This window comes from Coenobita brevimanus, chromosome 46 (genome assembly GCF_032717465.1).
Source record: "Coenobita brevimanus isolate Jiangsu-jjx chromosome 46, ASM3271746v2, whole genome shotgun sequence".
NCBI classification, from domain to species: domain Eukaryota; kingdom Metazoa; phylum Arthropoda; class Malacostraca; order Decapoda; family Coenobitidae; genus Coenobita; species Coenobita brevimanus.
Genome location: NC_136999.1, coordinates 7,645,691 through 7,872,289, shown reverse-complemented (window position 1 = coordinate 7,872,289; position 226,599 = coordinate 7,645,691). Strand labels below are relative to the sequence as shown.

The 226,599-nt window shown below is 41.1% G+C and overlaps 1 protein-coding gene and 1 pseudogene across 5 annotated transcripts; one reads left to right on the top strand and one right to left on the bottom strand.

The window, feature by feature from the left end:
- Positions 1 to 42,725: 42,725 nt before the first annotated feature.
- Srrm1 (Serine-arginine repetitive matrix 1) lies at positions 42,726 to 222,129 on the bottom strand. Of its 5 annotated transcripts, none has more exons than XR_013897175.1 (16): positions 222,050 to 222,129; positions 213,225 to 213,314; positions 200,924 to 201,049; positions 189,558 to 189,728; positions 187,596 to 187,711; positions 175,131 to 175,235; positions 174,303 to 174,533; positions 173,313 to 173,678; positions 169,577 to 169,709; positions 155,769 to 155,896; positions 129,166 to 129,501; positions 98,708 to 98,911; positions 70,978 to 71,254; positions 69,267 to 69,365; positions 46,499 to 48,268; positions 42,726 to 42,820 (listed from the first exon to the last, which is right to left on the bottom strand). XR_013897175.1 is itself a non-coding variant. In XM_080271561.1 (16 exons), exons 1-15 carry the CDS (start codon positions 222,071 to 222,073, stop codon positions 48,146 to 48,148), a joined length of 2,529 nt encoding a protein of 842 aa, XP_080127687.1. In that variant the 5' UTR covers positions 222,074 to 222,129; the 3' UTR covers positions 46,761 to 46,775; positions 48,125 to 48,145. The 5 variants fall into 5 exon arrangements, 4 of the variants coding, with proteins under 4 accessions (XP_080127688.1, XP_080127686.1, XP_080127689.1 ...); XM_080271561.1 differs by lacking the exon at positions 42,726 to 42,820 and having other exon boundaries at positions 46,761 to 46,775; positions 48,125 to 48,268; XM_080271562.1 differs by lacking the exon at positions 42,726 to 42,820 and having other exon boundaries at positions 46,276 to 48,281.
- On the top strand, positions 217,618 to 217,729 carry LOC145398896 (5S ribosomal RNA; annotated as a pseudogene).
- Positions 222,130 to 226,599: the final 4,470 nt, after the last annotated feature.

Genomic DNA, 226,599 nt, shown 5'->3' with positions numbered 1-226,599 from the left:
TGGAAGATCACGGATTTTCAGAGAGCGTAATTTGAAAACATTTGCGCCATTACCTTAGACTTTAATTGTTTACTGACACTAAATGGAAGAAACAAGTCGGTATTTAACAGCAATAAAATAACTGTTGTCGGGCGAGGTTTGTTGTGCCTGGCACCACTTGTTATTCCTTTGCAGCTTCTTTCATATAGACCCGTGGGAGTATAAGGCAATACTGTGAATGTACATCGTTTCCATAGCACATCTTCGTGACTGGCATCATATTCAAATGTTAATATTATTGCTACGACTCAGTATGCAAGATGGAGATATGAGTTTTAGGCCAATTTATATCGATGTATCAGTATATATATATATATATATATATAGATATATACATATATATATATATATATATATATATATATATATATATATATATATATAGATATAGATATAGATAGATAGATAGATATAGATAGATAGATAGATAGATACACACATATAGATAGATAGATTTAGATAGATAACATTTAAGGACTGATGACCAGCCTACTTCCCTTGGTGGTGTTGATCGAAAAATGGATAAATAATCAATCAATCATTTCCTGTGGCACCCCACGGGATGCATAGGGCCTCGATGAACTCTCTCTTCCAATACTTGTCTCTTGCCATCTCCTTCAGGTCCCACCAACAATCCTCTCCTGCTTCTCTTTTCATTGTCCTCAACCAGGTTTCCCTCGACCTACCTCTTCCTCTTCTTCCTCTAGCAGTCCACTCTGGCACATCCTGTATTAAACTGCCTTCTTTTCTATATATGTGCCCCAGCCATTTCCAGCGAGACAGTCTCACATATTCATCAACTGGTTCCACACTCGTAATATCCCATACTCATTCATTTGTAACTCTGTCTTGCCACTTTACCCCAAGAATCCTTCTCAGTATTTTACTCTCAAATCCTAATAATTCTGATCTGTTGCAATTGTACTGTACCATGACTCATGCCCAAAAATTAAAATTGGTCTAACCATGGACTTGTAAATTTTTACTTTAGTGTGCACCGAAAGCATATTATTATTCCAAACAGATTTCAACATTCCAACAGCTCGCCAAGCTTGTTTAATCCTCTCCTCAATTTCATTGTTTAATGATCCATTAGATGATACAATCGTTTCCAGATATTAAAAATTTTCTACATTCTTCACCATATTATTTCCAATTACACAATCGAATGGTTCTCCACGTTCATATTAATAATTTCAATCTTTCCACAATTTATTACCAATCCAACTCTTTCTCCTTCCTCCACCAGACACTCAAGCACCCTCTGCATCTCGTAAATACTTCCACAAATCAGTACAATGTCATCAACATAGTTCAAATCCATCAGCTTCTTATTTTCATTCCAGTTAATTCCTGCAACTGTTCTCCTTACAACCTTTCTCATAACATACTCCATAACCAAAACAAACAGCAAAGGCGAAAAAACTCCTCCTTGAATCACTTCAAATGGATCACTCAAAGAACCACCCACCATTACCTTACAAAATGTACCTTCATGCAGGCTTCTAATAATATTTACAAACTTTTCTGGTATATCCCATTCATGGTAAAACGACGAGTGTTCGAAGCAGCGTTAATGTCATCACTGATATATGGTTGTGAGTCGTGGCTCACCGCGGACCTCAAGCCTATAATTCAATTGTATAATTGGTGCCTGAAAGAATTACTTGGTGTACGAAAATCAACTTGTAATGATGTTTGCTGTATTGAAGCAGGATTTCCATCTTTACAACAATTAGTAAAATATAAGCAACATACATTCTTTAATAAGATATGGCAATCGAGGTCCGAGATGGGTGACGATCCGCTCATGTTTGCAATAAATACGACACTGAATTATAACATAGTAACATCAAGATTACTTAGAAATTATAAAAATGACCAAGTGACAAGTTTAGAACAACGTAGACAAAACCTTATTGTATCAATTATGGAAAGTGAATCATCTCGACGAGTGACATACAAAGATATAAACCCAAATTTTTTGTTGCACCGTGTATATACAGAAACTCAGTGAATGAAAAACACAGATTATCGTTCACCCGCTTCCGAATCAGTGGTCATAGTTTGGCCTGTGAAACAGGTCGTTGGGACAGAAGGGGGCGAGGCAGACTATCTCTGGCTGAACGGTTGTGCCAGTGTGGTCAGGTGCAAACTGAGTCTCATGTAGTACAACATTGTACACTCACACAGCACATTAGGACACAATATGACTTTACCACGATTGATGACTTGTTTTCCGGTCGTTTTACACCCGAAGTAGAATGTAAAATAATTCATGACATTTTATCTGAATATGACTTGTAATAATTATAATGTAGGAGTATATTACTTAAGTACTGAATATGAATAGCCAAACATATTGAGTATAAGACTATTATCATGATTTTATGTGCATAAATAAGGGATAATTGTGTACACATAAGAATAGAAGAAGCCGAATGCTAGTGATACTTATATTTATGATTATCTTAGAATATGATACTTATATTGGACTGCATTTTTTTTGTAAGAAAATTACTTAATTTATACTTTGTTCAAATGATTTTGTATACTATATGATTTTTGTAAAACAAACTCTGTAATTGCTGTGGTCAATAAACTATCTATACCGTAGAATCTCATGATTTTCAACATAGCTCCACGTGAAACACTATCAAACGTCTTTTCAAAATCAACAAAACACATACTAAGTGCCATTTTCATCTCATTAGGTTGTTGCATTAGATGCATTACCGTACAATAAAAATTTGATCATTACAGCCTCGACCCTTTCTAAATCCCGCTTGTTCTTCTCATAAAATTTTATCAATTACTGGCTCTATTCTGCTCAACAAGATTTTGGAAAAAGACTTTTGCAACTACAGGTGTCAAAGTTATCCCCCTCCAATTTCCACATAAACTTAAATCTCCTTTTTTTATAGTATTTTTATAATCACTCAATTTTTCCACTCTTCTGGAATTCCACCATTATCCCAAGCCACATTTAAAAGTTTCAAAAGCGCATTCATCAACTCATCATTTTCTAGCTTAAGCATTTCAGGAAATATTCCATCCTCTCCTGGGACCTTAAAATTCTTTAACTCCTTTATAGATTTTGCTACCTCTTCCAAGGTTATATCCCCTGTTTCTATCTGCAAATCTCTCCCGGCTGGCAAAATGTCCTCTTCAGCTGGGATTGGTCTATTTAGAACAGATTCAAAGTGCTCTTTCCACCTTCCTTTTATATCCAAATCTTTAGTCATCAAGTTACCATTTCTATCTCGTACAGGTATTTCCTTCCTTCTCTTTTCAGTCCCAGTTAACTCCTTTATGGCCTGATACGCTGCTCTTGTGCTCTGACCGTCATTTTTACTTAATTTCTGTCTCTGTTGCCCTTTCATCATACAGCCTCCTCTTATCACGTCTAATGAGTCTTTTTACTTCAGAATGTATACTCCAGTATTTTGCTCTAAGTACTTCAACTACCTGGCCATCAGCATGCTGTTCTTCACTTCTCAACTTCGCCTCTTTCCTTTTCTGAATTGCATTCCATGTTTCATCTGACATCCACTTTCTCCTTCTCGCTTTTCCTTTTTTCTTAATAGTAACTTTAGCACTCTCATGCAAAACCTCTTTTACCTCTCTCCACATTTGATTAATATCATTGTCCTCAGATTCCATCAAAGTCTGCAGGACCAGAAACCTGTTCCTACATTCCCACCGAAACTTCTTCGTGTTCTCATCATTTCTCAGCTCATCAAAATCATATCCATCAACCCCTGTACAATTACCATTAACATTTCTCTTAAGTTTTATTTTAATCTTTGACACAAGTTGATGATCACTACCTATATCTGCCCCCCTCTTTACGCAAACATCTTGCAAATAACTCCTATGCCTTTTGTTAATTGCAATGTGGTCAATTTGATTGCAATATTTACCACATGGTGAAATCCAAGTAGTTTTATGTATTTTTCTATGCTCAAAGATGGTTCCACCAATCATAAGGTCATCTGCCAAACAAAAGCTTCCAAATCGCACCCCATTTTCGTTTCTTATACCAACACCCTCCTTACCCATACAATCTTCAAAGCCAGCCCTACTACTACCAACAATCGCATTAAAATCACCAATGCAAACTAAAACATCATGTCTCGCCACTCTATTCACTACATCCTGCAGCTTCTCATACTCATCCTTCATTTCATCAGCAGCCTCATTCGTCGGAGCGTACCCTACCACCATACTGATATTACCATGGTCAGATTTTAAACGTGCATAAAGCAAGCGCCCATTAATTGGTTCAAACTCACATAGTGCCTGGCAAGCATCTCTGCTCAACAATAAGCCTACTCCTTGGTAATAAATAATATACAAATAAATAAACTCAGCCACTTCTCGGGAATCGAACCTAGGGCGTTCTGACCACTATTCCACCGAGTGAGAGAGAGAGAGAGAGAGAGAGAGAGAGAGAGAGAGAGAGAGAGAGAGAGAGACAGAGACAGACAGACAGACAAAGCGTAGAGGTCCGGGCTAGGTTACTCCCGCTATTTAAGGTGAGCGTGACCCGCCTCACTCTGCCCTGAATGGCATTATATGAACAATCATCCCTAGTCTTCAATCTGGTGTAAACCCTTGTGGGCACCATCCGGCTGCAGCGCCTTAACCCAATAGACCACCAGGTGTCACTAGACTATATGGTTACCTCTCAACTCGGTAAATTATTTCCTGGGTAACAGTAAACTACAGTATTTAGCTTGTCACTCAGTGTAGTCGCTTGAAGGTAGCACCATACTGAATGAGTGGATGGTGGACAACAATGAATAATTCCTCTATATGGTTAAATAAAACTAAAAGGATCCTCACAATATATGGTATTTATTAATATACGACACAAAATTGACTAACTTATCCTATTCACTACATTAAATGAGTGGATGGTGGGCGAAAGTGTACAATTTCTATATCTGATTATAATTTTTTATACTCTGAGGATCTTCACAGTACATGTATGGTGTTTATTTATATACGGTATAAAAATTAAGTAACGATTGTCTTTTTAACCTTGCCGTGGCCTAAAATTTTTCCTTTTGCAGCTTATTCCACCACCCTCAGCGGCACAATAAGACAATACTGTGGATCTACATTCCTTCCACGGCACTTCTTTATGACTTGCATAATATTTTCACGTTAAAATCTTGCTACATCTCCGTAATCAAGATGAAGAGATAGCAATTTTAGGCCAAGTCTGAGGAAAAAGACTGTACTGTTTTTAACTTGGCCCAGATATTCGTCCTTTTGTACATTATTTTACATAGTTCAATGACAGAAAAAGATAAGGCTACTATTTACATCTTTTCAATTGCACTTCGTGACTAGCATCATAGTCTACTGTCAATCTGTTCTTACAACTCAGCATTCAAGATGAGGAGATGGCGATTTTAGGCCAAGTTAGAGTATATTAAATAGAAAATTAGCACCCTATACTTGGGTCAGCCTGAAGCTTATCCTCTTACAGTCCGATTAATCATTTACTGTTCTACTGTAGGTCAATATTTAGGGGATTCTCGTTTTCGGCGGATGACCTCCTTGACACCAACTTATTTTTATTTATTTTTTTTTTATCATGGGATGATTTGATGCTGCAGCTTGTCGGAAGCGATTCTAGATATCAAACTAACCTCAAGAGTCCCTGCATAAGATACATAACGAAGGAGGCAAGGTGTTTCTGGTGAGAGATGGGCGCCATTTGCTGTTGCGGATGGCGAAGTAATACCATCTGAATACACTATATCCCTTGGCAGAGTAATGTTATCTGAATACGCTTTTTTATCCCTTTTGGTTTGGTCAGATGTGGTTAGTTTGATATCTAATAACACGTTTCCGACAACAATCAATATCATATAAACCCACACAGGACAAATATAAGCTGGTGGAAAAGAGAAAACCGACGAAATATAGGAGCATGTAAATAATGACGTTGTTCTTTCAATTTACAGACAGTTTAATTATGCTCTGGAGAAACTTCTAAAACTGGAGGGGTTAGATGTACTGTAGACTAGGAGAAGCTCCTAGAAAAGGAGAGGTTAGATGTAGCCTTCGTTAACCCCTGAAATAAATTCGTGTGGAGGTAGCTAGAACAAAATTTTAGACGTCATCGAATTGAAGCAGTAGGATTTTTTTAACTTAACCTAACTTAGATTTGCCACAACAGGAAGCATTAGAGATACAGAGATTTTATACCCTCCACTATTTTACTCTCCCTGCAGAAAAATATATAACTTATGATAATTGTCCTCTTGTAACTAATATTCATTTATTCAATCATTCATTTATTCATTCACTTATTCATTGTAAGAGGAAATGGTGATATGGGAACAATATGCTCTTCTTTCTTTGTCCTTCCAGGAAAAAAAAAAGTAAATAGGAATTCGTATGTTTGTTCTAGAATGTCTTGGCCATTTTCTAAGCGGCAGTGGAGGCTTCGTAACACCTCTCCTTTGGCGATCTGTTTTGCTTATTACACAATATTTTTTACGTATATATATCGCTCTGTTATCGACATAGTTTCTGTCAGTGGCATAAGAAGATATCGAGGTGCAATGTGAAGAATAGATCGCCAAAAAGGAGTTGTTACATCTCCAAAACTATTGAGAATACCGCAACAAAACACATCGTAAAATCTATAAATTTCGACGGATCCTCATACTGTCTAGTTCGTCATGACTTGCATCTGATTCTGCAGTAAGAAATATAGACACACTCAGATTATTTTTCGACTCTGTTGCTCTTGCTGAAAAAAGAAAAGAAGAGAACAAAAGATGCTGGAAAATGAAAAAAGAGGAAGACATTTAGACAAACTTTAAAGACTTTCGACTCTGCTTACCTTGTTCTTCAAAATAAAAAAATAAGAACAGCTGCTGAAAAAAAGAAAATAAAAAAAAAGAAAATGAAAATGGGAAATATACAGAGAAACATGATAAACAGTCAGTTACTACTGGGCATTTATCGTAAGTTTGTTCGGGAATGCTAGCGCAGAAATATCACAAACAGTAATACTACGATGATGACAACAATCAAAGCACAAACGACACAGGCTACAGTGTTCTGGCTCTTAGTCCCCCTACCCCTCTTACCCCTTCCCCATCCCCCTCCTCCTCTTTTCTTTCTCCCTCCCCCATGAAAAGATCCGTCTTCAATTTCATAGTCGTAGCAGCGAAAGCTATCTTGCGCCCCAAATTCACACTCTCCTTCCCCGCAGTCTCCCCCTCCCCCTCCGGAGTCGTTGTAGTCGCCTCCCCCTCCCCCTCCTCCTCCTCCGGAATCACATCCACAGTCGCTCATGGTTGATTCCGGCTCAGAATTGTTCGTGCACTGGAAGGGAGACAGGATATTGTCAGATTTTGTTTCTCTGTCTCTCTGTCCGTGCCTCCGTCTGTCTATCAGTCAGTCAGTCTATCTATCTGTCTATTTATCTCACTTCGGCTCAGTGTGGGTGCACTGTTGAAAGAAAAAGTTATTAAATAGTCCCCCACACTTCTTTCTCTCTCTCTCTCTCTCCTTCAATCAAAGTTACCGATGCGCGGTAAGGAAAAATACAAAAGTCATCTACCTTCTCTCACCGCGTCCAATTACTGTAAATTTAACCTTCCGGGACGCATCACTTTTTATGTTAGTCTCTCTCTCTCTCTCTGGGAGGTCAATACTGTTGTTTAAGAAACTGACTACTTGCGAGTTTAGGGCTAAAAGGAAGTTGAAAATATCGATACTGATATTTTTTTTCTCAATGGATTAATTGCGTTTAACATATAAAAACCGTATGGAAACAGCTTCAACATTACATCAAGTATATCAAATATGCCTACTTGTACTGTACTTGCTTAATGCTGTTGCGCTTGGATTCTGCGCAAACAAGGAAAGTACAACATCGAAAACCGTCCATCTAACACTGAGAAATTGTTTATTACTTTCCTTTTTTATGGCTAAATCAAAGGGTGACGTTATTCAAAAAGTACTTGCGATTCTGCCAAAATCTATTTTCACACAACATTTATCCACTGTAAGCGCGACTTATGTTGATACTGAGAAAATTATCAATGTCGATATTTTGAACTACCTTGTAGGTCAAAATTCGCAAGGCGTCAATTTATGCAGTGCTGAAATTAGGACAAAAATATGGAAATATTTCGGTGTAGTAGGGAAACTGAATCGCTAAGGAAGAGATGCTAGGGAGTCTGCTTAACCAACAGTAATACGAGCTGTGTCGTGATGTCTGATCCTACTATAGCTCTTTCACTGTAACTTGGCCCAAATTTTTGCCTCTTTGGAGTTTATTTCACGTAAATCAGTGGCAGAATAAGACAAGGCTACAGCTCCACTGCCTTTCCATTGCACTTCTTCGTTACTTGCATCATATTCTAGAGTTAATCTGTTGTTACAACTCATTATTCAAGATAAAGATATGACAATTCTTGTCCATGTTAGAGTAAAAAGGTCAATTTCATTAATATAAGTGATATTAAAGGCTTCGTAGAACCTCTCTTTTGGCACCAAAATATCCTTGTTCTGTATGTTAGAAGGACACAAGCTAGAGTGAGAACAGTGGAAATGCGTTACCTGAGAGGAGGATGTGGAGTTAGTGGAGAGACAGACGGACAAATGAGGAGGTGGAGAAGCGTTGTGTCGTTATACATGTGATGGTATTAGGAAATACTGTGCCTTGAGATGTTTGGCCATGTGGAGAGAATGAGGAATGAGTGACTAAGTAGGAGAATGTATGTAACTGAGATGGAGGTGGGGAGGCGGAAGAGGGGACTGAGGATGAGACGGAGGGATGGGGTGGAGAGGAATATGACAACAGAGATGTAACTTGGCGAGAGGGGAGCCTAGTGGTGAAGGACGGGGTGACATTGAGGCAATTCCTGTATAACCACCTTTCCCGGATGTAAGGCGTCTGGCTATAGACAGACAGATGTTACTAAGTACCATACAAGAGAATGTTAGGCTATGAAAACTATCAATAAGAGGTGCTATAGTTCTTTCACTCTAACCTGGCCCAGATTTTCATCGTTTCGTGGCTAATATTAAGTTCACTGGCAAAAAAAAAAAAAAAAAAAAAAAAAAAAAAAAATTCATACTATAGCACTTCCCTGTTACTAGCATCATAGTCCATTGCTAAACGATCAAGATGGGGAGATGATAATTGAAGGCCAAGTAGAAGCGATATACGTAGCCTTTTTCCTCCTGACTATGGGGTCGAAGCTGAATAAAAATCACCTGGAGACAGCATGAATGAAAGGCAGAATACGTCATCGGATTGAAGGGGTTAATATCAATTCAGTCTGCGTCAACAACATAAACGAGGATGCTGAGGTGTAATGTGCAAGATAAATCGCTGAAGAAGAGGTGTGACGAGGATACTGAGGTGCATGTGCAGGATAAATCACTGAATAGGTGTTAGGATGATAATGAAGTGTAATGTATGAGATAAATCGCTGAAAAAGAGGTGTAACAAACAAGGACACCAATGTGTAATATGCTGAATAAATCGCTGAAGAAGAGGTGCTGCGAGGTCCCCAGAGTCACTTAAAATTACTAAATATCCAATTAACCTAAGTGATCTAATCTAACCGTGAAGTAATGTACATTCATCCAAAAATGCATCGGCCATCTTACCGCGCATATATCATTCTGAAACACGAACGAAGCATTGATATATACGGAACCCTGTAAGTACATGTGCGAATACTGTCCTTGCTAATTAATACAACTAGAAATCGCATAACTCGCCACATACTGCAGTTGCTACGAAGCCTCTAATCCCAGTAGAGTATTTTAAGCAAAATAAATCGATAAGAGGGAGTTGCCAAGAAGCCTCTTAATTCAGTAAAGTATTTTAAGTAAAATAAATCGCAATGGGAGAGTTTGTACGAATTCTCTTATCCCAATAAAGTTTTAGATGAAAAATAAATCGTTAAGGAAGAGTTGCTGTGAAGCCCCTCATCCAAGTAGTGTTTTAAGCCAAATAAATCGCTACGGAATACGTCCTTGTGTCCCCCAGTAGGCTAAAACGTTATAAGCAAAATAATTCGCAAAGGAAGAGTTGCTATGAAGTCACTTATCCCAGTAACTCTCCTAATATTAATGCTGAATACAGCTACACTGCTGTCAAAAGTACGATCAGCTCTCTTGTTAGTCATGATATTACTAGACAGCTTCATGCTAGCATAGCATATGACGGTACTGTAATAGCTTTCTTCGCGATGTAAATGTGTCTCAGAATACTCATATAACATATGGCCAAAGAGGTAGACTTTATTTCGCTGTTGTTATGAGACTGAAACCTGGTCATAAATATTAATGGGAATTCAGCAGAGATAACCCTGTACCATGTGCAGTTTGTGGAACATCTGCGGCACACACACACACTGCATCATTATATAATGGAATCCACATTTGCTGCGAAGTATAGAGACCCACGACTTATTACGCTGACTGAGCAAATCTCGTGGTTAATCAAGGAAAATCTGTTGCTTCCTATTCTCCGTGAATATCCTGAATTTGTACCTAGATTCTAGAAAATACTGTATTCATAATATGTATAGTTATAAAAATACTTGCTGGTCTTCAATCTTACATTTATCGTCGACATTTATTACGTTACTAATCACTGTGCATTTCTCTCTCTTGCATATTTACAGTACATCATGGCCTCGTAGCCTACGTCTTACACTACCTAACCATAGTCGCTAACAAATGTACCACTCAAGCCAATGTAGGAGAAAAAGCTAGTGTGTACCAACGAAGGACAAATACAAAATAAATAATTAAAAGCAGTGAAGATGAGAGAAAGGGAGTGGTGTCGAGTTGGTGGGTGCTCTGGCCATCACTCACCGACCCCATACGACCTATTGTGGCAAGTGATGTTATGCTATACTACTAAACTGCTCTGATGCGCTTCGCTCTCCTGTAATGCGGCTTATTAATTCCTTACATTCTACTACATGTACTGTAGCTACTACTTGCTAGAGGTCGGCGTATGGCTACACCCACGAATTTATAACCACGGACCGTGCACATAACTGGATCTGCTGAAGATGTGGGGCAAGACACACACCCTCTTGTTGAATAAGTACTCTGTATACCTCTACAATAAATATTTCAATCAATCAGTGTTATAAACAAATTAAATCGGTAAGGAAGAGTTGCTACGAAACCTCTTCTCTCACCTAGACCGTTGAGTGGTGGTGACGTCACTGGACTGGGCTGCGCGTGTCCCTGTGTGAGCGTGTCCTTGAGGAGCAACAGTACGGTAATTTTCTGCCCAGCGCACCCACACTTCCTCACTCAAATCTGAAAAACATGTACTGTAGAGTGTATTTACCACAGCGCCCACTCCTACAACCTACTGCTATATTTTTCCATTTATAACCTGAGTATCAGAGAAATTGGTTTTAAATTTTGCTGCTATTCCATCTAGAACGATAACAATTTTTCATGCAAAACCACCCCCCAGCGATACCTCTTCTAACAGTGAAAGGCATTTTGTTGTATCCGACCCTTTATATATATATATATATATATATATATATATATATATATATATATATATATATATATATATATATATATATATATATATATATATATTCGCAGAATTGGGGTTATAAATGAATTGTACTACAATGAAACTTAATCCTTGTCATAAGCGTCTCAACATATGTCGAAGGAAGGTCTCCTAGACAGCCTACATTATATATATATATATATATATATATATATATATATATATATATATATATATATATATATATATATATATATTCGCAGAATTGGGGTTATAAATGAACTGTACTACAATGAAACTTAATCCTTGTCATAAGCGTCTCAACATATGTCGAAGGAAGGTCTCCTAGACAGCCTACATAAATACAGTGATTTTCGTCATTTTGTAGCTATTTCACGTAGTCCGACGACAAAACAACACTAACTGACTAGCTGATTGAAATGTTTACTGTTACGGTTCTCTAAAACTTCCATGGCACTCTTCGTGACTAGCACCATATTTCTTATTCAGTTCGATCAGCATTCAAGATAGAGAGATGGATTTTGGGGGCGAAGTGCACAACCTATATTTACCTCTGAAAGCAGCTGAACTGTGATTTGAGGGAATTCTTAGGGCTGAATTTATCACTCCATCTCTCCGATACGTTTTTTTTTTGTCACATTCTTGCTACTTTTCGATGCTTTTATTCAGCTTATGAGAGGCTTTCCGAACTGGATGGGTTAGATATAGCTTTCATTTACCCTTTTACTACTAGAAGTCTGACGAGCTTATTAAAATCGTCTAGTGGATGCAAGAAAGGAATAACAAAATACGTCACTGGGTTGAAAGGTTAAACTTGAAATCAAGATGGAGAGTAAATTGACCGCCTATTTTCTGACTATTACAGCACTGAACTGACTCCTCTGCATCGTTCCTATTTTCTTGCAGTTCTGGATGCTGGCTGATTAGTCTTAATACCCAGAGGAGTTTCCATAAATGTTCGTCAAAAATCAGGGCCCCGGCTGCTTATCTTCATGTTCTTTGTCCCAGCCGCCCCATGGCTTTTTAATGTTTTTTAATATCTTTAGACGATGTTATTCAGCTTACGAAAAGGCAGTGGGTTGTGAAGGGGCTTGTGGAGGCTATTAATAACAGCTTCACTAAAAAATTAGCCCCAAAAGTTAATAAACATAATCTGGAAGTGGCACGAATGATACGCAAAATTCGTCATCGCACAGAAAGGGTAGTAAAGTAACTGCGCCAGACTTAACACTCAGTACACTCACTCCTGCGCAGTTCTTCTGACACTCCCAGGCTCTTTGGGTACATCCTTCTCTGATCCTCCGCATAGTTGCCACACCGAAAGAAAAGCAAATATCGCTAAGCTTCCTTTCAAAAGACGCTAGCTTGTCGCTGATTAAACACACACACACACACACACACACACACACACACACACACACACACACAAGGCGCTAAGAAAAGTAAAAAAAAAAAAAAAAAAGTACGAGTATACCGGCTGGCTTGCTAAAAATCCCTGGAATATGACTAGATTGTGTCGCTACGCGTAAAAAAAAAAAAAAAAAAAAAAAAAAAAAAAATAAAACCTGAACTGAATAAACCCAGAACAAGTACGAATATCGCTAAACTGGCAACCCTGAGATTCCTCCGAGGTTGCAACGTAACTTCATGGGGCAAGTTGCCGATGCAGATTTCAGTGCGATTTTATCTGTGGCGCATGTACAAATCTCAAGTCTGGCGTACCAGTTTTGTATCGCCCTGTTATTATTATTTGTATATACTGTATTATTACACAGTAAATGCACTGCTTATTGTTATTAAACCCACTGCTTCTTGTCATAGCCTACAAGGCTGCGTAAGTTAACAGTCGCCAGTGTTGGGGCTTGCACCAAAGAATATAATAAAAATAAAACGGCTCACCTGAATGTGAACCCAGTGGAGTGCAAGCCGAAGCTGTCTTTCCCCTGCAGCCCACCATCCTCTTCTTGTACGAGTATAACCAGGCTACCGTATTGGTGAAACCAAGAGAACGCGTCATTTACAAGCATGTCGAAGTGTTGCAATGGCTATGCTTGCGGGTGTCACAGGTTATGGGATCTATGTCAACAGTTAAAATCGGCTGTGCGATCATATGCTGACGGCATATGAAAGGGCAGACTACCAAAGTTCACTTTCTGTGCTCTCCACGGCTTGGGATTGAAGTTTGAACTCTATGCTAAGGGCACACGCAGGCAAACACGGATATCAATATACCAAAGAGGTAATATTTTTAGTTTATTATTATTATTATTATTATTATTATTAATATTATTATTACCTCCGCCAACGAAGTTGGAGGTTATGGTATGTGTTCACCTATGTTTGTCTCTCTGTCCGCCTGTCCAGGCGATATCTCTGAAAGTTTTCAATGAATTTAGTGGGTGGGTCATGGGCCAAGAAAGAACTGATTAAATTTTGGGGCGGATCCGGATCCTATGTATAATATCTCCAATAGTTCTCAATGAATTTCAATAAAATTTTGTGGAAGTGCGGTCCATGGGTCAAGGAACAACTGATAAAAGTTTGGAGAGGATCCAGATCCTATGCATACCGAACAACAACTCCACGGATCCGGATCCGGATCCTTTTTAATGACAATGACATTGGCAGAGGTATGCGCTCTCTGAGTGCTTTCTAGTTAGTAATAGTAGTAGCAGTAGTAGTAACACTTATCATTCTATCTATCTATCTCCCTATTCCCAGACGCCTCATTCCCGTAAAAGGTGGCCACAAACAAAACGCCTCCGTGTCACCCTCTCCCCCGCCATTTCACTGTCCTGCTCCCAGCTCACAACCTCCTCTCTCATATACCTCTCCACTCCATCCTTCCTTCTCATCCTTGGCCCACCCCTCCCTCTCCTGCTCATTCGCATACACTCTCCTCGTTAGTCTCTCGCTCTCCATCCTCTCCACATGGCCAAACCACCTCAAGGTAAGTCTCCTAACGCTTTCTATCACATCCACATCCACATCACAACGCTCTTTCACTTCCTCATTTGACAGTCTATCTCTCCACGCACTCCACATGCTCCTCTCAGATAACCCATTTTCACTGCTGTCACTCTTGTGTCCTTCCAACAAGGTCCAAGCTTCACTTTCATATGTTTGGGTTGGTATTACAATATTATCATGCGGCGACTTTTTTACTTCCATGCTCACATCCCTGTCTCTTATCACTGCTTTCAAGGAACCAGCAAACTTTCTTTCCTGTTGTACCCTTTCAAGCACTTCACCCTCTAAACTTCCATCCTTACTCATCACACTATCCAAGTACTTAAACGCACTCACATTTTCCATTTCCTCCTCATCCAGCCTCACTGTATATTCTGTGGCTTCATTTCTCTCGAAGGCCATAACTTTACTCTTCCCTACATTCACCTTTAGACTCCGTTTCTTACTCTCCCAAACTCATTCACCATTACCATTATTATTATTATTATTATTATTATTATTATTATTACTATTAGCCCAAGGTTCATCTGAAACGTGAATCCGGTGGACTGCGAGCTGGAGATGCCCTTCTGCAGCCCACCATCTTCCTTCTGGGAGTAGGGAGGGAGTTGAGGGATATTTGTATAACCGGGCAGAGGAGCCCTCGGTTATATCGGTACCACCACGTGAAGGTAGCTAAGGAGAGGATATGAAGGAGACGATGAAAAAGTTCCTGCCTATAGCGAGATTTGAACCCCACAGCAAAAGTGCAGCACATCACTATGCTGTTTTTACTTTAACGTAAACTAATATTGACATCTCTCCAACTTGAATCTGAGTTTTACCAATAGAATAATATTGGAGTATGACGCTGGCCACGAAGAAGTGCCAAGGAGTTATTAAGTCACAGTATCATCTTCTTCTGCCACTGAGCTACGTAAAATTAACTGCAACAGAACAAAAATATAGGTCAAGTTAAAATGAAACACCAGACAACCAAACTACGGTCACTCCCCGATTCACATATTCCACGTACGTGACGTCTCCTACGACCTAAAGCTGATGGAAAAGTGGAACATATACATACATACATTATACATCCTTCCTTAAAGCATATAAATAACGCCGTTGAGTTACGTATGTAATCACTATTGCATGATATACAGTTTTCAATTATGCATAAGAGCAGGATGAATCATAACTAAACAAAACTCACGATCTTATATTATCATTTAAGTACGAGTTCCTTGAATTTCCAGATAAGAAAGAATTGTAGTAGACATTCTTGCATGACAACCCACACAACGTCTAATATCAACCTATACAAATAACAGCAGAGTAACGTGCCAATATACAACACTGGTATATTAAAGCTCTGGATTTATCAGTTACAATGGCTGCAAATTAAGTCGCACTGAAATCTGCATCGGCAACTTTTAACTAGCAACCACGAAGGTATCTCCCGGGAGTTTCAGTATTGAAAAAAGGGAAGAACCACGCGCAGGTGAGTGGGTGTATTGTGAAAAGGACTGTGAAATGTGATGGTAAATTGTCCCCAAGTGCGTTACACAGCTTTCAGGTGTAACACTAACTTTCAGATTACTGTAAATTGTCCCGCAGTGCTTTACACATTATTCAAACGTAACACTACATTTCAGAATACCAAGGAGTGAGGAGGTCTGGGGCTAGGCTGTGAGGAAATTCTCAAGGACAAAGAGACGCACCCGCAAAACCAGTCACGTGACCCCGCAACCACGCATCACACTCAAAATAACATCTGAACGCAGTAAGTTTTATCCCTTGCCTACAGTTACTCAGAATCAATATTACAGTTAAAAAGACAGCCAGAGATCCGTGTACCATACAAACTGTGAATAAAGAAGCAACAAGGCAGAGAACATAGTAAGTTTGGACAGTTACGTCAAGACTGTATTGTAGCTCTGAAGACTTCGTAACTTATGTTCTTAAGCGATGTATTTGTTTATTAGCCTATACATCTTTATCTTCCTGTATGTTACTCATGCAAACTCTGTCAATAACAGAACTATATAAATACCATACAGGAGAATTTTAAGGTGTAATATGCAAAACAAGTAGCTAAATGAAAGGTGTTACGAATCCTCCTTTGCCAACTACGATATTATCATAACATAGGTTCTCAGTTGGGAAGGTCCGTTGGCGTACTGTAGATCTGAGTGGTTTACGGTGTAACATGCAAAATAAGTCGCTAAAAAAGAGGTGCTATGAAGCCTCCTTCATTACATGCGATACGGTTAGCATTACATAGATGCTCGGTTGAGTTAGATCCATTGGTCTAGATCTGAGTGGTTTATTCTAAAATTTTGGAGCTCTGTTTTCACAACCCTCCCAAACAAGATGATCTTATCACCAAAAGCTAACTTAGGAAAAAAAAAAAAAAACACGCATGGAACTTCTTTAGCTAAGGTCACCCCTCAAGGCATACGACGTCAGACAACTGATCGATAGATATATTTTACAGATAGACTGGTTTCCGTGTCTACCCATAGCTAACATACGCAGTTTCGGACAATAATATCAATTCACTTAGTCGAACAAATAAGGAATTTTGGCATTATATTATGAGAAATGGACTCCGAAATCGAATAACTGTATTACATTAGTTACTGATCACAGTCACGGTCTCGTTACTTATCGTACTACAGTGGATCAATATTGTGTCCGCGACTGTACAGTAAATTCGGGAGAAAGGTTCTCCTAATATATGACCTTTTCTACCTCTCACTTTCATCTAGCTAATATACCTAAGCTGAGAGATGCTCGCTAAGTTTCTCTGTCTACTGTACAGTTTGCTATGCATCAGGAAGGAAGCTGACGGAAATGCACTGAGTGTGAAGCAGACGCAGTGAAACAGTAGGCGAACTTTTTAACTTTTTGACTGTACATGAAATCTTATTTCTGAAGACTTTGTGAATAATTTTTTAATCCGATGACTCATTTTTTGTTTGTCATACTAGTGCCAGACGGTTAATATTGTTATTATTAGTATTATTATTATTATTATTAAGCTGGTGGATGATCTCCTTTGGTGAAGGAGGTTGGAAACGGAAATGAATTCCCCGGGCTAGACCTTGATTCATCAAAAAGCCCCGCTAGGCGACATGAGGGCGCTACCTCTCCCAGCAGGACAGTTACCAGGATGGGGCGCGAACTCTCAACCCTTTGGTCTCAAGTCAGGCGCTCCACCACTGAGTCACCCTTCCCCCTGGTGAAGGAGGTTAATGAAGGTATATGAGAGGTGTACGAGTGAGAGAAGTGTGAAATGGAGAAAGGGCAGCCTGATGGCGGAGGACAGGGTGGCGTGGAGGCGATTCGTTTCTGGCCACTCCTTGAGAGAGAGAGAGAGAGAGAGGACAAAAATTAACGTACATCTTCTTCCCCTTTCAGTGCTCGAACTACTTTGAGTCCAAACCGGAGTCCGGACATGAGCGAAGACGTCTGCGATTCCGGAGGAGGAGGAGAAGGAGGAGGAGGGAGTGACTGGTGTGGTGGAGGGGAAGGGGGAGCATGGGTAGGTGGGGGAGAAGGAGGGAGAGACTGTGATGGTGGGGGAGGGGGAGAGTGGGGAGTGCAAGGAAGCTTTAACTCCTACGAGGGTGACACTGAAAGAGGTTCATATATTGGTGGAAGGGGAAGGAGAGGGGGACGGGAAGGTGGAGGGGGTAGGGTTGGTGGGAGTGGGGGTGCAATACATGGAGCTATAGCCGGTGCTGTCTGCGTGGTCATCGTTGTCGTCGTTGTTTTGTTAGTGTGGTTTCTGCGTTAGAGTTCTTTCACCATAACTTGGCCCAGACTTTCATCCCTATGGCTCATTTCACGTGGCTCACTGGCAGAAAAACATATGATGCTATGGTTGTACTGTACATACTTTCTATTGCACTTTTTCGTGACTAGCATCAAAATTAGTATTAATATCATTGTAACAATTTAGCACAGAAGGTGGAAGGGAAAGGAAATGTTTCCCCGAGCCTGACCTTATTAGATCACATAGCCGTGCTAGGTGATAGGAGGGCGCTAACCCTCCCAGCAAGGCAGCTACCGGGCCCCCGGGCCAGAGTTCGACGCTCTACCACTGAGCCACCCTGCACCCACAAAGAAGGTGGAGATGGCAATTTAGGACAAGTTAGAGTAGCAATAGTAGTAAGAGTAGCAATAGCAGCAGTCGTAGTAGTGGTGGTGGTGGTGGTGGTGGTGGTAGCAGTGAAACCTGAACCTGGTGCACTGCAGTTGCTGATCTCCTGCAGTCCACCATCCTCCTTTCGGGGAATAGGAAAGTAGTTGAGGGACGTTCTTATAACCAGGCAGCTGAGCGACCTGGTTATATCGGTGCCACCACATGAAGACGTTTCTCTCCAGCACCCCAAGGTAGAATAAAAGCAGAATTGCGAATCTAGCACGCGAATAAGGTACTCGAAGATAGTTTATGATTGGCTTCCTCACGTAACCCGGAAGAAGAAGATGAAGAAGAAAATGGTGAAGGAGGAGAAGGAGGAGGAGGAAGAGAGAGAGAGAGAGAGAGAGAGAGAGAGAGAGAGAGAGAGAGAGAGAGAGAGAGAGAGAGAGAGAGAGAGAGAGAGAGATTTAACTGTTGCGACCTCCAGATGATTTTATTCAGCTCGTCAGAGAGCCACTGGTATTATGGGGGCAAAGAAGACTACATAAAACCTCTAATATTTACAAGTCTTCAAAAACAAACAAGACACAAATAAATAACTAAATAAATAAAATCCTCGGAAGCAGCAAGAATGGCCATGGGATCCCTTCACTCCCATGACATAGTTCTTACTACTACCCTCCAGATGATTTTACTCAGCTTAGGACAGACTATCAGAACTGGGTGACAGGGAGGTTCAGAATATTGATAATGATTATCTTCGTAGTATTAGCATTAATCGCGTTTAAAAGTGAAAAATGTCTTGTGAAAATAGTTTTGACTTAATAACACGTACTTGCTGAATGATGTTATGCTTCCAGTTAGTCGTAAATAACGAAAGTACAATATCCAAGACCGTCAATCTTTTCATAGTTTTAAACACTGCTTATTATTTTCCTTTTTTACTGCTAAATCGAAGCGTAACGTCGTTCAGCAAGTACTTCATATTATGTCAAAGTTATTTTCACACGATATTCATCTACTGTACTTAAAACGCGATTTGCGCAAATATGACGAAAGTTATCAGTGTCGAAATTTTCAACTTTCTTTGTATCTCAAAACTCGCAAGTGGTCAGTGGGAGTGGTTAGTTACAGCATTCATATATCCCCTCACTCACACACACGAAAAAGCCAGCCAGGAGACAGGACGTGTGTGCTGGGCAATCCCCAGGTCCTGTCCTCCCCCCTTACTATTTTTTAATCAGCCCATACCCCACTGACCGGGGTAATGTATGGCCCGGCCTACACTATATGTGCAGGAAATCTTTAAGCAACAACAGCAATCCTCTCACTACTAGAGATCCTGGTGCTGGAGAGGGGTGCTTTCATGTGGTGCACCGATATAGCCCGGTTATACAAACAACCCTCCGGCCGAAAGGTGGATGGTTGGCTGCGGGAGAGGGGCAACTTCATCCTACCACCCACTACAGTAGGTTCACATTTCAGTTGAACCTACAACAACAACAGCAACAACAACATAGACCTTTCCTAGATTAAATAAAGTAATATGGTGGTAGTGTGATTAAAATGAAAAGTTTATCACAGTGAAAACGTGAAAATCCAAGCTGAACCGAGTTTAAGTTAATTATTTTTGTACAAGAAATAAAACAACATATTGTGAACTTTTTCTTAGTTTCATTTAACCAGATATGACGTAGACTTGATTAAGTACCGGTACTGTAAGTCATAGCGTCTGGTGGTATAGTGATTAAAACGCTCCGGTCATACTGACAGCACTGCGAAGGTTCGATCCTCAAAAGATGACTGGATTTTTTTAAAGCATTTAATAGCTACCTCCAAGTGTCCTAAGCCACAGCAGACAGTCTTCAGGCTCCTACACCTTGAAGGGGGTATAATGTGTGTGTGTCTGTGTGTGAGTGTGTGTGTGCTTACAAGGTATACATGGAATGATGATCACATAAAATTTTCATACCAAAGAAATAAAAGTAATTGTCTACTGGCTGATTAAACATTCTCATGATTGGACAGTAATTCTGTTTCAACCAAAGTTAAACCAGTTGACTGTGTCACAAGCTTGTTAGTACTAATTCTGTCACTGCTGAGCCTCTCGTGATCAGGTTAAGTCTGTTTTATATTGCAGTTAACGTCAGACGATTTTAATTAACTAAGAATGGGTCGCAAGATTATGAGTGTTAAAAATATTCCGAGTACTGTGGCGCGCAGTACCTCTTAACAAACGCACTCTCACCCCTTTTCTGTGCAGCTGTTTAATGCAAGAGGTAATCGATATATACTTTCATTCCTTCATGTACGCAACTGGTCAACTTCGGAACACTTCGCCAATCTGTATTTCCTCCCCTTATGACCTCCAGTTACTCCTTGACAGGCGCTCATTTCCGTTCTGTGTACCATTTCTACAATTTTTCTTATGCAGGAAAGTCTATGTTAGTTTAGGTTTGATTTTTTAGTATCAGGTTAGGTTAGTCTGTTAGACAGTTACGTTAATATGTTTGGTTAGGTCTGACTAGGCTAGTTTAAGTTAGGTTAGAGTAAAAAAAAAAAATCACTATTAACCCCTTGAGTCCAATGACGCATTTTTTATTTAATTCAGATCATTCCCAGACGATTTTATTCACCTTAGGAAAGACTTCCAACTGGAGGAGTCTGATACAGCTTTAATTAATCCCTCCACTGCTAGACCTCTCATCTAAGTGTAATAAAAATCGTCTGGAGTTTGCAAGATTAAGATGAAAAATACGTCATCGGGTTGAAGGGTTAAGTTAATAAAATAATCTGCGACGGGATGAATTAAACAACCAAGAAATTTCAGGGAGTGAGAGGGTTAACCACCTCAGTCCGATTACGTTTTTTAAAAATGTATCAGGAGTCATAGTTAGCTTAAGACTTTCTTTTTTTCTTTTTCTTTTTTTTTTTCAGCAGGAGGGATTAAATAGAGTTCTCATTTACTCTTAAGCTGAGAAAATAGTTTGGGTGAAACAAGTAAAAAAAATGAGTAATGCGTCATCAGCCTGTGAGGGTTAAGTAATGGATACTATCGGAAATTTCCACATCTGGTCTTGGGAAGTCCTAGGGTACGGAACGTGCACGAGTAAGCTTTCGTATGTTTATGCTTGCTGGAGAGGGACACTTTCATGTGGTGGCACCGCTATGAATGGGTGGTGAGGATGCCCAATAAACCAGATACAAAGTGTCATTCTTCCATTTATTTTTTTTTTATTACCCTGTTTTGAAAATAACGATATTTTTACTAATCTAAGGCTTCGTTTGACAAGTGGACTGAGCAAATATTATGTAAACACAAGGGTTACGCAATATATAGTGAATCAAAGGCGGATTCAGGAGGGTGGAGCACACATCTCTTCTTCATCCATGCTATAGTTTTTTCTACATGTTTACAGAATCATTGCAAAAAAAAAAAAAAAAAAAAGGCTATACATGTTTGATATATCGATGAAATATTGCATTTATGGTGGTAAAACAAAACTTTATACATTTACATTTATTTTTACCTTTAAATTTACGTATAGTTTTACTTTTTGCTATGAATTAGGTGCTGGAGAGGGACGCCTTCAAGGGGTGGCACCTACAAGCTAACATTTACCTCCGCCAAGGAGGATATGTTTTCACCCCTGTTCGTTTGTTTGTTTGTTGGTTGGTTGATTTGTGAGCAAGATTACACAAAGACTACTGGATGGATTTCCAAGAAACTTGGTAGAAGAACGGGCCTTGGCCCAGAATACACTCCATTAAATTTTGGTGCGGATCCGGATAAAGATGCGGATCCAGGAATATTTTATTCACTTTCTTTAACATTGCGAGATTGGGCGTTGGCGGAGGCATGCGCTGTACTGAGTGCCATTCTAGTTGGTTATACAAACGTCCCTGAACTCACTCCCAATTCTCGAAAGAAGGACTGTGGACTGCAAGAAAAGAGTAACTTCAGCTAGCAGTCCACTGTGTTCACGTCTAGATGAGTCAAGGCCACAACAACAGAAATAACTATGAATTTTCACAGCATGATGTCACCAGTTGATTAAGGAAAAAAAAAAAAAAAAAAAAAAAGTTTGGACCCTTCAATTTATGAAATGCCGGATTCGTCACAGTGACTGATTTGACGTCGACCTTAAAGGCAGTATTCTAGGTGGCCTGGGAAGCATCGTAGCATCCTCCTCAACAAGGCCTTGGATACAGGAAGGAGGACAGCAGGTAACTGGGGACGTGACGCGCAGTACTGGCAAAACCGGTATATTTTCCCTTTGCTCATCACGCCTCTACATTACCTAGCTTAGTTTCGCTATATGAGTTCACAAAACTCGAAAAATTGGAGTAAAAATGTAAAAATCGCTAACATATTGCTAAAGTACTAAATAAATATCTAACATATTGCTAGTTATCTAACATTGCTAATTACTCATTGTTTGCCGTTGCTCCTTACGCCTAGCTCGGGTTGAGTTTTCAAGTTGGAAGGCGCAAGAATTTCGTTAGATACACAAAATTCAAGAAATCCGCAAACAAAATGCTAAAACCTCCAGGATAATGCTAAAATTATTGACTAAATATACAGAATATTGCTAGATTCACGGCGCTGGACAGATGTTAGTGCCGCTAGATAGGATACCAAGAGGCGCTAAACTGACAACTTTACACTCAGTTCCTAATAGTCCTCTGTTAACCCCTGATTATTGACTGAAATACTGGTTGTTGTAAAGGTATAGAGAGTACATATACAACAAAAGGATGTGGTGGGTCTTGTCACACACCTCCTTCAGTAAACGTAGTTATACACAGCCTTGCAATGGTTACAAATTTGTGCATGCAGTAGAATGCAGAAAATCTTAAAAATCTGGGAATGATTGTATCATCTAATGGATCATTAAACGATGAAACTGAGGAGAGGACTAGACAGGCTTGGCGAGCGGTTGGAATGTTGAAATCTGTTTGGAATAATATTATGCTTTCGGTACATACTTAAGTAAAAATTTACAAGTCCATGGTTAGACCAAATTTAATGTATGGGCATGAGTCATGGTACAGTACAGTTGCAACAGATCAGAAAGTATTAGGTTTTGAGAATATTGAGAAGGATTCTTGGGGTAAAGTGGCAAGACAGAGTTACAAATGAAAGAGTAAGGGATATTACGAGAGTGGACCCAGTTGATGAATAAGTGAGACTGTCTCGCTGGAAATGGCTGGAGCACATATATAGAAGAGAAGGCAGTTTAATACAGGATGTGCCAGAGTGGACTGCAAGAGGAACAAGAGGCAGAGGTAGGCCGAGGGAAACCTGGTTGAGGACAATGAAAAGAGAGGCAGGAGAGGAGTGTTGATGGGACCTGAAGGAGATGGCAAGAAACAAATATTGGTGGGGTGAGTTCATCGAGGCCCTTTGCAACGTTGGGTGCCACAGGAAATGACTGATGGATTGATTGCATGAAAAAAAAAAAAGTGGGTCTTGCCACACATCCCTTCAGCAAATAGAGATGGTATAGTATACACCTAGTAGACACAGTATACACTGTAAAATGCAAGGAAATTCATAAGATCCATCGCATCCAGGAGAAAGAAGAAGCACTAGAGCAGTATAGAAACAAAGGACTGCAACGTCCGCTACAGCCTGAGACGATAACACACCACCTTATCACTGGATCGTACGGTCGGCAAGTGATGGCAAAAACGTCTACCTACACCTCTCTCTCTCTTGCCTTTCCATGTTATTATCCTCTCTTCCCATTTCTCCTCTTCAGTTAATCGCCAGAAAACATAGCTTGGTAAATATCTTGGAGGAGGAGGAGGAGAAGAAGGAACTACACACACACACACACACACACACACACACACACACACACACACACACACTAGTAATAACGTGAAAAATACGACACAATACAATGATCCATGACACCATTTGTTATGGAGAAATTAAAGTGAAATACTGGTTAAGATCCTATGTGAAATCTATCCCAGTGGCTGTATTATCTAAACTCATATTGTGTATTCTAGAAGTGCGCGTCCACACCAAATGCTTACCGGCGCGGGCGGCTGCGGACAGGAGCTCTATATCAACGTAACCCTTATAAGTTCTCGCCCGCACCCGCCCACGCCAGCAAGAATTGGGTGTGGACGCTGCCTAAAACTGGCTGTATATACTATATGATACCTCGGTTTTCATTCATGCAGCTATCAAACGTCACAATCAAATTAGAGTGAATATCAAAGAAACAAAGCGAAAAACAGACCATCCCAAATAATGCTTTGCCTTTATGGAGACCTAGCGTAAAAACTGGTTCTATAAATACCCCCTCCCCCACAGTGCAGGATGTTTGTAGCCTTCAAGGTCATTCCTCCAACTTCAAGATGTCGCATGTGGTGTACTCTTGTTGTTACCAGGCGGTTTTATATAGGTACGGGGAGATGAGTGGAGTATTTTGAAGGTATATCTACTGTACTCTCTCTCTCTCTCTCTCTCTCTCTCTTCTTACCACTCACCACAAATCAAAACACCCTGGAGAATGATGCAACTGACGCCCAAGCAAGTAAATCTAAATTAAGTAAATACATGGTGAAAGAGCAACCGTTGGCACAGTAGAGCAATAACAAGAGGCAATGATAAGATGGCAGTCGAACATAACGGGGTCACACGGGACAGTATGGGGGTGTCAAAAGTACAAAGGAGGAAAAGGAAACGCAAACAGCAGTAGTCCAATCGTGGCTGTTGTTATAAAGAATACTATTGTATGCCTACAGCGAATTCTACGAGCAGAATAAGGTAAGGATCGGAAAAGCAAGGAGGGGAAAGTGAGGAATAAAGCCATAATTATGTAACCCCTCTATTTCAACGTTCTCCCCTGAATTAAATTAAACAATTAGGAGACAGCGATAGTGAAATAAAACTGACGTCCTTGTAGTGAGGTTGGGTAAAAAAAAAAAAAAAAAAAAAAAAAAAAAAAAAAAAGCCAATACCGTGCATTTTCTTTCCTTGATAATTCTCGGTTCGTGCGCATTTCACGCAGAATGTAAAAACTAAAACTGAATTCTTGTATTACTAAACTTGACTTATAAAAGACGCCAGGTAATTAAGTGCAACGCGAGCTTGTATCATCTTCTACAGTACTTGGAGAACTTTCAAACAGATCTTCACTGCACTTAAACCTTGTAATCTACTTCACCCATGTACACGGGGTATACTCTCATGGTCCCTCCCACCACACACCACAATGTCAGCTCATCCCTTTCACTTCATTGTTCCTCATGCAAATTTCTTCACAGCAGCCCCACATGCCCCCCCCCCACCCCTTTATTCTTGATTGTTTTATATTAACCTTCATTCAAACCACTAATCTTATGACACCCATTTATACCTTCCTTACTCAACTTCTCTGGCTAACAACATTCCAGCACATCCCACCCACCCCTTTCTTTACCCCCTCCCCTCTTCAAACAAACGCGCTTTTTCCATCATTACAGAAACACATGATGGTAATTAAATGATGCTTGAGCATTCTATCTCGTTGCTGAGTAATGTAAACTGGATTGACTGTCAAAATTAATTTTATCAACATCTTCGTGGACTCAGTTTTGGGCAATAAGTAATTACTGATTGATTGATACTGTTGGATGATGTTTCCCCTACGAATACATTTCCATGTAACTCAAAATTAAGTGCAGCCTACGTGACCAACGCACATTGTTCATGAACTGCAAAAGGTTTCCCAGTCTTTGCAAACACACCAGTTGCTTATCTTCCATTAACCATAGACTCTTTTCCACAAATGGTAAAAGTGTTCTAAAGAATGAAAACCTCTACAGGAAGTTATGATGTGCGTTACAATAAATACAAGAAGTGGTGCCAAGGCACATCAAACCCTTCCCCGGCAGTCATTTTAGTGCTGACGATATACACAACAGGATATCTAGTCAAAGATGTCACATATCAAATTTGGAGCAAATCGGGTGAAAATTGACGACTCTATGTCCATTTGAAATTTTAGGCCAGACCCACCTGGCATTGAATCCCCTACCGCTAACTGGGGGGTGACCCCCCTGATGTAATGAGGCATGTTATAGGATGTAGATTTAAAAGATGCACATTAAGTTTTGGTTTCATGTCGACATGACGAATTTGAATGGAATTACGGCGAAAAAACGATTTTTTTTTTTTTTTTACATCGTTTGGGCCTACAGCCTGGGTCTTGGCCCAATTTGGCCCAAATTTTAATCAGGTGATCAAAATGTCATATTTCATCATCCCTGTAATTATAGTCAAAATCGCACCAGTAGTTCTCGCGTAAAGTTGTTAACAGACAGACAGGCAGACAGACAAACCATGTGAAAACAATACCCGTTCCCGCCCCGGAGGGGCTCGGGGACGGGTAAAAATACGGTAGAAAAAGAAATAAATAATAAAATAATAACTTATTTTCACAGGGCAGTACATGGAGCTGTTCAAAAACAAGTTTAACTGAAGTTCTACGTTGTATCTTTACAATGAACAAACCTTGAACATATAGGTGTAATTTCTTCCATAATTTCTTCCATTATGTTGGGTTCAGTTAGCAATGACACCTGACATCCGTTGATGATCCAGACTGGGCTACGAAGTGGCCCAGCCCCCCTCTCCCTCCCTTTTTTTTTTTAGGGGGGGGGGGAATGAAATCAATTAGTAGCAGCAGTGGGAGTAAGGAAATTCCACATGATGGGAGATCCGGAGCTAATGTGGAAGATAATCGTGCAAATAAAGCATGAGCTTAACCATTAACTCTAGTACCCGATACTGACTACGAAAATTCCTCATGTTGCCATACCGAACACAGAGATCTGGGTTGTTTTGGAGATTTCGTCACTTCTCCCTTGGTGATATATATATATATATATATATATATATATATATATATATATATATATATATATATATATATATATATATATACAAATTACGCCTTGATAGCTACTTTTATGTTCATGATGAAAGCTATGTCGATATTAAAACTATATAAATATCATAAATGTGAACGTTGAGGTACAATATGCAAAGTACATCGCTAAAGACGAGGTACCACGAAGGCACATTACACCTCAGTATCTTCATGTATGTCACTGATGCGAAGTGTGTCGATATTGAAACGATGTAAATAGCATAATGAAGGTCCAGGTGTAACAGGCAAAATAAAACGCTTACCAGGTGGTCCTACGAAGTTTCCTATGGCACAGTCAGTCGGTCGGCCTTACAACAGAATATTTCCACCACAGCGTACGGGATTCCCTCAGTCAGGGAATCCCGTGGTGTAATGGTTAGTTCATCCAATCCCCCCTCCCCCCAAGCTGGATTCCCGCGCCGGTCAGACATTTGGGAAAAGTTTGTATTTCCTGCAGTATGTATCTCCCTGTTGACTCAGGCACATTAACTGGGAACTATTCGATTGCTGCGTGTCGTATTCCAGGAGAAGGTGGTGACCGTCTGCCTAAATGCATCTCGCGCAGTCAAAAGACATTAATCTCAAGCGTTCTAAGAAGTTGTGAGGAATCCCCTGACTGAAGTGACGCCTACATCTGACTTGTGATTACGCAGCTGTACAAGGCGGAAATAACAAACTCTGATCAGTTATGGGCCAAACATCCTCAAAGACACATCGCTGATCCTTAATTGTGAGTGGTTCGATAGTGAAGTAACACCTGAAACTGAAGAGCAGAGGACGCAGCGGTACAAGGTGAAAATAGCAAACATTTCAATCAATCAATCAACTCCTGGGGACCACCCGTCATCGGCCAGACACCGTTATCTACACATCGTTGCTCCTTTAGGGTACGGGATTTGACATTACCAGTCACAGATTCACCGTAGCTGTCTGAAAAATATCCCTAACTTCACCTCAGATGATGGCCAAATGTAGTCGGATCGGGGGTTGATCTGACTATTACAGTGACCAGGAAGACTCATTTCTGCCTTATAACTAACACCCATCGAACAACACGCAACCACGACTTAGTATTCAAGCGACATTATAGGAGCTGCTCAGTTCAGTCAGATAAAAACAAACCGACAATAACCCCTTCAATAGCATGTTGTATTTTCAATTTTGGTCTTGCTGTTTTCAGATGGTTAGGAAATAGATACTGTGATTGCCTTTAAATACTTAGGTATAATGCGATGAGCATGGATGGAAGTTTAGGGATGAAGTGCACGAAAGGGTACAACAGTAATGAAAGATAGTTGATTTATTAAGAACAGCGATAAGGAACAGGAAAGTGGGCATGAGAGAGAGAGAGAGAGAGAGAGAGAGAGAGAGAGAGAGGCTGAATGACAGTATTTTGATCCCCATTCTAACCTACTCGTATGGAAGTGAAACTTGAACCCTGGTGGAAGGACACAAATAAAGAGCGAGTGCAGTGGAAATGAGTCATCTGAGAGGAGCATGTGGAGTTACATGGAGAGACAGACAAGTGAGGAAATGAAGGAGCATTGTGGTGCTGATGTGGATATGCTAGAGAATTGGAAATACGTCAAACGTGGATACAGTTAGACTATGTAAAGAGGATGGAATATGACAGGCTGACTAGGAATGAGTGTGCAAGTGGGGAGGAGGGGGAAGGGTAGACCGAAGATGAGATGGAGGAATGAGGGTGAAAAGGTTTATGAGGAGTTGCAGTGATGGGTCAGGACTAGGTAACATGGATGCGATTCGTTTGTAGCCACCCCTTACGGGATTCAGGCGTCTGACAGTTCACAGACAGACATATAGATAAAAAAAACAGACAGACAGACATAGATTGATATAGATGGACAGCTAGATAGGTTGACAGATAGCTAAACAGACAGACAAAAAAGTGGTATGGACAGGGTGTGAGTGGTAGTATTGGCTCATATTAACATGAACGGACTATAGGCTACTGCTAGACGATTTTCTTAAGTTACAGGACCACCCCCAAAAAATTTTTTTTACAAGTTATTCTCGATAGGAAAATAAGAATTCTTAGTACCTCTTCCTCAGCGATTTACCTTGCATGCTACAGATACCGTACTACACTGCCGTGCAATTTTCATTAGTTCAGATCTACAAAGCAGGCGTAAGGTAATACTGTACTAATATGTAAAATAATAGTAATGGTAATGATAATAGTAAAGAGTTTGCATCACTAACTCATAGGTCACTACTTGGGCTTAATGTGCAAAATAAATCGCTAAGAAAAAGGTGTTTCGAAACTACCAGGACCACATAAAATGATTTTATGACCCATATTAAAACGATTGAAGATGTGGTGTGCAGAGTATATCGCTGAGGAAAAGGCGCTACGAAATTTCCAAAGCCTCTTGGAATATGACCCTATGACCCATACTGAAACTACTAAAGGTGTAATGTGCAGAATAAACTGTAGCGATTTGGAGAAAGCATATGACAGGGTGGATAGACAAGGATTGTGGAAAGTGTTAAGAATATATGGAATAGATGGGAAGTTGTTGAATGCTGTGAAGAGTATGTACGATGGTGCGAAGGCTGCAGTGCGTGTGGATGGTGAACTAAGTGAATTTTTCTCTTTGAAAGTTGGGTTGAAACAGGGATGTGTCATGTCTCCATGGTTGTTCAATCTGTTCATGGATGGGGTAATAAAAGAGGTACAAGGTAGGGTAGTGGATGTTGGAGTGGCCCTGGTGAGAGAGGATAGTGTTTGGAAACTCCCTGTACTGTTGTTTGCAGATGATACCGTGTTGTTGAGTGAAGACGAAGGGGAGCTGCAAGGCTTGGTGGATGAGTTTGAGAGAGTGTGTAAGAAACGGAATCTAAAGGTGAATGTAGGGAAGAGTAAAGTGATGGTCTCTGAGAGAGGTGAAGTCAGTGAATGTACAGCGAGGTTGGATGGTGTGGAATTGGAAAATGTGAGTACGTTTAAGTACTTGGGTAGTGTGATGAGTAAGGATGGAGGTTTGGAGGGTGAAGTGCTTGAAAGGGTACAGCAGGGAAGAAAGGTTGCTGGTTCTTTGAAAGCAGTGATAAGAAACAGGGAAGTGAGCATGGAAGTGAAAAAGTTGCTACATGACAGTATTGTGATACCAACTCTAATGTACGGAAGTGAAGCTTGGACGTTGTTGGAAGGACACAAGTCAAGAGTGAGAGCCGTGGAAATGAGTTATTTAAGAGGAGCCTGTGGAGTCACATGGAGAGACAGGCTGACGAATGAGGATATAAAGGAGCGTTGTGGTGTTGATGTGGATGTGATAGGAAGCATTATGAGGAACACACTGAGGTGGTTTGGCCATGTGGAGAGGATGGAGGGTGAAAGACTGACGAAGAGTGTATATGAGTGAGGTGGAGGGGGAAAGAGGGAGGGGGAGGCCGAGGATGAGATGGAGAGATGGGGTGGAGAGGTATATGAGAGAGAGGGGTGTGAGTTGGGAGCAGGGGAGTGAAATGGCGGGGGACAGGGCGACTTGGAGGCGATTTGTTTGTGGCCACCCCAAACGGGATTGAGGCGTCTGGCAATAGATAGATAGATAGATAGATTTTTAAGGACCAGTAGTTTCCCACTGTGTAGCGCTTTAAGGTATGTGGTGCGTTACCCGTGTAGCGGTTTAGCGAGTGCGGTAGTTCGCTACTTTATATGTTCGATACTCGCAATGGGGGATGACAGTAAACTCAGTTTGGGAGTGTGACGGGTGTATTAACAAGATGTATTAACACTATATCAAACACATTCACAACTGGTTCACAGGGGAGAATTACATACTATTTGAGGTGGAACAAGGACAGTGACAACGATTATTGAGAGAGGTAGGATAAGTAAACTTAGTAGTTTGTGCGTTAGGTAGTTATGGGTGCGTGAGTGATAACACGGGCACGGGGTATATGTGTGTGACTGGTCCTGGCACAGCGGGAGACGGCAGGGAGGAGTAAGGAGAGGACTGCCCGGCGGAGAAGGTCACCCCCAGATTTTTATGGGCCTGCCATACAGGCATTGGTGTGTGTGTCGTGTGCCTACAAGAGAAAGAAGGTGAATGGGTTAGGCACGGATCAACTCTCATAGCGTCAATATAAGGTCTTCCTATTGGGCGAGGCATCTTGGCCCTTACGACGCTTGGCTTGTTGGTTTTACAGGTGAAAAGGTCAAACCAGCCTCAGTACCATGGTGCCGTGTGCACAGTGTGGTGGAAATGTGGTGCTCAGTGAAGCTGTGTGGTGCACAGTAAGTGCGGTACAGTAATCCCCCTCTCTCGTTTTATTTATTTTTTTTACTACACATCGATGAGTAATGTTATATATATCAATACAGAGCTTAAGAAAAGACAAAGCCTAATTACAACAAGTATTCATCTGATCAGTAATGATATATGCAGACATACAGAGCTTAAATCTAGATAATGCATATTACCCGCCCCCCCAGAAAAAAAATTCACATTTGATCAGTAATGGTGTTAAAATGAAGCAGGACATCAAAACAGACCACAACGAGCCACCAGAAGGAGCCCACGGAGGAGTGTACACGGCGCGAATGAGCTCCGGGTGGAAACGGCTTAAGTCCACCCGGGTCGCACGCTCCTATGACACGGAACTCGCCCGCCGCCACCATAGCAGGAATACAAGACGAGCTGCCGGGCGAGCTGCCCACAGTTCAGACCGGGGTGGAACTGTTTCTCCAGTTCCTAACAGCACCCCTGAGACGGCCGATAGCCACTCACCCTCCTACAGGAGACGGCCTGAAGCCGCTCTGGAGGAAACTAGGAGATGGCCTGAAGCCGCTACCGCCTTTGTCAGTAGACGGCCTGAAGCCGCTCGGAAGGTGCCTCTCGTAGAGATGGCCTGCAGCCGCTCGCCCTCCTACAGGAGACGGCCTGAAGCCAATCTGGAGGAAAAGAGGAGACGGCCTGAAGCCGCTCCCGCCTTCGTCAGGAGACGGGCTGAAGCTGTTCAGAATGTGCCCCTTGAAGAGACGGCCTGCAGCCGCTCACCCTCCTACAGGAGATGGCCTGAAGCCGCTCCAGAGGCCAATCAGGAGACGGCCGGCAGCCGCTCCTGCCTTCATCAGGAGATGGCTGGAAGCTGCTCTGAAGGTGCCCCTGGAGAGACGGCCGGTAGCCGCTCACCCTCCTACAGGAGATGGCCTGAAGCCGCTCTGGAGGTCAATCAGGGGGTTGTTGGAAGCCACTCCCGCTTTCGTCAGGAGACGGCCAGAAGCCGTTCTGAAGGTGCCCCTGGAGAGTCTGCCTGTAGCCGCTCCACCCTCCTGCAGGAGGCGGCCGGTAGCCACTCCGAAGGTGTCCCAAGACAGCCACGGCCAGTAGCCGGGCCCTACCGCCAGAGACGGGCTGAAGCCGCTCCTTCGTCAGGTGCTGAGCCCAGTCCACCTACAGTACCCACAACTTAGAGGAAGCCCCCAACCTGGAGGAGTATTGGAGAGGCCCCGCGACCACCACCAGGCTCTTCTCCCTGCAACCAGTGGAGAAGCCCCTGACGGCCCCCGATGCTGGCCGACGCCGCAGCTCACTCCTGACAGCGTCCCCGACCTGCAGGGACTGCATCCTCCCGACCGCCCCTCAGACTCCTGGGCGGGACCTCCCAGATCCTCATCCTCTGTCAGGTGCCTGACTCAGTAATTCAGGCGACTGTTTGGCCCCAGCCCAGAGGGCCAGACTCCCACCCTGAGCCCAGAAGCCTCGGGCCCCTACGCCCCCAGCAGCCCCGGATGAGAGAGGACGCCCCTACGCGCTGTATCCCACCCCTGGGACCTAGCTGCCCCTGGCGGATCCCAGCCCCGTCAGCAGGAAGACTGAGACTCCACCGCCGCCCCTGCGCCTGATTATGGCACGTCCGACCTGAGAGTGAGTGAAAGTGAACACACGCAGCATACAAACAGTGTACGAGTGACAGAGTAAAGTGGGCCGGTGGTTAGAGCATAAAAGAAAGCGGTGGAAAAGATAGTGCAATAGTCAGACAGTGAAGGACGGGCCTACCATAGTGTACAGTGCCGCCTTAAGACAGTGAAGATCATACAGAGGTCCCTAAGTCGAAGTATCAGTACCGCCAGCTCCACCAGGGAACATAGTAATGTAAAAGTGAATTACAGGCCAAGGTACAGTGAACACTCTATCCAACAGTGACGGCATGTCTCGATAAGGTCACACTTAGGCTCAGTGTAAATTACTAACACTACCCTGGGAAATCGAGACAACCACCACCATCGGCCTAGGAAATCTAAACTCCCCCACCCATCTAAGTGTCTAGCTCAAGTGTTGTTCCCCTTAACCAAACTGGTCCTATACAGTATCCTGCATGATACTATTATTCCATATCTGCAGCCCAAGAATTATAATTGTCCAGCTTGTTTGTATTTCTGACATCCATTCGTTCCTGTAAGATTTAGTAATACACATGTAAGGTGTTGCCTTGAGTTTTTGTGTCCTGCCTCTCTCTTATCTGTCTAAGCTCCAGTCTAGAAAGAGAACCCAGCTACTCACTATGTGTTCTAGGGACGGTAAGCCGACCCTAAAACACCTAGCATTACAGGTATATATAGATATACAGAGCTTATGTCTATATAAGGCATATTTTAAGACACAGGAGATATATCCACTAACATTATTATAACTTCACACTGTAATGTACTGCTGTAAGAATTCAGGGCGCATGACCAGGCGGCCTGATCGCGTGAATGTATTGGTGCATGCGGCATGTGGTGTTGTTAGTTCGTGCAGGTACATTAGATTCGATTCTGGTAGGTTTCTCGATTATTTCGATCGATATGGATTTTATTCTGTATCTGACTTTAGGAGACGCATTTCAATCTGTAATGCTGTGTTTTTAAGGCGACTTCTCGTCGTAAGAACACTAGCTACTGAAGCGGGGTCCTCTTTCTAGACCGGAAGCAAAGCACTAACAAAGGAACAGGACATAAAAACCAGGCAGTATACCTTAACACATCTATTATCTTAATCCTACTCGTAACAATACACATAGAATGATATTTAAGATTCAGGGACACAGAGATACAGAGTTAACACTTGGCTCCACAAAGCAGTCATATACACTACAATGTTCACACAGGGAGATCGTGAATTATCTATAAAATGGTTTACACGTCACTTGGAGGCAGGATATAAATAGGATTGATCACATGAGGAATAAACAAGGTTGGGTGTCTAGTTTGGGAATATTACTATAAAAGAGGTAGGGTGCGGACAGCGACACTCGACTCTGTCACCTTGTCACGGAGACACGTACACTTAGCTTTTGACTAGCCTGCGCCCTTACCTCAGATGTTCACAGAAAACTCTCTGACTCTCTTATATGGGGAGGGACTAGGATAATTCACAAAGTTCACTTTCTGCCCTGTTAGCACTGAGTTCTGATGGGCCACTATTGACTACGGTTTCTTACGGAGTCACTATCACTGTTTTCCCTGTTTCCTGGGTAATAGTCACTCTATCTTTCACTTGGAGGTATGGTGCAGGGAGGCTCTCCCATCTGGGGGCCTCGACCTGGGAGGCGGCCATTGTACTGGGGCCGCGCCGGTGGGGTGCAGGGAGGCCCTTTGGTCTGGGGGCCTCGACCTGATAGGTGGCCCTCGGGACTGGGGCCAAACAGCCGGAGTAGTCGGGCCTGCCTTTTCCGACTCTGGGGGGTGAGGGAGCCCGAGTCGCCTTCGTCGAGGGTTGGAGAGTCTGGCCGGGGCGTCCTGGAGCTGCGGGCACCAAGGGGGGAGAGGCGCCGTCAGGACTGGGCTGCGGCAGCGTCTCCTACAGGGCTCTGACAGGAACAAGGAACTCCCGGGTGTAGGCGGTAAGCCTGATATCGGGCCTTGCCACCACTCTAGCGTCTCCTCCGGGGCTATATTCCTGGGTGGTGACGAAGAGCTCCCCGAAGGGAAAGAGGTGAGAGGAGGACTCACGTTGCCCATGTCCTCTCGAGTGTGTCTGGAGGCCAGAGCCTGGGGTCGCCTTCCCCTGCCACACACTCTGGCTGTAGCCGTGTACTTGCCCGGCGTACGGGGGACACCTGTCGGACGTATGGGGCCGTCCTTGTGCCGCGGCTGAGGGCTGCCGGCGGGGTGTAGTTCCCGTAGTACGAGACAAGTCGGAGTAAGGGGCACAGAAGCCACACTCCCTCCAGTACGGATTGAGTCTACCTTCAGGGGCTTCTCTACCCTGGTACGTGCCCCGGCTGGAGCCGAGTGTCTACCTGTACGGAGAACAACTGCCGGGCGAACGGGGTCGCCCTCACGCCATGGCTTAGTGCCGACGACGGGGTGTTGCTTCCGTAATTGGGAAGTGCTACACGTACGGTAGCAGGGGCTCTTTACCCTGATCCGTACTCTGGCCGCAGCCGGTAGCTGATCTACCCTAGCAGGAACATCTGCCGGGCAAACGGGGTCACCCTCGCGCCACGGCTTAGGGCCAACGACGGGATGTTGCTCCTGAAGGGGAGAACAGCAAGAGAGAGATGCGCTGGGGCAACTCTCTCCTTTTGGTGTGTTAAGGCCGGAGCCTGGGGTCACTTTCCCCTTCACACTCTGTATCAGGCCGTAGCCTTGGGCCTAGCAGGAACATCTGCCGGGCAAACGGGGTCACCCTCGCGCCACGGCTTAGGGCCAACGACGGGATGTTGCTCCTGAAGGGGAGAACAGCAAGAGAGAGATGCGCTGGGGCAACTCTCTCCTTTTGGTGTGTTAAGGCCGGAGCCTGGGGTCACTTTCCCCTTCACACTCTGTATCAGGCCGTAGCCTTGGGCCTCTTGCCCTTGGGCCTCCTGCCCTAGAGGGTGTAACAAAGCCATCAATACGGTGCTACCTGGGACTGATTCTGCTTCAGTCCCACCCCTCTTCTGTCGATCACTGCTCCGCCCGCAATGTAGTTTACTTCCCCTGATGACCTGGGGTTGGGGCAATTGCGGGGAATAAGGACCTAGGACCGTAATGTCCTGATGACCCTCTTGACTGAGGTCACTAATCCCACCGTTGTGTCCTCCTGGGGTGGTGGTGCGGTGGCGGCCCGGTGGTGGGGTGGGGAGTGGTGAGGTAGGAGGTCCGGCGGCGGGCACGGCGGGCATTTTACAATCTATATATTTCGTTGACTTTATTCCATACTTAACTTCATACCCCTCTTGGAGTAAGAGTCATTTGCGACAATATTGCCTCAAAATCGATCAAAATACGTTAAAAATCGTCAATTAAAAGTAAAAAAGAAGAATAATTAAAAGCAGCTTACCTATAGAGAGAATGTATAGTTTCGGCCTCTTCAGCCAGCTAGGGTGGAAACTACAAGTACAGCGGGTCATGATCGGAGAAATTACAGGACGGTACTGAAACCTCCATAAAGATGCATTTGCGACGGAAACGCCATAGCAGAAGACCCTCCCTAGTTTGGGGGTATAATATAATAGAGCAAACTGAAATAGCCAACGGACGTGGGTAAAAAAGAAAAAAAAAAATCCAGCAAAACCCAGCCAAACTCTCCTAATGCACGTCTTACTTCTGGCGTAATTTCACATTCTTTACCGATATGTTAAGTTTGGATGATTTCAGTTAACTAAGCTATGTTAGGTCAGGATAGGTGGGGTTAGGATACGTCAGGTTACGATGGATTAGATTACGGAGCTTTCTACTGTAGGTTAGGTTAAGTGGCAATTCTAGGTGTTTAAATGAGGGGTCTGAAGGTGAAGCCCCCAGTTAGGTTAACCCTTCGTTAGTCAGGTGGGGTGTTTCGGCACCCCAATATTTTTTAAAAGCTCATAATTCCTAGCCAGTAATTCGAATATTTCTCTCCGTTCCAGTACTCTCCTGATTCACTGAGAGGGAGCATGTGGATTGGTTTAGTCCTGCCTCTGCTGCAGTGAGAGGGATACTTCCTCCCCCCCCCCCCGGGGTGTCCAGTCACCCCATCAAATGAACCATTTAGATCATATTGTGATACTGTTTTTTTCTTTTCTTATTTTTGCATAGTTTATCATTTCTGATTTTAAAAATCACACAATGTATTTTCCTGTGCGTGTTTACCTGACAAATGAGATACGAGTCCATTTGTCATATTTTTACTCATATTATAATTTATTGCATTTTATTATTATAAATTAATAAACACCACCTACAAGGCATTCAATCTTTTCATTACTGATTGCAGAGATATGAGGAAGCGGCAGTATGAATATATTTTACATTTTAGTAACACTACATGTACTGTATTTTTGTATTGGGGTGTTGTAACACCCCACCGGACTAACCACGTTTGAATACCCCACAGGACTAACGAAGGGTTAAGCTAGATTAGATTAAGTTAGGTTAGACTGGATCGTTAGCTTTACCTTTGAATGTTTGATGCTATACGCGTCCCATCAACGAGATCGGCATGGCATTCAATGCATAAATCCCTGCCACGGGCCAACTGGCAACTTCCTGAAATATCCCAAATTCTGTATATTTTGTGTTTTCCATACACTTTTTGTAGTCTAAAATAGCCAGATAGCTATCTTGTGCTTCATACTGTACTCAAATTTCATTCCTGTAGATCGTGAGATTGTAAGATGGGGGAGGTGCAATCGCCGCGCCCGTGTGGTAAAATTTTACCGACACACACACACACACACACACACACACACATATATATATATATATATATATATATATATATATATATATAATTTTGTGCCGAGTGACTTTTCAGACAAATCATGTTACAGGGACCACCATTCACAAACATGAGTTTCTTTATTACGACGAATAATTAACCGCGTCTTATAACATTACGGTTATGCATTAAACTTTTACCACAATCAAAAGTTAATTTACTGGACACTGGAACAGGTGCGCTGCCAGGAATTTGTCACGGGGGAGGATGAATTCTGGTTGCCATTATTCTTCAGATACGGCTGTTTGGAAAGTATTGCAATAGTACCTCGATTAAAAATGTGTCGAATGTCAAGTGTAAATGGGACAACCTATGAAACAATCATCAACAGCGAATGTGTAAATGAAAATATACATATATGACAAAGTAGGCTAACGGCCTTCCCATTCAACTTTTAGGGTGGAGGTGCCCCTCGGGCAACTCCCCTGGGCCCATGCGCTGGAAAAAGCACCTTGATATTGTTATAAGCGCCATGCTTTACGATAATATTTCAATGAAACATACCTCACGTATGTGGAGCTACAGTATAATGTGAACAGCCGCCTCAAACACTGCCCATCGTCAACTAGTCTGAGAACGTCAACAAACGTTCGTATTTCGATGTAATTTCTGTAAATATTTTGTTTTGTAACCTTTATACTATATAAAAAAAAAAAATTAGTTTACGGCAAAAGAATGATAATGTGTTGCAATTGTCTGAAAACCTTTAAAATTGTTCTTACCTTGGCGACTTTTTCTTTTGGTTTGAAAACTCCGATAAGGATTTCAACTCTTTCAGATGACACATCATGGTTAATACTCATGGCGGACCGATCCCATCCCCTCTTGTTATTGGTTAGTGCCTCACTTGTTTTCGATAGGTGATACGAACAGGGTGGAGTCAACACATGTTCTAATGCCACAAGTCCGGCACAGATCGAACCCCGTGACTAGATATCACACCTCATTCATCACTTTACTTCGCATAGCACGTCACACAATAGGTTATCCTTTCTTCACAAAATTCACTACCTCGGTTCTCTTTTGTTCTTTATTCACACCCCCATAATCCACACATCTAAACCTACCCAGCTTAACCCCCTTCAGCCAAAGAAAGCCTTCTCTCCCTCGTTGGACTATTTTATTAAGCTTAAAAAATCCCGTCTTCTGAGGAGACTAATGAAGGCTCCTGTTATGCTAAGCGTTTCTAGGTCGGCTTCCGGGCCTAAGAATGCCAAGGGTGCAACTGGGTTCCCTTTCTAGACCGGAGCTTAGACACAGTATGAGACGAACAGGGCATAAAAACACAGGGCAACAACCTTACACGTATATTGACATTTTCTCTGCTATGGAACAGGAAAACATTTCACACATTATGCTAAACAAAGTTAATACATAGGCTGGCAGATGGGTTTCGAGTATCACACAGGATACTAGACAGACAGAGGTTTTAGTCTGGGTAAGGAGGTAATACACAACTTACACAGTCCTTGCACGGGAGGCTCGTTCCCAGTGAGAAGGCAAAATACAGGTTTTACTGTGCACGAGGTAGTTCAAGAATCTTTATTCTGACACTGACTCTATTTCCTGATTCACAGTAGTTTTATATATATATATATATATATATATATATATATATATATATATATATATATATATATATATATATATATATATATATTGTCACTGGATTCTATTTCTTGGTTTACACAGGGTGGATGTGCAGTCACAGAGTTATGATAATGACACTGACCTCTCGTCTTGCACAGAATGGATATGCACTGTCTCGTGTATCTTTCCTCACTTTACTGGATTTCACTATTCACTTGCACTGCACAGTCTTTGCCTCTCACTCACAGTCTGTGGGAGCCATGTATCACAGTCACTGTTATATATAATGTCACTGATCGGGCAAAGGGGAAGGGGGAAGGCCTTGGGACTAACAGTCGTCAGCCTGGGGTAAGTGGAGTCCCTTGAGGAGTCCCTTCGTCCCGCGGCCACGGGACTACTCGCAGGGGCATCGTCTCTCGTCGAGGGCTTGGGCTGGGCGTGCTGAAGAGCCCCTCACTGTCGGGGCTGGAAACTGGGATCTGGCCTTCTGGGCTGGGGCCAAACAGGTTCTGAAGGCACTCCCTCAGGTGCCTGGTGGAGGAAAGGCGTCGCCTTCGTCAGGGAGGGGAGAGGTCTCGCCCTGGGGTCCTGGGGACGCCCTCAAAGGTCCGTTGGCTATGGTCTCCTTCCCACGGCGTTGCCGTCAGGGTGGGACTGTGGCGTCACTCCTGTCCAGAGTCCGTCAGGTGGGGGTCCTCCTTGGGGGCTGACTGGATGGAGAATAGCCACGGGGATAACACCGGGCCTCTCCACCAATCCTCAGGGCAAAAGTCCTCCTCCTGGAGGTTGCCTCGGTCTGGGAGGAAAGAGGAGCAACCTGCACTCCCACTGGTAGGCAGGGCTGATTGCAGGTAGCCCTTACGCTGCAGAGTCACAGGGGGTGAGGAACTTTGGTGTCCCTCCCCGGCGCGGCTACTAGCCGTAACTGAGTTCCTTTTGGCAACAGACGGAGGGCGGCTGCAGGCCGTCCCTTCACTGTCGGTGTGGCTTCCGGCCGTCACTGGGGCCCGACTCCCTGATGGGAACACAGAAGAAGCGTGGCTATTGGCTGTCGCTTGCCTGCCGGCACGGCTGCAGGCCATCGCAGAAGTCCCGTATGGAGGGCGACATGTAGATGAGGAGTGGCTACAGGCCGTCTCCTGCCTACTGGTGCAGCTACAGGCTGTCGCTGGTGTCGTGCCCTCCGAGGCAACTGCAGAAGGAGAGGAGGCATACCTTTCTCTCCCCTCATGCGGCTTCAGGCCGTCACAGGTTCTGCCGAGAGTGTAAGCAGCACCTGATGGAGTGGCTACAGGCCGTTTCCTCTTCTGGGGCCCAGCTACAGGCCGTGGTCTTTTTGGTGTGCGGCCACCAGCCGTCACAAGGGCCAGGCTACAGGCCGTGGCCTTTTTGTCGGAGCCTCTACAGGCCGTCTCTTGTTTTGTGCGGCTTCTGGCTGTCGCTGGGGTTCTGCTTGGAGCTGATGGTTCAGCTCCACCCCGATCCTGGCGAGGGCTAGCTCGCCCGAAAGGTAGTGCACTCAGACTGGGATGGTCTCGTTGAGTACACTCTGGGGAATAGGGGCGTGCAGCCCAGGGGGACATGTCCGTATTGACCGGACATGTCGCACACACCATCTACTCCTCCGTAGTCTCCTCCTGGGGGTGTGGTGGCGACCTGAGTTACCACGGCCAGTATTTCAGCTCCTAAACTTACTCTGATGGATATTATTGTCAGACATTAGCTGGAACAAAATAACATGTTTGAGTTGCCTGACCATGGGTGAATTAATGGTAACAGTATGCTCATCCTTAAGTCCCATCCACACTAGGGGTCATGGTGTGCTCTCTGTTGCACGCACTGAGCTCTATGGTATGGAGAGGCTATCTCCGCAGCAAGCGTTTTGACTTTGGCCACCACATTGAAACACCCACACTCGTCGCCTCCACCACGGTAATGCAATTGCAACACTTTAGTTAGCTTACCGTTGCTTATAAGCTGAACAGCAGGCCATGGCACTGTATTTCTGAATTCGCGGGCGTTGGGTGTAGTGCATAAACATCATCAGCACCGCTCTGGGCCCCTGGCAGCAGGTACACAAACTATGTGGCGCTACCCATGAGAAAGGCTCTCAGTGGTTGCACGTCACTATGCCTTGCTCAGGTTTTCATGCCACGGAAGGTCTGTGCTGCTCGCCTCTGGCAAAATCTGACTGAGGGGTATTTCATGGTTACGGCGCACACCACGATGGCCACAGTAGCTGTCTGGATTCCCTCAGAACTTACGTCAAGGCAGCCGCTGCTTGCACCACATGTTCTTTTTCCTATTTTTTTACTTTTTGGCACAACATAGTGCCACAATACTCCACATCGCAGGCTCTTCAACTGCTGAGGTGTTGTTATCCATCCCCCTCCTTCTGCAGCACAACGGTAACTGGGCAAGCAATGCCCATTGTACTAATGTGGACATCACTGGCCTCAGCAACACTGGTTGGTCACTGTGATGCGTAACAGAACGTGTTGCATGATCCCTAGTGTAAACAAGGCTTTAGACCCTCTTACCCACTCACCTGACTAAAGCAGTCTGTCAGTAGCAGGTTTATAAGACATGACCAAGAGTGGGTTCAGTGGAATGGTGGTAACTTTAGTACAGTATTACTGCTATACAGTAGTACTTGGGATAAGAAATGCCTATCATTGCTTTTAAGCTATTTGTATAACATGTATATTGTTGTTTCCAGAGATAGTCATGGCAGATGGTGGATGCGACTTTGGGGGGGGAGGAGGAGGATGCGACTTCGGAGGGGGAGGAGGAGGAGGAACATCACATCACATCGACATTGATCACAACATGCACAGTCACTTCAATGACACTTGGGGTGGGCACATCAACACCGGAGACAGGCAAGCTGCGAAGTCTGGAAGGAGTAAAGGAAAGGCAGCCTCTCTTGCCACTCAGTTTTGCGTCGTAACTGTTTTGATAACACTCATTATTCTCATTATATTCTTTGTGGTTCGTACATTTCGTTAATCCCTTCACCCTGAGAACGTATTTTATCACCAATGTCCATGTTTATAGCTAGACACCTTAATCCCCAATGAGGTGGTCTGAAACAAATCACCAGTTTCACAGTCCTCTGTCACTAGGTTGCGCTCTCTCAACTCCCACCACCCTCATTCATACTCATATACTGTACCTCTCCAACCATCCCTCCACATTCCGTCTCCTAATTCACACGAACATCCCTGGTCTCCTAACTCACACGACCATCCCCAGTCTCCCAATTCACACGAACATCCTCAGTCTCCTAATTCACACCAACTTATTCTTATAATACCTCTCCACATCCCCAGTCTCTCCCTCCCTCACACTTATACACTGCTAATGTCTCCATTCTCTCCACATGACCAAACTATCTCAGGGTATTTCTCATACTTCCCAAGACCTCCACCTCAACACAACAACATACCAACTTTCCTATATATCAGCCTCTCAATTTTACATGCTCCTCTTACTCTTGACTTACGTCCAAGCATAGCCCATGCTTCATTTTCATACAACAAAGAGCAATCATAATACTGTTGTTCAGTAAGTTCCCTACTACCATGCTCCCCTCCCTAAACTCTTGTTTTTCTAACTTACCCTAAAACTACCATCTCTCCATCATGAATGCATAGTCGTAGGAAAAGATTAACACAAGAATATGATGCAAGTAATGAGGTGCTAAAGAACGGATGTCAGACAGCAGCACTGTTTATTTTCTGCCACTAACCTACTCGAAATAAGCTGCAATAGGATGAAGAACTGGGCCAAGTGGGGGGGGGGGGAGCACATCTGTTGTTAATGCTCTCATTGTACACTACTGTACCTTCAACATTCCTTCTCTGCTGCACTCTGCCTTGCACTTTATCCTTTAACAAACTTCATTCCTGCTCATTATACAGCTTAAATATCTGAAGGCCTGATAATTTTATTCAGCTAAGGAGACATCTCATGGAAAGTTGAGTGGGAATACAGGACAGCTTTGTTTTTTCATGTCTCAATACTGTGGCTATAGGGATCATGGTCACGTTTCGCACTGTTTACTTCTAGGTATGTCCATAGTAAACTACTAGACCTTTCTTAAAAGCTGCCGGTAATGATTACGGTACCAGTAATAATGGGCACTGATTACCAGTAATAATGGGTGGTGCTCTTGTCATTGCTTCTTAGCACATGCACATACCAGGCCTCTCCTAATCATTAAACTAATCACTCTTGATGGCAATGAAGCTGTCATAATCATGGCTATCACTTTATAAGTTAGGCTTTTTATGTCCACATTACAATTTCAGACCTATCCCAAATATTTACATCAAAAATCTGTTTTACATTGCATCATCTAGACCTCTTTTTATAAATAAAATATAAAAATACTGTACAGAAAATAAAGTCTACAGCCTACAAAACTTGTTTCTGAACAAAAAGAAAGCCAAATTCATTAGTTAATTCTGACATGCCCAGACAACAGCATTTATAAAGCTAGAGATTATAGGAAGTTGGGAAATACAGTTTCAGACCTGACCCACTACATTCAAGGAGGACTGAGAGTACTAGCTCATTCATCAGACATACTGCGTTCCTTCTGTAACAGGAGAATGCAAGCAGAGAGTTCAGAAGTATGAGTGTAATGGTAGAAGCTGAGGAGAGATTAAGATGCAACATGGAAACAAAGAAAGAAAGACTGAAAGGAATCAGTGAGATAATGCTTTAATTATATGTCTTTCAAGATTTCAAGATGTTTTTCTTGTCTGACAAATCTTTCAAATTTATGAAAATTTATATTACAAATATTAAACTATTCCCACAAAACCATCATATCATACCTTGCTCCCTTGAAACCTTTACTGTTACCTGTATTATTCCTTTACATTCTTTATTCACACCTCACATTACTCACAACTGTAACAGCTTGACTAATTTACTGGGCCCTGACCTGACATAGGAACCCATTAATCATCCTTCAGTACTCCTTACATGAAGTACCAGAAGCTGGAAAGAAGAGTAAAGCAGCACTGTATCTTGATCAATATACATACATATAAAGACACCATGCTTACTCATAATGAATCCCCATACTAAGGTGGGCTGTGATACAGCTAATGCTTTCTATGGACTGGAAGATAAACTAAGTGCCAAACTCAGCTAATTAGGAAAAAGATGATTGAGATGGGTAGCAAGATCTAACAACGTGAGAGTTTCAGCTTGGATTCTGACTATGCACAGTCACTCAGAAAAAAGATCAAGTGACTGTACTTTTGGCTAAATGTTTCCTGTTTAAAAGTGATGATTCTGTGTCTTCTACCTAATCATCTCAGAGATACTTAATTCAAATCTGACCTAGAGCTAATGAGATCTTTGCAGTCTAGTTCATTTTTGAAAATGTCTGTTAGCAGTGTGGTTTGAAGGTGGTGCAGGTATGAGTTGAGTGGTGACTCCAAGGGTAATCCACTGACGAATGAAGACTTAAACTGGTAGAAGAGTTTGAGAGATATATGTGTCATGTGTCTTGAGGAAGAAAGGGGTCCTGTGCTATGAAAATGCTAATATGAAACTGAGGTCTGAGCTTGAAGGCTGTAAAACAATTACATAAAAGTGTGCTGTGTCCATATCAACACGTGATCCTCTAATAATAGTGTGAAAGATGCCGAATGAGATCAGTAGAAATGGAAATTCATAGGAATGTCTAAGCTGCACAAGTAAAACAGGATATGAAACATAAAACAATTTACAAAAGATACTGAATAAAGAAGTCTACTGATATATGGGTACATGATATAGGTATTAGCCGAAAAGAAAATGGATACTGAATGGATAAGACCCGAAAAGCGTATAAAACAATTTACAAAAGATACTGAATAAAGAAGTCTACAGATATATGGGTACATGATATAGGTATTAGCCGAAAAGAAAATGGATACTGAATGGATAAGACCCGAAAAGCGTACACGTGGGTTAAAGAATGTACGAGGCATGGCAGGCCACAAGGCAGTCACTGAAGCCAAGATATATTACTAGCAAAGAGACAGATATGAACAACTGAAGGACAGGCAGAGATGCAATACAAGAGCTGCACTCCTTTATTTCCTTGGTAGTTAATTATCTCCACCTCATTGGTGTACAATTACTGATCTATGAATCAATCATTAGACAAATAGTGCAATGGTTTAATTAAGATTTTGAAGGCTTAGATCATGGGAGAATGATTATATGGCTCACTCCACTGGCGATGCCGTTTAACAGTACTAGCTTTGTGCTTTCTACTCTCTTGTTTCTGAATCCTAATTCACTCTTTGGTAAGAATTACATTTACAAAGAATATTATCTGTTCAACTGGTCAAACTCCAAACTCCCCCAATGTACAGACTGATGTAGTCTTACTAAGTTCGTTGGGCTTTAAACAGCTATATTTTCATACCTCCCTTTCTATCTGTTGCCCTACAAATATGCTTCCATACACAAGGAACCTACCTGGCAAGCTACCCCATACATATGTAATAATACTTGGATTTGAGTCCCTTACATTTTTTTCCCCTCCTTTCTGCTAGCATGAAACTTTTAAAGGACACAAGAAGCAACTGTTCCTGCAAGGCAGTCCCATGCAGTAAGCCAATGTTCCCTAGTGGTGGAGAATGTACTGTTACAGTAAGGTGCTGGTGTGTGTGTGTGGAGGTCTGGTTCCCAGATGAATGCTGACTTATGACTCTCCCCCCAGTTAACAGGGAGGAAAGGGATGCGGTGCCATGAAAACCCTGTTACCACCCTGCACTGCTTATACAATACTTTCCTAGGTTACAAGAAATCATTAGGTTTGTCGTTCAGTGCAGAGCCTCCTGAAATGGAAAGAAAAGTAATAAAAAAGTGAGAGGAAGGATGGGTGAAACGAAGGATGAAGGGCAAACAAAGTAAAAGAATGATATAGGTGGATAAAGAAGTGGGTACCACTACAAGTGACTGGATGATGTCTCCACTACCTACCATCAGTATGTGCAATATACATGTGATGCTCTGTGTGAGGAAAATAATACAAAACTGTGTATTTTAATAAAATTGTAATAGACTTAACATTACAATTATTTCTATCCTAATTTTATATCACACACTTAGCTTTTCTCTGCACTTCAGAATAATTTGTTTTCTCTGACATATTTGCAATGAGAACACAATGCTCTCATGGATGTTTTATCTTTACCACTTTCTGACAACATACAAGTACTGTATTGTAATCTAATATACCCATGGCCAATATGCATTACGGTGCACTATAGAACTCTGGAAGATGATCCAAGTTCTCGAGCAGTTTTCCCGAATGACTGTTTTGAAACATGTAAAAGTAATATGAAGAAGGATCCCAACATGGCTTTACTTTGGCACTGGTATCACCTATGATGTACAAGTACTGTAGCTCTTTACTATCTGCAATGATGCTTGAGTATGCAGCTGATGTAGTGTAACACATAAATAACTTGTCACTAATTTCCAAAACTTCTACAATGAATGCAGCATTATATCTTCTACTCAGTGCTTATTTAACCTATACATAGAATAATAAAGAGCCATAAATGGACATGTCAGCTACCAGTATGCCTTTCGCTAGTATTTATTACACCACTGCATAGCTATCAACACGAGTTTTAGCTTAAGAATAATTTCAAAATATTACCAAATTAGCTGCAGCATTAAACTATACCTGGTATCTATTAACATCATAACAATTATCCTGAACTAAATGCTGAGAAAAATTTCATTAGATGAGAGACAGAGAGAGAGAGAGAGAGAGAAAGGGGGGGAGGGGTAAGTGCCACATTCTCACTGTGCAGTACAGTATGCCATAATTTTAAAATCCTTAAATGTTGAAAAGTGCTGGGTCCCCTAGACAACAATGAGTACCATGAATTCAGCTTATGATGACAACAGGGTACCATCAAGAGTAAAAGTTCACTGACAATTCCCTGCCAGCACTGCATACTTCCTGCCATAGTTTTCAATCTTTCCTGAACATCACAGTAGCATCCTTCCTTCTGATTCTGTTTTGCTGTGTCCTTCACAACGCTATCATTAATTTTTTAGAATAACATGTTCCCTCACCAAACCCAGCAAGGAAGTGTCAGCAAACTTTTTACAGTATTGTGACAGTACATATGAATAAAAGGTCTGCAGTGCCAGCCAAATGTGAGGTTACCATCATCAGCCAGATAAGATGTTACTCCGACTCTGACGCAGCAGACGATCGCTCCTGACGCTTCATGGACATCAGTGCCTTTTCTCGCAACTTCCTCTCCAGTTCCTCTCCTCCCACACTCTCTTCAGATTCACTCTGAGAATCCTGTCAACACACACTGTCATCTCCCATATTTTTAGTTAATTCACTAAATCTAGTTCATACAAATATAGTATTATACTACATGCACTATCATACAGAAAAATTATACCAACATTCAGAAAAGTTATTTCATATTGTGTCGTATCATTTATAAAGGCTCCAACATGCTTGCATGCATCAGCCTAGTCACATAATGGCACCTCTCCACGTCGCTCGATCTCTGGCAGCCTCCCTACTCAGTTCCATATTCCAGAGGTCACACTCTAAACCATGTCTCAGGTCTTTTCGGTCTGCCTCTCACAACCCCATCCCCGATGTTAACACTTCTCACCTTCTGCAACCAACTGTTATCCTCCATCTACTCAACATGCCCAAACCATCTCAATCTACCCCTCCTCATCACAATACACTCCACTTCAATCCATTTTCTCAATATTTCAATCGTAAATCTAGAGACCCCCCCCCCCCAAGTCTCACATTCAAGGAGACACTACACATTCATCTAATCATTGTCATTTCTGTATGTTTAAGCCTAAGAATATCCTTTCTTTGCTGCCCACATCTCACTACCATACAACATTACACTCCTAACACACGCTGCATACAAGGATCCTTTAGCACAGAGGGAGAGCAATCTCATGTTAGGAGGGGTAACAGCTCCCTAACTTCCTCCAACTACTCCGTACCCTTGCCACAGAGCTAGCTCCAGCCCTACCTCCAGTACAAAGCATGTCTCCCAAATAACAACACTGCTCTACAAACTCACGATACTCCCCAGCAACATCAATCCTTTCATGCCTGACACTCACTACATGTTCTCCCCAACACACCGCACACAAAAAATCAGCATTATCTTGCAGTCCACCTGTTGTACCACTACATTTCTTAAGCATCCACTTATCACAAACAATGCATAGGATGGAGGTACCTCCTACACCCTTGTAGCAGACCACATATGGCCACACTCCCTATGCTCTGACAGTACCTTACCAGCCCTACATACTATCACTTCTGTTTTATCCACATTTACTCTCAAACCTTTGTGCCCCATTCCATCTCTCTATTTCCTAAATATTCCCTCTGCCCCCCTTTTATTCTCTGCAATCAACACCAAGTCATCAGCATACATCTTCCATTGGAGTTCATTTCTGAATTCACGTGAAAGAGCTTCAAGCCCCATGACAAACACTAAGGGACTCAAGACTGACCCCTGAATCATGCCAACATTCATGGAAAACTCATCACTCAAATCTCCATTCACTCTCACTTGTGTGCATGCACCCACATACATAGCCATAACCACCCTGATCAGCCACTCATCGATCCCAAGCTTTCTCACTGTCCTTTTCAATACCTCCCTCGGGATTCTGTCAAAGGCCTTCTCCAAATCAACAAAAACAAAGTACAGATCCCTTTTCTTTCCTACATACAGTATTTCCAGAAGCTGTTAGACAGCAAATATGGCATTAGTGGCTCCTCTGCCTGGCATAAACCCAAGCCGCATCTCAATAATTTTCAGTTTCTCTAATCATACCTTCTAGGATTCTCAAATACCTTCATTATCTGGTCCAAAAGTTTAATGTCTATTTACTGGGAAGATATTATACAGCGTACAATATTTCTGGTCCAACATGGGACTGCATTTTAAGTGATGCAGGAGGCTTCAATGCACCTCTTACTTTGGGATTTAGATTGTACATTACATCCTAACAATCTTTTCTAGGTTTTATAAATTGTTCTAATAATGAAAAAGTTTGTATCAGTACATGTCAGAGGATACTGAGGTGCTACTTGCAAAATAAACTGCTAAGGACAAGATGTTATGAAATCTCCAAAGCCACAAACAAAATGACAAGGGCCAAAATGCTTTGTTTTGGCACTAATGCATTACCTATAAAGCTATTTGCAGTACAAATTCCCCCCCCCCCCCCTAACCAAGTGACCAATGATCAGTGATCTGACTTGTGTGTATTTCAATTCTCCATATATACTACAACAGACTAATTTTATACCAGGAGTAGTATCAACCTCTTCAATCCAGTGACATTCTATATATTTCACTCCTGCTACATCCACACAGGTTTATACGACTCGGGAAAGGACCTAAGAAGTTATGGATTCAATAAATACTGTGGTATATCAAGCTCTTCCAGTTTAAAAATCTTTTTTATGATTAATAACAGAAGTCAGGAGATGGCAAAGAAAAAAATTAGTCACCAGATTGAAAAGGTCAAAGAAAAACATGCCAAAGTAAACGAAGTTAAATGGTAGAACCTATCTATATGAAATCTTAACCCCTTCAAGAAAGGGGCACTACTTTTTATTTTCCCTCGCTGCTGTTGCATGAGTTTAACCAGACGATGAGAGCATCTGGGTAGTGAAGGGGTGAATAAATGCTATACAGCTGACCCCTCCAGTTTGAAAACACTCTAATAAGTTGAATAAAATCCTCTAAGAGCTCCAGGACTACAAACACTACGACATCAGAGTGAAGTGATTAATCCCTTCTTCTACTTTCTAAGGTTCCTAGTACATTTCAACCCCTTGAATCTAGTGGTAGGTGGTGGTGGTCATCATCCACCCACTTGATGTAGTGCTGCATACTTCTTCCTTCACCTTTATCTTTCTTTTTCTGTATCTGCCTTCTTCTCTTCCTATTCATTTTATCTTTCTTGTCACTTTTTATTACTCATCTTTCCTTTTCAGGTGGCTCTACACTGAGTGACAAGCCTAATGATTTCTGACACTGGGTGGTAACCATTATAACCAACCCACACGTTCCCTACAACATCATGCACATTGGCAGAGAGTTATTGCCCTTCACATTAAAAGAACTATCTATCTATCTATCTATTGCCAGACGCCTCAATCCCGTTTGGGGTGGCCACAAACAAATCGCCTCCAAGTCGCCCTGTCCCCCGCCATTTCACTGCCCTGCTCCCAACTCACACCCCCCTCTCTCATATACCTCTCCACCCCATCCCTCCATCTCATCCTCGGTCTCCCCCTCCCTCTTCCACCCTCCACCTCACTCACATACACTCTCTTCGTCAATCTTTCACCCTCCATCCTCTCCACATGGCCAAACCACCTCAGTGTGTTCCTCACAACGCTTCCTATCACATCCACATCCACACCACAACGCTCCTTTATATCCTCATTCGTCAGCCTGTCTCTCCACGTGACTCCACAGGCTCCTCTTAAATAACTCATTTCCACTGCTCTCACTCTTGACTTGTGTCCTTCCAACAATGTCCAAGCTTCACTTCCGTACGTTAGAGTTGGTATCACAATACTGTCATGTAGTAACTTTTTTACTTCCATGCTCACTTCCCTGTTTCTTATCACTGCTTTTAAGGAACCAGCAACCTTTCTTCCCTGCTGTACCCTTTCAAGCACTTCACCCTCCAAACCTCCATCCTTACTCATCACACTACCCAAATACTTAAACGTACTCACATTTTCCAATTCCTCACCATCCAACCTCGCTGTACATTCACTGACTTCACCTCTCTCAAAGACCATCACTTTACTCTTCCCTACATTCACCTTTAGGTTCCGTTTCTTACACACACTCTCAAACTCATCCACCAAGCCTTGCAGCTCCCCTTCGTCTTCACTCAACAACACAGTATCATCTGCAAACAACAGTACAGGGAGTTTCCAAACACTTTCCTCTCTCACCAGGGCCACTCCAACATCCACTACCCTACCTTGTACCTCTTTTATTACCCCATCCATGTACAGATTGAACAACCATGGAGACATGACACATCCCTGTTTCAAACCAACTTTCACAGAGAAAAATTCACTTAGTTCACCATCCACACGCACTGCAGCCTTCGCACCATCGTACATACTCTTCACAGCATTCAACAACTTCCCATCTACTCCATATATTCTTAACACTTTCCACAATCCTTGTCTATCCACCCTGTCATATGCTTTCTCCAAATCCATGAAAGCTGCATACAACTTCTTTCCCTTCTCTAGAAACTTTTCCACTAAAGATCTAAGAATGAATATCTGATCTACACAACCTCTTCCCTTCCTAAAGCCTCCCTGTTCTTCTCCAACTAATTTCTCTGTTCTTTCTCTAACTCTGTCTATAAGTAACCTACCATACACTTTTCCTATTATACTAAGAAGACAAATGCCCCTATGATTACCACACACTTCTTTTTCCCCTTTTCCTTTGTACAAGGGAATAATTATACCTGACTTCCAATCCTCCGGGACTCTACCTTCCTCCCAGGCCAATCTGCACATCTTCCACATCCATTCTACTACTATCTCTCCCCCATGCTTCAGCATTTCACCACACACTCCATCAATTCCTGGGGCTTTCCCCAATTTCACTTTCTTCATTGCTTCCACAACTTCCATCCTACTGATTTCTTCCTGTCTTCTCACCTCCTTCCTTCTCCCAGCCATTCCCCAGCCACTTATACTCGCATTACTTCCATCCTCCACGTTCAACAATTCCTTAAAGTGTTCTCTCCATCTGCTCACTTTTTCTCCCTTCTCCACTAGTAATCTACCATTTTTATCTTTCACTCCCCTGCTAACTTCACTTCCACCCTGTCTTACTCTTTTCACTTCTCTCCAGAACATTTTCTTACAGTCCCTCCACTTTACACTCAAATTCCTTCCAAATTCCTCATCCACTCTCTTCTTACTCTCTCTTACTAATCTTTTCACCTCTCTCTTCCTTTCCACATATAACTCTCTCTTCCGCCTCTCAACTTCTTCCACGCCCCTATTTCTCATCCATTCATTGTATGCTTTCTTCTTTTGTGCCACAGCCTGTTTCACCTCTTCAGTCCACCACGCTGTTCCTTGCACCCCCCTCCGTCTTCTCTTCCTTCCACACACCACATCACATGCTGCACATATTTCTTCTGTAAATATCTTACACACACCTTCCACGTCTCCCATCTGCTCCAATTCATATTTGCCCAATCGTTCCTCCACTTCTCTCTTATACTCTGCCTTTTTCTCATCCTCTTGTAACCTTTCCACTCTCCTTGCAACTACTCCTTCCTCTCGTCTTTCCCTTCTTCTATTCCTCCATCTTACTTGCAACCTAATTCTGGCCACCACCAAGTAGTGGTCAGAAAGTCCACTCCCCCAACCTCTATACACTCTTGCATCCTTTACACATCTTCGCATCCTTTCATCCACACACACATAATCAATCATTGCCTTCCTTTCATTCAGTTCACCACCCACCCTTCTCATCACTCGCCATGTATACCTGTGGACTAACTCAGAGATAAATGGCCACCCCTTACATAATTATGGCATCTAGCTATTACAGATAGATAGAATCTAATGACTTTTTTTATTATTATTCCTGCAACCACTAAACAATTCTATTCAACTTCAGAATGATGTCAAGCAGTTAATTAATTATGGAATCTTTTTTTTCTTCTTTCTTTTTTTCCCTGTCGTTCAAGACAGTGTTATTAAACTCTAGATTCATGTCAAGCACTGAAGGAATAATGGAGGCTAATTAAGCCCACTGAAATCTCTTCAGGTTGGAATAATGCAGCATGGAAGCAGCAGGGGTGAGGTCATGGAACTGAGGGTATTTAAATAGAACTACCATAGAAAATGAGAGCTAAATGTAAAAATATCTCCCAATTTACACTACACTGAAAGGAACACCTAAGCCACTTCACTCTAGCCATATATTTTTCATTACACAGGCAAACACCGATTTATGAAACCCCTAGATGCGATACCCCGGAATACTGTAGTGATGAGGGTAGAAATATCACTCTACCCCACCTATTGTAGGCCTACCCCCGGTTTTGCGATTTTTTTTTTTTTTTTTTTACTGATTTTGACATTTTAGACTTAAATTTTGTGTTTAGGCTGATTTATAAACTGTTTTTAGGCTTAGATTACTTAATGTGTTTTAGTCACCAGTGGAGTGAACACTGTCTTTTGGGGTACAGATTCTCGCCCCTTAGACGAGGTACAAAACAGTGTGGACAACTAGGCGACTCAACAAAGAATATTTCACTTCTGACCAATGAACATCTAACCTATTAAGGAATACACAATAATAATTTTAAATTAATATTAATAATTATGAAGGCCTTGAAAAGTGAATATTTCCTGCATTGATGGAAACTGTGACATAAATAATCATGTAGTATTTACATTTGGGCTGTTCAAGGGAGAACGCTTTGAAAACACAAAGGAATTTCTAAATTAAATGCTGGAAAATAAGAAAGATAATAAAGGAGCTCAGCAACCAGAACACTAACTACAGCAGGGGCCGCTGAAAAGGCTATCCCAACTGCATCATCAATTGCATTCCCCGTCAAGACATCAACGATTCTCCATCACAACAATTCGCACCATGGACGATTCTGTGTCATTCATACATTATCTTTATGCATAACAGATATTTACTTAACTGTCCCAAGACTGTCTGATGGTGGGACTGTACTGTATACAATGCTGTTTCTTCCTCTCTACCGAGTGTGAATATGAGTCGGAGATCGCATTCTCCAGTGATCTTGACTGGGAACAAGCGAGATGGGCACTGGTTTTAGGCTTAGGTTAGCTTCTGTTACAGCTGTTAGGCCATTTGGATTGGTTTTAAACTTTTTTTGGACTCATTTGGGTGGGTTTGACTTGGTTGGGAGGAAAACCCAAGGCTCAAAAACACATCCCAGTACTTTAATGTTAAATCTACCCAGAGATACAATACCCTGATAGGGATGGGTTTTTACTTAACCAATTGCATATTTAAACTGGGGTTTGCCTGTACTCTTTATTTTATTTTCATTGGGAGAGTTTTTTTTTGAAGTGAAGCTTTCTCTTTCAGTCCTAGGACTCCCTACCAGCAAAATCAATCTGCCTGCCATAAGCATGAATAAAGTATGTTGTTCCAGCCATGGGAGGGTTAAAAGTGACAATATTAACAATGAATCTCCTGTGACTCACTTGCAGCTAAATAAAACTGTCTGGTGTCAGCTGCACAACTATCCTCCCCGTCCCCTTATAATTAATGAAGAAGGAACCAATGGCTAGAAGCCTGCAAGTTTGTTCCCTCCAAGAAAAAATAAAACCAAGATAACAGAGAGCCATATTCAAGATATGTTCATTTCAAGATGCCAGGACATACTGCATTTGAAACTCTGGAGGTCAAAGACTGTAGGAAATAAAGACAGGGGAAGACAGTTTCAGAGTTGGTCTGTTGCACTCATGAAGGACTGGGAGTAACAGTTAACACTTGCATTAGAGAGCTGGACAGAAAAGGGATGACAGTTTGTTGCTAGACAGGTGCTACATTCCCTCTGTTGTGGTGGAGGGATACAAGCAGGAAGTTCAGAGGGGCAGTGACTACTGAAGAAGAGATGGAAAAGAGATAAAGATGCAACAGTACAGCAAGCTCAGAGGTTGAAGGGAGCCAGTAAGAGGAGGTTTAATGAGATGAAAAGCCTCTGACTCCACTTGTTGAGGAGAGCTGTATGTGGGTAGCCTCTCCATATATTAGTTGTACTCTACACTGGGACAAATAAAACCCCTGTCTAAAGTAAAAAAACTCTGCAGGGGCAAAGAAGGCATGGAGTCGGCTTAGCACACCTAATCTCTAGGAAGCAGATTTTACAAGACCGGTAACAGGATCTCTCCAAGACAAATCCCGAGAGAATGAAATCCCGCGTATGTTCAAAGATGATGCTGGATTGAGCTGAATATTATAAAAATCAGAGGATACTCCTGTTGAGGACTTTGATGGGTTGCAAGATGCATTAAAAACAAGATTACTTTTACCTCGATCAGAGATATGAGCCAAGTCTGAAATTAGGTGTGCCAAATCCTCATCCCTTGCCTGCTGAAGTAATTTCCGAGATCATCGAGATGAATCCTGCGAGAGGCAGATGGAATGGTGAAGGGTGGAGTCATTAACATATGAGTCAATAGGGTTAGATGTACAGCTTAGGCCATTGATGAATGAAAGAAAGAGAGCTGGTTATAAGACAGAGCCCTGAAGAACACCACAAATAATAGCTCTAGAAGAATGGTGGCCATTTACAACAGCAGCTATAGAACAACCAGAAAGGAAGCTAGGGATGAACGCACAGATAGAAGGATAGAAACCATACAGGGGCAGTTTGGAAATTAACCCCTAAAGTACTATGACGATTGTCAGCTTGCAAGTCTGCCTCATAGAGTCTATGACTGACAATCGTCAGTTTGCAAGTTTGCCACATAAGAGTCTATGACTGACAATTGTAAGAAGTCTGTCAAAAACTGCTGCGCACTAAGTCAGCCCCTTTTATGGCATAAATGGTTCCTACCCAATCAAAACTAGAAGATGAGGTGGTGGGAAGGAAGATACCGTTCTCTCACCAAATCTGTGCCCCCCCTCCCCCCCAGCCACTTCTCCACCTCCATCTGGCTGCTTGGATACAGCATGCTCCGTCACCTCCCATTCAAACTACCAACCAATACTACATATATGTGGTATGGGGGGGTGTCTCATGCCCGCTCATCCCCACTCCCACCTCCACCCCTTTATATCGAATGACGCAGCAATTTCCCTGCTATGATCGCTTTGTGTGTTTCCTCCTGTCATAATACCCCCACACCACCTCCCCCACATTGGAGGTGTGTCTCATCCCCCCCCCCCCAATCCCCACCAGAGACTCTCCACCCCACATCCACCTTCCTCCCTCCCTATCCATTGTCCCGAGTATGAAGCAGTAACTTCTCTGCCATGAGCGGATTGTCTCTATTCATACCAAAATAACCTCCCACACCACCTCTCCCCCACACTGGGGGTATATTTCACCCCTGGCTGAGACCCCCTACTCCACCTCCATCATCCTCGCTCCCTATCCATTGTCCCGAATATGACACAGTAATTTCCCTGCCACGATCCATCATCCTCGCTCCCTATCCATTGTCCCGAATATGACACAGTAATTTCCCTGCCACGATCAGCCTGTGTCTGTCTACTCTCACCAAAATTACCCTCACACCACCTCTCCCCAGAAAAGGAGGTTATGTCTCGCCCCCGCCTGAGACATCCCACCCCATCTCCACCTCACTCCCTCCCTAGCCTCTGTCCTGAATATGATGTGGTAATTACCCTGCTATGATCCACTTCTAATCCTTACCAAATAACTTTGACTCATGCCTAGAAAGGTTTGTTGTAAGTTTATAGTAATTTATGTGAGGTTATTGCCTCTCGTGCTGATTCCTGTACCTAGTTTCATCAATAGAAACATATTTTACATTGATTTCACTGATTTTGGTATGGTTCTATAGCAAAAATTAGTTTTTTGCCAAATTTTTTAAGTCGGGGGAATTTTTTAATTTTTTAAATTTTTTGTGGGGGCGCTCACCATCCACTCACTCGATGTAGTGATGCTCTCATGTGACTGCACTTTCCTGTCATCCTTCGTTCTTTCCTTCCGTCCTCTTCTGACTTTTTATCCTTAATTTTTCCTCTTCCTTATGCCTATGGGTGACTCTACACTAAGTGACAAGCCAAATGGTTCCCTGTACACCAGGAAACCATTCACTATGCTGGGTGGTAACCATATAACCAAATTATGGCGTCTGGTGGTTTAGTGGGTAATTAAAGTGCTCCAATTGGATTGAGCCTGTGCATGTTTATATCAAAGGGGCAGTGGGGGTTTACTGCTCACGTAATGCCACTCACAGATGAGTGAGGCTGGTCACTCTCATCTTAAATGTCAGGACCAACTTGCCTATACCTCATACCAATTAATCTGGCCAGGCATGTATGGCAACGCTGTTCCTGCCAAGTTCAAGATTCTGATTGGCTGGAGGTGTTTGTTCGATTTTGTTCTTGTTTAAACCGATACTCAATTATCAGATGTTATACTGAGTTTGTTGACAATACAATCGTCAAAAGCAAAAAGAAGTCCGTTATATACTTAACATCAACGAAATTTCCATAGGAAGACAGAGATATGAGTCAACAAAGTATTATAATAGTCTAAGTCAAGGTCAGCATTCGAACAATTCCTTTATTTCTTCCACACTCCATAACATAACAGAAAATTGAGGAAACCTGCTTAATCTAAGCATTGGTATAACACATTTAAATTTTAGGATCAGCTTATACTGTGATAACAGAGGAGATATAATGAAACAGTTTTCCTTTAGCCTACTTTGATTTTCGCGATTTTTTCAAACCTCCCTCCCCGCAGAACTTGTCTTTTCATTAGAATTTTTAATTATTCAGAGTTGTGACACAATTTAAGGGTGCTGACTGATCTTATAATTTAAATGTGTTATACCAATGCTTAGATGAAGCAGGTTTCCCTAATTTTCTTTAATATTATGTAGTGTGGGAGACATAAAGGAATTGTTCGAATGCTGACCTTGCCTTAGACTGTTATTATACTTTGTTGACTCCTACCTTTCTCTTCCTATGAAAACTTCATTGTTGTTTAATATATAACGGACTTCTTATTGCTTTTGACAATTGAACTGTCGACAAACTCAGTATCACATCTGATAACAAAGAGAGTATCGTTTTAATCAAGAACAAAATCGAACAAACACCTCCAGCCAATTACCATCGCAGCTGGAACAGAGTTGCCATACATGCCCGGCCAGATTAATTGGTATGAGGTATAGCCCCAGGCTCCTATGCTCCTCATGGGGTAACAGGATTAGATGAAGATTTTTTTTTTTTTTTTTTTTTTTTTTTTTTTTTAAGGCTGACTCCTACACCTAGTTTCATCAATTGAAACATATCTTACATTGATTTCATTGATTTTGGTAAGGTTCTCTAATGAAAATTAGGTTTTCACCGATATTTTTCCTTTTTTCTCTTACCGGGAGGGGGAACTTTTAAAATCTTTGACAAGCTGTTTTGTGGTCACCATTAAGCCTAGTGGCCTGAGACTGGCATTTGCAGATGTGCAAATTCAAGCTCTTTAAATCTGTAGGATAAAATTGTACCCAAGTAAAAGCTGAAAAATTAACTCTGAATTGCGGCTGGGGTGGAATAGGGCCTCAGAAAAATGCGATCTTTAGGGGTTAAAGATTTATGCTAGACTCAATTGAAAGCCTTTGATATGACAAGTGCAATGGCAATGTTTTTGCCAAAAATCCTGAAATGAGGATGACCAAGAGTCTAAATGGAAGGGAAGAAGATCGTCAGTGGAGCATCTCTGGAGGACGCCACATTCATGATCAGAATGAAGCTTGTGATTGGAAAGGTGCTTTAAAATTGCTTTGCTAAGAACAGATTCAAAAACTTTAGAAATACAAGATGATAAAGCAGCTGGGCAATAGTTAGAGGGCTGGGAATGGTCACTCTTATCTGGAACAGGCTGAATGAGAGCAAACGTCTAACAAGAATGAGAGATACAAGTTGACATACAAAGCTTGAACAGTTTACATAGGCAGGGTTTAAGCACCGAAGCACAACTCTTGTGGACAACAGGTGGGACCCCAACAGGTCCATTTGCATTGTTAGTACTGAGGCCAATGAGGGCAGAAAAAACATCAACTGAAGACATTTATTGTCAGCCATGAGGAAGTCAGAGGGTAAAGTTATGGAGGAACAGCACCATAATCATCTAAAGTGGGACTGGAGGAGAAAGTCTGAGCCAAAGTTCTGTCAGTAGAAGAAACAGCTACAGAGCCATCAGAGCAGAAAAGAGGAGGGAAGGATGATGAATTAAAGTTGTCAGAAAGGTTCTTAGCAAGCTGCCAGAAGGTGCGGGAAGAAACTGAGTCACAGAGTTCAGTGCATTTAGTACGTTTATATATATATATATATATATATATATATATATATATGCATATGCAGAGTGAAGAACAGACTTAGCATGATTCCAGGCAAAAACATAAGAGAGATGAGATTTAAGAGAGGGTTGGCTCCAGTACTTTTCGTAGGCCTTCTCCTTGTTGTGGACAGCAATAGAACAAACAATACATATGTTCAACATGCTCAAAACCTATCACGTTGAGCCAACAGACAAAGGGTTCAGTTCAGTGCAATTCCTGCAAGAACTGGACCCATTACACCAGCACAACACTTGCATTCAGAAAACATTACACAAACACCTGGACCTGCTCCTTATGCTCCTTCCCCCCACCCACTAGCCCTCCCACCAATCCTACTCCTACTTCCTTCACACCTCCAAAGCCAAACCCACCGATCCTCCTCACACCATCCAGTCCCCCCAACTCCTCCCATTCCAACCCAACCTAATTCACTTAAACCCTTACCTCCATCACAACCTCCTCCTACCCCTTCCCCTCAACCCACACCACCTTCCCCCCATGCTGCAGCAGCCAATACACATCGCACACACAACATAAACATCCTTCAGCTAAACATAGATGGCATAAACACCGAAAAACAAAAACTCACACAATTCATCCAACAACAGAACATACACATTGCCATCTTACAAGAAACAAAACTACACAGTGCACAGAAAACACCGACATTTCATAACTTCACCACCATTTGACAAGACCGGGCCGATGGCTGAGGCGGTGGACTCATCACCCTAGTACACAAATCCATCAACTTTGCAGATACCAGTGCACACACACACTCACTTCTCCCCGCCACATGACACCACAGCAGAAATTCGATCAATTAAAATACGCACTGGTAACAAATCACACATAACAATCGCTAACACATACATTCCCCCCCATTCGTCCCCCACAGTACCACGCAATTACTCTCCACAGACACACCACATCACTAACATACCCATCATCATCCTGGGTGCTAATTTCAACGCCAAGTCGTCGGACTGGCATGTCAACAACCCTGACACAGACAGAGGGCTGGTACTACAATCCCAGACAGATCATCTTTTCATACTGTACAATCTAGACCAATATACCCATATCCCACACCAAGCCCTCTTCCTCCCATCATCCCCAGACATCACCTTCTGCTCCCCAAACCTCACCCCCACTACATCCTGGAGAGTGGTCAAAACCCTAGGTTCTGATCACCTCCCAATCATCATCACTACTAAAACCACAATCATCCCAATGGCCACAAACACACATACACTAATTATAAGAGAGCCAACTGGGAGGCCTTTGTAACTGAAACAGAACAACATTTTGAAACACTAAACAGTACACCCATCACAAACATCAACACCACCGTGCACACTTTCAATACAATTATACAAAATGCAGACAAACGACACATCCCTAGAGGCAAAAGAAAGAGACACAACCCCAACTTCACACCAGAAATTCAAGGCCTCACAAGACAACGGGACACACTGCGTCACTCCCCAACACCCCATACACAAAACACCATACAACAAATACAAGAACTCAACACTCAAATAAACAATAAAATATCAGAACAACAAACACTAAACTGGAAAAATTACCTCCAAACACTTGACCACAAAACAAACATCAGCAAACTCTATAAAGCACTAAACAGCATCATACTTTCCAACAGCAACACCACAAAATCACATGCTGCCATCACAACAACAGACACCATACCCTCAAACAAACAAGCAAATACTCTCATCAATCACTTTTCACAAGTCAGCCATCTAAACCCCCATTCCGAAGACCGACGTATCATCCGACGTAAGAGACAGTTCCCCACAGACCCAGACGACGCACCTTTCACTATAACCAAACGAAGCACATCATTAACAACCTTTACCCCTCTGTGGCCGAAGGCCCAGAATTTTCCGCGCACCCCAGGCCGACGCCAGGACCATTTTATGAAGTTTCGAAAATTGATTTTTTTTTCTTGCCATATTGAAGAGAAAGTTCAGATGCACCTAATAGTGCAAATCCCAGCTTCCTAGACGCATTTTGTGGCTTGCAATGAAGCGCGGAAGTTGCAGAAATATCGGCAACCGATATCGCCGCCCAGGGGACTGCCGCATTGCAACTGGGCAGGTGTTATATTTTTTTTTACCTCCCAAAACAATGCGAATGATGCTGAAATGTTATGCATATATGAGATATGATTATATCGAATGATTTCAGTACATAATCTGTTAGGAATGGCTGGAAAAAAAAATGTTATGAATACATTTTCACCTTTTTGATATAAAATGTTTATGGTAGTTTCGAGTTATTTTTTATGTTATCGTTGTGCTCATGCTTGGAAAAGGGAGAGAAAGAGTTGAATTTTCAGTCCTAAATGAGAAAACTGGATGTCCTCCAAGGCTAGACTCTGCCACGGGAGAATAAAGGGGAGGGTCAGTCCGATTAGCAATAAGGAAGTTGAGTCGCAACTTCCAGCTCCCACACCACGAGCATGGCTAAAAATAGAATCGTAATGCAGTTTCAGAACTATGAATAAGTCCAATCATTATGAGAACAGATACAAAGTAGAAATAAATACGTTTACAGACGGGGGAAAACGTATTTTTTCCGTCATAACATGTTCATCTTTCTCTATCATTTTACGTTCATCTTTATCATTTTACCATGTTATTTTCACAGTATATACTGCTGTCTCATAAACAGCCTGGTTGTGTTTGTTTTGCAAGGGAGGAAAAAGATTGTATTTTCTTTTCTGGGTCGAGATAATGGGTGTAACTGTGCGTGTTTAGGCATGGCCACAAGAGAAAAAATCGTACATCCACTCATCACAACAGCAGGTGGTGAACTGACAGATGATACGTGAGAGGGTGAAGTCAAGGTCAGTCTCATGTCCCAGATTTTCGTTCACTTCCCGAATGTTTTCACAGTTTTCTACAAGTTGCATTGCATCAAATGATCCAAACCCTTACACCAAACCTGAGCAAATAGGTAAAGATACCAAGACAAAAATGTATTTTTCTGTTATTATCATGTCTTTTTTGTATGTGCTTGTATTACTTCATAATCGTAAACAAGTGGTTGTGTGTGTTTTGCAAGAGAGGACAAAGATGATATGTTCTGCCTGGGTTGAGATAATGGGTGTAGTTGTGCTTGTTAAGGCATGGCCAGGAGTGATATAATCGAAAATCCACTCATCACAGCAGCAGGCTCTGAACTGGTGGATGGGGTGTATGGGAGTGTAGTGTAGGTCAGTGTGAAGACGTTCAGAACGTCCATTCACTTCCCAAAAATTTTTGCAGTTTTTTACAGGCCGCGCTCAAACGACGCTGGCGGCCGCTTATCGGCTAAACGTCATTCAACACCGGCAGCCACGGAGGGGTTAAGCACTCATCTGCCTGTGGACCAGACAACATAAGCAACATTCACATTAAACACCTTGGACCACAAGGCATACAAGCACTCACCAACATATCCAACTACAGCTACTCACACAACATAATACCTAGCATCTGGATGCACGGCATTATCATCACTATCCCTAAACCCAACAAAGACCCCACGTTACCCTTCTCACACCGCCCCATCACACTCCTCTGCACCCCCTCTAAAGTCACTGAATGACTGGTACTACAACTAGTCACACCCCACATTCCCCTAGCCCAATCACAACATGGCTTTAGGCCACTACACTCCACCAACACCCTTCTTACAGACCTTACACAGAGAGTTTTCGATGGCATAAATTAAGCTAGGCCACCACATAGAACACTCCTAATCACACTAGACATCAGAAAAGCTTTTGATGCCATCCACTCCCACAACCTCACAAACAAAATACTCAACACAAACATGCACAACAACACAAAAAGATGGCTGGCAAACTACTTAGCAGGCAGATGTGCACACGTAACATTTGCCGGTCAGTCTTCTAACATCAGAAACTTTACAAACGGCGTCCCCCAAGGATCTGTTCTGTCCCCTACACTCTTTAACCTATACATGCATGACATACCCACACCCCACATACCACAGATACACATAGCTTCCTATGCAGATGATATAGCACATGTATGCACCAAAACGCAAACACAACTGCACACATCATCCAACCTTACCTCAACACACTACACAAATGGTTCACCACAAACAGGCTCAAAATAGCCCCTGCCAAATCTACAGTGATCTTTCTCACAAACTGGACAGCAGAACACAGTCACATCCCACACCTCACCATAAACAACACTCCCCTACCACACACACACCCAAAATCCTTGGTGTAACATACAATACATCAATGTCATTTAAACAACACATCACAAACATTAAAAATAAAATAACAAGAATCAATGCCTTGAGGTCATTTGCCCATACAACATTTGGACACAACAAAGAAACAACCACCACAGTATACAAACAATAAATACTTTCAGTGATGAATTATGCAAGCCCTGCCTAGGCTCCTAACCTCAACAACAAACACTACAATACTCTACAGACCATACAGAACAAGGCCCTAAAAATAATCACAGGCTGTACTGCTACTACACCCACAGACCACCTACATCAAGAAACCAAAGTCCTCAAAGTCAAGGATCACCTAGACATGAAAGACACCCAAATTCTTGCTGCACCCTCCACAAACCCACAACATCCACTACATTACATGGCAACAAATCCACCCACACCAAGGAACATCAAAACAACACCCAGCACATGATATCATTCACAAATACTGTCATCTCTCCCCTCTTGCCCACCTCAGACCAGCCTCCAGAAGCATATCCACACTCAGATCACTTGCCGCTCCATTCAGTCACTTAAAGACAACACACAGCTGCATGCACAGCCTCCTGACATCCATCCTTCTGAATCCTATCTCCCTCGTAAGGACAGGGTCCACCTGGCCAGGCTGAGATGTGGGCACCATCCAGCCCTCTTAAGCTACCAGAAGAGGCTGGATGCCTCCGTCGCTGATGCCTGTCCAGGATGCAACACAGCACCCCATATTATTATGCACATTATGGAAGACTGCATTACACACAATCACCTATGCCAACAACACAACATACACTCTTCGAGAGCTCTGTGGGAAAGCCCAGTCTCAGCCATGGCATTCCTAAGGGACTCGGGGATGTTCGGCCCAACTGCCTAGGGAACAACTACTACTACTACTACATGATTAATTATTATTATTTTTTTTTTTCATTAGTAAGAGAAAGTAATAAATATTTCCATGCCCAAGAGAATAACTTCCATAATGTGCAAGACACACTCAGATGGCTATCAACCATGGATACCATAATCACTCTAGGGAAAATCAAAGAAGTACGGTACAGTAATCCCTCCAAGATCCGACGTAACAGAGACAAAGGCATGTCCTGGACTTGGAAAAATACCCCAGGACAGGTACTTATAGACCTCAACCCAACCTAACTTTGAAAGCCACCTAAATAACTCCCTACCGGACATGCACAGCATCTATTTATGACACTATACACACAAATATGGGACAGAAACCATGAAATAAAAGAAAAGGAACCAGAGAATAAGAAATTAGAAGTGAGTAGGGAAATATTTAGCTGTGTACAGGAAACTTACAACACGTTCATGGCCGTCGTGAGGATTAACCAGCCTCTAAGGCTCTGACAGTGGTGAGAGTGCTCTTGATGCATGTACAGTAATCCAGTGTTGTCTATCTATCTATCTATTGCCAGACGCCACAATCCCGTAAGGGGTGGCCATTTGACTTTGAGTTATTTGTTTTACAGGGAGGGGCACTAACCCTCCACCAACCCACTTGCTGACAAGTAGGGAGCACGTATGGTTTGGTTATATGGTTACCACCCAGCGTTGTAAATGGTTTCTTGGCTTACAGGAAACCATTTGGCTTGTCACTCAATGTAAAGTCACCTGTAAAGGAAAGAAAAGCAACAAGAAGTGACAGGAAAGATGGAAGAAATAGGAAGAGACGAGGGCAGGCACAGATAAAGAATGATAAAGGTTAAGAAGGAAGTAGGCAGCACTACTGTACATCAAGTGAGTGGATGATGGTCGCCACCACCTACCACAATTTGCTGCACTTAATCTTTTGTTTAACACTGCACATTCTGTTCTTACTTGTGCAACACCAGTTGCAACACACCAGTGTTGCACTCTGCACTTAATCCTTTGCACTCTGAATTATAATTTCTTAACACTGCACAACACTGTAAATTCCCATGTGGTCTAGTGGCGAGGTATTGCAGTTTAGTCACTATTTATTCACAAGAACGAGCACGTGGAGCAATCATGGCGACAAGCATACAGTCATGACAGTAGGTAGGTGGGCACTGGGAAGGGGAGGATGCAAGGTCACTCTACCACCCGCCAAAAATAGCTGTTCGTCACCATGCGGCAATTTTAACCCCTAAATACTGCAATTCGATCTGGCTCGTCTGCCACTGGAGCTGTAATTCGGGGGTGTTTTTTCAACTTTTACCAAGGAGAAAATCAATATGTTCTGGCTAAAGAGGAAGAAATTACACACCTGACAGCACAATCGGCACCCCCCTTGGACTAATAGTTACCGCACAATCGAGGGTCAAAGTTGAGAGAAAAAAAAAAAAAAAAAAAAGTTACCCCCCAAAATTGTTGAAAGCCCCCAGTTTTGATAACTAATTATTTCTATTACTGAAATAGGTCATTGCAATATCATATGTCACACCAAACCCGAGAACAGGTGTTTTGGGGTGTGGGGAGATTACTTGCTTTTGGGGAGATAAAGTACCTTGTGGGGAGAAGGTTTGCAGGTATGGAGGTTGGATAAAACCATCTTTTCTCATCAAAGTAGAGCACTTTAGTTTATTCTTAACCAACTACTATGAAAACAGATGTGTATGTACATGTGGGGAGATAAAAATCGATGGGGGAGAAGGCCCACAACGAGTACACTGAACCTTGGGAGATCATTTACGGTAACAACCAGTTTGGCTAGCTGAAACAAATAAAATCTATGTGATTTAGCACATCAACCATGCAAGCAGGTGTGTTTGCAGGTGTGGGGAGGTAATTCCTGTACGGGGAGTAATAGATGTATCGAGGTGGAGGGGTGGTGGTGGGGGGGCTGGGGCTCAGATGCCTGTGATTGCACATGTTTGCATGTATAGAATAGTATACAGAGAAGCATTTATTATGTTAAAAAAAAAAAAAAAAAAAAAAGAGGCAATACATATAAAGCACTTGTACATGTGTTGGGGGTGTGAGGAGTGGGGGAGGGGAGGTATGGGGGAGAACAAGCCAAGCTGTATGCTCGCTATCACACGATGGTTTATTGAGGGTAGGAGGATAGTATGGGACCGAAAGGGAGGGAGGGGTTAGGGTAGGTAGCGGTATACAAGGTAGGGGGGGAAGGTGGGGGGTGGTGGAGGGGGATGGAATGGGCCTCATGGTTGGGGGAGGGATAAACTTCGACTAACAATGTCCTATTTGGGCATACAGAGGGGTGGGAGGGTCTTCAGAGAGGGCTATTACGTGACAGATGATGAAACATTCAGGCAATGGGTGGGCCGAGAGGGGGGGGGTGACCCCCCCTGCCCCCAGAGTGGCCGGATCACCCAACCCGAGACTGGAAGGGTTAGTTCTCATTGACTTCAAGGGATATACATCACAATCAGGGCAGAGCAATGTGCAGGCAGTTTTTTACAAGGCGAGCTATATTGATGTGATTCGGTTGAGAGGGTTAAAATGGTAAACACGTACATTAATGTGCTTCGGTATTTAGGGGTTAAAGTAGGGATGCACACATATCAGTTTTTTTGTTTGTTTGTTTGTTTTTGGTGCCCAAGGACCTGAGTCCAATATGTCCAGGACTTGGGCATCTAGGTCTTAAAGAGATTACTGTACTGTCTAAGGGCCTCCCAGTCGGTAGCTCCAAAGTGCCAAAGCCACTGCTTCTTACAAGGGTCCACAGGCCTTACTGGAGTGATAGGACAGGTTAAGGTGATAAGGTCATGATCAGAGGAGCCCAACAGAGAGAAATTATTAACAACGTACACAGAAGGATTAGTTGTAACGAAAAGGTCAAGTACACTGGAAAGTACCGGTGCTGTTCAAGCTGCCCTACGATATTAAGGAAAGATAGGATGCAGGCTTATTTGCCAGGTGGATCAGTGAAAAGAGAGATGAGCCAAAGATGGTGGTGAACACTGAAATCACCTACAATGGAGATTTCAGAGAAAGGATAAACTGATAAGATGTGTTCCACCTCAGATGTAAGATAGTCAATGAACTTTACATGGTCACCAGAACTAGGGGATAAGTACATAGCACTGAAATATTTGGTCAGAGAATGACAGCATTGCTGAAGCCAGAGTACAGAGAGAATTCAGAAGATTCAAGTTCAGAAACCTGAACAAGATGTTATGTTGCTGCATATATATACACAATGGCCACCTCTGGCTTCGAAGTGAGTAAAGATAAAGTAGGATACAAAGAAGGGTTTGCTATCAGTTGCCTCAGACAGCTGAGTCTTGGTGAGGATGAGTAGGTGATGTTCAACAGAGAGAAAATTAGAGGAAAGGCCACGAACACTGCAGATACGAAGTGAGTCAGACAGTGGTTCCAAGCCTCTCTCTTGGTCATCACCGGGAGAAGGGCACATGGGTAGGGGCGTTTATGGTCCCCCCCCCCCAAGAGAAACCTGTAGAGAAGAGTATGCCAGCCTACTCTCAGTGTTACTAAAACACTCAAAAGGTTCGATAAAGAGGAATGGTCAGGAGTTAGTTATGAGGGTTGATGAAACAAACTCCAGCTCTCCCGGTCATCAGCGTTCAAGCTACCTTGGGAGTACTACCCAGCCTGACTGGTGTTACAGTCTACTCCATGAGATCACTAACCTGTTCAGTGCATGTGATCATTTCTAAGCTAAATAAACTGGAAGTAACGTGAACAAACAACAAGAATGTTACTGGACTGTTAATGATGTCGCCTCAGACTCATCTGAACTTCATCGCTGTAAACTGCAAGCTCATTGTCCTTCATCAGCAGTCCACCATCCTCCTTTTGGGGGATAGGGAGAGTTGAACGGTTTGCAAAACTGGGTTGTTCCACTCCCCAGCTATATCAGTGCAATCACATGAAAGGCATTCCTCTCCAGCACTATTACTGTATTCAAAGGTTTTATTCACTGTTTGTTTAAAACTGTGGTATCTAACAAGTCCCTTCAACTTACCTCATGTTTATGTTTTTTATGCTTCTTCTGTTTCTTATGCTTCTTATGCTTCTTCTTCTTCTCCTTCTTCTTTTTCTTTCTTTCTTCTGCTTCTGATAACTGAAAATTTAATTGAATATTAACACCTGAATTAACTAAAAATCACTATGATGGAACAACTACCCTGACCCTATTCAATTTCACATTAATCTCAAAATCCCATGGTTTTTCCTCCTCATCCTCCCTTCTTTTCCAGTTTCTGATAACTGAAAATTTAATACAACATTCACCAGACTCGGTCTAAAAATCACGATAATGGAAGATTTCCCTGAACCTGTAAACAGTTCACTAACACTCAGTTCTCACTTGACATCTATGATATGTAATGGCAAAATGTTACTTGAAGGCAGGGGTTCCCAATCTGGTGCTCACAAGCACCACTGTGCTCTCTGATGGTCTGGGAGTGCTCTTTCACAGTGGATAAAATTGTGCTCGCGAGCACCAGCTCTTTGTAGGCCTGACTGCCATATTCATAATTCCCTGTAAGACCATCAACATCATCATCCATTTCTTTTGCTACACTGTGTGTGTGTATATATATATATATATATATATATATATATATATATATATATATATATATATATATATATATATATATATATATATATATATATATATATATATATATATACACACACACACACACACACACATATTATATAATTTATAAATTACCCTTACTAATTGGACTGCTTCTTAATACCCAAACTATGAAATTATAGTGGTGCTCTCATAGCTATCCAGAAAACAGGTGGGTGCTCATCAGCTTAAAAAGGTTGGGAACCCCTGCTTTAAGGGAAACAACTTCCAGTGAAACATGCTTGTGGTTTATGACTGAGGAATTGAAAGTTTAGAAAACACTAATCTTTGACTTAAAAATTACTCTGAATGAAGTAAAAACAATAATGGTTTTAACTAATTAGCAACTCACCACTGAAACAAATTTATGAGGACTGACGACTAGAATGCAAATAAAACAGCTCCTTAAAAATGATGAACTCATGACCAATTACCATCTTTGAAAACTTTACATTACATTTACTAATCATTCCCTCCTTACTGAGCTGCATGTGATGCAGCTGGCAAAGCTTTTTTATGAAAACAACTGGCACTTCTGAATATACAGTACTTGTACTCACTTCTACAGTGGTAAACTTATGCAAATGCTAACTAATGATATTACACTACATTAACTTGGCCTGAAAATGCTTTTGATGCATTTTGAATGCTGAGCTGTTACAAGAGATTAGTACCAGAATGCAATGAATGTAACGAAGAACTGCTACAGAAAGGATGTTAAGCCAAAGAATTGTTTTACTCTGCCCCTGACCTAGGGGAAGGGGGGTAATTGCAAAAATATGAAAATCCTCTTCTTATGTCAGATGAACACTGTACTCCAGAATTTACTGAAGAATGTAAATAGTAACTAAATACTCTTTTTAAAATTACGTATCTAAGTGAAATTTCCTAAATTTATGTCCGTACGCAGAAGTTATGTCTTAAATTAGTGGCTAATATTTTTATATTACGCTCATCATATATTCAAACTCAACTTTCCATCATTCTAAGTTCACACACACACAAGAAAAAATTCACATTGTCACTATGTTAGGGATGAATGATAAAATAACTCGGCAACCATGGCTGGCAAAAACAGGATACAACTTACATCAGAATCAGATGTGCTTTCCTTCTTCTTGTGCTTCTTCTTCTTCTTCTTTTTCTTCTTCTCCACAGGTGAAGACTCCCTGCTTGTGGACACATCATCATCCCCTGAGCCTTCGACTGAGCCTGAGTCCATGCGTCTCCTCTGTCTCACAGATGGGGACTTGCTGAATGACCGTGATCGTCGTTTCACTGGCCGTCGCCCATCATCTGATTCAGATTCCTCGCTCCCAGACACCATTTGATTGGGCTCATTTCTGCGGTATGAGATGGTACGGGGACTGCTCTCATTAGCTTGTACTGTGCTAATAACATTTATGATAACCTGACAAAGTTCCCTAGCTTCCTTCAGCCCAGATGATGGAAAGTTTAGATAAATTGGATGTCTGATCCGACTATTAATCCCTTAACTGCGACGTTCCTCCTGAAAGGACCTATCGACAGACTGTGGCTTTCCTTTTAAAATCCACAATTCTATTTCAAACACTGTGCCTTGTATTCTGCCCCAAGAACTTTGTGTATTCATCTGCTCACACTTGGGGTTGCTAGTTCATCATTTTAGCTTCATGCTGACTGCATCACTCACACAAATGAGGTTAGTTCGCTTCTGGATGTCACTGTTCATTATAACTTTTATTTTATAATGTCTAAAATAATGATACTGAAGTGCCAAGTGACACATACACCATAGTGCAAACCTAAGTGACATGTATAGTGGTGCATGGTGGGGAAGTGAAGGGTAGTGGGCAATGGTGGGGATGGTTGATGAAGACAGACAGCTACAGTGACACAAAAACACCGAAAATGACATTGCTTCCACTTATCTCCATGGCAATGCAGGAGCCTCTATATATTCACCGAAGCTCATAGATAAGAAGGAAGGTTTAGTTTTCTTGTGCATGTATTATTATTACATCTTTTTACCTATCTTTTGTATTAATATGAAAATTATTGAACTGAAAACAGGTAACTTTTGGGTGGAATGCCACACCACGGGCCTCCCTTTCACCATTTGAGCTGCAGTCAAGGGGTTAATTATGGATACTCTTTCCTACCTTCTTTGTTTGATTTTATGGAAGTATTAATACAAATGGTGATGGATGGAATATCTCAAATTTGTTGTATGCTGATGATGCAGTACTGCTTGCAAACAGCAGACAAGAACTTGGCAGGCTAGTGCAGAGCTTTGCTGATGTCTGTGAATGTCGTGCCTTAAGAGTAAATGTAAAAAAAAAAAAGAGTAAAGTGATGGTTATTGAGAGAGAAGGTAACTCCCAGTGTGATGTTACAGTGAATGGAGAGAAACAGAAATTGATGAGAGAGTTCAAGTACCTGGGTTTAGAGATAGAAAAGAGAGGAAAATAAGCAAAAGAAGTTGAAAGTAGAGTGACACAAGGAAGAAAGGTTGCTGGTGCAATGAAGGCCTTGATACGAAAAAGAGGCATGAGTGTTGAAGCTGAATGAGGTTTACATGGAAGAGTGTCAGTGCCAACTATAATATATCGATGTGAGCCCATGGTGTGGCATGAAAATGAAAAGTCAAGAGTAAGAGCAGTGAAGATGGGACTGCTGAGGAATGTATATGGAGTACTGTACAGAGAGTGGCAAGGATACGATATGATGTGATTCGTGAAAGATGTGGAGTGATGAAGTCGGTGGACACCAGAATCGAAGAGAGTGTACTGAGATGGTATGGTCATGTGCTGAGAATGGATAACAATAGAGTGGTGAAAAGGATATACCTGAGCAAATTTGAAGGAGGGAGGAGGCGAAGCAGGCCAAGGAGAAGGTGGAAAGATATCGTGGATGAGTGTGTGAGGAAGAGAGGTTTGGAAGTCGGTGAGGCTAGGGAACTGACAAGAGATCGAGATGGCTGGATGAATGTTGTTAGAAGACGTGCATGATCAGGGATTTGGCACCCCTTTTTAACGTAGCAGCATCCAGATTGACTCTATTGGATACGTTTATGTAAAGCTACAGAACGTGGTGAATGTTTTTGGCATATCCGATAGAGTCAGGAGTCTAGGGACTTGAATGATGAGTGATTGGAAGCGTGGCCCACTGGATAGGGCAAATTTGGGCTGTCTGGACATTGCTACTCCTCACCCTGCCCTAAGGTGGGAAATGAGGTCCGAATGATGATGATGATGATGAATTAATAAACTTCCATCAGCAAACTGTCAGAATTGCATTGTTTATTGATCCAGCCATCCTGGCATGGATCGAGGCTTCAAGGAGTTTGGCCAGCTTCTAGAAGCATTTTCTCTCAAATCTGAAGGACTGATCATTTGTGGTGATTTCAGTTTCTGGACTGACAACCCAACGTTGAAACCTTTTTCTTCACAATTCCTTAAACTAATTGACTACAATAATTTTTTCCATCCATCCATCCATCATCCAATCCTCTGTCACCCCAAAAACAGCGTAGGAGCCCGGGGCTAGGCAAGTTAGTCCTGACATTTCAGATGAGTGACCAGCCTCACTCATCCCTGAGTGGCATTACATGAGCAATAAACCCCAACCACCCCTTAGATATAAACCTACACAAGCTCAATCCAATTAGAGCACCGTAATTGCCCACTAAACCACCACGTGTCATAACCTGATTATATGGTTACCACCCATCATAGTAAATGGTTTCCTGGTGTACAGGAAACTATTTGGCTTGTCACTCAGTGTAGAGTCACCTATAAATAGAAAGAAGAGGAATGAAAGAATTATTTCAATCACGTTTACAAACTGACTCCTGTCTTGGGACATGTCCTTGGTTTGATCTTATCTCCTGTTGGTTGCAGTCGCATGCTGGATGAGGAGGTTGATTCAAGTGATCCCATTGTCTCCAATCATGCTTTAATTGCTTTCAGGTTTGAAGTCCCCCAACCCCCTTCTTATAAAATGATTATCAGGTTCAGAAACTGACCACCATCCAATATGTCATAAACTGATCAGCATTTAAACACTGATTCTACTTATATATGTTTCCTCTGATGATATGGTGAATATATACAGTACAATCCCAGCAATCCGGTATCCAGACAAACGGAATACTCAGAACAACGGGAAAATTCAAGGGCTGGTAAAATTGTCAGTAAGTTATAACTGTGCGCCAATTTGAATGGACCGCCAAACCGCCGTTTGATTGTGTCACACGAGGCTGGGGGAAGTCAGACAAAGCGAGGTGAAGGCATTTCCGGCTGATGTAAATCCCTAGCAAATCCTCTTAACCACCCCTCCTCTCCCCCTCTTTCCCCTACTTGAATTCAGTCATCCTCCACACCTTCCAAAAATCACCAGTCTGCGTTTTGCCACCGGACAGTAAACAAGGTCTCTTGCTATTGTGTTCCTCTGATAGACGGTAATTTGTACACTCCAAAATGCCTAAAGTGCAAACTAAACGTAAGCATATCGTGCTTACCTTGAAACAGAAGCTGGACATATGCAACAGACTTGAAAAAGGCGAACATTATAAAACACTAATGGCTGAATATAAATGTTAATAGGAATGAAAGTTTACTTTGTTGGAAGAAAAATAAATAAATAATATGCCTGCATTTCATACGTACATCATTTATTTTATTTTCTGCAAAACAGCTGAGTGGCGGAGTGAGGGGGTGGAGTGATGGAGGTCAGGTAGGGAAGAAGAAGAACAGTCGGAAACGTAAACAAACTCACGTGGGGGCACAGGTGTTGTGATAATTCTACAGTGCAGTCTTAACACATCATCAGTTCACTAATAAATGTTCAAGCTTTTATTTCTATATTTTATTTTTCAATTTTTATGAGTATAGTACATATAATGAATACAGTAATTCGGTAAACAATGGACTGGTGTAATTTGCAGTACTGCTAGTTGCTAGACATTGCACACGTGCGTTATGACCATGGTGTGTGTTTACAAGGCAGTTTTTCAGGCGGAATTTCTTAGTGTAACCCCTAATGTGACTGGTGAGTACCTGAACTGTATTTACTGCTGTGATAGCCTTTGTATAGATTTGACTTGAAAATCAGAAATACGGGAAAAATCTGTAACCGGGAAGGTAAATTCCCCAAGCCACCCGGTTAACTGGGATTGTACTGTATATACATATACTGTGGAGAACATAGCAATTATAAATTCACTGTGAGAACAAGGAGTCAACGAGAACACTGTTAAACTGCTTGAAAACATATACTGTATAAGGAGGGAAATGCTACAGTTAAATTAATGACTTGGAAAAGATTAAGACTGAGAAGGGCGTGCATCAGGGAGATACAGTTTCACCAAATTTACTTACAGCATGCCTAGAAAGTATTTTCAGAAAGCTAGACTAAGAAAACAAAGGAGTAAACATAGATGGAAAAAAGCTAAACCATTTAGGATTTGCAGATGACACTGTCCTAATCTCAGAAACAGCAGAGACTCTGCAAGGAATGCTAATCCTTCCATGGCCGTGGGTCTGAAATTTTCTGTACATCCCAGGCCTACGTGGGGGACATTTTATGAAGTTTCGAAAATTGCCTTTTTTTTTCTTGCTACACTGAAGAGAAAGTTCACACGCACCTAACAGTACATATCCCAGCTTCCTAGACCCATTCTGTGGCTTGCAATGGAGCATGAACGTTGCAGAAATATCGGCAACAGATATCCGCCATCCACAGATGCTGCCGCAGTGCAACTTCGCAGGTGCTGTTTTTATTTTAACCCCCCAAAACAATGTGAATGGTGCTGAAATGTTGCGCATATATATGATGATATCGAACGATTTCAGTACATAATACAGTCGCTACTCATTTTATGATGGGGTTACATCAGGTCATACCTTAACGTATAACGATATTATCATAAATCAGGAGATTGAAACACATTTTAAAAGGGGGGTTACGTCAACTCAACTTTCCAAAGTCACCTACCCAAGCCTGAAACAAAAATGACAACCCACCTTAATTATTTCCTGTGTCGGTCAAAGTTGTCTCCAAGACCTAAACAAACACTATCACAGCAATACAGGCAGCATTACTCACGTACAGGAAATCATTGCAACAACACAACAAACACACTTGCGCAACATTGGCCTGGTGCTACAAGATGTATAGGCCTACAGTAGAACGATGCTTGGCTGAGAGGTGACAATAGCTGGGGGGCACACGTGAACCAGTGGAAAACACAGGGCTTTGAAGGGGTGGCGGGACCGCAACTGAACCAAAACAATGCTCTGCACGCTGGGGTCACCATCTTGCCTAAGACAAACGACGGTCACCCTTGCGTGTGCCTGGTGCTTTGTACGAAATTTTCAGATGTCAATATCATTGCAGTGGGAAATTTATCATAAATCAGGTTTTGGGGTGGAACTTTTCTATTATCGTTGTAGCGAATTATTGTATACCGAATCAATGTAAAACGAGTAGTGACTGTATGTTAGGAATGGCTGGAGAAAAAAAATTACTGTATTATGAATATTTTTTCACCTTTTTGATACAAAATATGATTATGGTAGCTTCAAGTTATTTTTTAGGTTATCGTTGTGCCCATGCTTGGAAATGGTAGTGAAAGGGTTGAATTTTCAGTCCTAAATGAGAAAACTGCATGTCCTCCGAGGCTAGGCTCTCCCACGGAAGATGAAAGTGGAGGGTCAGATCTGATTAGCAATAAGGTAGTTGAGTTGCAACTTCCACCTCCCACACCACGTGCAAGGCTAAAAATGGAATCGTAATGCAGTTTCAAAACTATGAATAAGTCTAATTATTACAAATACAGAGACTATCTATTGCCAGACGCCATAATCCCATAAGGGTGGCCATTTGACTTTGAGTTAGTTGTTTTACAGGAAGGGGCACTAACCCTCCACCAACCCACTTGTTGACACATAGGAAGCATGTATGGTTTGGTTATATGGTTACCACCCAGCGTTGTAAATGATTTCCTGGCTTACAGAAAACCAGAAATAAATACGTTTACAGAAGGGGGAAACTGTAACTTTCTCCATAATAACATGTTCACCTTTCTCTATCATTTTACCTTGTTATTTTCGCAATATATGTTGCTGTCTCATAAACAAGGTGATTGTGTGTGTTTTGCAAGAAGAAAAAGATTATTTTTTCTGTCTAGGTCGAGATAATGGGTGTAACTATGTGTTTTTAGGCATGGGCATAAGCAAAAAAATCGTATATCCACTCGTCACGGCAGCACGTGGTGAAATGAAAGATGACATGTGAGAAGGTGAAGTCAAGGTGAGTCTCATGTTCCAGACGTTCATTCACTTGCCGAAAGTTTTCACAGTTTTCTACAAGTTGCACTGCATCAAAAGATCCAAACCATTACAACAAACCTAAGCAAATAGGTAAAGTTACTAAGACAAAAATGTATTTTTCACTTATTATCATGTCTTTTTTGTTTGTGCCTGCATTAATTCATAATCGTAAACAGGTGGTTGTGTGTGTTTTGCAACAGGGGACAAAGATGATATTTTCTACCTGGGTCAAGATAATGGTGTAGTTGTGCTTTTTTAGATATGGCCAGGAGAGAAAAAATAAAAAATCCACTCATCAAAGCAGCAGGCTCTGAACTGCTTCATGGGGTGTATAGGAGTGTAGTGTAGTTTAGTCTGAAGACGTTCAGAACGTTCGTTCACTTCCCAAAAATTTTTGCAATTTTTTCTAGGGTGTGCTCAACACACCTGCGGCCATTTATCGGCTAAACGTCATTCAACGCCAGCGGCCATGGAGGGGTTAAATGACCTGAATAGATAAAGTCTAAAAGTAGGACTAAAGATGACCCAGTGTAAAACTTACGTTCAGTTCACATACAACAAAGACTGTCATCAGAATAAATGATGAAATTTTTGAAGAAGTCGAGGAGTACAATTACTTGGAGCAAACACTAAAATTAACGAAAGTCCACGATAGCGAAATAAAAAGATGCATTACAATTGGATGGAAAGCTTCTGGTACACATAGTCTATCTATTGCCAGATGCCTTAATCTCATAAGGGGTGGCCACAAACAAATTGCCTCCATGTCACCCTGTCCCCTGCCATTTCATTGCCCTGCTCCCAGCTCACACACCCCTCTCTCATATACCTCTCAACTCCATCCCTCCATCTCATCCTCAGCCTCCCCCTCCCTCTTCCCCCCTCCTTTGTACAGGGGAATAATTATACCTGACTTCCATTCCTCTGCAACTCTACCTTCCTCCCAGGCCAATCTGCACATCTGCTACATCCATTCCACTACTATCTCTCCGCCATGCTTCAGCATTTCATCACACACTCCCTCAGTTCTTGGGGCTTTCCCCATTTTAACTTTCTTCATTCCTTCCACAACTTTCATCCTACTGATTTCTTCCTCTCTTCTCACATTCCTCCTCCTCCCAGCCATTCCCCAGCCACTTATACTGGCATTACTTTCATTCACTATGTTCAATAATTCCTTAAAGTGTTCTCTCCATCTGCTCACTTCTTCTCCCTTCTTTAATAGTACTCCACTAGTACTCTCCCTTCTCCACTAGTACTATACCTGCTTCTATAACAGCCTGTCTAACTCTCTTTACCTCTTTCCACTTTTTACCTCTTTCCACTTTACAATCACATCCCTTCCAAATTCCTCATCCATTTTCTTCTTACTCTCTCTCACTAGTTTTCTCACCTCTCTCTTCCTCTCTACATATAACTCTCTCTTCTGTCTCTCAACTTCATCCATGCCCCTGTTTTCTCATCCATTCACTATATGCTTTCTTGTTTTGTGCCACAGCCTCTCTCACCTCTTTATTCCACCATACTGTTCCCTGCACCCTCTTTCGTCTTCTCTTCACCCCACACACCACCTCACATGCTGCACAAATTTCCTCTGTGAATACCTTGCACACACCTTCCACATGCCCCATCTGCTCCAAATCATATTTACCCAATCGCTCCTTGACTTCCTTCTTATATTCTGCCTTTTCTCCATCCTCTTGTAACCTGTCCACCCTCCTTGTATGAACTACTTCCTCCTGTCCTTCCTTTCTTCTATTTCTCTATTTCATTTGCACTTTTATTCTAACCACCACCAAGTGGTGGTCAGAAAGTCCACTCCCCAAACCTCTAAATACTCTTGCATCCATTACACACCTTCTCATCCTTTCATCCACACACACATAATCAATCATTGCCTTCCCTTTATTCAGTTCACTACCCACCCTTCTTGTCACTTGCCACGTATACCTGTGGATCTTTTGTGCCTGAAGAGTATATTGGCTATCACCAATCCCCTCCCAGCTCAAATATCCACTAAAGCAATGTCACTCTTATCCATCTCTACAAGCACACCCCCCTCACCAACCACTCTATCCACCTTCTCATTCCCTACTTTTCCATTCATATCTCCAATAAAAAACACTCTCTCATTCCTTTCAAACTCTTCTATGCACGCTTCCACATTTGTCCAGAACTCTTCTCTCTCTCTGCTTGCACGATCTTGTGCTGGCGCATACACACACACAATCATCCACATTTGTAGTCTAACTTTCAATCTTACCCACAGAATCCTTGAGCCAACTGATCCATACTCTCTTATACTTTCCTTCCTTCTGTTACAACAATACATACTGGTTCCTTTGCCCTCTCATTCTCACCTACTCCTGGGCATATACCCCATCCATACTCCCATTCTCTCACACTCTCACCTCTCCATTTAGAGTCAGTTAATCCACATACATCCACTTTTGCACTCTCAAGCACCTGGACAATCTCTCTCTCACCTCATCATTTGCACCCCTTACATTCCACGTACATATCCATATAACGTCCTTTGTTCGGGCCTTAGTCGTCACCTTTTAGTCAGTCCTGGTCTGAGGCTTCTTGTTCGTATTTTTAGTTACAGTGGATTCTCGAATTTCGATGGGCATGGGTACCTAAAAATCACCGCGAAATTCAAATAATCAAAATTTAAACTGAACTTCTTATAGGAAAAATTAGTTTGGGTCCAGGGCCTCCAAACCTAACTAAGTAAAACCATGATTTTTTGCCCACACCCCCTGTAAACTTCATGAACTATAATTGTGGTTAAGCAACTGTAGTTCTGCATTGTATTGCCATACTGTCTGCAGGTGTATCCTTGGTGTATTTTTGCCATTTCCTGTACTGCAAATTCTGCATTGGCTGCAAAGATTTAGAGGCGCCAGGCTGCTCTTGTCCATTACCATTGCTACCCGAAGAACCACTCTTGTTTGCCATCTTGAAACAAGTAAGTTGCAACAAAAATACAAAGAAAATACATACAACTAAATTGCTGTGAAATGCACAGGCTGAAAGTTCGGCACTTGGCTGTAGAGGGCTGGCTGCTGGCAGGACAGTTGCAAGATGGCCGCCGACAACAGAACATCACCTTGCACATGGCTTAATGTTGTTGGTGCCTACTCCCATCTGGGAGTTCTTGTCCTTAAACAACATGACTTTTTTTTTCTTTTCCTCAGTCTCTGTTGTTCATTTCTATGTTGCTTCTTGTACTCATATTTACAGTAATCCCTCCACTATCTGATGTAACAGAGCCAAAGGCATGTCCGGAAAGTGGGTTCCTGTCTGCTGGACTAACTTTGAAAGCCACCTAAATAACTCCCTACCAGACATGCATAGCACCTATTTAAACCTATTTAAGACTCTATTCACACCAATAATGGACATAAAGCATGAAATAAATGAAAAGGAACCAAAGAATGAGGAATTAGAAGTGACTGTACCTCAGCCAGGGTACTTACAGCACATATGTGGCTGCCTTCTCTAAGGTTTTGGCAGTGATGAAAATGCTCTTGAAGCATGTACAGTAATCCAGTGTAGTGCTGCACTTACAGTAATTCTTTGCACTGTGAGTTATAAACGCTTAACACTGCACACTGTTAATTGCACCATGCCAGTTTCAACTGCCAGTTAGCACTCCATTGTTAATCCTTTGCACTCTAAATTCTAATTTCTTAACACTGCACAACACTGTAAATTCCCGTGTGGTCCACTGGCGAGGTACTGCAGTTTATTCACTGTTTATTAAAAAAAATGAGCACGTGTGGCATCCACTGAGATAAGCATCCACTCGCGATCGAAGTTAAGCAGTAACTGTCGGAGTGTTGGTGACGGGGAAACAGAGTTGCCAGATCACAACGGCCACATTACCAAACTTCTCAATTTTCATTACCAAATATAACTTTTCATTACCAAATCCGTAAAGCTAGCATTTATTCTTCAATAATTATATATACAAGTGGAAATACATGTTATCACTCACCTTATAATTAACAGAATGTTGATTATTTTCATGCTATGTAGGCTACCAGATTAATCTGAGAGAGCAGACAATCCACAATCTCCATCATCTGTATCCTCATACATATGAAAAATCCATTTGGTAATGCATTATTCTGATCCATTACCAAACGAATTTTTCCATTACCAAATTGGCCCACATTAGGTACTGAAAAATACCAAATGACAACCCTGACAGGGGAGGGGGGAGGGGGGAGAGGGGAGGAAGGATCATTGTGTAAACAGCTGTTTGGCGCCGCGCAGCAACTTCAAATTACGGGAGGGAAAAAAATCGGATTTTGGGGGGATTTTTTTCTTTTTTTGGCCATTTAGGGTTCTGAAGGTCCAGGCCCACAATGTCCGGTAAGTGGGGTGTCCGGAAAGTGGGCATCCAGCTAGTATAGGGATTACTGTACTGTACTTCTCATTTCAGTATTCTGCCTACTGTATTTGCTATCTATCAATCTATCTATCTATTGCCAGACGTCATAATCCTGTAAGGGGTGGCCATCTGACTTTGAATTATATGTTTTACGGGGAGGGGCATTAACCCTCCACCAAACCACTTGCTGACACGTAGGGAGCACATACAGTTTTGTTATATGGTTACCACCCAGTGCTGTAAATGGTTTCCTGGCTTACAGGAAACCACTTGGCTTGTCACCCAATGTAAAGCCACTTGTAAAGGAAAGAAAAGCGATAAGAAATGACAGGAGAGATGGGAGAAATAGGGAGAGAGGAGGGCAGGGACAGAAAAAGAATGATAAAGGCTAAGGAAGAAGTAGGCAGCACTACATCAAGTGAGTGGATGATGGTACCACCTGTACTTCATTTTGTTTTAGTATTTCTATTATTGATTCTTTTCCTTTAATTTCTCTTGTTATATCTTCGAGTTCTTAAAGTACTGACTAATTAATAATACTGTATATTTATAGAATGATGGGGAATAGTCCAGGGTGCGAACTGTCCTGACAGGAAATCGTCCATGTTTTGACGGGGAATTATCTGACGGCAAATTGACTTGACGGTGAATTGTCTCGGAACCTTATCATCGAATGCTCCACATGTGAATAAATGATGTTGATTTTCATTCTCTTCGTGACACGTCACATACGATATTAGGTTAGGCTCATACTTTTTCTTATAATTTTCCTTCACTTCTAGCATTTTGATTTGCATAAAAAATATTATCTTTGCTTGTTTTGGTTGGAGAATGGCCCTTAGAGCACGTCACATACGATATTAGGTTAGGCTCAAACTTTTTTTTATAATTTTCCTTCACTTCTAGCATTTTGGTTTGCATCAAAAATATTATCTTTGCTTGTTTTGGTTGGAGTCTGGCCCTGAGGGCATCGAAATACGCGACTTTGCATTGAAAGGTGAGGTAGGCAGACCACTCTAAAATGCATCGAAATTTGATTCATCAAATTCTAAACTGTCAAAATTTGAGTATCCACTGTAGTTGTTTACCGGGGAGGGGCACTAACCCTCCGCCAACCCACCTGTTGTTACGCAGGGAACCTGTGTTGGTTGGTTATAAGGTTACCACCCAGTGTTGTAAATGCTTTCCTGGTTTACAGGAAACCATTTGGCTTGCCAATCAATGTAGAGCTCCCCTAAAAACAGAGTGCCACTACACTAAGTGCATGGATGATGGGCACCCCCATCTATCTATAACACAGAGACATTGTGAAAAGTAGCTTGCCAATATGTAGGAAATGAAAAGTATATTACAAATCTATAATTCCAACTATGACGTACGGTTGTAAGACCTGGAAACTTACTAAATTGATGGAAAATAAACTAATCCATTCTCAGATAGCAATGGAAAGGTTAATGTTGGGAATAAATTTAACTCCTTGTCTGTGACATTCCTTTTAAAAGGTCTGATCGACAGGCTGCGACGTTCCTTTTAAAATCCACGAATCAATTTCAAAAGTTGCGCCCTGTATATTGGCGCGAGTACTTTATGTATTCATCTGCCCACGCTTGGGGTTGCCAGTTCGTTATTTTAGTATCCTCCACACTGCATCAAGCATTACATAACCACATGAGCCCAGGTTGCTTGAAGAAGACAAGGGAGTCCATTGCATTCGCCTCAACCCTCAACTTCACTTGGTGTTACCAAGAAGAGAGGTGCTAGAGGTTGTATTCCACAGAAAAGGAAGTATGTGCCTACTAGTGACAGCAATTCTAGTAATTCCTGTGTGGAATATACAGTAATACCTCAATATGCGATACCCCTAGATGCAATACCCCGGCTTAACGATGGAGGTAGAAAGTGCACCATACTCCACCTAACAATGGCCAAACCCCGTTTAAAGATGGGTTTTGATTTTTCTTACCAATTTTGATGATATTTTAGAATAAAACTGTGTGTTTAGCTTGATTTACAAACTTCTTTTAGACTTCAATTAATGTGTTTTAGCCACAGGTGGGATGAACATTGTCATTTTGGGGTACAGTTTACTAAGCTTGATTTTTTTCCAAACTTATATTTGTCGATATTCAGATTATATTTGTTGGTTTAGGTGAGTTATTTACAGGTGTTAGGCTTAGGTTAGCTTCCTTGACAGCTGTTAGGTCATTTTGATTGCCTTTAAACCTGTTTTTGGGCTCATCTGGGTGGGTTTTGGACTTGGTTTGGGAGGAAACCCCAGGCTAGTAAACAGTCCACATTGAAATACATGTTAAAAGTACCCCGATACACGATATCCCACCTGACGATGGGGTTTTACCTAACTAATTAGATCGTTAAACCGGGGTATGCCTGTACTGTAAAACTTCTGAAAAACAAAATAGCACACCACAATCCAAGTGACGCTAACCTATCCTGTTGCACCACCACCATGACTTTCACACACTTGTCAACTTCTAGCCCCTCTAGAAATGTGACTGAACAAATGTAAATAAGTGATATACAGTAAGTGTAAGTGACTAAAATATAAGGAAAATGAAAGTGTCTGGAGTAGGCTATCTAAACATCTACATTGAATTTAGCATCATTTACTACTACTGAGTAGTTTCTCATGGTTTAGTAACACACTATTTTATTTTATTTGTAAAATAATGATTTTGAAGTGCTAAGTGAACCATTCACGATAATGCAAAGAAAGTGATGCATATAATGGTGCGCAGTTGGGAAATGAAGTATGCTGGGCGGCGGTGCGGACAGTGGTGCGTGAAGGACAGCTACAGTGACACAAAAAAAACTAAATGGCGTTGCTTCCACCTCTCTCTATGGCATCGTAGGAGCATCTATACATTCACTGATGTGCTCAGAGGTAAGAAGAAAGGTTTCGCTTTCTTGTGCATGTGTTATTTTTTTTACCTTATGTATTAATAAGAAAATTACTCCACTGAAAATGAGTAACTTTTGTGACATGGTGAGCGACGGTGTAGGGGGTGGAGTATGACAGACAGCTACAGTGACAAAAAAAAAAACACTGAAAATGGCATTGCTTCCCTCTCTCTCTATGGCATCATAAGAGCATCTAAACATTCATTGATGTGCTCACATGTTACAAGAGAGATTTTGCTTTCTTGTGCATGTTTTACTTTGTTCTTTTTTTATATCTTGTGTATTAATATGAAAATTACAGCATCGAAAATTTGCTAGGTTCAAATGTTTACCACTAGACCACATGAGACAACTCTACACCTGCTGGAGGTGTGCGGGTTAAGACGCCTGTCTGCAGTGCACCGGGTGGTAAGTACACCAACTGAATGTTTTTCAGGAGGAAACTTTAGGTTTCTTCCATAGTTTTCTTGGTACTAAAATTTATTTAGGAAAACCTTATGTATGTTTTGATGTCACAATATGGCAGAATAACCTAAAAACAGTGTCAAAAATAGGAGGGGTACTCTACAGTACATACAGTAGTGTTTAGGCAGACTGTTCTTTTTATTTTCAAGGTTGTTTTGGCAAGGTTTTCTTGGTGTTGAAAATTATTTTGGACAATCCTATGTACGTTTTGATGTCAGAATATGGCAAAATGACTGGAAAACACTATCAAAATCAGGAGGGGCACTGTACATACAGCAGTGTTTAGGTAGGGTGTTTTTTGGCTTTCAATGATTTTTTTATGGTTTTCTTGGTGATGAAAATTATTTTGGATAATCCTATGTATGTTTTCACATCAAAATATGGCAGAATGACCTGAAAATACTGCCAAAATAAGGAGGGGTACCGTACATACAACAGTGAAAACGTAGGTTGTTTTTTGGTTTTCAGTGGTTTTTCTGCATGTTTTTTTTGGTTTACCATTACTTTGGATATTGCTATGTGGTTTTGATGTCTAAATATGCCTGAATGACCAGAAAATACTGCCAAATTAAGCATCGGTACTGTACAAATAGTTAAGTACAGCTTGGAGATGGCTATAGGTAGGGTCTGAGTATGGTAGGTGAATAGTGTTCATTATCCAGATGTTGCCACTACCTCGACATACCTTTGGCTCTATGATGTCCTGTTAAATGAGGGATTACTGTGTACATACACACACACACACACACACATTTTATATACATATATATATACATGTACAGTACATCCCCACTGTAGGCGATCCCACTTGTACGCAAGGACCTTTATTTATTTATTTATTTTTTTTTTTTTTTATATAATTAGTACACGAACTGAACTCCTTGTAAGCGAGACGGGGAGTGAAGAGTGGCCCAAATCCGGGGTTACCCCGAGTACGCGACATTGCCCACCCAAGAAGCAATAACGGTTACTTACGCTCAGCCCACCTTGTGACGTCGATGCTGCTCATTCGTCACGTGATGCCCACATGCGCCGCTTGGAGGGTGGTGAGGTGAGAGTTCCAGCAGATGAAACACATGCGCAAAGAGGGTACACTTGCTGTTCCAGGTACGTCCCCGTGTACTCTGAGACTATTTTTTCTGTGAGCTAGGATGTCTGCATGTCTGCCTCCTCCTCCAGGAAGAAGTGCATCACCCATGCCATCAAGATGCAAGTTATTAGGAAGAAGGAGAGTGGAAAGGGCAACACAGCCATTGGCAAGGAACTAGGCTTGGCAGAATCGTCCGTGTGAATTATATGGGTTAACAGGGAGGCCATAAAGAAGACTGTGAAGACATATGGGACGGCAGCATTGGACGGGAGAAGCAGGCTGACCAACCAGGCTATAATTCTTATGGAGCAGTACCTGCTACATTTATAATGAGGAAGGAAAAGTAGGAATTCCACTGAATGGGCACTACATCAGGGACCAGGCCAAGATTTTCTACAAAACTGCAGCTCTCAAGCTTGCTGTAAAGAAACCATTTAAAGCCTCCGTGGGATGGCTTTGCCGCTTTCTGAAAAAGAAGGAGCTACGTCGCATTCGCCTCACAGGGAAGCGTGCATCAGCGGATGAAATGGCCACCAGGGATTATCCAGCCATCCTAAAGGGGATAATCAACGTGGGCTGCTACAGCAGGGACCAAATTTATAACACTGATGAAACAGCCCTAACTACAAGGCTATGCCAAAGTGTATTTATATTAGTAAGCACCAGCGCCAGGCCCAGGGCAGAAAAACCGACAAGAGCAGGATAACAGTCAAGTTCACCGTGAACTCATCAGGCTCACACAAGATGCGTCCTGTTGTGGTGCATACCGCAGCACATCCCAGATGTTACAAGAATCTGCGATGCATGGATGACAGCAGGGTATACTGGTACGGCAACTCCAACAGTTGGATGATGAGCAGCATCATTTCTGAGTGGCTGTTGAGGCATTTCATCCCTGATGCCAAGGCAAATCCCGGGAACTTGGCAACCCCTTCAAGGTGCTTCTTATCCTTGATAATAATGCCCCAAGTCATCCAACATGGCTAGCAGACCTCTGCAAGGAATGCAAGATCATTTTTCTGCTCCTAAGAACGACCTCTCTCATCCAACCGCTAGACCAGAAGTTAATTGCAACAGTCAAGCAGTTATACCACCAACGCCTCTACGATCATGTCCGCAGCAAGATCGACAGCTGTGAGGAACTGCAGGCAAATCTTGACTTGAACACAGTTGGGAGTGATGTCATGGACACCGAGGATGGTTTGGACTTGCCACCTGCTTCACCCGCTTCATCCTCGCCACGCACAACACCCGCACAGCCAACTTCAATTCCTGAGAAGACTATTATGGCTTTTTGGCGGTCATTCAACCTCAAGGATGCCATCACTCTCTTGCTGTTCTTTTGGACAGATAAAACCACTGCAACAATTAACCATACTTGGCGCCTCCTCATACCACACCTGTGTCAAATCACACCGGGAAGTGGCTTTCAGTCCCTGGTCACTGCCGAGGCAGCCACTCTCACAAGTGCACAAGCTGTGCCCGGGTTTCAGGCCGTCTCACTGGAGGAGATCAGGGGTTTACATTCGGCGGCAGCAGAGCAGGATCCCCTGGAAATCGTGCAGCAAGTGGACGAGGCCAACGAAGAGCTGGGCAAAGAAGCCAGCAACACCAGTGATGGAGAGTGAAGAGTTGTTCATGATGGAGATCAGCTGGGTACTGTGTGCCCTTGATAAATTCAAGGAAGAATTCAAGGACATTGAATGCTCTCAGTTGTGAGTGGAGGAGGTGATGTCTTCACTGGACAGAACCTTCTGCTACTACACCGACAAGTACAACCAGGAAGTAAACAGACAGAAGCAAACACTCATCACCCGTTACCTTTGGCTTAAACAAAGTGAGGAATCACTCCCTTCAACATCAGAAGAGCCATATCCTGAGGAGGACCAAGAGACTGATACAATGTTGAGGTGTCAGAAATAGACTTTGAAGGGTTTATGAACGAAGTGAGAGCATTAGCTAGTGAAAGTGTCAAATGTGCTGGTGAAGAAAGTGGTGAGGAAGGTGGTGTGTCGAGTGGTATGGTGGGTGATGCAGGAGATGCACGCTAGGTGCCTCATCCTGCCTCGGATCCTCTTCTTACCTCCATCACGCCTGTTGTCCTCTTGGGTGAAGATCAGCAGCTCTATTCTTGGTGGTTTAGTTAGACCATATCCATGTTGATTTACCTAGTAAGCCATAATCTTGTTGGTTTACTTTATCTTAGGTAATATGTCTTAGATAGTTTCCCTGTATAGTACAATACTTAGGTCTGAAAGGGGTCTCAAGGGTTGCCCATGAGGGGGGGTGCCACCCATAAGTAATTCTTCCCATAAGTTTATGTATTCACAGTATTCGAATTCCTAGTATGCGACGTCCTCTGCCGCCCATATACGTACTTGCGTACTAGCGGGATGTACTGTACTGTGTACATACACAAACACATTATATATATATATATATATATATATATATATATATATATATATACTGTGTACGTACATGCACACACATTATATAAAAATATATATATATATATATATATATATATACACATACCGTAGAGTCTCCTTTATCCGAAAATCATGGGACCTTCAAAGTTTCGTTTAATGGATTATTTTGAATAAAAAATACTGTAATAATATGTAGGATACAAGGGAACAGTATTGTACGCACCCATCACCCATCTCTGGCGACGTCTAGCCCACCACCACCACCAGCACCCCAAAAGCCACTCAACCATCACCAAAACACTTAATACACTGTAGTAACTATGTATGTAACCGCACTTTTGCAACTGTAATAGAAACTGTCAGCTTACATAAATCATCACTCAAACTTAAATAAACCTTCAACAAAACAATAACGTAATTCACTGTACGCAATTCAAACAAAGTCTTAAACAAAATTGTTTTTTCATATTTTCTGTTTCCTTATTCAATCATTTCCACATCATCCAAATCTTCCGAGGTGGTAGATGCAGGTAAGGGAGTGGGCAACTCGCTCGCTCTAGTGACTAGCAGAGCAACCGTAAACTAATGCTAGTGGCCTGAAACAAGCCCGCCGTGTTTGAGTTTTCGGAGAGGTTTCAGATTTTTGCGGTTAATTGAAATGAGAACGTTTTAGTAAAACTTACAGTTAATGGCACATTATGGTTTAAAGAATTTCGGATAAAAGATACTCCAGTATATATATATATATATATACATATATATATACATATATATATATATATATATATATATATACTATACATATGTATACTGTGTACATACACACACACATTATATATCTATCTATCTATTGCCAGACGCCTCAATCCCGTTTGGGGTGGCCACAAACAAATCGCCTCCACATCGTCCTTAATATATATACAGTATATATATACAGTAATCCCTCTACTATCCAATGTAACAGAGCCAAAGGCATGTCCAGAAAGTGGGAACCTGGCTCCTGGACTGGTACTTAAGGACCATAACCCAGCCTAACTTTGAAAGCCACCTAAATAACTCCCTACTGGACATGCATAGCACCTATTTAAACCTATTTAAGACCCTATTCACACCAATAATGGACATAAAGCATGAAATAAATCAAAAGGAACCAAAGAATGAGGAATTAGAAGTGCCTGTACCTCAGCCAGGGTACTTACAGCACGTCTGTGGCCGCTTTTTCTAAGGATTTGACAGTGGTGAAAATGCTCTTGAAGCACGTACAGTACTCCAGTGTTGTGCTGTGCTTAATTCTTTGCACTGTGAGTTATAATTGTTTAACATTGCACACTGTTCCTAACTGCATCATGCCAGTTTCAACCGCCAATTTGCACTCCACAGTTGATCCTTTGCACTCTAAGTTCTAATTTCTTAACACTGCACAACACTGTAAATTCCCGTGTGGTCTAGTGGCAAGGTATTGCAGTTTATTCACTGTTTATTCACAAAAAACGAGCATGTGTGGCTTCCATTGCGATAAGCATCTACTCACCATCAAAGTTAGGCAGTAACTGTTGATGACGGGGAAACAGAGTTGCCAGATTGCAACGGCCACATTACCAAACTCCTTAATTTTCATTATGAAATTTAACTTTTCATTACCAAACTCTTCACTCATTATATGTACAAGTGGAAATACATGTAATCATTCTCCTTATAATAAACAGCATGTTGATTATTTTCATGCTATGTTGGCTAGCAGATTAATCAGAAAGAGCAAACAATCCACCATCACCATACTGTGTATCCTCATACATGTGAAAAATCCGTTTGGTAATGCATTATTCTGATTCATTACATAACGAATTTCTCATTACCTAATTGGCCCGCATTTGGTAATGAAAAATACCAAATGGCAACCCTGAGAGGGGAGGGTGGAGGAAGGAGGAAGGAAAGGGTGAAGGGTCTGTGGTGTAACAGCTGTTCGGTGTTGTGCGGCAATTTCAAATTACGGGTGGGAAAAAATTCGGATTTTGGGGAGATTTTTTTCTTTTCTTTGGCCATTTTTGGGTTCTGAAGGTCCAGGCCCATAATGTTCAGTAAGTGGGGTGTCTGGAAAGTGGGTGTCCGGAAAGTACAGGGATTACTGTATATATATATATATATATATATATATATATATATATATATATATATATATATATACTGTATATATATATATATATATATATATATATATATATATATACATACTGTACATATATATATATATATATATATATATATATATATATATATATATACTGTATATATATATATATATAATATATATATATATATATATATATATATATATATATATATATATATATATATATATATATATATATATATATATATATATATATATATATATATATATATATATATATATATATACTGTATATATATAAATATATATATATATATATATATATATATATATATATATATATATATATATATATATATATATATATACTGTATATATATAAATATATATATATATATATATATATATATATATATATATATATATATATATATACTGTATATATATAAATATATATATATATATATATATATATATATATATATATATATATATATATATATATATATATATATATATATATATATATATATATATATATATATATACTATATATATATATATATATATATATATATATATATATATATATATATATATATATATATATATATATATATATATATATATATATATATATATATATATATATATATATACTGTATATATATATATATATATATATATATATATATATATATATATATATATATATATATATATATATATATATATACTGTACACACACATATATATATATATATATATATATATATATATATATATATATATATATATACTGTACATATATATATATATATATATATATATATATATATATATATATATACTGTACATATATATATATATATATATATATATATATATATATATGGCAAGAGTGAAAGATGAGTTTTCGGCGAGAGTAGAAGCATGTATGGACAAATTTGAGAGGAGCGAGAGGGTGCTTTTGATTGGAGTCATGAATGGCAAAGTTGGGAATGTACGAGTGGATGGAGTGGTTAGTCAGTGGGGTGTGCCAGCTGACGTAGATGGGAATGGTAGTGCTTTGGTGGACATCTGTGCTGGTAAGGGGTTGGCAATAGCCAACACCTACTTTTCGACATAAGATGATCCACCGGTATACATGGAGAGTAATGAGGAGGATGGATGGTGAACTTGTTGAATGAAAGGCAATGATAGACTACGTGTGTGTGGATGAGTGAATGAGAAGACAAGTGTTGGATGCAAGAGTGTGGAGAGGGTGGGGGAATGGAGTCTCGGACCATCACTTAGTGATGGTCAAGGTGAAGCTGCAAAGAAAATGGTTGAGGAGACGAAGGGGAAGACAGGAGGAAACAGCTGCTGTGAGAAGAGTGGAGAATTTGCAAGATAGTGAGAAAATGACAGAGTATATGAGCATAGTGGAAGAAAGATTGGGAAGGTATGAGCTAGAGCAGATGGAAGGGGTGGAAGATGTATGTAAGATATTTACGGAAGAGATAGGCGCAGCGTGTGAGGTGGTTTGTGGAGTAAGGAGGATATGCAAGGGTGTGCAAGGGAGAGCATGGTGGAATGATGAGGTGAAACGAGCTGTGGAACAAAAGAAGAAGGCATATAGTGAATGGTTAGCGAGTAGAGGTAGGGGAGAAGATGAGAGAGAGAAGAGAGAGGTATATGTGAGTAGGAGAAGGGAGGTGAAGAGACTGGTGAAGAAGAGTAAGAAGAAAGAGGATGAAGAGTTTGGGAGGAAGCTGAGTGTGAAATGGAGGGAGAGTAAGAAATTGTTTTGGAAGGAGGTAAAGAAAGTAAGGCAGTGTGAAAGGAGAAATAGTAGGGGAGTGAAAGATAGGAATAATAGATTGTTGGTGGAGAAGAGAGAGAAATTGAGGAGATGGAGGGAGCACTTTCAGGATTTGTTGAATGTAGAGAGTGACAGCAGTGCGAGTATAAGTGGTTGGGGATTGGCTGGGAGAACAAGAGATGAGAGGAGGGAGGAAGAGATCAGTAAGGTGGAAGTAGTGGAAGCAATGAAGAAGATCAAGTTGGGGAAGGCCCAAGGAATTGATGGAGTGTGTGGTGAAATGCTGAGGTATGGAGGTGAGATTGTTGTGGAATGGATATGGAAGTTGTGTAGATTGGCTTGGGAAGAGGGAAGGGTTCCAGAGGACTGGAAATCAGGTATAATTGTTCCTTTATATAAAGGAAAAGGGGAGAAAGAAGTATGTGGTAACCACAGGGGTATTTGCCTTCTTAGTGTGACTGGTAAAATATATGGTAGAATACTCACTGATAGGAGTATTAGAGGAGCTAGTTGGAGAAGAACAAGGGGGATTTAGGAAGGGAAAAGGGTGTGTAGATCAGATATTTGTTCTAAGATGTTTAGTGGAGAAGTATCTAGAGAAGGGAAAGAAAGTGTATGATGCCTTCATGGACTTGGAGAAAGCTTAAGACAGAATAGATAGGCAAGGTATGTGGAAGGTATTGAGAATATATGGAGTGGATGAGAAATTGTTGAATGCTGTGAAGAGTATGTATGAAGGAGCTAGGGCTATGGTGTGAGTGGATGGTGAGCTGAGTGAATTTTTTTATCTCAATGTGGGACTGAAACAGGGTTGTGTGATGTCTCCATGGCTGTTTAATATGTACATGGATGGGGTTGTAAAGGAGGTGCAGGGCAGGGCAGTGGATGTGGAGGTGGCTCTAATGAATGAGGGTGAGATTTGGAAGCTTCCGGTGTTGCTGTTTGCTGATGATACAGTATTGTTGAGTGAAGATGAATGGGAGTTGCAAGGTTTGGTGAATGAATTTGGGACAGTGTGTAGGAGGAGGAATCTGAAAGTTAATGTAAACAAAAGTAAAGTTATGGTGTTTGAGAGGAATGAAGTCACAGAATGTACAGTGAGGTTGGATGGTGAGGATATGGAGAGTGTGAGTGCATTCAAGTACTTGGGTAGTGTGATGAGTAAGGATGGAACTTTGGGGGATGAAGTGCGTGAAAGGGTACAGCAGGGAAGGAAGGTTGGTTCACTGAAAGCAGTGATGAGAAATAGGGAGGTGAGTATGGAAGTTAAGAAGTCACTGCATGATAGTATTGTGATCCCTACCCTGACGTATGGAAGCGAGGCGTGGACCTTGCAAGAGGGGAACAAGTCAAGAGTGAGAGCAGTGGAAATGAGTTACTTGAGAGGAGCGTGTGGAGTGACATGGAGGGACAGGTTGACGAATGAAGAAGTGAAGGAACGTTGTGGGGTGGATGTAGATGTGGTTGAGAAGATTAGGAGAAATACACTGAGGTGGTTTGGACATGTGGAGAGAATGGAGAATGAAAGACTGACTAAGAGGGTGTATGTATGTGAGGTGGAGGGAGGAAGAGGGAGGGGTAGACCGAGGATGAGGTGGAGGGAGGGAGTTGAGAGGTATATGAGGGAGGGGGGGGGGTGAGTTGGGGGGAGGGTAGTCAAATGGTGGGTGACAGAGAGACTTGGAGGCGTTTTGTCTGCGGCCACCCTTTATGGGATTAGGACAACGGGCTATAGATAGATAGATATACATACATAAATATATATATACAGTATATAATTAACCCATTGGAGCCCGGTGTCCGGAATACTGGACAGAACTGGGATTTTTTTAGGTCTTTATAAAGTAGGGAACTGCCGGGTAGAGACCTATGAGCTTCGCGACTATGAGCCGACAGGCAAAGGGCGGTACGCTTAGTACCCACCCAGCGCCATGCCTCGCCCAGCACCCCTAGGATCCAATGGGTTAATGACTGGGAAACCTGTCACCCTCTTTAACCCATTGGAGACCGGTGTCTGGAATATTGGACAGAACTCGGATTTTATAGGTCTTTATAAAGTAAGGAACCGCCCGGTAGGGACCTATGAGCTTTGTGACTATGAGCCGACAGGCGGAGAGCGGTACGCTTAGTACTCACCCAGTGCCATGCCTCGCCCAGCACCCCTGGGATCCAATGGGATATATATATATATATATATATACATATAGTATATATATACACACATACACACACACACAGACAGAGACAGACAGACAGACACACACACGCATGAGGTGCTACCCAAAAGTTTCAGTAATTTGAATGTTGTAGGAAAAATAACGTAAATTACCTCCTAGTTCTCATTGTCACCTTCGAGGTAGTCCCCTTGGGCATTTATACAGTGGTCCCACAAGTTTATACAGTTTTCCACAAGTCCATGCATCCCTGGAAGGCTTCAGACGTGATGGTCTTGACCACCTCCTGCTATTTTGTCTGGATCTCCTCAATCAAATCAATCTGACACCCTTTCAGTCATAATTTCACCTTGGGAAACAGGAAAAGGTCGCAGGTGGCAAGGTCAGGCGAAAAGGGTGGGTGGGGAATGACTACTGCATTAGTGGAAGCCAGGAAGTGCCGGACAACAATTGATGTGTGGGTGGGGGGCACTGTCATGATGCAAGACCCAGTCCTTGTTCTTCCACTGTTCTGGACATTTTTGGTGGATGTTCTCCCTCAGACACTGCAAAACTTCACAGTAAAACTTTCTTCTGACAGACTGACCGGATGGGACAAATTCCTTGTGAACAATCCCTTGGATAGACGAAAACGATCAACATCAACATGACATTGTTGCGCCATTGGTCCACCATTGCAAAACTGCAAAACCACCTACACACCACGTTACAATAGCAAGTGTAGCTCAACAACACGTTCACTCACAGACAAGGCCAGGGCCACACTGGTGCACAAGCGGTGCTGCTGACTCCTCCTAGCAGCAAATGGCAAAACTGCAAATGGTTGGCTCCTTCTGTTCAAATTACTGGAACTTTTGGGTAGCACCTTGTATGTATGTATGTGGGGATGGGGTGGAGAGGTATATGAGAGAGGGGGGTGTGAGTTGGGAGCAGGGCAGTGAAATGGCGGGGGACAGGGCGACTTGGAGGCAATTTGTTTGTGGCCACTCCAAACGGGATTGAGGCGTCTGGCAATATATATATATATATATATACTGGTGTATCAGATACAGCCAGGATTCTGGGACCTTGAATGGAGCAAGGATTCTGGGAGCATGAATGGTGAGTGAATGGAAGCGTAGCCCTCTGGATTGGGCAAATTTGGGCAGTTGGATGCTGCTACTCCTCACCCTGCCCTGGGGTGAGAAAGGTCTGGATGATGATGATGATGATGATGATGATGATGATATATACATGCACAATGGAATCTCCTAAATTGCACAGTCCTAAATGGTGGATTCATAATATCCGGCAACATCATGCAACTATATGCAGTATGAATCACTTGTGGAAATTACACGAAATTCACGAACGCAGCCTCAAAACTAACGCTTTTCAGATGCCTCATGTAATACATGCCACCATTCCCTCAAGCCCACGCATCTAGCTGGGTGTAAACCAATCATTCAAGCACGGCAATTACTAAACCAATCATATTCAAGCATAGCACTTACTATGAGCCAATCACAGTGCTACCCTCCCATGCAAACACGAAGGATGCACACACTTGATGCCCCAGCACCCAGGTCAGTGCACTGTCTCCTCTCTGTTGTTAGCATGTGATTCCGGTGTGGTTTACAAGAGGATATTTTTCTCCCCCCTCCCCATGATTCTTCTGTCTGCCCATGTTAACATGGCTGATCATAACCCTCCTAAGCCTACAACTTCTTTGAGGAAGAGGAAGAAGAAAAAGCTAACGTTAACTTATACCCAAAAGTTAGAAGTAATAAAGAGGATTGACAGAATACGAAGTTGCCCACCATTACAGACTCAACAAGATAATTCTTTACCAAACAGGCACAGCAATTCCACCTACATCATACAGTGCATGTCCTGTGATCTGAATGGCAGGGGACCGAGGGTCTTTCGGACTACTGTATTGTTTTTTCCGACAACTGGGAGGGACCTTTGAAAACAACATGATCATTAAATGAACATGTAAGTGATATAGGTTATTGTTTTACTCACAGGAAATGCATAGATGTGTAGCTGAATAGTTGCTGGCAAGTGCATCCAAGTCCAAGAGCAAGTCCAAGCCAGATAAATCCTTAGATAAAGTCCAGAAAATTTTTTTAAAAGCCCAGAAAATTTTTTAAAAATTTCTCCACGAAAAATTTGGAGAATTGGGATATTCGGATTACTGGTGGTCGGATTTAAAGCCTTTTACTGTAACTAACTCATAATCTCTAGTAATTTTGATAAATATGGAACACGGATAGTTAACTGTTGAATTGTGACTGGGAACATGGATAGTTAACTGTTGAATTGTGACTGGGAACATGGATAGTTAACTGTTGAATTGAGACTGGGAACATGGATAGTTAACTGTTGAATTGTGACTGCAAGAAGTGAGTGGAAAAAATAAAATACACTTATCTTGGGATATTTAAGGATGTAGGCAGGTCGCCCTTGGCAATGTTTACCGACGATCACTACAACTGGCTGCGTTGTTTACTACCAACCACCAATCTGGCTGGACGCGTCAGTGTACCATGCATTCTAAATCTTCACTTATAGCTTTCATAAGTAAGTTTATAAAAATGCTCAGTAGCTGTGGTAATCCAGAAATAATAAGTAACCTGTGAAAGACTCATTTCAACAGAAAATATGGAAAGGCCACACCCGTTTGGTAAAGAATTATTCTCAAACAAATAGAGACTCTTACGACGACATGGAGGCATTGAGGGCAATGACATCACCGCTTCCATTGTCTTCACACTGGACATTGAGGGGTTCCTGAGGGAGGCTGATAAGGAGGAAGCGGCACAGAGGTGGCAGCATGAGGCAGCAGTACACTCAACTCACGCTGAGATGCAACAGTCTGTCACAAGCCTTTGAACTCCTCTCTTTTCCCCCCATCCATTCAAGCAATGTCACCAGTCAGTCAGGTAAGAATCTTCCAATAGTGTAAATTCCCATTAAATATGTTTTACTAATTTCTTTTCTGGGCTGTTACTGTTAGCCTGCAACCAGTTTGACGTAGGTTTGGGGTTAAGGGGGGCAACTTTTCCTCCATGACAGATCCATCAGTCATTTTCCCCATTAGTTTTGTTACATCTAACTCGCGTAATTCTTAAATTACGGCATGTTCTCTGTATCATAAAGCCGTGGTTTAGGAGATTCCATTGTTGATATACATACAGTACAAACACACACACACACACAATCAATTTTATCAGCCTTTTCATGGGAAGGTTTCTTTCAGGTGAAAATAAATGCTGGCATCAGAAGCAAACACTCCAAATCACATTTTACCAAGAGACAGGTTTCATATAACCATACCTACATTATAATGATATGATGTTTTCACTTCAGGAAGCACCATATTGAGGGTGGTCATAGTACATGTAATTTTTTCTATGGAGCTAAAACCACCTAACTACTAACCAACAGTTGCTGGAAGCTGCTGGGAAGAAAAGATACCTTACTGTGTAATATTATCTAATACACTTTGTAACAAGGTGAGAGTCTCAGCTTGGACTTTGACTCTATTGTGTGGGTGAATGTTTCCTACCTTTTTCCTACCTAACAGTGATAATTGTGTGCCCAGTCAGCAAGCTTGTAGTCACACTTCACTCTCACAGAAGTACCTCCCAAGGTAGATGGTAGCCATCTACCTACACCTAACAGGTCATTTACTTTCAGCTGAATAAAACTGTCTGGTATTGGAAATAATCAAATTTCAAGGCATGTTTTATAGCTCTCAATAACAAAGGTCTACCCAGCGGGGTGTGGGGGGGAAGAGAGAGAGAGAATTACAGGCTAAGAAGCCTAAGCCCAGAGTTGGAAACATAAAATAAATTATATATATATATATAAATATATATATATATATATATATATATATATATATATATATATATATATATATATATATATATATATATATATATATATACTGTATATATATATATATATATATATATAAACATGGCATTCTACCATCTATTCTGGGAAAAACCAACTTTCCAAAATCCTTCCTTCAAATGCATCCCAGTCTATATGACACTGATCAAGGCTTATGAAGACACTGATCAAGGCCTGTGAATACCTCTTTGTCAACTTGTATTGGACCTCCTTGATGGTGTCTGCTGAGTAGTTTGCCAGCTGCATCAGTCTGCTGGCATTGCTAATATTGTGCTGCTTGTCTGGTAGGGGACCCCCGCCCCCACCACCACCACCACCACCCCGCCGTGGAGATCTTGAGGAACTTCGCATCTTCTTGTGTACTGGAGAGCGTGATCGCGACCGATACCTGTGCCACAACACTTACTAAGCTCAACCTTCAAAAGTAACTCAGTATCAGTGAGCAGTTATCATGACTAGTCAAGGAAGTTTTCTAAGACATTACAAAGGATACCTGTACCACAATGTTTGCCAAGTTCAATGTTTAAATGTACAGGGTATTTAGAATTACCATGCTTAATCTTTAAAAGTAACTTAGCATCAGTAGGGAATCCTTGTTATGGGTCATGGAAGTGTTCTTAAATATCAGTACATTACTACACTTTTTCTCTATGACTGGTACTGTGAATTGGTGGAAATTTATTTGAGTACTTTTATAGGTGGCAATGAAGCTGTGATAAGTAACATTCCCGTAATTTATCATACACCTGGGGGGGGGGGAGTGGCTTAAAATGAAGCCATCTGTACAGTAAATGGGAAAATTTTTATTAAATTGGCTAGCAAAGTACAAGATAAACAATAAAATAATTTTTTATCTAAAGTTTAAATTATAAATTCACTGAATTTATAAGCATCCAAATGATCTGTGTACAACATACTGGTCATGATTAACCATCCCCATCTTAAAAACAACAGCTGTGCATTCAGGCATACCTACATTACTGATTTTCCATAATTTACAAGCCAATATTTAGGACGATGAATTCAGCTACATACAAATACAGAAACTGAAGCACATCACCACTCAAAAGTTGCAAACTGGAATTTTTCCTTCATAACCTTAAGGAATTGTGATACTCAGAAATATATTTTGAAGAACAAAAAATATTATATTAAAGAAAAAAATATTGTCCTGCTATATTTATATGTCAGAAGTCTACAGGCATGTAAGGAATAATGTACATATGGGGACAAAATTTAACCTATTTCACTGCTTGCTTTCCTCTGTTGGCTAATACTCCAAAGCTGAGAGACGCTAGGTAATGTTTCCGTACCCACTGAAAATTCTCTTTGATATGATATATCAGGGAGAAAAGTTATGGACATGCCTAATGTGTGAAGTAGATGCAGTGGAAGAGTAGGTTTGTCCTTGACTGTACAAGTGAATTCTTTACAAATCCTTGGAGTGATGTACTGTTACAAAATCTAAGAATCTACAGTTAGATTACATAAAACTCTTCCCCTGATATACTGTTTGACACTATAAATACAGTACAGAGAACACTTGCTATACTTGATTAACTGGGCGAAGAGGCTGATGACAAATCCAATAGTTCGATATAATATTTGTTTAGAGGACACCTAATGGAGTTATGAGTGTTCAGTCTTAATTCAATTCTGTGTGGGTTTATACTATGTACAATATACTATACAGATGAATATTTAATATTTTCAAACAGTATTAAAACAAAGAAAAAAAAAAAATGTATTTACTTTTAGTTCAGTCTGGTGGCCATGTCCCCTCACTATATCAACCCTCGGTTTGATATACAGTAATCCCTCAATATACCAAACCCTCTTTTAATGAATAATGGTTTTAACAACCATCTTGAGCTGGCTGAACATTATGTTCATTTAACAAATTTTGTTCAGAAAAAGAATGGATGTGTGCGAAACACCGACCAGCATGGCATCCACACACACACACACACACACACACACACACACACACACACACAGCAGCAGCCAAGGAGAACAAACGTGCGCCGACAGCGCTTCATATCGAGCCAGCACGGCCAGTGGCATTACCAGTATCTTTATATGAGTCAAGCTCTGTACCAGGTTAGACTAATTGATTTTTTATTATTAAAAAAAAATTAAGAAGAAGACTTTTAAACAAGACTTGTTTAAACAGAAAAGAGAACCGAGTACTGAAAGAATGCGCTCAGTCAGCTGATGTTTGTTTAGACTACAACTGCCCCAGGGAATGTAAGTACTCTGTGCTTTTAGTATTGCAAAATGGCTACATACTTTACTAAAGCAAATTTGGAAAAGAAAAGGGATAAAGGTAAAAAGCAAGATGATGATTTCTACCAAGAACTGGTTGAAATGGAGACTCACAATAGACTGGTTGAATGTGTACACAAACTGGAAATGGCTTTCCAAAATGAAATTGATGAAATAAAGAAGCAGATGCACTTGCAAAAGGAAGAAATAGAAAAACTAGGAAGGGAGGTCAACAAGAAAGACGCAACCATCAGTGAACTAACAGTGGAATTGAGTACACTTAGGAGGAAAATGAGTGAAATGGCAAGTACAGTAGTCAATCACGAGAGTATTATGGAAGAGTTCAAAAATGATACGGAGACAATTAGGCAAGTAAGCAGTCTGATAGACCAGAGCAGTGATATTGAGGAGAAGATAACACAGGTGAATGAAGTTGTGCAAAGCTACAAAAATGATGTGGAAACCACGTATGCTGAAATGATGAAAGTAAAGAAAGACTTAGAAACAAGGGTGGAGGAAAAATGCATTAAAAAGGAAGTGAAAAGAATAATCCAAAACAATCCAAAGTTAGTCAGAGATTCAGTAGATATAAACAAATCTATAGTAATCACTGATATAGAAGAGGATGAAGTAAAAAACTAGATCACAAGAGACAAAAAGGAAATGCCAAATGTAATGAGCTTATTGAAAGAAGTATCAGAGGAAATCTGTAGTAAAGACATAGAGGAACACAAAAGGTTAGGGAAATACGAGAAAAACAAGACAAGACCTCTAAAGGTAACTTTCCAGAGTGTAAACACTGTGGAGGAGATACTAAAAAATTCAAAGAATCTTATGGAAAAAGAGGGGTTCAAAAATGTATGGATAAAAAGATGCCTAACACAAGAGGAATTGGGTCCCCTTATACAAGATAGGGAATAGACAAAATCCACTCAACTACCGACCAGTATCACTGACCAGTGTTATAAGCAAGGTAGTAGAAAAGCTTATAAGAAAAGCTTGGGTTAATCATCTAGAAGAACACAATATGATAACAGAAAGACAGTTTGGCTTCAGAAAAGGAAAATCATGTGTTACTAATCTGTTGAGCTACTATGACAGAATAACAGACACAATATAGGAAAGAGATGGATGGGTGGACAGTATCTATTTAGATTTCAAGAAAGCATTTGACACAGTACCACACCAAAGACTTTTATGGAAACTGTACCATCAAGGAGGAATTCGAGGCACACTGTTTTGTTGGATGCAAGACTTTCTCATAAAAAGAGAAATGAGAACAGTACTAAGGGGAAACTACTCATCATGGAAAGAAGTGACTAGTGGAGTACCACAGGGTTCAGTGCTGGCACCAATCATGTTTTCAGTGTATATAAATGATATAAACAGTAACACTGGAAATGAAAGCTATCTAAATATGTTTGCAGATGATGCAAAAATACAAAGGAGAATTACTAACACAGACTCTTGTAAAGAGCTACAAGAAGAATTAAATAAACTTCATGAATGGAGTAATACATGGCAAATGGAATTCAATGTGGACAAGTGTCATGTAATCAAGTTTGGTAAAAGTGGAAAAAGACCTGATTGGGATTATACATTAGGAAATAAAACCCTACACACATCAGAAAGACAGATGGACCTAGGTGTGATTATCAATAACAGACTATCTCCGGCTGACCACATCAGCGAGAATGTACGGAACATGTATACACTGCTTGCAAATATGAGAATAGCATTCACATACATAAATGAAGACATGCTAAGAAGGATAATAACATGATTCATCAGACCAACCCTGGAGTATACATCAGTAGTCTGGAGTCCTCATCTCAAAAAACACATAGACAAGATTGAAAAAGTTCAAAGGGCCGCTACAAGATGGATACCAAGCTTAAGGGATCTAAGCTACGAAGAAAGACTAAATAAACTGAATATACCAGCACTACAGGAGAGAAGGAAAAGAGGTGACATGATAATGCTATATAAATGCATATCAGGGAAGGAGCAAATAGACATAAATGATTACTTAACATACGGGGAAGCATCAGCAAGAGGACACTGCAAAATTCTCCATAAGGAGAGGTGATAAAGACATAAGGAAATTCAGTTTCCCAAACAGAGCAATTGATCAATGGAATGCACTACCGAATGAAACAGTGTGTGCCAAAACAATTCACAAATTTAAGAATATGTACGATAAATATGGTTTAAGACACGGGACAGTACGAGCTTGACTCATTCCTGTAAAGATACAATTAGGTAAGAACAATTAGCTAAGAACACACTCTCTCTCTCTCTCTCTCTCTCTCTCTCCTTCGTATCCTGCAGAACACCACATCAATCTCTGAGTGATCAGCTTCACGAGAGAAGCCATAAACAAAACACTTAACGAGAAAAAGGGCCATTTAGACCTAGCTGTATGTTACTGTGTGTGACTGTCCAGCCAAACACCGCTCTACATTTACAGATCTTCGTTCTGTAAAACACACGATGCCTGGAAAATTTTTGTACAGCATAGTAATCGGCTTTAACATCAATGGTTTGATACCAATTAGTTTATTATATCGAAAGTGTTCTGTACAGTAAGGTCAGGTCAAGGTCGTTGATACAGTCAAAAGTTGGTTAGTTTAACAAGGTTTGATATAGAGAATGTATACTTATTTTTCACACACACACACACACACAAAGTTGCTGTTTACTGTACAAAGACATACTGCCACCCCCTCCCAAATATGCCAGTGTATATACACATATATATATATATATAAAATATATATATATATATATATATATATATATATATATATAAATATATATATATTGTGTGTGTGTGTGTGTGTGTGTATAAATATATATATATATATATATATATATTCTGATATATGTGTGTGTGTGTGTGTGTGTGTGTACAGCTACCACAAATTGACTTAAGACCTCCCCCCCACACGGTATTAAAAAACAAAGAAATCATAGCATATCACAATGTCTGCTCATGAAATGCCATTCATTAATATGAAATCATGTTTCCCCATGTTTTTCAGGACCAATTGGATGCATTTTGGCATGGAATCACTTGGATCTCTAAAGCAAACTAAGGACATTTCTTTGCACCAAACATTTGTCAGTTCAGTCTTCAGGTTGTCCAGATTGGGTGTCTTCTTCTCTGCCATGATTTTCTTCACCTATCCCCAGCAGTTTTCTATCGGATTTAGATCCGGACTGCTGCCAGGCCAGTCAAGGACCTCAATCTGACTATCCTGAAGCCATTTTGTCACCTTTCTTGGTTTGTGACATGAAGCTGAATCGCGCATGAAAAAGTCGCACCCATGAATAGTAAAAAAGTTTAACAAATGATCTCTCAGAACTTGAATATACCGGCCACCATTCATCATCAAGTTCTTAGGAAGAAAGCAGAGGCCTCCCCTTCCTATTTCACCTGAGAAACACCCCCATACCATTACTGCCTGTGAGTGCTTAACAGTCGGCACCGAGTAAGCAAGGTCATATACAGGAGGCACGGCGACAAAGCTAGGCAGAATGCACTTGGAACACTTGAAATGTGCTTTCATCAGAAAATATAACCTTTCTCCACTCATCCGATGTCCAGTGTGCATACTTCTTGGTATTCTGAATGCGCTGCTGCTTCATGCGGTCAGTGAGAAGCGGTTTCTTGCCAGCGATGCGGCTTGGCAATCGGTGCTGGATAAAGCATTCTCTTCAATTGTGCTGCTGTCAGTTGAGGATTCTTGATTACTTCCCTCTTCAGAAGCATACCTGTACCTCTGGAAGTCGTCCTCTTCTTTCCACCACCATGCTTGTGCTCTGGTATGACATCAGGTGGCAGGCCGCGCGCTGCAGCAAGAATCTTCATGACAGTCGACTTTGCGCATCCAGTACGTTCACAAATCATGTTGATAGGGACATTATCCTGCCTCCATGCAGTGATATAGACCCTCTCATCCCTTGAGAAGTACTTTCCAGGCATGACAACTCAACTCTAGGAAAATAACAGGGCAAACAGTAATGCATACAAAAAAAGAGGGAGGTGCAAGCTCAGAGCGACGGGAACATATACTCCCACTCTCGCTTCTGGGCAAGCACTGGCATGCTGTTTCACCACCTCCCACCAACACCAGAGGAGTTGCCAGTTACTTCTTGCCCAAAAAATTCACTTGGTAGAGGTGGAAACACAAAGCAAAGACAGACAACTCTCCTGTAGCAATTCTGGGTGTGTAGGTCCTAAGTCAATTTGTGGTGGGTGTATGTGCATATATATATATATATATATATATATATATATATATATATATATAAACAGGATATATATATATATATATATATATATATATATATATATATATATATGTATACAGTATATATATATATATATATATATATATAGATAGATAGATAGATAGATAAAACTGTACAGTAAAACCTCTACAACTCGGCATAATACATGTGCAAGCCTTACCGACCGAATTAGCCCATTTGCTGAGTTGTAGGGATGAACTTTAAGTTACCCCCCCCCAGCACACACACACACAAAAAAGGAAAAAATGGAAAAAAAAATTAAAGTTTTTACAATTAACAGTAAAAGCTGCCTACCATGATTCCATGCAGCTGTAAGGTGTATTCCAGGCATGGAGGAGGACTTTTGGCAGTTTTTGGAGGTGTTAGGGGGGCTCAAGATCACTTTTGGGCACACCTTTACTGTACTGTACTTGACACTGTACACTATGTAAAGCACAATTAACACTATAAAGGCCATACTGTAATTTATTTATGACTTGTACTATACTGGGCAACTAAACACTAAACACTTTACATTACTGTACAGCTCGGCATCTTACCAAGTTAGGGGGATTTATGCCGACTCTCTTCCTCTCACGTGTGCATTTTTGGGAATTTTTGAATTTTGATTTTTTAAATGAATATTTTGGAGCCTTCCCGAGTTGTAAAGGTTTCCGACTTGAAAGATGCTGAATCGTAGAGGTTTTACTGTATACACCAGATATGCACAGCACCTACTGAAGACCCTATTCACACGAATAAAGGACAGAAACCATAAAATAAAAGAAAAGGAACCAGAAAGTGAGAAATTAGGAGTATGGAAAATATTTAGCAGTGTTCAGAGTACTGACGACATGTCTGTAGCTGTCACGAAGGTTAACCCGCCTCCTCTACAGCTCTGAGTGATGAAGGTGCACTTGAAGCACATACAGCAATCCAGTGCTGCGCTGCACGTAATCCACTGCACCGTAAATTATAACTGTTTAACACTGCACATTCTGTTTTTACTTGCACCAAGCCAGTTGAAACATGCCAGTGTTGCACTCCGCACTTAATCCTTTGCACTCTGAATTCTAATATCTTAATGCTGCACAACACTGTAAATTCCCACGTGGTCTTGTGGCGAGGTATTGCAGTTTATTCACTGTCCACCACAAAAGCGAGCACATGGGCAGCCATGGTGACGAGCATGCAGTCACAACGGAGAGTAGGTGGGAAATGGAGAAGATGCAGGGGTACTGTGGTGGATGTTGCTGGAACTAGGTGCCAAAACACGGCTGCTCATCACCGCACGGCAAATTTAGAGTAAGGATGAACACATATCGGCTTTTTTTTCTTTCTTTCTTTTTTTTTTTTTTGTCCCAGATGTCTGGATATCTTAAGGAATATTCCGAGACTTGGACAAATGGACCCAAGCCCAAAATGTTTGGGACTTGAGGTGTCCTGGATTTGGGCGTCCAGGTCTTAAAAGGATTACTGTATATATATATATAAATATACGGTCTGGAGACACTGTCTGACTCACTTCTTCTTCATTTCTGCAACATTCACAGCCTTTCCTCTAACTTTCGCTCTGTTGTGCACCACCTCTCCTCCTCTAAACCTCACCTTCTTTCCCTAAATGACACTCAACTGTCTGAGGCAACTGACAGCAAATCCTTTTCTGTATGCTCCTACTTTCTCTAAACTCATTTCAAAGCCAAAGGTAGCTGTTGTGTATATACACACAACGACTTATCTTGCTCTCGTGTTCCTGAACTTGATTCTTCTGAATTCTCTACACTCTGGCTTCAGCTTTCCTGTCATTCCCTGACTAAATATATCTGCGCTGTTTACTTATCCCCTAATTCTACTGACTATCAAAAATTCTTCAACTATCTTACTTCTATGATGGAACACATTCTATCTATTTCTCTTTTCTCTGAAATCTCCATTCTAGGAGATTTCAATGTTCACCACCACCATTGGCTCTCCTCTCCTTTCACTGATCCACCTGGTGAACAAGCCTATATCTTTTCTATCCTTAATGACCTAGAGCAGCTTGTACAGCACCCTAACCGAATCTCTGACAGCCTCGGAGAGACCTCCAACATACTTGATCTCTTCCTTACAACTAATCCTTATGCTTACACTGTTAATCTTTTCTCTCCATTGGGCTCCTCTGATCACAACCTTATCATCCTAACCTGTCCTATCACTCTGGTACTGCATTTGGACCCTCCAAAGAAACGTCGTCTGTGGCACTGTGGAGCTGCAGATTGGGAGGCCCTCAGGCAGTACTTCTTTGATTTTCCCAAGAACGATTATTGCTTCCATGACCAGCAGCCATCTGAGTGTGCCTTGCGCATTACGGAGGTTATTCTCTCGGGCTTGAAAGCATACATTCCTTTGACTAATCATGCTTGTTCTAATGCTGTCCGCAACAAGGAGAAGGCCTATAAAAGGTACCAAAGCCAACCCACCCCTGAATCACGTCTTTTTTACATTTCTGCCCAGAATCGGGCTATGTCTGTTCTTTGCTCTGCTAAAAATAATTTCATTCGTACTAAATGCTGTCAACTCTCCAACTTGAATTCTTTCTGCTCCTTCTGGCACCTTGCCAAAAACCTTTCTAACAACTTTACCTCATCATCCTTCCCTTCTCTTTTCTACTCTGATGGTTCTGTAGCTTTTTCTTCTAATGATAAAGCAGATCTCTTTGCTCAGACTTTCTCCTCCAATTCTACCTTAGACGATTCTGGTGCTGTTCCTCCATCGCTTCCCCCCTCTGACTTCCTCATGGCTGACATTAAGATTCTTCAGCTGATGTATATCCTGCCATCACACGCCTCAATACTAACAAGGCACATGGGCCTGATGGAGTCCCTCATGTTGTCCTCAAGAACTGTGCTTCTGTGCTTACACCCTGCCTAGGTAAACTCTTTCACCTTTGTCTATCAACTTGTACCTTTCCTTCTTGCTGGAAGTTTGCTCACTGTCCCAAAGATGGGTGACCATTCCCAACCCTCTATCGTCCAATTGCTTTAACATCCTGTATTTCAATAGTTTTTGAGTCTATTCTTAATAGAAAACTTTTAAAACATCTTTCCTATCACACCCTTCTTTCCGATCGTCAGTATGGGTTCCGTCAGGGACGCTCCACTGGCGATCTTCTCACCTATCTTTCAGACTCCTGGTCATCCTCCTTTCAGGACTTTGGCAAAACCTTTGCCATTGCACTTGACATCTAAAAGGCTTTTGATCGACTCTGGCATTAATCTTTAATTTCTAAACTGCCCTCTTAAGGTTTCTATCCTATCTGTGCCTTCATCCATAGCTTCCTTTCTGGTCGTTCTATAGCTGCTGTTGTAGACAGCCATCGTTCTTCTCCTAGATCTATCAACAGTGGTGTTCCTCAGGGCTCTGTCCTATCACCACTCTTCTTCCTTTGATTCATCAATGACCTTCTAAGCTGTACATCTAACCCTATCCACTTGTACCCTGATGACTCCACCCTTCACTTTTCCATTCGGTTCCCGCAACGCCCATCTCAGCAGTTACTTCAACAAACAAGGGATGAGGCTATGGCACACCTAATGTCTGACTTGGCTTGTATCTCTGACAGAGGTAAAAATAATCTTGTTGTTTTTAATGCATCAAAAACTCAGTTCTTACGACCGTCAACCCGAGAAACTCTTTCACAGGTGTACCCACTAATGTTTAATAATATTCAGCTTAATCCTGCATCATTCTTGAAGATGCTCGGTGTTTCATTTACTCGGGACTTGTCTTGGAAAGATCATATTACAGTACATCTCTTGCAAAATCTGCTTCCAAGAGATTAGGTGTGCTAAGCCGACTGCATTCCTTCTTTACCCCTGCACAACTGTTGACTCTATACAAGGGTTTTATCTGCTCCTGTGTGGAGTACAACTCTCATGTGTGGAGAGGTTCCCCACATACAGCTCTTCTCAACAGGGTGGAATCAAAGGCTTTTTATCTCATTAACTCTCCTCCTCTTACTGACTCCCTTCAGCCTCTGTCTCTTCGCCACACTGCTGCATCTTTATCTCTTTTCTATCGCTACTTCAGTGGTCACTGCTCCTCTGAACTGTCTGCATGCATTCCTCCATGTCTACGTCGGGCATGTAACACCCGACTAGCAGCAAACTCCCTTTTCTGTGCAACTCTCTAATCATCTAATAATGCAAGAGTTAATCATTATTCCCAGTCCTTCATTTATGCAACAGGTCAACTCTGGAACCGTCTCACTCTGTCTGTATTTCCTGCTAGCTATGATCTCCAGTCTTTCAACCGCAGTGTGTCCAGGCATCTCGAAATGATTGGATCTTGAATTTGGCTCTCTCTTGTATTTTGTTTTTCTCTTGGGAGGAATAGTTATTGCAGGCTTGTGGCCTTTGGTTCCTTCTCTTAGCGTTAAAAAATACATATATATATACATATATATATATAGATAGATATATACACACACAACACATGGTTATTTACCTGGAGCAGATGGCAGTGGTTCCGAGGCAGCGAGAAACACCTATGGTGACACCTCCACATCACCTTCCACTCCCTCGTTCCCGTCACCAGTCCCGCCCTCATCACTTGACTGAACCACTTCCCCACGTGCCTCTACCTCCTTCACCTCTCCTATAATACCTTTAAAGTCCAAAGATGACACCAATGACATCACATCACTGTCTTCACCAGGAAGTGTAGCAGACGATGTAGAGGCACTTGGTTCCTGTTGTTCTTCAGTTCCGAAGTAGCGTGTGAGTGTTTTTCTTATGCTGACTTCCATTTTGTGCCTTTCAGAGTAATAACGAAAAGTGGTTTCTACTCCACTGAGCACTTCCTGTGTCTTAACCCCTACACCGCGGGCTTGTTTACCAATGACTTGCGTGTCCTGCGGGGTTATTTGGGCTCCGACAGACTCTCAAAAAATATTTGCCAAAAATCAGTTATTAGTCCTAGAATAATTACATAAGCTTATGGCACATACCTTCAGCTTTCTCCTGGAATGATTGTTGAGCCTTCGTCGGTTACCGTAGGACTTGTGGAGACCTCTGAAGTAGGGTAACGAAGTCTCCACTTTACACTTCCCGACAACCAGTAATATGATTACCACAGCCAGATACAAACACTATAAACACTATTCTACAATTTTCAAGTAGTTTGGGATCCATACTATAAAAAAAAAAAAAAAAAAAAAAAAAAAACCCACTGTGAAAGCAATGGAAATTACAAGCGCATCTGATCGTCGCACTGGCACTAGTTCGCTCTTGGTACTCTGTCATTTATTATTCATAAAACCCCTCACACTTTATATTTCTATTACTATATAACACTTATATATATCTACAATCTTTATCCATAAGTTTCCTTCAGTAGTATTAGTTTATTGTCACTGTAGGGATTCAATTTCTTTCAGTAAAATACATAGCATTCACTTTCTCGTCCTGTATACTAGCATTGAGAGTGAATGTCACTTTCATCTTCACTCTCATAACTCATAGCATTCAGACATGCTAGAGTGAAACTTTCACTTCATTACTCCTAGGGTATATACTCGTATTCTTATAATACTACTCATTTACATTTCTATTTACGTTCTCTATTTTATTTACGTTATTTACATTTCTATTTTATTTACACTGTGTTATGCACTGTCACTTGAAGTAACTTATAAAACTATTTTCCACTGTTCACGTATATTTACATTCATTACTTTCACTTGCTGTTTACACATTATTTACACATTATTTACAATTCCACTTGCACTGTTTTACTCAATAGAAAGATCGTAGTCACTCTTTTATCGATTGTCAGCCCTTTACCTCTTTCCACACGAGGTTTAGTAGGGGGTAAAGGTCACAGGGCCCTTTGCATGGGGGTGAAAAAGTCCTTGAAGTCAGCAAGAAGAAACATACGTACCCTCACTTCGGAAGATGAGAGTAAACTGATAACGGAGGGCCGGGGTGGAGGCCTAGTTAGGGGATATTCAGAGCTACCAATGTTAGCTCTTGAAACAGCTATGTCTAGCACTGAAATGATTGGCAGGAAATCTAGACAATACATTATAAATTAGGTAGTTCCAGGTGAATGTAAATATCACTTAGGCTTCTCCCTTCCCTCTTTACATGTATATTTATTACGAAAATAGATTAGAGGCTTACTTAGGGGATATTCAGAGCTACCAATGTTAGCTCTTGAAACAGCTACGTCTAGCACTGAAATGATTAGCAGGAAATCTAGACAATACATTATAAATTAGGTAGTTCCAGGTGAATGTAAATATCACTTAGGCTTCTCCCTTCCCTCCTTACATGTATATTTATTACGAAAATAGATTATACGGCATATTTCAAGGGGAAAAAAACAGCGAAAATTAGCGAACGAGTGCATGTGAGGTGCTGTCAGGTGATAATTAGCCAATTCCAGGTGTATGGCACTCTCACTTACCTTATTTCTTTCTTGTATATATTATTTGGTATAAGAATAGGACATAGGGCTTATTTCAATGGATGAAATCAGTGAAAAATTCCAGGGAAGATTTACTTAGCATAGCACGGCCGGGCAGGCGAGAGGATAGGGTAATGGAGGGGGGGTAGGGAGGGGAGTCAAGAAAGGGGAGAAATGGCTAAATTGTCAACAATGGATGGGAGTACAGATGAGATTAGGAGTGCTGACTAGTGTTGGACATTGGCAGTACTGATAGATGATACAAGCCCCCACTTGGAAGCCCGGGTGAATTCAAAATAACACAGAATCACAAAAGCGACGCCCCGCGGTATGATCCCTTGCTCCCAAGCGTCACGAAAGTGACGCCCCGCGGTTAAGGGGTTAAGGTAGCTGGTTTCATTTGTCTTGACCTCTTCTCTCAGGACATCCACTGCCGCTAGAATTTTACTGATCTTCGACTATAGGCAAATCTTTGTCCTCCATTGAATTCTGCTCAAAAGGTTGCTCAGACCCAGCCTATTGTGCAGCATCTACTAGGGGGGTAAATCAATATGGGAGACGGCGGTTATGGCCTACTCTTTTCCCCAATTTCATTCACTCGGGGTTCAGCTCGTTCACTATGGTTTTGTGGACCTGATTACCCCCTGCTAGTTCAATAGGCAGATCATTTACTCTGAATACATTCACTGTGCGAGGGCACTGTATATATATGTATATATATATATATATATATATAGTATATATATATCTATCTATCTATCTATCTATTGCCAGACGCCTCAATCCCGTTCAGGGTGGCCACAAACAAATCGCCTCCACGTCGCCCTGTCCCTCGCCATTTCACTGCCCTGCTCCCAACTCACACCCCCCTCTCTCATATATATATAAATAATATATATATATATTTATACACACACACACACACACACACAAACACATACATATATATATACATATATATATATATATATATATATATATATATATATATATATACACTATCTATCTATCTATAGCCCGACGCCCTAATCCCGCAAAGGGTGGCCGCAGACAAAATGCCTCCAAGTCGCTCTGTCACCTACCATATGACTACCCTCCCCCCAACTCACCACCCCCTCCCTCATATACCTCTCAACTCCCTCCCTCCACCTCATCCTCAGTCTACCCCTCCCTCTCCCTCCCTCCACCTCACCCACATACACCCTCTTAGTCAGTCTTTCATTCTCCATTCTCTCCACATGTCCAAACCACCTCAGTGTATTTCTCCTAATCTTCTCAACCACATCCACATCTACCCCACAACGTTCCTTCACTTCTTCATTCGTCAACCTGTCCCTCCACTTCACTCCACATGCTCCTCTCAAATAACTCATTTCCACTGCTCTCACTCTTGGCTTGTTCCCCTCTTGCAAGGTCCACGCCTCGCTTCCATACTTCAGAGTAGGGATCACAATACTATCATGCAGTGACTTCTTAACTTCCATACTCACCTCCCTGTTTCTCATCACTGCTTTCAGTGTACCAACAACCTTCCTTCCCTGTTGTACCCTTTCACGCACTTCATCCCCCAAAGTTCCATCCTTACTCATCACACTACCCAAGTTCTTGAATGCACTCACATTCTCCATATCCTCACCATCCAACCTCACTGCACACTCTGTACCTTCATTCCTCTCAAACACCATAACTTTACTCTTGTTTACATTAACTTTCAGATTCCTCCTCCTACACACTGTCCCAAATTCATTCACCAAACCTTGCAACTTCCATTCATCTTCACTCAGCAATACTGTATCATCAGCAAACAGCAACACCGGAAGCTTCCAAATCTCACCCTCATACACACACACATATATATATATATATATATATATATATATATTTATATATACACATATATGTGTCCCCCAGATTCCCCTTATTGAAAATCACTCATGACAAATGCTTCAGAGAGCCTTGGAGGACCCAATACCTGTCCAGGGCCCCAACCAATTGGGCAGATTTGCATGGACATGTGAAATGTGAGAGGTGTGAATGAGGAGAGAAAGAGGGTGGAAGTGGTGAATGTGTTCAAGAATATGAGATATGCCTTGATGGCACTGTGTGAAACGAAGTGGAAAGGGTGTGATGTGGAAGAGTGGGAGGGTGTAAAGTGTGTGAAGTCGGGCATGAACAGGCAAGGAAGGAGTTGCTTCGTTGATGAATGAAGTGTGGTAGAGCAGAATGAGAGACTACACATAAGTCAGCATGAGATGTATGTACCGTATGTCAAGTTTAAGTTTGAGAAGGTGAAACTGGCTGTGATTGTAGCATATGCTCTGTGTGTTGACAGGAGTGAGAGAGAGACAGAAAGGTTTTGGGATGAGCTGGATGAAGCAGTAGGAGAAATGCCAATGAGCTATAAAGTGATCGCAATGGGCGAAATGAATGGAAGAGCAGGCATTGGCCCTGGAGATGAAATAATGCGTTGCAATGGAGTTCCAGAAAATGATAATGAGAAGCGACTGAAGGATATGTGTCAGGAAAGGAGGTTGTGCATTTGTAACTCACAGAATCAAAGAGAGTGTACTGAGGTGGTATAATCATGTGGGGAGAATGGATAACAATAAAGTGTGAAAACGGTACACCTGAGCAAATCTGAAGGAGGGAGGAGGCGAGGTAGGCCAAGGAGAAGGTGGAGGGATATGGTGGATGAGTGCATTAGGAAGAGAGGTTTGGAAGTCAGTGAGGCTAGGGAACTGACAAGAGATCGAGCTGGCTGGATGAATATTGAGAGGAGAAGAGCATGATCAGGGATTTGGCATCCCTTTTTAAAATGACAGAGTCTGGACTGACTCTATCGGATACGTTTATGTGAAGCTACAGAACGTGGTGAATGTTTTTGGCGTATCAGATACAGCCAGGATTCCGGGGGCTTGAATGGTGAGCGAATGGAAGCGTGGCCTATTGGACTGGGAAAATCTGGGCTGTCTAGACATTGCTACTCCTCACCCTGCCCTAGGGTGGAAAAGGAAGTCCGGATGATGATGATGATGATGATGAACTTCATATGCCAACACGTAAACTCTTCACACAGCATAAAACCTGAAGTTTCAAACTGAGTCTGTCAGTTCATTAAAAAAAAAAAAAAAAAAAAAAAAAAAAAAATCACAAAGCCCTTTTCACACTCATCGCACTAAATGTGAAAACATGAATTTCACTGCTCCCTCATCACTAACCTCTGATTTTTTATCACTCGTCCAACAAAGAGCCCATCCACATCATTAACACAACCAAATAAATTCATCTGACTATCTAAATGTTACTCTCACTCACATTAAGCTCCCACACCACATGCCATTTTGTCCAATAATTTTACTTTCTTTGGGAATAAATGCTTTTCTTTTGAGGCACTTTCAGGATGTTTGGGATTATAACTAAAGTTAGTTTGAAACCACAAGCTCAGAGTTCTCAGATGAATTGAGGTGCGAGGAAGAAAAAATATGGATATTAAAGAAATGCTTTTTTTTTTGGGGTGGGGCACTCATCATCCACCCACTTAGTGTAGTGGTACTCTGTTTTTAGAGTAGCTCTACACTGAGTGGCAAGCCAAATGATTTCCTGTAAACCAGGAAAGCATTTACAACACTGGGTGGTGACCTTATTACCAACCAGCACATGTTCCCTACGTGACAAGTGAGTATGGATAGGGTATATGTGCAGGAGTAGGCAAGAATGAGAGGGCAAAAGAAGGAGTGTGTATTGTTGTGAGTAACAGATGGAAGGAGAATATAAGAGAGTATGGATCAGTTGGCTCAAGGATAGTGTGGGTAAGATTGAAAGTTGGACTACAAATGTGGGTGACTGTGTGCGTGTATGCGCCAATGCAAGACTGTGCAAGCAGAGTAAGAGGAGAGTTCTGGACAAATGTGGAAGCGTGCATGGAAAAGTTTGAAGGAATGAGTGAGTGTTTTTGACTGGAGATATGAATGGAAAAGTAGGGAATGTGAAGGTGGATGGAGTAGTTGGTGAGTGGGCTGTACCTGCAGAGATGATAAGAATGAGTGCTTTAGTGGACATTTGTGCTGGGAGGGGGTTGGTGATAGCCACTATCTTCTTCAGGCACAAAATGATCCGCAGGTATACGTGGCGAGTGACGAGAAGGGTGGGTGGTGAACTGAATGAACGGAAGGCAGTGATTGATTAAGTGTGTGTGGATGAAGGGATGAGCAAGTGTGTAATGGATGTAAGGGTATATAAGGATTTGGGGAGTGAACTTTCTAACCACCACTTGGTGGTTGTCAGAATCAAGGTACAAATGAAATAGAGAAATAGAAGAAGGGAAGGACAGGAGGAAGCAGTTCATACAAAGAGACTGGAATGGTTACAAGAGGATGGGAAAAAGTAAGAATATAAGAGGGAAGTGGAGGAGCGACTGAGTAAATATGGATTGGAGCTGATGAGGGACATGGAAGATGTGTGCAAGATATTCACAGGGGAAATATGTGCAGCATGTGAGGTGGTGTGGGATGAAGAGAAGACAAAAGGGGGTGCAGGGAACAGCATGGTGGAATGAAGAGGTAAGAGAGGCTGTGGCACAAAAGAAGAAAGCATATAGTGAGTGGACGAGAAACAGAGGCGTGGAAGAAGTTGAGAGACAGAAGAGAGAGTTATACTGTATGTAGAGAGGAGGACAGAGGTGAAAAAATTAGTAAGAGAAAGTAAGAAGAGAGAAGATGAGGAATTTGGAAGGAATTTGAGTGCAAAGTCGAGGGAATGTAAGAAAATGTTCTGGAAAGAGGTAGAGAGTCAGACAGGGTGCCAATGAAGGTGGCTGGGGAGTGAAAGATAAAAATGACAGATTATTAGTGGGGAAGGGAGAAAAAGTGAGCAGATGGAGAGAACACTAAGGAACTGTTGAACAGGGACAATGAAAGTAATGCGAGTATAAGTGGCTGGGGAATGGCAGGGAGACGGAGGGATGTGAGAAGAGAGGAAGAAATCAGTAGAATGGAAGCTATGGAAGCAATGAAGAAAGTTAAAATGGGGAAGGCCCTAGGAATTGATGGAGTGTGTGGTGAAATGCTGAAGCATTGGGGAGAGTTAGTAGCAGAATGAATGTGGATGATGTGCAGATTGGCCTGGGAGGAAGGTAAAGTCCCGGAGGATTAGAAGTCAGTTATAATTATTCCCCTGTACAAAGGAAAAGGGGAAAAAGAAGTATTGTATGTGGTAATCATAGGGGCATTTGTCTTCTTAGTGTAACAGGAAAAGTATATGGTAGGATATTTATTGACAGAGTTAAGGGAATAACAGAGGAATTAGTTGGAGAAGAACAGGGAGGTTTTAAGATGGGAATAGGTTGTGTAGATCAGATATTCATTCTTAGATCCTTAATGGGAAAGTTTTTAGAGAAGGGAAAGAAGTTGTATGCAGCCTTCATGGATTTGCAGAAACCATATGACAGGGTGGATAGATAAGGATTGTGGAAAGTATTAAGAATACATGGAGTAGATGGGAAGTTGACGAATGCCATGAAGAGTATGTATGAGGGTGCTATGGCTGCAGTGCTTGTGGATAGTGAACGGAGTGAATTTTTCTATTTGAAGGTTGGATTGAAACGGATGTGTCATGTCTCCATGGTTGTTCAATCTGTATATGAATGGAGTTATAAAAGAGATACAAGGTATGGCAGTGGATGTTGGAGCGGCCTTTATGAAAGAGGGCAGTGTTTGGAAACTACCTGTACTGTTGTTTGCAATGACACTATGTTCTTAAGTGAAGACAAAGGGGAGCTGCAAGGTTTGGTGGATGAGTTTGGGAGTATGTGTAAGAAACGGAATCTAAAGGTGAATGTAGGGAGGAGTAAAGTTATGTGATGTCAGTGAATGTACAGTGAGGCTGGATGAGGAGGAAATGGGTAGTGTGATGAGTAAGGATGGAAGTTTAGAGGGTGAAGTCCTTGAAAGGGTACAACAAGGAAGAAAGGTTGCTGGTTCCTTGAAAGTAGTGATAAGAAACAGGGAAGTGAGCATGGAAATGAAAAACTTACAACATGACAGTATTGTGATGCCAACTCTAACGTATGGAAGTGAAGCTTAGACGTTATTGGAAGGACACAAGTCAAAAGAGAGAGCAGTGGAAATGAGTTATTTGAGAGGAGCCTTTGGAGTCACATGGAGAGACAGACTGACAAATGAGGATGTGAAGGAGCATTGTGTGGATGTGGATATGATAGGAAGCATTAGGAGAAACACATTAAGGTGGTTTGGCCATGTGGAGAGGATGGAGAATGAAAGACTGACAAGGAGTGTATGTGAGTGAGGTGGAGGGTTGGAGAGGGAGGGAGAGGCCAAGGATGAGATGAAGGCTTGGAGTGGAGAAGTATATGAGGGAAGGGGGTGTGAGCTGGGAGCAGGGCAGTGAAATGGCAGAGTACAGGGCAACATGGAGGTGATTTGTCTGTGGCCACCCCTCATGGGATTAAGGAGTCTGGTAATAGATAGATTGATAAATAGACAGTCAACACCACAATGAGGGTGAGGCAGGCAGCACCAGGTATCAGATATGGTTCATGTGGGTCGGCTTGGATCAAGGAACCCTAGCAGCAATCAACAAAAGAACAACGCACGAGTTGTAAACAAACCCTGCCATCTGGAAACCCAGTACCTAAATGCACCCACTTCCCAATTAGTTTCTTCCGTGCAACTGAGTGATGCTATCATGTAACTGAATAATACAGTTATTGCAAGATCATTGCTTCTTTTGTCTTAAATTGCAACTACTGTACTGTATTGGGAAATTTGTTACAACTTATGTTGAACTGTCTTCTTAATTTACAAACCCAGGTTTGCTCCAACTTCTCTTTCACATTCTGCATTTTCACCGTTAATAGTCCACTTTGACAGATGAGGCTACACAAATAAACACTGCTTCATTCTGAGTCAATCAATCAATCAATCATTGCCAGATGCCATGTATCCCAAATGGGGTGGCCAAGGGCTTAGAGTTAATTGTTTTACAGGGAGGGGCACTAATCCTCCATCAACCCCACTTGACACGTAGGGAGAACGTTATGCCAACAGCATCTTGTGTTCCCAGGCGGTCACCCATCCAAGTACTAACCAGACCCAACGTTGCTTAACTTCGCTGATCGGACGGGAAGCGGTGTTCGGACGGGAAGTCAAAGTGTGCTATAATGATCCTTAATATGGTGCACGAGAACTCTGAATGACAATATTTTGGGGGCCCTTAAGTGGCAAATATTGTGTGAAATGTGTGAAGAGTACTGGTAAAATCACTGAATATTTAGCAGCTAATTGCCTGCCACCCACTGCATCAATATAAATCAGACTGTTTCACCTAAAGTCAAAATGTAACATTCTGATTTTTTTTTTTTACCTATACAGTAAAAACAACTGAATGAAATGTACAAAGAGTTAATATAAAATCAACAAGGTACAAAGAGTTCACTATCCACTAGCAAGGTCCTGTGGTTGTGCAGCCACATTTTCTTTATATACCAAACTGTATTTATGTGAGATGACTGTTGTGCAGTCTCAAAGAGTCCATTATACCTGAAATTCAGTATACACAGGTTTCGCTACAGAGGAGGTTTACTTTTAATGAATGAATGAATGAATGTGTGTGTGTGTGTGTGTGTGTGTGTGTGTGTGTGCTCTTACCTCACCTAATTGTATCTTAACAGGAATGAGTCAAGCTCGTACTGTCCCGTGTCTTAAACCATATTTATCGTACACATCCTTAAATTTGTGAATTGTTTTGGCACACACTATTTCATTCGGTAGTGTATTCCATTGATCAATTGCTCTGTTTGGGAAACTGAATTTCCTTACGTCTTTATCACCTCTCTTCTTATGCAGTTTTTTGCAGTGTCCTCTTGCTGATGCTTCTCCATATGTTAAGTAATCATTTATGTCTATTTTCTCCTTTCCTGATATGCACTTATATAGCATTATCATGTCACCTCTTTTCCTTCTCTCCTCTAGTGTTGGTAGATTCAGTTTATTTAGTCTTTCTTCGTAGCTTAGGTCCCTTAAGCTTGGTATCCATCTTGTAGTGGCCCTTTGAACTTTTTCAATCTTGTCTAAATGCTTTCTGAGATGAGGACTCCAGACTACTGATGTATATTCCAGGGTTGGTCTAATGAATCATGTTATTATCCTTCTTAGCATGTCTTCATTTATGTATGTGAATGCTATTCTCATATTTGCAAGCAGTGTATACATGTTCCGTACCTTCTCGCTGATGTGGTCAGCTGGAGATAGTCTGTTACTGATAATCACACCTAGGTCTTTCTCTCTTTCTGATGTGTATAGGGTTTTATTTCCTAACTTATAATCCCAATCAGGTCTTTTTTCACTTTTACCAAACTTGATTACATGACACTTGTCCACATTGAATTCCATTTGCCATGTACTACTCCATTCATGAAGTTTATTTAATTCTTCTTGTAGCTCCCTACAAGAGTCTGTGCTAGTAATTCTCCTTTGTATTTTTGCATCATCTGCAAACATATTCAGATAGCTCTCATTTCCAGTGTTACTGTTTATATTTGTGTGTGTGTGTGTGTGTGTGTGTGTGTGTGTGTGTGTGTGCGCGCGCGCGCGCGTGCGTGCGTGCGTGTGTGAGACAGACAGAGAGAGAGAGACAGACAGACAGACAGAGACTCATATGCTTGAGTGCTTCAAAAAGTATGTTTGTTTGGGCATGAAGTCAGCAGTGAATTGCTGTCAAAGCCATTAACAACTGTCTTATTGCACTGTCCCCTATAACAGGATGTGCAGCAGGCTCAGTGTTCTGTGTTGTGTTGATGATAGCATAAATGTGGTGCGGTCAGTGATAATCTATCTATCTATCTATTGCCAGACGCCTCAATCCCGTTTGGGGTGGCCACAAACAAATCGCCTCCAAGTCGCCCTGTCCCCCGCCATTTCACTCCCCTGCTCCCAACTCACACCCCCTTCTCTCATATACCTCTCCACCCCATCTCTCCATCTCATCCTCAGCCTCCCCCTCCCTCTTTCCCCCTCCACCTCACTCACATACACTCTCTTCGTCAGTCTTTGACCCTCCATCCTCTCCACATGGCCAAACCACCTCAGTGTGTTCCTCATAATGCTTCCTATCACATCCACATCAACACCACAACGCTCCTTTATATCCTCATTCGTCAGCCTGTCTCTCCATGTGACTCCACAGGCTCCTCTTAAATAACTCATTTCCACGGCTCTCACTCTTGACTTGTGTCCTTCCAACAACGTCCAAGCTTCACTTCCGTACGTTAGAGTTGGTATCACAATACTGTCATGTAGAGATAAAGTCATGATAAGATAAAGTAAATACACAGTGTGAAATGTAAAGATGAATAAGTACTACATTCATTCATACACTTATTCCAGCACTGTAATTCTGTCATATGTAGGCTAGCCTCTGCACTGCACAAGACTGCAGGAGGCATTTGTACTGTCTCAAGAGTCAAGGACTGTCCCACTGACTTGCCCCTTGTAAAGGATGCACACTCGGCAAGAGTTCCGACTGGACCACCTGGTTGCGGAATTTGGCTAACGTGGCAACAGCGCGCGTCTGTGTGTGTGTGTGTGTGTGTGTGTGTGTGTGTGTGTGTGTGTACATGCTGACAATTTTTCGAATTGCTAAACTTCATCCTCTGAACTATATTATGTGGCCATTGTATTATGCTGTGATATAGGCTTATAAATATTATGTGATTGTTTGGGATAATGGGCTGTACATTATACTATTTATAACATCTGAATTATATAAAATAATTCTCTTGTAGCGTGAACCACGATACAGGTTGAGTTGAGGTTCAGAAACAGAAGGCAAGTTCACCCACAAATGGTGCAATGTAGGGGGAAGGGTGGAGTATGGGAGTGAGCAGCCAACAGTTATACATTCTTAGTCATTACAGTATAGTTATTAAGGTGTCAGTAATATCCTGTATCCCATATAATAATCTATCTATCTATCTATCTATTTATTGCCAGATGCCATAATCCTGTAAAGGGTGGCCATTTGACTTTGAGTTATTTGTTTTAGGGGGAGGGGCACTAACCCTCCACCAACCCACTTGCTGACACGTAGGGAGCACGTATCATTTGGTTATATGGTTACCACCCAGCATTGTAAATGGTTTCTTGGTTTACAGGAAACCATTTGGCTTGTCACTCAATGTAAAGCCACCTGCAAAGGAAAGAAAAGCAATAAGAAGTGAAAGGAAAGATGGGAGAAATAGGAAGAGATGAGGGCAGGCACAGAAAAAGAATGATAAAGGATAAGGAAGAAGTAGGCAGCACCACATCAAGTGAGTGGATGATAGTTGCCACCACCTACCACTATAAACCTCTTTATTTTTATTATCTTTATATAGACCCAATTACACACTTGAAATTACACCAAACATAGGATACCCCCTCCCTAGTTAACAAAACATGCAGCCTGCTCCACCACCTCAACTCTCTCTCTCCGTCAGCTGACTATCAGTAGACAAACACACACACATTATCAGTTTGTGCTAATGAGTAATGACATTACATTTCACACGTTTAACTAAAATTTAGTACAGTGATGTCAAAATACAAGTGCAATACATTACCACCTCACATTATGGATTATGTTTACTAATAATCAGTACTTGTATGCACAGCCTGTGTTTCAGTAATAGTCATGAAGTAGCCATACCCACAGTGATATTTTCGTTAATGTTCAAGGTAATCATGTGTTCAGTGGCGGATACCAGTTAGAGGGGGAGGTGGCTGCTGACACCTCCAATCCTCATAGCTACACTTGTGAGTTGTAGTGTCACTGCAGATTCCTGTTCCTACAGTTATGTCACTAATTAAAGTCAATGTACTGATGAACAGCCATTTCTTATGAAAAATAGAAACAGCCTATATGGAACTCTCAAAATACAGTACGGAGCATATTGTGGGAGCTTTGCAGCTCTCACGCACTAGTCACAGTCTTGGTCCTTTGTTTCAGTATTGCCAGCCAGACAGTGTGCAGTGTTAATGAACATACTATTAATATTAGTTCTATATGCTTATTTACATTTGGAACAACAGAATATGAAGCAGGACTTCATTCAGTACACAGAATGCCAAATACAATACAGCATGTGTGTGTGCATGTGGGACAATACAGTACGTGTGGTGGGGGTGGGGGGGGAGTATAGTGAGTATGAAATGTGTGTCATAATGGTAATAGGGGTGTGTGTATATGTGGCTACAGACGTCCAAGACTGATATGTAATCTTCGCCTTTAACACTTAATGTCACACACCTCACTGATATGTAATCTTCGCCTTTAACACTTAATGTCACACACCTCAGTATTTAATTAGGCTCTATTCATAAGTTTGTAGCATGTTACATAATTCTATTATTATAATTATGTTCTGGGGGTGGAACCTGAAACACCATATAAAAACAAACATTGAAGTATTATAATACTGTAATATGGAATCCATATAACAATAATGATTATTTCCTCCAGGAGAAAATGTATAATGTTATTTTAATGTTCATTACAAAACTACACTGTAGGAGCATCTGTTTTTCATATTACCTATACTATAGCATAGATTTATGCAATATATCTGTTATATAGTGTATTAACTATGTAATGAAGGCTCACACAGTGGATGTTCACGGAAACTACTTCGAAAAGGCAGCAAGTTCAGTTTTTAGTAGTCTGCGAAGTTCACGTTTTCTTGGGTGAGGTTATAAATCCAGCCGTCCTTTGCCGGCCAATGTAATTCCTTATAAAATGAGAGTGGTCAAGTGTAAAACCAGTACCCTATGTGGCATAGTAGTTTGAAAACGATCACTGATAATACTATACATTTACAGCATGACCCTCCTGAATGACCACACCCAGAATCTTTGCTTTATTTATTTTAATGCTGGGTTACTTGGAACAGATATCAGTAAATGACCTGATAGCCCATGTGGATTTGTTGAATATAACTTACCCATTATGAAGTTTCTTGATTAATATGATGTGTGGGTATATGGTTATCAGGTAAAACTAAGAACCTACACACACACACACACACACACACAAAGCAGAGAGAGAGAGAGAGAGAGAGAATATATATATATATATATATATATATATATATATATATATATATATAAATATGGTGGGGAATTGTAAGAATTATGGTAAACTGACAGGATGAGGAAAAACTGACTGGAGAGTGTGGAAGAGCAGTAGGTAGATAAAGGCCAGAGTATAGAGATGTGTTGATCGTATGCCTGACTTTTCTCTATGTGACTGTTACCAGGTATTTTGTATTCATAAAATTTAATGATACAGAAAAGATTTCTGGAGGTGACAGTACTCTAATGCATATGTATAAATTTACTGACAATATGTATAAAAAACATATTTTTATACTAACATCACTAAACAAGTTTAATATTATTAAAAAAAACATGTTGAGATCAACTGATATTCATAGTAATAATATGTCTAGATGAACGCATATTACCAACACTTGCACCACTGTATATTAAGCTTTACAATCCCCATAGAATATACCATTCAAATAGTGGATAATGAACCACATCACGAAAAATGGTGGCTTTGCCCGAAGCGTCAAAGATATTAGAAATGAAATTATATGGACGATGTGTTAATATTCTGTTCACGTGCAGATACGACCATAGGAACATCTACGAGGAGGCTAGAAGTGGACACGTCACCATCAATGTCTGGGGGTGCGTGTGCATCCACAACATGGGCGACGTCATCAGGAGAGAAAGGAGTTTCACTGCTGAAAAATGCATTGAAATTTTGTAGGATTTTTCACTCCCCTCAGTCCAGGAGTGGAACTAACCGTTTCCTCCCGACCCTATAATTTTTGTTCAGGACCGCTGCCCCATCCACACGGCGAGAAGAGTCTCGGAATGATTTGGAGGTTGAGAGAACCTGCAGCTGCACGACTGGCCCAGTAAGGGAGCACATGTGAACTCCATCAAAATGTATGGGGGAGTATGATTAACTGTTGGGAGCCTGAGAGGGAACGGACACCAGATGAACTACTGGCCCACATCCATGCCTAGTGGGAGCAGTTCAGAAGCCAGCAACAGCTCATATGGAACCCTGTCGCCTGTATGCCACACTGCGGGAGGTGATTGAGAAGGAGGGTGGGTTGACTTCCTACTAGTGAATGAGTTCCATACAAATCTTATGTTTTTTTATTATCCTCTGACTTAATGAATATTATTCCATTATGTATAACAATCAAACAGTAACTTTAATAACGTACTATAACTTACCTGACAATATAACTGATACGACGCTATCTTATATATTTTGCTCACTGACATGATTTTATTATGGGGCACATATACAGGAATCAGTGACGTTTATGTGCATTTCTTAACGCAACATTCCAGTTACAGTAGCAGGTTTTTCCATCAAAATATGATGCTTTCTTGATTGGCACAATGACAACTCTCTCGACATTTTGCCACCTCACTAGACATCTTGCCACCTGTTGACATGCCTGAGGTGCTGTTTTCCAATGGTGATAAAGATTTTTAAAAATTACTCAGGAACAAGTTGGTCAGTGTGTGATGAATAACAAATACTGGTAAAATACTAACAACTGCACTTGCTGTCTGTTTGATGTAGTTTTAAGTGAATGTCCACCATGACATCAATTACAATACAATATATAACTTAAAGCTACAGTATAAAGTAACATACTGATCAAAGGAAATCCAATGATCTAAGCTTAAGAAACGCTGTGCCTACAACATATTTAAATGGTTGTTATAATACGGTAATATTTCTCCATGAAATATTGTTATTCATGTATACTGCTACACATAATGCATTTTTCTAATATTTAAGTGTTTGTCTTTATATGGTGTTTCAGGTTTCACCCCCAAAACAATCGTATATGATATAATATGTAACATGCTACAAACTTACGAATGGAATCTAATTAATGCTGAGATGTGCGAGGCAAGGATAACATATCAGTCTTAGACGTCCTCAGCCATGTATGCACACACCCATATTACCATTATGACACACATTTCATACTCACTATACTCCCCCCCCACCCCCACCACACGTACTGTATTGTCCCACATGCACACACACATGCTGTATTGTATTTGGCATTCTGTGTACTGAATGAAACCCTGCTTTGAATTCTATTGTTCCAAATGTAAATAATCATATAAACTAATATTAATAGCATGTTCATTAACATTGCACACTGTCAGGCTGGCAATATTGAAACAAAGGACCAAGACTGTGACTAGTGCGTGAGAGCTGCAAAGCTTCCACAATATGCTCCATACTGTATTTTGAGAGTTCCATATAGGCTGTTTCTATTTTTCATAAGAAATGGCTGTTCATCAGTACATTAACTTTCATTACTGGAGGAACAGGAACCTGCAGTGACACTACAACTCACAAGCGTAGGTATGAGGATTGGAGGTGTCAGCAGCCACCTCCCCATCTAACTGGTATCCGGTGCTGAACTCATGATTACCTTTAACATTAACAAAAATATCATTGTGGGTATGGCTACCCCATGACTATTACTGAAACACAGACAATGCAAATAAGTATTGATTATTGGTTTATGTAATCTGTAATGTGAGGTGGTTGTGCATTGCACTTGTATTTTGACAGTATTAAATTTTAGGTAAACATATGAAATGTAACGTCATTACTCATTAGCACAAACTGATATGTGTGTGTGTCTACTGATAGCTAGCTGTGAGAGAGAGAGAGAGAGAGAGAGGCGAGGTGGTGGTGCAGGCTGCATGGTTTCTGTTAATGAGGGAGGGGGTATCCTGCGTTTGGTGTAATTTCAAGTGTGTAATCGGGTCTATAAAGATAATAAAAATAAATAAGTTTATCACTATTTAGGATACAGGATATCACTGACACCTTAATAACTATAATGTAATGACTAAGAATGTATAACTGTTGGCTGCTCAATCCCATACTCCACCCTTCCCCCTACATCGCACAATTTATGGGTGAGCTTGCCCTCTGTTTCTGAACTTCAACTTAACCTGTATCATGGTTCATGCTACAAGTGAATTATTTTATATAACTCAGACGTTATAAATAGTAGAGTGCACAACCCATTATCCCAAACAATTACATAATATTTATTAGCCTTTGTCACAGCATAATACAATGGCCACATAATATAATTAGGAGGATGAAGCTTAGCAATTTGAAAAACTGTCGGGCATATACACACGAAAGAACACACACACACACGGGCGTGCGCTTTTGCCACGTTAGCCAAATCCCGCAACCAGGTGGTAAAGTCGGAACTCTTGCCGAGTGTACATGCCTATACCCTACATACAAAACTATGTAATTATATTATCCTAACATTCTTATGAAACTGGTGCTTGATGGGAGTTCCCAGTTATCAATAAAAATAAACACCTTTCATCATTCATCCTGTACTGGAAATCCTGAGTGGAACAAAATCAGTGAAAGGGTTAAATGACCCTGTACCTTATTTAAGGCTTAAATACGTAACACTAGTCAGGTGACAGCTTTAAGAGATGGGGATAATCATTGTTGTTAAGTAGTAATACAACTATACACAAAATACAAAAACCTCCAATGAGCACATATAATATTTGGTGCTTCAGAAATCTGACTACAGTAAACACTGACACCTTCATTACAATGGCCACTTATTGTTTATTTTTGCTACAAACAGATATTATTCACTTCATGAAGGACCATTAGTCCTGTAGGGGCTGAACACAATTTCAACAAAATTTTCAGTATGATGTCAATTAATCTCTTCTCATTACATCAAGATGCTTTAATTCAGTTTATGAAACCCATCCTCATACTGATGGGGTAAGGCACTAACACAACCAGAATACAGGACAATATATTCTTACTCAAAGATGTTTGGTGTTGCTTTTGAAAAAATCTTTCTCCATCATTAAGGGCTTTTCATGCCATCCATAAAGAACTATTTACACATTAACTTCTCCCTATTATGACAGTTAAATACCTAACACATGAATCGTATATGATTTGGAATAAGCAAAGACAGACTACCAGAACACCTAACTAATGCATCTGTGCATGCACAAAGTGTATACTTAAAGCAGGTACAGAAAAGATAAGTATCAAACATGCAGCAGCACCAAGACTCTTTGGAGAGAAATATACAGCAAGGAATAAGCTGTACTTCTGTGTCAAATTCAAGTAACTGGAGAATGCCTATAGCAGGGTGCACTAGGAAGGACTATGGGAGATTCTGAGCAGCTGATGTTGGAGGGAGGTTGCTGGTGTTGTTACTTTAACCATCTTTTTGGCCAGGCTGACCCATCAACCACATGCAAACAACTGCATCTGTACCGGTGTCCAACAGATACAGTACAGCAGATACACTGTGTATGGAATCAGCATTTCACTGTGATAGTGCCTCACCAGGGTCAGACAACAGTCCTTCCCATGGTGAGGTGTAAAGAAATATGAAGAGGTCTGACTCAAGTGGACACTGCAGCTGCTCCACCCATGGTGCACAGAGCCAACACTTATAGGCTCCCTGTCAGCATCTTGTGGAGGGAGGTTATGAAATAATACAAAGGTTCTCTTTAGGGTACTGGGTAGTAGATGTTTGTGTGCCAAGATGAGGGGGAAGATTATCGCTACCTTTACATGACTAGATCCTGATCTCAGATCTGTCTGATTATTAAGTATAAGCATATTTCGGTAAAAATGATCACCTAGCACATATTGGTTTGGATCCATGCCTTCTCTAGTATTAACAGAGACTAGACAGATGTCTATGTTACTCCTGTTTAACTCATTCACAAAGGTAAGATATTTGTTTTCCTTCTGGTTACTACCAGACAATTTTATTCAGCTTATAAGAAACCCCTACAAATAATCAATCAATCAGTCAAATGATTCCATGCTTCCTCCTCAGTAATCTCTACAATGAGGTTAGTCACAATACACTTGATGTTTTCCATGGACTGGAAGCTACAATGTACAAAACAGGTTTAAAAATGGTCTCTATCATCCCCTTCACTATGATTATGACTTTTATTTTTAAACTCTGGATATCACCATAACATTTATTATATTTATTAAATAACTGAGAATTATGCCAAGTTAATACAGCAAACAGCAAGCACGACGAAAGAACCATCATCAAGAAAGAAGGGTAAATGGAGAATACAGCAATACAGTGTTCCCTCTACACTGTGACTGTTTAACTGTAGAACTGATACATCTGGTTAGGGGAAGAAAGAACAATAGTGCTTTAGTCCCTGCATACCAAGTACACTAAAAGGGATACGGTAGTGTGAGACCAGGAATCCCAATGTTCTCTAAAGCATCCTCAAAATAATCCACAAAGCCCTGGATCTAGGTCTGGGTCTGTCCAGGGTCCTGGCCTAACCACGTGACTATAAGAAACAGGAATGAAGAAAGTAAAAAGCAGATACAATGAAGGCTTAGAGAGAAGGATGATATACAGTAATGTCAAGGCACTGTGCAAGACAAAGATGAGATGAAGTGAATTTAAAGAATGGGGTGGGCTGAGCAAAGGAGCTCAACTGCCAATGAATATAATTATATACATACCTTTGTGGTGGTGACATAGGCCTGCGCCGGGGACTGGCAGTTCTCCTTCCCCTTGGACTTGGTGATCTCCGACCTCGAGAATTAATGGACTGTCTTCCCCTGGGACTGGGCGTTCTGCGACCTCTTGGGCTAGGTGATCTGCGACCTCTGAGGCTGGGGGATCGGCGCCCTCGTGGACTCGGTGATATGCCTCTCCTGCCATGGGGCGGTGACATCCTCCCACGGGGACTAGGCGATCTGCGCATTGGCTTTGGACTTGGGGATCTTCGGCCACGTGGACTGGGGGACCGCCTATGCATTCTTGGGCTTGGAGAATGACGACGGAGACTGGGTGACCTGTCAGGATAACTAACTGGTCAAGGGTACTTGACCAACAGCTGTTATGCAAGTTAACTAGATAATGATCCATGGATAAAACTGATTTTTTTTTCTTTTTTGTCTACCACTGTTGAAACATCAGCAAGGTAGGGCAATGTTATGCACATTTCTTCCTTATGCATTAAAGGTGTATAATATTTTGGTTGGTATTTTAAAAATGGAAATTCCTATACCAGTCTTTTTCTATACTGCTGACATTGCCAATGATGTAAGACACCCTTCTTATAAAAAAATAAATAAAAAATAATCAATCCATCCATCCATCCATCCATCATCCAATCCGACATTGCCCCATGAGGAGCGTAGGAGCCCAGGGCTAGGCAGTTGGTCCTGACATTTAAGATGACAGTGACCAACCTCATTTATCCCTGAGTAGCATTACATAAGCAATCAACCCCAACCACCCCTTGGATATATACCTTCACCGGCTCAATCTGACTGGAGCACCTTAATTATCCGCTAAACCACCAGGCGCCAAAATTTGGTTATATGGTTACCACCCAGCATAGTAAATGGCTTCCTGGTGTACACAAAACCATTTGGCTTGTCACTCAGTGTAGAGTCACCCACAGGCAGAAGGAAGAGGAGAGAATGAAGGAAAGAAAGACAGAAGAGGGAGTGTAAAGTTACCCGTAGGCAGAAGGACAAGAAAAGAATAAAGGATAGGAAGACAGAAGAGGATGGAAGGAAAGAATGATGGAGGAGAGGAAAGGGCAGACACCCGACAGCGGCACTACATCAAGTAAGTGGATGGTGAGCACCCCCACCTAAATACAAAATTAAATAAATGTTCTTACAGCACTTGCCTTACACCTGACTGAGTAGCAGCTCAAGAAATTAGTGTCTAATCCAGAAAAAAATGACTCACAAAAAAGAGAAAACTAAAGCTTACCATCCGTTGTGGCGACCCTTAAGGGGAGAACCGAAAGAAGACTGACTTTCTCAATAAGTGGTTCCAAAAATGGGAATTAATAACGACTATCCACCATGACAAATTTAATAATCTCATGTTGTCAGTAAAGGTTTGAAAATAAAGGTTGTAAGACTCCAACCTCAAACTCAAAAACAGATCATTCACGCTACATTACAGAAAAGGTTTAAAGTGCTGAAGACAGCTGTACATCCAGATTTGAACCCTCCCTCAAGTGACAGGAACAAATTAGAAAGTATGAACCCTAAAAGAGAATCTAAAGCTACCCCACCAATCAGCTTTTATTGGTCATCAATTCATCAAGAATGGCTATTGCGAATTCCTTAAAATGACAGGCCAGAATAATTTTATCAATTATGTTATTGACCAACCCCGATCTGTTTGGCTGAGTAGACCCATCAGCCACATGCAAGCAACTGCCCCTGCAGGGCTGTCCCATGCAGTGAATTGATGTTCCCTTGTGGCTGACAGCACCACGCCATGGTGTGGCATGGCGATAAGTATGGAGGTTTGATTCCTGGACAGATGTCGTATTTGTCTCTCTCCATGCAACAGAGGCATCATAGCAGGCTCCTCATCACCCTGCTATGTGGTTATATGGTTATCACCCGGCACTGTGAATGGTTTCCTGGGTTACAGGAAACTGTTTGGCTTGTCACACAGTGTTGAGGGATCTGAATAAAATGAAACAGAATGGAAGGGTGAACTATGAGGGAGAGGGACAAACAGAAAATAAGACTGATAAAGGTGGGGAAGAAGTAGGCACCACTACACCAGAGAGGGGTTGATGGTTGCCACTACCTACCACCTTACAATCATGTGTAACAATCAGGCTGGGAAACAGTACTTTTTAATTGTATCACCTGAATCACATGTCAGGACATGTCCCAGATTTGATCTTATTCCCTTGGTTGCAGTCACATACTAGATGTGGAGGTTGACTCAAATGATCCCATTGTCTCTGACCATGATTTGATTACTTTCAGGTTTATAAATCCCAAAACCCCTTTCTTATAAAAAGATTATCAGGTTTAGAAATTACAGGAACACTGACCATCACCTAGTCAGCATTTAAACAATGTTGATTCTTCTGACCTTTACAGGATCGTTTGCATTATGTGTTGGTGTCTTGCCGAGAAGGGGTTTCATCCATACCATACAAACCCAAATGGCGAAGTGTTATCAAGTTTACTTATATGGACAGAGAGAGAGAGACAGAGAGAGAGAGAGAGGAGGGGGGAGATCCAGCTATGAAAAAACTGACTGGTAAGAGGAATGTACATAATACACTAACTTCCATATCTTGTGTCCAGTAACTTCTGCTATTGTTTCATTCATTACAAATAAGCATCTTTGGTGGCTGAATTGGTAGAGAGGTGACCTGAAGTCGTAATGGACCTCAGTTCAAATCCTCGCTGAGGTAGGTAACAGTTTAAGGTTTTGATTTTAATAAAGCAGACTTCATTGATCTACCATAAGACCTTGTGAAATGTAAAAATATCTCTGCTAGTAGAAATATATCAGTCCTGTATGAGACAGTCTTAGTATGTACTCAATATGGACAGTATATGTTAGCAGTGAAGCAGTGACATGTGGAGGTGTATGGTGTGTAGGACTACTGGGCTTGGGAACAAACTGTGAATTCCATGCTCGGAGTATATGCATGTATATAAAGGTGGTCCCCTACTTTTGAAAGAGTCATGTTCCGAGAAACTGATAGTAAGTGGATTTTTTCGTAAGCTGAAAATGCATCTAATACACCTTACCAACAGAACATAATTACCTTGCCAAGCCTACCTTAAATGTGCTTATCACTTATATTAGTCTACAGTTGGGAAAAATCATTAACTCAATGCCTATTATATAAGAAAGTGTTCAATATCTCATGTTATTTATTGAATACTGTATTGAGACCTTCGATTAACCCCTAAAACGCGGATCGTCGCGTTTGCGACGCTCGGCCACAAGGACAGGACGGCAGGTCGTCGCGTTTGCGATTTTAGTAAATTTTGAATAACCGCGGGCAAGCAGGCTCCAGCTGGTATTGTCTATCAGTACCACCACCCTCTAGCTACAACTAGCATACTTTACCTTTGTACTACTGACCTCAGTTGTTGCAAAATATCGCGTTTTCCCCCCATACCCCCCCCACCACGGCCCGGCCAGCCTGGCTGTGATACATGGCAGCGCTCTGAGCGCTCAGAACTGTAAATCTGCGATCTCCTCTCACAAGCAGTTTATGCTACTAGGAAACGCTTGTTTCCCCAGTTGTAACACTAGCTTTTTTTCTCAAGGTTTGCCTCTGTTTAGCATCAGTTTACTGCAGGCTTTCAAAGTGACATTATGGCGAGTTCTAGCTCTTCCCAGTCAGTGCAAGCAGCCGACAGGAACGAGAATAAAGTGGCGGACGTAAGGCAGAATAAAAAGCGCGCCGTGGTGATCTTTTGGGAAGTAACATGACTGAAAATAATGTAGTATATATGTTTTTAGCTGTGAAAATGGAAATGTTTGTTGAGTGACGGGAAGACCGCCGCCACAGTGCATGTCGGCCGTACGCTCCGTTGATTTTAGCCTTATTTTCAGTGCTTATTGTACAAATACGGATTCCTAACTACCTTTACGTTGTAGTATAAAGTTTACTGTGACAGAATGAGGCTGTGGTAGAGGGGAAACCGGGTTGCTGGAGGTGTGAAAGTGAAGATTTGGTTACCCAACTTTGCAAGTCTCCACAAGTCCTTGGGTAGTCCACGAAGGCTCAACACCTGTCTCTGGAGAAAGCTGAATGTAAGTACTATCTGCCATACCAAGTATAATGTTCTAGGGTTAATCTCTGATTTTTGGCGAATATTTTCCTACAGGTACTCAGACCGCGATACAACCCCGCCACTCGGGGGGGAACGACTGTACACAGCCGCGTTTTAGGGGTTAAGAAAGTCCATGTTCACATGTGATGGCCATTATGGGCTGATTCCTGGACAACTCACAATCAGGATGATTCACCATCACAACAGAAAACATGACAAGTCGCCACCTAGACGGTTGGCCGTCAGACAATACTGTCTGAGAGGGGTCGCATAGTCTGGGAGAATAGCAGCTTTGGGTCATTCCGTGCCTCTGCCTCGTGTATTGTGGGCTAAACTCGTGCATTCAATGTTTTATGGTTATAGTTTTTGGTCAACCCTGTACACTGCGATTCGTGCACTATGATCGTGCATACTGTGCATGCGTACTGTGTATGTATGTATGTATGTATGTGTGTGTATATAGATATACTGTACATATATATATACATATACATACAGTAATCCCTCTAATATCTGGACGCCCACTATCCGGACATCCCCACTAACTGGACATAATTGTCCCGAGATCCAATATTCCCAAAATGATCCGAAAACCACAAAAAATTCGGAAAAAAAAAAAAAAAAAAAAAAAACTCATTTCATGGTTCTTTTGCAATTATTTCAGTCTTTTATGTCCCTTATTGGTGTGATTTGGGTCTTAAATAGGTGCTATGCATGTCCAGAGGGAGTTGTATAGGTGTTTTTCTGAGTTAGGCCAGGTTAGGGTCCATAACTACCAGTCCAGGAGCCAGGGACTTGTAAGTACCCACAATGTTGAATATTGTATGAACCTACCTCAAAAACCTCATTTTATGCTTCTTTTGCATTTATTTCAGTCTTTTATGTCCCTTATTGGTGTGATTTGGGTCTTAAATAGGTGCTATGCATGTCCAGAGGGAGTTGTATAGGTGATCTTCTGGGTTAGGGTCCATAAGTACAAGTCCAGAAGGCTGGGGCCCAATATCCGGACATGACAACTAACCGGACATGTCTATGGCTCTATTACGTCGCATATTGGAGGGATTACACACACACACACACATATATATATATATATATATTAAGCAACGTTGGGTCTGGTTAGTACTTGGATGGGTGACTGCCTGGGAACACCAGATGATGTTGGCATCCCTACATCAAGTGGGGTTCGTGGAGGATTAGTGCCCCTCCCTGTAAAACAATTAACTCTAAGCCCTTGGCCACCCTGTCTGGGATACATGGCGTCCGGCAATGAATGAATATATATATTCAGATATATATACATATATATATATATATATATATATATATACAGATGATAGATAGATAGATATAGATATATATATATATATATATATATATTGTACATATCTATCTATCTATATCTATATCTATAAGGCAGTTGGTTCTGACATTTAAGATAAGAGTGACCAGCCTCACTCACCCCTGAGTGGCATTACATGAGCAATAAACCCCAATCACCCCTTGGATATAAACCTTCACCGTTCAATTCGACTAGAGCACAATAAATACCCACTAAACCACCAGGCGCCAAAATTTGGTTTTATGGTTACCACTCAGCGTAGTAAATGGTTTCCTGGTGTACAGGAAACCATTTGGCTTGTCACTCAGTGTAGAGTCACCCACAGGCAGAAGGCAGAGGAAAGAATGAAGGAATGAAAGACAGAAGAGTGAGCGTAACGTCACCCGTAGGCAGAAGGAAGAGAAAAGAATGAAGGAAAAAAAAGGCAGAAGAAGATGGAAGGAAACAAGGATGGAGAGGACAGGGCAGACACCCGAGAGCAGCACTACACTGAGTGATATATATACAAAAACACATATATACACAGTACTCTTGCACAGTATATATATATATATATATATATATATATATATATATATATATACATACAGTACACCCTCATTATCGACGTTTTTTTTATTGACGGATTTGATTATCGACGGTTTTTTTTTCTCCTGGGAGTTAAATTATTATTATTTAAAAAAAAAAATAAATAAAGAACTGTATTGGCACCTCCTAGCAAGTTTGCGCGCCATCCCGCCAGGTGTCTCTGGCTCCTCGCGGCATGTTCCCGCCGACCCAACAAACAACAGCATCAGTACACGTTTGTCTGTTGTTCTCATATCGTGTTCGGCCACATCTATCGTGCTTTCGCGATCATCATGGCTCCGAAGCGCCCTTGTAACACTCCAACTGGAAATCAGGCAGCTAAGAGAACAAGGAAAGTACTTACCTTGGAAGTAAAGAATGAAATATTACAAAAACTTAGAAGTGGAATGAGCTATGCAGCGTTTGGTCGCGAGTATGGAATAAATGAGTCCAGTGTTCGTGGCATAAAACGGAGAGAAAAAGACATTAAAGATGCTCTGGCTTCGTACACACCAGGATCAGCTAAAGTAACGATGCATGTGAGAGATGATGCCTTGGTGAAAATAGAAAAGGCACTGAATATTTGGATTGAGGACTTAAACCGTCGACACGTGCCGCTAGACTCCCAGTTCATCAGAAACAAAGCAAAACAACTATATGCTCGGTTTGCTGGTGAAAGCAGTGGTGTTGGTGAAGATAATGGTGATGAAAGTGAGGCAGGTGAAAATAGTGATGATGGTGATGAAAGTAATGACGATGGTGATAGGCCTAGTAATGTTGGTGCTTCTAGGCAAAAGAAATTTGCAGCCAGCAAGGGCTGGTTCAAGAATTTTAAGAAAAGGTATGACCTACATAACATTAGGATGACTGGTGAAGCAGCTTCAGCAGATCAGATAGCAGGAGAACCGTACCCACGTGACTTTGCTGAACTTATAAGGGAGAAAGGGTACAGGCCTGAACAAGTGTTTAATGCGGACTAAACAGGCCTGTGGTGGAAGAAAATGCCTAAAAGAATGTACATTTCGAAGGAGGAGAAAAGTGCGCCAGGCTTTAAAGCAGCAAAAGATCATGTGTCTGTGCTGTTGTGTGGTAATGCAGCAGGATATATGATAAAACCCATGCTCCTGTATCATTTGTTATGATGCTAAGATTCATCTTTGATAGCATAAACTGCCATACAGTCGTGAAAATTTAGGTCTGGGAGAAATGGAATATCAAGAATGAAAGGAAGCTCTTGAGAATGAGTGTAAATAGGAGAGCGTGGTCTCTCTGGTATGAGGTGGCAGCACCACGCGTGTGTTGTGAAGATCGGTGCGAACAGCTGATCTAACATAACACTTGTCTCACACTCTCAGTTATTAGAACGTATGAATGACCACCACTGCTGCTTTCGTTTTTTTTTTTTTTTTTTTTTTACACACTCAGTTATGTAAACATATGGATGGCTACAACTGCTGGTTTCGCCTTTTATTTTTAGATGGAGTGAGGTGTAAGTGGAGAGAGAAGTGACGATACAGCAGCCATTACAAGTTGAGGTCCAGTGTACGACCACTATGCATCAACATCAGAGATTATGCTATTTTTTCCATAATTCTTTACTTAATATAAGTAGTTTTATTATGATATTCAGTTTTTCAATTGCCTAACTAATTTATTTCTAAGAAACACTAAAACTAAACTGCATATTACATATGAGTGATTGAAGGGATACTAAAATATATAAACAAAGGGTACCTGACCAGACGAAAATCGGTATCGACAGTTTTAGGCATCGACAGGTATCTTAGGTACCTAACCCCCGTCGATAATGAGGGTGTACTGTATATACATATATATATATATATATATATATATATATATATATATATATATACATATAAATATACCGGTATATATATATATATATATATATATATATATATATATATACACACGTTATCCCTTAATTCACGCAAACTTTTTTCACGCGATTTCGGTTATCCACGAATTTTTCGTACAATAATTAACAAAATTATAGTATTCAAATAAGTAATTTCAATATACAGGAGAAATAAATAAAATATAAAAAATGCCTACCTGCTGCCTGTGTGCACACATATATGTATGTGTGTGTGTGTGTGTGTATGTGTGGGAGCCTGGGAGATCGGTCTACCACGCACCACACAGTCAGTTTGAATCCGACGGTCGAACCATGCATGACTTGCAAATCGTTATTTGTGGCTTATTTTTCTGCCTTCCAGTAATTGCTTGCCTTGTCTGTCAACATGGGGCATAAGCGTAGTGCTAGTGATGCATGTGGTAACACACCAAAACTGACTTGTAAGGTGATGTTGCTGACAGAGAAAGTTAAAGTGTTGGACAAACTTCAGGGAGGAATGTCAGCGACAATTCTCTGTCAGGACGATTCCCCGTCATTTATTTACATACCAGTTTATTTAGCAAGTACAGTACACTAGTTTTTTACTTATATGAGTTATAAAATCCCCCTGAAAATTAGTTTTTAAGTATTAATTAATCAATAATAAGTATATTAATAGAATGATGGGGAATTGTCCATGTTTTGACGGTGAATTGACGATGCTGAATTGTCTCAGAACCGTATGTTTGGGGTGAATCAACTGTTCATACAATAAAGAAGGAGAACGTAGCATACGGGAGACAGTGAGGGCTAGTACACCAGACTGTGCTAAAGTGTCTCCACCTACGCCTATGAATTGTCTTGTAACCGCATGTTTGGGGTGAATGAGTCAACTGTTCATACAATAAAGAAGGCAGAATGTAGCATACGGGAGGCAGTGAGGGCTAGTGCACCAGACTGCTGAAGTGTCTCCACCTACACCTGTGCTTGTCAGGTTTCAGTTTTAAATTTGTTACATTTTTGTTAGGGTGAGAAGTGGTTGGAAGAAGTTCAGGGAGCTCTTGCCTCTCCTGACATTGAGAGGGCTCTCCCTACGTGCTAAGAGGTCTTTGTATGCAGCATGTGTTAGGAGTGTAATGCTGTATGGCAGTGAGACCTGGGCAGTGAAGGAGGAAGACATTCGCCGGCTCAGACGTACAGAAATGACAATGATTAGGTGGATGTGCAGTGCGTCCCTGCGTCCAAGGCCTGGAGGGGCTGGGTTTACAATGGAAGAGTTGAGAGGTAGGATGAGACTGGAGTGTATTGGTGTTGTGATGAGGAGAGGTAGATTGAGGTGGTTTGGACATGTGGAGAGGATGTGGGATGATAATTGGGTGAGGAAGGTGAGAAGTGTTAATACTGGGGGTGGGGTTATGAGGGGCAGACCGACAAAGACATGGGACAAGGTCATTAAGTGTGACCTTAGGGTTAAGGGACTGAACAGGGAGGCTGCAATGGATTGTGCAGCGTGGAGAGCCGCCATTAGGTGACCAAGGCTGGCACATGCAAGCATGTTGGAGCCTTTAAAAACGAAAATGAAAACAACAACATTTTTGTTGTTTTTAATACTTTATGCTAGTTTATAAGGTGTATGTAGTGCATAAACGTATTATTCAGATGTAATATACGTATAGACATGCGTAATTATGTGCACACAAGGGCAGAACATATAAGCAAATTTACCACATATGCGAAGGCTCTGGGAACCTAACCCTCACGTGAATTAAGGGCTTACCTATATATATATATACTGTATATATATAAATATACAGATATATATATATATATATATATATATATATATATATATATATACAGTATATGTATATATATACGTCCATCCATCCATCATTCTATCCTACATTGCCCCATGAGGAGCGTAGAAGCCTGGGGCTAGGCAAGTTGGTCCTGGCATTTGAGATGAGAGTGACCAGCTTCATTCATCCCTGAGTGGAATTACGTGAGCAATAAACCTCAACCACCGCTTGGATATACGCCTTCACCGGCTCAATCCGACTGGAGCGCTGTAATTACCCACTAAACCACCAAATGCCAAAATTTGGTTATGTGGTTATCACCCAGCGTAGTAAATGGTTTCCTGGCATACAGGAAACCATTTGGCTTGTCATTCAGTGTACAGTACAGTCACCCACAGGCAGAAGGAAGAGGAAAGAATGAAGGAAAGAAAGAAAGAAGAGGGAGTCTAAACTCAGAAGGATGAGGAAAGAATGAAGGAAATAAAGACAGAACAGGCTGGATGGAAAGAAGGGTGGAGGAGAATAAAGGGTAGACACCCGAGAGCAGCACTACATCAAGTGAGTGGATTGTAGTAAGCGCCCCCATTATATATATACAGGTAAGCCCTTAATTCACGTGAACTTTTTTCACGCGATTTCGGTTATCCACGAATTTTTTGTACAATAATTAAAACATAAAATTATAGTATTCAAATAAATAATTTTAATATACAAGAGAAATAAATAAAATATAAAAATGCCTACCTGCTGCCCATGTGCATACATATGTGTGTGTGTGTGGGGGGGGGGTGTCGGTCTGCCACGCACCACACAGTCAGTTTGAATCCGACGGTCGAACCATGCATGACTCGCGAATCGTTATTTGTGGCTTATTTTTCTGCCTTCCAGTGATTGCTTGCCTTGTCTGCCAACATGGGGCCTACACATAGTGCTAGTAATGCATGTGGTAACACACCAAAACGGACTAGTAAAGTGATGCTGCTGACAGAGAAAGTTAAAGTGTTGGACAAACTTAAGGTAGGAATGTCGGCGACAATTCTCCGTCAGGACAATTCCCCGTCATATATTTACATACCAGTTTATTTAGCAAGTACAGTATACTAGTTTTTTACTTATATAAGTTTTAAAATCCCCCTGAAAATTAGTTATTAAAGTATTAATTAATCAATAATAAGTATATTTATAGAATGATATGAAATCGTCCATGTTTTGATGGTGAATTGACTTCATGGTGAATTGTCTTGGAACTGTGTGTTTGGGGTGAGTCAACTGTTCTTACAATAAAGAAGGCAGAACGTAGCATACAGGAGGCAGTGAGGGCTAGTGCACCAGACTGTGCTGAAGTGTCTCCACCTACGCCTGTGAACTGGCTTGGAACCGTGTGTTTGGGGTGAATGAGTCAACTGTTTGGACAATAAAGAAGGCAGAATGTAGCATATGGGAGGCAGTGAGGGCTTGTGCACCAGACTGCTGAAGTGTCTCCATCTACGCCTGTGCTTGTCAGGTTTCAGTGTTAAATTTCTTACATTTTTGTTGTTTTTCATACTTTATGCTAGTTTATAAGGTGTATGTAGTGCATAAACAGTATTATTCAGATGTAATATACTTAGTAGACATGCGTAATTATGTGCACACAAGGGCAGAACGTATATGCGAATTTACCACATACGCGAAGGGTCTGGGAACATAACCCTCGCGTGAATTAAGGGCCTATCTGTATATATATATATATATATATATAGATAGATAGATAGATAGATAGATAGATATGTATGCAGAGACTTCACTTCACCGTGAAGATATGTATGCAAACTAACCACAGGAGAAATGAAAGGAGCGACAGTGAGTACAGGTAACTCGCACGGAACACGATCTCACGGAAAGCGCTCGCAATTATACACGGTAAGGGCTGGGATACATATAAGACAACGTAAGATTAAAGAACCATTATGAAAACTACAAATTAATGCAGGAGAGGCCTTTGAAAGATCAAATCCTCGAACGTCACCGCAGCGTGCGGTTTGTTTTGATTACGTGACGATCTAGGCGGGATATTATTCAGTGAGTGAGACATTCCTGAGTACAATAGCACAGTATTTACAGTACTGTACTGTTCTGGTAAGTTTATGTGCAACTTAAAGTACTATTAAATAACGTTAAAGCAAGAAATAAAGTCTTATAACCAGTTTACCTGATAGGCGTCAGAATATTGCCTTTTTTATTTGTTCGTTTTTTCCACAGTACTATACAGTATTTGTAAGTTAAATATTTACTGTTCGCGTATGTACAGTACTTGTAAGCACTTAAATAAAGTTAAATCAATAAATAAAGCCTCGTAACCAGTTAACCCGAATTATATGATTACCCATGATCGGCGTCAGAATATTGTCTTTTTTGTTTGTTCGTTAAACTCTTACTGTACTGCTTTTCTACAGTACTGTATTTGTAAGTTAAATATTTACTGTTCTGGTATGTACTTGTAAGCAATTAAAGCATTAAATAAAGCCTTGTAACCAGTTAACCTGATTTATATGATTACCCATGATTGGCGTCGGAATATTGCCTTTTTTGTTTGTTCGTTAAAGACTTGCTGTACAGCTTTTCCACAGTACTGCATTTCTAAGTTAAATATGTACTGTTCTGGTATGTACTTGTAAGTTAAAGCACTCAAAAAAGATAAAGCATTAAATAAAGCCCTGGTACCAGTTAACCTGATTTATATGATTACCTATGATCGGCGTCAGTATGTTTCCTTGTGTTTACATACGTATTTGTGTTGAAGTTTTGCTGTGGAGTACTGTATTTGTGACTTATAACATTAAATAAACCTTCTAACCACTTAAAGTGCTTTCTAGTGATTACCAGTGACAGACAACAGCAAAACAACACATTTGAGGGGTCTAGGGAGCAAAATACAGAGTAGTTTAAATATAGGCGATTTCGCACGTAACACGGCATGGTAAGAACGAAACCCACGTGTTCCGTGTGAGTTTCCTGTACTTTCGTATATTACATCTTCAGACAGTGTGAGACTGTCTGATGATGTAATATACGAAAGTACACACTGTCGCTCTTTTCATTTCTCCTGTGGTTAGTTTGCATATGTATATATATATATATATATATATATATACACACACACACACACGATATATACATATATACAGTAGGCTCGCAGTGTGCGACATCACAGTGAGTGAATTGCATTGTGCGCAAGTGACCAAAAATCATAACTAAAAACCTTGGATGCACAAGTTTACCTCATAGAACGTGAGGTAGAGGTAAGGAGTGGCTCAAAACGTCATTTTCTACTAGTACGTGGCCCCCACCCCCACACAACACGTCCATCATCACGTGTCGTCATTTTGATACACAGAAATTCCAGGGCATTTTACTGTGCAGCTTGGGGTACAAGGCAGCGGGTGCGCCATTACAGACATGGCTCGTGCACAGTGCGGATCCGCTCTCTACAGCTAACCTGTCGTGGACAACGTGTGACATTTTTTTTGCTGCTCCATCCTGGCCTGTACTTCGCCGCAACATGGCTCCAGCCCCAAGAGTTAAAAAACTTCTGACGCATGCAACCAAGTTAGAGATTATCAAGATGAAGGAGGAGGGACGAGGAAACATCGCCATCAGGAAAGCCCTGGGACTGGCTGAATAAACAGTGAAGACAGTGTGGAAGAACTGTGATCCCATAAGGGCTCTAGTGAAGAGGTATGGTGCATCTGACCTAGATGGCTGTTCGCGCGTGGGAAATCGTGCTATGATAATAATGGAACGGTATCTTGCCACCTTCATAATGAGGAAGGAGAAGGAAGGTGTTCCACTGAATGGCAGATTTATTCAGAACCAAGCCCAGCTCTTTTACAAGGCAGCATCTCGCAAGCTAAATGTGGACAAACCTTTCAAGGGATCGGTTGGATGGTTGGACTGTTTTCTGAAGCACAAGGAACTCCGTCACATCAAAGTGTCTGGTGAACGTGCCTCTGCTGACGAGCTGGCCACGAGAGATTATCCTGCGATATTTAGAGAGCTTCTTGAAGAAGGACAGTACGCCAAGGACCAGATCTACAACGTCGACGAAACATTGTTATACTACGAGGCCATGCCCAAATCAACCTATATCACTAAAAAACACAAACAAGCCCCTGGTCGCAAGCTCCAGAAGCGTAAGATGACGGTAATGTTCGCTATAAACCTGTCTGGGAGCCACAAGATGAGGCCAGTTTTTGTACACACAGCTTCACATCCAAGGTGCTACAAAAACCTCACAAACATGGACGCAAGTGGTGTGTACTGGTACAAGTCTGCAAATGGTTGGTTGACTGGGAACATTATGGCAGACTGGTTAACAAAGCACTGCGTCCCCGATGCCAGGGCCAAGTGTCAGGAACTTGGCATTCCATTTAAGATGCTCCCTGTGCTGGACAATGCACCAAGTCGTCCTCCATACCTAGAAGATCTGCAAAAGGTTTGTCGTGTTGTGTTTCTGCCGCCCCGGACGATGTCACTAGTGCAGCCACTGGATCAAGAACTGATCGCCACTGTTAAGCACTTCTACCACAAGCAAGTGTACGACTACCTAAGCAGGAAGACCGACACACAAGAGAAGCTTCATGCCCTAGAAAAAGATCACGACGAAGACCTCGATGAGGCACCTGCTCCAGTACCACCTCCACCAGCAGCTGTATCCCGACCTGCTACAGGTGACATGGCTGTTCAGGCATTTTGGCGTCGTTTTACAGTGAAGGACGCAGTTGACTTTCTCCTACAGGCATGGCACCAGATTACACCTCCAATGGTGAACTATGCATGGTGAATGCTCGTGCCTCACTTATGCACGACCCAAGAGACGGCCATTCAATCACTGGCCAAGGCTAAGGCAGCAACACTGACAGCAGCACAAACTGTACCAGGTTTTGAGGACATTACATTGGCGGACATATGAGAAGTGCATGCTGCTAATGACGAACAGCCCCACGAGGAAGTGTTGCAATGGACAGACGAGGCTGACGCAGAGCCCAACGCCAGGCAGGGTCAAGTTGAGCAGCCTTGTGTGATGGAGGGGAATACGGAGCTGTGTCTGTCAAGAATAAGCAAGATTCTTGCTGCCATGGATAAGCTCAAGGAAGAGGTGAAGGAACAGGAAGTGAGGAGCCTAAGAACGGCGGAAGTTCTGGCTGGTATCAACAAACTCTTCCGTTTCTACACAGCCAGGCATAGGCAAGAAATAAACAGAAGAAGACACACAGCAAGCTCAAGTTAGTGAAACTGAGGAACCAGGTACATCGTCTGATCCTGTTCCTGTTGAGGATGAAGAGGATGCAATGTCAAAAGTGTCAGCATTAGACTTCGAGGGGTTTATGGCTGAAGTGAGTGACTTTAAGGCTCCTGGGGATGGTGCTCAAGAGGAGCCTGTGGAGGGAAGTGTTGGTGCGGCGGGGGGTGCGGCGCTGTAAGTGTTGCCGCGCCTCGGAACCCCTGTTATTTAAGTCCATCAGGCCTGTTGTCTACTGTTGTTAAGGTGACTACCCATATTTTTGTTATTGCAGCTGTATCTGCAGTACAATGTCTGAAAATTTTGACCTATATTGTCCCTAAGAGACAAAAAAATGTCCAGGTATGAGAGGGTACCATCCATATGTAATTTTTCCCACAAGATTATGTATTCACAGTGTGTGAGGTTGTGGACCGCCTGATCTCTCGCGCACTGTGTGAGCCTACTGTATTAATATACGGTATGTATATAGGACTACATAATAGATAGATAGATAAATAGATAGATAGAGAGACAGATAGAAGCAGGAAGTCAAATGATGAGAAGGTGTTGTGTTTGCGAGAAGCGAGCAGCGCTAAACGCTTACACGGGGGAAAGCTGACGACAGCGGCCAGTAAGGAGATGATTCAGTTAGCTGTCAGCAGTCCTCTCGTGAGAAAGTTCTGTTGCCATGAGGAAGATACGTGACGCACACACCCTACTACACGAGATGTTAGGAAAGAGAGTTTAGAAGGAGACAAGCGACCCTATAGAGAGGTCGAGACGGAGATTAGCTTTAGAACAGAGAGAGAGAGAGAGATAGCGAGACAGGGAGGTAGCTACCCAGGACTTATACTATTATACCTGTTTAATATTTCCAAGACAAATAAAAATAGTCCCATACTATTCTTTACCTCTCCCGTCACTACATGACATCTGGTGGGGAAACTACTACAAGATATAAAAGCCGCTCGACCACAAGTCTAAAATATACTTCTCTACAAGTAACTACAAAGTCTTTATGACATTTGGTAGCAGCGAACGTATACGAACCTCGTCTACGAATCAACATTAAATTCCTACAAAATATCAAGATTGACAACAACCAACAATATCAGCTCCTGCCCACTCCGTCTCCCAGATCATTACGCTGATGCAGAGGTCAAGAGATCACTCGACGCCTTGCAAGTAGCTTAACGACAAACCAGCAAATCAGCGGACATCGACTCCGAATAAAAAGCAAATTTCTACAAAAGCAACCGAGACTACAAGGTTAGCTTCAGTTCTACAAAGACTACAGCCATCTACAATCAACTACAATTAACAACTCTACGTCGTCTGTATAATCTTCTACACGCACCTACAAGTAGCGGCAGTCTTCATCCCACAACGAATAAATCACTAGAGAAAAGGACAGAGAAAACTTCCACATAGAATAAAGGGAACAAACAAACGAAGAGTGAGACACGATTTACAACTCATCTTACTCACTCGTCTTCACTCCAAGTTACTCATCGCTACTCATTCACTCACCACAGCTACCAGTGTGGGAAGCCGGACGTCACCATGTGCTGAGATGACATCACAACGCGAGTCTGCCATGCCAAGCAACGATGTGACGGACACCAGGCACTTCTCACCCACTACTCATTACTCATTATTCACATAGCTCCTACTCATATTCACTTATTTTCACAGTTAAGTTGGAAATTCGACGTTCTATGTTGAGGTTTGCCTGGGACAGCCGTTAACCACTACAAATACCAGGCCATGGAGTTTCCTGAGTAATATCGTCCATCAACACACCACTAGAATTATCAAGAGATCTTCAATCAAACCTGTATTTTCTTCCGAGATCGACTTTGTATCGACACACCTCTACGATCTGTATCAAGTGGGTAAAATTATACTTGCTCATTTCTTCTCAGTGCTAAAATTAGCTATATTCAACTTATTTAATCATCTAGTTTGCTAGGACATAAATAAACAAGAGGCGTATTTCATAACATCATATCTTAATGACAGGAATATTTTCGCAACCACCCACGTTAATACCAGATGACACACAAATTGCCACAACATCAGACTCACAATTAAGAGACAGCCCACCCACTGTACAACCCACACCACACGTTATAGATAAGGAAACAAATACGGGAGTTTCGGATGATGAGTGGGAAACCCCTTCAGATGTTGAGAGTATCGACTTCACAGCTGCCTTAAATACGTATGCCAATATACTTAACAGGGTTCACCGGTCCGGTCATACATATTCTACCATTCCCTCACATAACGATAAACTCGTACAAGTTGAATTAACAGGGCAATCATTAAATATGAATCAAGAAACAAATACTGCTGATCTAAAAAACCACACCTCACGTTTTTGTGTATCACGAGGATAAGACTGCCCCAAAATTCTCTGGCACAGACAAGGATCGCATTGATGTCATTTCATTAATCAGTCAGTGCGAACAAATGTTCATCAAGCGCCACATACTAGATGAACAAGAGAAAATTGCTATTTTTTCATCTTGCATAAGCCAGGAAAGATGTCCAGCAAGCAATTTATTGCGCTCCGATAAGCTACATCGTGCTAGGACATATGATGAATTTAAAACTGAATTTCTGAAGAAATTTTCTGGAGGTATGAACTTCTTGCCAGGTATAATTCCAGAATTACATAAAATTGTAGATCTTGTAAGGGGAGCACACTACAAACCATGTGCTCAGTGAAATAACTGCTGATGTCTCCACAATCATTAGCTACTCTGGAGAATTCTAAGTGGATAACAGATGATGGAAAGATGTCCCCAGACCTCGTCGTGGACATCATTGGTTATGTAGCTGCCTTGTGTAAATTACCTGATAGAACCCTTAAGATCGCCAAAACAATCGCGTACATCCCTGGAATGTGCTTACTAGACTTAATGAACGAGGTAGAGATGCAGTGCAGTAAAGCAGGTGTGGTCGACACACATGCACATTCTGGTAGAATCAGGGTACCTGAGACAGTATCAGCTGTGAAAACATCAACACCGACCCCAAACAGAGAACAAAATCGATCGCGACCTGAAATGAGGCAGCCCAAACAAGCAAAGACGCCTAGACCTCGTTCCCACACGCCTTCCTACAGGCAGTTTCATAAGTTTCGCGCAGCCGAGCAGGTCTCGCGCTATAAACAACACTTTTTATGGGAAATCACCTCGTAGGTCACAGTCAAGGGATAGGTCCATTCTGTGTCATTACTGTGCAAAACCAGGACACACAAGGTATGAATGCTTTATCAAGGCAAAAGAGGATAATCAAAAGACACAAGGGTTTGGTCCTTACTGTAGGCATCATAGATACCAAGGGCACTGGACTAGTGATTGCAAAACAGTAGAAAAAATTGTGTCTATGTTCAAATCGGGGAAGACCAAGTCATGACAAAAAACGAACAAACATAAAAAAGAACAAGGTTAAACTTCACATAGGAGGCATGTTGGGAAATGAGTGTATCTTGATACCAGCTGTATGTGAGGATCAAAACGTTTCCTTATTTTTAGATACAGGCTCTCCAGTGAACTTAATAACACATGAAGAACTAAATAGAATTCTTAAAAATAAAAAGAAAGTAATTTTTCTGGATGAAGCTGATTTAGAATTAAACACAGTAGATGGTCAAGAGATTACAGTAAAAGGTATGATAAGATTAAATCTCAGTTTCACAGAAACTACAAGACCATTCTCTGCATTGTTCTATATCGTTGAAAACTTAGCAATTAAAGCTCATATGTTACTGGGCTTAAGATCCATGAGAACTGAGAACATAACTATACTCCCACAAATGAATGGAATAGACTTTGATAATGAATTTATAGAGGAAATAACTTCAGAGCCCTCACCGATTGGTAGAAGAGAGCCAAAAAGAATTGGTAATATTAAAGGCTTAAACAAACATACACAAACAGATGAGTGTATAGATCCACTTACACCAGCAACCCCATCCTCCAGAATTAGTGACCCAGCTAACAGTACTGATTTATCAATTTTTCCAGCCCATCTCACTAATGATTTGGTTATACCACCTAATTCATACATGAAGGTTACCATAAGAGCAAATTACGGAATAGTACTGTTCTTGTCTTAGAAGAATTATGTAAAGTAAAGGGATTGTCAGTAGAAACGCATTATGTCATACGGAACGACGAAGGGCTAACTCAGATATTCATTATTAATCACATGAATGGGGAAGTTCAGTTGAAGAAGGGAACTTGCATAGTTAATATTGAAAAATGTTTAGCCCCTGTGAAGGAAATAAATATTGGTGGAGTAACAAGTGAGATAAAATCTACGGATAGAGAAAGAATAAAAGAGAATTTAATTCACTCAGGTGAATTTGACGAAGAAAATGATTTGTTAACCCTGTTGGAAACACACAGGGACACCGTAGCCTTGCCCGGAGAACAATTAGGGTGTACTAACTTGATTAATCACATGATTAATGTGCACCCAGAAACACCACCAATTTTCGTACCAGCTTATCGCATACCACACTCCCAACGTACACTTGCTAATCAATATGTCGATGAAATGTTAAAGCTTGGAATTATTGAGCCTTCAGTTTCTCCGTGGAACGCTCCCCTTTTCTTTGTGCCCAAGAGAAATGGAGAAATGCGTGCGGTAGTAGATTACCGTAAACTAAATAATCACACCATCCCAGACAGATTTCCCATGCCATTGCTAAGTGATGTTCTACAGAATATTGGTCCTGAGAATAATATATTCTCGACCATCGATCTCCTAAACGGATACTATCAGATTCCGGTATCTCAGGAGTCACGTAAATACACTGCCTTTTCAACAAACAGAGGCCATTATCAATATACAAGAATGCCCATGGGACTGAGGACAGCCCCCGGTACGTTCCAGCGTCTTATGAATTACGTATTGTCCGGAATTTTAGGACAAGGAATATTTGTTTATCTTGACGATATTATTATCGCAACGAAGAATATTAAGGATCATCTCAGGAAATTAGACTTACTCTTACAAAAGCTTAGTGATGCTGGATTAAAAATTAAACTTTCTAAATGCAAATTTTGCTTTAAGGAAATAAATTTCTTAGGCCACAAATTAAGCTCTGATGGTATTCACACCACTGATGACAAAATACAGGCAGTGAGAGATTTTCCTGAACCCACTACGACTGACGAAGTTAGACAATTTTTAGGTCTGGCTGGGTACTATAGGTCCTTCGTACCACAGTTCTCTCATATAGCCTTCCCTCTATTCCAACTACTCAAAAAAGATGCTGTATTCCAATGGGAAGAAGAACAAAAAGGGCATTTAACAATCTAAAAATTAAACTAACGAATGCACCTTGTTTAGCATATCCAGATTACACGAAATCATTTCTTATTTGTACAGACGCATCAGTTAAAGGATTAGGGGCTGTACTGATGCAGGAAGATAAAAGAGGAAAGAATCAACCAATTGCATTTGCCAGCAGACAAACAAGAGGTGCAGAAAAAAATTATAGCACTACAGACTTAGAGGCACTTGCAGTGATTTTTGCATTACAAAAGTTTCGAGATTTGGTATATGGTTACGAAATCCACTTATTCACCGACCATAAACCACTGGTGGGTATGTTTAAAGAAAAACTCCTTTCTGGGAGGAGAGCAAGATGGAAATGTACAGTTGAAAACTACAGTGTACAAATACATTATATACAAGGTAAAATGAATATAGTAGCTGACGCATTATCTAGGAACCCGAACACAATTCAGGTTGCGGCGTTAGATCTCAAAGGAAATATCCCAAACCACGAGGATATCGCAAAGGCACAAAGACTTGACCCAGTATGGTCAAAAGTAATATACAAGTTAGAAAGTGGAGATGACATACAATTACCCAAACTGCATGTCCCACTTGAACAATTCACAATGGTCAATAATACATTATACAAAATTAACTCTAAACAACCAAAACGCCAAAGAAATACTAACCAGTTGGTAGTACCTAATGACATGATACCCCAAGTATTACGAATGATACACGACAGCCACATGCAGGACACCCTGGAAAGGATAAGACATTCAACCAAGCCCAGCTATTATATTACTGGCCTTCATTACGAAGAGATATACACAATCATATAGACAGATGCGAATCATGTGCGAAACACAAAGGATACCCAATCACACCTGCACCGATGGGTAATTACCCAGTACCACATCAGCCATGGGACGTTGTCGCTGTTGATTTACTCAAGATGCCATTATCATACAATAATAACCTATACTTATTCGTAGCAACGGATCATTTTTCCCGTTATGTCATTTTAGCTCCAATTAAAGATAAGACAGCAGAGACAGTAGCAAAGGCAATAACAGATAATGTAATATGTCGCTTTACTACCCCAAAGGTATTAATACGTGATAATGGAGGAGAATTTAATTCTGAGATCTTACAAGAAATATGTAAACAATACAACATTAAAAAGGTTAACGTTTTGGCCTATCACCCAGCATCGAATGGGTTGGTAGAGAGACAAAATAAAAAGGTATTAGATGTGCTACGACACATTCTCGGTGAAAATTATGCAAGCTGGGATGATTGGATTCCCAGAGTAGAGGCCTCCATTAATGGGTCTATAAATAAATCCATTGGTGACACACCACATTTCATTATATATATAAAAGATAAAAAATTACCATATGAGCTCCTAGAAGGTGACAGCATGCCTATATACAATTACGATGATTACTCTAAACTCCGTTTACGTGAATTCCAGGACATACACAAAAGAGTGCAAAAACAATTAACGATGTCCAAGGAAGAAATGTCGGAGGCATTTAACAAAAAGGCAAAAGATTCACCTATCAGCTTAGGAGACATTGTTTACGGAGTCATTCATACGAGAGACAATAAATTATCCCCTAAATTTGAGGGCCCATACAGAGTAATTAACATAAAGGCAAACAAAGTTTTAATTAAGTCACTTTCAAGTGGCGAGGAAAAACAAGTTCATATTGACCATTTAAAACGAGTTTCAAGGGAATTATCACATAATTATTCAGCCTCGGATACAACCGAACATGAGAACGGACCTCAAGAAACCAAGCAAGAACACAACAATGATTACAAAAAGAAATTAAGGTCATATACCAAACAATCGAACATAGGTGCAACTATTCCACTGAAATCTACAGTACATCATTTACGGGAATTAAATATCGATTTAAACTCCTTCTATAATTGAAATAACAGCCAACCGTAACGCACATCATCACTATCATCAACCACAGCTTTATAGGAAATTAATAGATTTTTTTTTCGGTAGGTTACGATGAAGGGACTTATGCTATGGATTCTCCTATACATAGTAAGGGTATATGCGCACCTAGACCCCAAGCATATAGTACGACAAGGATGCCTCATAGCTCCAACGGCCACGACTACAATCGTCAAGGACGTCATGAGTACTGAAATAAGTCTAGATTACTTGTATGACTTACCTACTTATATAGAAAGACTTGCGACGCCGATGCGAACTCTGGACTTCAAGATAGGGAATTATGTTTCACACTCACATATCACCAAGGAAGTGGATGAAATGGTGAAGTTAGCAAAATGGAAACTAGAACAGGCGAAGTCAACTATGCTCGTCATGATCCAAGATCTCCCATCTTATGGAACAGAGGTGCTGAGCGACAGGAACAACATCACACGTACTCGCCAAAAGCGCGGTTTGTTCGATCTGGGCGGCGCAATTCTTGGGAACATCTTTGGATTGGCTACAGAGGATGACCTTAAAGAAATAAACAAAAATTTAATAAGATAGCTCAGGTACTAACATACCAAGATAAATTCATCACAGGACAGAACTCAGCAATGAAAACAATTGTGAAAAATCTGAAACAAGCAGTAAACGTAGCTCTCGAGTATAGATAAAATAAATGACTTAGAGGGTAACGTTACCCTTTTCCAGCACTTCTCCATCATCACAGAACATATTGACACGATTCTACTACAATTAGAGAACACTAGAGATCATTTCAGGGCACTTATGCAAGGAATTTGAATGCTGGTGATGGCAAGATCACAAATGACTTACTCCCAGTTCATGAGCTACGTCAGATAGTTAGTCAAGGCATACATAAACATAAATTGAAGCCATTGTTCCGCAGTAGGAATTTATGCAATATTACCATACTTGGAAGCAACACTAACACCAACATCAGTGATAGTTCATGTACCATTCATCACGGAAGACCTGTTCACAGTATACCAAATACACCCCTTCCCCTATAGAAACAACAACACTTTAGTCATCATCAACATCAACACAGACACCGAACTCATCATGGTCTCCAAGAGACGAGACACTGTCACTTTCGCAAGTGAGTCAACGATTGAGCGAAAGTGCCGCACATCCTTACATGCTGTTCATCTTTGTCCCTGCGTACATTTTCACGTTTCAGCCTACTGATACGGTCCCTTGTGAAATGGCTATCATCAGCAATAACAATATTCATCATCATTGCAACTTCACTTTTGCTCCAGATAAACTTGTACACCATCAACGCATTGGACACTCGCAGTTTTTTTATTTCCCTCATAACACATCAGTTTACATAGTCTGTCCAGATATACCACCATCTCATACATCAGCCTCAGGATTATACATAGCACCAGACTACTGTGCGGTATTTACACCATCCATGTCTACTTTTTCCACCATCAATCACTACGCCATTCTCAACCATACACACAAACATTTCCACCCACTGCCTGATATGGACTTAAACATGAGCACAAGTATTAAGTTGACTTCACCTAAGTTTGAAACTATGCAGCTGATCAATGAAACAATGAAGCCCTGGGAAGATTTGAGTTTGAGTATGTTCAACCCATATTATGTGTATAGCCAAGCACCTTCTGTCTTCATAATTATCTGCATTGTGGTTGCAGTATTGCTGTTGGCCATGCACAGAATGCATGCAAGAATTGCTAATTTGGAGTCATTGTTTAGTGGGTGGAGAGTTAACATCACAGTTAACCACCCTGAATGAAGTGTATATATTTTGTATATAGTATTAATTATATATATAAAAAAAAAAAATAATAATAATAATAATAATAATAATAACACAAAGAAGAATGACCCATATATGGCAGACCAGTACCATTATCTTTAAATGAAATATTAGTAACTCTTACAATAATCTTAATTTTAAACTATTTTTATTCTTGCATGTATGCATTTCACTATAATAACCCAAGTACATACTGTATTACAGTTAAATAATTTACTTTAATGCATTTATTCCAATATGTATTCAACTTATTTAAAATGTAATATTACTGAATAATCACTATTTACTATGCATAATATATGTATACAATATTCATACAATTATGTTACTTTACAATATTATGTATTTCACTTAATTAGCTTATAAGTTCATTATAATGTGTATGTAGTATGTATTAATATATTATAACTATTAAATGTCGATGGTACGTCATTTTCGCGCGGCCGAGCAAATATAGGACTACATAATAGATAGATAGATAAATAGATAGATAGAGAGACAGATAGAAGCAGGAAGTCAAATGATGAGAAGGTGTTGTGTTTGCGAGAAGCGAGCAGCGCTAAACGCTTACACGGGGGAAAGCTGACGACAGCGGCCAGTAAGGAGATGATTCAGTTAGCTGTCAGCAGTCCTCTCGTGAGAAAGTTCTGTTGCCATGAGGAAGATACGTGACGCACACACCCTACTACACGAGATGTTAGGAAAGAGAGTTTAGAAGGAGACAAGCGACCCTATAGAGAGGTCGAGACGGAGATTAGCTTTAGAACAGAGAGAGAGAGAGAGATAGCCAGACAGGGAGGTAGCTACCCAGGACTTATACTATTATACCTGTTTAATATTTCCAAGACAAATAAAAATAGTCCCATACTATTCTTTACCTCTCCCGTCACTACATGACATCTGGTGGGGAAACTACTACAAGACATAAAAGCCGCTCGACCACAAGTCTAAAATATACTTCTCTACAAGTAACTACAAAGTCTTTATGACATGTAAACCATCCACTCACTCAGTGTATTCTCTATTAACAATAAAACTTACGTACGCTTATTCTATTTTTCCTGAACAAATATAACACTACAATTTTTGTATATATGTTCTATTTTACTTGTTTCAAGGCTTGGGTGGGCAGAGGCCAGGACAGTAGATGACAGGGATGCCTTATCATCCAATTTCACCAATAAATTAGGACCGGAAACGGCCAGGCGTTACGTTAATGACGCCCACCTCCTCACACACAGACGTTACTTAATGTCGCCCGCCAGTTAGAGGTTAAGTAAAGATGATTCCTTGCACCTCGATGAGTCTGCAACTGTCATCATCAGTTATCTTTCTCTGATTAGTCTTTCTCCTTTACAGCTGTCAGTATTCAAAAAGCAATTGATTTCTGCTGAATCTTTCAAAGGGCAGCTAAAAGCCTTTCTCTTTTCAAGAAGCTACGATTTGGGGAATGGTGTGCTGGACGATTAAAGGGTTTATCTGCTGTTTTTTTTTTTTCTTTCCCATTTCCCCCTTTGTGAAGTCTGTATTATGTATGAGTGATGTCACAATTCTAGTAATTGTAAGTGTAAATAAGTGTTGAGTGCTACTGAATCTTTTGGAAGAATGGGCATTTTTGAGAAACAAAAGACCAGAATATTATTATTATTTACTACTACTATCAGATATGTTTATGTGAAGCTACAGAACATGGCGAATGTTTTTGGCTTATCAGATAGAGCCAGGATTCCGGGGGTTTGAATGGTGAGTGAATGGAAGCGTGGCCCACTGAACTGGGAAAATTTGGACTGTCTGGACATTGCTACTCCTCACCCTGCCCTAAGGAGGGAAAGGAGGTCCAGACGATGGTGACGAAGATGATGATTTACTAATACCATTATTACTACTTGTCACTATTTATGGGTGGTGTAAGAAATCACAAGCCTGAAACAAGGCTACAGCTCAGACCGGTTCCACCAAAAGATTTCTTCAGAAAGAAGACTATTGGTGAAACTGATCAGAAATAAAATTCTGTCTTAGACTTGTGCTTCTTACATCACCCTCATGTAACTGTCTTAATGTCTCAATTTTTATTATCATCATCATTATTAATTAGGCTACTATTATTTGTTCAGTAATGATCTCTCTCTATATACAAACTAACACAGAAAAGCATATAATGAGTCATCAAGCTTCCATTTTTTTCACCAAAAACATGTTTCTGCAATACTTCTTTACTGGTACCAGTAATGGTAACAACATTAATTTCTTTGAAAAACTGGTCTGAAAATTCCTGGGTATGAAGTATCAACCATAACAATGAATACATGGTAAGCATGGGGAAGTGCCTGAAACAAGACCCTGTGGTTTTCATTTTTAAAAAACTTACCCCAAGATAAAAAATAGTAATAACTCCATTGGTACAACTTCAATCGTTCACTGATGTACTATACAGTGTTAGACAAGATAGGAAAATTATGGGTCACTTTCACTGCTTGCTTTCATTATGGTTTCACATCACAACATACATAGGAAGTCATATAATGTGTTCGTTATTAAATGAAAGCTGCAGAAATAGGACTGCAGTGCAGGTGCTCACCTTCTGCGATACCTGGGAGAGGGACTGTGTCGATTTCGTCGAGGAGACCCTGATCTGGGAGCAAAGTGTGGAGAGGCATGTCGAGGGGAAATATGTTCTCGACCTTCACCGGCGTTACGGGATGGACCCTAAACAAACAGAATGAGCTTTGATTACTGACATTAATTCTCTCATTGGTAGTGTCACCTGAGACCATTTTTGTCCATCACTTCCCCCAATGATGCATCAGAACTGTCTATTGGCAAAGAAACACTCTATGCCTTTCTCGGCTTAGGAATATTAGTTAGCAAAGTAGGTGACAAAAGAAAATGTGAAATATTAGGTGAACTTTTGTCCCAGACTGAACACTGCTGCCCTGGACTAGCAATATACGAGTTAATAATTTGGTCTGCTTTCTTCCAGTGACTCAGTATGAGGAGATCAGTCATAAACATAATACTACAGGAGGAAAGAAATGTTGTACAGAAGAATTATCATGACTTCCTTGCTCAGTTTTGTATGGCCGCGACCCAGCAATTTATTCCTCAAATGTGATCTAAGATGACTTTATACATAATGTTAGAATGCATCTGCAATGACAGAGAAGATAAAATCTAGCTGATAGAAATGAACTTTGCTTAGTTGGATATAATTAATGTGCTTGCAATTTTTATGTATTTACTGTATTATCTGCAAACCAGCAGAGTCATGAATGACAGGTGGAGTACAGCAGTTAGGCAAGGAATAAACTGGTGGGCCACAGCCCTATACATAACTGTGAGAATGGGATTCGTAATAATTCACTGTACAACACTTCTTTCCTAATCACCACTTCACTAATAAATGCTCAAGATTTATTTCTTTATTTTTCCATGGCCTTTGAGAGTCCCTAGAGAGGTGGTGAAGTGGGCAATGACAAAGCCTGGGATGGAGGAGTGGCTGGTTGGGGTGACTATAGCCATGTATGTGGGTGCTCACACCCAGGTAAGAAATGGGAGAAATGGAGTTCCCCCGAGCTAAGCCCTGTATTGGACTATATAGTCCCGCTAGGGTTACAGGAGGGAGCTACCCCTCCCGGCACAGCAGCCCGGGCGAGGCTCGAACTTGCGATCCCCCGATCACAAGTCCAGCGCGCTACCACTGTGCTACCGCGCCCCCCGCACACCCAGGTAAGAGTGAATGGCGATTTGAGTGATGAGTTTCCCGTGAATGTTGGTGTGCATCTGGGATCAGTTTTGAGTCCTTTATTGTTTATCATGGAACCTGAAGCCCTATCACATGACTTCAGAAATGGACTCCAGAGGGAGATGTTGTATGCTGATGATTTGGTGTAGATTGCAGAGAATGAAAAGGAGGTGGAGGAAAGATTTTGGAAGTGGAGAGATCGTATGGGGCACAAGGGCTTAAGAGTAAATGCAATAAAACAAAAGTGATGATATCTAGGGTTAGTGGTGGTACTGTCAAGGAGGGGGAGAGTGGCTATGTGCAACTTGCCACAAGGGCATGAGAAGCACTGCCATCTTGTGCAGTGTTTGTAACAAGTGGGTGTGTAAGAGATGTAGTGGTATTAGAGGTAGACTGCAAAATAATGTTGATCTTATACGTGCAGCGTGTCAAGGAGAGCAGGTGGAGGTTGGCAGGAGTGAAAGGATTGAGCTTGTTGGTGAGTCTCTTGAGAGTGTGGAAGAGTTTTGTTATTTGGGAGACATGTATTGTATTGGAGGTGGAGCTAACTCTGTGGCCAGGGTGAGAAGTGGCTGGAAGAAGTTCCGGGAGCTGTTGCCTCTCCTGACACTGAGAGGGCTCTCCCTACATGCTAAGGGATCTGTGTATGCACCATGTGTTAGGAATGTAATACTGTATGGTAGTGAGACCTGGGCAGTAAAGGAAGAGGATATCCGCAGGCTCAAACGTACAGAAAAATGACAATGATTGGGTTGATATGTAGTGTGTCCCTGCGTGCAAGGCCTGGGGAGAGGAAGGGGGGTTACGATGGAGGAGTTGAGAGGTAGGATGGAACTAGAGTGTATTGATGCTGTGATGAAGAGAGGTAGATTGGGGTGGTCTGGGCATGTGGAGAGGATGGGGAATGATAATTGGATGCAGAAAGTGAGAAGCATTAATACTGGGATTGGGGTTTGGAGGGGTAGACCAAAAAAGACGTGGGACAAGGTCATTAAGTGTGACCTCAGGGTTAAGGGACTGAACAGGGAGGCAGCCATAGTTCAAGCAGCATGGAAAGTCGCCATTAGGTGATCAAGGCCGACACATGCAAGCATGTTGGAGCCTTCAAAAACAAAACAAAACAAAAGTTCGTACGTCTTTACTGTATTATCTGCAAAACAGCTGAGAGGCAAGTAAGGGGTGGAGTGATGGCAGTCAGGTAAGGAATAAACTGGTGGGCCATGGTCATTTGCACAATAATATCAACCTATCATAATCTCGTTATCAACATAACCTTCATTCACCAAAAATTACCGTATTTCGTGGGGTGGAAGACGCACTTTTTTCTCAAAATCACCTTCAAATATCCCCCTGCGTCCTGGAGGCGAGACTAAGACCTTGGCTCCATTTAGAAGAATCACTTATACAGAGGATCATTTCACCGTTTGGCAACAGAGGATCATTTCACCGTTTGGCAACAGAGGATCATCTCACCGTTTGGCAGTCAAGTATTTTTTAGAGTATAAACACCTTTGATTTATTGTAAAAAGTTACATTCACTTGTGTATATACTCAGATTTTACAAGTAGAAACACCCAGGGTCAAGAAAAACTTAGGGTTAGTTTACAACTGGCCATGTGATGGTCTGGGGGTTTAGCGGTATAGCAGTTCAGCAATTTAGCATCTAGCATACACCCTACTTTAGCAGGCTAACATGATCACTGGTGAACTCCCTGCTAACCTTCTGAAACGCAGTCATGATCACTTTGCTTGCCATCCACTCAGTAACTAGTAAAGGAATCATACTGGAGATAATGGCTAGCATGACATTTGAGTCATTGTAACAGACGTCTGTCTCATATGGAAATTCAATACCCTTGTTTGGCTGGCTTCACTTACTGATATTTTGTTTCATTTGTGACAAGAATATAATAGAAGGAAACAGCTTTATATTACCATTACTGAAAAACGGGAAAAACAACTGCAACATTAAACAGTACTGGCTGAAATCACAGCTTTTTAGTAGTTTAGCACCTAGCGTTCCCCCAACTCACAGAACATGATCATTTCTGAACCCCTTGCTAACCTTCAGAAAGGCCATAATGATCACTTGCTATCCAATCACTAACTAGCAAGGGAATCATATTGGAGATGTTGGCTAGCATGATTTTTGTTGAGACATTATAACAGATGTCTGTCTCATATGGAAATTCAAAAACCCTTGATAGGCTGGCATCTCTTACTGATATTTTGTTTCATTCGATACAAGTGCATCATAGAAGGAAGCAGTCTTATATTACTGTTAGTGAAAAATGGGAAAAACAGGTGCAACATTAAATAATACTTCCCGAAATTACAGCATTACTAGCGGTTTAGCAAATTAGCAGTTTAGTGATATGGAAATTCGATCACCCCATGTTAGGATGGCTTCTGGTACTTTTAGGGTACATAATATGGTGTAAACGTTCCTTGTAATTGATTTCTGAAAACTTGGTTGTGTTGTCTGTGATTCTAAAATTTAGTACATGCAGGCATTTGTTTTGGAGATATAGTGTATTCCTTCACTTAATGGCCTTTGTATTTTCTTAAATGAAAGAAAGAACGGGTTTTAGAGTTTTTTTTTTTTTTTTTTTTTTTTTTTTTTTTTAAGATCGTTTCACGAAAAATAATACTTATCTCTATATACTGATACATATTTAGTGTACTTTAATGGAGATGAACATCACATCTCAAATTATTGTACGAAAGGAATTCGACACCTTGGACTTCATATTTCATAAACAAACCAGTAGTGTTAAAGATGGCGTCGTGGTATCGGGTAACGTTTTATAAGGAAGGGGTTGTTTGTTTGTTTTCTTGTCTTGTACCCTTCTTTTACATAAAAATGAAGACACCAAACATATACACAGTAATCCCTCACTATCCGATGTACTCTGTATACGATATTTCGCGTATACGATCTATCTTCTTTAGTACCCTTGGCTCTCTATACGACTGCTGTGGCTCACACTTACGATCGCACGAGCGCGGTCGGTCCAGCATTCCTCAGTGCAAGTCGATAGGCATTTGCTTGGAATTGCGATCACCGCGCCAAGGATGATGGTGTGGCCACCATCAAAGCCAGCTTGGGGTACAAGTAGCAAATTGGGCTACTTTTGGAAGCCCTACACTACTAAATTTTGAATTTAGCTACTTGCAACTTTTTGGGCTACTTTAAAAGTAAGTTGGACTAACTTGGGCTATTAATGAGATGAAAGTCAAAGGTTGATTAGTGATTATGAATCATTTAAAATATAGCCTAATATAATTACCTTTTGAAGACACAAAAAGATAATGAATTATAATTTATCATATCATCCCTCTTTAAATTTCTCGCACTCTTGCATGAATCCCTGATTGGCTAGTTAATTCGAACTGAACGTGTGAGATTACCACCCCAGTCAGTTGTGTTTTCTTCATCCACGACTTGTGAATGCAGAAGCAGACCTTGATAATCTTCAGCTGCGAAGACGTGGTTGTGAAGACTTACTGAATAATTACAGTATTTAAATATGTAATTACAATGAGGTGCAAGAAAACACTTTCCTTTAGTTCCTGAAATACTTTCGTTAAGTTGAAAAATGACTAAGTCCAACAGTAAGAGTTATGTTTTGTGAAGAAGAAAACAGCTTAGTTCCGCGAATGTAAAAGAAATGACATAATTTAAAGAAAAGAGAAGTAAATTTAGTTAATGCAGTAAGTAAGGAGTTCTGTGTTAATTAACTTTAGGCTTACATCACTTCAAACAACCTTACAGGAGCATTAATGGAGCAGCATTCAACTGGTAAGTCGTGCACAGTTAAATTATTTGCGTCTGTATGTATATACTCGTGGACAGAGAGAGAGAGAGAGAGAGATACTGTAGACAGACATATTAATTGATATGTATATAAACTGTACATAATTATGTTGGGCTACTTTATACCGAAATTCACTACTTTTGAGGCCTGTTACCGCTACTTTTGGTCACAAAAATCTGGCAACCCTGGCTCAGCCTAGTCTTTCTCGCGCTCCTGTTTGATTCACTAGCTTTACATTCCTGTGCATTAGCAACGTGATTTTCACTATTATTTCTCGCTTAACTTCAAGTACAAGTTCTGTCATGTCTTCCAAGCGGCCTGCAAACTCTAGTGCCTCTGATCTCAAGCCTAGGAGAGCCAGGAAGAGCTTAAATTTGGAGTCCAAGCTCAACATCATTAGGCAACATGAGGGAGGCGAAGGGGTAAACTCCACTGCTCACGACCTTGGTCTGGCCCAGTCTACGGTATAAACAGTGATTAAGAATGCTGCCAACGTTAAGAAGGCTGGTGAAACGAGCTTGTCAAACCTTTCATCGATTAAAGTAGAGCACATAAAACATCTCTTATTTATAGCCTCCCTTGTCAAAACTTCAGATGATTGTTTAGTGTTTTGGGTAAAGAGGGAGTGAGGAACGAGTGTTTACGATGCCAGGACGAGTTTGTGTGACTTGTAAGTTTTATGTCAGTATTTATGAAAATGTTTCAAATTCTAATTTGGATGTGTGTTTTTCACTGCTTTGTGATTGTGATCATTAAAGTAGAGCACATAAAACATCTTTTATTTAGAGCCTCCCTTGTCAAACCTTCCATCGATTGTTTAGTGTTTTGGGCGAAGAGGGAGTGAGGAATGAGTGTTTACAATACCGGGACGGGTTCGTGTGACACCTAAGTACAGCACATAAAACATCTTTTATTTATATAATATGTGGTATAGTATAGTTTAAGGGCACATAAATATGAGTCAAGGAACGCATCCCCATTTTTCCCATTAAACCTTAAGTTCAGTATATGATTGCTTGATTTACGATTGCCTATTCAGGAACGTAACCCAATCGGATAGCGAGGGAGACCTGTATACAGTACTGAAGAGAGAGACTAATTTATTAAGATGGTGTCACAGAATGCAGTAACATTATGTAAGGATGGGGTTGTTTGTTTTCATGTCTTGTACCCTTCTTTTACATTAAAATAAAGAAACCAAAGACAGATATACAGTACTGAATAGAGGTTCTGAAAGGTGAGTGCGTATTTTATTGAAAAATACTCATATCAAGCAACCTTTCTGTAGTCTTGGTCAAGACATACATTTTTTCTCAGAACTTCCCTTCCAGAATTAGGGTGATTTTTTCATACTGCAGCGTCTAACATGCCACGAAATATGGTACTACATACAGCAAATTCTCAATTATCTGTCATCACAATATCCGGGCTCTATTAAAACAACATCCAGCAAAGTTATGCAATATCCGGTCGAAACGATGGTTCTATGCAACATCGCGATGTGAGGCGTATCCACTGCTTGTATGCGGTAGCCAACCAGCACCTGGGAAAACCCCACAACGCGCCAGCCAATCAAAATTTGTTGTGGGAGCAGCCCCAAGCGCGCTAACTCTACACTCTGTCTCTCATGGATCTCCTTCGGTGAGGATGTATCTATGTTCTCTCCTCTTGTGACCATGCAGTGGCAAAGCCCTGGTGGTAAGACTTACTCTGTGGCTCCCATGCCTCGCTTTTTGTTGTTGCAAAGCTTGTGGCCTCTCAGTGCTTTGTGTCCCATAGTCGCGGGACGCGACTCTCAGGTTGTTATTATCGTACCCTGGCAACCTACCATTCAAAAGTGCGTCTGATTTCGTGTGCAACATGAGGTGCACGTGATTCGTGCATTATATATTCATGCATAATAATATGATTGGTGTATAATATACGAAACCAGACGCACTTTCAAATGGTAGGCTGCCAGGGTACGATAATGTCAACCTCAGAGTCGTTTGCCACGACTATGGTGCTCTATTTAGATTCTGAAATTACTGTACACGTAATTATTTCCATCAAACCAAACAGGATTAAGTGCACTGAACCGTACTGCAAGATATATAATACCCTTCATCGATGCCAACACCAGGTGAGTATGTAGTACACTATGTACTGTATTACTCTACTGTATCAATACTGTTCTTTATTTTGTTTAATTTTCATCTTTTACTCATGGGAAAGTTTTTAGGATAGAGGGCCAAAAATTATAAATAAATCCATTGAATAAAAGGCATGCAGTACACTATGTACTGTATTACTCTACTGTATCAATACTGTTCTTTATTTTGTTTAATTTTCATCTTTTACTCATGGGAAAGTTTTTAGGATAGAGGGCCAAAAATTATAAATAAATCCATTGAATAAAAGGCATGCACTTCAACGGCAGTAAGTGTGTGGTACCCGTATACCCATACGGTTTTCTACCTAACGAACCGACTCTAACTACCAGTGAATTTGAAGCATGTTACTGTATCTCGGCAAGTCCATTCCGTTAAATGTTACTCACAAAAACATGGAAAAATAAAGTAATGACATAAATATTGAGCATAAATTGGTGAACTGATGATTCGGAAAGTAGTGTTCTACAGTAGAATTATCACTACTCCCTTGCTCACAGTTGTGCAAACGACTGCAGCCCACCAATCTATTCCTTACGTGACTGCTGTCATCCATTCCCTCACTCGCCACTCAGTTGTTTTGCTGATAATACAGTAAATACGTACGAACTGCATGGAAAAATAAACTAAAGAAATAAATCTTCAGCATTTATTGGTGAACTGATGACTAGGAGTAAAGTGTTGTACAATGGAATTATCATGAATCCACTGTTCACAGTTATGTACAGGGCCGTGGCCTGCCAGTTTATTTCAAGCCTGACGGCAGTGATCCACCCTTTACTCACCACTCAGCTGGTTTGCAGATAATACGGTAAATACATAAGAATTGGAAACAAATTCATTTTATCCAACAAAGCAAACTTTTATTTCCATCAGCTAGATTTTATATTCTCTGCCAGTGCAAATGCATTATAAGATGTCGTATAAATTAATCTTAGAATGCATTTGAGGAATAAATTGGTGGGTCACAGCCATGCACAACTGTGCAAGGGAGTCGTGATAATTCAATGTGCAACACTTCTTTCCTAATCATCAGTTCACGAATAAATGCTCAGGATTTATTAATCACCTGGACCTCCTTTCCCACCCAAGGGAGGGGTGAGAAGCAGCAGTGTCCAGAGAGCCAAAGTTTGCCTAATTCAATGGGGGACACGTCCATTCACTCAACATTCAAGCCCACGGAGTCCTGGCTCTATCTGATACGTCAGAAAACTTCATCATGCTCTGTAGCTACACATCTATTTATCCGAGAGAGCCAATCCAAACGATCTCATGTTAAAGGAGGGTGCCAAATCCCTGGTTATATGCTTCTTCGCACAAAATTCATCCAGCCAGCTCGATCTCTTGTCACTCTCCTAGCTTCACCAACTTCATACCTCTCTTCCTCACACACTCATCCATCATATCTCTCCACCTTCTTCTTGGCCTACTTCATCTCCTTCCTCCATCAAATTTGTTCAGATATACCCTTCACCACTCTATTGCCATTCATTCCCTCAACATGACCATACCATCTCAGTACACTCTATTTCATTCTGGTATCAACAGACTTCCTCACTCCTCATCTTTCACGAATACACATTATTCCATATCCTATCCACCCACCGTACTCCACATAAAATTCTTCAGCAGTCCCATCTCCTCTGCTCCTTACTCCTGAGTTTTTATTTTCATACCACACCACAGTCTCACACCATATGTTAAAGTTGCCGCTAACACTCCTTCATGTAAGCCTCACGCAGCTGCAACACTCATGCCTCTCTTCTTATCAAGGCCTTCACTGCACCAGCTACTCCTCATTGTGTCACTATCCTTTCCACTTCTTTTGCACATTTTCCTCTCTTTTCTATCACTGTATCCATGTATCTGAACCCTCGCACGATTTCTAGTCTCTCTCCATTCATTGTAACATCACACTGGGAGTTACCTTCTCTCTCAATAACCATCAATATACTCTCTTCTAAATTTACTCTCAAGGCACAATGCTCACAGACATCTACAAAACTCTGCACTAGTCTACCAAGCTCTTGTCTGGTATTTGCCAGTAGCACTGCATCATCAGCATACATCAAATTTAATATTCCATCCATCGCCATTCATTACCAACGCCATCCCTCTCTTCAATACTCATGATTTTACTACTCTCATCACCCCATCCATATACTGTATATACTGAACACCCACAGAGCATCACACAACCTTGTCGCAAGCACACACTGATTGTGAACCGTTCACTTAGATGCACATTTATTTATTTACTTTATTTTCCATGTTTTATGAATAAAATAACAAATATCCTGTAATGTTTAACAAACTGAACATACTCTGTGCATTGCGCACTCCTGCAAGACACTACAATCATGTGTATTATGTCTATGGGGTGTGTTTAAGAGGAGGTAACATTTCAAATGGAATTGTTTGTGTGGTCCTGGATACAAGTGGTATTGTAAATAATGCAATGATATAGCTTATGTATGAGAGTACATACCAAATGTCTGGGAAAAATAAGGAACTGGGAAGGTAAATTCCCCAAGTTTCTTGGTTAACTCGAATAGTACTGTACCGTACATTATTACTACAGTATACTGTATCAATACTCAGCTGTACTGTATTTTATGTTTAGTTTTCATCTTTTACTCAAGGGAAAGTTTTTTAGGATAGAGAGTCGAGACGGACAGTAACACAATACAGTGGAAGCTCGATTATCCAGGCTCGGATTATCCAGCTTTCGGTATTTCCGGGCCGTGACCCAATGGTTCAGTGGTACAGTAATTCATAGAATTATCCATACGAATGCTCCGGTTTAAACAGGAAGCATCCAGTTGCTAGGGAGAGAGGCATGGATAAACCAGAAGGGGTCTTGCTCACCCTGCCCCCACACACACCTCCTGCTCACAACTCGATCACAAGGGTGGTAGGGTGGAGTTTGGTGAGGCAACTGATACTCCTGACGTAGCCTAACCTTGCTTAACTACTTAATAATTTAACCTAATTTAACCTAACCTGACCTAACCTGGGCTCCAGTTGGGAAACTGGGAAACTAAATCCACTTTTGTGTACAATCAGTTTCTTCCTTTATGCCCTAAGCAATCGTAGGTACGGCTTAAAAAACGTGATAAAAGAGAAAATCTTTCAGCACGAGCATGTAATTTACAACCTTCAAAATAGAAAAACACAAAAAACAAACTGGAGGAATATGAAGTGAATTGGTGAAGTCTTTAGGCTGTATGCTTAGACGAAAAGTAATGGGTTTCCTAGTTTTAGGGAACGAAATGAAACAAGAATGTCTGCTAATCAGAAAAAAAAAAAAAAATTACTCATGCGTTCTCGTAAGTTAGCATTCAATTCTGCATTCTTCGTTAGGTATCGCGTCTCCCAACACATTTCGGACTGACAGAGCACTGTTATTTCTTCCTCTTACATTTACTGTTCACTCTTTTGTTCGTTCTTAAGTGTACTGTATGTATGAAAGAGAGTATTAATACAAACAATAATGCATTCCATTAACCCCATCATAGCTGTCAGCCTCGAACAATGGTTTACTGTACCGGTGTCAGGGATGTTGGGTTAGGGAGAGCTATAAAAAACTGCGAACAATTATGGGAAGGGAACGAAGGTCACTGGTATGTTTTCACGACCCTCCTCTACCATCTCAAACAGTCAGGCGGCCTGCCACTTCATCTCAGATGTTTTCGCCGATATGTTTAAATGCTAATGTAACATGCACCCTAATTATGAGTAAGTTTCTTCCATTATGCCGGAAACAATCGTAGGTAAGGCTTAAGGAACATTATGATAATAAGAAAACAAACTAGAAAAATACAGAAAACAAACTAGAGAATATGAATTGAATTGGTAAGGTTATTAGGGTGTATGCTTGGATGAAAATTTACGAGTTTCACAATGATAGGGGACGAAATGGAACAATTATGTTTACTAATAACAAAAAATACTTTCATCTCACGTGTTCTCGTAAGGTGGCATTCAATTCCACATTCTTTGTTCGATGTCGCTTCCCAACACATTTCGGACCGACAGAGCATACAGTTATTTCTGCTCCTTACAGTTAAGTGTACATTTATTACACATTCTTTTGTTCGTTCGTGTATGTGTGAAAGAGAGAGTATTGATACAAACAATAATGTATTCCATTAACCCTTTATGGTGCTAGCCTTGAACAATGCTTTACTGGGCCGGTGTCAGTAATGTTAAGTTAGGGAGAGCCATAAAAACTGCGAACAATTATGGGAAGGGAACGGTCACTGGTATGTTTACACGACCCTACTCTACCATCCCAAACAGCTCGGCGGTCCTTTCATCCCAGATGTTTTCGCCGATATGTTTAAATGCTAAAGTAACATGCACCCTAACTTTATGTTTAAATTCTAATGTAACATGCCCCCTAATTTTCTTTCACAATTCACGAATCATAGCAAATCACAAAATGGGTTTAGGGAGGAGGGGAAAAAGCCAGGTGTACCAGATGAGTCTTTTCAAATCTGTAAGAAAAAGAAACTGACTTTATGACTTTGAAAAAATGGTTTCAAGGTCTGCCAGGGGGGCACACAAATTTCTGAACTCACGAACATTGAGGATTTGAGGGGGGTAAACATACGCTTTGCTGTAAGCAGTAAAAACACCTTACCAAATCAGTTCATCCTGATAGTCTGTTATATTTTTCTGATTATTTCTGGGTTGGTAAATAAACGTTTCTTGTTAAATCTTTCCCCGCTGTTTTTAGCTGTTCTGGTGTGACAACTCTTTGATTCGTTAACATAACGGCAGAAGACACTGTTCTAATCTAAGTGTTTAAACCTGGCCTAACCTAGCTTAACTGCCCCTAATAATGTAACCTAACCTAATCTTCAGTTGGGATGCTGGGAAACGAAGTCCACATTTGAGTACGATGAGTTTCGTCCATTGTGCTGGAAACAATCGTAGGTACAGCTTTAGAACGAGACGATACTAACAGGGAGGAAATCTTTCAGTAAGAAAATGTGATTTACCGAACTGAATATAGTCTGAAAAATACTGAAACAAGCTGGAGGAATATACATTGAACTGGAAAGGTCTTTCTGGTACTTAAAGTGTACATTTACCGGTAAATAAATCAGTCTAACAGTACAGTACTTGTGTTTCCGCTGGATTAATCGTGCTTTCGGACTAAGCGGGCACCCCCTAACACCATATAGCCCGGATAATCGGGCTATCTCTGTACTGTATCCCACTCGACACTGAATGGGGAGGCGGGGGGGTACTATGAAATATCCAGTGTTTGCTTTAACCGGCGTAGGGCTTGATTGAATTACAAAGGATAATTGAGTTATTGTACTCTGAAGGAAATGCCAGATATCTTAATCATACACAATTCACACTCATTACAGTAATGTACCTAATATAAGAAGGAAATACCAGATGTCTTAATCAAACACAATCCACTTTCATGACAGTCAACTGTATGTCCATCCATTCACCCAACCATCATCCCATCCTATGTTGTCCCAAGAGGAGTGAAGGAGCCTTGGGCAAGTGGTCCTGACAATGGTCTGACACAGATGAGTGACCAGCCTCACGCATCCCTGAGTGACATTACATGAGCAATAAACCCCAACCACCCCTTGGATATAAACCTGCACAGGCTCAATCCAACGGGAGCGCCTTAATTACCCACTAAACCACCAAGCGCCATAATTTGGATATATGGTTACCATCCAGCATAGTAAATGGTTTCCTGGTGTACAGGAAACCATTTGGTGTGTCACTCAGTGTAGAGTCACCCATAGGTAGGAGGAAGTGAAAAGAATGAAGGAAAGAAAGACAGAAGAGAAAGGAAGGATGAGAGGAAAGGGCAGTCACCCAAAGCAGCACTACATCGAGTGAGAGGATTGTAAGCGCCCCCACCTACCACTATGTACTACAGCTAATATACAGTATGTGTACATACGAAGTACAACTGTGTGTAAGTATATTATGTAACATAGAAAAGAAGGAATACACTGAGATAGTATGGACGTATACAATGAATACGCATAGACAGAACACCAAAGAAAGTTTGTAAAGGTGAAATCATGGGCAGGCTTGGTAGAAGGCGACTGAATGTGGAACGGATGAAGATAATGACAATACATTGGTAAAAGAGTAGGATGAGGAAGATGAGTGTTTGTGAGTAGAAGTTAGTGAGCATAAAGCAGCTTGGAGAAACTGTTTGGGGCTTCCCAGATGGGATCATGGTACTGAGAATGATGATGGTAATGATGATGCAACCTTTAATACTTTGACCAGGGAAATCCTGTGAACTGTAATTAACAACTATATACAAGAGTAAAATACAAAGCTCTTTATTCTCAATTAAAATGTTATAGTCTTATGACATTATTTATCATTTTTGGTGTCCTGGGTTTCTCTTAAACAAAATAAAAGTATCTGTCTTGGATGTGTGCAAGCTGCTTCCTTAAATGAAACAATTTTAAGTGAAGCATGCATCTGGTCCATGACTGGGGTAAGTATAAAGTAATCTGACATCATCAAAGCACATTTATAATGAATCAGGATCAACTTTTAAGTGAAGAAAACATGTTTATTCTTGAACTTAAAGTTGAAACATCTTAAAATAAGAGCTAACAGTACATCAAGTGTAAGAATACCAAAATATTTCCATAGTTCAACTCAATTTTACCTCATCTTCAGAACTTGAAGGATCTCTGTTGGATCGGTACTGTCTCTTCTTTAATACTGAGTCTTCTTTGCGATGAATTTCAAAGTCGTCTTCCTTGCTTCTGAGGGGAGAACGGCTACGAGACCTAGAACTACTAGAAACGGAAGAAACAAAAAAAGGTTGGTCAATCATCATCATCTCTCTCTCTCTTTCTCTCATACACACACACAAACACACCATCATCCGGACCTCCTTTCCCACCCAAGGGCAGGGTGAGGAGTAGCAATGTCTAGACAACCCGAATTTGCCCAATCCAATGGGCCACGCTTCTGTTCACTCGCCATTCAAGCCCCCGGAATCCTTGCTCTATCTGACACACCAAAAACACTTACCACATTCTGTAGATTCACATACACGTATCCAACAGAGTCAATCCGGACGCTGTCACGTTAAATAGGGGTGCCAAATCCCTGATCATGCACTTCTCCTCACAGTATTCATCCAACAAGCTTGATCTCTTGTCAGTCCCTTAGCCTCACTGACATCCATACCTCTCTTCCTCACACACTCATCCACCATATATCTCCACCTTCTCCTTGGTCTACCTCACCTCCTCCCTCCTTCAAATTTGCTCAGATATACCTTTTTCACCACTCTATTGTTATCCATTCTCTTCACATGACCCTACCACCTCAGTACACTCTCTCTGATTCAGGTGTCCACAGACTTCCTCACTCCACATCTTTCATGAATCACACTATTTCGTACCCTATCCACTCTCTGTACTCCACATACATTCCTCAGCAGTCCCATCTCCACAGCTGTCACTCATGACTTCATTTTCATGCCACACCATAGTCTCACATCTATATGTTAAAGTTGGCACTAACACTCCTTCATACAAGCCTCGTGCACCTGCAACATTCAAGCCTCTGTTTCTTATCAAGGCCTTCATTGCACCAGCTACTTTCCTCTCTTATGTCACTCTACTTTCCACTTCTTTTGCACATTTTCCTCTTTTTTTCTATCACTGTACCCAGGTATTTGAACTCTCTCATCAATTCCAGTCTCTCCATTCACTGTAACATCACACTGGGAGTCACCTTCTCTCTCAATAACCATCACTTTACACTTTTCTACATTTACTTTCAAGGCACGACACACAGATATCAACAAAATTCTGCACTAGTCTACCAAGTTCTTGTCTGGTATTTGCAAATACTGTAGTACTGTATCATCAGCATATGATAAATTAGAGATATTCCATCCATCACCATTCATTACCAATGCCATCCCCCTTTCCATTACTTGTGTTATTACTTCGCTCATCACCCCATCTGTATATATATTGAACAACTATGGGAACATCACACAACCTTGAAGCAAGCCCACACCGATCGTGAATCATTCCCTTAGACGCCCATTTACTCTTACACATGCTTCACTACCATCATAAAAACTCTTGACGGCACCTAGCAGCATACCAACCATTACATGGTACATGCACAAATCCTTCCACAATCCTTCTCTGTCATATGCTTTTTCCAGATCCATGAATGCCATAAACACCTAGTCTTTCTCACAAGCCTTCTCCACTATCTGTCTCACTGCAAATATTTGATCCACACATCCTCTGCCATTCCTAAAGCTACCCTGTTCATCACGCACCAGGGCTTCTGACATCTCTCCTACTTTATAATAAATCTTCTATATACCTTCTCTACCACACTCAATAAACTTATGCCACGATAATTCTTGCACTCACTTCACTCACCTTTAAATCACAGCTTTTTTCCACTCTGCTGGAACAGTTTCAATCATCCATGCCTTCTTACCTATCTCAACTAACATTTCATTCTGCTCTCTCCACTACATTTAACCATCTCTGCATACACCTCATCAACCCCAGCTGCTTTCCCACTTTTTAGCCGCTTCACAGTGCTCTTCAACTGTGCAAGTGTCACATTTCCTGGCACTGCATTCCTTCCCTGCACACCCCCAAACCAATGAAGCTCATAGTCGCTCTGCTCTCTCTATTCCCATTCATCAGGCCTTCAAAATTTCTTTCCATCTGGTCCTTACTTCACCCTCATGGGTTAATAGTCTACTACCTGCATCCTTCACACCTTCATGTTTCTTTCCACTTTCACTTCTACATTTCCGCGCCTCTTTTCAGAATAACTTCCTATTTTCAGATTAGTTTGCATTCATTTTTCTTCCTCGATCATCATTTATCTACTTCGTTTTCCTTTTCACTAGTATCTTTAAGTGCTTCTTGCTCTCAATATATTCAGTTCTTATTTCAAGTGAACCCCTGTCCTGTAACCACTCTAGCCACTTCCTCTTTTCCTCCACTGCTCACTTAACTTCATCCCACTATGACATACCATTCTTTTTTGTTGTTATTCTTGCCGCACCACACACCGCTTTAGCATTTCTAACTAAGCAATCCCTATATGCATTCCACAGGCTGTCCAGACCCATTCCAATTCACTGATTCTGACTCTTCCCCTACTTTGGACCTGTATCCATCTGCCATTTCTTTGATCCTCAGTTTCTTGATTTACAGTCTTTCTCCCTGACTGCTCCTCTCTCTCCTGGTCCACCTTACTCCTCTCAGACTGGTCTTGCATACCACAATCATATGATCTGACATACCTCCACATCGTCCTCTCATGGCCCTGTATCAGCAACCATTCCGTGCACTGATCTCTCTACGATAACATAATCAATTAGGCTTCTTTCAACAAGCTCCTCATTCCCTCTATCCCATGTATATTTATGTACATCTTTGTGTTTAAGATATAAGTTACAAATGCACAACCTCCGCTCCTGACACATATCCTTCAGTTGCTTCCCATTATCATTTTCTCCTGGTACTCCATTACAACCCATTATGCTGTCCAAAGGAACAGTGCCTACTCTTCCATTCACATTGCCCATTACAATAACTTAATAGCTCCTGGCCATTTCTCCCACTACTTCATCCAGCTCATCCCAAAACCTGTCTTTCTCTCTCTCACTCCTGTCCTCACACGGTGCATACACTACAATCACCGCCACTTTCACCTTCCCAAATTTGAACTTGGCACACACACACCTCTAACTGACACAGTTGTAGTCTCACATTCCACTCTACCACACCTCATTCATCAACAAAGCAACTCCTTCCTTGCATCTTCCTTGCCCAATCATGCCTGATCTTATACATTTCACACCCTCCCACTCCACTTCACACCCTTTCATCTTTGTTTCACACAATGCCATCACAGCATATCTCGCACTCTTGAACACATTCACCACTTCCACCCTCTTGCTCTCCTCATTCACACCTCTCACATTTCACATGGGCATGCAAATCTGCCCATTTGGTTGGGGCCCTGGACAGGTATTGGGCCCTCCGAGGCTCTCCGAAACAATTGCCATGATTCAGTGGTTTTAGATAGGGGAATCTAGGGGACACAACCTGGCCAAAAACCTTGGTTATATGGTTAACACCCAGCGTAATAAATGGTTTCCAGGGTGCAGAAAACCCATTTGGCTCGTCACTCAGTGTAGAAACCATAAAGCATCCCTACAATGAATAAGTGGATGATGGGCACCCCCATCCACCATAATGCACTCATACACATACACATATGCACACTCAGACATCATAATGCACTCTCTTTACAATAGCTAATATAACATAGCATAAGCCTAGTGATCTGTGGACACTTTTAACATGCAGCCTGTCTGCAGTAATGACAATGCCAACCTTGAAGAAGAACTGGAGCTGGGGGAGCGTGTAGGTCTTCTTCTAGCTTTTGGTCGTGGTGAAGGTGAATGCTTGCGTGGACTACTGGCTCTTTTGGGTGGGGTTGCTGTGCGCTTATGAGAACTTGGGGAGCGTTTTCGTGGAGTGCCTGAATGCTTACGATCATTTGGAGATCGCTTACGAGGACTAGGCGAACGTTTCCGAGGGGTGACCGACCTCTTACGTGGGCTTACTGATCGTTTTCGAGGGCTAGGCGAGCGCTTACGATGACCAGGTGAATGTTTTCGGGGACTGGGAGATCGCTTTCTAGGAGAAACTTTCCTTCGGCGATCATCCTCCTTCTTTGGAGATCTACCCCTGGGAGATCTAGAGGAAAAATACACACTTCAGAGAAAAATTAACTCCTTAAATCATCATCATCATCCTAATGCATGGGATGGATAGGATCCAAATAATAAACAAAAGGGAAAGCACAGAAGCAGGCGAACAATCAACACAGTGCCCAGATATATCATTCATTCATTCATTGCCAGACGCCATGTATCCCAAACGAGGTGGCCAAGGGCTTAGAGTTAATTGTTTTACAGGGAGGGGCACTAATCCTCCACCAACCCCACCTGACACGTAGGGAGAACGTTATGCCAACAGCATTTGGTGTTCCCAGGCGGTCACCCATCCAAGTACTAACCAGACCCAACGTTGCTTAACTTCGCTGATCAGACAGGAAGCGGTGTATATATAATACATGATAATAACCAGAGATAATGGAGAGATGAATGAAGGCCATATCTAGCCCCCACTTGAATCTCCACAAAGCTGAATTGCCTGGATAAAAAAAAAAAAAAAAAAAAAAAAAAAAGAGAGAGAGAGAGAGCAGGAGGAAGAGAAAAGCAGGAAAGAAGAAAAGAAGGAATGAAGAAAAGAAGAAATAATGAAAAGAAGAAGAAGGAAAGGAGAAAAGGTCATAACAAAGGAGTTTACAAGAATCACCTGTCAGATCGTCTGCTCTTCTTTTCTCTTGAGTGCCCTCTGTCTCCCCTGTCACGGTCACTTCTCTCTTTCTTTGGAGCTATTTCTTCCTTCTCTTGCTTCACTGTTACCTCAGGCTTGGGTGATGAGTCACGTCTTGGAGATTTACTGGGAGGCTTTTCCTTCGTTGATACCTCACCATTGGTCTCTTTTTTTTCTTCCTTCACTTTAGCCTCTTCTTTTCTGTCCCATCTACAAAAGACAGAAACTATCACTGTCAGTCCAAGCTTAGTTCTGGATGTATGCAGTCAAAATGCTACTTTAGGTAGTGAAAAGGCAAGGCAGGCTTCTAGTTTATGTCTCAGGATACAAAGCACAACATTCATTTCTCCCTGTAAAACAACAGTATGGTGATAAATGAAGCAACTTTAAATAAAAAACAAGCATCAATATTTCAGCAACATAATAATAAAACTACCAGTTCTTCAAAGGATGACAATTATCTACAGTGAAACAAACTACTTATCAATATTCATACAATACTCTGATCACACTCCCTGAACTGTTCAAATTATAGTGACCACAGTAAACATACTCATAAATGCAGAAGATGCATGTACCTATGATGCTATAATATCTGATTCAAATACATGATTCTGAGCTTAATCATATCAGCAGTTATGTAATGTACCAAATGGTAAAAAAAAAAATAAAATAAAATAAAAAAATAAATAAAGCAACTTCCACTATCTGTACCCATCACTAATTTGCACTCACTTTTGCTTCACTATATATTTAACATATCTTACCATATACTTCTGTCACCTCTTGTTCAATAATCATACAAACCTTGATGAGTCTTTCTTAGAATCTTTTTTGTCATCTTTGGAGCGTGGTGAACGTGATCTGTGACGATTGGAGCTCCGTGAAGATTTATCCCTGCTGCGACTCCTCCTGCATAACAATGAAAGTCAGCAATGAAACACCATAATATCCTTCACCTGGCTGGTTTGTAATAGCATTTAAAAAAAAAAAAAAAAAAAAAAAAAAAAAAAAAAAATCCAAGCTTAAAACAAAGAAATATTATGCACCAACAATAAAAAATAGCTTAAAAATTGAGGAGGCCAATTACTAAGGTGTTGCAAGATATAACCATCCAAGAGGGTGAGGAGTTTGTTGACATTGCAGATGTCCAGATACTCAAGGATGATTTTCATTTTGAGGAATTTGGGTTGGATACTTACACAGAGGAGGTTACTTCAACTAAGTGGTCCACCCCTGCCACACACCACCAACACCAGCCAGCCAAGTGATAATATTCCATAACGTAAGGTTAGTACTGTACTGTACAGTGTGCTGTAACTACAGTAATAAAAACTGTGACAGGATACTGACAAACTGTAACAAATTTTGCTGTATTCTACACTACAGTACAGTATCACAATACAGTGCAGAACTACAGTTACTTAACCACATTTATAGTTCATAAAGTTTACAGGGAGTGTGGGCAAAAAATCATGATTTTACGTAGAGAAGTTGGGAGGCCCTGGACCCAAATTGATTTTTCCCATACGAAGTTCAGTTCAAATTTTGTTGTTTTAAATTTAGATGCGTTTTTTTGGTACAAATCTCCATCAAAATTTGAGATTTTACTGTGTGTGTATATGTATATAAATATATATATATATATATATATATATATATATACACACAGTAATCCCTCTCATATCCAAACGCCCAATATCCGAACATCCCCACTAACCAGACATAATCGTCCCGGGATCCAATATTCCCAAAATGGGCCAAAAACCGCAAAAAATTCGGAAAAAATCTTACTTTTTTCCCTCCCGTAATTTGAAATTGCCGCGTGGCGCCGAACAGCTGTTACACCATGGTCCCTTCACCCCTTCCTTCCTCCCCCTCCCCTGTCAGGGTTGCCATTTGGTATTTTTCATTACCAAATGTGGGCCAATTTGGTAATGAAAAATTCGTTTGATAATGAATCAGAATAATGCATTACCAAATGGATTTTTCACATGTATGAGGATACACAGGATGGAGATGGTGGATTGTTTGCTCTCTCTGATTAATCTGCTACCCTACATAGCATGAAAATAATCAACATGGTGTTAATTATACGGAGAGTGATTACATGTATTTCCACTTGTATATATAATTAGTGAAGAATAAATGCTAGCTTTACGAATTTGGTAATGAAAAGTTAAATTTGGTAATAAAAGTTGAGGAGATTGGTAATGTGGCTGTTGCGATCTGGCAACTCTGTTACCCCGCCATCATCAAGTCACAGCCAAACTCCGATCGAGAGCAGATGCTTATAGCAGTGCAAGCCACAGGTGCTTGTTTTTTGTGAATAAACATTGAATAAACTGCAATACCTCGCCACTAGAACACACGGGAATTTACAGTGTTGTGCAGCGTTAAGAAATTAGAATTTAGAGTGCAGAGGATTAACTGTGGATTGCAAACTGGCGGTTCAAACCAGTCCAGGAGCCAGGGACTTGTAAGTACCCAGAATGTTTAACATTGTATAAACTCACCTCTAAAACCTCATTTTATGGTTCTTTTGCATTTAATTCAGTCTTTTATATCCCTTATTGGTGTGATTTGTGTTTAATAGGTGCAATGCATGTCCAGAGGGAGTTGTATAGGTGTTTTTCAGAAGTAGCGTCCATAAGTACAAGTCCAGGAGGCTGGGGCCCAATATCCGGACAGGATCACTCTCCGGACAAGCCTTTGGCTCTATTACGTCGGATATTGGAGGGATTACTTATATATATATATAAACACATGGTATACACACAGTACAGTAATACCTTGATATATGATACTGTGGCTTAATGATGAGGGTAAAAATACCACCACACCCTGCCTACTGATGGCCAAACCCCAGTTTAAAAATGGGTTTTGATTTTTTTTACTGACTTGCTGATATTTTAGACTAAAATTGTGTGCTTAGGTTGATTTATAAACTGTTTTTAGACTTAGATTAATGTGTTTTAGACATACGTAGGGTAAACATAGTCATTCTGGGCTACAGTTTACTAAGTCTGATTTTTTCCAGACTTATATTTCATGATTTTCAGATTTTATTTGTTGGTTTTAGCGAGTTACTTACAAGTGTTAGGCAGAGGTTAGCTTCTTTACAGCTATTAGGCCATTTAGAATGGCTTCAAATTTGTTTTGGGGAGCCATAATTTGGTTACATGGTTATCACCCAGCATAGTAAATGGTTTCCTGATGTATAGGACACCATTTGGCTTGTCACTCAGTATAGTCACCCACAGACAGAAGGAAAAGAATGAAGGAATGAAAGAAGAGGAAGAATGGAAAGAAAGAAGGAAGAAAGGAAATGGCAGGCACCGGAGTGCAGCACTACATCGAGTGAGTGGGTGATATATATATATATATATATATATATATATAGATAGATGATATATATATATATATATATATATATATATATATATATAGATAGATGATATATATATATATATATATATATATATATATACAGTAATCCCGCATTTTTTGTCTACGGTTTTGCCCTCTCGCGGACTTTCTTAGCATTAATAAGTTCAACTAAAATATCCTTGAATATACAGAAAACAAAAAATTTGAAATTCCCGCAACTTCCAATTGTAGCGCGGTAAACTCACGCCACCCTCTGTCCCTTTCCCGCGGCCCCTCTGCCAGTGTTATCATATCTAGCATAATTTTATTCTTTTAGCATAATTTTGATAAAATTTTCGAGTCTGGAATATTTTTTAGCATATTAGTAGTTTTAGCATCATTCTAGCATAATTTAGAATGGAATGGAATATTTTTGGAATAATTTTATAAAAGCTACAAATCAGAGAGAGAGAGAGAGAGACGAATAAGGTATGAAGATGTAAGGTTTGAATAATTGGTTACTTTCAGTTTGGGCTTGGTTGGGTTGGATTAGGTTAGGTTAGGTTAGGCTGGATTACGTTAGGTTAGGTTAGGTTAGGTTTTAGGTTAGGTTCGGTTTGGTTAGGATAAGTTTGAGCTTTGTATTTTACCCATGAAACCTAGGTTTTTCCGATGGATTTTGGTATGATTCATTCATTTTTCAGCTTCATTTCAGTCGGAAATGACCATTTTCTATGTTTCCCCCCCTCCCTATAACCCCCGATTCCCCAAAGATCCCCCATTGTTGCAGGGGGATGGGGGGGGGTCATATCTCAAAATCTGGTTATTTCCGACGGAAATGATGCTCAAAATCGAATGAATCACATCAAAATCCATCAGAAAAACGTAAGTTTCGTGGGAGAAAGCAGTATGGGCAGAAAACTGATATTTACCCTCTTACTGTATGTAGGTTCATTTTAATATTTTCATAGTAAACAGTACATAATTAATATGTAGCATGAATATGTATAGAATTTTATCATTTAGCTTCAAGTTAGCATAATTCATTTTTTGCTTGGAACAAATTTGCTCAATCTAGCATAATTTTTTCACTGCCCTAGCATAATTTCGTTGTTTGGGTATGGCAACACTGCTCTCTGCCCCGCATTCCTCAGTCCACGCCTGACTGCCTCACGTGTCTGGTGTTCTTGTAACCGCACTATGATACGAGCCTCTTGCCTCCCACTTGCTTTCCACATGGCCCCAGGACGTAAGCCAGCCTCACCAAAGGCTAATAATACAATTAGTAAGAACTCCAAAGTGACAAAACGATCAAGAAAAGTTATGACCTTAGCAGAGAAAATTGTGTTACTGGACAAGCTAAGAAGCAACCGTGCGAGTGTTTGCTATCACCAATTAATGCATCTTTTCATTTTGTACCGTTTTGTGAATAAATGTGTAGTTAATTGTGTATTACAGTACGGTGTTTACGTTTTTCCTTCATAATGGAGTATGTGCTTTCAATCTTGTAAGAAGGTATTTCGGGATGAGTATGGAGGTTTCGGGACAATTCGTAGTCACAACAAACACAAGATAATTCGCCTTCATTAATGAAGATAGCTATGGGTGATGCTAGAATATAATTCAAAGGCGACTACAGCGAGGAAGAAACAAGTTAATTATTGACTAAAGGTGCAACTAATAAATAATATCCAGAACCTACGCTACTGAACATAGACTTTGCTGGATCCCCCTGAAATATAGTTATTAAAGTATTGATTAATTAATAATAAGTATATTTATAAAAGTATTGATTAGTACATTTATAGAATGGCGGGGAATCGTCCAGGGTGCGAATTGTTCTGAAGGGGAATCGTCCATGTTTTGACGGGGAATTGTCTGACGGCGAATTGTCTCGCAATCAGTATGGACATGGACTGTGTGATGGGCAGCATGGTGGACACAAGTGCAAGATTCAATTGTTAATAGAGTATTCGCGAATTTAAATTTTCCCGGGGGTTACAAGAACGTAACTACCGCGAAATATGCGGGATTACTGAATATATATATATATATATATATATAGATAGGTAATATATATATATACTGTATATATATATATATATATATATATATATATGTACATACATACATATATACAGTAGAACCTCTCTCATTCGGACTATATGGGGGGAAGGGTTGTCCGAATTAGCATATTGTCTGGACCATCAGGGTAATCTCCAGTTCATACCAAAAACTGTCTACATATGATATGTGTGTTAATTATTAACATATGTGGCATATGTCAACCCTACATAACTGCAAAAGATGAAAGGATACTAAAATAACCAAACTAATCATGTACGATAGTTTTGTATTGCATAATTTACAGGTAAGGCCATGATAAGAAACTAGCCTACATTTAAAATTGTAGTAAGTGACTAAGGCCCGTGTAGGCAAAAAAATAAATTAATTAATTAACTGTAATATTTGGAATAAAAATAAAACATGTGGGCAAAAAATACATTGGTCATCTTTGCCATATTGATAACGCCCATATGGGCAAGAAGCTAATGTCTGATGTACAGTCGCCCCAAGAAGTGATGGCAGAGTTTCAGATTGCTTCGGTCACTCTGCAGTGCCATACGTTCAATGAAACAGTGAATATAAGGTAAATATTCAATGCCTTCATCACGTCATATCAAATAAAAGATATATCATGCTAAGAATGATGTAAAATAAATAACAGGAGGCAGTGATATATTAGAAGTTAACACTTATATACAGTGGAGCTCGATTATCCAGGCTCGGATTATCCAGCTTTCGGTATATCCGGGCCGTGACCCAGTGGTTCAGTGGTACAGTAATTCATAGAATTATCCGTACGAATGCTCCGGTTTAAACAGGAAGCATCCAGTTGCTAGGGAGAGAGGCATGGATAAACCAGAGAGAGTCTTGCTCACCCTGCCCCCACCCACACCTCCTGCTCACAACTCGATCACAAGGGTGGTAGGGTGGAGTTTGGTGAGGCAACTGATACTCCTGACGTAGCCTAACCTTGCTTAACTTCTTAATAATTTAACCTAATTTAACCTAACCTGACCTAAACTGGGCTCCAGTTGGGAAATTGGGAAACTAAATCCACTTTTGTGTACGATGAGTTTCTTCCATTATGCCCGAAGCAATCGTAGGTACGGCTTAAAGAACGTGATAAAAGAGAAAATCTTTCAGCAAGAGAAGGTAATTTACTACCCTCAAAATAGAAAAACACAGAAAACAAACTGAAGGAATATGAAGTGAATTGCTGAAGTCTTTAGGCTGTATGCTTAAACGAAAAGTAATGGGTTTCCTAGTTTTAGGGAACGAAATGAAACAAGAATGTCTGCTAAAAAAAAAAAAAAACTCATGTGTTCTCGTAAGTTAGCATTCAGTTCTGCATTCTTCGTTAGGTATCGCGCCTTCCAACACATTTCGGACCGACAAAGCATTGTTATTTCTTCCTCTTACATTTACTGTTCACTCTTTTGTTCGTTCTTAAGTGTACTGTATGTATGAAAGAGAGTATTAATATAAACAATAATGCATTCCATTAACCCCATCAAAGCTGTCAGCCTCGAACGATGGTTTACTGTACCGGTGTCAGGGATGTTGGGTTAGGGAGAGCTATAAAAAACTGCGAACAATTATGGGAAGGGAACGAAGGTCACTGGTATGTTTTCACGACCCTTCTCTACCATCTCAAACAGTCAGGCGGCCTGCCACTTCATCTCAGATGTTTTCGCCGATATGTTTAAATGCTAATGTAACATGCACCCTAATTATGAGTAAGTTTCTTCCATTATGCCGGAAACAATCGTAGGTAAGGCTTAAGGAACATTATGATAATAAGAAAACAAACTAGAAAAATACAGAAAACAAACTAGAGAATATGAATTGAATTGGTAAGGTTATTAGGGTGTATGCTTGGACGAAAATTTACGAGTTTCACAATTATAGGGGACGAAATGGAACAATTATGTTTACTAATAAGAAAAAATACTTTCATCTCAAGTGTTCTCGTAAGGTGGCATTCAGTTCCACATTCTGTGTTCGATGCCGCTTCCCAACACATTTCGGACCGACAGAGCATACAGTTATTTTTGCTTACAGTTAAGTGTACATTATATTTCACATTCTTTTGTTCGTTCGTGTATGTGTGAAAGAGTGAGTATTGATACAAACAATAATGTATTCCATTAACCCCTTATGGCTGCTAGCCTTGAACAATGCTTTACTGTACCGGTGTCAGTAACGTTAAGTTAGGGAGAGCCATAAAAACTGCGAACAATTATGGGAAGGGAACGGTCACTGGTATGTTTACACGACCCTACTCTTACCATCCCAAACAGCTCGGCGGTCCTTTCATCCCAGATGTTTTCGCCGATATGTTTAAATGCTAAAGTAACATGCACCCTAACTTATATTTAAATTCTAATGTAACATGCCCCCAATTTTCTTTCACGAATCATAGCAAATCACAAGATGGGTTTAGGGAGGAGGGGAAAAAGCCAGGTGTACCAGACGAGTCTTTTCAAATCTGTAAGAAAAAGAAACTGACTTTATAACTTTGAAAAAATGGTTTTAAGGTCTGCCACGGAAGCACACAAATTTCTGAACTCACGAACATTGAGGATTTGAGGGGGGTAAACATACGCTTTGCTGTAAGCAGTAAAAGCACCTTACCAAATCAGTTCATCCTGATAGTCTGTTATATTTTTCTGATTATTTCTGGGTTGGTAAATAAACATTTCTTGTTAAATCTTTCCCCGCTGTTTTTATCTGTTCTGGTGTGATGACTCTTTGATTCGTTAATGTAATGGCAGAAGACACTGTTCTAATCTAAGTATTTAAACCTGGCCTAACCTAGCTTAACTGCACCTAATAATGTAACCTAACCTAATCTTCAGTTGGGAAGTTGGGAAACGAAGTCCACATTTGAGTACGATGAGTTTCGTCCATTGTGCTGGAAACAATCGTAGATACAGCTTTACAATGAAATGATACTAACAGGGAGGAAATCTTTCAGTAAGAAAACATGATTTACCAAACTGAATATAGTCTGAAAAATACTGAAACAAGCTGGAGGAATATACATTGAACTGGAAAGGTCTTTCTGGTACTTAAAGTGTACATTTACCGGTAAATAAATCAGTCTAACAGTACAGTACTTGTGTTTCCACCGGATTAATCGTGCTTTTGGACCATTCGGGCACCCCTTAACACCATATAGCCCGGATAATCGGGCTATCTCTGTAGTTACCTTTCCCGATTTGAATGAATGTGAAATGTATTACTCTGCGCGCGGTGGTCAGTAGGCCTATAACTCTGTGTTCCGATTTATTTGTTTCCCATGTTTTCAAATACAGATGCTCTAGTTTTGAAGACCAGTTAAGGAAAATTCTTGTGACTGCAATACACTGCCTTATTTTCAAATGTTATGGTGATGATACAGCAACAATAAGGATGCCATAACAATGAAATTATTATTCGTTATGATGCCCTACCTGCGGTAGCACAAGACCGTAATGCCTTTTATTCCGTCTTTCTCTCGCCAGTAATAATTATAATGAGCAACTTTATTCCCAGCTGATGCAAAATTATTTTTAGTTATAAGGAGGTATGACAGAGTCTGCATTTTTCTCTTACACTAGGCAATAAACAGGACCAAAATGAGTTCATAAACTCTTGCAATGCAAAAGCACACACTCTTTACTCCATTTTTTAACCATAATATCTGTCCTTTTAAATAAACTGTAATGTCCTGTTGAACAGAAAATGCAGATTTGGAAGTTTTGAACTCAATGATTTATGAACCTCTGCATTTTATTACTCTTGCTAATCGATTAAGCACTGAGGATATCAGACTATGACAGAAGTTAGCATTCTCCAAGGAGCTCCGACTCTAGGCAAATTTCAGTTCTTTTTTTTATACTTCTTTCACCGATAGCCCTCTGGCATAAATTAAATAATCCAGAGATTTTTTTTGATGGAAAACTGGCCAAAGGCAGTGTAATAACTTCATATCTTTGAGTAAATGTTATCTCCTTTCGTGCGTGTTGATCGAAACATTTAAAATAGCTTACTAGCTTGCAGCCGCCTTCCCGCTTTCTGTTGTCATCCATGGAGACATTGGAAACGGAAATAAATGACTAAATTATTCCCTAGTATTGTAACAGAAATTATTTTATAAATAACAATTATTAATTTTAATTGTTTATTGAAGCTCCCTTTTGTTCAATCTTGCGCTACTAAAAAATTATTGCATGTTACCATACTAGACTTGAACTCCACAAAATATTCCTGACTGTCCCTGAGCGATAGTTGTGAAATTTCAATTAGTTCCGTTTAGGATTTCCTATTATCGTAACTAACGACCTGCTTCCTACAGTTTTGAAATATACAGGTACTTTAGCATTGATTTATTGTTTTTTGTAATAATTTTATGTATTAGGTTTCACCTGGTAGAGATATAAGCAAGAGTATGTGCACTATCGCTGACCGAAAACTTCTGGATACTCCGCCATCACTTCTTAGGCCGACTGTACAAGTAAAGCACATTTAAGTACAAAAAATAACCTACAGTAATCATTAAACACTGCAGAATATTCTGACCCATTTTTGTGTAAGCAAACTCCTCCTTTTAACACCTTTATTCATTGCAGAAGCTACACTTGCATTAAGGGGCATGGTAAGGATGATTAACTTTTGAAATACAGCGTAAAAATATAAATGGTTGGTGAACTAGCTGATGGAACGAATGCTAGCGTGTGTTTAAACAGGCGCCCATGTTGCAACCTAGCGTGATCCGAGACTAAACGAATGACGATGGCTTTCCGCGCCGATACTGAAAATGACTTTAGAATTACTTTCAACATATTTTTGGAGCTTATTATTTTTAAATTTTGTCCGAATTAACATAAGTCCGGATCAAAGGGGTTCAGATCAAAGAGGTTCTACTGTATACAGTAGAAGTCCTGTTATTCTGCATCTATGGGACCGGGATGATGCCGAGAAATTAGATTTGCCGAATAATCAAAAAAACCTACCCACTCATTACCTTAAATATATTGGTGAACACTGTCATCACCACTTATGGTAATACAACTGTGTTTGGAGAGAGTACTATATACTGTACAATATTGCAATGAATACAGTACTATACCTGAATCTGAAATATATACCTAAATTAGTGAACATATACAAGTGTAATGACACAGTAAGCCTACAAGTCAGATAACACTTCCTGGATGGCTGAAATGATACAGAATATTACCTACCAGCTCATTACATCACTTGTATTGATGAACTCATCACTACTTATATTATTACAAATATGTTTGGAGTGAGTACTAATACAGTACGTTTTCCAAACAAAATAAAATAGTCGGAAAATTACATAAAATAAAGTGAAGGACTATGAATTGGTGAGGTCTTTCTGATGAAAGTTAAACGTACATTTAGCGCTCATTCTTTTGTCCTTTTTTTGTTTACATGTGAAAGGGAGAGTATTATGCAAACAGTAATGTATTCCATTAACCCCTTAATAACCTCCGGCATTGAACAACCCTTTACAGTACCGGTGTCAGTTACGTCAAGTTAGTGAGCCATGAAAAAACTGTGAACAATTATGGGAAGGGAACGAAGGTCACTGGTATGTTTACACGACTCTAGGCTATGATTCCAAGCAGTCAGGGGGTCTGTTAATCTCAGAAGTTTTCACCCATTTGGTAAATGCTCCGTAACTTTGTAATTTCTCCTGTGAATCACAGCGAATCGTAGCATGGGTTTAGGAAGCTAAATAACACATTGCTAGGTGCGCCAGACGATTATCTTCAAATCTTTCAGAAAATGGAAGAAATTTAATCCCTCTTTGAGTACGTAGAGTAAGTTTCTTCCATTCTTCTGAAATAAATTTATTTTTCTTAAAGATGTGAAGATAATCGTCTGGCCCACCTAGCAATGTGCTATTTAGCTTCCTAAACCCATGCTATGATATCGCTATGAGTCACGGAAAAATTGATAAAGTTATGATGTATTTACCAAATGGGCGAAAACATATGAGATTAACTGACCGCCTGACTGCTTGGAATCATAGCATAGAGTCGTGTAAACATACCAGTGACCTTCATTCCCTCCCCATAATTGTTCAGTTTTCTTTATAGCTCACACTATCTTGACATCACTGACATCGGTACTGTAAAGGGTTGTTCAGTGCCGGAGGTTATTAAGGGGTTAATGGGATATATTACTGTTTGCATCAATACTCTCTCTTTCACGTTAAACACAAAAACGAACAAAAGAATGAGCGCTAAATGTACGTTTAACTTTCATCAGAAAGATCTAAGCAATTCATATTCCTCCAGCTTATTTTTAAGTATTTTTCTGACTTTAGGTTAGGTTAGGTTTCGTTAAATTATTAGGTACTGTACAGTTAAACTCGGTTAGATTAGGTTTATTTAAACAGGACAGTCCCTTCCACCATTATGCTGAGGAATAACAATACTAGAGCTGTCACAGCCATACAGCTAAAAACAACGGGGAAACTGATTTAACAAGCAACATTTATTTATGGGTAATGCATTACAGTATCAGTGGTTAATAGGCTACGCAATTACTGGTAAATGTCATTTTCAGGAAGACGTCAAGAATGAATGAATTTCAAGAATTAGCAAGGAGGCTTGGAACGTAACCTTCGCTAATTTGGTGGGGGTGGTTACTGTACTGTATGATACTGTGCAATATTGTAATCAATACAGTACTATACCTGAATCTCATAAAATACAGAAACTAGTGAACATACATTGTAATGAAACATTAGGCCTACAAGTCACAGATAACACTTCCTGGACTGCTGAGATGATTCCGGACATCTGCCGAACAATCAGTGATTTTCGTAAATGGGACTATCTCTCAAAACTGCCGAAATGTCGGATCTACCGAATAATCAGCTGCCGAATAATAGGACTTTTACTGTATATATATATATATATATATATATATATATATATATATATATATATATACCTGTGTGTATATATATATATATATATATATATATATATATATATATATATATATATAACTGTGTGTGTATATATATATATATATATATATATATATATGTATATATATATATATATATGTATATATATACATATATATTTTTGGCACCCCATTTTAACATGACAGCGTCTGGATTGACTCTGTCGGATACGATATGTGAAGCTACAGAACGTGGTGAATGTTTTTGGCGTATCCGATAAAGCCAAGATTCCGGGGGCTTGAATGATGAGTGAATGGAAGCGTGGTTGGGCAATTTTGGGCTGTCTGGACATTGCTACTCCTCACCCTGCCCTTGGGTGGAAAAGGAGGTCCGGATGATGATGATGATGATGATTATATATATATATATATATATATATATATATATATACATACATACAATATCTATCTATCTATCTATTGCCAGACGCCACAATCCCGTAAGGGGTGGCCATTTGACTTTTGAGTTATTTGTTTTACAGGGAGGGGCACTAACCCTCCACCAACCCACTTGTTGACACGTAGGGAGCACGTATGGTTTCGTTATATGGTTACCACCCAGTGTTGTAAATGGTTTCTTGGCTTACAGGAAACCATTTGGCTTGTCACTCAATGTAATGCCACCTGTAAAGGAAAGAAAAGCAATAAGAAGTGACAGGAAAGATGGGAGAAATAGGAAGAGAGGAGGGCAGGCACAGAGAAAGAATGATACAGGCTAAGGAAGAAGTAGGCAGCACTACATCAAGTGAGTGGACGATGGTCGCCACCACCTACCGCTAAATATATATATACATACAGGTATATACCAGTATATAATGTACTACTGTAATAATCATTTAGTACTTCTCTTTGCGATCCTTTTCTCTGTCTTTTTCTCGATCGCGCTCCTTCTCTTTCTCCTTGTCTTTATCCCTCTCACGTCTGGCTTCCTGGATCTTCTGAAGTCTTTCTTCATCCTCCTAAAAAGGCAAATGGACTCATCAACTTCCAAACTTTTATTCCTATCTGAAGATAGGGAAAGGTTCAAAACAATCATTATCATCTTAACGATATTTACAAATAATAATGGGTGGGTAGGATCCCCAAATGAAAACAGTACTGCATAAACACTGAGAACAATAAACAGTGTCAAACAAAATGGATCAAACAATATGAGAAGCAACAACTGTTTCCAACAAAAAGGGTCGCATATGGATTCTTACACCATCCATATCTTCAACACTTCGCTCCAACTAAATTCTAAACATTCCACTTTTTTTTCCTTTTCTTTCTGCTGATTAAAAAAAGAAAAGAAAAAAAAAAAATCATGTACACCTTCATAAATAAACCCATACCCCATTATCCAGCGCACTGATAATCGGCGCTTTGCTAGACCGGACACAAGAAATAGGGGAACAGTCCCACAATCCGAACAATGTGAATGTCCGTTGCCTCGCTAGTCCGACACCCTGTCTCTCCCTACGTTTGAAACGAGGCCCTCCTGGTCCTCCTTCCATCCCCTCTCTTCTCTTTCCCTCCCCTGTCTCTCTTCTCCCCCCCCATCCCTTCTCTATCCCCCACCACACTCAGCACTGCCAGGCATGTTTCCCTCCTTGTCCCCTGCCCTCCCTCACCCCTGGCTGTCACCCTCTCCATCCCTCCACCATCCCCCATCCCTACTTGTCTCGTGTGTGTGTGTGTGTGTGATGAATGAGTGAGAGTAAGTGAGCGAGAGTGAGTCAGTAAATGAGCAAGAGTGGGTCAGTAAGTGAGACTACGGGGGTGGGTAGTAGGGTTGTTTGGCCTTCTTGCCTCCTTCTCAGTCCCCTCACCCACCCCACCCCTACATGTTTCCTTCCCCCCACCCCTGATTGTCTCCTTCCCCATCCCTCCGCCATCCCCCACCCCCACTTGCTGCACTGCCAGCTGCCTGCCTGTCCCCCCACCCTTCCACACCCTCACTTGCCTCCCACCAGTCCCACCACCCTCCCCCAAACCTGCTTGTCTCCCTCCCCATCCAATCACCCACCTCCACCCCTGCTTGGTGTGCTGCCAGCTGCCTGCCTCTGTTACCCAGAAGCATCTCACACCACATGTCCCACCCACATTACCTTCCTGTATATGATGTTTGCTGTCTCATTTTTTAGCAATAGAATTGTTTATGAGGAAAATAACATTACCTATGGTGTTTCTGTGACAGTCTCTATTGATTGAATAAGGTATATGAGAGTTTGGGTTTGGGTCTTGAATGCACCTCAGACTTTTCCTCAGTATCTTATGGGAATAACTGCTTTGATATCCAGCATACTCACTGACCGAACACCCCCACTGGTACATAACACTGCCAGATATCGGGGTATGGGTGTACCTCCTAAAAGCACTTCTTCACAAACCTGGAATACATTACTAACATATCAACTTAGAATTACAATATGGAAGTGATGACCAACTGCAATTTCTTCAATTTCACCCCTTGGTTGTGTATAACATCCCAGAAATGCCAATCAGTAGACTGTATCGTACATTCCGGAAGAGCCGCGTGAAATAATGTTAACTTTTCGGTCATTTTTTGCAACTACTGCATGCTTAAATTGCTTATGCTTGATGAGTGGGTTGTGAATCGTCAGCATAAAGTGTAAACTTTGTCTGACTAAAATGGTATCATGTCTAGTTAGGTATACGTAGGTCAATACACAGGATGAAAACAATTTTTAAAACCGGTTTACTCACACCACGGATATTGAAAATGTTTAGGGCCGCTGCAGCCAAGAGGTTAAACAAAACTGTATATAAAATATTAACCATATGTGAAGCACTTTATCTCACCATTTTCTTTTTTAGTTCTTCTTTCTTCTGGTCCAAGAACTGCTTTGGGATACCAGATGGACTAGCCTGAGCAGACAGCAGCAGTTCCCACAGCTCCCCCATGAAGATGCGGGCATTCTTACCATTCAAGAAACCTGTGAGCATGATCTGCATCTTCCTTGGGTCAGGATTCTGTAATATAAAGAGGAATAATTTCCAAAATTATATAAAATGCCTATCTTAATAACAGGAAAGCCCCAAAGCTTGTCCTTCAGATTTGTAAACATAAATGACTGACAAAGGACTCATGGTCAGAATAGTATGACTGTTGTGGTCTCTGCAAGTACATTTTTGGCACTAAACATTTGGATAATACAGTACAAAGTGCCTTTGTGCTGTTCTGTTTTCCAACTGCACTGCAAAACTCTGTGTGTGTGTGTGTGTGTGTGTGTGTGTGTGTGTGTGTGTGTGTGTTTATAACGTGTGTGTGTGTGTGTGTGTGTGTGTGTTTATAACAGCAAACACTTGTACTTCAATAACATCAGCCATCATGCTAAAAGTATGAGAGAGAACTGCATTAAAGGCAACTACTTATAAATTCTTTCCATTTTCTAAATCTCAAGGATGGTTTACCTTAAGGATGGGAGGGCAACAGCAGTCAGTATAATGGTATGCAAACACAATGTAAAAAATATGAGGAGTGGATCAGTTCAAATTACTATCTATCCTGCAGGAACATTGGTTTTTATAAGTATAAAAGCATCTACTCAACAGTAAGCATTGAGGGCTTTTCTGTATAAAAGACAAGAACCAAAACATCAAGAGACAAATACACATGAACTGCATTAAAGCCAGAAGGCATAAAGATGAACTAGGCAGCTTGAAACATTGAGTGAGCATAAAGATATAAACTAATGGATGTAAAGTGCCTTAGGTTCACAATAATGAAGATATGAGAGAGAAGCAGCCAGTATGGATGACTGCAGCAAACATGGTGATGTGACATGACTGGCAGAAGAGGCCATATTGGAGATTTAACACACACCAAACCTGAGAGGGCAGCACAGACTCCCACTACAAGGGTGAAGTGCAGCACCAGCCTCCAGTCTCCTCCTAGAAGGCTGAGTCAATGTCAATATCAGTCACACATTACCTACTACCATTAACATTATAAGCTCACACTGTAGTAAAGAACTTCCTTATGATTTACCATTCAACCCTTGAGATGTCTTTTACATTTCATTCCTGCTATCTCCTGATGATGGTATTCAGCTTAGGAAACACTTCTTGAACTTGAGAAGTTACCTACAGCCGGACTGATTCTTCGTAAGGTAGTTTACCTCCCTTGAGTTAATGCTTTACAACCAATGTAAACTGTACCTTATAATTATGTGGTTTGCAGCCTGGCCCTTGCAGACCTTCACTGTACCTCATATGAAGTCTGCAGCTCAGCAAGGGTTAAAATCATAATTAAAAAAAAACTCTTCAATAGCTACAAGAGGCCTTTCCTAAGCTTAATAAAACTGAACAGTAGTAGCTGGAATAAACTAAAAAGGGACATCACTAGGATTCAAAGGCTGAGGAGAAAACTACTATACATGAGAAAAAATAATACAGAAACCAGCAATTTTATCACACATTTCAATTAACATACTAGTGATATAAATACTCTATATAAAGCATATAAGGTATAAATTGTTAAATCCAAAATACTTGGGTCCAAAGGTTTTATGGAAAACAGATTTTGGACAGCAGAATCATAATGGTAACTATGAGAAAATCATGTAAAATACAGCCTACATTAGGATGAACAGTAAATGCAATGAAGTACAGCACACCATCGACTTATGACGGACATGCATTCTTCATTTAACCCATTGCCTGTGGCTGTATCATATACGATATCTGAGTCCAAATGGCTCTGACTGCAGCTGTATTATATATGATTTCCTGCTTTCAAAAATTCCACCATCAGAAATGGCACGAAATAAATCAGCTAGTAACCCATGGCACCCTATAGAATATTGCCATACATAGATTATGCATTTTTACGAGGAGCAGAGCTCAGCTCAGTTACCTACAAAATGCCAAAGGTAATGGTACGAAATCTTCACCATGCCGCCGCTAGCAGTAGCCCAAGCAAATATTGGATGAATTCTCTGGATGAGTGTAGTGATGATAGTGATACGTTGTTGGATGATGACAGTGATGGTTCAGATGCTGACTGACACCTTATCTGATTGCAAGACTGACACTGATGACACAGTGCAACCATAACACATCATTACCTGGCCCCAATGCACAGGAATAAGAAAGCTTGGCTTGGAGGAATGGCTGGTTAGGGTGGTTATGGCTATGTATGTGGGTGCTCACACCCAGGTAAGAGTGAATGGAGATTTGAGTGATGAGTTTTCCATAAATGTTGGTGTGCATCAGGGGTCAGTCTCGAGTCCCATGTTGTTTATTATGGTACCTGAAGCCCTTTCACGTGACTTTAGAAACGGACTCCCGTGGGAGTTGTTGTATGGTGAAGATTTGGTGTTGATTGCAGAGAACGAAAGGGAGTCGGAGGAAAGGTTTAGGAAATGGAGAGATGGTATGGGTAACAAGGGTTTAAGGGTAAATGCAGATAAAACAAAAGTGATGATACCTAGGGCTGGTGACAGTACTGTCAAAGACGAGGGAGAGTGGCCAAGTGCAGTTTGCCACAAGGGCGTGGGAAGTAATTCCATCTTGTGCGGTGTGTGTGATAAATGGGTGCATGAGAGAAGGAGGGAGGTGAGAAGACAGGAAGAAATCAGTAGGATAGAAGTTGTGGAAGCAATGAAGAAAGTTAAATTGGGGAAAGCCCCAGGAATTGATGGAGTGTGTGGTGAAATGCTGAAGCATGGGGGAGAGATAGTAGTAGAATGGATGTGGAAGATGTGCAGATTGGCCTGGGAGGAAGGTAGAGTCCCGGAGGATTGGAAGTCAGGTATAATTATTCCCTTGTACAAAGGAAAAGGGGAAAAAGAAGTGTGTGGTAATCATAGGGGCATTTGTCTTCTTAGTATAATAGGAAAAGTGTATGGTAGGATACTTATAGACAGAGTTAGAGAAAGAACAGAGAAATTAGTTGGAGAAGAACAGGGAGGCTTTAGGAAGGGAAGAGGTTGTGTAGATCAGATATTCATTCTTAGATCTTTAGTGGAAAAGTTTCTAGAGAAGGGAAAGAAGTTGTATGTGGCTTTCATGGATTTGGAGAAAGCATATGACAGGGTGGATAGACAAGGATTGTGGAAAGTGTTAAGAATATATGGAGTAGATGGGAAGTTGTTGAATGCTGTGAAGAGTATGTACGATGGTGCGAAGGCTGCAGTGCGTGTGGATGGTGAACTAAGTGAATTTTTCTCTTTGAAAGTTGGGTTGAAACAGGGATGTGTCATGTCTCCATGGTTGTTCAATCTGTACATGGATGGGGTAATAAAAGAGGTACAAGGTAGGGTAGTGGATGTTGGAGTGGCCCTGGTGAGAGAGGATAGTGTTTGGAAACTCCCTGTACTGTTGTTTGCAGATGATACTGTGTTGTTGAGTGAAGACAAAGGGGAGCTGCAAGGCTTGGTGGATGAGTTTGAGAGAGTGTGTAAGAAATGGAACCTAAAGGTGAATGTAGGGAAGAGTAAAGTGATGGTCTTTGAGAGAGGTGAAGTTAGTGAATGTACAGCGAGGTTAGATGGTGAGGAATTGGAAAATGTGAGTACGTTTAAGTATTTGGGTAGTGTGATGAGTAAGGATGGAGGTTTGGAGGGTGAAGTGCTTGAAAGGGTACAGCAGGGAAGAAAGGTTGCTGGTTCCTTGAAAGCAGTGATAAGAAACAGGGAAGTGAGCATGGAAGTGAAAAAGTTACTACATGACAGTATTGTGATACCAACTCTAACGTACGGAAGTGAAGCTTGGACATTGTTGGAAGGACACAAGTCAAGAGTGAGAGCAGTGGAAATGAGTTATTTAAGAGGAGCCTGTGGAGTCACGTGGAGAGACAGGCTGACGAATGAGGATATAAAGGAGCGTTGTGGTGTGGATGTGGATGTGATAGGAAGCATTATGAGGAACACACTGAGGTGGTTTGGCCATGTGGAGAGGATGGAGGGTGAAAGACTGACGAAGAGAGTGTATGTGAGTGAGGTGGAGGGGGGAAGAGGGAGGGGGAGGCCGAGGATGAGATGGAGGGATGGGGTGGAGAGGTATATGAGAGAGGGGTGTGTGAGTTGGGAGCAGGGCAGTGAAATGGCGGGGGACAGGGTGACTTGGAGGTGATTTGTTTGTGGCCACCCCAAACGGGATTGAGGCATCTGGCAATAGATAGATAGATAGAAGAGATGTAGTGGTATCAGAGGTAGACTGCAAGATAACGTTGATTTTATGTGTACGAAGTGTCGGGGTGAGCAGGTGGAGATTGTCAGACGTGAAAGGATTGAACTTGCTGGTGAATCTCTTGAGTGTGTGGAAGAGTTTTGTTATTTGGAAGACATGTGTGCTTGGAGGTGGGGCTGGAGCTAGCTCTGTGACTAGGGTGAGAAGTGGTTGGAAGAAGTTCAGGGAGCTCTAGCCTCTCCTGACATTGAGAGGACTCTCCCTATGTCCTAAGGGGTCTTTGTATGCAGCATGTGTTAGGAGTGTAATGCTGTATGGTAGTGAGACCTGGGCAGTGAAGGAGGAAGATATTCGCCGGCTCAGACATACAGAAATGACAATGATTAGGTGGATGTGCAGTGCGTCCCTGCGTCCCAGGCCTGGAGGAGCTGGGTTTACGATGGAAGAGTTGAGAGGTAGGATGGGACTGGAGTGTATTGGTGTTGTGATGAGAAGGGGTAGATTGAGATGGTTTGGACATGTGGAGAAGATGGAGGATGATAATTGGGTGAGGAAGGTGAGAAGTGTTAATATTGGGGGTGGGGTTATGAGGGGTAGACCGAGAAAGACATGGGACGAGGTCATTAAGTGTGACCTCAGGGTTAAGGGACTGAACAGGGAGGCTGCAATGGATCGTGCAGCATGGACAGCCGCCATTAGGTGACCAAGGCCGACACATGCAAGCATGTTGAAGCCTTTAAAAACCAAACGAAAAATGAAACAAACCTGTTTCAGAGGTAAGTTTTGTCTTTGCTATATTGTGTTATATACCATTGAACTCGGGATTTTTTCCTCTATCTTTTGACAATATTATTTTTTTCCTAATATTTTTTTCTTATTATTTGAAAACTGCCACACACAGGATATATATGTAAACAAACACTGACGCTGTGAATCGGTTAAGCAATGCTAAGTGGTTCGTCACATCGTAGAACCTTTACTTCTACTGAATCAGTATAAAAAGTATTGATGCATTCCTGATAACATCAATTTCCTCTACCTCCCTTCCAATATACCATGTTTTGTGGCATATAAGATGCATTTCCCCCCTTAAAAATACTCTTGAAAAGTCCCCACGTATCTTCAATGATGAATGTCAAGAGCTCAGACTGGAAATATCTCTGGCTCTATTCAGTTACCTGATAAACTGCATCACTGGAGGGGGGGGGGAAGGAAAAAAAAAAAAAAGAAGCAGCAGCAGCTGTAACTCAATGTTGTGCTGCTCTCGGGTGTCTGCCCTGTCCTCTCCTCCATCCTTCTTTCCTTCCATCTTCTTCTGTCTTTCTTTCCTTCATTCTTTCCTCGTCTTTCTGCCTACGGGTGACTTTGCACTCGCTCTTCTGTCTTTCATTCCTTCATTCTTTCCTCTTCCTTCTGCCTGTGGGTGACTCTACACTGAGTGACAAGCCAAATGGTTTCTTGTACACCAGGAAATCATTTACTGCACTGGGTGGTAACCATATAACCAAATTTTGGTGCCTAGTGGTTTAGTGGGTAATTATTGTGCTCCAATCGGATTGAGCCGGTGAAGGTTTATATCCAAGGGATGGTTGGGGTTTATTGCTCACGTAATGCCACTCAGGGATGAGTGAGGCTGGTCACTCTCATCTTAAATGTCAGGACCAACTCCCTAGTCCAGGGCTCCTACGCTCCTCATGGGGCAACGTAAGATTGGATGATGGATGGATGGATGGATGGAAAAAATCAGATGCACTATGTTTACTTATACTTCAAGGACAGCCACATCTTTTGTGTTTACATACAAACAATGCTGCCACCTGGTGTCTGATGGTTTATGTTATAGGAAGTCCTCTGTGCAACATGGATTTTTTTTAGGATGAACAAGTGCTTGTAACTGTTTATTGGCCTTTATTTTTTGTGACTTTAGATTCTCTTTGCATGAATCATGATGATACTTTACATGCAGGCAAGTGACATAAGGACAAACAAACCCAGCTGGGTCAAGCTTAACAGAGAAGGGTCAACTGAAGCACTTTCTGGTGTACATATATATGACTGTGTTGCAGATTTTCCTTTGACAGTACTTCCCACTCACGGCTTGAGCCCGGCAGCCAAGATACCGATGTTTGAACATGTCGGTCGGCTGGCCGAAGTTCTGAGGGACTTTTACGTCCAGATAATAGCAAGTAAATTCGGATAATGGTTAAATAGAGCCAAGGTCCAGCATCTGGATAATGAACACATCCACATACTGAGCGTCCGGATAAATGAGGGGCTACTGTACATGCATGCACCTCTCATTATCTCAGTTCAATGCCATTCATCAGTCTACCATATACCGTGTGTGTGTGTATATATATATATATATATATATATATATATAAACAGTATATATATTTTTTCACTCTTATCTTAAATGTCAGGACCAACTTGCCTGTACCCCGGGCTCCTATGCTCCTCATGGGACAACGTATGATTGAATGATGAATGATGATGTATATTTTTAGGCTGAAAAAATCGTTAGGTACCATAATACATATGGTATTAGCATCAACTAAGCAGTTACCATATTATTCAGAGCTTGATTCAAATGGATAAACAAAGCACTGACCTTCATGTTAAAAACTCGTTTATATATGCAGTGATTATGGCAGAAAGCTGCTTTAAATCTATCATAATACTGCACAAGCCAAAGCTGAAGCCATTTTCATTTATTCTGACATAAATGAACAATGTCAGGGGTAAGAAGGGTATTGTCCCATACTGCACCAAGCATGTCATGCAAAGCATACTGAACCCTGAGGATAAATCATCTGAACAGGATCTTGCTAAAGTTTGCAGCCAACAGTGATATTCAAGATCATTACATTAGAACTAATACTCCAAACAACAGCATTAACGACTGTGTCAGATTATTGGGGCTATTTATATGTTCAATTATGGGAGGTCTGGACATACCAAATCTTTTCAAAACTGCACATGATAACTACTACTAAAACAACTGTAGCGTGTGGGCTGATAATTACAGTACATATGGTTATGTCAATTTTTGGCTAACTGATAAAGTGAATTTAAAACTATCATTGGCCTAGAGTAAAATTCTAAAAAACATGCCATGTTTATCGCCTAGGCCATTTAACAGAGCTCATTAATATACTCATTAAGGGACTAAAAACAATTTACCTCACAATGGACATTTTCATTTTTTGACTAGAAGCACTCAATATAACAATAATTACAATGCTGAATTATAATACAACTTATATATATATATATATATATATATATATATATATATATATATATATATATATATATATATATATAAAAGTCTTTCCAAACCTGCAGTAATTCCCACCCTTCTGCTAACTCTGGTAAACCTGAACCATCTTGCAACATACACAACACTATCAACAAATTCCCTACATGGCATAAGTTAATAAACATATAGACGGAAAGCTGAGGGGTATATTAGCACAAGAATACGATATTTCCAGTGCCAGATGGGGGTAGTCATATGGCAGTACTGTACAGCAAACTCGCCCCTAACGCGAGGGTTTCGTTCCAACCGTGGTGCGTTCGGCGTGAAACCGCGGAAGTTTTAACTGCTCCTTATTTTGCTCCCTAGACCCCTTAAATGTGGTGTTTTGCTGTTATCTGTCATTGGTAATCAATTTGAAGCACTTTAAATGGTTAGAAGGTTTATTTAAAGTTATAACTTACAAATACAGTACTGCACAGCAAAACTTCAACACACAAATACGTAAACACAAGGCAACATTCCGATGCCGATTGGTTTCGGGGCAATTCGTCGTCAAGTCAATTCACCATCACAACAATAACAAGACAATTCGCTGTCATTAATGAAGACAGCTGTGGGTGATGCTAAAATATAATTCAAAGGCGAAATAAGTATATTTATAGAATGACGGGGAATCGTTCAAGGTGCGAAATGTCCTGACGGGGAATCGCCCATGTTTTGACGGGGAATTGTCTGACAGCAAATTGACCTGAAGGAAAATTGTCTCGGAACCCGCTGATCATGGATAATCGTATAAATCAGGTTAACTGGTTACAAGGCTTTAGTTAATGCTTTAACTTTATTTAAGTGCTTTAACTTACATACCAGAAGAGTATATATTATCTTACAAATACAGTATCGTGGAAAATCAGTAGAGCAAATCTTTAACGAACAAATAAAAAAGGGCAATATTCTGACGCCTATCAAGTAAACTAGTTATAAGACTTTATTTCTTGGTTTACCATTATTCAATAGTACTTTAACTTGTACATAAGCTTACCAGAACAGTAATGTAAATATTTAACATACAAATACAGTACTGTGGAAAAGCAGGACACGATCACCTGATCAAAACAAACTGTGCGTGGTCCTGCGTTGATGTTCAAGGATTTGACCTTTCAAAGGCCGCCTCTCTGTGTAAATTTATAGTTTTCGTAATGGTTCTTTAATCTTACGTTGTTTTATATGTATCCCAGCACTAACCGCGTATAATTGCAAGCGCGTTCGGCGAGAAAGTGTTCGGGGCGAGTTTGCTGTACTAATATACCGTAGGTGGATGGCTCCCCTGCCCGGAATTACAAACATTCATCAACTCCCTCCCTATTCCCGAGGATGGTGGAATGTACGAGAGGGGCAACTTCAGCCTGCAGCCCACCAGGTTCACTTCCACATGAACCCAGGGTCACACCAACAAAAAGACAGTGGATTCTCAACAACCAAGCTTGCATATGTACAACTGTGAGCTACAGTTTTTGCTCTCCCTCTACCCATAACCATGGCTGAGAATAAGTTGTTGCTAGGGTTGCACACCAAATGAAGATCTGTTGATAGCCAAGAATTTTTGTAGATAGGATGTCTAAGTTTCATCATAAACTATTTCTCATGCAGCCTAACAAGGCTTTGAACTAGCACTCGGACACATGAAATCATGGCAATGACTTCCTACAGCCAGGGATATGGGCTGGGGGGTGGGCAAAATTATGACTCACAAGTGTACAGCAAATAAATAGTCTTGTACCTCCAAAGACATAGGAGGGAGGAGAGGGACTAAATTTTGAATTTGCCTTCTCCTGAAATACACATCCTAGAGAGATGTGAGAGCTTTGCTCTGTATCTCCCCATCTTTACTAAGTTCAAATGGATGGATGAATGATATGGATTATGGTACATTATGTTGCTATAAAAACATTACAACACAAAAGTCATAAACTTCCTTTTCTAGTGTTCCAGTATACTTTACCTGTCAATATGTCACCTTATCAAAGCTCCTGATTACTACTATTACTACCCTATACATCAAGTACGGGTGTCCAGGACAGCTAACTGACAAGTTTTTAAAGATGTTTTATGTAAGACAGTTCTTTCAACAGGAGGTAAATGCTCTTCATTTCTCAAAAGGGAATTTAATTTCCAATAATGTACATATGCACTGTGCATCTCAGACTGCAAAACTTACCGTTATTTGCAAATAAGAAACATATTAGGAAAATTATTATTATTCGTATAAACATAATCCTGTCATCAGTGTGCAGTATTATAAAGTAATCAGTGTGTGCAGTATTATAAAGTAATCAGTGTGTGCAGTATTAAGAAATATAAACATACATGTGCATTAAATTAATTTTTCTGGGTATGTTTTTATAACAATCCAAGTTACCTTTAAGCAAGAAAAACTGATTAAAAAAAAAAAAAATGCCAGTACCACCAGTTTGGTACCTCCATAATCTAAAACTCTTAACTTAGAACTAAAATGGACTTATCATTTTAGTATACTGCACTTTGAATTTTTTATTTAATATGATGAATACTGTATTACAAAAAGTCTGCAATATCTGTCTGAGGAACTTGTGTACCTTAAGAATTCAATGGCCAGAACAGCCATTTCTGAGGACGGTGCAGCCCACTGTTGCTCCTGGAAAATGTTTGCATTATTTGTTGACTGACCCAGCTGGTCCAGACAGGTCCGCCCGCCAAGGCTTCCGTCCTCTGCCTGATGGATGGTGGTGAAGCAAATCCTTGCTTGCTTCAAACAATTAGGCTGGCCAAACAGTTCTAGCTGCCTGGCCAGTTAAGTACACAGCTTGAGATCCAGAGTGAAGATCCCTGATGACTGCCAATGACCAGGGCTCCCAGCCCAGGAGGCTCCACGGGTGTCCTGGTGGAGTCCTCCCAGACTCTAACAACCTGGATAAGTATCATCCAGGCAGACAGCTGAAGATTCACTTAGCAGGAAACTCCCACCTAAAGCCCAACATCCGGTGGTATGCCCAGACTGCTCCAGGCTTATGTGCCCAGGGCAGTCCAAGCAGCAGTGGTGATCGTATGATTACAGGCCTAGACTGCTCCAGGGTCTCGTGCCCAGAGCAATCCAGGCAGACATGTAGCTCTGAAGAAAGGCCCAGACTGCTCCTGGCTCTCATGCCAAGGGCAGTCCAGGCTGGAGATAGCAAGGCTGAGATGTCTCAATCCCAGCCACCCAGGCCAGGCTCCGTGCCTAGGTTGGTGTCCTTCGTTGTATGAATGTTCTGGTGAGTAGCAGCAGCAGCTGTTCTTGAGGCCATTGGACCTTCCTCACACGATGGGGAGGCTGTATGCCTCACACCCCTGGGAGAAACAACCCAGACAAGAGGGGTAGACCAACACCAGGAACTGGAAGGCAGAAGTTCTGCCCTACAGGTAGCCTGGAGCAGGTCGCAGGACGGGACGCTTCCATCACCATGGACCAACACCCCTTTGGCATTACTTGCTATTACCAGGAAAGATTGGCAACATCAGAGAAAATTCTGCTTTACTATAAAGGTACATTGCATCCCCACCTAAGAAGCACACAAACTCATACACCCAAACCAGGCAAATAGTAAGGATAAGTATGCATAGTAATCATACTTATTCTTTGTCCAATTTACTGTGGATGTGGGAGTTCATTTACATATTAGAATCATTCATTCTGTATAAAAAAAAAAACACACACACACACACCTTACTCCCACCCCCCATGATCCTCTTGACCTACCTTCTCAGCCTCCAGCTGGTTGAAGACATATTCTATTACAACATCATCTTCCATTCCCAATATAGTTGTAATCTTCTCTGTAACCCACGGTTTTACAACTTCCAAACGTACTTTAGTCATATCAACCTGAAAAGATTAAGCTTTATGTCAAGGCGGTTGTTGTATAAATCAACCAATTAACTGAAAAAAATACAATAATCACCAGCAATGAAACATGAAGAGCTTTTATAGTATGTACTGTGATGCAGCACTTATACACCAGCTATCTATCTATCTATTGCCAGCTACAAGGTACAAATCTGTCATGTGTCAGTGCCATAAGTTTTTCAAATGTATGAGGTACCAGCATTATCATAGTGAAGATATACACCATTATTCTGAGGATATGATAAATAACTTTGAAATGTACTGTAGGTATAGCTAAAGACATGGCACCAAAATAACACAGAAGCTCAATTTCCTGGTTGTAAAAAAGAAGGTCCCTCAACTAACTGTACTTCCCAGTCCCCCCAAAAGAGGATGATGGACAACAAAAAGGCAACTTGTCCTGCAGTCCACTCGGTTCACATATCACATGAGCCAGGATCGCAACACCAACAAAATAGAGGATGTTAATATAATACTAGCAAACTATGGCTAAAAGGGGTAGTAAATGATAAGAGTAATATACTGGAAACAAATAATCTTGTAATATCTGTGCACTAGCCAAAGAAAAAAAAAAGTACTGGTATATTTTGGAGAGAGAGAGAGAGAGAGAGAGAGAGAGAGAGAGAGAGAGAGAGAGTGTGTGTGTGTGTGTGTGTGTGTGTGTGTGTGTGTGTGTGTGTGTGTGTGTAACAAAGGTCAAGAGAAACTAGTTTACAGAAGGCGAGTGTAAGAATGAAGCTCAGATGAATGGGAATGAATTAATTTATGCCAGAATTTTCCTCTCTTTTGATTAAGACAAACAGAAATCTCCAGGATCCTATTCATCCAAATGAGACCAATTCTGAATTAGTATAACTACCATTCAGCTGAATAAAACATCTGACACTGACAGGAATAGAACCAAGAGTTATCCTGATCATGACAGGGTTAAGGAAAGAGTAATTAAATACCGGTATATATATGACTGCATAAAGGTGTGTTAGTGCCACCACTGTACTGTACAGACTGAGACTTTGGTATGGCAAGAGTGTGAAGAGTCACAGATAGTGCTGTAACCGATACAATTCGCCGAACCGATATATTCGTCTATCCATTATGCCAGTGGTTTCCAACCTTCTCTAAGTCTCCCCCCCCCCCACTGAATGACACATTCCCTGCGCCCCCCTTCGTCAAATACTGTATTTTACTGGCATAGTTGGCAAATGTCAATAAATATCATAGATTCTTAATCTTTGAAACTGTTTATATATTCACATAACTAAATTTCCTTATTCTATCTATCTGTCAATTGCCAGGTGCCTCAATCCCGTTCGGGGTGGCCACAAACAAATCGCCTCCATGTCGCCCTGTCCCCCACCATTTCACTGCCCTGCTCCCAACTCACACCCCCCTCTCTCATATACCTCTCCACCCATCCCACCATCTCATCCTTGGCCTCCCCCTCCCTCTCCCCCCCTCCACCTCACTCACACTCTCTTTGTCAGTCTTTCACCCTCCATCCTCTCCACATGGCCAAACCACCTCAGTGTATTCCTCCTAATGCTTCCTATCACATCCACATCCACACCACAAGGCTCCTTTATATCCTCATCTGTCAGCCTGTCTCCCCATGTGACTCCACAGGCTCCTCTTAAATAACTCATTTCCACTGCTCTCTCTCTCGACTTGTGCCCTTCAACAACATCCAAGCTTCACTTCCATACGTTAGAGTTGGTATCACAATACTGTCATGTAGTAACTTTTTCACTTCCATGCTCACTTCCCTGTTTCTTATCACTGCTTTCAAGGAACCAGCAACCTTTCTTCCTTGCTGTACCCTTTCAAGCACTTCACCCTCTAAACCTCCATCCTTACTCATCACACTACCCAAGTACTTAAACGTACTCACATTTACCAATTCCTCACCATCCAACCTCGCTGTATTTTCACTGACTTCACCTCTCTCAAAGACCATCACTTTACTCTTCCCTACATTCACCTTTAGATTCCGTTTCTTACACACTCTCTCAAACTCATCCACCAAGCCTTGCAGCTCCCCTTCGTCTTCACTCACCAACACAGTATCATCTGCAAACAACAGTACAGGGAGTTTCCAAACACTACCCTCTCTCACCAGGGCCACTCAAACATCCACTGCCCTACCTTCTACCTCTTTTATTACCCCATCCATGTACAGATTAACAACCATGGAGACATGGACACATCACTCTTTCAACCCAACCTTCAAAGAGAAAAATTCACTCATTTCACCATCCACACGCACTGCAGCCTTCGCACCATACATACTCCTCACGGCATTCAACAATGTCCCATCTACTCCTTATATTCTTAATACTTTCCACAATCCTTATCTCTCCACCCTGTCACATGGTTTCTCCAAATCCATGAAAGGCGCATACAACGTCTTTCCCTTCTCTAGAAACTTTCCCATTAAGGATCTAAGAATGAATATCTGATCTACACAACCTATTCCCATCTTAAAACCTCCCTGTTCTTCTCCAACTAATTTCTCTGTTCTTTCCCTAACTCTGTCAATAAGTATCCTACCATACATTTTTCCTATTATACTAAGAAGACAAATGCCCCTATGATTATCACACACTTATTTTCCACCTTTTCCTTTGTACAAGGGAATAATTATACCTGACTTCCAATCCTCCGGGACTCTACCTTCCTCCCAGGCCAATCTGCACATCTTCCACATCCATTCTACTACTATCTCTCCCCCATGCTTCAACATTTCACCACACACTCCATCAATTCCTGGGGCTTTCCCCAATTTAACTTTCTTCATTACTTCCACAACTTCTATCCTACTGATTTCTTCCTGTCTTCTCACCTCCCTCCTTCTTCCAGCCATTCCCCAGCCACTTACACTCGCATCACTTCCATCCTCTATGTTCAATAATTCCTTAAAGTGTTCTCTCCATCTGCTCACTTTTTCTCCCTTCTCCACCAGTAATCTACCATTTTTATCTTGCACTCCCCTGCTAACTTCACTGCCACCCTGTCTTACTCTCTTCACCTCTTTCCAGAACATTTTCTTACAGTCCCTCCATTTTACACTCAAATTCCTTCCAAATTCCTCATCCACTCTTTTCTTACTCTCTCTAACTAATCTTTTTACCTCTCTCTTTCTTTCTACATATAACTCTCTCTTCTGCCTCTCAACTTCTTCCACGCCCCTATTTCTCATCCATGTATTGTATGCTTTCTTTTGTGCCAAGGGATTTCTCAAACACAGAGGATGGAGACGGTGGATTGTCTGCTCTTTCTGATTAATCTGCTAGCCTACAGAGCGCAAAAATAATCAACATGCTGCTAATTACATGGAGAGTGATTTCCATTTGTATACATAATTAGTGAAGAATTGATTGCTCATGTAATGCCACTCAGCGATGAGTGAAGCTGGCCATTCTCATCTTCAATGTCGAGACCAACCGCGTAGCCCCGGGCTCCTACGCTCCTCATGGGGCAATGTAGGATTGGATGATGGATGGATGGATTTAAGAATTTGGTAATGAAAAGTTAAATCTGGTAATGAAAATTGGAGTTTGGTAATGTGGCCGAGGTCAGATCTGACAACTCTGATTGTCGCCCGACCATGCGATGGTGAAACACTCACTCAGGTCAGTGAGCACATGACTACACTTGACAGGGGTAACAGTAGGGGTCTTGGGTAGAGTCATGGTGATGCTGTAGTATTCCACGAGGCCAGAAAGAAATGCAGCTAGATGAAGAGGCAACTGCTCAGCAAGGCAACTGCAGGAGACAGGCAGCTTCCGGTCTGTCTGGCGGCGCGCGGTTTGAATTGTCAAAATGGTCGAGATAACCATGCTGAACAACGAAAAAGGGTATAGATCTATGAATGACGAAACAATGAACTGTCGAATAACTAGAGTTTGGTGTGTAAGAACTTAGTCCGGTAGCTCATCAGTTCCAATAAAAGTGAATTCCGGTCTACTGAAGTCCATTATATTGAGGTTTTACTGTATCGTTAATTACCAACATCTGTATCAGATTTAGAAGCTAAGTGTTACATGTTTACCATTTGTCCAATGACAAAGTGCTGTGTACTTTTAAATCACAAATGTTACAGTATGTGCTTTTTGTTTCCTAGTATTTGTCCAGTGGCAAAGACGTTACTGATGAGTATTGATGTGTCTTCATAAAATTTTAAAATATAAAGGTATAGGTGGTAGGTGCGGGCGTTCACTATCCACTCAATCGATGTAGTGCTGCTCTCGGATGTTTGCCCATTTCTCTCCTCCCTCCTTTCCTTCCTTCCTCGTCTGTCTTTCTCTGCTTCATTCTTTCCTCGTCCTTCTGCCTGCGGTTGACTTTATACTCCCTCTTTTAACTGTCTTTCTTTCATTCTTTCCAGTTCCTTCTGTCTATGGGTGACTCTACACTGGGTGACAAGCTAAATGGTTTGCTGTACACCAGGAAACCATTTACTATGTTGGGTGGTAACCATATAACCAAATTATGGCGCATGGTGGTTTAGTGGGTAATGGGGGTGCTTTCAAAGCTAGTATTCCGGTAGATGGCACCATGATTTGGACAAACACATCCCTGCGCTGCTTAAAAAGCATGTTTTTCTTCGTTAAATATCTACACTGTTGTGTAAAACTGTGAATCATAGTAGTGTCATATACTGTAATATAAATACTGTAATACAAATAGAACATGTATATATAGTGTAGCGTGAATTGTTTATATTTACCATAAACTGAAATTAAAATATCATTGATGGAATGTGATGGCAACCCACCATTTCAGTGGTCCTATATTATTTAATTTCTGTTACATTTAGTGCATGTTAGGTTCTTAATACATAGTTTGTTCAGACTGTACATTATGCCTAGTGGGTATCTTGACTCATCCAGTCTCTATGTGGGCAGAAATTTAATGCTGAGTAAATACTGGGACTCAACATTTTGTTCACTCCCTTCACCCATGTGCACCACAAGACAGTCCTGTGTTAAGTATTTTCAAGAGAGATTTGTTTTCAAAACAAATGCACAAGGACTAATGCTTAAAATAATGCAATTTAGACTACTTGTGGTCTGGTTAGGCTAAATGAAGTAAGGTACTGTAATTGCTTTGGAGGGTCAGAGAGGCAACACGGGACTGTCTTGCGGTGCGCATGCATGAAGGGAGTGAGCAAAATGAAAGGATGCGAAGATGTGTAAAGGATGCAAGAGTGTATAGAGGTTGGGGAAGTGGACTTTCTGACCACTACTTGGTGGTGGCCAGAATTAGGATGCAAGTAAGATGGAGGAATAGAAGGGAAAGACGAGAGGAAGGAGTAGTTGCAAGGAGAGTGGAAAGGTTACAAGAGGATGAGAAAAAGGCAGAGTATAAGAGAGAAGTGGAGGAACGATTGGGCAAATATGAATTGGAGCAGATGGGAGACGTGGAAGGTATGTGTAAGATATTTACAGAAGAAATATGTGCAGCATGTGATGTGGTGTGTGGAAGGAAGAGAAGACGGAGGGGGGTGCAAGGAACAGCGTGGTGGACTGAAGAGGTGAAACAGGCTGTGGCACAAAAGAAGAAAGCATACAATGAATGGATGAGAAATAGGGGCGTGGAAGAAGTTGAGAGGCGGAAGAGAGAGTTATATGTGGAAAGGAAGAGAGGGGTGAAAATATTAGTAAGAGAGAGTAAGAAGAGAGTGGATGAGGAATTTGGAAGGAATTTGAGTGTAAAATGGAGGGACTGTAAGAAAATGTTCTGGAGAGAAGTGAAAAGAGTAAGACAGGGTGGAAGTGAAGTTAGCAGGGGAGTGAAAGATAAAAATGGTAGATTACTAGTGGAGAAGGGAGAAAAAGTGAGCAGATGGAGAGAACACTTTAAGGAATTGTTGAACGTAGAGGATGGAAGTAATGCGAGTATAAGTGGCTGGGGAATGGCTGGAAGAAGGAGGGAGGTGAGAAGACAGGAAGAAATCAGTAGGATAGAAGTTGTGGAAGCAATGAAGAAAGTTAAATCGGGGAAAGCCCCGGGAATTGATGGAGTGTGTGGTGAAATGCTGAAGCATGGGGGAGAGATAGTAGTAGAATGGATGTGGAAGATGTGCAGATTGGCCTGGGAGGAAGGTAGAGTCCCGGAGGATTGGAAGTCAGGTATAATTATTCCCTTGTACAAAGGAAAAGGGGAAAAAGAAGTGTGTGGTAATCATAGGGGCATTTGTCTTCTTAGTATAATAGGAAAAGTGTATGGTAGGATACTTATAGACAGAGTTAGAGAAAGAACAGAGAAATTAGTTGGAGAAGAACAGGGAGGCTTTAGGAAGGGAAGAGGTTGTGTAGATCAGATATTCATTCTTAGATCTTTAGTGGAAAAGTTTCTAGAGAAGGGAAAGAAGTTGTATGCGGCTTTCATGGATTTGGAGAAAGCATATGAAAGGGTGGATAGACAAGGATTGTGGAAAGTGTTAAAAATATATGGAGTAGATGGGAAGTTGTTGAATGCTGTGAAGAGTATGTACGATGGTGCGAAGGCTGCAGTGCGTGTGGATGGTAAACTAAGTGAATTTTTCTCTTTGAAAGTTGGTTTGAAACAGGGATGTGTCATGTCTCCATGGTTGTTCAATCTGTACATGGATGGGGTAATAAAAGAGGTACAAGGTAGGGCAGTGGATGTTGGAGTGGCCCTGGTGAGAGAGGATAGTGTTTGGAAACTCCCTGTACTGTTGTTTGCAGATGATACTGTGTTGTTGAGTGAAGACAAAGGGGAGCTGCAAGGCTTGGTGGATGAGTTTGAGAGAGTGTGTAAGAAACGGAACCTAAAGGTGAATGTAGGGAAGAGTAAAGTGATGGTCTCTGAGAGAGGTGAAGTTAGTGAATGTACAGCGAGGTTGGATGGTGAGGAATTGGAAAATGTGAGTACGTTTAAGTATTTGGGTAGTGTGATGAGTAAGGATGGAGGTTTGGAGGGTGAAGTGCTTGAAAGGGTACAGCAGGGAAGAAAGGTTGCTGGTTCCTTGAAAGCAGTGATAAGAAACAGGGAAGTGAGCATGGAAGTGAAAAAGTTACTACATGACAGTATTGTGATACCAACTCTAACGTACGGTAGTGAAGCTTGGACACTGTTGGAAGGACACAAGTCAAGAGTGAGAGCAGTGGAAATGAGTTATTTAAGAGGAGCCTGTGGAGTCACGTGGAGAGACAGGCTGACGAATGAGGATATAAAGGAGCGTTGTGGTGTGGATGTGGATGTGATAGGAAGCGTTATGAGGAACAAACTGAGGTGGTTTGGCCATGTGGAGAGTATGGAGGGTGAAAGACTGACGAAGAGAGTGTATGTGAGTGAGGTGGAGGGGGGAAGAGGGAGGGGGAGGCCGAGGATGAGATGGAGGGATGGGGTGGAGACGTATATGAGAGAGGGGGGTGTGAGTTGGGAGCAGGGCAGTGAAATGGCGGGGGACAGGGTGACTTGGAGGCGATTTGTTTGTGGCCACCCCAAACGGGATTGAGGCGTCTGGCAATAGATAGATAGATAGATAGATTAAATTTCTGCCCACACAGAGACTGAATGAGTCAAGATACCCACTAGGCGTAATTTACAGTCTGAACAAACTACAGTATGTATTAAGAACCTAACTTGAACTAAATGTAGCAGGAATTAAATAATATAGGACCACTGAAATGGTGGGTTGCCATCACATGCCATCAATGACATTTTCATTTACGCTGATGATCAACATAAACAATTCACGCTACGTTATATGCATGTGTTCTACTTGTATTATTTATTTTACGGTATATGACATTACGATGATTCACAGTTTCACACAACAGTGTAGATATTTAACAAACAAAAATATGCTTTTTAAACAGAGTGGGGACATGTTTGTCCAAATCATGGTGCCATCTATCAGAATACTAGGCTTTTCAGAAGCATCCCATTGCAGCGCTCGAATCGGATTGAGCCGGTGTAGGTTCATATCCGAAGGGTGGTTGAGGTCATTGCTCATGTAATGACTTTCAGGGATGAGTGAGACTGATCACTTTCATCATAAATGTCAGGATCAACTTGCCTAGCCCCGGGCACCTACGCTCCTCATGGGGCAATGTAGTATTGGATGATGGATGGATGGATGGAGGTACAGTTATCATTTTATAACTTATCATCATCATCATCCGGACCTCCTTTCCCACCCAAGGGCAGGGTGAGGAGCAGCAATGTCCAGACAGCCCAAAACTGCCCAATCCAATGGGCCATGCTTCCATTAACTCATCATTCAAGCCCCCGGAATCCTGGCTCAATCGGATATGCCAAAAATATTCACCACGTTCTGTAGCTTCACATAATCGTATCGACAGAGTTAATCCAGATGTTGTCACGTTAAAAAGGGGTGCCAAAACTCCCTGCTCATGCACTTCTCCTCACAAAATTCATCCAGCCAGCTCGATCTCCTGTCAGTTCCCTAGCCTCACCGACTTTCAAACCTCTCTTCCTCACACATTCATCCACCATATCTCTCCACCTTCTTCTTGGCCTACCTCACCTCCTCCCTCCTTCGAATTCACTCAGATATACCTTCTTTGCCACTCTGTTGTGATCCGTTCTCTCCACATGACCATATCATCTCAGTACACTCTCTTCAATTCTGGTGTCCACCGACTTCCTCACTCCGCATCTTTCACGAATCACATTACAGGTATTTCGTATGCTATCCACACTCTGTACTCCACATACATTCCTCAGCAGTCCCATCTCCACTGCTCTTACTCTTTTCATTTTCATGCCACACCATAGTCTCACATCCATATGTTAAAGTTGGCATTAACACTCCTTCATGTAAGTCTCGTGCAGCTGTAACACTCAAGCCTCTGTTTCTTATCAAGGCCTTCATTGCACCAGCTACTTTTCTTCCTTGTGTCACTCTACTTTCAACTTCTTTTGCACATTTTCCTCTCTCTTCTATCACTGTACTCAGGTATTTGAACTCTCTCACCAGTTCCAGTCCCTCTCCATTCAATGTTACATTGCACTGGGAGTCACCTTCTCTCTCAATAACCATCACTTTACTCTTTTCTAAATTTACTCTGAAGGAACAACGCTTACAGACATCAGCAAAACTTCTTCGAAATAAAAATCCATTTAAAAAGGCTATGGGAAATGTTATATTTCAATGTAAATTAAAATATTAATATTATTTTTTTCATGTACCACCATTTTTTCAGGTTTGCTAAAGAAAATTAAGATTTGCAATTAACGACCGAATTTTGCACAAAATTCCTTAAACACTAAGAAAGACAGCGATCATGGTATATACATTTTACTGAAGATTAATAGAAAAAATGAAAAGAAATTAAATTTCTGCTCACAACTCTTATACCATTGAAAGTAAACATTAAGCCTAAGTCATCTCACTGATGGAACACTGCCATTGTGTATGTGTGTACTGTCAGACTCACAAGTTCATACCAATCTGCCACAGCTCCTTGACAGAAGACTGCTGTCTAGATATTTGTGCTCAGCTGCATTTTAAGTATGTTTTAGTTCAAGCATTTTACCATTTGAAACAGTCAATCAAATGCAGGATAACACCATACCTTTGAAAAATAATTATAGTTACAGCGTTCGCTCACACCTAAAATGGTGGAAATAAGTGTTAGACTCTAGGGTCACTGGGTAAAACAAACATTTATTCATTTTTCATCATTACTCAGCCGATTCCGATTATCGGATAATTTTTCCCTTCCACTACCAACATTAACTGGCTTTCGCTTGCCAATTTACAGCTCTAGTCACAGGTAGGAGAAAAGGAAATGTAACTGTTAACCAATGCACTCTGATGAAGTAGCTATCAATTTATTCTTGGTACCATAAAGTGGGGTGAATTCGGACTTGGAGACGACTTCAGACATTTCGGGAAAAAATGTAAACCAATTAATATAGAGAAATGAAAATCTGGTTGTGAAAAAAAATACGAGTATTATTAAAGAGGAATGTTGTAGCTATAACTTAGATAAAATAATAATGTAATCCCATTTACACAATTTGTGTAAATATTCACTGAATAAGTCATAAAAAGGGCATGCTTTTTTGCATTGGCCAAACTTTTATAGAGCCTAAAGGACAGGAAGGTGTGAAGACATGTGACCATCGCCAGAATGTTGCAAAAACATTTGCGATACCATACATAGTTACTTTGGACTCAGTGTCTTTTGTTCAAGGTCCACAGGCCTAACAGGAAATTTTCTACTATTTTTTAGATTTAATGGGGTTACTTCGGACACAATTTGGGGTTACTTTGGACACGTGGTGACTTTGAACAGGGAAAGGAAAAAAATACAACTTCCAACCTGTGTGCGTGTGCATGCGCAGACACACAGACGCACACAGACAGTATTTCTACCTAACTATACATAGCAAACATCCTTTCAATCATGACAACATCTGTCACTTGCTCCCTTCTTAAGAAACCTTAACTATGTAATGCAACAGATGTTGACATGATTTTGGGGGATGCTTGCTGTGCATTACTAGGTGAAATTACTGTATATTAAAGTTGTCTTTCTTTTGTGGGAGGCAAAATGCCTAGGAAATACGTCCCAAAAGTTCAAAGTGAAAAGAGGAATTATACTAGAAAAGTAGATAAAGACCGCATAAAAAAAGCCAAAGATGACATTGAAAAAAAAAAAAAACACCTGAGTGTGCGTAAGGCAGCTACAAAATAGAACTTAAGTAAAAGTACCTTATATGACTATCTAAAGGGAAAGCACACCAAAGCAGCTGGTGGACAGACTGTGTTGTCATCAGTAGAAGAGAAATACCTTTGTGACAGAATGATTACATTGAGCGTTTTCTCAAACATGTCAATGGAACAGTAACATGTTCATTAACCTTACCATAGATGACTGCAGTGATGTAGACAAGGATGACATTGTTAAAATATTGCCAGAGCCAACACTTGACAAAAAATGTCGTATGACATTCAATGTGGATGTCAATAGCTGGCATGTGAAAGAGAGAGAGAGAGAGAGAGAGAATTATTGGATAATGAGGCTCAACATGATCAGTAAGTTTTGATTAATAGGTGTAGAAGAAGGGGATGCATAAGAAAAGTGATATATCATGTGATACAAATATTTGTTTAATTTACGGACTTTAATTTCGCATATCATTACTATAGCAAAATGACACAATGAGCCATAAATTACTCAGGCTGTAATGTATTAAGTCTGGTGCTACTTATGATACTTATATTTATTCAATTAAGATTTATTTGCTTTATCTCAAAAATATTACTTTAATTATTATTAAAAGTTGTGTCAGCCTTACATTTTCAGGGTGTCATTACATGTATTTCACGAAGAAAATCATATACTGTACTTTTTTATGTTAGAAAAGTTCCTACACATTCTGTGTACTAGAATTCAATTATGATAAACACTTACATGGCTTTATTTCAAACACACATATGTGTATGTCTTCAGTGTGAGAAAAGGAGTGCAAAATAAAATATAATCTTTATTTAGTCCTACAGGGGTTACAGAAATATGTTTTTCACAGTTATTTTCTTTTTTAAACCTCCATCAATGTCTGAAGTCACCTCAGCAGTGTCCAAAGCCATCGCCAAATAAACCCACTCCCATTGAAAGGGCAAAAGCATTGACTGTCTGAAGTCACCCCACATCGATTATGACTTCGGACAGTATTATAAATATTTTTTAAAAATACAAGCAGAGACCTGAATTTTTTTCACGTGTCTCACCATAAAGCTACATTCTTAAGCCACACATTCATGCAAGAAATAATCTTGTTAAAGCTTAACATGCTGAGTTATGACTTAGAATAGGTAATAATCTTCCAAAGTCACCCCACTTTACAGTATGTCCTCACTTAATTCAAGGAGTTGATGAAAGCTGTACAGTATTTATCCCACTCCCCTCCATTTGAAAACTCTCCTAAGCTAAATAAATTCCTCTGAAGACAGCACAAATATAATAATGTCCTCTGGTTGAAAGCATTAACAAGTGTGTGTTAACTGCATAAAGTACAGTATTCATCTATTTGATAGGAGAAGGGAGAGAGTGTTTTTAGAGGACAAGGTTGGGGGAAAAATTGGATAGTTTGATTGGTTAGATAAAAATGCATAGTACTATACTGTCCAGTACTTCGAGTAGAGTATTACCTTTTTTGCTAAACTTTCTGCAAACTTCATTTCCTTCATAAGTTTCTTGTCTTTATTGCTGAAGCGATTATCTTGCTCTGCAGATGTACCCTGGAATGAAAATAAAACATGAAAACCATACAGCAATCATGACAGGCTAAAAATGTAATGGAGAAATTTTTACATTATTAAATTATTCATGTACCTAATTTACTCTTCATAATTCCTTCACAAGTTCCTTATGGTCATTGGTGATTGTCCTGCAGATGTAAAAAAAAAAAAAAAAAAAAAAAAATCATAAAACAGTACAGTACCGGGATGAACTGAATACTATGCTAGGAGCAACTGTCTTTGACTATGGGTATGGTAAATCAACCTACCTACCTATAGCTAGACAACTGCCTCCATATCATCCTGTCCTCTGCCATCACGCTACCTTCACTCCAACTTATGCCACACTTACTCATACACCTCTTGCAACCTATCCCTCTACTTGCTCCCCTCCCCTTGGCACCTAATTCAAATACTGGGTCCATGAACTAATTAACCCATACTGTACTGCATTGTACAGCTATGTGAATTAACACCAACAATCTTTGTCTATCTATCTATCTATTGCCAGACGCCTCAATCCCATTTGGGGTGGCCACAAACAAATCGCCTCCAAGTCGCCCTGTCCCCCACTATTTCACTGCCCTGCTCCCAACTCACACCCCCCTCTCTCATATACCTCTCCACCCCATCCCTCCATCTCATCCTCGGCCTCCCCCTCCCTCTTCCCCCCTCCACCTCACTCACATACACTCTCTTCGTCAGACTTTCACCCTCCATCCTCTCCACATGGCCAAACCATCTCAGTGTGTTCCTCATAACGCTTCCTATCACATCCACATCAACACCACAACGCTCCTTTATATCCTCATTCGTCAGCCTGTCTCTCCATGCGACTCCACAGGCTCCTCATAAATAACTCATTTCCACTGCTCTCACTCTCGACTTGTGTCCTTCCAACAACGTCCAAGCTTCACTTCCGTACGTTAGGGTTGGTATCACAATACTGTCATGTAGTAACTTTTTCACTTCCATGCTCACATCCCTGTTTCTTATCACTGCTTTCAAAGAACCAGCAACCTTTCTTCCCTGCTGTACCCTTTCAAGCACTTCCCCCTCCAAACCTCCATCCTTACTCATCACACTACCCAAGTACTTAAACATACTCACATTTTCCAATTCCTCACCATCCAACCTCGCTGTCCATTCACTGACTTCACCTCTCTCAAAGACCATCACTTTACTCTTACCTACATTCACCTTTAGATTCCGTTTCTTACACTCTCTCAAACTCATCCACCAAGCCTTGCAGCTCCCCTACGTCTTCACTCAACAACACAGTATCATCTGCAAACAAGAGTACAGGGAGTTTCCAAACACTATCCTCTCTCACCAGGGCCACTCCGACATCCACTACACTACCTTGTACCTCTTTTATTACCTCATCCATGTACAGATTGAACAACCAGGGAGACATGACACATCCCTGTTTCAAACCAACTTTTAAAGAGAAAAATTCACTTAGTTCACCATCCACACGCACTGCAGCCTTTGCACCATTGTACATACTCTTCACAGCATTCAACAACTTCCCATCTACTCCATATATTCTTAACACTTTCCACAATCCTTGTCTATCCACCCTGTCATATGCTTTCTCCAAATCCATGAAAGCCACATACAACTTCTTTCCCTTCTCTAGAAACTTTTCCACTAAAGATCTAAGAATGAATATCTGATCTACACAACCTCTTCCCTTCCTAAAGCCTCCCTGTTCTTCTCCAACTAATTTCTCTGTTTTTTCTCTAACTCTGTCAATAAGTATCCTACCATACACTTTTTCTATTATACTAAGAAGACAAATGCCCCTATGATTACCACACACACTTCTTTTTCCCCTTTTCCTTTGTACAAGGGAATAATTATACCTGACTTCCAATCCTCTGGGACTCTACCTTCCTCCCAGGCCAATCTGCACATCTTCCACATCCATTCTACTACTATCTCTCCCCCATGCTCCAGCATTTCACCACACACTCCATCAATTCCTGGGGCTTTCCCCAATTTCACTTTCTTCATTGCTTCCACAACTTCTATCCTACTGATTTCTTCCTGTCTTCTCACCTCCCTCCTTCTCCCAGCCATTCCCCAGCCACTTATACTCGCATCACTTCCATCCTCTACGTTCAACATTTCCTTAAAGTGTTCTCTCTATCTGCTCACTTTATCTCCCTTCTCCACTAGTAATCTACCATTTTTATCTTTCACTCCCCTGCTAACTTCACTTCCACCCTGTCTTACTCTTTTCACCGCTCTCCAGAACATTTTCTTACAGTCCCTCCACTTTACACTCAAATTCCTTCCAAATTCCTCATCCACTCTCTTCTTACTCTCTTACTAATCTTTTCACCTCTCTCTTTCTTTCTACATATAACTCTCTCTTCCGCCTCTCAACTTCTTCCACACCCCTATTTCTCATCCATTCATTGTATGCTTTCTTCTTTTGTGCCACAGCCTGTTTCACCTCTTCAGTCCACCACGCTGTTCCTTGCACCCCCCTCTGTCTTCTCTTCCTTCCACACACCACATCACATGCTGCACATATTTCTTCTGTAAATATGCTACACACACCTTCCACGTCTCCCATCTGCTCCAATTCATATTTGCCCAATCGTTCCTCCACTTCTCTCTTATACTCTGCCTTTTTCTCATCCTCTTGTAACCTTTCCACTCTCCTTGCAACTACTCCTTCCTCTCGTCTTTCCCTTCTTCTATTCCTCCATCGTACTTGAATTCTAATTCTGGCCACCACCAAGTAGTGGTCAGAAAGTCCACTCCCCCAACCTCTATACACTCTTGCATCCTTTACACATCTTCGCATCCTTTCATCCACACACACATAATCAATCACTGCCTTCCTTTCATTCAGTTCACCACCCACCCTTCTCATCACTCGCCATGTATACCTGTGGATCATTTTATGCCTGAAGAGGGTATTCGCTTTGTACACCATGAAAATTACATACTGTATTTGTACACCATGAAAATTACATACTGTATGTATTAAAAATTTTCTGGGTTAAGGCTGGATGAGGTTCACTCTGATTAAGCCTATACAGTAATACAGAAGATATAATGGTAAATGATGCAACGAGAACACCCATTCCTCCTCATTATTAAAGCTGCGTTTTGTAAAGTTCATCATGGTCATACAATTTCATCCATAACTCTGACACCAGTAAAACAGTTCAAGCTGCATTGCCAGATGTGTGATATGCAAAAAAACTTTTGTGACTGTCAAGATGGCTTCCACGAAGATGTTATTCATCCTGCGAATCATGAACTAAAGTCTCCTTAGTTCCAAAGAAGAGTTTTACGAGTATTACTGCTGCAATAATGACCCTAACCTCAGCTATCACATTGCATATTTATGCTGTGATCAGCATATTTCCTCAACAAAACCCTTACCTTCTTAGAAGGGAAACCAATCTGGTACTACCGATGATGGGCTGTTAGGGTGGTACTATGTACAGAATATACATCTATTATTCTCTGCTGTTAACCACTGGTAGTACCCCAAAGCATTAAGGGACACTTATGAATTTCAACGACACGACTTTCTATCCAACGCTGCAAACCACCAATGGATGCCAACAATAACAAACTCACTGCCAGATTGTGCCTCAGACTTCTCATTTACACTCCATAAATTGCATATTTAGAGAAAATTAAGCCGACTTTGGATAATGTCCACATTATTCCCCTTAAATAGAATTTTAAAAATCATCATCATCATCATCTGGACCTCCTTTCCCACCCTATGACTCCAGAAGCAGACTTCTAACTACCTCTGAGAAGTGCTTGACTTGGGAAAATATCATATGAAACTGCAACATCATGAAGTGAGAGTAAAAATGAGACATACTAAATGAAACATTTGTGCCACACATGGTAAGTAATAATGCCCATATTTTTAAATTTTTCCTTCCCTTTCGGATGCAAGGGAAGGACACCCTTCTCGTTGTTTTTTTTTTTTTCCCCCTAGCTACTTGAAGGGCGAGGTCTTCCCTTCGAGCAGCCAAAATTATCGGAACTTGACGGATTCATTTGAACCATCTCTTCAAAAATCCTTTCGCAATTTTTGTTCATTATTTTGTAGTTTATTGTCTTCAATACATTTAAAATGTCAATGAATGGCATTTTACAAATTTATTAATATGATTTACAAGGTTACACTAATTTTTAAGTGCTATTTGTATCACTTATGAGAAGGGTTGTAAGGAGAACAGGTGCAGGAATTAACTGGAAAGAAAATAAGAGGCTGATGGATTTGAACTATGCTGATGATATTGTACTGATTTGTGGAAGTATACCACGTTGAGTACACCGCTTCCCGTCCGATCAGCGAAGTTAAGCAACGTTGGGTCTGGTTAGTACTTGGATGGGTGACCGCCTGGGAACACCAGATGCTGTTGGCATAACGTTCTCCCTACGTGTCAAGTGGGGTTGGTGGAGGATTAGTGCCCCTCCCTGTAAAACAATTAACTCTAAGCCTTGGCCACCCCGTTTGGGATACATGGCATATGGCAATGAATGAAAAAAATGATTTACAAGATGCAGAGAGTGCTTGACTGTCCGGTGGAGGAAGGAGAAAAAGTTGGATCGGTAATAAATTGTGGAAAGACTGAAATTATTAAGATGAATGTGGAGAACCTAATCGATTGTGTAACTGGAAATAATGTGGTGAAGAATGTAGAAAATTTTAAATATCTGGGAACGATTGAATCATCTAATGGATCATTAAACAATGAAACTGATGAGAGGATTAGACAGGCTTGGCGAGCTGTTGGAATGCTGAAATCTGTTTGGAATAATAATATGTTTTTGGTGCATACTAAAGTAAAAATTTACAAGTCCATGGTTAGACCAATCTTAATTTATGGGCATGAGTCATGGTCCAGTACAATTGCAACAGATCAGAAAGTATTAGGGTTTGCGAATAAAATACTGAGAAGGATTCTTGGGGTAAAGTGGCAAGACAGAGTTACAAATGAAAGAGTAAGGGATATTACGAGAGTGGAACCAGTTGATGAATATGTGAGACTGTCTCGCTGGAAATGGCTGGGGCACATATATAGAAAAGAAGGCAGTTTAATACATGATGTACCAGAATGGACTATGAGAGGAAGAAGAAGAAGAGGGGTAGGCCAAGGGAAACCTGGTTGAGGACACTGAAAAGAGAAGCAGGAGAGGAGTGTTGGTGGGACCTGAAGGAGATGGCAAGAGACAAATATTGGTGGAGAGAGTTCATCAAGACCCTATGCATCCTGTGGGGTGCCACAGGAAATGACTGATTGATTGATTTGTATCACTTTAAAAGTGTTACCAATGTCAGCTGAGATGTTCAGCCAGACATAAACAGTGCAGACGACATACTACCTCCGATATTCATCCAGCCTTATATGATCTGACACTGACAAAACTTAACATAATGGCCAGAGTAATGTTTTTCAAGAAACATTTTGCTTGTCAATTTGCCTGGGAGAGAGATAGTAGTAGAATGGATGTGGAAGATGTGCAGATTGGCCTGGGAGGATGGTAGAGTCCCAGGGGATTGAAAGTCAGGTATAATTATTCTCTTGTACAAAGGAAAAGGTGAAAAAGAAGTGTGTGGTAATCATAGGGACATTTGTCTTCTTAGTGTAATAGGAAAAGTGTATGGTAGGATACTTACTGACAGAGTTAGGGAAAGAACAGGTAAATTAGTTGGAGAAGAACAGGGAGGCTTTAGGAAGGGGAGATGTTGTGTAGATCAGATATTCATTCTTAGATCTTTAGTGGGAAAGTTTCTAGAGAAGTGAAAGAAGTTGTATGCGGTTTTCATGGATTTGGAAAAAGCATGTGACAGGGTGGATAGACAAGGATTAAGAATATATGGAGTAGATGGGAAGTTGTTGAATGCTGTGATGAGTATGTATGATGGCGCTAAGGCTGCAGTGCGTGTGGATGGTGAACTGAGTGAATTTGTCTCTTTGAAGGTTGGGTTGAAAGAGGGATGTTTCATGTCTCCATGGTTGTTCAATCTGTACATGGATGGAGTAATAAAAGAGGTACAAGGTAGGGCAGTGGATGTTGGAGTGGCCCTAGTAAGTGAGGGTAGTGTTTGGAAACTCCCTGTACTGTTGTTTGCAGATGATACTGTGTTGTTGAGTGAAGACGAAGGGGAGCTGCAAGGCTTGGTGGATGAGTTTGGGAGAGTGTGTAAGAAACAAAATCTAAAGGTGAATGTGGGGAAGAGTCAAGTGATGGTCTTTGAGAGGTGAAGTCAGCGAATGTACAGTGAGGTTGGATGGTGAGGAAATGGAAAATGTGGGTGCATTTAAGTACTTGGGGAGTGTGATGAGTAAGGATGGAAGTTTGGAGGGTGAAGTGCTTGAAGGGGTACAACAAGGAAGAAAGGATGCTGGTTCCTTGAAAGCAGTGATAAGAAACAGGGAAGTGTGCATGGAAGTGAAAAAGTTACTACATGACAGTATTGTGATACCAACTCCAACGTATGGAAGTGAAGCTTGGACGTTGTTGGAAGGACACAAGTCAAGAGTGACAGCAGTGGAAATGAGTTATTAAAGAGGAGCCTGTGGAGTCACATGGAGAGACAGGCTGACAAATGAGGATATAAAGGAGCGTTGTGGTGTGGATGTGGATGCGATAGGAAACATTAGGAGGAACACACTGAGGTGGTTTGGCCATGTGGAGAGGATGGACAGTGACAGACTGATGAGGAGAGTGTATGTGAGTGAGGTGGAAGGGGGGAGAGGGAGGGGGAGGCCGAGGATGAGATAGAGGGATGGGGTGGAGAGGTATATGAAAGAAGGAGGTGTGAATTGGGAGCAGGGCAGTGAAATGGCGGGGGAGAGGGTGACATGGAGGCAATTTGTTTGTGGCCACCCCAAACGGGATTGAGGCGTCTGGCAATAGATATATAGAGAGATTTGCCTGGAAAAGGAAAACCTGCCATAAAGGTCACACGAGTGGTTTGGGTCATGTCTTCCAGTGCCGCTATGCGAGTACATGAGACAGACGTTAACAAGTGATTCTTACATCTACAAATAAAAACTTTAAGGATACTAATATTCCTCGAACATAATTTATTACCAAATATTATCTTGAGGAGTGAATACTGCTGTGGTGCTGGTCAGAATGGCATTTATGGCTGATCTTCCACATCACAAATGTGTTGTGTTTTCATTATCCAGCATGAGATATGCATGCTTTGATGTATTAGTTTATATATAAATCTAAAGCTCCACCATACCAAATATCAGCAGGATGGGTAGTTTTAGCTCAACAGGGTTACCAACCTGAACATTTTCCCTTCCCTTCCAAGGGAATCTGTTTGGATACCGATGGAGATCAAAACTCCTTTGACAGGAAGGGATTATATTTAAGAATATGGCTATAAGACCCTTCTGTAAAAAAAAAAAAAAAAAAAAAAAAAAAAAGTACTGTGACCGATTTTGCTGAAACTAAAACAAAAAATTACTCTAAGGCAGGAAAAAAAAAAAAAAAAATCTGCATGTCATCATAAATGGTAATATCCCACTGCCACAGAGCTGGCACCAGACTCCAGAGCCACCTGCAGTATTTATTTATTGCCATTTCTTTAGCGGGCAATCTTACCATACCCAGTGGATTAGTGCTTTCATATAGTATACACCTGTATGTATTTTTTTGTGTACAAATTAATATTTTTAATTTCAGTTCTCACCCGACCGACATTACTCAGCCGGCCAATTACAGGGCAATATTTAATTTTGAAATTGCGCTTCGACTCCGCGGCCACCACCCAGATGCCGTGTGTCCTAATTGTGGCAGACTGTGTTTTTTCCTGCAAGAAACTAATCAATGGTGCTGTCACAGTTACACTATTGAACCAAAATACAAACGGAAATGAGTGTGCATACTGTCTCTCATTAGGTTAGGTTAGATTAGGTTACTTTTGTTAGGTTAGGTGGCAATCAAGAGCTCCCACAGGGTTAGGAGGTAACTAAGATTGTCGTAGTCATATTATGGTTATTATTCATTTGCACAACAAATGAGGCCTCAAAACACTCAAATGAACTAAATATATATATATATATATATATATATCAAATGGAACAAAAAAAATCACCAAAAATAGGAAAAGGCAATAAAGTAAATATTTACCCCATCTGCTTTGTGACCGCTGCAGCCATGCACACTGAAAGATGCATGGCTGTTCATTGGTCATGGAGCCACCTTGGGACAGCAAATCCCATTCTCAGCAAACATGTCCCACAACGCATGGAATGAATGAGAAGTCTCTAATACCCCTCATATTCTTAAAAACTAAAAGCTGGATGACTCTCAACAACCTATATATACAACAGTGTTTGCACACACGACTGCATATGTAGAAATTTGCACCTTTTTTCCCTTTTAGTACGGGATTACCTACGGTAGGCCCATTACCATTGTGCACTACAGGTAGGTTGAAAATGTAATATGTACAAAACTCACAATCTCTACCACACACAAATACACATGTACCTCCCATTTCTCATGAAGTTAAGGACTGACAGGATACTTAAATCTACAGACTCCCATGAATGTTACGGCTGCTAAAATTTCCCCTACACCCGGCAGCCATATTGACTTCAAGCCGCGTCTCTCTCCATTTCGCCATTTTTCCTTCGTTCTCTGCTCCTACGTCCTTTGGAACATGGACACACTAGTCCATGGTACGTTATTTTAAAAAACCTTCATACACTTACCCGGAAAAATCCTGCATCTGCCATACTGCTAGAGTTATTTCACACACCATCCAACAACACTCCTACCCCGGGTGCAAAACATTACATGATAACGTGGTATATAATGATACTAATACACCGAAACCGTACAACTAAGACAATAATATTTTTTAATCAGTGAAACACCTAAGCTACTATCACTGAAAAATGCTTATATATATATATATACTATATTTTTTGTATATGGGTTATTCCTTTTAAGCTAATATATCCACAGCGCCCTCTGCGGTAAATGGATGAATTACGCATGGCGGTAGTTTCAAGTAATTTTAAGCATGACGATAGGGTTGGCATATCTTAACAGCGAAAATACCGGACGCCTCCGCTGAAACCCATGCAGCCCATGCTCCCCCCCACAACACAAACTTTGGGTTTTTGGTATTATGAAACCCTTATATAAATTATATATATATATATATATATATATATATATATATATATATATATATATATATATATATATATATATATATATATATATGGCGGGGGACAGGGCGACGTGGAGGCGATTTGTTTGTGGCCACCCCGAACGGGATTGAGGCGTCTGGCAATAGAGAGACAGATAGACAGATTTATATATTTATATATAATCAGTGCTACGGTACTGCATCCATCCATTATCCTGACATTTACGATGAGAGTGACCAGACTCACTCATCCCTGAGTGACATATGAGCAATAAACCCCAACCATCTCTTGGAAATAAACCTGCACAGGCTCAATCCGATTGCAGCGCCTTCATTAATCTTTTTACAATGTGCTGGAAAACAGGCAAAGTATAGAAATGGCAAGATTATGACTGTAAAGTGCAACAACGCCTTAGATGCAGGATAAGCTCATAAGAATAACAAATGCTACAATATAAAAATAAAATCTAGGCCGATAATTGTGAGCAAATATTATTTATTTTATGGCTATAACAGACGAGAGTAAGACAGGGTGGCAGTGAAGTTAATAGGGGAGTGAAAGATAAAAATGGTAGATTACCAGTGGAGAAGGGAGAAAAAGTGAGCAGATGGAGAGAACACTTTAAGGAATTGTTGAACAGATGAGAACACTTTAAGGAATTGTTGAACATAGAGGATGGAAGTGATGCGAGTGTAAGTGGCTGGGGAATGGCTGCGAGAAGGAGGGAGGTGAGAAGACACGAAGAAATCAGTAGGATGGAAGTTGTGAAAATAATGAAGGAAATCAAAGTGGGGAAGGCCTCAGAAATTGATGAAATGTGTGGTGAAATGCTGAAGCATGGGGGAGAGATAGTAGTAGAATGGATGTGGAAGATGTCCAGATTGGCCTGGGAGGAGGGTAGAGTCCCGGAGGATTGGAAGTCAGGTATAATGATTTCCTTGTACAAAGGAAAAGGGGAAAATGAAGTGTGTGGTAATCATAGGGGCATTTGTCTTCTTGGTGTAATAGGAAAAGTTTATGGTAGGATACTTATTGACAGAGTTAGGAAAATAACAGAGGAATTAGTTGGAGAATAACAAGGAGGCTCTAGGAAGGGAAGAGGTTGTATAGATCAGATATTCATTCTTAGATCTTCAGTGGAAAAGTTTCTAGAGAAGGGATAGAAGTTGTATGCAGCCTTCATGGATTTGGAGAAAGCATATGACAGGGTGGATAGACAAGGATTGTGGAAAGTATTAAGAATATTATGGAGTAGATGAGAAGTTGCTGAATACTGTGAAGAGTATGTATGAGGATGCTAAGGCTGCAGTGCTTGTGGATAGTGAACTAAGTGAGTTTTTCTCTCTGAAGGTTGGGTTGAAACAGGGATGTTTCATGTCTCCATGGTTGTTCAATCTGTACACGGATGGGATAATAAAAGAGGTAGAAGGTTGGGCAGTGGATGTTGGAGTGGCCCTGGTGAGAGAGGGCAGTGTTTGGAAACTCCTTGTACTGTTGTTTGCAGATGATACTGTGTTGTTCAGTGAAGACGAAGGGAAGCTGCAAGGTTTGGTGGATGAGTTTGAGAGTGTAAGAAACGGAATCTAAAGGTGAATGTACGGAAGAGTAAGGTGATGGTATTTGAGAAAGAGGAAGAAAGTGAATGTACAGTGAGGTTGGATGATGAGGAAAAGGAAAATGTGAGTACGTTAAAGTACTTGGGGAGTGTGATGAGTAAGGATGGAAGTTTGGAGGGTGAAGTGCTTGAACGTGTATAACAAGGAAGAAAGACTGCTGGTTCCTTGAGGGCAGTGATAAGAAACAGGGAAATGAGCATGGAAGAGAAAAAGTTACTACATGACAGTATTGTGATACCAACTCTTAACGTATGGAAGTGAACTTGGACGTTGTTGGAAGGACACAAGTCAAGAGTGAGAGCAGTGGAAATGAGTTGTTTAAGAGGAGCCTGTGGAGTCACATGGAGCGACAGGACAAATGAGGATATGAAGGAGCGTTGTGGTGTGGATGTGGATGTAATAGGAAGCGTTAGGAGGAACACACTGAGGTGGTTTGGCCATGTGGAGAGGATGGAGGGTGAGAGACTGACGAGGAGTGTATGTGAGTGAGGTGGAGGAGGGAGAGGGAGAGGGAGGCCGAGGATGAGATGGGGGGATGGAGTGGAGAGGTATATGAGAGAGGGGGGTGTGAGTTGGGAGCAGGGCAGTGAAATGGCGGGGGAGAGGGCGACGTGGAGGCGATTTGTTTGTGGCCACCCCGTACGGGATTGAGGCGTCTGGCAATAAACAGAACAGCACTAAGTATGGAAAAAAAAAAAAAAAAAATCGTGGCTGAACAGGAGGATTTTAGCTTACTATCTATCTATTGCCAGACGCCTCAATCCCTTATACGGGGTGGCCACAAACAAATGGCCTCCACGTCACCCTGTCCCCCGCCATTTCACTCCCCTGCTCCCGATTCACATCCCCCTCTCTCATATACCTCTGCACTCCATCCCTCCATCTCATCCTTGGCCTTCCCCTCCCTCTCTCCCCCTCCCCTTCACTCACATACACTCTCCTCGTCAGTCTTTCACCCTCCATCCTCTCCACGTGGCCATTACTGTTACGAGGGGCAAACTTTTTTTTTTTTCTTTTTTAACATGTCCGACTCTGGGCAAAGGGATCAGGGCCTATTTCTCGGGGGCAGTGACCTATCCCAAGGCTCAGTAGTCCTCCTACACCTCCACATGTCACCACTTCGGCGCGAACACCCACCATCCATACTGAATACATGCTAGGGCTGTCTCATATAGGATTGGTGTATTGGTATTAGCGGGGGTATTTTTACGACAAGTCGGCTGGTCATCTGGCAGATTAGAAAAGTCTGCTTTTTAGGAAATTCAAATCCTTAAACTGTTCCCTGCCCCAGCCGGGATTCGATCCTGGGTCCATTAGGAATGCAGGCCGCCTCTCTACCGATTCAGCCACCGCCTCCCCAGAACGCGAATAAAAACGTAATATTCTTTATCTCTAAAATTAGGAGACAGCATTTCCCTTGAAACCTATAGGCTACACTATATTCATTTCATTATGAAAAAGAATCAAATTGCCAAGTTATACTGTCCCAAAACTTATGATTTTTAGCTACCCTTGCTTCATTTTGTGGTATGCAATGGAAACACTTGAATTTTTATGCCATATTTATTAACGATATATATATATATATATATATATATATATATATATATATATATATATATATATATATATATATATATATATATATATACACGCACACAACTTCTAAAGGTGGGTGCTGTAAGCCTCTTCCGGCATATATATATATATATATATATATATATATATATATATATATATATATATATATATATATATATATATATATATATATATATGTGGTGGATGGGGGCGCACATCATCCACTCAATGTAGAGTGATGCCATATGAGCTCTACACTGAATGACAAGCCAAATGGTTTCCTGTATCCAGGAAACCATTTACTACGCTGGGTGGTAACCATATAACCGGGGTTTCTGGCAGGGTTAAGTGTCCCCCAGATTCCCTTATCCAAAATCACTTAAGCATGGCAGTCTTTTCATGAAGTCTCGGAGGGCCCAATACAGGCCGAGGGACCCAACCAAATGGGCAGACTCGCGTGGCCATGTGGAATGTGAGAGGTATGAATGAGGACAGCAAGAGGGTGGAAGTGGTGAATGTGTTCAAGAGTGCGAGATATGCCGCGATGGCATTGTGTGAAATGAAGATGAAAGGGTGCGAAGTGGTGGAGTGGGAGGGTGTGAAATGTGTAAGATCGGGAATGAATGGGAGAGGAAGATGCAAGGAAGGAGTTGCTTTGTTGATGAATGAGGTGTGGCAGAGTGGAATGAGAGACTACAAATGTGTCAGCTTGAGGTGTATGTATGTCAAGTTCATGTTTGAGAAGGTGAAAGTGGTAGTGATTGTAGCGTATGCACCGTGTGAGGACAGGAGTGGGAGAGAGAAAGACAGATTTTGGGATGAGCTGGATGAAGTAGTGGGAGAAATGCACAGGAGCTACAAGGTGATCATAATGGGGGATATGAATGGAAGAGTAGGCAATGGTCC

Coding starts and splice junctions, on each gene's coding strand:
- Srrm1 (XM_080271560.1), bottom strand. CDS start 222,073: ATGGCAGATGCAGGATTTTTCCGG. Junction 175,236..187,595: donor GAAAAGGATCGCAAAGAGAA/GTACTAAATGAT, acceptor ATTGTTATGCAG/GAGGAGTCGCAGCAGGGATA. Junction 173,679..174,302: donor AAGAGCAGACGATCTGACAG/GTGATTCTTGTA, acceptor TTTTTCCTCTAG/ATCTCCCAGGGGTAGATCTC.